The sequence below is a fragment of the Erythrolamprus reginae genome, chromosome 1, assembly GCF_031021105.1.
Source record: "Erythrolamprus reginae isolate rEryReg1 chromosome 1, rEryReg1.hap1, whole genome shotgun sequence".
NCBI classification, from domain to species: Eukaryota; Metazoa; Chordata; class Lepidosauria; order Squamata; family Dipsadidae; genus Erythrolamprus; species Erythrolamprus reginae.
This window is the reverse complement of record NC_091950.1, coordinates 31506334-31739799: the sequence shown is the minus strand read 5'-3', so window position 1 is coordinate 31739799 and position 233466 is coordinate 31506334. Positions and strand designations below refer to the sequence as shown.

Sequence of the window (233466 nt, the reverse complement as noted above, 5' to 3'; positions counted from 1 at the left end):
ACAGGAAATAGTATAAGGGCAGACTAGATGGACCATGAGGTCTTTTTCTGCCGTCAGTCTTCTATGTTTCTATAAAAACTTTTGGGTTTTCCTTTTATCATGTGGTGTGTGTCTTCCTGGACTAATTACCCGGTAATTACGGGTGGTTGAAACACGCTGGCAGAACAGATAGTATGTTCCAATCCTGCAGGGATTCCCGCTCTTATAAAGATCATTAGCTGAATGAAGCTTTCATTTCACATTTAAAATCAAACATTTTATGCCCATGCTTTGCAGATTGCAGACATAAGGCAAGTGAAAGAGATCACACACGAGTAAAGCTCTTTTGCTCAAGACCCACAACCACATTAGCCAATCAAAACCAAAGTTCAGCATAGCTGCTTCAAATGCTTTTTCTTGGTTGTTTCCACAGCCTTCTAGATCATACGGCTACTTGTCTACTCCAACATTTTGAGGAGTGCTTTATTGACATTCATGCAGAACTTCAAAGTAAAAGATGCTGAACAACCCCCCCCAATATATACCCTATAGCAGAAGACAGTTCTGTGCATTTGTCAAATTCTAGCAATCCCTCTTTCTTTTAACTTCTTCCTCTCCAATTATCTACAGCTGGAACAGGAGGACTGTGTGGATGGTTTTCATAGTATCAAACCTTTATCCTTTAATTGGGGAAAAACAGCAGCCTTCAGAAGCAAGAGAAAGGGGAAAGAGGTTTTCCTCCTCTCATACCAATGGAGTAAAGAACCTGTATTAAGGAAAGACACTTGCTACTTCCATAAAGGACAAGACAGCTTGGAATACAGAAAACTGTTTTGTTTGAAATTTTATTTACATATTTTACACTGAAGGAATGTAGTAATAAAGTGCTTCGGTTTCAAAGGGATGTCCCACTTTGATTTATAGAGGGTCATGTGACAACCGTGGGCAACATCTGAGTGTCAAAGGTATACTGGATGTAGCGGTACACTTCCTCTGCTTTCTGCTGATTGGCCTGAGTGTGGCTTGCCAGCTCCCTTGGGGTACTGGAAAGGAAGAAGGAAAGGAGTGCTTCTCATTAAGACACTAGTTTTAACCAGAATTCTTCAGCAAAAAAAATACAAAGGTGAAGAGAACAGATGGGATAATCAGAGAGGTTCACAAGGTCATAACGGTAATACCTGCCTCTGTATTAAATATTCTGGTCCTATAAATTCTTGTGGCTACCCTTTATTTATATTTAACTTAATTCAAATTTATGTGGTCACCCTTCCTGACTCTGGATGGCAAATAAACAACATACACAATAACATCAAAATGAATGACATACAATCTCTCTAAGCTACGAAAAAGATCAATTAACCTCACGCTTAAGCAGGCAGATGGACTAGAAGTCCCCCAAGGTCCCTTCCAGCTCTATTCTGATTCTGATCTAAAGATAAAGGTGAAAATATCCAACTAGACTTTCAGAGAATCACTTTATACTTTTTCACCAACATAACAGTTCCTAATCCATTATCAGTGGATAAATCATTAACTATCAGATTAGAGGAGGAGGAGGAGGAAGAGGAGAAGAAGAAATAATAACAATAACAATAATAAGAATGGCTTTTACCATGGCAGTTCTATAAACCCGTCAGATTCAAAATGTAAAAAAAAATGTAGCCCATTGTATCCAACCCAAGGGGGAGGCAAAGTTGGCTCTTCTATGACTTGTGGACTTCAACCCCAGGAATTCTGGGAGTTGAAGCCCACATGTCATAGAAGCGCCAACTTTGCCTACACCTGAACCAACCTATCGGTTTGTATCCAACAAAGGGTTGAGATCAGAACAATCAAAGGGGAACTGTACCTGTTTGCCACCTCTTTTAGAGAACCAAAATGGTGGCACAGAGCCAGAGCCAGAGTATAGCTGACGCAGGGGATGCTCAAATAGAAACGGAAAACATCCTGTCGGGGTCCCTCCACTTCTGTTGGCACACGGATGGCTGCGTTCTTCCGCTGTTCCACCAAAGCTAGTTCCTTTAGCAAGTCAGCCGTTTCCACTTGGCAGCCACTGAAGAGCACTTTGATTCCTGCCTGAATGAATGCGGACAACATGCCATCGTAGTGCTTGGTCCTGTGGAATACCTTCCACGCCTCTCCTGAAAGATTGAAAGACGAAACTATCAACGTTTCTCCTACGATGGCACAACACTCTGATACAGGAACAAGCTAATGATATTCTAAGCTAGTCTTTTCTGCAGGCCCAGTTCCTGTGATTAATTTATAGTTCAGTTTACTATGTCAATTCATAAAACCTGAGATGAGTAAGCCAGTTAAGCCAAAATATATAAAAGGAGTAATAATAACCCAGCCCAAAATCCAATCCACTCTCAAACCAAATCTTATTACAGCCTGAAGACCATAAAATCAGTGAGATAAAACCTACATGCGTGCATGCATGTGTGTTTACACACACACGTACAATCACATAGGTATCTATGAATGTATACACCAATAGTACAATATGATATAAGATATACTTATAATAAACAACAAAATTAGAATACATAGAAACATAGAAGTCTGACGGCAGAAAAAGATCTCATGGCCCTTCTAGTCTGCCCTTATACTATTTTCTGTATTTTATCTTAGGATGGATATATGTTTATCCCAGGCATGTTTAAATTCAGTTACTGTGGATTTATCTACCACGTCTGTTGGAAGTTTGTTCCAAGGATCTACTACTCTTTCAGTAAAATAATATTTTCTCATGTTGCTTTTGATCTTTCCCCCAACTAACTTCAGATTGTGTCCCCTTGTTCTTGTGTTCACTTTCCTATTAAAAACACTTCCCTCCTGGACCTTATTTAACCCTTTAACATATTTAAATGTTTCGATCATGTCCCCCCTTTTCCTTCTGTCCTCCAGACTATACAGATTGAGTTCATTAAGTCTTTCCTGATACGTTTTATGCTTAAGACCTTCCACCATTCTTGTAGCCAGTCTTTGGACCCGTTCAATTTTGTCAATATCTTTTTGTAGGTGAGGTCTCCAGAACTGAACACAGTATTCCAAATGTGGTCTCACCAGCATTCTATATAGCGGGATCATAATCTCCCTCTTCCTGCTTGTTATACCTCTAGCTATGCAGCCAAACATCCTACTTGCTTTCCCTACCGCCTGACCGCACTGTTCACCCATTTTGAGACTGTCAGAAATCACTACACCTAAATCCTTTTCTTCTGAAGTATTTGCTAACACAGAACTGCCAATACAATACTCAGATTGAGGATTCCTTTTCCCCAAGAGGATTCCGTTTCCCCAATACAAAATAAGGGAGACAACAATAGTAAAGTAAAATGCAAGTAGATTGATGAAAGTCAAAATCTTCAACTAGAAACGAAGTGAGAACAAAATGAGAGCAGCTTGGGAGAATATGAAACTCTGTATTAAACTTTGAATGTCTGAGTAAAATTGCTTTCACAGCTTAAAAATAATCAGGAATGATAAACAAGGCACACTTCTAGTAATAAAATATTCCAAAAGTGGTAAGACTGACATAGAAGGGGCATTGACCTACCTGATGCACCCTTTCTTGTACGTTGGAGCTAGCATTCAGATAAGGGTTTTCCTCGTCCAATCATATCAAGGACTGAGTCTGTCAATCAAAATCCCTCCAACCCCTACAGAGAAAAGGTCTTTCCTCCAATCCACAATCTGCTCATCATAGAAAAACAGAATAACAAAGTTGGAAGGGACCTTGGAGGTCTTCTAGTCCAACCTCCTGCTCAGGCAGGAAACCCCGCACCATTTCAGACAAATGATTGTTCAATTTGTTCTTAAAAACTTCCAGTGTTGGAGCATTCACAACTTCTGGAGGCAAGTAATTCCAGTGATTAATTGTTCCATCAGAAATTTCTCTTTGGTTTTAGATTGCTTCTGTCCTTGATTAGTTTCCACCCATTGCTTCTTGTCCTGCTTTCAGTTGCTTTGTGGCAACCCCTGAGGTATTAAAACACTGGTATCATGTCTCCCCCAGTCCTTCTTTTCATTAAACTAAACATACCCAATTCCTGAAATCAGCCTCCCCTAATTGTCTTTGTTTCTCTTCTCTGCACTCTTTCTACAGCGTCATTTCTATGCCGCCCCGAGTTTTCGAAGAGGGGCGGCATAGAAATGCAATAAATAAACGTCTTTTTTACATCGTGGCGACAAAAACTGGATGCAATATTCCAAATGTGGCCTTACCAAGGCATTATAAAGTGGTATTAGCACTTCAGGTGATCTTAATTCTGTCGATTTTGTAAAGGCAATCTAGGACTGTGTTGACTTTTTTTGGCAGCTGCAGCACATTGCTGGGTCAAAGATATAATTCTTTTGCTCCTTCCCAGTTTGTAATTCTGTTTCTAGTCCCACCTTCACCTCCTTGTGAAAAACGGCTTTTGTTTCCTATTTAGCTATGAATCTCATAACCAGTACAGCTAAAAATTGCACCTGAAGAACCTCTGAGTGCCAGAGATGGCAAGATACCCACCTGTCCTAATTCTTTCCTTTTCCACAATTATACAGATCCTATCAAACTTGTTTTTCAACTGTTGCATCCTCTGGACCATTTTGCTCTGATGTGTATAGTTGACCAATTCTGTCTGGCACTTCCTTTCCACCGCCAGACGGTTGCTGACAATATAATCACAGGAACCCAGAGAACAAATCTCAACCTTCACTCCATGAACAGTTTTTAGGGTTGAAATAACTTCTGGCCCAGAGGAGATCTCATGGTTATCCACCAGAATGCAAAGAGGTCCTTGGTTCTTTGAATCCCTTAGAGTCCAAGAGGAAGAAGCAGAAGAGAGTCCAGGAGGGTTCTCCAAAGACGTTTCTGGCTGCAAAGATAACAACACCGTATCAGTCAGCAGGCTTAGAATAGCTGGGGAACAATCTTTTAATGTTTATACCGTGTCAATCAAAGTACCTATTTCCTGCAGAGTTACATAGTAAACACAGAATACAATTGTCTATTCTGTGTTTTCTATGTAATGTCTATGTATAGTCTGGAGGACAGAAGGGAAATGGGGGACATGATCGAAACATTTAAATATGTTAAAGGGTTAAATAAGGTCCAGGAGGGAAGTGTTTTTAATAGGAAAGTGAACACAAGAACAAGGGGACACAATCTGAAGTTAGTTGGGGGAAAGATCAAAAGCAACATGAGAAAATATTATTTTACTGAAAGAGTAGTAGATCCTTGGAACAAACTTTCAGCAGACGTGGTAGATAAATCAACCAACAGTAACTGAATTTAAACATGCCTGGGATAAACATATATCCATCCTAAGATAAAATACAAAAAATAGTATAAGGACATACTAGATGGACCATGAGGTCCTTTTCTGCCATCAGACTTCTATGTTTCTATGTCTATGGCAATGATGGCGAACTCATGGCACGGGTGCCACAGGTGGCACGTGGAGCCATATCTGCTGGCATGTGAGCCGTTGCCCCAGCTCAGCTCCAACATGTATGTGTATGTTGGCCAGCTGATTTTTGGCTTGGACAAAAACTCTGGGAGGGCATTTCTGGCTTCCAAAGAGCCTCTGGGGTAATGGGGGAGAGCGTTTTTACTCTACCCCAGCTCTAGGGAAACACTTGGAGCCTGGGGAAAACACAAGCCTACTGGGCCCACCAGAAGTTGGGTAACAGACCATTATCTGACCTCCAGAGGGCCTCTTGGAGGTGAAGGAAGCTGTTTTTGCCCTCCTCAGGCATTGATTTATGGGTATGGGTACTCATCTATGCATGATAGCATACAAGCACGCTCTTTCGGCACTCGAGGAAAAAAAGGTTCGCCATCACTGGTCTATGGAGTTTCTTAATCATCGATGTCATAGTTGTTCCAAAGGTGCCTTTTCCAAATTTTGAATTTTATAAACTCAGTTTCCAAATAATAATAATAATAATAATAATAATAATAATAATAATAATAATAATAATAATTGGAAAAACCGTTAGGATGTTGGGAGGAAAATATGGAAAAATGGCATTTTTAAATTTAGAGGATGGCTATCTAATAATATTGCTATGACATTTAGCCATCTATTTAAAGTTTCGTGTCCATATATGTTTCGTTTGTTAAATGTCAGGATAACCTACTTCTGTAATCTCATAGATCCACATGATTGGAACAGAGCTTATAGCTTCAGCTTGAACAAAGCCAATTAAGAACAGTCCACCAATTATTGGATAACTGTCCCTGATGAATTCTTACTGTTAGAAAGTTTCCCCTACTTCGTTTGGAACTTGCCTTCCTGAATTTAAATCTGTTATTCTATGTTCTGTGCTCTGGAACCAGAGAAAATGATTTTTGATCTTCATTTTGTGACCCGCTTTTAGGTACATGATTCCACTATATCGTTCAATCATCTTTTCTCAAGGCTAAAGTTATCTAGATCCTTCATCTTCTCTTTGTAGCTCTCAGTTTAAAGTTCCTTGATCAGTTTGTTGCCGCTGTGGGAAAATGTTTCAGTTTCTTAGTGTGCTGGTCTAGAATTGAATTTAATAGCCAAGGATGTTCTGACTATTTATTACAAAATGAACAGACAAATTTGTATAACACAGCACAATATGCAGTAATCAGAATTAGCAAACGAGGGAAACTATTAAATCTTTTAGTGAAGATTCTCAAGAGAAATGTGGCAAAGGCTTAAACCAATCATTTTTAATTCCACTATTTCCAGCCAGCCACAAAAAACATAGAAACATAGAAGTCTGACAGCAGAAAAGGACCTCATGGTCCATCTAGTCTGCCCTTATACTATTTCCTGTATTTCATCTTAGGATGGATATATGTTTATCCCAGGCATGTTTAAATTCAGTTACTCTGGATTTACCAACCACGTCTGCTGGAAGTTTGTTCCAAGGATCTACTATTCTTTCAGTGAAATAATATTTTCTCACGTTGCTTTTGATCTTTCCCCCAACTAACTTCAGATTGTGTCCCTTTGTTCTTGTGTTCACTTTCCTATTAAAAACACTTCTCTCCTGAACCTTATTTAACCCTTTAACATATTGAAATGTTTCGAACATGTCCCCCCTTTTCCTTCTGTCCTCCAGACTACAGTGGAACCCCGACATACGAGCAGCTCTACTTACGAGCTACTCGAGATACGAGCTGCGAGATTAGAGAAATTTTTGCTCGACTCACGAGCTCACATTCGAGATACGAGCCGAGAAAACCCGGGCTGGCTTGCTTTGCTTCCGAGCGGAAAAGCCGTGCGTGTGTTTTAAAACATCGGAGCCGGCATGGGGAGGCTTTTAATCAGCCCCCGAGCCCCCAACCCGGACTCGGGGGTTGATTGAGAGCCTCCCCATGCCGGCTCCGATGTTTTAAAACACACGCGCGGCTTTTCCGCTGACTCCTAAAGCGGGGAAGTTCGCCAGGAGGCAGCAGAAAAGCCGCGCGTGTGTTTTAAAACATCGGAGCCGGCATGGGGAGGCTCTCAATCAACCCCCGAGTCCGGGTTGGGGGCTCGGGGGCTGATTAAAAGCCTCCCCATGCCGGCTCCGATGTTTTAAAACACACGCGCGGCTTTTCTGCTGACTCCTAAAGCGGGGAAGTTCGCCAGGAGGCAGCAGAAAAGCCGCGCGTGTGTTTTAAAACATCGGAGCCGGCATGGGGAGGCTCTCAATCAACCCCCGAGTCCGGGTTGGGGGCTCGGGGGCTGATTAAAAGCCTCCCCATGCCGGCTCCGATGTTTTAAAACACACGCGCGGCTTTTCTGCTGACTCCTAAAGCGGGGAAGTTCGCCAGGAGGCAGCAGAAAAGCCACGCGTGTGTTTTAAAACATCGGAGCCGGCATGGGGAGGCTCTCAATCAACCCCCGAGTCCGGGTTGGGGGCTCGGGGGCTGATTAAAAGCCTCCCCATGCCGGCTCCGATGTTTTAAAACACACGCGCGGCTTTTCTGCTGACTCCTAAAGCGGGGAAGTTCGCCAGGAGGCAGCAGAAAAGCCGCGCGTGTGTTTTAAAACATCGGAGCCGGCATGGGGAGGCTCTCAATCAACCCCCGAGTCCGGGTTGGGGGCTCGGGGGCTGATTAAAAGCCTCCCCATGCCGGCTCCGATGTTTTAAAACACACGCGCGGCTTTTCTGCTGACTCCTAAAGCGGGGAAGTTCGCCAGGAGGCAGCAGAAAAGCCGCGCGTGTGTTTTAAAACATCGGAGCCGGCATGGGGAGGCTCTCAATCAACCCCCGAGTCCGGGTTGGCGGCTCGGGGGCTGATTAAAAGCCTCCCCATGCCGGCTCCGATGTTTTAAAACACACGCGCGGCTTTTCTGCTGACTCCTAAAGCGGGGAAGTTCGCCAGGAGGCAGCAGAAAAGCCGCGCGTGTGTTTTAAAACATCGGAGCCGGCATGGGGAGGCTCTCAATCAACCCCCGAGTCCGGGTTGGGGGCTCGGGGGCTGATTAAAAGCCTCCCCATGCCGGCTCCGATGTTTTAAAACACACGCGCGGCTTTTCTGCTGACTCCTAAAGCGGGGAAGTTCGCCAGGAGGCAGCAGAAAAGCCGCGCGTGTGTTTTAAAACATCGGAGCCGGCATGGGGAGGCTCTCAATCAACCCCCGAGTCCGGGTTGGGGGCTCGGGGGCTGATTAAAAGCCTCCCCATGCCGGCTCCGATATTTTAAAACACACGCGCGGCTTCTTTGCTGACTCCTGGCGAACTTCCCCGCTTCAGCCGACGTCTTTTCCCCTCAGCCCTCGGGCTTGCACGCATTAATCGCTTTTACATTGTTTCCTATGGGAAACAATGTTTCGACATACGAGCTGTTCGACGTGCGAGCCTCCTTCCGGAACCAATTAAACTCGTAAGTCGGGGTTCCACTGTATACAGATTGAGTTCATTAAGTCTTTCCTGATACATTTTATGCTTAAGACCTTCCACCATTCTTGTGGTGAAGAATTAAAAAAACCAGTCTTACCTTGGGCATAATCTGGAACTGCTCGCCCACAAGCTCTGATTTGCACTGATATTTGCTTTGAAGATGAAAATTTGACTGTTCCAGCAAACAAGCTTTTGGCTCCAAGCATACCTGGGCATGGCTTTCTTGGGGTTTCAGGACTGAGCATTCTTTGGGGGGAGTCTGGTCTTTAGTTAAAGAAGTAACATTAGAATCCTTATCAACGTTAACACTGACTTGTGATTCCATCGGCTCTCCCTTTTGATCAGTTTCTTCATCTTCACTAGATCCGTTAAGAATACGAACCCTAGTTAACCTCCTTGGGGCTGATGGAGTTCCTGTTCTCTGCTTCATATGGCACGCTTTCATTTTTTTCCTGCGCCGGGTTTGGTACTGTTTTCTCCCATTCACAAAGCTTTCTTCCCCTAAAAGGTCAAAATTGACATGCACATCTTCATCACTGGAACTGCTTTTGGGGTTTTCTTCTTCGCTGTCCTCAACACAGAAGCTGTCCTCCATGTAGCATTCATCTTGCTCTGGAATCTGAGAAGAAAGAAGACAAACCCTGACAAATCCATATGCCTCATGGGAGAAAGAAGCAAAAATAATAGTTTTAATTAGACACTATCAGTAATATTTAGTTATACTGAGTTCCTGGCCATTACTAGAAACATAGAAACATAGAAGACTGATGGCAGAAAAGACCTCATGGTCCATCTAGTCTGCCCTTATACTATTTCCTGTATTTTATCTTAGGATGGATATATGTTTATCCTAGGCATGTTTAAATTCAATTACTGTGGATTTATCTACCACGTCTTCTGGAAGTTTGTTCCAAGGATCTACTACTCTTTCAGTAAAATAATATTTTCTCATGTTGCTTTTGATCTTTCCCCCAACTAACTTAAGATTGTGTCCCCTTGTTCTTGTGTTCACTTTCCTATTAAAAACACTTCCCTCCTGGACCTTATTTAACCCTTTAACATATTTAAATGTTTTGATCATGTCCCCCTTTTCCTTCTGTCCTCCAGATTATACAGATTGAGTTCATTAAGTCTTTCCTGATACGTTTTATTCTTAAGACCTTCCACCATTCTTGTAGCCCGTCTTTGAATTACTGATCCAAATTCAGAGTTTTGGCGCTTAAAAAAATCATTTACAACATAAGTTCAGGATATTTAAAAACCTGCCTGATTTCGCTATGTATCAAAAAAATATATTAAGATCTTCAACATAAAACCTTTTCTTGATGCCTGGCTTATCTTTTTGATAGTTAGAAGACTCTCAATGATGGCTTTATCCCTCTTTATTGACTTCTGACAGCTTAAAAAAGAATTATTTTTCCCTAGGGCTTATGTGTTTTTATCTAGTTTTTGTCTGATTTCACAAACCTAAGCATAGAGAAACCCAGTTAATACTTGGATGGGAGGGGCTAAGGATGTGTTCATAAAATCATCCACAAATGAATCAGAGGTGAAATTCAAAATTTTTCCCTACTGGTTCTGTGGACGTGGCTTGGTGGGCGTGGAGGGGGAGGATACTGCAAAATCCCCATTCCCTCCCAACTCTGGAGCCAGTCAGAGATAGTATTTGCTGGTTCTCCAAACTACTCAAAATTTCTACCAATTCTCCAGAACATACTGAATTTCAGCAGTGAAATGAAGGTCAAGAATCTTACTTTTCATATGTCAGGTTTTCTGCCAATTGCCTAAAACCAAACAAGATCTGTTTCTAAACATGATTCTTAGTTTTCTTTAGCAAGATTTGCTACAATGGAAGAGGTAGTGGCAGAAAAATATAAGCAAGTACGCTAATTTCAGTTGCTTCATTTTAGAACCAATATACAGTGGTACCTCTGCTTAAGAACTTAATTCATTCCGTGACTAGGTTCTTAAGTAGAAAAGTTTGTAAGTAGAATCAATTTTTCCCATAGGAATCAATGTAAAAGCAAATAATGTGTGCAAACCCATTAGGAAAGAAATAAAGTTCGGAATTTGGATGGGAGGAGGAAGAAGAAGAGAAGGAGGATAGTTGCTGCCCAGAGCGAAGGGAGCGTTTCTTTTCTCTGGGCGCTGGCAGAGGTTTATTCCCTGTCCAAGCGCCCAGAGAAAGGAAAATGCTTCATTCGCTCGGGACTGCCAAAACCTCCTTAAGCGCCACCAAAAGACTCCTCTGGCAGCCCAGAAAAGACCGAGATTGCCAGGATTAAAGGGGGAATGGCAGGAAACTGGCTGGGCCTTCACGCCGCTCACAAATTTCCTGTGAAATTTTTCCAGGATCGGGCTCTTAAGTAGAAAATGATTCTTAAGAAGAGGCAAAAAACCCTTGAACACCCAGTTCTTATCTAGAAAAGTTCTTAAGTAGAGCCATTCTTAAGTAGAAGTACCACTGGAGTATCTCCAGGTCTATTACAGCACAGATTTTTTGGTTCTCTTGCTTGCAGCCTTCCTATTATCTGATGAGGAGGCATTTTTCTTCACTGATAACATAGAAGATTGCAACCCCTGATGTTTTTAGGAATATTGTATTGGGTTTTATCAGAAATAACCAGCACTTTTGAGGTAAGTCCAGAAGTCTATTGGCAACCAATACAACGACTGCAGTATCCCTATGTTACTCTAGACCATGTTGTGTTTGGGCCTGGGCCAGCCGTTGCTCCCACAGATGGGAGAGACGCGGCACACACTGAATGTGAAAGCCTGGCTGACAGCCAGGAAGATGTGGCAGACAGCCAGGAAGACGTGGCAGACAGCCAGGAGAAAGAGGCCACTGGTACGCAGGAGTCAGCAGACAGCCCAGGGGATTTGACATACAGTCCCTCAGACAATCTTTCGTCTCTGGATTCTTTTGCAGATCAATATATTGATCTGCATAGCCGAAGAGCTATGCAAAGAAGGGATCGCTTTAAGGAGTATTACAAGTCATTATAGGAGCACCTGGGCTGGGTGTGGTTCTCATACTGACGGCTGGGTGTGGTTCCCTTAATGAGGGCTAAAGGTATAAAAGGGAACAACGGCCCAAGGCAAATTGTGGCTGTTTATCTGTGTTATTTTGTGGTTCCTGCTCTGAAGTTTCTGTTCCGTGCCGTTGGAGTTTTCAACCCAGCTTTTTCAGACAAGTGGGAGGTGAAAACTCTGGGACTTGCTGTTTGCTTCAAAGATTCAAAAGGACTCCTGAAACGTCTTTGCTTATTCCAGGTTGTCTTTGTTTGTTTTTTCCTCTGTTTTTGTATGCGGCTGAAGTAAGCCTTGCACTATCATTGTTTTTGGACACTAAGAACTGTTTTGAGTAACCCTTTTTTGTTTATTTAATACAAGTTTGCTGATCAGCAGAGCATGTGTGTGTTTGATTTCTTTTCCTTGGACTATTACGCATTGCCTGAGCCAGTCAGGCAGAACAGACCAGAAGGTTTCTGCTGCTATCAACCTTGTCACTCTGTTTTATACTTACTATAGCTTCCTATTAATCTTTGAAACCTCATATGTTTGTGACGATAAGTGTGTTACTTACCACTAACAAGTTCTGACAGATCAGGTAGGATTGTAAAAACAATCCTTAAAATATTCTCATTTATGATAGTTGCATTTGGAATGTTTTAGGTTTTTAATTAAGTATACCCCCACCATGATAAGGTTCCTTACAATAAAATAATACCTAGGCATTTCAAAGCATTTGCAAGTTTAGACCAATCACTTTCTTTGTCTGACTTTTTACCTGTGAGAAAACAGTTATTGGATTGAACTCTTTATGCACCATCTTATACTTGTTGCCGACAGCTGGACTGCATACAGATTTCAGATAAACTGCCTGCATCTCAGATTCTAGATAGAAAAAGAAAATAAACTGTCAGACAAAAAAGGAACTGAGACCGCACTCAATCTTGAGTTTGATCGCCACACAGTATTTTTTTTTGTGTCATATAAAATATCCTTTAGAAAAAATTGCCTTATAGATTCCATCACAACAGTATCTCTGAGAGCTTCTGGAAGGGAAACATCTAGCACAGAGGTGTCAAAATCGATTTCATTGAGGGATGCATCACGGTTGTGTTAGACCTTAAGGGGGGTTGAGGGTGTGTGGCATGTCCAACTCATGTGAGGAGGAACCTGTGGTGATCTGGATAGGGCTGGAGGGGATCCACTTTTGCTAGTACAGTAGTACCTCTAGATATGAGCTGCTCCACATGCGAGTATTCCAAGATAAGAGCCACAAGGGGAGAGAAAATTTTTTTCGAGACCCGAGCTCAAATTCGGGATACGAGCCGAGCGTCCACTAGGTGACGCAAGAATCCTTGCTTCTGGTTATCTCGGAGGGGAAAAACAAAGTCTAAAGCCATTTGTTCCAGATACGAGTTGTTCGACATACAAGCTCCTTTCTGGAACGAATTAAACTCGTATCTAGAGGTACTACTGTAATTTGTTTTGCTAGCACTGGCCCTCCCAAGCTCCGTTTCCGCTGGCAGAGGCACCCCAGACCAGTCTTTCGCTTATTCCAAGGTAGCCCTGCAGGTCAGATCTATGAGCCCTTGAGTTTGACACCCTGGTCTCAAGGAAAGTAGCATCTTCAGGTATTGGAGAAAGGAATTATCAAGAACATAATAGAAATTTTAACTCTCCTACCCCCACGCACATATATAGACACTGCTATTTCAAGGTTTAAAACCAGAAGGAGAAATGAAAATATTTTATTCATATCTTATCTAAGAAAGTTATTTATTAGATTAGATGCTCAGAGACAGATAGGAGAATATCAACTGATGGGGGAGAATGGGGAGGATTTTCTCTGCATACCATTTAAACCTTGAGCGATCTGCGTCTCATCATCAAGAAATTGAACAAGAGAATTCAATTCATCTTCTGATCTTATACTCTCATCAGACGAAACATCCACCCCATCGTCAGAAAGTTCTGCCTCCTCATCTATGAAGTGCTTGGCTAAATTCTACATGATGGAAAAGAGAATTTTGGATACAATTCCATTTCAAAGAATTCACTTTAGAACTGAAATGTAAAACCAACTTGATGAAAGATAATTGGACAGGGGACGAAAGGCACACCAGTGCACTTATGTACGCTCCTTACTGGCCTCTTAGGAACCTGGAGAGGTCAATCGTGGAGAGTCTAAGGGAGAAATGTTGGGGGTTAGGGGTTGACACAATTGAGTCCGGTAATGAGTTCCATGCTTTGATAACTCGATTGTTGAAATCATTTTTTACAGTCAAGTTTGGAGCAGTTCGTATTAAATTTGAATCTGTTGCGTGCTCTTGTGTTGTTGCGGTTTAAGCTGAAGTAGTAATGGATTAATGGATTGCTGTGAATTGCAATAATAGTAGACTGGCCCAAAAATGCATCAGCTGGAACTAAGGATCTATTTCCTAAGGGCTTGCAGCAAATCACAGAAATTCTAACTGTTGATTCATAGATCATTCTTGGAATCCGCTAATTTTTTAAAAGTGCTTCAACTTCCAGCTGTCAAAGCTTCAAATTACTAAAATAGAAACTTATATTCACCAAAAGGAAAATAGGTTTCTACTATTTAACATATATTGCACTACTGCACTATACAAAACCAATTAGACAGTTGCCTATTATATCAATAATGTTTTTTTTATTTTAAAAATAAATTTTATTTACATAAATAAATGCAGTAACCATACAAATGGCAATACAAACACATAAGGAAAAAAAGGGAAAAAAAACAAAGGATATACTGTACAATAAACAATAAAAAGCGGATGGGTGCACGACAGATCTGTATTGAGAATATGAACTACAGTGATACCTCGTCTTACGAACCCCTCGTCATACAAACTTTCTGAGATACGAACCCGGGGTTTAAGATTTTTTTGCCTCTTCTTCTGAACTATTTTCACCTTACGAACCCGCCACCGCCACTAGGATGCCCCGCCTCCGGACTTCCGTTGACAGGCGAAGGCTCCCCTCGTTGGGAAACCCCACCTCCGGACCTTCAGTTGCCAGAGAAGGGCCCGTTTTCACGCTGGTGGGATTCCCCTGAGGCTCCCCTCCATGGGAAACCCCACCTCCAGACTTCCGTGTTTTTGCAATGCTGCAATGGAAGTCTGGAGGTGGGGTTTCCCTTGGCTTCGGAGGCACTTTAAAGACTTTTAGGAAGGGCGAAGAAAAAGTGGGTGGGATGAAAGCCGGCAGCTGGGATCACAATGCTCTCCCTCAGATCCAATTCTGCAACAGGACCTCCCCTTCCTAACTGGCTGGGTGGATCTCTTCCCCCTCCCTTGGCTTCAGAGGCACTTTAATGGCTTCTTCCCCAAACGGCTGTGCAGTCCTTCCCAGGCTTCTGGGAAACCCTACCGGCAGCTGCGCTCAGGCGCGGGATCAGAGCTAGGAGTGTTCCTGGCCCGCGTGAGGCACTAGAAGGACACCTCTTCAGGCAAGGTGGGAAGAACTGGGCAGAGGAGGAGGAGGCTGCTTCTGAAGCTGATGGAAGAGGGGGAGAAAGAGATGTAGTTAGGGGGGGAAGGTCGCGGAACTCAGCTCTCTTTTCCGCTCTTGGCCAGGCAGTTATGAAGAGGAAGTCACGCTGCAGAATTGGGTCTGGGGGACAGCGCCGTGGTCCTGGCTGCCGGCGTTCATTCTGCCGCCTCCTTCTCCTTCTTCTCCCCACCCGCTCGTGTGCGCCTTCATCGCCTGCAGCTGTGCTCCCTCCCGCCGATCAAGAAGCCTTTTCACTTTTTTTTGCCTCTTGTTTGTTCCGTCTGGCGTGGGATCAATAGGAGGAGGAAGAGGAAGGCACTTGTCTCTCCTCCTCGCTTCCGCTTCTCCTTCTGCCGCTCCTTCCAATCTCGAGCCTAGGGTGGGGTGGGAAGTTAAAGCCAGCTGCTTTGGGCGCCTTGAAGGGACTCTCCCAGAGGAAGCAGATGCCAGGCACCTAGTGAGAGCCAGAGAAGCCAAAGCGCCAGTCCTTGCCACTGCCGGGATTCTCTGCCTCCGGCCTGCCCTGTCACCCCCCCCCCACCTCCTCAACCCTGAACAAGGATCAGAATGCCGGCAGTAATAAGGCAAGAAGGGTGATTTTTGGGATCGGTTTGCATGCATTATTTGCTTTTACATTGATTTCTATGGGAAACTGTTTCATCTTACAAACGTTTCTTCTTACGAACCTCATCATGGAACGAATTAAGTTAGTAAGACAAGGTATCACTGTATATAGCTTAATAATCTAAATTATAAATAAATGAAAGAGAAGAGAGAATGTGAAAGAAAGAAAATATTTAAGTAAATAGGCTTAATTTTTACATATATCTATATCTCATTTATAGAATTAACTTTGACACCAGATAATTATCTTTTGCATATTAAATTTTTTTAACAATTGTTGGGCGGATTGTTCTCTCTTTTTTCTAACCAACGGTTAAATGGGTCCCAGCAGTTATAAAACAGAAATTCGTCATTGTTTCTTAGTTCTAGTGTTAATTTGGTCATTTCTGCACAGTATGTGATTTTCTCTAGTATTAGTCCATCCTGTGGTATGTCTTCATTTTTCCACCATTGTGCAAAAGCTAATCTAGCCGCTGTATATCAATAATGTTACCTGCAAAGAATATTCAGGTGCTAACCTGAATGGATTAAACTAGATTTTTCTATATATATATTTTTCCAAAAGTGAAAAATTTGACTCATTGGTTAATTCCATTTATATTAAAAAACATCTTTCCCCAGACATATATTCATATATTCATTTATTATGTATAATATGCTTAAAATTTTAGCTTGTTCCTAATTTCTTACGGCTTAATTGTCTGGCTGGCAATAACTTTCTCTTGATTATAAATGTGATATAAATTTTTATTGTTTGCTGCCTCAATCACCAAAATAACTACAGACTCTTGCTAACCAAACCATGTTCATTCTGAATATGCATATGATTCCAGAAGGGTTTTAATATTACCAATGCAAAAGCAAAATATAGTAAAAGATATTCACATCAGAGAAGTCATCTTAATTAATTGCAACCTCCTTACCTTGATCAGAGGTCTACCTTCTTTCTTCTGCCTTTTTATATCTTGAACTGGCTTCTTGATATAGTTCTTTCTATCCTGTAGCACCGGGTTTGATTTCTGTTTGAAATCTGTGCTTTCATCACTAGAGACATCTGACTAAAATATAACATAATTGTGGATTAAAATTACAACAAAATTAGCTTTTCCATTATAAATGCATATAGTGTGGCAGGCAGGTTTAAAAGTTAAACATTTCAGATGAAATTGGAATGTTTCTTATTAGGATTTATGGAAAGTAAGTCTTTGGAGAGGGGCGGCATACAAATCTAATAAATTATTATTATTATTATTATTATTATTATTATTATTATTATTATTAAATTAAAGTATAAATGAGCTGAGGTGGCGCAGCAGGTAGAGTGCAGTACTGCAGGCCACTAAAAGCTGACTGTAGATCTGTAGGTCAGTGGTTCAAATCTCATCACCGGCTCAAGGTTGACTCAGCCTTCCATCCTTCCCAGGTGGTAAAATGAGGGCCCGGATTGTGGGGGCAATAGGCTGGCTCTGTTAAAAAGTGCTATTGCTAACATGTTGTAAGCCGCCCTGAGTCTAAGAAAAACGGCATTAAAAAATAAAATAAATAAATAAATTTAAGTAGAAAAGGCTGACTGACAATTGGTTTTCTACAGAATAGTCTTTTACAGACATCCATTTTACATCCATTTACAGACTGCAATGGTGTTTTTCTTTAAATCTTTCCCCAATCCCTGGCGCTATAACCATTGCAGTCTCCCTGTGATTATGTGATCAAATGGGATTAGAATAAACTTCTGATTTTGGAATTTATTGAGTGAAAAGCTTTGTTTATGGGAAGAATGGAACTATGGTATGGAATAGCGGAGGGTGGGGACGGCAATTGCTTTGTCTGTAACTGAAGATCAAGAGTCTTTCTTTAGATATCTTCCTTTTTGTTATTCTTCATTTTTTATTTTACTTTTTTAAACTCATTTTCTATTCCATCCATGTTTCATCATAGTTTTTAAAATATTTGAAAAATCTTTTAATTAAAAAAAATATTTTTAAAGGGTAGCCTTTTTATATCTTTGGACCTATATCCTCCCTTAGACTGAAGGTAAAAGAAATGATAGAAAGATTTCAGTCAGTCTATATTATAATGAAGTATTTAGACCAAAAGGTCTGATACGGTAAAAAATAACTTTCAATTTTGTGAATATTTTTCCCCCCTATACAACAAAAGAATGTGTGATTTGGGAAGGCGAGGAGGATTTGGGTCCATCTTGACTCTTGGCAACTCCCTGGACAAATCCATACACTTTTCATGGCAACATTTTAGAAACAATTTATCTTCTTCCTGGGGCTGAGAGTGAATTATGCCCTTTGTGTCTGAGATAGGACTAGAACTCTCAAGACTCCTGGTTTCTAATCTGCTGAGTTTTGGCTCTGGTTTGTGTTTGAATTTGTTGTTAGTTGCAAAGTCGTGTCCAACACATTGCAACTCCCTGGACAATGTTCCTCCAGGCTTTCCTGTCCTCTACCACGCTCTGGATTCCATTTAAGCTCACGCCTACTGTTTCAGTGACTCCATCCAACCACCTCATTCTCTGCTGTCCCCTTCTTCTGCCTTCAATCCTTCCCAGCATTAGGCTCTTCTTCAGTGAGTCCTTCCTTCTCATTAGGTAGCCAAAGTATTTTGACTTTCACCTTCAGGATCTGGCCTTCTAAAGAGCAGTCAGGATTGATCTCTAGGACTGACCGGTTTGATTGTCTTACAGTCCAAGGGACTTGCAACAGTCTTCTCCAGCACCATAGTTTAAAGGCCTCAATTCATTAGTGTTCAGTCTTTCCTATGGTCCAACTTTCACAGCCATACATTGCAACTGGGAAAGCCATTTTGACTTTGAATAGATCTTGTATATTTAAAACATATAATAAATACATTCCTTCTGAGTTAGCAAATGAACTAATCTTGCCAAGGTGATGGAAAACATAAAATTATTTTTTATTTGGATATGACTATTCAAGCCAAATTCAGCAACACATGTTTTAGGTACCTTCTTTTTACAGAGAAGAAACTTACAGCAATGAGTAGGCGTTTCCGTTTCTTGACAGCACAAATTGGTGATTCAATGTCACAGTCGCTAATCTAAGAAAGAATATATAAGAATGAGCATCCATTAAGAAGTCCCAGAGAAGAACATGTGAGTTTTTAAAACTGCTGAAATGTAACTATATTACTTACATCGGAAGTTCTCAAAATTTTTGTTTTTCTCTTTTTTCTGTTAAGAAAAGAAAATTCTTCCTTCTCACTGCTGTCCCCTACAGTGAAGAATTAATAAGAAGAATCTGATTTTTTACAGCATGCAATGAACTTATTGGTTACACACACAAAAAAAACATTTTAATTTTTTAAAAAACTAAGGTAATTTCTTGTTTGCGAGAATTTCTCTAAGAACACGAAGTTAAAGGGTTAAATAAGGTTCACGAGGGAAGTGTTTTTAATAGGAAAGCGAACACAAGAACAAGAGGGCACAGTCTGAGCTTAATTGGGGGAAAGATCAAAAGCAACATGAGAAAATATTATTTTACTGAAAGAGTAGTAGATCCTTGGAACAAACTTCCAGAAGACGTGGTTGGTAAATCCACAGTAACTGAATTTAAACATGCCTGGGATAAACATATATCCATCCTAAGATAAAAATACAGGAAATAGTATAAGGGCATACTAGATGGACCATGAGGTCTTTTTCTTCTGTCAGTCTTCTATGTTTCTATTACTTTAGCTTATAAATATCAGGATCACTGTCTTGTTCAATGGTGAGTACCAGTAATAATGGTGAGTTAATGATTGTTAACGGAATGGGAAATAGTAATTTAGGGGTGTTAAGGGATGGCTTGTGATACTGTCTATAGCCAAAAATAGTGTATTTACTTCCGCATTTCTATTTCGCAAAAATTCAACTTTTGCGCGCGGTCTTGGAACACATCCCCTGCGAAAATCGAGGGAACACTGTAATGAGAACCATTCAATATCCCCAAAGACAGGCACTCGGTCACTACTTTCGTTACGCCTCCTAGAGTGGGTGCCATTCAATTTGTCTCCCTATGGGTTCTGTGGGCATGGCTTGGGGGGGTTTCACGTGACTGAGTGGGCATGGCCAACTTGATGTCACTCACTGCAAGGTGGGGTGGCACCACTCCACCAAGCCACGCCCACAGAACCGAAAGAAAAGTTGGGCCAAGTCTTCTAGCATTCAACCTGACTGCTTCTCACCTCCTACTTATGTTTGCTATGTGTGTATGAGCCCAAGGAGGAGAGAAGGAGGGAGGGGAATGGGAGGGGCGAGTCAGTGGTACAATTTACCGGTTCTCTGAACTGTGCATAATCGCCGCCACTGGTTGTATAGAACCTGTCCGAACTGCTGAATTTCACGCCTGGTGCAGTTTCTCAAAGGTATAGCTGTATCATTGTTCATATACACTCATTCATGCATTTGAAATCTTAACTTCAGCAGAAAGCCAGCTCAAATTAGAGTTTCATTATTTGTCTTACCAGGTTCATAGGATGGAAGATCCTTTACTCCAAAAGCTGATTTTGCCAAGACTTTAACTATGCTGGTGTTTACTTGTCTTGAAACTCTCATATGTGAGCTTTCTTGATTATTACTAGAGCAAGAAGTTCCAATATCTATCATTTGTCCATCTGTTGGTGTAGAACACACAGTTTTTACATGGTTTGGTGAGTGGTAAAATCTCTGAATTGCTGGTGTGAAAGGAGATGCCAAAGAAATAGCAGGGTCAATCGGTGCCAGACCAGGATTGCAGTTTTGCACGTTTAATGGTGTAGATGATTTAGTCACATTATTAAAACATTCATTACTGGGATATTTATTTACCAAACTACTATTTGTGAGAGAGGCTTCAACCCTGTTAGAATGACCAGCTGCAGGGCTCCCCTTATTTTTCATGGGGTTTATCTGCTCTAAGGCATCATCTTCTGACTCTTGAAAAGAAAATCCAAGATCAAAGTTAACAGAGAATAAATCCTGAGAAGCATCATAATCATGGGGATTTGCTTGGCTTCCATGATCAAGATCACCAGAGACTTCTACTTCATTTCTATGTGGCATCAATGGCATTATGGCATTTGTATTACGAACAGAAGCAAGCTGGTCAGAAAAATGCCGTTGAGGAGTTCTTGGTTTGTTGGCTTGACTACACAAGCCAGGTAATTCTGAAGGTGAACCTGTTTTTTCAACTGGTGGATGACTGTTCTCTTCATGATTTCCCAATAAATGTATAGAACAATCTTCCTCAGGGTTTACATTTCTTCCAGATGGTTTGCATGTTTTTCCACAGCTTTTACCACTATTCCTTTTCAAAGGACTCAGCATGGGACTATCGTTCACTTTTGACAATTTGTCCCCTTGAATTCCATTCTGTTCTTCAGTCTCCATTTCAAAAATCTCATCCCAGCTAAGATTATTTATACTGCTAAGGAAAGTATCTGGAATGTTATTTGTTTCCAAAGGAGAGGTATCCACTGAACACAATTTACGGGTATTTAAGAGTTCACAATTGTTCTGAGGTAAAATGGACACATTTTTGAAGCACAAACTTTTCTCTTGAAAATTGTCTTTAGACTTGCGGGAAACACGGTGCTGTACAGAATCAAGCGCCAGGTCTTCATTCATCCTCTTTTCCTCAGAAGCAAACCATTCATCCAGAGATGGCGGAGATTGTGACAGAAATCTTGCTACTTCCATCTGGATGTCTTTCTCACGGGAAATGTTCTCATCAGCATTTGTTTCAGAAAATCTAAAGAAATCAATCTCCGACACTGGCAGATAAAATAAAGATGAAAGATATGAATCATCTTCAAAACAGCCACAGCCAGAATCCACATGTCCGTTTTGTATACAATTTTCAGGAGCAGGATGAATTATTTTTGTCTTAGCCTTTTCAGGATTGACACAAACCCTTCCTTGAATACTTGTGTTGTGGGCTGCACCCATATTTTCTTGAGGCTCATCTGCCAAACTTTTCTGTCCTGTAGCTTCAAGAAATGGTGATAGGTTTGTTGAAAAGCAATCTGAAGTGCTGCCATCCGTTTTGGCATGAACTGCAGTTTCTACATCAGTCACCTGAGATTTTTTCAAGGATTTAAAATGGGCCACTTTAAACAGTGACATACATTCTGCATCAAACTCCTGTAAGGAATATTTTTCTTTTGTTGTAGCTGCTGCTTTTTCCCCAGATGATATTTTTTCAAGAGTCACGGTGTCACATCTTTTGCTGGTCTGAACGTTTGATGCATGAACATCTTGCCAATGAAGATAAGGTTGGATTTCCAGATCATAACTGCACACTCCCTATTTAAGGGAATAAAGAAAAATGCCTCTTTTATTTGTGAATTTTACACAGTCCCATTCTTTAACTTCTGCATTATTGGTATTTACTAAGTTGCTGTTATTTTACAGAATGGAATTTGATAGAAAAGAGGAAGACTATGGTTCGTTCAATTAACCCACTATCATTTTCAGTAACTGATTTGAAATTCAAAGCCAATCTTATCAACTTGACATGCTGATTTGATTCTTTTGTTTCAATGTCACAAATCAGAATAGAAAGGGAGAAGTTGCATCATGTCGCATCAATCAAAGTGCTCATTAAGGTAAGTTGTAACAGTCTTATCCAGTCAAGCCTAAGACCTTTACAACTTATCCAGCCATGTACTTTAATTCAAAATATCTCAATAAATCTCTATAAATAGTAGAAAAACAAACAAACCCAAACTCTCCTTCAAGTTTAGTTTGACTCCAGATTACTAAACAGTTCTTTGCAACAGTATGGAATTACTTTGCTATTTTCTCTACTTACCTACCCATTGACCGAATGCATCTATTATCCATCCATCCATCATCTATCTCTTAATTTAGTCACCAAGCCTGAAATGCCATGATACTCTCCCATCCAGCTACTAAGCCAATCTGGTGTTGCTGCCTCCTAAATTAGACTAACAAGGTTTATTTTTTTAGCTGTCCAGGTAACAACTTAATGTTCCATGGCAAGATCATTCCTACATTCTTTTGGATTGCAGTACTTCATTATAAAAAAAAAGTTTTTAGAAATATTCATGCCTATTTTTCAAAATGGTTAAAAAACAGATTATGTAAAACGTTACATTCCCCTCCATCAGCTTGCAAATTATGTAAGAGATTTTTCTGTCTGTTCATTTAGCTGGACATTTAAATAATGATGGTGATTTTAATTAGTCATCAATGAAATGGTGTGTTTGCTAGAAAATGGAAATCCGTTTAGTTCCTGACAGTTTAATTTCCATTACTGTGTTAACTATATATATTCCGTATGATTGAATCACAATGAATGAATCACAATATATGAATCACGTAATGAACAGCCCACAATGAAAGACAGTGTATGTTCACGTTCAAAATCAAAGTTTATGTCAATTTTTCTACATAATAGTATGTATTAATCTGAGATGCTAGAGGTATAGTTAGATGAGGTCTGACATTTTGCATTATTGAGATTTTAATCAAAGAAATATGGGAGCGTGAGAATAGGGGAAATCAAAAGTACAATATACAGCAAGACACATTAGTAATATAGTTCATTATTCATTTTTAGGGATTCTATCCAATGTAATGAAACACATGCCTAAGGCTTATAGAACCATGGAAAAAGAAAGTTGGGAAGGGATGGATCACCCAATCTCTTCATCATAGGAATCCTAATTTTGTGAGCTATCTACCTAGTTTCTATTTCACCACATCCAACAAAGGGTCTCTCAAAGTAATAGTTCCACTAATTAGGTCTTAACGTTTTTCCTAATATTCAGCTGGGAGCTGCCCCCAACAACTACAGTGATACCTCGTCATACAAACTTTTCAAGATACAAACCTGGGGTTTAAGATTTTTTTGCCTCTTCTTACAAACTATTTTCACCTTACAAACCCACTGCCGCCACTGGGATGCCCCGCCTCCGGACTTCTGTTGCCAGCGAAGCACCCATTTTTGTGCTGTTGGGATTCCCCTGAGGCTCCCCTCCATGGGAGACCCCACCTCCGGACTTCCGTGTTTTTGTGATGCTGTAGGGGAATCCCAGCAGAGGAATCCCAGCAGCGCAAAAACGGGCGTTTCGCTGGCAACAGAAGTCCGGAGGTCGGGTTTTCCAGCAAGGGGAGCCTCAGTGAAATCGCAACATTGCAAAAACACAGAGGTCCAGAGGTGGGGTTTCGAGGACTTCGGTGTTTTTACAATACTGCGATTTCATGGATGCTCCCTTCGCTGGGAAACCCCAACTCCGGATTTCCGTTGCCATCGAAGCACTCATTTTTGCGATACTGGGATTCCCCTGCAGCATCGCAAAAACACAGAAATCCAGAGGTGGTGTTTCCCATGGAGGGGAGCCTCAGGGGAATCCCAGTAGCACAAAAACGGGTGCTTCAGCTGGCAAAAGGGGTGAATTTTGGGCTTGCACACATTAGTCGCTTTTCCATTGATTCCTATGGGAAACATTGTTTCGTCTTACAAGCTTTTCACCTTAAGAACCTCATCCTGGAACCAATGAAGTTTGTAAGACAAGGTATCACTGTATATATCTATAGCCTTCACCTGAGTATAATAGAAAACAGAAATGTCATTGTCCGAATAAACTGAATTATTAATGCATCTTAAATAGAAAACTATTTTTAGATAGATGTTTACTCCACAAACATTTTATTAAAATAAATTTGATTAAAAAAAATAAGATTTAAACTTTAAAAATCCTATTTTTTACTTTTTGTTTTTTTAAATCGTCATTTTTTATCCACCCTGGTCACAACCCAATAAAATGCATGTGGGAACTTAGAAAGTAGATAAGGCTCTCCAGAACAGAAAATGGTTTTACTTACTTCTTCATGTCTCATTTGCTCTATCATGTCCATGACACTAATGAAGTGGAAACAACGATCAGAGTGATCCACTAGATAGGTAGGGAAAGGCCGGTTCTGCCAGACTGTCCATTCTGTCAACGACAGTTCATGAACTTCTTCAGTTTCTATTTCCTAAGATGTCGAAACACAAAGAAAACAGAATGCTACCAATGCCAGTCTCAGGTGAGGCTTGTCAAAAGAATACTCCAAAACAAAGATGAAGTTTAAATATATTAAAATACATTTAAATATATTAAAGGGTTAAATAAGGTCCAGGAGGGAAGTGTTTTTAATAGGAAAGTGAACACAAGAACAAGGGGACACAATCTGAAGTTAGTTGGGGGAAAGATCAAAAGCAACATGAGAAAATATTATTTTACTGAAAGAGTAGTAGATCCTTGGAACAAACTTCCAGCAGACGTGGTAGATAAATCCACAGTAACTGAATTTAAACATGCCTGGGATAAACATACTGTATATCCATCCTAAGATAAAATACAGAAAATAGTATAAGGGCAGACTAGATGGACCAGGAGGTCTTTTTCTGCCGTCAGACTTCTATGTTTAAGTTTGCTTAGAACTAACTTAGAACTGAGGAGCTGTGATGGCGCAATGGTTAGAATGCAATATTGCATGCTAAGGCACTGCTCACTGCCAGGAGTTCGATCCTGACAGACTCAAGGTTAACTCAGCCATCCATCCATATAAGTCTAACTGCTATTGTTATTAGAAAAAAATATTTTATTTATGAGAAAAAAAATGTGGTTTTTTCCATACAATAAGCATTTTATTTTTAGCACCAATTTACTAGTTAACTGAGAATGTTGAAGCATTTGTTCCTCATATTTTTTAATTATTTTATTTATTTTATTTATTAGATTTGTATGCCGCCCCTCTCCGTAGACTCGGGGCGGCTCACAACAATAACAAAGACAATGTAAGAACAAATCTAATGATTTAAAAAACACTAAAAAACCCATTATTAAAAGCAAGCATACACACAAACATACCATGTATAAACTGTATAGGCCCGGGGAAGATGTCTCAGTTCCCCAATGCCTGACGGCAGAGATGGGCCTTAAGAACTTTACGAAAGGCAAAGAGGGTGGGGGCAGCTCTGATCTCCGGGGGGAGCTGGTTCCAGAGGGTCGGGGCCACCACAGAGAAGGCTCTTCTCCTGGGTCCCGCCAAACGACATTGTTTAGTCGACGGGACCCGGAGAAGGCTGGGATTCTACAATATTTCTAATTTTACACATATAAACCAGAGTTTTAGTTTACTTCGTTGTAGCAACCTAATAATTTGCCCCTGTTTTGTGCCTTTCAGTAAATCTTGATTCTTAATTCCTGCAGTTTCCTTGGCAAAATTTTTGAAAGTGTCTGGCTGCTTTTTTTTCCTGAGAGAATGACTGGCCCAAAGTCAACTGGCTAGTTTCATGTCCAAGGTGAGAATAGAACTCAAAGTTTATTACCTGCTGCTTTAATCACTATAATAAATTGTTCTGAATTCTTTCATTAGCCTATTACAAAAAGTAGTGCAGTTGTAGGAAATTCTGATATGTTAGATGGGAATCAATATTTATTGATTTATTGTAGAGATCTACCCTTTAATATTTATATGTTTTTACAGGCACTTTGTTCCTTTGTAGCACTCCTAGTGTAAATTCAATTTTAATATATTTTCAAGATGAATATCTATACAGACTTTTCCCAAGTACACTTATTTATTTATTTATTTATTTATTTATTTACTTATTTATTTATTCGATTTTTATGCCACCCTTCTCCTTAGACTCAGGGCGGCTTACAACATGTTAGCAATAGCAATTTTTTTAACAGAGCTAGGCTATTGCCCCCACAATTCAGGGCCTCATTTTACCCACCTCGGAAGGATTGAAGGCTGAGTCAACCTTGAGCCGGTGATGAGATTTGAACCGCTGACCTTCAGATCTACAAGTCAGCTGCAGTGGCCTGCAGTACAGCACTCTACCTGCTGCGCCACCCCGGCTCATAATATTTAAGGATTCTTAGCAACAACCATGTTGGCTATGAATTCTAACAGCTGATGTCTCCATAAAATGGACAACTTCAAATGAAAGAAGGATCAGATATGATCTTTTAAAGACATGTCTGATATAATTGATTGCCACAGGTACTTTATTTATTTTGCATTAAATATCTGGAATTTTCTCCAATAATTTGAAGTTCTATTTGAATATAGTGAACCTAATTGTTAAAGACACATATGTCTTTTCTATATTTAGATCAACACATATCAGTTACTATTGGCAATAGCTCAAGACATTTTTCTCCAGCCTTAAGTACTTTTCTCATGATCTTCAGATGAACCACATTAAATTAACTTGAAGTATATGTTTTAACTTACTGTACTTGTATCATTGCATTCTAATGTTACAAACTGACTGCGTGGCATGATTGGCTTTTTTATTCCTTCACCAGCTTTTATTTTATATAGTCGATCCCATTTTTCATATTCCTCAGTTGTAAGACACCAGCTGTCAGTTGGACTGGCTTGCTTCGTACCTGGAAAATATTTGGAAATAAGAAAAGGAAGAAAGTTAGTGTTTGTGTGTGTGTGAATATGTTTTTTTTTTGTCAAATCATCTTGATATACCAATATGAGAGGGCGCATACTGCTTCCTTTTTGCCTCTTGGGCCTTCCAGGGCCATCTAGGCAGTTGCTGTAGCTGACACACTATTTTCTATATATGTAACATATTTTTGCTGATAATGAAGGGAAACTAGTATACTGTAGATCTATTTCAAGCTATTTAGCTCTCGTCAGGTAGCCATCTCCTTCCTGGGATTTGAACCTGGGCAGACTGCCTATAAGGCAGTAGCTTTAGCCTCTGTACAAATCGATGGTGAGACCACACTTGGAGTACTGTGTACAGTTCTGGTCACCTCACCTCAAGAAGGATATAATGGAACTGGAAAAGGAAATGGAACACCTCCCTTATGAAACCAGGTTGCAATGCCTTAGTCTCTTCAGCCTTGAAAGATGGTGTTTAAGGGGTGACTTGATCGAACTGTATGAAATCATGCATGGGATAGAAAAGGTGGATAGAGAAAAATCTTTTCTCTATCACAGAATACTAGGACGAGGGGGCACTCCCTAAAGCTCATAAGTAAGAAAGTGAGGACAAATCAAGGGAAATATTTCTTCACCCAGAGGGTCGTTGATTTATAGAATTCACTTCCAGAAGAGGTTGTGACAGGTGTCAGCCTTGATAGCTTCAAGGCAGGATTAGACAGATTCATAGATGCCAAGTGGATCGGTGGTTATTGAAACGGATGTCCATGCCTCTATGTTGGTTGAGGCAGGCAGGATTCCCTTGAGTACCATTTGTTGGGGGTCAAGGGAAAGGGAGGGTCTTGCCTTCTCTTTCTGCTCAAGATCCCCATGGACAATTGGTGGGCCACTGTGTGACACAGAATGCTGGACTCGATAGGCTTTGGCTTGATTCAGCATGGCTCTTCTTATGTTCTCTAAGATACAAGCTCTCCTCCTGTACCAGCTTGCACCAGGGAAAGAGTTATAGGTTTATATAATGTTTATATGTGTATACACACACACACACACACACAAATACATACATACATACATACATACATATATATATATATATATATATAAAAAAAAACATACATACTACATAAATGCATACATATATTCATACATATATTCACGAATTCCCAGTATATCACTTGTTTCTGTAGTGCTTAAGTTTTTGAATCCTTTTTGAACTTTCAATAAATATGGTATATATTTGTGTGTGGCAAAAGTATGGGAAATCCAATTTATAGAGAACAAAGGAAGGAAGGAAGGAAGGAAGGAAGGAAGGAAGGAATGTGAACCCTGTTGCTTGTGCCTTGGATGGAGAGAGACAGTTTGAAGTCCCTAAGAGGGGCAGGCTGTGCGGGCTGTGCTGCACCTGCTCGTACTCAGAGAGCAGAGCATTGGTCCAAGAGTGGCATGTCAGCAACAGGTTGGGCTGCTCGCTCCTCCACGCTTCTGCTGGCTGGCTGGCTGAATGCTGCCCGGAGTGTGAGGCTGGTAAGAGGAGCTGCCGCTGTCTCTGCAAAGGCAGGCCATTCGCATAGGCAAAGTTTGGTCCAAAACGGGGTGAGGGGGTGCATGCGCAGTGGACATGTGTATGTGCAGTGTGGGACGCATGCATGGTGGGCAATGCATGTACATGGAGGGGTGCATGTACGTGTGTGTGCATGCATACGCTGGCATGTGGGAAGGCTGCATGTGGGCCGGCATGTGAGAGTGGCACATGGCAACAAAAAGGTCCACCATCACTGCCCTATACCATGCCAGACAAGTGGCTGTCCAGGCTCTTCTTAAAATCTCCGGGACCGCCTTCTGCTGCACGAATCCAAGCGACCGGTTAGGTCCCACAGAGTTGGCCTTCTCCAGGTCCCGTCGACTAAGCAATGTCGTTTGGCGGGACCCAGGAGAAGAGCCTTCTCTGTGGCGGCCCCGGCCCTCTGGAACCAGCTCCCCCCTGATATCAGAGTTGTCCTCACCCTCCTTGCCTTTTGCAAGCTCCTTAAAACCCACCTCTGTCATCAGGCATGGGGGAATTGAAATTTCCCTTCCCCCTAGGCTTATAGAATTTATACATGGTATGCTTGTATGTATGAGTGGTTCTTTAAATTGGGTTTTTAAAGATTATTTTTAATATTAGATTTGTTTACAGTTACTGTTCTTAGCTGCCCCGAGTCTTCGGAGAGGGGCGGCATAAAAATCAAATCAAATCAAATCAAATCAAATCAAATCAATAAATAAAAAGCCTCCGCTGATGAAGCACCTACAACTTCTGAAGGCAAGCTGTTTCACTGACTGATTGTCCTCATTGTTAGGAAGTTTCTCCATAATTCCAGGTTGCTTCTCTTACTGATTAATTTCCATCCATTGTTTCTTGTCTTGCCCTCTGCTGCTTGAGAAAATAAATCTCACTCCCTCCTCTTTGTGGCAGCCCTCATCTACTGGAATACTGCTATTATGTCCCCTCTAATCCTTTTTTTCTCTCTCTAGACTACCAACCTTTGCAAAATTATTTAAGTAAATAGCCAGGACAATATTTTTGGCACAGAATTTATACAAAGAATGACCATAAATATGCCAATCAGTTACATTGGCCAACCTTTCTGTACTTTGTCTGAAAGACAGTTTTTGTTTGTGTGGCAACGAATCCCAGCGTCCGGTGAGGTCCCACAGAGTGGATCTTCTCAGGCGTCAGCCAGACAATGCTGGCTGGCGGAACCTAGGGGAAGAGCCTTCTCGGTGGGGGGGGGGGGGGCAACCCTCTGGAACCAGCTCCTCCCAGAGATTTGCACTGCCCCCACCCTCCTTGCCTTCTGAAAAAGCTTGAAAACTCATCTTTGCCGCCAGGCCTGGGGCCACTAGATCTCTCCCCCTGACCAACATGTGTGTTTAGAGTGACTTATTGAATGAATGATAAATTGAATGTTTTTAAGTTTTTAGGATCTTTGTAAGTCTTTTAATTGTAATTAATTGGATCAAATTGTTTTACCATGTATTCTGTTTGTTGTGAGCCGCCCCGAGTCCACAGAGAGATGGCATACAAATCCAATCAGTCAATCAATCAATCAATCATAAATAAATAAATATCCTCTCTTCTTACCTGCATTGGCAAAACTGAGAAAATTGTTTCGCCCCAAAGTGAGGCCTTTCTTCTTTGAGCAGGCTGTGGAGGTGTCTGGCTCTTTCTCTGGAGGTGTAATCAGCATACGGTGCATTTTGGGGTTCAGGCCCTCTGGAATCATACGTGGGCTGTGCTGATACAAATGGAGGCCTTTGTTTTTAGAAAGAGTTTTCAGGAGATTTTTTCTGTTGGATTGGCTTTGATTATAAGTCTACAAAAGAGAGAAAGAAATGGCGCTTATTCATTCACAAATATGATGTATAGTGGTTTACTACAATTCCTCTGGATATTAGCTCAATATCAACCACTTTGCTGTTTTTCACATGCAAACAAATGCCACCAAAATATCCTATTTTTTCAATCTACAAAGCGATTTGATAACATTTTAAAAACCTATGCCATGTCAGAACTTATTTGGAGAACTCAAGTTATGTCCTCCCAATATTACCCCCATATCTGATAATGGTTCAGGTGATTTTTAATATTCTGTCTGTCAATCTGTCTGTCTGTCTGTCTGTCTGTCTATCTATCTATCTATCATTTATTAATTATTTATTTATATGCATTTATAGGCCGCCCTTCTCCAGTGGACTCAGGGCGGCGTACAAAATAAAAAAATGCAAAATTTGTAAAAACCCAAGTGTCAAAGATCATACAAAGTAAAACAATACAAAATTTAAAAACCCTAATATTAAAAAAACCACATTTAACCAAAGTCATACTACAAGCATCGGCCAGAGCAGAATATCAATGTTCAAGGCGTGTTTTTAAAGCCTTTTGAAAGGTCAGGAGGGTGGAGGCAATGCGAATCTCTGGGGGGAACTGATTCGAGGGCTGAAGTCACCACAGAGAAAACCACCTAACAAATAGCCCTTAAAATGTTCTGTAATATATGCAATTATAGAAGATTAAACCATGACCAGGAGCTCCATAAAGCTTATTGACTGAAGAAACATAATGCAAAAAGAAAGTATCATTAAGGTAGTCAGGATTTATTAGAGTAGAACAAAAGAGCAGCAGCCTAAATGTGACTCCAGCAACATGTTGTTAAAGATCGTGCTGTTCACAATTACTTTAACTTCAATTCATAGTTTTAGAAATCTGATAATGATGTTCTTATTTTATGTAGCTCTTTACTCTTGCCTAAAGAAAAGAAATCCAAATCACTTCTCCCCACATTTACTGAACTAATATTATCAAAATAAATAACAGGCTTCCTGTTAATTTATTTATTTTTATCCCACCTTTATTATTTTTATGCATTAACTCAGGATGGTGAACACATCCGATACTCCTTTCTCCTTGTTTTCCCCATAACAACAACAACCCTGTGAGTTGCATTGTGGCCCAAAGTCATCCAGTCAGATTCGTGCCTAAGGTAGGACTAGAATTCATGGTCTCCTAATTTCTACCTTGGTGCCTTAACCAGTGATGGCTAACCTTTTTGGTGCTGAGTGCAGAAAGAGCGCAAAAGCATAGGCGTGTGCACTCACACACATGCCCATAATGCAATGTTTCCCCTTGTATACACTAACCCCAACACATGCATGACCACCGCACATGGCTCTTGCTCATCATACGCATGTGACATCCCATGTGCTCCCTTCTGCGCATGTGTACACAATCCCATGCACGCGCCCTGCCCCCCACGCATGTATGGTAGAGACTCAAAAATCAGCTAGTCGGTGGGAAGTATGCACGCATGCACAGTGGAGCTGAGCTAGGGCGACAGCTGGCGTGCCCCCAGAGAGGGTTCAGTGTGCCACCTGTGGCACATGTGCCATAGGTTCGCCATCACGGCACTAGACCAATGGAAACAGGCTTTCTGGATATAATCCCAAGGGCTTCTAGCAACAATCCTTGCGCCAAGTCCTTCAGAGCATATTACTGCAACCATCAGAATTATGGTTGCAGCACCACCACCAGGGCGGTGCCAGAATCTGCTCGTTCAGCTATTCATTTCTTTCAACTTCATTTGGTGGCAAGATCTAGGATTTCAATTGAGTTTTTTTTTAAAAATTCCCTGCACCTAGAATTTGTTAGGTAGAAACATAGAAGACTGACAGCAGAAAAAGACCTCATGGTCCATCTAGTCTGCCCTTATACTATTTCCTGTATTTTATCTTACAATGGATTTATCCCAGGCATGTTTAAATTCAGTTACTGTGGATTTATCAACCACGTCTGCTGGAAGTTTGTTCCAAGGATCTACTACTCTTTCAGTGAAATAATATTTTCTCATGTTGCTTCTGATCTTTCCCCCAACTAACTTCAGATTGTGTCCCCTTGTTCTTGTGCTCACTTTCCTATTAAAAACACTTCCCTCCTGAACCTTATTTAAATGTTTCGATCATGTCCCCCCCTTTTCCTTCTGTCCTCCAGACTATACAGATTGAGTTCATGAAGTCTTTCCTGATACGTTTTATGCTTAAGACCTTCCACCATTCTTGTAGCCCGTCTTTGGACCCGTTCAATTTTGTCAATATCTTTTTGTAGGTGAGGTCTCCAGAACTGAACACAGTATTCCAAATGTGGTCTCACCAGTGCTTTATATAGCGGGATCACAATCTCCCTCTTCCTGCTTGTTATACCTCTAGCTATGCAGCCAAGCATCCTACTTGCTTTCCCTACCGCCTGACCACACTGCTCACCCATTTTGAGACTGTCAGAAATCACTACCCCTAAATCCTTCCCTTCTGAAGTTTTTGCTAACATAGAACTGCCAATACAATACTCAGATTGAGGTAGTGAACAAAAATTGGGTTTGGAGTCTCCTCTTACTCGCTCTTCCCTTCCTTCAGAAAGAATGACAACAATGCGCCCTTGCCGTTTGCGTCCCGTTCGGCCCATTCGCTGCACAAGACGAATCGGACTTTTTTGAGCATCGAAACAAATGATGAGGTCTACTTCTCCAATATCCAAGCCTTCTTCTCCTACGCATGTGGAGACCAATGTGTTGTAGCCGCCCTCCCGGAAATGCTTCACTACCTAAAGGAAATTTAAACATGTTTTAGCTTGATTCTGGTAATTCTTAAGACAACAAATTCACGTAGCAAGGAAACATTATGAGCTCAGTAGATATCATAGAATTTGAAATATGCATGAGATACGGAGACATGAGAATTGTGACCCTCTCAAGGTAGAGCAGGGGTCCCCAAACCTTTTACACAGGGGGTCAGTTCACTGTCCCTCGGACTGTTGGAGGGCCGGACTATAAAAAAACCTATGAACAAATTCCTATGCACACTGCACATACCTTGTTTTAAAGTAAAAAACAAAATGGGAATGTACTATTTAGAGGGGGGAGAAGATCTGAAATTCATATATGTTTATGTTTTGTTTTTAATTTTCTTTTATTGACATCTGATTGGCTATACAAGGTTTTCTTGGCTTATGAAAAATGTATAAAGAAAGAAGGAAGCACTTTGGCATAATGGTTGATAAGTTAGAAATATAATTGGTGCTGCACTTTTTGAAGGAACATTAAGGAGGGAATTTAATTAAAAGAAAATGAATGTAACTGGATGACAAAATTAGAAAAAAAACTTTTGCAACTTTTTTGATGATTGATATTAGTTACTAACAAAATACTGTACTGCATTTTGTACATGGAAAATTAGATGGTACACTGTGTTGTTTGAATGTATGTTGAGAGAAAAAATTTAAAAAATTACACCCCCCCAAAACAGTCCTTCCTTCCTCTGTCCATTCATTTCATTCTTCTTTCCTTCCTTCCTTTCTTTCTTGTTCCCTCCATTTCTCCTTCCTTCCTTCATTCCTCTCCACTTCTCCTTCCCTCCCTCTCTTTCCCTCTCTCTTTTCCCTGTGCTCTTATCACTCACCGGCGGGCTGGATAAATGGCCTCAGTGGGCCGCATGTGGCCCGCGGGCGGTAGTTTGGGGACCGCTGAGGTAGAGGAAGGTATTGAAACTGGCACTAAGTTATATGGAACAAGTGAACTTTTTAAGATTATAATCCTAGGTAAACAGATAGGGTCAGTTTAAGTTGAGTTCAGTCAATTTAGGAGCTTTATCAATTACTATACTGCTCTATTATAAAACATTTTGTTTTCTACTCAATGCGTTAGTAATTGATAGCAATCACCATCACAAAGATCCAAGGGAAGGAAATAGAAATATAATGTACTTCTCTCACTCTATCTATGCCACTTTCTTAATCAAGTCAAAGCAGTTATAATGATGATATGACATGTGAATGCTCTAAACCTGCTGGAGACAGGATAGATCGTCTAATTTTATCCCGAGAAGTCCCAAAATAACCTTAACTCAATGAACCATATTGTGCACAGCTGAGTTGCTTAATGAAGCAATAACTAATTTCCCTCTTGCTGAATCAGAGACAAACTCATGGAGGAGCTCCAAAAAATGACCTTGGGTGGAGACTGACTTCTTTTAATTCTCAGTACCAACATTGAGAATGGGGACAGAAAGCAGGCAGAAAATGTTGAGGGCAGACAGGGGTGTCAAACTCTTGACGACACATTGTGGTGATGTGACGTATCACAACCTTTCCCCCCTTTTACTAAAATAGGGGTGGGTATGGCCAGCACTTTTGACACCCCTGCTCTAAGCGGTCAAACATGACTGGAACATTATGTATTTTCAAACCCATGTTCCATTTGGAGAGGGCTGCTGGAAAGACATGGCAATCTGGTTTCTTCTTTGGTGAGGGAAGAACTTTGAAAGCCACTCCTTGGTTTTCTGTATCCCTGGCACTTGGGAGCAAGACAAATTCTCAAGGAGCAGCTGATATATGAAAGAAAGCCATGAAATTCTGCTTCTCATTACATACCCTGTTTCTTCCAAAAGAAGACATCCCCTAATTGGGTATTGATAGATAGATAGATAGATAGATAGATAGATAGATAGATAGATAGATAGATAGATAGATAGATAGATAGATAGATAGATAGATAGTATGCCGCCCCTCTCCAAAGACTTGGGGCAGCTCAAAACAATAATAACAATGTTACAATGGAAACAAATCTAATATTTAAAAATAGATAGATGATAGATAGATAGATAGATAGATAGATAGATAGATAGATAGATAGATAGATAGATAGACAGATGCCACCCAACTCCAGCAGGACTCTGGGCGGCTCACAATAATCACAGCAACTAAAAACAGTATAAAATGTGACAATGATAAAAACAGCAAATGACACAAAATACGTAAAAAATACCCCATGCATACCCCCAGTCATTCCTAATTCCAGGCCAGCCGGAAAAGCCAGGTCTTAACAGCTTTCTGGAAGACCGGTAGGATGGGAATAGTACGGAACTCTGGAGGCAGTTGATTCCAAAGAGTCAGAGCCGCAACCACGGCAGGTGACATTGTTTGGCAGACAGCACCCGGAGAAGGCTAGCCCTGTGGGCCCTTATTGGCCATTGAGAGGTATGAGGCAATAGGCGGTCCCATAAATAGTGTGGCAATAAGGTGTATGGCAATAAGGCCAAGCACTCATTTTAGGGTTCAAAAAAAATATAAGCAGGGCAGTTATACATTTCCGAGTTTTATTCATTTCAAGTGAATTTAACTTATAACATGTGTTACTACAGCGTAATTTAAGAATCATTCTATAGGTATTGGTATGTTACAAATCCATTTTTTTTGGCACTAGAAATCTGTTTGGGATGATAATTTACAAATATACTAAGGATAACATTTGTTATATTATGCAGGACAACTTGTATCACTGCCTCCACCCATTTCATTACCTCAAGCTGTTCCTTCTGTGTAAAACCCTTTGTGTTTTTGCCTGTAGAATGCCCTACAAAAGTCATGACTCTCACAAGTGGGTAGTGATGGTTAAGCATCTCTGCAATTTCCTGAACACTGTCACGGAAGGAGGAGAAGATCATCACTCTGGTATCTGTAGGTGTGACTTCAGATGTAGTCTGATCTATATAATAGAGAAAGCAGACCAATAAATTACACCTCGAAGAACGCATACAGAGAAATTTGGTACAAATTGCAGGATCTCCAGTGTTGGTAATGACCTTTAAAGCCCTACATGGCATTGGGCCAGAATACACCCGGAACCGCCTTCTACCGCACGAATCCCAGCGGCCGATAAGGTTCCAAGAGATGGCCTTCTCCGGGTCCCGTCGACCAAACAATGTCGTTGGGCGGGCCCCAGGGGAAGAGCCTTCTCTGTGGCGGCCCTGGCCCTCTGGAATCAACTCCCCCCAGAGATTAGAACGTCCCCCACCCTCCTTGTCTTTCGCAAACTACTCAAGACCCACCTTTGTCGCCAGGCATGGGGGAGTTAAGATATTCCTTCCCCCAGGCCATTTCAAGATATACATGGTATGTTTGTGTGTATGTTTGGTTTTTACAATTAGGGTTTTTAGTTGTTTTATTAAATTGGATTGTTACATGTTGTTTTTACCATTGTTGTTAGCCACCCCGAGTCTGCGGAGAGGAGCGGCATACAAATCCTATCAATCAATCAATCAATCAATCAATCAATCAATCAATCAATCAATCAATCAAAAAAATAAATAAATAATCAATTTCAATGGCTAGCATCCTAATCAAGATTAAGCATCATGCCGGTAAAATGAAACTAGTAAAGTTTTAAAAAGTATAAAAACAAAGAACATTTATTTTTAAATGATAATTGTGTTGGACTGACAGCTGCATATACTGGTAAACCAAATATTAGCCAATGTTTTAAATAAGGACATTATAAAATGAATGACAAAACATTAAAGAGAAAAGAACCCATAATCTTAAGATTCAAAGTAGAAACATTAGGGTATAGAACCATGATGGCGAACCTGTGGCACATGTGTCAGAGGTGGCATGTAAAGCCCTCCCTGTGGGCACACGCTGTCGCCAGCAGCTCTTCCGGTTTCCAAAACACGCATGTACACCAGCCACTGGTCTTCACAGGTACCGGAGCGCTGGAAAACGGCCCGAAACGAGCCAAAAATCAAACACGTACACACCAGCCAACTGGTCTTTGGGGTTTCCAGCGCTCCGGCATCTGCACATGCATGCACATGTATGCGCGTTCTGATTTGGGCATTCAGTGCCGAAAAGGTTCGCTATCACTGGTATAGAATAGAAACCCAACCAGGATCAGAGTGTTGAACAATACTATTTGATTACTTATAGCTTTTTCATTACCAGTCGAGTTACATGCTACATCTACCTTGAAGTTTTCTCCACGATCCGAAATGTTGTAGTACAACATCTTCTAATTTCTTCAATTTGGGATGGCTGTAAATGAAAGTCTTCGTGTTTTCGGTTCCTGCAAACCCACAAATTTTATTTTTAGATATGAAAACCCAGACAGGTTTTACTTTAGAAAAATAAAATAAAAAATCTCTGCTGTGAAAAGTGACCCTTCAAAATATAATAAAATTGTCTCCTTAATCCTATCGTTAGGGAAAAATCCTGTAAGATTACCAGTTTAGCGGAAGGCTTGTCTTTTTCCAAGTGTCTCTACCCTTCCAATTCAATCCAACAGATTGGGCATGCCTCAAATCCAATCAGTCAGAAGGCCAAATAGCGGAAACCAGAAGACGGGACTACTCTGCTGAAGCCTGTTACGGAATATTTTAAGGGCCTGAGACAAACTTTACATAATTTACCTATTGCTTCTCCCAGGATCGAAAATGTGGGTATGTGTGCGTATTGTGCATGTGGTGCAGCCTTCAGCACATATACTTTACTCACACATGCTGCTTGCATGTATGCAGAAAACGTGGCTAAATAGGACGGCATAGCACCAGGGTGGACAGGTGGCCACCCGCAGGTTACTACTATCGGTTTACCTTCGTAAAGGGTGTGGCTTCTTTTTACTGTTAGCTACCAGTAATTAACTATCCTTGTTGCAGTATATATTTTCTGAATTTTTAAACTGTTTTATTGTTTTATTATTTATTTATTTTATTTATTATTTGGATTTGTATGCCGCCCCTCTCCGAAGACTCGGGGCGGCTCACAAGTGAAAAACAATCCAATACAATCCAATTAATTAAAATATTATGAGTTTAAGAAAATCCCCTATACTAACATACACACATACAGGCATACCATATATAACTTCAACGTGCCCAGGGGAGATGTTTAGTTTCCCCATGCCTGACGGCAAAGGTGGGTTTTGAGGAGTTTACGGAAGGCAGGAAGAGTAGGGGCAGTTCTGATCTCCGGGGGGAGTTGGTTCCAGAGGGCCGGTGCCGCCACAGAGAAGGCTCTCCCCCTGGGGCCCGCCAACCGGCATTGTTTAGTTGACGGGACCCGGAGGAGGCCCACTCTGTGGGACCGAATCGGTCGCTGGGATTCGTGCGGCAGAAGGCGGTCTCGGAGATATTCTGGTCCAGTGCCATGAAGGGCTTTAAAGGTCATAACCAACACTTTGAATTGTTGTATGTATTTTCTAAATATTTTTTACTCTTTTATTGTTTTAAAAGTCTGTAGAGATTCTCATGTCACCCAGGTTATCCCAAAGGTGCTTACTCAGGAGGCAACTGGACTTTCTTGTTTTTTTCTTTGAAGACGTTTCGCTTCACATCCAAGAAGCTTCTCCAACTCTGACTGGATAGTAGGGAATGGACTATATATTCCTTGAAGACAGATGGTTATTTGCATCCTTTTAGAGGGTCATTGAAGCACTTGGAGGTTTATTTATGTCCTGAGGATCACCTGAGTAGTGCTCCTGGTTACTATAGTCTGCAATTTTCCCTCTGGAGATCCACTCCTTCTCCCACACCATTCAAAGGGTGTTCATCCAGAGGGTGTGGCCAACATCGTGGTGCTACGGATATCTCCCTAGGAACCTGGGTGTCCTCCTCGATCCACAGCTCACATTAGAGAACCATCTTTCAGCTGTGGCGAGGGGGGCGTTTGCCCAGTTCGCCTGGTGCACCAGTTGAGGCCCTATTTGGACCGGGACTCACTGCTCACAGTCACTCATGCCCTCATCACCTCGAGGTTCGACTACAGTAATGCTCTCTATATGGGGCTACCTTTGAAAAGTGTTCGGAAACTTCAGATCGTGCAAAATGCAGCTGCGAGAGCAGTCATGGGCTTCCCTAGGTATGCCCATGCCAACACTCCGCAGTCTGCATTGGTTGCCGATCAATTTCTGGTCACAATTCAAAGTGTTGGTTATGACCTTTAAAGCCCTTCATGGCATTGGACCAGAATATCTCCCAGACCGCCTTCTGCCGCACGAATCGCAGCGACCGATTAGGTCCCACAGAGTGGGCCTTCTCCGGGTCCCGTCAACTAAACAATGTCGGTTGGCGGGCCCCAGGGGAAGAACCTTCTCTGTGGCGGCCCCGACTCTCTGGAACCAGAACTGCCCCTACCCTCCTTGCCTTTCGTAAACTCTTTAAAACCCACCTTTGTCGTCAGGCATGGGGGAACTGAAATATCTCCCCTGGGCCTATACAATTTATGTATGGTATGCTTGTATGTATGTCTGCTTAATAATGGTTTTTTTAAAATATCTTAAATTGTAAATTATTAGATTTGTTATGAACTGTTTTTATTGTGTTGTGAGCCGCCCTGAGTCTACGGAGAGGGGCGGCATACAAATCTAATAAATAAATAAATAAATAAATAAATAAACCAACCAACCAACCAACCAACCTCAGAGGAAAACTCTGAACTCACAGCTGATCGGGGACCCAGAATCGGGTCAAAACCACTCTGGAGGAGCGGGGAAAAGGAAAGGCACGGATTGGTGGCCCGGGGAATAGGATCACAGTCCCTCCCAGGAAGCTGACAGCAGCCTCCCATCCCTCAGCTGAGAGATGACTACTTGCCAATAGCTGGGAGTGCCATTGCGGGAAGAACAGAATAAGAAGTGAAGCCACCTGGGTGAGACTATGTATTTGATTTGGATAAACCTGGAGATAGCTGGGACATGTGAGAGGACTGAAAAAGCTATTTGCAGTGTGGCTGCAGAGAGATCGGGGAGCGTTTTTTCTTTTTTTTAAACTTCTGTGCCTGGATTTTAGCGGCCGGGAAAACAGAGCATGGGGGAAAAAGTGGCTTGCATAATTAAGGAGAGATTTGCCATAGAGCCTCTTATTGATATGGATTTGGATTAATAATGTCTAAGCACCTGTGGAAGTATTTTTTAACATATTATTGCTGTCCCACTTTATTTAAATTTTGCTGCTTTTTCCCTCTCGCCTTTATTTTTAAAGTAAATTGTGAGGGGTCATTGGACTTATTGGTTGGGTTACAGCGCCACCCAGTGGCAAGAGTTGGCATAGTATAAACTTGAAGGACAACTGAAGTAGGAAAGAGGGAGCTAAGGAGAAAGTAGAGGGAGGAGAGGGAACCAGAGGGAGGGGATTGTTATGAAATATCAGGATAAAACAGATGGGCAATAGAAGTACAAAATATGCAAAATTAGAATATTGATTTATGGCTTGTTGGATAGAAATGTATGGTATATGTATGGATGTATATATGGAAATTATGGTCACAAACAAAAAAAAATTAAAACAAAAACAAAGGGTGTTCATTCCAAATTATATAGCTAACGATCTGTCATCCTCAGTCATCCAAGTCATGGTTGTCGCAAAAGTATTTTTTTCAGGTGGGAACTGAACTTTCTTGTTTTTTCCTTGAAGAAATTTCACTTTTTGCCCAAGAAGCTTCTTCAATTCTGACTGGATGGTGGAGATTGGAATAAATTGCCTCCTGAAAAAGTACATGTGGGGCATTGTTTTAAATTGTTTTATAATTTTAGAATTTTAAACGTCTATGGAGATACTCAATCATCCAGGTCATGGTTGTCCCAAAGGTGTTGTGATTCAGCCTGAGGCTCCTCAGGGACCGGCTGGATCTCTGCCGGATCCATGCCCAGAGGAAGAGGACAGTGAACAGGAGGGGGAGGACCAGGCAGACGGGGGAGAGGAACGTCAGGAAGAGGAGGAGGGAGAGCAGCCTGAGACCCCCGGGGGGGGGGGGGGGGCTCTCCCCAGCTAGTAGCCTGGATTCATTGGATGAAGACGCACAGGCTATAATAGACATGAGGCAGCGACGAGCAGCTCAAAGACGGGGCCAATTAGAAAGGTATTTCCATCCCTGAATTGGCAACAGCTGGGTTTGGGTGTGGTTCTCCTCAGCAGGGTTGAAAAGGCAGGCCCGCCCTTACAGTCTTGTGGAGAGTTATCAATTGGGAGTCCTGTGACCTTGCTTCGATTCTCGGCGTCTCTGATCTTGGCTTGTGGCCTAGAAGTCTGGAAGACTTGTGGGAGGCGTGGGTTTTATTATCTCCAGCGTTGTTTTTGCCAGCAAGAATCCTGTTTTATTGCCTGGCCTTCGTGAAACCTCTGTGAAGCTTCATAGTGTTCCTGTCCGTAAGAACAGTTTTTGTTACCTGTGTTTGCTTTGAATTATATAAACTGCCTTTGCTTTTTACCAGTGTGTCTGGATACTCTTTTTGGTTGGTGTTGGCGTCTGGGGGGACCCAGACAGAACAAAAGGTACTTTTCAAAAGGCAACTGGACCTTCCTTCTCTCCCCCCCCCTTGAAAATGTTTTACTTTTCATCCAAGACACTTCTCCAGTTTTGCTGATTTGTAGAATTCAGATGTAGAATGTACAGCTGAACTGTAAAATGGTTAGAATTGTAACCTGCCCAGGGTAACTTGAATGAATTGGACTGCTCTAGAAATGTAATGAATAAAGAGAATAAAAGAAATAGATATATTGTACAATTAAGTATTTATAATTTATTCAAATGTAACATCGAGATAGAGAACTTCAGTTTTCTGTAGTGGTTAAAGTATTAGGCTAGAGCCGACAATCTTGGCAACTTAAAGACTTGTGGACTTCTACTCTCAGATAATTCTGGGACTTGAAGTCTTTAAGTTGCTAAGTTTGGGAATGCCTGGGCTAGAGACTGGAAGATTGTGAGTTCTAACCCTGCCTTAAGCATAAGTCTCCAGAGAGGGGCGGCATACAAATCCAATCAATCAATCAATCAAGAAAGAAAGAAAGAAAGAAAGAAAGAAAGAAAGAAAGAAAGAAAGAAAGAAAGAAAGAAAGAAAGAAAGAAAGAAAGAAAGAAAGAAAGAAAGAAAGAAAGAAAGAAAGAAAGAAAGAAAGAAAGCCAGCTAACTCTGGGGAGTCACATTTACTCAGCCCAAAGAAGAAAGCAATGATAAAGCACTCCCAAAAATATTGACAAGACTGGTAGGGGAAAGAGAAATCAAATTTTGAGTAGATAAATTACCAACCTAGTTCATTGATGTTGCCATTTGATGAAGTTGAATCCAAAAACATGTTTTCAAGCTGGCTGTATAGCATCATGAATTCCACATTACGCCCAAGTTCATTTTTGGCTCGAGTCATTCCTTAGAAAGAAAACGTTAAACTTTAGATCTCTGACTTACATAAACTGAACATCAAGCTAGAAAGTTTTGTAGTCTGCAGTGAAAATTAATAGTATATATATATATAAAAAAAGAAAACCATCTACAGATAAGTGTCCTGGTTAATGACTGCAATAAGTCTTGTCTCTCAGATATGGATAAAAAATAATGCAGTGTTACAACAACATAATTCATTTTGAAAGGACATTAAAGATCTTTTAAGTCAAACTGCCGCTACTCCACTACTATAGTTTCCCTAATAGGTTTCCATCCTCTTTTTGCCTGAATTCCTGTAATGAAGTGATAAGCTCATCCCAACTCCCTACTGGCAATTAGTCTTCTATGAAGTAATCAGCATTATGACGAAGTTCTAATTCAAATATCTGAAAATGACTGTCAAAAAATCCCAAAGGTGCTTTTTCAAGAGGCAAAAAATAAACATTTCTGGAATGAACGATTATAGAAAAGGCAAGACGTGAGACACAGACAAAAGACTTGAGATATAGACCTTATTATGCTAATTCTATATTACTGGGCCTTACATTAAAAAGTATAGTGGTACCTCATCTTACGAACGCCTCTTCTAATGAACTTTTCAAGATACGAACCCGGCGTTTAAGATTTTTTTGCCTCTTCTTCCAAACTATTTTCACCTTACGAACCCAAGCAGCTGCTGCTGGGATTAAGGGGTTTCTTTTTTTCCCTTTTTTGAAGAAAGAAAAGGGAGGGGCGGCTTGGAGGAGGAAAGATTTTGCAGAGAACAAGGTGCTTGCAAAGGCACTGAAACGGTGTCTTTTTAAGAAAGAAAAGGGAGGGGCGGCTTGGAGGAGGAAAGATTTTGCAGAGAACAAGGTGCTTGCAAAGGCACTGAAACGGTGTCTTTTGAAGAAAGAAAAGGGAGGGGCACCCCCCTTGCCTTTCTTCCTTCCCTCTCACCCTTTTAGCCTAGCCTTGCTTCTTCCACCCGCCCCCTTTAGCTGCTCCTCCCTGCCCTCTGTTCGCCTCCCTTCTAAAGTTTGGGATTTTCCTGAAGGATTTGCATGCATTATTTGCTTTTACATTGATTCCTATGGGAAACATTGTTTCATCTTACGAACTTTTCACCTTACAAACCTCCTCCTGGAACCAATTAAGTTCGTATGATGAGGTACCACTGTACTTGGGAAAACATAAATACTGTATTAATTTTATTTACTAAATTTCAATTTCCTCAAGACCATCAGTCTTAGATCTGTTGGAGGGTATGGTTCAAGTCAACTAAAAAGCAATATTTTCTATTTTGTCTCAGCTTTTATATCAACCTATTTCCTCCCTTGTTGCTTGTATTCTTAATATTTTTATTAATATTGATTGTTTCCTCATTTGACCCCTATCACAATCCTAAAGGGTTGTACCTCATGATTCTTGACAAATGTATATTTTATTTCATGTACACTGATAGCAAATGCACCAAAGACAAATTCCTTGTGTGTCCAATCACACTTGACCAATAAAGAATTATATTCTATTTCTATTCTATACCCAAAGACAGTCAATGGGGCTTCTGTCAGAATGGATTAATTATGTTTCCCCCCCCTGATAAGAACCAATTGAAAAAAATGAAATCACTGTCAATATCTGGACCTTTTACATTACTTTATTATAATACATGCCATTTTTCCTCTTTAAAACATTTTGGTTTTTATTTAAAATATTACACTATTTTCTAAGATAAACAGACTTAATTCTGCCATTTTTAACAATGATAAACATATAAACAGGAGAACTTTTCTGATATCTTTAGAAGCAGTACAATATATAAATATATTTCAAGTTAATTTATGAGTTAGCAAATGTGAAAACAATATTTTATTCCCACATCTTCCACATGTCTAAATATTTTATTACCGGTCAGTTCAATTTATTGCAGTCATAGAACAGTAGTATAACCAGAAATTTCTAATATTTCTTTAAAATATTTTAATAGACATATATAAGTACATCTAAATGCCCATGATTCAGTTGAAATGGGAGTAACAACAGATTCCTTACCTTTTGATCCATCCATAATTCCACGTAAGAAGGTATATAATGATCTCATTCCCATTTGAAGTAACAGTTCGTAACCATGATATAAACTAATACAAAGAGCAAAATCTCCCTCTATTGCACCTTGCTGCATTCGCTGGGGAAAAAGACATTTCTTATTTCAGCAACAAAATTATACAGATTCATTTGTGATTCTACCTACAGATTAAGTAAATAATAAAGAAAAATAGACTTCCACCCGAGTAACTATCTAAGTATTTTTTATTCCATTTCAAGCTGACTGGGGGAAAAAAAAACAGATGCTTTGAAAGCTGAATCCTGGATTAGATTTCTCTGTCACTGCACATCAGGGAACTTATTTTTCTGTTGTTTGGAGACAGTTGCCTAACTGTTGCATTTATACCTCTGCAAATGTTCATTCTGACCAGGGGGCTTAAAACACTACATAAATGGGACAGAAAATTGAGAGAAAAATTCCATTTTTGAAACAAATACAGTGGTACCTCAAGATACGAACCCCTCATCTTACGAACAACTCGCGATACGAACCCGGGGTTCAGAAAAAATTTGCCTCTTCTTACGAACTTTTTTCGTGTTACGAACGCCAAACCCGAACTTCCAGGTTCGGGGTTCAGGAGGCTGCTGGGAAGCCCCCCAGCCCGGCTGTCACCTTTTAAAACAGCCGGGCGGCTTCCCAGCAGCCTCCCGAAGCCGAACGCCAAACCCGAACTTCCGCGTTCGGAGGCTGCTGGGAAGCCCCCCGGCTGTTTTAAAAGGTGACAGCCGGGCTGGGGGGCTTCCCAGCAGCCTCCCAAACCCCGAAGTTTGGCAAAATTTTGGGGTTCGGGAGGCTGCTGGGAAGCGCCCCAGCCTGGCTGTGACCTTTTAAAACAGCCGGGGGGCTTCCCAGCAGCCTCCGAACGCCGAACGCGGAAGTTCGGCTTTGGCGTTCAGCGTTCGGGAGGTCGCTGAGAAGCTCCCAGGCTGTTTTAAAAGGTGACAGCCGGGTGGCAGCGTTTTTTTGCGGGGTTTTTTTTTTGGTTGTACGGATTAATTGACTTTACATTGTTTCCTATGGGAAACAATGTTTCGTCTTACAAACCTTTCGTCTTACGAACCTCCCCCTGGAACCAATTAGGTTCGTAAGACGAGGTATGACTGTACCACAAGAATCTAAATGTATTCAGATAAACAGATAAAGCCTTTATCTAAATTCCACAAAAATATATAAACATTCCATCAGGTGCGATTTTAAAAGAGTAGAAGACAGCAGACAACATTGCCTTTTAGTAAGGCAGTATGAGCACCTCTTTTCCTTAGACACTGCAGAGCTAGATAAGGAATTATGTTACCCAGTGCTTCTCAATTATTTTCTGTTACATTCCCCCAGGAAGAAGTAAACATTTTGCGCCCCCCCCCCCCCAACTCTCAGCTGGGATGTTTGCAGTATTCTGCATGTTTTCGCTGAAAAAGCACAACTTTGGCTTCATGCTGTCTGCTGCCAAAATTTTTAGACACAGTAAACATAGCAGTCTTTTCTCTTCTCCCACTGTAGTCACAGTAAAGCCAAGTGCTAAAGATTCTTAGCTTCCAGGAGACATACGTTTGTCTCATCATCTCCCTCTCTCTCCTCCTTTCTTTTCATCCCTGTTAAATATTTTACCATGGTGTCTCTTAAGGGTTTGTTATCTGCACTTCATATCTCCTTTGCTGTGCGCTATTGTTCGGTGCAAAAGACTCCTACTCCCTGCGGCAAAAAAGGCACGTTCCCTGAGGTCATGCCCCCCCTGCCATCGCTAGGCGCCCCCCAGTGCTCCGCCCCACTATTTGAGAAGCACTGCTGTAACCCAATGGTTGAATTGGAGGTCCAGAAAAAATATATTAAAACAGTGTTGCCCAAATGTTCTGGCTCAGCAGAAGGTGGTGGCGGCAGTGGGAGGGATGGTTTCACATGTGCACATTTTCACAAATGCAGCTTTGTATGTGAGGGCACTGCCCTGCCATTTCCATGCCCATACGGTTCCATACGGGCCACAGCCTGGGGTTGGGGACCCCTGTATTAAAGGACAGCAGAGATGGGAGTGGAATTAGAACTTTGGTTTTAATTTTATGGGAAATGATGTGCTGTTATTTTGTGCTAACTTTGTGCAAGCCCATCGATGCTCTTGGCTAAAGGAATAAAACCGGGACATTATTTTCTCCTTTTCAATTCCATTTCAGTACTTTGATTTTAGTATTCATGATAAATAACTTACTGGAAAAGTTATTTTAATTCTGGAAGGATTTTAATCTAAGGACATTTCTTCCTGCTTGATTACGTAGGTACAAAAAGGGAAGAAAGCAAGGCAGGGGACGGAGAGAGATCGCCACTTTATGTATTTTTGAATGCCACTATGAAAAAGTGCCAGGTGTGTGGGTTTTCCTGAAAAGGAAAACAGTAAAGGAGGCTGTAGTAACAATTGTGAGAAAAGGCTGAGACCTCCTCCCCACCCCCTATGGGAAAGAGAGGGACCAGTCCATCACGTGTCAGATGTGCATTTGAATGTGACCAATTACAAATCTGATTATAAGTAGAAAGAAGACAAATCTACGAGTCTACGAAGAGGAGCGGCATACAAATCTAATAAATAATAATAATAATAATAATAATAATAATAATAATAATAATAAATGATATATTTCTCGAGAATATGTACCTCAAAACGTGAAGCAGGGTTTTTCCTAAATTGATCTCGTGCTAGAATTATCTGATACTTTGTAAGAGCAGGTATTTCATGCCGCGGTAACACTTGGAGTCTAGTTAGCCGACTAGTAAAAATTTCCAAGACCTGAACATAAAACAGAAGACACAATTTTTTGTATGTCACAAGTGGTTGTACATGGCACAGAGAAACAATTCTCAGTATGAGCTATCTCACAGCAGGTTGAACCAAGTAGAACTCAAGGCTTTGAAACAAGAAGTGATTTAATATCTTATACTTTAGTTGTTGAGAAATCAGAGAAACAAGCCACCTCCCCAAATTTCTGAATAACTCCAGAAAGGCATTCAGCATCTTTCTCAGAACAAATGACCAATATTTTTGGTGTATTAATGGTGGGCCAGTGCGTGAGAATGAGAGAGTGATACTTTTGAGGCAGTGTTAAGCCTCTGGAAGACAAACTGTTAGCATTTCCAATTTATCACCACTGATTGCCTGAAACTGCACTTATAAAATTCAAACATTTTGTCACTGAATTACAAAGGCAAATTGGGGGAGAGCGGATATGTTATAAAACTGTATTCCTCTCCATATAACCTGCAATTAAATGTTATGCATCCTGAAATCCATGAGTCCTTCTGCTTTAAAAATAAAAGGTTTCATTTGATGCAGCTATTGCTTCCTTAAAATCTACACACAGCACATAAAAATGTCTACCCAAGCCATTCTAGCAAATAGGATAAATTCATGAATTTAGATGCCTTAGGACAGTGACGGCAAACCTTTTTTCCCTCAGGTGCTGAAAGAGCATGGGCGTGTGCTATCGCAGATGTGTGAGTGCCCATGTCCATAATTAAATGCCATGGGAGGGCGAAAAACAGCTTCCCCCAGCCCCTGGAGGCCCTCTGGAGCTGGAAACAGTCTATTTCCCAACACTGGCTTGTGTTTCGCCCTCCGCAGGCTCCAAAGGCTCCCCTATAGTCAGGGGAGGGTAAAAACACCTCCCCCATCCCCCCGGAGGCTTGCTGAAAGCAAAAAACACCCTCCCAGATCCTCTGCGTAAGCCAAAAATCAGCTTGCCGGCACAAACATGGAGAGGGGCGGCATACAAATCAAATCAAATCAAATCAATCAATCAATAAATAAATGTTGGAGCTGAACTAGGGCAATGGCTCGAGTGCCAGCAGATATGGCTCTGCGTGCCACCTGTGGCACCCATGCCATAGGTTCGCCATCACTGCCTTAGGACTTCTAAACAATCTGTTTTAACCTTTGTTGGACCATCTTGTTTTTCCAGACACTTGCATGTTAACAACTATCCTAGAACAACATTTTTGATTTAATTCTTTATAACTATTCTACTCCTTGTACAATTGTTTCATTTTATAGTTCACTTTTTCTTTCCTCTTCTCAAACTATTTTCACAGAAGAATTTTTTAAATATTTTGTATACCATTCCGGACTCCTTCAGGAGAAATAGCGGTATAAAAAGAAAGCAATTAGCCTTGTAATAATCAAACAGTACTTAAATGCATTAACCAAAACCAAGACTATAATCAGCTTGCCGGCAGAAGATAGTAAATCTGGCCTCAAATAACGCATCGTTACCTTCTAAAATCAATTATTATTTTTTGAGGCTAATGCTGAAGATTCTCTTAGATATCTATCTGAGATCCTAATTTTAAAAAAGATGTACTTGTTACATTTATAAATCAATCATAATTACAGCTCATTGTGATGTGATCTGCACAGGGCCATCTAGAAAACGAAACTACAAGATCTCCAAATAGCCTTTCTAAGTTCAGCGTCTAGTTAATTACAAAATCGTCCAAAGCCAGTCTCTGAATTCTTCCAAGAATAAACCACAACCTTTGATTAGACATGCTAGAGTGATTTTAATGAGAAACTGCAGCAAAATGCAAACCCAATCAGGATGATTCACCAACTGTTAAGCATTCTATTGTCAATCTGGTTTAATTACACATGTCACTGTTCAAAGTTTTAAACTACTGAAAAATAAGTTCAGAAACACACCAGTAAATTCAGTGTTTTACTTAACAGGCTCAATGAGAAGAATTCCCTTAGCAAAATCAAAAATAAATTTAATTATTAACTTGTATTTCAAGTTGAAGGATTCAGGCTGGAATTAGGGAAGTTTGTTAAAGGAATTGCTGAGACAGAAAGTTGTAGCTACAATAAGTGTAACAAATGGTGGGATATTACTGCCTAGTTACAAGAAAGTTCCAACTCATAAGGACATGCTAGAAGGATGATACCTAAGGTACCTCTACCATATTAGAATAGTAAAGACACACCTCTTTGATAAGAAAGCTTATTATCATTAACATGCAATATGTGAAGAGAGTAAAGTAGAAGAAATCATCAAAAGAAACAGGTGCCAAGGAACCAATTATTTAGTCTTAAGATGCTGTCTTCCTTAATCATAGCTCTATAAATTTTGTATTTGTGCATGGTTCTGGGTCTTGCCTTTAGCTGCTGAGACCCTTTTATTGGAGTACTCCAATAAAACATGCCATTCCTTGTGTCTGATGGTCTTTATTGGCTGTTGGACTCATTTGGGTACAACAAAGTGCTGAATAAAATTTTACCTAATCCTTGCATGTTAATTCTACCTTAATTTTAATAATTCTAAAACAGATTAACACTCACCCGTATGTAAGCACTCTGAATTTCAGACAATTCTTTCCCAAGTGGAACAACACATTTTTCAATTCGTCGCTCATGAGAATAAGGCTGAATATCAGGAGAATCTTCAGAGTAAAGTTCTATATGGGAAATTAACAGGTTGGTAATAACTTGCTGCACAGCCTGTTAAAAAAAAAAGTAGCAAGTAAAATTATGTGCTGCATCTCGGTTAGGCTCATGATAGCATAATAAAAATCAGACATATTTGGATACAGGATTTCAGAGTTAAGTCTTTCAGATCCTTTACTAATCTTCATGCTCTATAAATATTATAGAAAAGCAAGAGTGAATGAGGGAAAAATTCAAGCTGTCCTAACTGTGGGGGTTGTAGCACACATATTCAGATGCAAACACCCAGTTATCTGTCACAGAATTGACAATGTGAGGCTGGCCGTGCATTCCTTCATTCCTTAGATTTCTATGTTGCCCTTTTTGAAGCAACTCAGGGCAGCGTATAACATTAATATAACAATAAATAATAATAATAATAATAATAATAATAATAATAATAATAATAATAATAATAGGATCTCAGCAGACATTTGAAAACCATCGGAATTGACAAAATCTCCATCTGTCAATTGCAAAAGGCCGCTTTATTGGGATCGGCAAACATAATTCGCCGCTACATCACACAGTCCTAGGTGCTTGAGAAGCACCCGACTGGTGATGAAATACGAAATCCAGCATAGTGATCCCGTTTGCTGTGTTGTATTGACATAATAATAATAATAAAAAAATAGATTTGTATGCCGCCCCTCTCCGAAGACTCGGGGCGGCTCACAACATAAACAGTGTACAAATCAAATTTTTAAAAAATACAATTTAAAACCCTTATAATAAAATAATCACACAATCCAATCAAACCATACACCAACCTTGACAATTGGGTGTGTATGTGTGTCAATTTCCCCATGCCTGGCGGCAAAGATGAGTTTTTAATGACTTACGAAAGGTGAGGAGGGTGGGGGCAGTCCTAATCTCTGGGGGGAGTTGGTTCCAGAGGGCTGGGGCCGCCACAGAGAAGCCTCTTCCCCTGGGTCCCGCCAGACAACATTGTTTAGTCGATGAGACCTGGAGAAGGCCAACTCTGTGGGACCTAATCGGCCGCTGGGATTCGTGCGGCAGAAGGCGGTCCCGGAGGTACTCTGGTTTGATGCCAAATCAGCTGGCCAGTGTGCATATGCGCACTGGAGCTGACAAAGGGCAACGCCTCGCATGCCCCCAGATGGCATACATGCCCTAGGTTTGCCATCATGGCTATAGAAGATCTCAGTGAGCTTCCAATATTTTACTAATAGCATTTATTAAGGAATAATTTTGGGCTCTTTCCCACCTGTCAGTTTAAACTGTCAGCTGATAAAGAAACTACATAAGAAGGAATACAACTTTGAGGAACTGAGATGTGCATTCAAGTATAGCAATAGTTTAAAAAATCAACCGAGATAATGTATAATTGTTAAGAAAATCTAGTTCCCTCAAAAAAAGAACTGGCGCACCTTTGCATCACTGCCAGGAGTTGCACTTAGAGCCAAGACTCGAAACTCTTTGGTGTATTTACATAATTCTTTCACAACCTGAAAGGACAATAATTTTCATCACCACTAAGTTTATTCTATTACATCCAAAAATAATAGTTCTTATAAAATGCAAAATACGAACAAAGCAAATTCTGACTCCCAAATTAGTAGCATCTAACAGAAAATAAGAAATCAGTTTCCATAAAATAAATGTCTATCTTGCTGAGGTGTCAGCCTGTATTTATAAACTTATGCTATGTGATAAACCCCATAGACAATATTTATTTTCTGGTTAAGAGTTTAAATGGACAGAGTCCCCAGCACCATGAAACCGCACTGCTGAAACCAAACTGCAAAATGGCCAGCCTTCAGTGGGCCACTTTTTTGCAGTTGTAAGAACCCCAAAAGGTGGAATGTTTGAGTTATAAACTCTAACTTAAACATTCCATTTTTTTCTTGGTTCTTCCTATTCTAACTTCCACTGTTATAGGTATTGCCAGAAATCCAAGTTTAAAAGATGAGATAGATAGCATGACTTTTATCAAAATAGCTATTAATTTCCTTTTTTCCTTTTATTGCCCTAGGACAAAACACTTTTTTCTAAAAAAAATAATTCTTCATTTTCTTTGCTAACATTCTCACTCAAATTATATTACAATCATATGATGCTTCTTCTGCTATGTTGAAATGCAAAGGATTGATACTAAATAAAAAATAATTTGTAAATAAAAAATAAATTTGGAAAGAAATGCATACTTGGGCTCACTGGCTACAGGAAAACCGAGTTGATTTTAAGATTTACTACTTATAACCTATACCAGTGTTTTTCAACCAGTATGCCGGGGCACACTAATGTGCCGTGAGACATGGTCTGGTGTGCTGTGGGGATACGGCCCACCAAGGCCATTTATCCGGCCTGCCACCAGCCGCCTCCATCCGAACATAAACTTTCCCCTCACAATCCCTCCAGCTGTCAGCAACAGGAAGAGTGGAGGCACAGGGAACGTTCACTGACCAATCACCTTCTAGGATTCATCCCGACTGCTAGCGATGAGCCAATAGCAGGCCGCCTCTCATTCACACCCAGGAAAGTCCCCGCTCAGCTGTCATTGTGTGGCCGCGGCAAGTAGTTGAAACTGCTACTCCTCCCCATGGTCCCGATTTCCAATCCTGGTCAGGACTGGAGGTAAATGTTGCCACCACTAGATGAATCCTCAGCCTCAGCTGGTTATGTCTATCCTGATGGTGTATATAGATATTATTAACTATATGCATAATATGTACTGTGTTAGAGTGTCATTTTGTGTCAGTTTGGTTGGTGGAGTGCCCCAGGATTTTGTAAATGTAAAAAATGTGCCGTGGCTCAAAAAAGGTTGAAAATCACTGACCTATACAATATTTTCTACCTATAGGATGACATTTAAGAGCCACCTAGTGGCAAAAAAATTGTTTCTAAAGGATGAAAAATGGAAATTTTCAATTCTCATCCTAAAATCCTGTTTCTCAATGCACTGAAGAGTCTACACCAAGGGTGTCAAACTCAAGGCCTGCAGGCCACATCTGGCCCTCAGGATCCTTAAATCTAGCCCACGGGACTGTCCTGGGAACAGCAAAGGACCAGCCCACGGGTCACTAGTAAAGTCAAGCTGCCCCCGCCCCCCCAAGATCAAACAGAACCCTGATGCAGGCCTCAATGAAATCGAGTTTGATACCCCGATCTATATAAATATGCAATTCTAAATCAGTTAAAATAACCTAATGAGATTATAAAGTGCTCATCCACAGCTGAAAGATAGATTAGCAATCTATAGAGCAGCAGTTTCTTGATCCAGTTTCAAAATCCCTGTTTAGAAATTAGTTCAAACTTATAGAAAGCGCTGTTTCTCTCCAATTCACTGCTTGTGAGAGAAAAAGAGAGAGAGAAAAAAAGAATGCCTGCATCAATTTTTGGCTCTGGTCACACTCAGTTAGCTCTGGACCCGTGGTCACCTACCGGTGGTCCACAAGAAAATTTTGATGGTCTGCAGAGAAATCTTTGCATTTCTCTCAATGAGACCCATCAAAGTTTCAGTGCCGCTTGTGCTTCAGCGCTTTGATTCCCAGTGACAGGCTGGAGTCCTTCAGGCTGTTAGTGCAGAGAAGCATAGCTTTGTTGTCCATTGCGGATGTTAGATGGCCCCTCTGTAAACTCTCATCTCTCAAGGAGCACTTGCTGAAGTGGCATGGGAAACCTCAGCTGGATTCCTCAAGTGAGTTTGCAGGGGGCTGATTTAGCGTCTGCCATGGACAGCAAAGCTAGCGTTGACTCCAGCTGCTTCTCTCTGCTGTAGTGCTTCCCATACGCCGTTCACCGGACCGAGACCCAAACAGCAGGAGATGAGGAGCAGCTCCTCACCTGGATGCAGGAAAGGAAAGAAGGGGAGGAAAGGAAAGGAAAGGGGGAGGAAAGGGGGAAAGGGAGAAGAAAGGAAAGAAGGGAAGGGAAAAGGGAAGGGAGAGAAGGAAAGGGAAGAAGGGAAAGGAGGAGGGAGGGAAGGGGCTACAGCTGTGGAATATGGGATTGACTTTCCCACTAACATCAGCAAGACATCGTTGGTCTGCCCGTCTTCGTTTTCCTTCACTCAGACTGACCAAGCTTCTTGAGAGAAGGAACACAAAAGAGGGTTCTAGGCTGTGTGCCTGGATCAGGCACTTTCTATCCTGTCTTCCACCCAGGTAGGCCTGAAAGGTGGCTGAGAAAAAAACACCCCGGTTCATAGGATTTAAAATTAAAGATTTGATGGTCCCTGAGGTCCAAAAGGTTAGAGACCCCTATTCTAATCTAGACTAATATGTGCTCCCAACTAGATTTCTTTTTAAATAATAATTTATTAAAAGACCGAGCATAAGTTTGTACATCCACCATACCTGACAATACGCATGATTTCCAAGAGCTTTATGGGCTTCATCAACAACCAGGCATTTAATTTCTACTGCTGGACATGTGCCACGAGAAAGATCATTTGCCATTATTTGAGGGGTGAGAAAGAACACTCTTTTGGCACGCCAGATTTCTTTCCGATCAACAATTTGGGTACCTCCTGAAAAAAAAGATAAGAAAAATTTGTATGTCTAAACATACAGTACATAGCACAGCCATTTATTAACACTTAATATGAGCTACATATTCTAGCAGATCTTACATTAAATGCATTCTTATACATTTAAAAATCAGCCTTCAGGTTTTTACATTGCTGGCCAGAAAAACATTTTAAGTGACAGCTTTTTAGAAACGAGCCGGGGTGGCGCAGCAGGTAGAGTGCTGTACTGTAGGCCACTGAAGCTGACTTGTAGATCTGAAGGTCAGCGGTTCAAATCTCATCACCGGTTCAAGGTTGACTCAGCCTTCCATCCTTCCAAGGCGGGTAAAATGAGGACCCGGATTGTGGGGGCAATAGGCTGGCTCTGTTAAAAAGTGCTATTGCTAACATATTGTAAGCCGCCCTGAGTCTAGGGAGAAGGGCGGCATAAAAATTGAATGAATGAATGAATGAATAAATAAATAAATAAATACTGTACTGAAAATAGAAAATTACTTGCATAAAGTACTGGTCAGTGATCACAAATATTGTCACAGATCAAATTGAAGAAATTCAGTTGAACTATTTCTCTTTAAACTAAAATCCATCAAATTTGATGCATTGCAAATCACCAAATTTATATGTCTAAACATACAGTACGTAGCACAGCCATTTATTAACAATTAATATGAGCTACATATTCTAGCAGGTCTTACATTAAATGCACGACTAGGACTAGAATGAAGGACTAGAAAAAATGGTATGAAACTGCAAGGGAGTAGATTCAGATTAGATATCAGAAAAAACTTTTTAAGGGTCAGGGTGATAAATCAGTGGAAGAGTTTGCCACAGGAGGTGGTGGGCTCGCCTTCACTGGAGGTCTTCAAACAGAGACTGGACAGTCATCTTTCTGGGATGGTTTAATGAATCTTGCATTGAGCAGGCGGTTGGACCGGATGACCCTTGAGGTCCCTTCCAATTCTATGATTCTATGAAATGGTTAACCAAGCTTGGAAAACAGAAAGCACAATTCAAAGTCCCAGCAAGACTAATTCACTGTAAGGTATCCTTGGGTACTAGAAGTCTACATATTCACATATGTATACACATAATCTTCATTGTTTAAAAATATACCTGTACTCAAAATATTTAGGATTAAATCCTCTACCATTTTAAGCATGCCAAGCAGTAGTTCTTAAAACTGGTTATAATTACAGTACTCCCAAGGAGGTGCAGAGCACATCCTGGGATAATGGAGTAACAGTCAGGGTCTGTCCCTGCCAAAATACTTGAGTACTGTAAACAATAACCAAGTTTGTGGTGATAATTATATTTGAGACAAGAAAAAGGGTAATTGAATCAAACAATTTAAGAAATTTATTCTGAAAGGATTTAATGGCTAGAATTGATCACATTTCTATTTTGGGTGGACACAGACTTTCTAAAGGTCAAAAATTAGCACATAAGCAGGAATGCAAATAATCCATAAGGAAAAAAACCCCCTAAGAAATATAATAATAACAGCTACCACAGGCTTTCCCCCTAAATCATGCAGCTTTGTAGAGAAGACTGGATTTCGCAAATAAATATCTAACACCTGAAAATAAATTAACAAGGATCTACTTTGTGCTGCTCTTAAGTCACAACTGCTATTCAATTTATTTTATGTAGAGAAACACACACAGCACTCTCTAGGGTTTATTTTTAAAAGGGAGACTGCTGAATAAGGTACAAAATAAACCCTACAATAAAGTCAATAATTCAGTCATAGCTTAATATATACTGAATGCCAGCCACATCCACAAGAATTGGTGGAGCTGTAAGTGCTTGGTTGTATCGATCCAACCAAAACAGGCAGGTAAAAATGATTGTTGGAAGAAAAAAAATCCAAGCCATGAAGGCTGATTGGGAAGATATAGACAGACAGACAGACAGACAGACAACTAGACAACTAGATATAGGAATATATTGATAAACAGAACCACACAAAAGATTTTTCTCCCAACAGGATATAAAAAAGAAATAAATTATTTCTGTCCAGTTTGATTATGTCAATAATTAAGTGTTGTGATTCTTGACAAATGTATCTTTTTTTAATGTACACTGAGAGCATATGCATCAAAGATAAGTTACGTGTGTGTCCAATCACACTTGGCCAATAAAGAATTCCATTCTACCCTATATATTCTATTCTATTCCTGATCCATTTCCACGGATAAAAAAAATATATCTGGAACTTCTTTTCAACTTCGCAGTCTCATAGCTCTACTCCCACTCCCCACTAGTGATCACACCCCGCTTGGCTTCCCACCGAGCAGACACCAAGTCGGCTCATGTGCAAAAACAGTTGCGATCCTGACCCACCCGTCATCTCGGCCATATGCGAAGCGGGGATGCCCAGGAGGCGGGCGCACGCCTCCCGTTGCTGAGCCACCAAAGGTTTGGTCGGGGCCAGGAAGAGGATCTTGCCGCCGGGGAACCACCGGTAGAAATTGTACATGACCACGGCGGCAACCAGGGTTTTGCCCAGGCCTGTCGGCAGGCAGAGCAGCGTATTGGCCAGGAGCGCTTCCCACGACGCTCGGACCTGGTAGGCGCGCTCCTCCACGCTGCTGCCAGACGGGAACATCCACAGGGCGCCCGGCGCGCCGCCTATGAATCCCCGGGCAGCAGGAGCGCCTGTCGAAGAAGAGGGCCAGGACGGCGAATCCGCTGCCTCCGCTTCTATGGCTGCAGCCAACAGCGCCTCTTCTTCTTCTCCCTCTTCTTCTACCGCCGGCGAAGGAGTCAGCTGCGCTCCCCATGTTTGGAAGAGCGTGGCCTGCCGGCTTCTGCCTTTCATTTCAGCTGCGCCCCCGTCGCCCGCCCTCCCGCTGTTGTCTCGCAACTCCTCTCAATGGGTAGCGGCGCCATCTTGAGGGCCGCCGAAAAAACCCGCCAGCTTTGAGAAGGGCCCTGATTGGCCGAGAACAAGAAAGGCGGATCGGTCACGTGCTCCATTCTCATATTCTCTCTCTGTCGCGCGCGCGCACGCACGCACGCACGTACACACAAAACAACACCGCCGCCCCAAAAAACCCCAAAAAAACCCCCAAAAAACCCCAACCCCAAGTCGAATAAACGCGTTCCAGGGTAATGTTACAGGATTCAATCTGGGACGGTCACCCGGGATCAGGATTCCATCTTCTGGGAATTTCTCTCTAGCCAAAAATTCTGGTGCCGGTGACCGACCCAGATTGGATCTCTCACTTTTTAAATTACTGTATTCGTTTATCTTATCAGAGAAAGAGAGGTCCAGACACCAGAAAGTGGAAATACTGTATAAGGTAAAGATAGGATTTTTAAAGGAACGACCAACTTGCAGTGAAATTTCAATTTAAATGTATGCCGATTAGTGTACATTCAAAGCATCCACCATCCATCCATCCATCTATTTATGACTACAATGCCCAGCATGCATCAGAAATTGCTTTTGCGTCCTCCCAATACAACCTCACAGGAGGTGCTATTTTCTCGGGTAGGAACTACGCTACCCAGCATGCCCAACGGGAATAGGCGAACGGAACCGCGTATGGATGGAGGCGGCGTGGCGCGCCAAGCGTGCTGGAATTAGGTTTCGTGCTGTGGACCTTGTGAGGGGCGGCTGAAGGGTTCCCGGACTTTTTCCTACCGTAGTAGGCGCCCTCGCGTGAGGGGATGTAATGGCGGACCGCGCGCGTCCCTGGAGCCTGGAGGAGCTACGGAGTGAGGAGCTGCCCAAGCGGGAGATTGTCCTTTTTCTGCAGGAGCAAGCGGCGCACAGGGTGGGGTGTCCGAGGCGCAATTTGACGGATGGGCAGGCTCCATTGATATGTTCGTGTGGGGGGCTAGCCTGGACGCGTGTACCTTTCATTTGTCCAGAAGATCTGTGCAAACTTCCTTCCTCTCATGCCTTTTTTTTTTGCCCTCGTTGCCCAGTTTTCTTTAGTCGAGGCTTCCTCTTTCTTTAACCCTGTCCTGCTCTTCAAAGCAAGCCATATACATCGGACGTGATGAGAGCCTTTCTGTGGGCTTGCCTTATCTTTCCTCTCCTTTTTTTCATTTCACGTGATTACGCCATTCCCACATGCCAGCCTGGGTTGTGGTCTTAAGCATAGCGGGGAAAACTGCCTTCCTACGCCTGGGATAGGGCGAGAGGGTTGATGATTAATGATTCCATTATACTGACAAGCCAGAATCATTTATAATCATAGATTGGTCATGCGCTAATTTATTCTTGCCGATGTTAATACATTGACACCCCCCCCCCCCATTATTTGTTGAGTGATCATACCTTACCTTGAATTTCAAAGCATAGCAAAACATTAAAATAACCCGTTGTTACCTGCAAAAGTATTCAATTTTCTGAAATGCAAGAAAATTGCCCATTGGATAATGCATCAAAAGCAAGAAATGTGTTTGAGAGGGCTTCCTGTAGCCATTCATCTGCTTTTTTTGTTAATATGAAAGGAATTGCTAGTGAACTAAAAAAAAAACCTCAAATTTTTCAAAATGAAATAGTTTAGATGAATTGAATTGAATGAATTGAAGCTTTCAATTTAAAGTGCAAATGGGAAGAGTATATTGTATAATCAAAACCTTCTTTCAGTTGTACATTATCTTATATTTTTAATTTTAGCTGATCTAAATTTATGGATGTGAGATCATAAGATATTTTTATTAGGAATACTGTGATATTGTGATTTGTTTTTAAATTTATTTAAAGCTGATCTGCAATTTCATGGCTTACTTACATTGCAAATGAGTTTATGATTATCTTCCATAAAATTTGGTAGATATGAAAAACCAAGAGAAAGAGAACAGTATTCCAGCTTACTTTGCAATATAGGAAAATTTGTCATTTATTACAGGGAGCTGAATTAATCTTTTAATTTTGTTTGTAGTTTCTTGCAGAGCACAAGTTGCTTGGTCAGGTAAAAAATGTGGCTAAAACAGCTAGTAAGGATCAGTTAATAACAGCATACAACCAACTCTTTGAAACAAAGGTAGGTCTTATGCTTGCCTTACTTTACCAGTGCTTTATTTGTAAAATGAAAATGGATGAAAACCTCAGTGGATAGATAATTGTATTTTTTTCCCATAAAAGCTGCAGAGCATCTCTACTTTAAAAGACGGCTGTGCTGAAGAAATTGTTGTCTTTATTCTTTGTTGTTAAAAACTTTGCTTGAAAGAAAAAAAATAAAACTCTGATTATTAAGTAGTAGATTATAGATATAGAAGTGACTAATATTTATTTAAATATTTATTTATTTAATTAATTTGTATGCCACCTCTCTCCGTAGACTATTTTAGATAAGTGAAGATATGACATTGTAACTATATTATGTATTTTACTGCAGCAAAAGAATGTTTTGGTTTCTTTTTTCTTATTTTCTTCACTCTTCCCTTTTCTCCCCCCCTTTTTTGTATTTTGTATTTTTTATATTTTACAGTAAATAAGATTTTAATACAAATACTTTTTTAAAAACATTTTTTCTTTAAATGGCTATATGAATTCCTTCTAGTCAGACTAGGATGAGTACTGTATATAAATATGGTCAAACTGGCTGTTAAAACTTGTATTACCTGAATGGGTTTTTTTTCTAGAATGTTATTTTAATTAAATGTCATCTATTTAATTTGGACCAGCTATATAGTACTGATACATTTTATATGGCAGGCATTCAATGACATTTTAGAAAAAGATTTTAAGATTGCACCAAGAAAATATGTGTAATGCCTTGGACATTCAAAATATAATAAATATTTATTTATTTATTGGATTTATATGATTACATGATTATGTTCATATTATTCAATATTATAATAATATACCAGAAGACAGTAGAATAGAATAGGGGTCCCCATCCCCTGACCTACAGCCCGGCACCAAGCCCTGATGCTGCTGGCGGTCTACAGAGCTGGAGAGATTGGGGACTGCTGGAATAAAAAACAAGGAATTGCTAAATATCACGAAATTATCAAGTTTTAAAGACTGACATCGAACGTTTCCAGCAAAGGGCTGTGGTGGTTATAGGTGCATTATCTGCTACATTAAAAAAAATCATGGATGGCATTTAGACAAGCCACACATTGACAAAAAATACCTGTCAATTGCAAATGGACATATTGTTTAGCTACACATAAATAAGTAAGTAAACAAACAAACCAATAAAAAATCCTAGATTCTTAGAAAAAACTTGAGATTTACAAAGGACAGTACCAGTTAAAGAGCTGGCAGCTGTGACTTCCCATCATTGTGAACAGATATGCTCAAATGGCTCTTTTGCTAGATGTCCATTCTTAACCCCTTTGTCTAGAGCTGTAGATATGTTTTTATCTTATTTACTTTCTAATCTAGATTTTATATGTTTTATGTATTATTTGATGTACACCACCTAGAAATGCATTTTGTGAAATGGGCAGCTATAAAATTTGATTAATAAATTCTTCATAGCACTATTATAACTTCCTTAGATATATCACTAAAATGTATATTTCCCAGAGCTTTAAGGACACAGAAAATGCTGAACAAGTGGCAGAACAGCTAAAAAATATCAAGATTGATGAAAACCAACCTAAAAAGACAAAATCTGAAGAAGCTGTTGATGAGGTAAGATGGAAAGTACTGCAATCATGTTTTTCAATTTCTACTGGGTGAGTAAATTAAAAAAAAAGACATGTGCAAATTGTTATGCTGGGCTCTATGGCATGAGCCTCCTGGAAATTCAAGGGTAAAAAATTCAGACACACACACACTTGAAACTTCAAAAACAATGTTTTTTTCACAAAATTCAAAGGAAACAAAGCACCCTTTTTGTATTGCAAAGAGCACTCTTTCCAAAACAAACTTGTAGGCAGTAAAACCCCTTAAGCCAGGGGTCCTTAAACTTGGCAACTTTAAGACTTGTGGACTTCAACTCCCAGAATTCTCCAGCCAGCTATGCTGGCTGGAGGATTCTGGGAGTTGAAGTCTACAAGTCTTAAAGTTGCCAAGTTTGAAGACCTCTGCCTTAAGCAGTCCCAAAGTACTTAGCTAGCAGCTGTGAAGAACGTCACAGCCCTTTTTCTTCCACCAGTTGAAACAAACACGCTTTGCTATGGCTTGGTTTCAAAGTCCTGAAAAATCAACAAACACAGATTTCTTGAAACGCCAGGTTCTTCCTCCAAAGACAAACATAATCTTCCACACGCAGCAGCCGACATGCTGTCCTTTTATCAGCAGCCCTAATTAGTTGCACCACACCCAAACACATGTGAATTCTCTTATTTTTGATATCTGCGCAGCTGCTCCTTTCTATTCAGTGCTCTGCGGCTGCGTACGTCAATAAAGGGTTCCGAATCTGAATCCAGGGATGAAAACGAGGATTCTGCACTACCTCCCCCGAGTCCAATTCCTCTTCATCTCCTGATACTGTTCGCTGTCAGCAGAAGAAGGTAGTAACACTGGCCTCTGACACTGTGAAAATTCACCCACATCCACCCCCTCAGTCCTTGGGGCAGGAGCTGGCCCAGAGCCAACCACAACACAAATGAGAAAAGACATTAAAGAATAACAATACACCTAGCATAGCTAGGATAAGTAAGAAACAAGTCCTTTTGTCTATTGAAAATAACACTGTAATTAAAAATATATATTCTGCAAAATAAATCTATACTGTATGACTGTTTAAATTCTGATATTTGTATCTGATTTTGAGCTGGTAGTGATTTCTATTCACATTTGAACTTTTAGTTATGACTTCTGAAATCAGTTGCATCTTGTAACGATGTAGTCAACTCAAGGTTGAACACATAATTCGTTTAAAATGTATATGATCAAGCTTAGTGGTATATGTCACAAACCTCACATATTTTTAAAAATAAAACCTGTGGTAGAAGACATTTCTGGATATGTATGTACAGAATGATATAGTTCCAAGATGGTGAACTAATGGCATGTTTGCCACAGGTGGCACGCGCAGCTATATCTGCGGGCATGCGCCGTTGCCCTAGCTTATCTCCAACATGCATACACATGCTGGCCAACTAATTTTTGGCTGGCTCCGCCCACAGCACCTCCCCTCAGGAGTTTCAAAGTGGCCTGTTTTGGATGCCAGATATGTACAGGGCTCGCATGGAGGCTCTAGGAGGACATTTTCTGCCTTCGGGGGATAGGCTGGAGGCTGTTCTCGCCTCCCCAGGCTCCAGGAAAGCCTCTGGAACATAGGGAGGGGGAAAAACAGGCCCACCAGAAGTTTCCGGCCTTCAGAAGTTTCCTGGAGACCTGCTAGGGGGATCATGCGCACGGGAAGGGGTTGCATTTGTATGCGTGGAGGGTGGGGCAGTGCATTGAGTAGTTGCACATACATGTGCAAGAGGATGGGATTCGTGGGCAGACATTGAATTATGGGTGTGGAGCTAGCGCGCATTCGCATGCTTTCAGCACCTGAAGGGAAAAAGGTTCACCATCATTGATATAGTTCATGGTTTTACTCTTTTTGGGACCAGCTAAAAAGCCACTTATAAATAAGTTTTAGTTCAGTAGTGATCTTAATCTTAATTAACCTATTAATTAGCAGTTTTTCCAGGTGCTAAATAAATATCCCCTCCCAACAGGAGGGACAGAATTCCTGTAAAACTTTGTAAAATATATGCTGCTCTGAAAGTGTATGAAAAGGAGACTATTTATATCCTTCTAAAGATACACTATCTAAAACTTCAACATCTGTATTTTTGAAAAAATGAAGTTTAGCATTTTCTTTCTTTCCATTTTCATTGCAGACTCCCCCAAAATACACTAAGTCAATTCTGAAAAAGGGGGATAAAACCAACTTTCCAAAAAAGGGTGATATTGTTCATTGCTGGTATACAGGCAAGCTTCAAGATGGAACCGTTTTTGACACTAATATTCAGTCAAGTAAGTGCTTAGATAGATATTTCTAAAAATTTAAAAAAAGCTGGCAAAGCTGTTAAAATATTCATCAAATAGTTGTCATTGAAGACCAGGTGATAAATCCAGAGTGTCTCTCAAACAACAAATTGGAGTAAATTTAGACTATAAACGCTCTAAATTTTGCATTTGTTTAAGCCATCTTGGAAAAAAATGGAAAAACTATAAAAATATAATTTTATTCCACTTTTATTATTTTTATAAATATAGGTGGCAAACATATCTGATATTCTCCCCCCCTCTGATTTTCACAACAGCAACCATGTAAAGGGGCTGAGAAAGTGGTTGAAAATCACCAGGTTAGTTTTCATGCCTAAAATAGTAGTAAAACTCAACTTCCTAATTTTTAGCCTGGTGCGTTAACAATCTACAGCAGGTTTTAGATTTTAGTAGAAGTTCTTGTGAATCAAGTGTGGTCTTCCATCCAGTATATTTTGTACCCCAAAAAGGAAGGAGAAAGATGCAAATATTCTATTAAGATTTGAATTTTAATCCCATTCATCTGATAATTTGCAACCAAATCTTATCTTTCAGGTTCAAAGAAAAAAAAAGCATCTAAACCACTGAGCTTCAAAGTTGGTGTTGGAAAAGTGATTCGAGGTGTAAGTGTGTTAATGTGGGTGATTGTATCAGGCTCTCATATCCTTTCATTGTTAGAAAATGGTTTTGGTTTTGCAGCTGTTCAGCCATCTGTTTGTTTCTTTCAATAAGAGTAGGCATTGGATATATGTGATCCCAGGAATCCTTTGGAATCTTCTATCCTGCCAGGAATGAGAACACCATTGGAAGTATGCCCATACATTTGTTGCAGATCTTGGACCAGTGTCCAACTGTCAAGAGGTTTTGGGGGAGAGCTATGCGTCATACATCATCACATGCATGATGTACTGTATATCATGTATTTGCAGATGTCACTTCTGATACTAGTACAGTAATACCTCGTCCTACGAACTTAATTGGTTCTGGAAGGTGGTTCGTAAGGAGAAAAGTTCGTAAGATGAACCAGTTTCCCATAGGAAACAATGTAAAAGCGATTAATGCGTGCAAGGGGGGGGGGAAATCGCAGAATGGCGCTCCGTTGGGCGTCACCGCCCGGCTGTCATCTTTTAAAACAGCCGGGGGGCTTCTCGGCGATCTCCCGAACCCAAACTTTTGCTGAACTTTTCGGGTTCGGGAAGCCGCCGAGAAGCGCCGCCGCCCGCCTGTCACCTTCTGAAACAGCTGGGGGGCTTCTCGACATTCTCCTGAACGCCGAACCTGGAAGTGTGAGCCGCCCCGAGTCCGCGGAGAGGGGCGGCATACAAATCTAAATAATAAATAAAATAAATAAGTTTGGCAAAAGTTCGGGTTCGGGAGACCGCCGAGAAGCGCCCGGTTGTTTCAGGTTACAGCCGGTCGACGGCGCCCGGCGGTGCGTCGTTTTTGCAATCGGCGGCATTTTCGGCTGATCTGGAAGGACATCTGCATGACGTCAAAGCTCTGCCCTTGGAATTCTCTATTGGGATTCCCCACCTCCGTTTCAGCCTCCAGATCAGCCGAAAACGTAACCTGATTAAAGTATCTTGGACTATTTCTAAATATCTAGCACGTGTTGTCTGAAAACCTTAATAAAAAAATCAGTGGCAGTGGAGAATGAATAAGAAAGGTTTTTTATCTGATTTTGTTAAAACTAACCAGAATACTTTTCTATTTTTTCAGTGGGATGAAGCCTTACTAACAATGAGCAAAGGAGAAAAGGCTAATTTGGAAATTGAGTCAGAATGGGCTTATGGGAAGAAAGGACAACCTGATGCCAAGTATCCTGTTGATATTTATCAATATGCAGATTGCAAAAACCTTTTTTCCTATAAAACAATAGAAATTAAGAGAGCACATTTCCCCATTTTAGTGTTGCATACAATCCCACTGTTGTCCACAATACTGTCTTAATTGACAGATACATTAGTGGGATGGATCTTTGAGAGATCCGTCAAAAAAAAAATGGAAAGACTTCTCAGGAGTGGGGAGGTGAAGTGGGACAGACTAAGGCAAAATTCTAGTAACCTCAGTATACTCAAAGCAGAAAAGGGGGAAAACTATGAATTAGAGGTTATCTTGTTGTCTGATCTTCATGACTGATTTATTTTTAATTGATTTGACTGGGCAGAGGGAGGGAGACTTCTTAAATTGAATCTAAGGATTAACAGATATAAAAGGAAAACTGGACATGGGTGTATAATTAGAATACTTCATATTTTCAATTCCATGCTTACATAAGGAGCATTGCTTCCATAATGTATCCTTTTCATTTATGAGCATTACAGGCAGTCCTTGATTTGGGACAATCGTGGCTAAGTGAAACATTTGTTAAGGGAATTTTCCCATTTTACGACTTTTCTTGCCACAGTTAAGTGAATCACTTTGGTTGTTAGTCAAACTTCTGTTAAGTGAATCTGGCTTTCATGTTGACTTTGTCAGGTTGAAAAAGGGACCATATAACCTTGGGACACAACGGCCCATCATAAATAAGTCAATTGCCAAATATCTAAATTTACCATCAGGTGACCATAGGGATGCTACAAACGTCCAAAGTGTGAAAAATGGTCATAAGTCACTTTTTTCAGTGCCTTTGTAACTTTGAAAGTCTCTAAATTAACTGTTGTACGTCAAGGACTACCTGTACTCTGTTGTCAAAGCTCCCTTCTGTCTTATACGCTGAACTGAAAAAACTACACCAACCTTTACATTTGCAACCACAATCTACTATATAAGAATTTCCTTAACTTCTATTTCAGGATCCCGCCCAATGCAAAACTTTTCTTTGAAATTGAATTGGTAGATATTGAATGATGTGTTGCTGCCTCTTCAGTCTTGAATATTTGTGAAAACACAGTACTGTACTTCCGATTTCAGGGAAATGCAAATGTGGCCTTTTATCTGATAGATGCAGCAGTCAAAAGACTCTTACTGCAATTACAGTACAATGTGTCTATTACTAAAAACTAGTTTATATGTGGCTTCGAGTTATGTTTTGTCACAAGTACTTTGAAAAAATACTGTAATTTATTAAGCATTTTGTGCTGTCTGGAAAGGCATTTTAAGATCCTAATTTGCTGGGTTATAATTTCTATCTCTTTCATCCCAAATTACATTTTGCTAATGTACTTTAGTCTGATTACACAAAGAATGAGAAATTATATGTTTAAATCAGTTATCTTAATGTTGCAAGCATACATTTCAGAATAGCAGGGAATAGGGTAATTATTCAGCTGGAACATACATATCCCCATGAGATGTACACTGTTGTATTTCAACAAGAATGTTCTTATTTTGAAAAACAGATTAACATAAGAATACACTTTTGGACCAAATATCCACCTTGGCTTTTGTAACACATAGTAATACAACCGCCCTACATGCAAAGTTTCAAAATCAATGCATAAAGGAGACCTGGAATCAAGTACAGGTGAAACCATCAGAAGCTATGTTGCAAAATAAATTTGATAAACAGACACCCTAAGGAAAAGCTACTATTCAGAAAAATTACACAATTTGATTTTATTATAAAAGGCATTTTAAACAAAGAAACTAAACTTACACATGAAAATTCCAATACAAAATCCATCCTAAAACAGAGCATAGTTCTAGTAACACTTCATTTTAATCACTCAAAGAGATACCCTATACATTATGCATCCTCATCTGTTAACATTTTTCTAAAATCTCACAGCTTTTAGGTGCTGCAATTGTAAACTGGTTAAAAAAAACCAAACAGATGCAGGAAAAGGGATGTGGGGCATTGAAAATATTCAAGCACACTTCTGCAGAAGAAAATGAAAGTATTGTCTCCTGGCTTAGGTATTGTCCAAGATTGCTGGGGTAAATTTTGGTATTAATACATTTTAATTGTTGCAAATTAACTTTCCCAATTAATCCATCAACACTACTTCATATAATTTGATAATTTTACTTTTGAGAAGGTTAATTGCACAGTAGCCTTGAATACAGCAAGATACCAATATGAGAGTTTGTCACAATGTGAAAATCAACTCATCATACATGCAAAAATGACAAGAATCACATGACATTTTGTTCACATCCCTATTTCTCTTTTACAAAAGAAAAGCATTAAGAAAACATTGTGAAACGCCGTTTGTCCTTAAATTGTTCTGCTCAGGTTGAAGATGACTGATAATATTGTCCATAATTCCATGCATTTGAGTAATTGTACTAAAGAGGGAAAAACAGACAAAATTAATACCCTCTATCTTCATATTCCAGTAGAAAGCAGCTAACAAAGTAACTTGAAAATTAAAATTATCAAGGTCTAAAATCCACAAATAGCCCTTTTTAATAAGGTAATTTTATATTTGATAACTCAGTTGAAAAAGGCTGATGTCATATGATGGCAATTCCATTTGTCATTGTAATGTGAATTGTGCATAGTCACAGGATCCCAGGATTTCCATGTGTGACCTGTAAATTTCCCCATTGAGTTTGTTTGAAACTGGCAGTGAAGATTGCAATCACGACCTTGAGTGCTGCAGCCCTGATAACTACATGCTAGTTGTCAACTATCCAACCAGAAGGAATGGTTTTAAGTCCCCTCATTCATGCTATTTTGAAAGGCTGTTGAATGATGGATTGCTGAACAAGGATTACTACAACTGGGCTGTAAATCTCCAGGGAGCCATAGATGGCAGCCATGTGATTCAATCCCTTTGTTGCCATAGATATCTTTGCAGGCTGGAATTAGGAGCCCTTAATAATTGGAAACCCTGTACTAAAGAATACAGACCCACTCTTGAAGTACAGTGGTACCTCTACTTAAGAACTTTTCTAGATAAGAACCGGGTGTTCAAGATTTCTTTGCCTTTTCTTAAGAACCATTTTCTACTTAAGAACCCGAGCCAGGAAAAATTTCCCAGGAAATTTGAGAGTGGCACGAAGGCCGGGCCAGTTTCCTGCCATTCCTCCTAGGTTTCTCTCTGGCGCAGTGCATGGGAGGCAGCCTCATGCCAGGTGTATGGAAGGTGCCTGCTCCTCCTCGCCGCCTCAGAGTCCCTCTTTTTTTTTTAAGCCTTAGTTTTGCATTTTTTTGATTCCCCTCACCTTACCTTCTTCCTTCAGCAGTGACTGTCCCCCTCTTCTTCCTCCTCCTCCCACCCAAATTCCGAGCATTTATTTCTTTCCTAATGGGTGTGCACGCATTATTTGCTTTTACATTGATTCCTATGGGAAAAATTGCTTCTACTTAAGAACTTTTCTATTTTCTATCACAAACGAATTAAGTAGAAGTACCACTGTATTATTAAGCTGGGCTACATTTTTAAATTAAATAATTTCAGTTGCAGAGAAATTGGCAGAATTTAAGTATTTAGTCCAAAAACTTCCAGGTAAATTATGCTCACCTGATACCAGGCATTGTAGTTGTAGGCTGCCTGATTTGCTTGCATGTCTCCATCGGCTACTTGTCCAGACACAAGACCTGCTTCATCACTGTGAATTCGTTTCTCATCTGGCTCTTCACAGCTGCAAAAATAGTTAGTGACACTTCTTTATAAAGCAAGATCATTGCAGAAATGTTTGACTCCCGCCCCCCATGGCTGTATGAGGAAATGCTATACTTTCCTGCATGTTGAACTTGGCCATACATTTCCTATCATACTGAAAATTCTGAAAAGCAGTCACTTAATTAAAATGTAACCTCTCAGTGGAGGGTGCCAAATCCAGAGTTCAGCATTGAAGCTTTTTCAGAGCCCTTCCCCCAATCTTGAGTAGAAAGATGGTGACTGTATTCCTAGGCAGATTTATTTGGCATAACATTCAAAGTTTCTCCAGTGTTAGCATCATTATCGAATAATGAATTTTAAACGAAAGACTGGAATTTAGTATCCCACACTACACACAAACTTTGTACACTAAATGGTCTTAAATGGATGCATGGGTTAAAACAAACTTTCTTTAGTTTTCTTCAAGAAAATGGATCATTTTTACCAATTCAGTTGAAGAAATGGGAGCCTTTTGAACTTCCTGTTTAATCTTAAATAACATCTGCAAAGAAGTCCCAATTATTATTTTTCCTTCAACAGAATTAAAGATTGTGTATGTAAAGGGCATACAAACACATTTTGCTACTGCTGCCTATACAATTATTTACTTAAGTAAAAAGTATCTTTAAAGTGTGAACTGTTCTATTCATATAAAAATGATTATAGCAATATCTGTGATCACATCAAGGAAAAAAGTATTTTTCTTGCTCATGTTTTCTGGAAACATGATAAATCGTCCTTGACTTAACCCTGCTGTTCTGTTTAAGAAAAGTAACAAATCTTCTGTTCCCGGGTCACCCTGACCCGGACTGAAAACTCTTCATTTGCAGTGCTTATGTTTGGTCAATTTGAATACTTTTTTCACTTGGAAAGTAGTCTGAACATTTCTGCACACAATGATATGAAAATTGAACTGAAGAAATTAATCCTTATTGGTTTATTTTGCACATAAATATGCCCCCCCCGTTTTTGTGAATTTTCTTTAGGTTTATTGATAATTATGCCTGCAAAATACATTCTATTTTACTAAAGTTGGTATGGGATTGGTAGCTTGAACATTTCTGAACATAATGATATGAAAATTGAACTGGAAAAATTGATGCATATTGGTTTATTTTGTTGATGAAATGCACGCCCCCCCCCCGTTTTTTTTACATAGTCTTCACTTTATGGATAGTTTTGCTAGCAAAATACATTCTATTTTACTAAAGTTGGTGTGGTATTGGTAGCTTGAACATTTCTGAACATAATGATATGAAAATTGAACTGGAAAAATTGATGCATATTGGTTTATTTTGCACATACAGTATGCCTCAATTATTTCAATTTATATAAAAATTATGCTGTTAATTTCAAACTTACATACTTTTTTTTAGTAAAATGGATTTGTTTCATAAAATTAGTTCTCTGGCTACAATGTGGTTGATTTTCAAAAGGATATTCCAAATATTTCTAGACAAATATGTATAAACAGTGACAATAATGGCACACAGCAAGGCCGAGGGGGGGGTGGCCCTTTTGTGGCAAAAATAAACCAATAAGAACCATTTTTTTCAGTTCATTTATATTTTTCTTATATTCAGAAATGTTCAATTTAGTATATCAAACCTTTTGGGGGGAAATTCCTTAGGGATTTGTAGCCTTAAAAAATAGAAATTGACACGAAATTAAAAAAGGATGGGGGGAGGGGCTTTTTGATCAAAATAAAAATATAAGTCTCAATTTTTCCAGTTCAATTTTCATATCATTATGTTCATAAATGTTCAAACTAGTTTTCCAGTTGAAAAGGTTTTCAAAAAGACCAAATTCAAGTGCCTAAAAAAAATCATTTTGGTCCGGGTCTATATGACCCGAACAGACTAAGTGTGACTTTTTTTTTGCCCAGAAAAAAAATTTTTCCCCCACCCCCACAAATATTTTTTTGATGGTCAGCATTGTTAAATTGAGTAAATAAATGCCTAAGATTTTAAAGAATATTTCGGATTTGGAGCATAAAAAAATAAAAAGTGAAAATGGTTGCAAGCAGCTGAGGGGGGGGGGAGGCCTTATTTCTGATATTAAAAAACCAGTAAGAATCATTTTGTTCAGTTCCTTTATATTTTTCTTATATTCAGAAATGTTCAAGCTACCAATCCCACACCAACTTCAGTAAAATAGAATGCATTTTGCAAGCAAAACTATCCATAAATTGAAAAAACTTTCACAAAAACGGGGGGGCGTGCATTATATCAGCAAAATAAACCAATAAGAATTACTTTTTTCATTTCAATTTTCATATCATTGTGTGCAGAAATGTTCAGACTACTTTCCAAGTGAAAAAAGCTTTCAAAAAGACCAAACATAAGCACTGCAAATGAAGAGTTTTCGGTCCGGGTCAGGGTGACCCGGGAACAGAAGATTTTTAACTTTTTTTGCCCAGCAAAAACTAAGCCCCCCACCCCCCAAAAAAAATTCTCATAGAGAGAACCCCTGAAATGATGAATAGTCATGAAATTTCAAGTTTCAGATATGCAGGGAAAATTTTTTACAGGGACTCAAACTTGGCTTCGGGTCACATACGACCCGAACCGAACAGCAGGGTTAACAACAGGTCACTTAGTTCTGAGTGACCTACCTGTGGGCTATTTACAACCTAAATTCAAAAGTCTGACAGTGCTCCAAACCTGTGGTCAGTTGACTGCACTTTGGGTGCTGGGCAACCAGGCTACATTTACAGCCATTTTCAGTATCCTGCAAGTCATACTACATATTACAGCAGGTTATTAAAAAAACAGCATTTCCAGTTTTCAGCAAAACTACACCATATCAAACCACTGTTTTGCTTTAATGATTGCAGCAAAAAAAAAAAAATCTGGTCGTTCATGTGACCAACCTGTTTTATAACCATCACAAAGTTACAACCATGATGGGCAGATTCCATTGTAGTCATAACTTAAGACCATCTGTGCACAATTCCTCTCAATATAATTAATTTAGATTTAATCAGATCAGACATGTACTAACATTTGTAAGGCTTCAAAAATATTTATTTATTTATTCATTTATTAGCTTTGTATGCCGCCCACTCTCAGGGACCGCCTCCGACCTCATTGCGGCCAGTAAAGGACCACAGAGTCGAACTTATCCAGGTCTCATCCACCAAGCAATGTCAATTGGCGGGAGCTCAGGGAAGAGCCTTCTCTGTGGCAGCTCTGACCCTATGGAATTAACTGCCCCCAGAAATCTCCTCCCTATCAGTCTTCTGGAAAGCTGTTAAGACCTAGCTTTTCCGGCAGGCCTGGACCTAGATTGACATGGTTCTTTTAGGATATTATTTTTATTATGTTACTGATTTTATTGTGTATTCTCATCATATTTTACTATTGTAACAGCTAACAAGTGGTATTTATGCCACTTGTTAGCTGCTCTGAGTCCGTTTCGGAACGAGCGGCATATAAATACAATCAATCAATCAAACAAAGAAACAAACAGTAACAGCTATATTTAATAAAGCAATCCAGTATTTGTAGTTAGGAAAAAAATATTTGTACCCATTCTCTGCTTTTCTTTTTAAACATTCTTGTTCCTTTAGAAGGGCTTGATGTTCTTCATAAGCATCCAAAAGTCTACCAAAAGGAAAGAAAGAAAGCTCAGATTCTCCAGACATATTCTGCAACAAACATAATCCCCGACACTGGTGTTTTATATACCGCTTTTGCTTTCTGACAATACAGCTGGTTTTTTAAAACTATTATAGTCAGAGTAAAATGAAAAGTAATTTTTAGGATTGGAATTTCTGGGATAATTTATAAATATTGAACTTGATCATCTTGATCTCTGTAGACTGCAAACCATTCATGAACTCAAAAGGCTGCAATTGCTAAAAATGAATCTTACTTGTTCACATCCAGGCCAAAGTCTTCAAGAAATTCAACTTTGCGCTGAGAAAATACAATCCTGATTTTTATAGGCAAAGTTCCACTGATAGCGCTGTCAAAACACAAAATGATGTTTTCTTCATTTTGCTTTAGATCTCCACTGTACTCGATTTCCAACAAATTGAGATACAGTTTTGGATTATCCTGTGCAAAAAGCAACATAATTTAAGGTCAATTTAAGTTCCCATGTGTTAACCTAACATTGAGAATGGCCTGGTTTGTATTTTAAGAGTTATGCTTAATCTACAGGTTTCCTCAAATTTCTAAATGTACATCAGGAAACAAACTTTGGCAATGAAGCTGAAAGCATGATTTAAATTCTGGCTTAATATGTATGAATGAGAATCTTGAGTAACTCAGCATTTTGTTGTTCATTTCATTTTTAAATGATTCCGCAACTCTAAAATTGCAGAAATATATCTACCATAATTACTTTATGAAATTGAAAACGTGGCTTGAGTTCATAAATCTTATCATGTATTAATTAAATTTCTGTGCTGCCTGACTCTCAACAAGTCTGGCAGTTTATGGATTTAAAAAAAATCCAAAACCAATACAATAATAAAACAAGGAGAAAAGAATGGCAAAAATAGGTCACCTTCAGTATCCAGAAGGGGATTTCAATCATTTTATTGAACAATTCTTCCAGGTCTCCAAACTTTTTACAACTTTAGCCCATATTTTGTGCTATGTAAAATCAGGTATAGATTATAACCATGATTTACAACTTAGCCATATACAGTGTTTCCTTGACTTTCACGGGGATGTGTTCCATGACCGCCCGCGAAAGTCAAATTTCCGTGAAGTAGAGATGTGGAAGTAAATACACTATTTTTGGCTATTAACAAGCCTTTCCTTAACACTTTAAATCCCTAAATTACAATTTCCCATTCCTTTAGCAACCATTTAGATTATTATTCACCATATTTATTAAAGTTTATTTTAAAAAATATATTTGAAGGCGTATGAAAGTTTGGCAATGACGCATGACGTCATCGGGTGGGAAAAACCGTGGTATAGAAAAAAATACTTGAAGTATTTTTTAATTAATATTTTTTGGAAAACCGTGGTAGACTCTTCGCGAATGTCGGATCTGCGAAAGTCAAGGGAACACTTATACCAGTGATGGCGAACCTATGGCACATATGCCACAGGTGGCACGCAGAGCCATATCTGAGGGCATGCAAGGTGTTGCCTATGTCAGCTCCATCGCTCCTGCACGCACTGCCCAGCTGATTTAGGGGCTCTGGGCCATTTTCTCTCTCCCCAGGCTTCAGGAAAGCCGCCTAAACCCTGGGGACAGCAAAGAACAGCCCAACTAGTTTCCAAATTGCCAGTTGGCCCATTGGACCATTTTTCACCACCCCCAGGGTTGAGGAGTCCGGAGGCTTCAGTGAGGCCTGTGAGATGCGCGGCGGGGCAGGGGTTGTGTGCATGCATAGGGGGAAGGGCACAGGTGTGGACATGGGTGCAGGCACCAGTGCACCCTTTTTACATCAAGCCAAAAAAAGGTTCACCATCAACAATATATATATATATAAACTCAGTGTGGTTTTTCATATATGAATACAGCCAATCCATTAGCTGTGCTCTTTGGGGAACTCTACATCAAAATGCTTGCTCTGTTCCTGAAGACTTCCTGCTCAATTCGCATTTTAAGACTAAGCACACACAAAAAGCAGATTTCCTACTTCAGTTTCTCGGGTGTGAAAAGAGCCAAATCAGATGCCAACAAAACAACAGAAAGACAAAGTTTATGCAGACCTACACTTAATAACTGAAATCATTAGAAGGTCTAGTGCAAGACGACAGTTCATTATTTGTGGGAGCACTGCACAAATATGCTTTTTGCAACAGGTTTCAAATTACAGCAACAACCTGAGGCCAAAATATTAGGTGCCTTAATAATAGGAATGCTTCTTGACGGCTGAGCCAATCCTTTGGGAATATGTATCATAACAAGCCCTATTTCCAATAAAGAAATTATCAGCAATTTTACAATAAGTAGAATATTAAATGGCTCAATTCATCAGAATATACCGTACTTCACTAAGAGAAAGCTTAGTGTAGCAGAAGGTCTTTATTCATTAGAAATATACACCATAAAGAAAACATTTTTAACCACCCAGCCACGCCCCTTTTTTACAGCCCTGTAATCTCTTTTCAGGATAAAGTCAAAGTGACTGGATAGAGTTTAGTGCTTACTGGTTGGATGCTCTGCTGTCTATGCGGAGTTTGCATTTGATTTTTTTTGTGTGTGTGGGGCACTGTAGGAGGTAAAATCTGCTGCTATCTACAATTGAGCTCTCAACCTTCTGAGTGGGAGGTGAGCATTTTCACCACTAAGCCACCATGCTGCTCTCAATCAAAACATGGTACATACTGAAAATATAAGGCCTTGGAAGCTTATATGTTTTGCCCACACATGACCAAATATAATGTAGCATCTGAATGGAATCTTCTGGGTAAGCGCTAACATTCTTCTCTAAAAACAAACATCAGAGGAACTATCTCAAATATGGGCATACATATTTCATAGAATTGTACGGCTGAAAGGGATGTTGAAGGCCGCCTAGGCCAGCCCTCTTGCAACCAAGGCAGGAGTCCTTATATTATCCTGCAAATGATTGTCCAGTCTTTCCTTGAAAATCTACAACAATGGAGCACCACTGTTAGGCAAGCTGTTCCACTGATTTAATTGTTCTGTCAGAAAGTTTATCCTTACTTTTAGGTTGAATCTCTGACGGGTTTTCACCCATTGCTTCTTGTCTCGCCTTCAGATGCTATGGAAAATAAACCAGTGATGTCTTCCCTGCGACAGCTCTTTAAGTATTGGAAGACTGTTATGTCTCCCCTAAGCCTTCATTATCCTAAACATCCTTGTTCTCTTAGCTGTCCATCATATCCGTTAGCCTCCAGTCCTCTTTGTTACTTTTCTCTGAACATTTTCAAGGGCCTCAGCATCTGTGGTAATCAGAACTGGATGCAGTATTCCAATGGCCTCACTGGTGCAGTATGGAATGGTAGTACCACTTCCCATAATCCTGATACTATCCCTGCGTTGATGCAGCCTGGAAGTGCACTGGCTTTTTTTACAGCTGCAGCACCTTGTTGGCTCATACTTAAGCAGTGATTTATCAAGATTCTTTTCATATATTGTTGAGCCAGTTATTTTCTATTCTATTCATTTGGTTGGCTTTTCCTGCCTAAGTGCAGGAAAAAGTATGTAAATTACTTTTCTTGCCACATAATTCCACTCTCCCAGGAACATTTTGTGCTATAATATGTACAGTTGCATTTTTATCTAGAAATCTGCAATTCTTTTGAACACAACCAGTTCAGGTACAATGATGTACCATTTTGGGACACATTATACTGTACTACCAAATATGGCATCACTATGCTTTCAATGCCAGGTAATTCCTATGCTAAACTAATTTTCTTTGAAAAGGAAGACTGAAATTTAGGGAGAAACCAGACAAATGGTAAGCCAAGCAACATCAGGTTAGAGGGACTGTTGTCTCCATACTGCAGCTATGCGCATGGCAGAATTTAAAGGAATCATCACAGTTGCCAGCTATAATGACTTCTCCCAAAATAAGATTTATAATGAAGAATCAGGAAATTACATACCCTGTCTCTATCAATGGCCTCCAAAAGAACTTTCCTGGCTTTTGGAAGACTCTTCTGAATTTTGAAAAGGTGTCGAGCAAGCTTTACAGCAAAGAAAGAGGCTTCATAGTTTGATTTGGCATTTTTTACAGCTTCCTCAAGAAGGTGCTCAGCTTCCTCCATGTTTCCATGCCTCCGTTCTAAACTAACTCTTCGTAAACGAATCATGGCCAATCCTGAAACATTCTCCTCAAAGACCTTCAGAATTCTTCTGGCTTCATTGATATTTCCTAAAAGTAAGAGAGAGAGGCATGGACTTGAAACTGCACAATGACATGAACTCATCAAATATTTTAGGATATCTCTCCACCCCAACACCAAGATCACACTTTGCCCTTCTTTTACTCTTGATGGAGGATATTATATAATGCATATTAGTTGGTTTTCAGCAGTCAAGAATCTCTGCTTAAGGGGGCCAGTGGGCTCAGAAAGAAGATATGCAACTAAAGGAAGCACTAGGTACTCCAATCATTCAAAATTACAACAGTGCTGACTTATGATTGTTCTTCACATGATATTTGTGGCATCCGTGTGGCCATGAGATCGAAATATAGACACCTGGCAACTGGCATGTAGTTATGATAGTTACAGTGTGCCAGCATCATGTGATCACCTTTTGTGACTTTCTAACAAGCAATGGGGAATCCAGATTCACTTAACAACTGCAGTGATTCACATGACAACTGTGGCAAGGTAGGTCATAAAATGGTACAGAATTCACTTAACTGTGTTTCTCAGCAGTGGAAATTGCTCATTTTGAGCAATCTGAGTTCAAATTGGATTCAATTATGGTTGTAAGCTACTCTGCCTAGATAGTTCCTCCCATTGACTCTGGGAATAATTTTTTTGTTGCACCAAATGGTGAAAATAAGGGAGAGCAATTTGTAACAAATTAAAAGAAAATATGTCTTTCAAGCTGATTCCTAGTGAGTGCATCTTGTACTTTTCTTGGCAATGATGACCACTGTATCCTTATAATGTCTTTATAACCTAACCAAGAGTCCTGAAATGTCCAGATTACTCTCCATCCAACCATACTGGCCCTATTTAGTTTCTGAGATCAGCAAAAATTCACTAGGACCTCCCACATCCTTAGCTTAAATACTGGCAAGCAATGGAGCAGGAGATGCTTAAGGGAAGAACACCAGCCCTTGTGAACAGGGATCATTATGTTTGTTACAATGTGTTGATAATCTCCATCTGAGATCAGTCTCTAATATGGGTGCTTATGCATCCATTAATGGGTCCCTTAAAAGATTTTAAAAAGCAAACAAAACTATCCAAGAAAATTCCCCTTGCAACTTTATAGTTGATTCAATCTGCCGAGGAGCAATAAGTACAATCTACTAACTATGGGAAATCTTTTGGTCTTGTTATGAAAAAAAAATGGGGAAATAGATTACTTGACAGCATAGTAGAAATTAAACATTTTCTGCTCTCCCTGAACTCTGTTCAGTATACCAAGTTTAAAGAAGAGAGAAACATTTATTTCATTTAGGGCAGCTCATGAATGGTGATTATAAATAATGGTTGATAACTTGAATAAACTTGTCTTATCACAGCTACTTAGGGAAAAGCTGGGTTTTAGTGCTTTAGATTGAGGAATAAAGCTTGCCAAACTTCAGGAACAAGGGATGTCTTAAAAGCAGGCTAGAAAAGGCATGCTTCCTAATTACATCACATGACAATATTTAAAGAAAGGGAACAGGTGTGTGTACTCACTCCACTTAACCTGGTAGGATGGGTAGATGTCCTTAGAGGACCACAGCCACAGATTACCTGGCCTTGTGATTAATTTAATTGGTGTGATCCAAAAACAATGTTCAGAAGGAACTTTGAAAAAAGGTTTGTAAGAGAAGATAATATTATGTAGACACATGCAAAGAAAGGGGAGGTGGATGGTATGCTCAGAGCAATGAGCAATTAGAGCCAGAATCTAAAAGGATGAATGAGTCATTTCAAGAGAGACTTATACAGCCAGCAGCTATTCCTCACCTTGCTGTTCTTCAAAAGCAGCCCAGAGCAAGTGCACCATCGGTTTCTTCGAGAGGTGTATCGTGCAGGCCCGGCTGTATACGTGCCTCACCCCTTCAATGCTGTGGTTCTCCATATACTTGGCATACTGCATTTGAAGACAGAGCAGAAACTGAATGATTCCCAGCTTACTCTGAGTTGCTAAATACTTGAGAGAACTATAAAATTCTTGTGTTTTAAACCCATTCAGCACCTTTATTGAACCATTAGACTAGTTTCTGTAAGGAAGGACGAAGAGAGGCAACGAAGTTGGCATATGCAGCTGTCAAATCTGGTTGCAAGCAGACCATCTCCTAATGCAACAGATATAGTTATACATGAACAACATTCAAACAAGAGTACAGAAGGTTAGTCACTGATCATCAATGTTTGCAAAGAGAAGAACTGGCATAGGAGAAACGCCCCTTACTTTGATCCAGAATTCTTCATAGAGAGCACAGGAGATCACACAACGCTCAAAAAGAACCACTACTCGTTCATGAGTTCCATTCTCAATCTCAAAATCCAAATACTCCTTCCAGTTCTTCAGCTGGGTTTTCTCCAGAGGTTTAACATGAAAATAAGGTCGTTTTATCTGAAATGGACATGACATGGGAAGTCATGAAAACATATTTCATTTTATATTGTGCTCATTACAGTTATTAAGAAGCCGAATTATCTCAGTAAACTTTATTTATCAGGGAGCACACTGCTTTACTGTAATACGTGCTGACTGAAAGAAGCTAAAGGGAGTACAAAAGGATTTGGAACCACACCTAGATTAATGAAAATTTATTTATAGTATTTATTTGTCCTGACTTGCCCATTTTGAGGAATCAGAAAGACTGCAATGAACTCCATTCAACTGATACTTTGAAAATTCAAGCATGTCTTTAAGCGAAATGTATGCAAGAAGCTACAGGCATAATGTCGTAGGGGAAAAAAATCATATTACTAGGGCTGAAGGTGCCAGAGATAACAGAATAAGAGTTGGAAGAGACCTTGGGAGTTTTCTAATCCAACCAGCATTATCTTATTCCTGTCGGAAATATGTCCTATATGGTGGACAACATTTTAAGTGAGGAAAAATCACACTTGCGCCTTTGTGGTTATATGGAGTCACATATGATAAATTGCAAGCAGTAGAAAATGAATGAAGATGTATGCTCTTTTAGCAAAGACCCAATCTTTAATTAAATGCTTGAAACGACTCTAAAATCATAGCATTTTAGAGTTTTGTAGCACTGGAAAACAGTTGAGCATGTGCTGAACTTTCCAAATGTTCAAATAGATTGTTAGGTGTCTAAGAGATCCCTTACATGGGAAACAGATTTGTAACTTCTCTTACTATAGTTCTTATCAGCAGAAGAACTGTCCCTGTCTGATAACTGTACCTCCATACATTTTAGGTCTATACTATACTGATATAAAGACTGAATAATTGGCCTAAAGCAACATATGAAAACGTTGCAAAGTCCTGTATTTTCTTAAAATACTAAGGAAGAAGTATGAACGAGGAGACAATATTTATTTACTATCCAGTTGCAAACACTAATTTTGCAAAATGAAAACAGATATTACTTATTTTTCCTCCGGGTCCTTTTTCAAACACAGTTTAAAGAACAAAATGAAATAGCTACATACATTCTACTTTCAGAAACCAAAAATATATTCAATGTTTTCACTAAAGTTGGCACATTTGTTAATTAGCAATGGTCAGATATTGTTTTGTAAAGACACAAACATGCAGCTGGCAGCTTCCTTTATAAAAAATGCCACTGTGTTACTATGTACCAAGCAAATGGAAGAGACAAGGCAATGTCCCATCAACTAAATAGCATGACAACATTGTTTTCAATAATGTGTAGAAAACAAATAAAAAAGCCTAAATCTCTTTAAAGATTCTGCAAAGCAATGAGCAGCCTAGTCTCTAGAGCAGTGATGGCGAACCTTTTAGGCAGTGAGTGCCCAAACTGGAAGGCGTGTGTCCGCATGTACACACACACACACACACACCAGCTGGTTGAGATGCATGTGTGTGCCAGAAACCCAATTCTTGGCCAACAGAAGTTGGATCATCTCCACACTGGCAGCTCCGCACTGCAGGAGGCGCAATTTTTTTCTTCTGTGCGCTTGATTTTCTCTGTGCCAAGAATCGCCACAGAAAAACACAGTGGAGTTGAGCTGGAGCGACAGCGCTCGTACCCTGAAAGGGCTTTGCGTGCCACCTTTGGCACGCATGCCATAGGTTCGCCATAATGAATCTAGAGGGAGGCCTTTTAATATGCAATGCCACGACAGAAATTGTATGAACCCTCAACATTGACAAGATTATTCAAATAAACTTACGCCTTCTTCAAATGTCCACCGCTTGCTAACTTCATGCTCATTGTGATTGAATATTTCTTGATGAATTTCAATGATTCTGTGACGCATGTTTTCTATTTCAGTGATAAGCTAAACCAGACATTAGAAGCATTTTACAATTCAGGCAAAGAGGCATTTTTATTAGGCATTTCTGAAACAAGTACCTAATCTGGATGGGAACAATAATAAAAAACCTAGTGTGACTATGAAATATGATGCATTCCAATAGAAATGCTGATATATATATTAGTTTAATATGAATAAAAATAATAAAACAATGATCTTATAGTCGCCCCATCTTTGTTTATCAAAATACCCTACCACACATACAATGGAAACACCAACCAACACACTCAAAGAATCTAAAGATTGGTTAACTTTATTGTATTGTGCTAGACTGTTTGTCTAAAGTATACTAATAGCAAAACAAAATGTGGTTTCTTTCTTTTGGGTCTTAGCGTATTGTTATAAATGGTAAACCATGGTTTATGACTTTACATCTTTTGGAAATCCAGCCACATGAAGCTTATTCAATATACCATATCCTACTGCAATATCTGAAACAGGTATGCAAAAAGATGGGGAAGATGTTTTGAACTTGAAACAAACCATCAGATTCCAGATATTCTGGTGATCAAATATTATTCTGTAGTTTTATCTCTCTCTCTCTCTCTCTCTCTCTCTATCTGTCTGTCTGTCTGTCTATTGGATTTATATGCCGCCGCTCTCCGAGGACTCGGGGCAGCTTACAACATACAATAAAATAATAAAAGACAATAAAAATATCCTAAAACCCAAATAAAACTAATTATTTTCCAATAAGAAAACAGTAAAGTAAAATCAATACACCCTTCCACCCAGAATAGGACAAATTGCCACAGACAATGACCGAGAGTCATTGCTCAGTCACTCATGCCCTCATCACCTAGAGGCTCGACTACTGTAACACTCTCTACATGGGGCTACCTTTGAAAAGTGTTCGGAAACTTCAGATCGTGCAGAATGCAGCTGCGAGAGCAATTACGGGCTTCTCTAAGTATGCCCATATTACTCCAACACTCCGCAGTCTGCATTGGTTGCCGATCAGTTTTCGGTCACAATTCAAAGTGTTGGTTATGACCTATAAAGCCCTTCATGGCACCGGACCAGAATACCTTCGGGACCGCCTTCTGCCGCACGAATCCCAGCGACCGGTTCGGTCCCACAGAGTTGGCCTTCTCCGGGTCCCGTCGACTAAACAATGTCGTCTGGCGGGACCCAGGGGAAGAGCCTTCTCTGTGGCGGCTCCGACCCTCTGGAACCAACTCCCCCCTGAGATTAGGATTGCCCCCACCCTCCTTGCCTTTCGCAAACTCCTTAAAACCCACCTCTGCCGTCAGGCATGGGGGGAACTGAAACATCTCCCCCTTGCCCATGTTGTTTTGGTGTTAGATTGATTGTGTGCTTGTTTTTTAATATTCTGGGGTTGTTTTTTATGAATTTTTTAGCTTAACATTGTAATTGGATTGGTGGGTATTGGATTTGTTATTATGTATTGTTTTTACTTGTTGTGAGCCGCCCCGAGTTTGCGGAGAGGGGCGGCATATAAATCCAATAAATCTAATCTAATCTAATCATGGCCAATTCAACAAATCTATTTTTTTATTCAAAATAAATAAAAACTATTTTATTTTTTTGTATTCACATTCCATTCTGTCTCTCTTTTCGCAAACTTTCTTTGATGATTTTACTCCACCATTTCTTTAATATTTATGATGGTCGCACCAAGTTGGCCATGGCTAATTGTCAGACCCCTTCCATTAATAACCTTTCCTGTTCCATAGGAAGTAAGTGACACGTAAGTGTAGGGAAATGAAACTGCATACCTCCACCTAAAGGTACTTGGAAACTTTCAAATAAAAGTACCAAACTAGGCATAATTATTAGCTTACGGAATTCTAGTTTTGTATAAGTGTGTTAAATACAGTTAAATACAGGTACCTAAACTAGTTTACCAGATCAATACAATGGTTTAAAATATTTCCCCAAACTCTATCTATACTAGTGTCTGTAATTGTTAAGTTTCTATATGTGGGAAAATGATAAGCTGCTTAAAGGATTGTGCACTGACGGAGGACACTAAAATCATTACATGACATTTCAGAAACATTCAATGAAAAGAATGGAAAACCAAAAGCATCAAGAGATTTTAAAGGAAGAAAGACAAAAAAAAGGAACTGGCATACACAGAATGTATGAGTAAATGCACATGCATTGATGTTTCTGTACAGAAACAATTGTCTGAACGTAACTTTTAATAGCACTTTCAACAAAAACATTTCCAAACAGCTGAGTAAATGCTAAAAAATTGCTAGGCCAGAGTAATTATCTACTGTTTCCAAACTGTGCACTTGTTAAAAAGACGGATTGCTTACTTTAGCAGGATCAGTAATATCTTCCATTCCAGAAGGTTGGTTATCCTCAGATGGTTCATTCGCCCCATTATGATTATTGGCAGTGGAAGCAAGTTCTCTACGCAGCTGAATAAATTGTTCCGTAGTAAGAATGTCTCGAGGAAGATTATTCTGGACATGATCCTTGAACCTGCCATATATCAACAAAACAAGGAGTAGAAAACCTTACTATTTTGTTCATTTCTACATAATACCAGAGTTAAGGTGAAATATTAGCTATTCCAAGCTTACTATATATGCTCCTGAAGTTCATGCAGTGCTGTGAAAAGCTATTGACTTTGTATCTTCCAGATTACAAAGATTGCTTCTACCTGAGCTACAAAATGAAATAATTGGACTTATTTAGTATTTTAACTATAGGCAGCCAAATAAGTTAGCAGGAGCCACTAGTTTAACATGAATGCCTTGGAGTTCCAAGAATATAAAATGCAATTAAAATGAATAAAGAAAAAAATATTTAAATCAGAAAACATTAAAGAGAAATTTAACAAGTTACTCTCTGCATTAAGCTTTACAGCAACTTTTCCCAAATGAAGCTATCATGTGTTGAATTATAATTCTAATTTTGCTCAACTGGTATAGCTTAACTGCGGCATACCGTGTAAGCGAAAGTTGCAGCTGCACAACCGACCATCTAGAAATATTTTAGAAATCTAACATTCTTTAACAGGCTGGCAAATTTAAATAACAGTGTCATATACAATGTAAGTTTTAATAATAAACAATGGATTATGTGGGATAATTAATATTCATTTATCTAATGCAGTGATTCCCAACCTTTTTTGGCCATGCCCCACCTAAGCATCTCTAAAATCCTGATGGCCCCACCCCACCCTCCAAACATATAATTATTCAAAAGGTAACTCCTATACATGTGGAGTAAGCCTAAAAGACCAATAACTTGGTTTAAACAAGATTCTAATTGCCCCAATTAAAAATCAAATTGCCCCCCTGTGGGGCATGGGTCCCACGTTGGGAACCTTCTGATCTAATGAGATTATTCCTTCCTTCCGCATTCTCCAACAAGGTTTCCAAATCTGTTAGAATAGTTTGGGGAAAATTGGAATGCAAACATGCTTAGAAAAGCAAGTTATTAATTTCAATAATCTATGGGTGGACAAATATATCAGATCTTTCTTCTGTGTTTTCCCAAAAATAAGACCCTGTCTTATTTTTTAAACCCTGAAATAAGTTCTTGGGCCTTATTGCCCTGTTGGGCTTATTATCAGGAGAGGTCTTATTTTGGGGAAAACAGGGTATTGAATCTATAACAATTTAGCCCTCTACAAGATTCCAGAACAGGTCATGCCAACCTGAGACCTACATATCTCATAGAATTTACTGTCGATGCCACCCAATCTACTCCCAATGCCACTGTGATCTCATTAGATAAAAGGGTGCATAACCTCTTTGGGTGTATTTTCAACAATACTATCAACTTCTCAAGAACTTGCCCAACAATTGATATGCAGGTTGCTAGAAATTCCATTAGAAACTAAATTTTTATGCCGTTTCTTTGGCAGAATGGACTATTTTTTAATCTGTTTTATCAGAAACAAAAATATAGTGATATCTCGTCTTACGAACGCCTCTTCATACGAAGTTTTCGTGATACGAACCTGGAGTTTAAGATTTGTTTGTCTCATGTTAAGAACCATTTTTACCTTACGAACCCGAGCCTGGGTGCTTGCGCTCTCTTACTGTCGCAGGGATTCTCCTGCCTTGTGACTGCCACTGCCGGGAATTCCCATTTGTTTGCCGCCCCCAATGGGAATCCCCTCCTCCTTTTGCTTGCACTGGCAGTCCCAGGGAATCTCGGCTGTTGGTGCTGCAAGGCTGAAGGCTGTTTTCATTGCGAGAGGACGGTCCCGTGGAAGGGTCGCTGTTTCTTCCGCGCCAGTTGATGTAAGAGCTGGCAGGGAAGAAACAGCGACCCCTCCATGGGACCGTCCTCTCGCAATGAAAACAGCCTTCAGCCTTGCAGCACCAACGGTCTCAAGCGTCGTCCACCCCCAAGTGTCCCTGACCAGGCTCCCTTCTCAGGTATAAGGAGCGGAGCTCTTGGGAGCAAGGGGGGGGGGGGGTAGTCGCCCGAAAGGCAAAGCCATGGTCGATCTGGAGTGAATCAGGGCTCATCTCGGCTCCAGCGTGGTCTCTTATTTTTATCATCTCTGGTTTGACTCCGCTTCAAACCCACCCCCCCACCCCCAAAAAAACCCCCACCAGAAATCAGGACCAAGTGTTATAAAAAGATCCCCACGCGGGAGGAGGAAGGGGGGAAACGGGCCTCAGGAAAAAAGGGAGCCCTGTCTGTAATTGAACAGGTCATGCGCGATACGTGCCTGTCAAACGACAGACGGGTTCTGGGAAAAACTGGAGATGATCGGGGGAAAGAGGTTAATTCAATCCAGCCAGGTCACCTCCCCCTGTCCCGAGTGCTGCAGGGACATTGCGAATGGCTCGCTCAAGCCAGCACCAGAAGGAAGTGGATGGTTGGCAGGAGGCAAGCAAAGAGCCGGGGAAAGCAGCAGGAGGAGGCGGAGGAGGCAGAGAGGGGCGTGCAGGTGCGGAATCCAACGACCCTGGCTCGGCGATCATAGGAGCCTCCGCGTTGCAAGTGGCCGCCAGGAGGGCTGGGTGCTGGCCAAGACAAGCTTCCCAGCCGACAGAGGCTGCTGTGGTGGCGAGGGGGACGCAGCGTCAGGAGTTTCTCCTTGCGCTTCTCCCCATGCATCGGGAGGGCAAGGACACAGCGGGGAGAAACTCCTGACGCCGCGTACCCCTCGCTGCCACAGTAGCCTCCACCGGCTGGGAAGCTTAGCTTCATACGAAGCTTGGGCAGGCAGGAGGGGCGACTCCGGTAAGTTCGTAAGACGAGGTATTACTGTACTTAAGTGGTCCTGGACTAGCATCACATACTATATACAAGAGTTACATAGTAACCTAACTGTTCTTAAAACATGATTTGGTAACAGTAGTAAAACGGTACTCCTTTGAAAAGCACAAAAGCATTTTAAAAATGGTTCTGATAATACTTCAGTGTCCAGCTCATTTATTATTATAATAAATAATTTTATCCTGCCTATTATATATTTGTTCCACTTCACAGCAGTGAACATACCTAAAACTTTTATAATCCCCACAACAACCCTGAGAGGTGGATTGGCCTGAGAGAGATTTTCAATTCAGGAAAAAATCTACATAACAATATTTTGGAATCTGGTTCTCCTTGCAATGCTCAAAAACACCCAGGAAAAGAATTATTCTGTAGGTCAGATTATAGTGCCATGCAATTGTAAAAATGTACCATGCAATTACACTAACAGAAATACTACTACCCAAACAATGACAATCCATATACCTTTGGAAGTGATGACTATACAGCTGTGTTGGAATTCCAAGAATGCGATCAAATACAGTAGTCACTGCTCTTAGGTTGCCTTCCTCATTTTCCCAATTGATATACATTTCCCAGAGTTTGTCTGAGCGGAAATCTGTCCCTGCAGCAAGCACTGCATGCTCATATGTCCTAGGTTGTAAACATAATCAAAGACGTTTTTCATTAGTATAAAATACATCACTTAACAAATTAGCAATACAGTGGTACCTCTACTTAAGAACTTTTCTAGATAAGAATCGGGTGTTCAAGATTTTTTTTGCCTCTTCTTAAGAACCATTTTCTACGTAAGAACCCGAGCCTGGAAAAATTACCCAGGAAATTTGAGAGCAACACGAAGGCCCGGCCAGTTTTCTGCCATTCCCCCTTTAATCCCGGCCATCTCGGGCTTTTCTGGGCTGCCAGAGGAGTCTTTCGGTGGTGCTTACGGAGGCTTTGGCAGTCCAGAGCAAACGAAGCATTTTCCTTTATCTGGGCACTTGGAGAGGGAATAAACCTCTGCCAGCACTCAGAGAAAAGAAACGCTCCCTTTGCTCTCGGTAGCGACTGTCCTCCTCCTCCTCCCACCCACCCAAATTCTGAGCTTTTATTTCTTTCCTAATGGATTTGCACGCATTATTTGCTTTTACATTGATTCCTATGGGAAAAATTGCTTCTACTTACAAACTTTTCTACTTAAGAACCTGGTCACAGAATGAATTAAGTTCTTAAGTACCACTGTATTTCCTTTAGAAAAGAATGAAGCCACTGAGGTATGATTTTAGCACAGAATACCTTTTAGATATTTGAAGTGGAATACAATAGTTAATACCTGCATTGTTTGTGACTGGAAAATCAGCAGTCTTACAACAAAAAGCTTTCCTCAAATTTAATCCTTTTGGTATTTTGGAACTTCTTTCAGGCCCAATCAAGATATCAATGGCAATGCTATATATTATGCTGGTAATTGTTTTTTTTATGAAACCACATATAATACATAGGATTTTCATTCACATGTATACTATGCTAAGGTGTTCTGAAATCTGATCAGACTTATAAATCTCCCATCTGGTATTCAGTAAACAAGTACATTTTAACCATATACATCATCAGTTTCTGAAGACCTGCTATAAATGGGATTTCTAATTTCAAGCTTCTCCTTCAGGCCGAATACTAAGTTGTCTTTTCATATGACCAAGTACAGCCCTAAGTACAATTCCACTATACAGGATATACATATTAGGATTCTTTTCAACCAACTTACCCTCTAATAGTTCCAACGGTTTCTACGTCACTGGAATCCAGTGTTTCTTTGAGGAAATTTATATAATGAATCCAGAGATCAACGCTAAGAGGTATTGCCTGGAGTCCTCTCCGATACACCTACAAAAAGAGAGTACTAAATAGCTATCCCTTGAACCTCTAGGTGGGTTGAGAGAGGAAACACTGTGTTAGCCGGTGAACCTTATGAAATACTAATGTACTGGAATTTTGTTTAAATAATCTACCATTACCATTTGGGTGGAGGTTGGCTAGAACATGGCAATGCTCTGATCTCCACGTGCGGAGTCTTGATCTTCAAAGCGCAGCAGTCCCTGCATCTGACCAGGCTGTATGGGCAGGCTTTGGGGTACAGATCATAGGGCACAGACCTTTTAGAGCATCAATGTCAGCGTCTGACCAAAAATGCAATAAGATGTAGCAATGGTGACCAGCAAAACCAACCACAGCGTTTGAATTTTGTGAATAAATGTATAATGTAAGTGACAGAAAAGCCCTGCCCTACTTGTTAAGCTGCAGTGTAATGCAGACGCTTGCACTGCAAAGCTTGACAAACTGTAGTAGAGGTTTAACGCACCTGCCAACAAAGAGAGAAGATATTAGCTCCAAAGGCCACAAGGAGTGACAAGTGTAAATAGAAAACCCTGAATGAAAGTGGCAGGTACTGGCAGCCAAAGAATTTCTTGCAACGCAGTGGTTTGGTCATCATTTGGCTCACAGAACCCAAGAGCAACAGCTACATCCTCTATATACATACCTCATCTGACTGCTTCATGTTACTGTGCCGCTTCTCAAGGTCTGCATACTTCTTCCAGTAGCCATAACAATAAGGATAATGTGCGAAAAAACTGTCAAAGGCTTTCCTTGCAGCTGGTAAATTGTTCTGGGAAAAAATAGAGGACAGGATTTAGTAATTTTAGATTCTGAAATAGATTGGAAGAGGAAAAATATACACCATTTGCCTTGCCATAGGAGTTCCCCTCCCCTCCATGAGTTGAAATGAACTACTCTGTTGGGATGCAGAAAAGAAACTTAGATCTGAAGATTAAAATCTTAAGGCCCTTCTGTGCAAGGAGAAAAGCTGACATCATTTAGTGGAATGCAGAAAAGCTTAAAAAGTGAAAATGTAAGATCCCTTTCTTCACCCCACTGGAAGTTCCTTTCTGTGGGTGGAGGACAGCCAACATCTGTTTATGGGGTGCAGAAAAGCTTAAAATCATGAAGATCAAAGCTCAGATCCCCACAAAAAAGGTCAGTTTTCCTCCGAGCATGGCAGGGAACTCCTTTGGTGAGATGTAGAAATGAAGTTTATATCATGAAGATTCCAAGCTCCATTTCTGTACTTCAGCAGTTCTTACCTGCATACACAGGAGAGCTCCACAGGGTACAAAAAGGAAACTTACATCTTAATGATTTTCATTGAGTAGGGAACTGAAAATAGTGATTGAGGGCTGGGTCAGAAGAGAGAACAGGTTGCAAAGTGTCTGAAATGCAGTCATGTGATGGGTGGTGGTGGTAGGGGTGCTGTTGAAACATCTGATGATGACTGGAAGTATTCTATAGGCTATAAAGCAACAATTCCGAAGGCATTGTAACTATGTAAATGACAGTCATTTCACCAGGTAAATTAAAGACTATCTGCATTACATTTTCTCTGAAGGAAATTGTTATCAGCAACCAGATTTAATTGGTTCAATTAAGGTAACATTAGACAAAATAATTCTTTTATTCTTTTAATTTTTATTCTTATTTCTGAAGAATATGGGATTGATTGGATCGTCCAACTCAATCAAGAATTATCTGCTATAAAAGGGCAATGGTTTAATCACTCTTCTAGATCCCACATAGTTCATCCAAACTACAATAAAGCCTCACTTTATTACATTAATTAGGAAAGGAAGGAATATTTGCCACTGCCTACTGTCCAATAAATAAATATTAAATTTATATACTTTGAATTTATGTCATAAGAGTGTTACATAAATAGGTGTAACTGACATGACTCACATTTACATAAAAGTGTTCATACATAACATTCCAGTTATAACATTAAGGAAAGTTAATATAAATTTAAATGCCTCTCTTGATCTATCGTTAATGCAAAGGACTAGTTGCAATTTCTGAAACATCTGTACAGAAATCCTGAGGTTTGTTGAATATGGAGTTGGTTAAATCGAGCTCTCACTGTATTTTAAAATATATATGACAATATTTCATTATTCCAAAATGTTAGACAGATTTAGTAACCTATTTTCACATATGCGATGAAGAGAATTCAGTAGCTTAAAGTTTTAAGCTTTAAACAAACATGTATTAAAAAAGACCTTGAAACTTCAATAGATAAATTAGATTCTTGGGATTCATAAAACATATTGTTGTTGTATTCCTAATTATATACTTTTGCATTGTGTCAAATTCTTTTTTAAAACCCATAAAATCTTAAAATGTTGTATATATTTCTAAAACTATGGTTCTTTTTAAAATTAAACTCCAACAGAACAGAGGGTCAGAGGCTTGTTGTTAATATCCTAAGAACCACAGGCAGTTACACTGTCCACTCCCATTTAATGATCCATTCACTATCGCTTCCCTTTCTCTACACTTCTAGATTACCTTACATACATCATTATTCTTGTCATTACTACCACTGCTGCCACCATTGCCCTCCAATATCCCCATTCTTTGCTATTATAGACATTAACGTTTTGCCTCCTAATAATATTCCCATAAACTGAAAGAGCTACAGCCACTACCCTTATTTTGCCTATAAAAGAGAAGAAAAATGCTATACAACTCTATACAAAAAAATAAAAAATCTATCACAATAATGTTTAATGAATACTGAGAACATTTTAAGAGTGCTAGAACATTCATTCACGTAGATGAGTGGAAGAAATTGTATACTAAAGATTATCTTCTAAGAAAATAATGGGAAGAAAATAAATATTTGGAAGTTAAACAGTCTTCATTTGTATATTCATCCAGTCAGTTCATCCATTTCTTACATGTGGCACACAAAACATTTTATAATATTAAATGTGATATATTAACATGACTTCACTAAATCCAAAGGACGATATAATGGCTAGAAGCATGAAATTTAGAATTCATACATTCAAGTATTGGACAGTAGAAAGGAAAAACACCACCACTGGCCCAAAATATATAATTACTTACCTCTTGTTCTACAAACTGAAGGAGGTAAACCCAAGCTGTAAAATCCTGTGGGTTAGTTTCAACTACTTTCCAAAACTTGTCAAAGTCAGCAGGGAATAAGTTTTCAGGATCAGGTGTCTTTACAGTTTCTGTATCTGGTGTTTCAGTGTCCTGAACAGTCTCTTCCTGGGAATTGGCAGCAGGAGAGTTCTCAGGGGACTGCTCCATCTCCACGACACTCATGATCTCTGTGCTAAAGTCAGTTGGCTGCTCATTCTTGGCCTCAGTGTCCTTACCCATGTTCTCACTTTTCAAGTTGTTGTTGTCTTCTGTATGTTCTGAACTCTGCATAGCGACTAATACCTTTTTATCTTTATGAAATAGTCTGTAAATGCAGAAAACAATTAGCATCAGTATTTTCATTAAACAGTATAGGCATCTGACTTTTTAAAATAAATGTAACATTTGATAAGAATTAAAATAATTAAAAATTAGATGAATCAAAACTGAATGAATGAGTCAAGTCTTTTCTAACGTATAGATTGACAGCAAATTATAAGGCAAATGTCAGAGAAAAACTCATTTTCCAGCCCATTTTAGCCCAACAAAATTTCTCTGATTAATGTGACTAAAATTCTAACTGGAGTAAACAATAATAATTAACATATTACTTTAGCATACCTCTGTTCTGCACAAATTACAAGAAAAAGAAAAATATTTGCATTGTATTTCATAAATTAAAATATCCAAATAAAGTACTACATTAATATATCTGGTGGTACTGTTTTAATTTCCCATTAATCTCAACTTCAGAATTTCAACAGAGAAGCCAAATATTTTTAACTAAGCATCACCTTTTCTAGTTTCAATTACTAATCAACCAAAATAAATAAAATATTTGGGTCCTACTTCCTCACAGTCAGAGTCTCACTGAAACAAATTCCAAAAAATTCAATTGAATGGGGAGGGAGGGACAGGTGGCAACTGAGCCTGTCATACAAGAGATAACTTGCTCATTCAAATCATTGGCAGCAGCTTTCATAGAAACTTAAGATACAAAAGGGCAGATCAGTTGCCCTAACCTACAATTAAAAAGTGGCAAGATGTCCAATCACATCTCACTCTTTAAAGATCATACATCAATCATCTCTGATAATCCCTAACTGGTACATAAAGACTCAAGGGAAGTCCGATTTAAGTTGGAACTACTTGATAGACTTTGATGTGGTATCCTCCCACAATGCTTCTGAGTTTGCAGAACTATAATCAAGTTCTTTCTAGATGACAAACAGCAGTCTATAATTGAGATAATAGAATTATCTAAATTCCCAAAATCATTCTGGAGGAAATGAATTTTAAGTACCAATACTTTTAGAAAAAGAAACCCAAAAGCTTTAACATGTCTGCATCTGCAGAGGTACTTGGTACTAAAAATATAAATAACCAAGCTGTTTCTGTACATTTCACACACACAGCTTGGTTATATAAAGTATATTTTCAGTAGGAAGCACTTCTCTGCAGAGGCAGACATGTTAAAAAGCTTTTGCACCCCAGGGACACCTAAGATTTACATATATAAACACACACACCTTTGTATAGTATGTGTGTGGTAAATCTGAGAGGTTGCTTTTGAGCTTGGTTGTCTTCTTGTAGGGGTTTCATTATCCAAACTTGGTAACATCATCATATAAAATATGTCAAGATTTAGTCACAAGAGAATTCAGACAGTGAACCTATTCACTAGAATTGAGATTTACAGGAAATTAATTTCGCCTTTGAGAGAAAACATTCAACTAGTCAAAGGCTTTCCTCTCAATTCCTCCAAAATAGGGGAAAACATGTAAAATATTCCCGTTTCACAGAAAAGGTCTAAAAACATAATACAAGTAAACCATAATTCTCAAGTTACAATTCTCAAAATATTTGTCATTGATCAGAAGTAAAGAAAAATTAGTTTTGAATTGCATCCAGAAGCTGTTATGAGGTGTTGAGAGCAAAAATGAAGGCCCAAGTAAATTAATAATGTAACTTTATCCAAGCTACTTGCTAAAAAAAAAAAAGAGATCCCTTTTCAAGGCCGATTTTTTTTTCATGAAGTCTTTCAAAACGCCTAGTTCTTTATGACACACTTTAACCAATCTGCAGTTGAAACCCGCCCTTCCCTCCAACTCCATATCGCTTCCTTTTCAGTAGCAACCCCACCGGCCACGACGCCGTTCTCGTGTGTTCCTTACACACGACCGTTGAAAACTGTACCGAGTTGGGGGTTTAGAAAAAAAGGAAGTGATGCACCGACAAGTTTCGATTAGGAGGAGCGATGCAAGTATAATTTACGCCCCTTCATTTCTCCCCAAAAGCTCTTTTTTTAAAACCGTGAGAGATTACAGCGCAAAAGCCACATGGCTGGAGACCAACTAGAAGTATGGAATGCTCGTTGAACAATTGTTGTATTTTGGGGTTGTTTTTTTTTTAAAAAAGTGTTATACTGCCATTGTTTTATTTTGTGGTTTTGTCATTGTTTATACTGTTTTTATACATTATTTTTATTACTGTACGCCACCCAGACTCCGCAAGGCTTAAAAGTCCAATAAATTTAAATTAAATTTAAACCTGTGTGATAACATAGATCCAACACACAGAGACCGAAAAACGCCAATTCGGGAAAAGCAAAGCAATCCTAGTTAAAGAGAGAAATACAGCCGGGAGAAAGTCGGTTCTATAGGAGGGACTTCTTTGATTTGAAGCTCCGCCGGTCATTTCGTCCCGGGGCCCGAGAGAGAGAAAATAAACCTTTTAAGAGTAGCCCGCCCGCCCTCCGGGAATTGACGACGCCAGCAATATCCCTTCCTAGGTTCGCGCTGTTCCTTTTTACCAGAGGGTAGGTGAGAAAGAGTTGCCGCTCCCCCCCACACACACTTTTTTCTCGCGCGCTCACTTGCCCCCCTTTCTGTCCACCCCCCCACCTCACGCACGCGCACACGCCTTCGGACCACCAGAGGCGGGAGGGGAGAGGGGGTTACAGCAGTCGCCTCAGGCCGCGCCAAGCTCGAGAGGGAAAAAGAAGCCAACGGTGTGGAGGAACGTGGGTCAGCAACAGCGGGTCCCTCCCCCTTTTCTTCCCTTCGCTGCTCAACCACCTTGCCTCAGCGAGCGTGGCTTGACGAAGCCGTTTCCTTTAAAAAAAAAAAAAAAACCCTTTCCTCAGACCTCAAAAAAGGCACGCCGGGAGGCTTCTCGTTCTTTCGCCCGTTTCCCTTAACAGACCTGGAGCGTGTTCTCTGCCATTAGGCCCGCCCGGCCGTCGCCGTCAACTTGGACTCACTGAGAGAGGCCTCCGGTCTGCCCGCCGTCCGGAAAAAAGAACGTACTACGCAGGCGCGTCGCACCTAATGCTTTTTTTTTTGGCCCAATCTGACTTGCGCCGGCGGCGGGAAGAAGGAGGCGCATGCGTGTTGGCGCGCTCAGACGGAGGCCCGGAAGTCAACCCGTGGAAAGAACATGCGCCGGAAGGAGATCCCGCTCGGCCTTCCCTTGCGACGTGGCTGTTGCGTGTCTCTCATAGGAGAGGTTCTCAGTCCGTGGGTCTCTACTGAAGGTGGTTATGGGCCGTTTTATAGTTAATTCCTATCTCTAGTAAAGTCCTTCTGCATTACTCCAAATGTGGACGCTGTGTCGTTCTAATCATGTTTAGCTAAGATGGCGGCATAACTAAAGTTCAGCCAAACGCCTCTTTTGTCACTCCCGATTACAGCTTAATTTCTTCGGGAGCTGCAAAAGGACGATTATTTTGGTGGGTCCTGTGTGTAAACTGCAGAATTGGAGGGCATAGCTGACATAGGTAAACATAATTTTGATGCTGTTGGCTGAATAGGTGAAGGGAGGCGTCCTAAATCCTCTGGGAAGCCTCCACCCCCAGAATAATGAAATATTTTGGGAAATGTTAAAAAAGGCAGAATATTTTATTTCCCCAAAGGGAGAAATGGAAAAACGTGCTCTTAATAGTCCCTAGCAGATATTTTGTGCCTATCCTGGGGCCATCCTATTCACAAGACAAAAACTTCAGCTCTAGGATAATGGGATATAGGCAATAGATTACAGGATAAAATGGATTACACATGCCTGAAAAATTAAGACTAAGGAAGTGATAAATAAGACCCATCATGAGACTAGTAAAATCAATCAAATAAAAACAACACAAACCTCCAAGATGCTGTAAAAATTATAAAAGGCACATGTAAAACCAAACCAGTTTGTCAGCTGCACCAGAACCACAAACTGGTGGTTCTGTTCATTAATAAATGGACTTTCTTTCCAGTAAGCCTCCAGCATCTTTCTCCCAGTTTGGAACTGAACCAGATAGATTTTTCTTTCAACACCTCTAAAGGATTTAACTGTAACTAGAAATGTGATGCTGAACATCTCTTGTGCTACTGAATAAATAAGAAGTACCTCTGCAAAGTTGGACCACTGCCAAAACAACTATGCTTTTTAAATAGTTTCTGTCATTGTAATATGCCAATTCTCAGTTGTTGAAGAAAACCTAGCTGATAATCACTTATAGCCACTTTGCCAAATAGTCGCTTTGCCAGAAGTTATCCAACTACCAAACAGCCTCATTTGTCTCCTATGCTGAATCAGTCACTTTTTGCTTTATCTAAATGTTAGAGCGAAGCATGGTTAACAAAGACAACTGATAGGTCTTGTATAAAAATACTTGTAGATTAAACTTGGGTGGCGAACAACTTCTAAAAAATATTTCCCAATAAAACCAGAGATTTGTCCAGGCAGGCTCTGAAAACTGGTTACAATTGAATGGAATAAAAAATGTGTCAAGTAGTTAGAACTTAAATGTTTTAAAAATAGTAATCTTCAAGACAAATCAACAAAAAGAAATAAACATTTACAGAAATAAAGCCATTTATTTTTAGAACTATTTTATCTTTCAGATGAATACAGTACTTGTAGGTGTCATATTTTGAGAGCAGAACTGGCACTATATTGCTGAGGATTGCACATAAGGTCAGAAAATAACACCTTTATAAATTTGGACAGATAAAATTCAATAATATTTTTCACACTAAAACATGGAAACTATATTCAACATGTGCCATCTCTTTAAGACATGTTCAAAATCTGTAAAAAATTGTTTTCTATAAATTTTGGTCAACATGCTTCATTAAAACCTTTTCCAAGTTTTACAACAATGTGCAGATAATTATGCTCAACTGTCAAGCAGATGTAATACATCAACAGCAGCAAAAGCAAGCTAACACTGCACAATCATGAGTGGGACTGATTTTTAAAATACATTTTTTCCACAAATATCACATAAAACCCTGTTCTTCATGTCTCTCCAAAGTCCCTCCCCCCCTTTTAAGGCTATATGAGAAGACATGTCATAACATGATTTCATGATTAAAACTATTTCTAAATTTCATCTTTGTTAGTACACACAGGGCACCATGCCACCAAGTCAAAAAGAGTGCAAAGAAGAATGACTTTGTTTTCACAGACATCCAATCCCGATTCTACAGAATCTTGGAACAGCACCAGGACAGGAAGTACATTTGCAAGTGCTATACTGATTTTGGTTTCAGTCTAGGACTTTAAAAATAAACTGGAAAAATAAAGTCCTAAATGGTTGGTCATTAAAAGCAGTCACTCCAATTTCATTTTTGCATGAAAAGCACAAACATAATAAAGGCAGGCTGCTTGAACATGATGGGCCATTCCAGCCCACCTAAAACTGCAATGCTGTTATCCAAGGCCTATAACAATCTTTAGGTCCATATCAGGGTCTGCTTCAGGTAGTTTGGTCAAGGAATTCCTCCAGAGTTCTTTTTATGTGTGGGGGTTGAGATGCAGCATGGATCAACAGATTCTGACCCATTTGTGCAAAAAGTGCTTTTGACAGTTTAGCAGTGGCTGCCCGAATATTTCCACCAGCTCCAGGTAAGGAACCACTGTTTGTCATGTTGCCCAACAAATGCCATAAAACCACCAAGACCTTCTGCTCCACTGCATGAGGCTTCCGGGGATACAACTCGACAACAAGTTCTGAATGCAGGGAAAACACCAAGGGAGAAAGAGTTATTTTTCATACAAAAATATGGTAAGATGCTGACTCCCCAGACCCACCCCAAGTCTTCAGAGAGAGGCGGCATACAAATCTAATAAATTATTATTATTAACTATTGTTAGTTCCTAAAACTGAAGAGAAATTCTATAGTCTAAGGCTGTTATGCAAACTCAGAAGCAATTGTTGTGAACTATGAGCATACATACTGCATACAAAAAAGTCAAAGGATCTTGTAGAAACATGGTAAATATTGAAGAACAAATACGCTTCTACCAAACAAATGTGTACCAATAGAAAATAAATCTCTATTCTGATTTCAAACACATCAATGGAATAGAATAGGCCATATTACATTTGCTTTTCATTTTCCTGTATTGGCCATGAGCTTCAGATTAAAACTATTTACTGCCAACCCTGCAATACAGAAACACTTAAATAACGACACTTGAAAATACATGATAGTGTTATTCAATATAGATCAATCAATCAATCAATCAATCTATAGATATAGATTACCAAGAAAAAAATATTGATGAGAAAAAAAGACATGAAGCATAAAGAAAAATGCTGAAAAACTTACCAGCTAGTTTTTCAGTGATATCTTGTTTGGCTTTTCCATTCAAAAACTGGGCCTTAGTGCAGAATGGTTGGAGAAGCAGGTAATTGTCTTGAAGCAAAGGAAACAAGGACATAAAACACAGGATTTGCTTCAGGAGATTTAGCTCAGCTCTAATAACAAGACTTTGATATAAACAGTGAAGGGCTGCCTGCCGTCGGTGCTACCAGTATGCTCCTGGAAGTGGGCGTGCGTGTGTCTAGCACAAGATTTGGCTGGCTGCGCATGTGCAGAAGCTGAATCTTGCACCAGGCGCATGCCTGCCCGCTGGTCAACTGGAGCTGCATGTGCAGCTCCATTTTTCCAACCGTGTCTGTACACCTGACCGTACCGGGCTGCAGCCCAATACTGGGTATAAAACAATAAAGATCCAACAGTTTGGAAGATGGTAAGAAAATAGAAAAATTTAATAAGGCCCAGAAATCCCAGAATCTCTGAATGAATTTACAAGCGACATTAAATCTCAGTATAGCTTATTTGGATTCATTTAGCATGGTGGTTAATGCAGCTATTGTGTGTTGTGAGCTACAATGTTTGGGGCTGGGTGAATTGTGAACACTTCTACTTTTTCATTGTTTTTAATTGTGAACATTCTGAAAATGTATTTTCTATATCCTATTGTAAGCCGCCCAGTCCTTTGGGGGTTAGGCAGCATAGAAATACAATAAATTAAGTTAAATTAAATTAAATGTTGCATTGCAGTGATATCGGAGAATGGTTGAGAACTTTTCAAAAAATATTTTTAAAACTTGAGTTCTAATTGTGGCAGTAAGGTAACAGAAAGTAGGCAATACTTTATAAATTGAAGAGAGGAAGAGGGGGAAAAATAAAGGTATGGTATCAAAGACAGCCTAAAGTTCCTAGGTGAGACAGCATACAAATAAATAAAAATAAAAATACTGGTCACCATATTTCAGTAGCACAATCTAGTGTAATTGGGAGCTACAAAAATAGGAAAAGGTCTCCAACCAGTCCCACTTTGGACATGAAAGCCAGATGGATGACTTTATGAGAGTCATTTAGCCAAATCTTCCTAGAATGGAAGGGATATTATGTATATTTACTGCCTTGAGTTGTAGTATGATAATAATGTGTTTGCTGTGTATTACTGTTTTTTTCATAATAATATTTAAGAAGATACTTGGTTGATATCTAGGACGCTGGCAGCAACGCCTATCAGCCATTAGCACCAATCAGTGGTATTTGTGACACATTTTTAAATTTCCAGTTGACTGAGTATCATGTTTAATGAATAAACGTTTAATAATAATAATAATAATAATAATAATAATAATAATAATAATAATAATAGTTGGATTAATAAAATCTTTTAAAAAGCAACACATGGGCCAATAGTTTAATTTCAGTGGATCTTTCTGACATGATTATCAACGAACTTAGTAATCAAACTTCTTAACTTGTCTTAAATAAATGTTGAAATGAGACTGGTATAGTACAGGAATGTTTACAAACGGAACAAAACAAGTGTTATGAAATTCACATTTGTATTATAAATGGATAAATAAAACCCCATAAATTCCAAATTCTTTAGTCCCCTCTTTTTTTTGCAAAACTACACTTTAAGGCTCAATATAACAGATGAAAGAAAAACAGTCAGTTTACCTAAGTGTTGACAAAGAGCCTGGATGACATTGGTGGCAGCAGCATAGATGCCTGGGTTCTTAGAATTCAGATTGTTATCAACCAAAGCAGGAATTAACATGTTGATAACTGGAGATAGTTTCTCTTTCAACAGAGGAATCAACTGGTGCATGGTCTCTAGAGCAACTTGATTGACTTTGCTATTTGAATCATGTAAGCGAGACTTGAAGGCATCAAAGATCTAGACAGACACAATCACGATAGTTTGAATTTTTTTTGAGCAAATATATATTTAAACCATCAGGTTTAAAATGTGGAATCTTATGAAAATGTGCTCAGGTCCCAACTTTTCTAGTAATTTCAATGTAAACCCAAACAAGTTCTTTTTTCTTTCATATATTGCTGCACTGCTGGAATATCCTGAAGAAATGTTAGTCAGCCAAAGCAGCGTTTCCCAACCGGTGTGCCGCGGCACACTAGTGTGCCGCGAGACACGGCCAGGTGTGCCGCGAAGCTAGGGAAGCTCCAGCTGGGCGGGGCACTGCCAGTGCCTCCGACCTCCTGGCTCCTGCCCGATGCCGCGGTTTCTGGCGCTCTCCTGCTGGGCCCCAAAGAAGGAAGGCAGGAAGAAGGAGAGCTTCATTCTTCGCGCCTTTTTCCCGCCTTCCTTCTTTAGGGCCCAGCAGGAGAGCGCCAGAAACCGCGGCATTGAGCAGGAACCAGGAGGTCGGAGGCACCGGCAGCGCCCCGCCCAGCTGGAGCTTCCCTGGCGTCGGCGGCAAGTGTCCTTTGGGGCCCGGCGGGAGGGCACTGGCGGTGGGAGTGGGGGAGGTGGCAGCTGCAGCGGCACAGGCAGTCGTGGGGAGATGGCGGGGGGCGGGGTGGTGGTTGCAGCGGCCGCAGGCAGTCGCGGGGAGATGGCAGTCGCGGGGAGATGGTGGGGAGATGGCAGCTGCCGCAGGCAGTCGCGGGGAGAGCTCCAGGGTGGAGGCACCGATGGTGGCAATTGGACGTGCTGCTGGACGCTGTAATTGCTGGCGCTGCGGGCCTGGCATATACGGCGTCCAGCTGCCGCCGTCAGGGCTCCCGCTTGCAGTCAGCTGAGAGAGAGAGAGAGAGAAAGAGAGACATATAAGAGAGGCAGAGAGAGAGACAGAGAAAGAGAGACATAGCAAGAGAGGCAGAGAGAGAGAGAAAGAAAGAAAGAGAGACAGCAAGAGAGAAAGAGAGACATAGCAAGAGAGGCAGAGAGAGAGAGAGAGAGAGAAAGAAAGAGAGAGAAAGAAAAAGAGAGATAGCAAGAGAGGCAAAGAGAAAGAAAAAGACATAAAGCAAGAGACAGTGAAAGAGAGAGAGAGCAAGAAAGAGAAAAAAGCAAGAAAGAGATAGCAAGAGAGACAGACAGAGAGACAGAGCAAGGGAGAGAGAAAGACATAGAGGAAGGGAAGGAGGGAGAGAGAAAGAGGAAGAAAGAGAGGAAGAAAGAGGAAGAAAGAAAGAGGGATGGAGAGAGAGAAAGAAGGGAAGGAAGGAAAAGAGAGAAAGAGGGAGAAATAGAGCGAAAGGGAGGAAGAGAGGGTTTTTTTGTCCAAACTTTTCTTTAGCCCGCCCCCCCCCTTCAATGTTCCCCAGGATTTTGAAAATATGAATAATGTGCCGCGACTCAAAAAAGGTTGGGAAACACTGAGCCAAAGGATAGCAAATCAAGGACATATAACTCATGTAACCAGTTTAAAGTTCTTTAGCCAATATGCTTCTTTGCTCAAGAATACCTAAAATCTCCAACTATTCAAGGAGTTTGAACTCCAAAAGAGATCCAACAGTTTAAAGAATATCTAACAAAGAAATATCACACAAAAGAAATAGATAATAAACAATGATACTTAGGCTGATTAATCTGCTCATTTAAGGCAATTTATTTTGCAATGTAATAATATGGGTTTAACAAAATGCATGATATAAGGACAAAGTAGAAATAATTTGCATTAAAAAATATGGAGAAATACTATGATTGATGCTGGGCTAAACTAGATTTAGCCAACTTTCTTTTTTATTTCTTGATTTTCCTTTCCCCCCCTTTTTTTCTCATTCATTTTCCATACTTTATATAATGTTGTTTACAGAGCATAATGTATTTATATTTACGTACCACCTAATAGTTATATAACTATTTTACGTTTACGTACCACCTAATAGTTTATATAATGTTGTTTACAGAGCATAATGTATTTATATTTACGTACCACCTAATAGTTATTTTGCTTCACTGCAAGGCTGATGAGGGACCTGATTCATGCAACTATCATTTTTACTAATACTGTAATATATATATGGAAAATATTGACATATTACTCATGAATATCTTATTATTTTACCAGAAGTTTTAAAATGTAGTTTAATGTTTTTTCTGACTAAATTGAGTATCATAATATTTGAATCAACAAAATTCTGCCAAAGCTATGTTTAAAGTGTTTGTAAAAATTGAATTTTATCTCAGTATATTTAACAAAGAGACAACTGAAACATTTCTAGTTCAATATTTTAAGTTTCAACATACTGGAGCTTTTGAATAAGTGAACTCTGGCTCATTTGTACAAGATGATGTAATTAAAGTTATTTATGTAGCCTCTGAAACAATGAGCTTCAACTGCCCTGTCCTGAAAGTCATTTTGAGTAACATGAAACTATTTTCTTATACTGTAATCATAAATTAATACAACAAAAAGGTTTACTGTGCGTATTGAACACTTCAGATAATGTTTGGGGAGAGTTGAATGGGTTGCTATGATTTTGCCACTGGAAATAAAATGATCCAAGGTGACAACCAATGTACCCTCTAATTTTTTTTCGGTGTGGGCGGAAAAGTATAGTGTCTGAGCGACAGTCCCTTTGGGACTGGGCGGCATAGAAGAATGAATGAATGAATGAATGAATGAATGAATGAATGAATGAATAAATAAATAAATAAGAAAAAAATCCTTTCTTTTTTATTAAAAGAAATTACCAGTAATAATTTAAAAAAAATCAAAATCCATTACCATTAAAACTAAATCAACCAGCAAAACCAAAAACATAACTATTAATAAAAACAGGTGAGGGCTTGGTTTTTTTCCTCTGTTATTATTTAAGTGCTTTTACCATATGATTTAAATCAAGAGTCACTTCTCTCTCTGTTTCTCTCTCTTTCCTGTCATTCTCTGCCTCAATCATTTTCTCATTTCTCTTTTCTCCCCTTTTTTCTATCATTTCTCTCTATCTCTTCCTTCCACTCTTCTCTTTCTCTTGCTTTCTCTGTCTCTCTCTCTTGCTTTCTTCCTCTCTCTCACTCTCTTCCTTCCTCTCTCATCTCTCTCTTTCTCTCCCCCTCTTTCTCTCTTTTTCTCACTTTCTCTCTCTTGTTTTCTTTCTCTCTCTCTCTTTCTCTCTTGTTTTCTTTCTCACACTCTTTCTCTCTCTTGTTCTCTCTCTCTTGCTATCTCTTTCTCTCCCCCCTTTCCCTTTCTCTCTCTTTCTCACTTTCTCTCTATCTTGATGTCTGTAGCTCTCACTCACTCTCGTTCTCTCTCCGTTCTTCTCAGCGGAGGCCGACAAAGGTGATATTCAATGTCGGGGGGGCGTGGGCGGTTGCGCGCGCTCCCTACCCCACTGCTAGCCCGCTCAGAATATTCAAAATAAGAAAAGCCTTCGCCGGCGAAGGCTTTTCTCATTTTGAATATTCCGAGCGGGCTAGCAGGGAGATAGGGTGCGCGCTCAACCGCCCGCGTGCCCCCGACATTGAGTATTACCTTCGCCGGCCTCCGCTGAGAGAACGCCTGCCGCACCTCTCCTGCAACCCCTTTGCTGAGAGCCCGGGACGAAAGTGCTCTCAGCAAAGGTGAGACGGGCAGGGAGTGCATTCCGGGTGCGGGAGGAGCCGTGCCGAAAGGCAAGAGGCAGCGGAGGAGCAGAGGGGGCGGGCGGGGGGCAACGCCAAAAGGCCGAGGGGGCCGAAGGCAACGTGGGGAGGCCGTGGAGGCCGTGGCTCCCTTCCCTTCTGCTGCCGGCGCCTCCCCGCCCCAGCCCCCACCGCGGGCTGGCAGGAGGATGGGGAGCGCACGGCCGTGAAAAAGGGTGCGCGCGCGGGTATTTTGGGGTGCGCGCGTGCACATGCGCGCAGCTTTCAGGGAACAGTGGTGACAACAGCAATCGTAGTAACTCAAGTCTAAAATTTGGAAGTAACAACCATGAAGACCAGAGGTCTCCAAAGTTGACAAATATAAGACTTGTGGACTTCAACTCTCAGAATTCTCCAACCAGCATAGCATAGCTGGATGGAGAATTCTGGGAATTGAAGTCCACAAGTCTTAAAGTTGCCACGTTAAGGAGCCCCGATTAAGACCATATTATTCCAACTCCTGAAGATACCTTTGTTTTTCTTGGCAATATATCTACTATCTGGAGTCTATCAGGACGTAAGAATCAAGAATATACTTTTTGGAGGTGTTCTGTTTACCATTTCTAGGCATCTCTTCCTTTATTTTGTATTCTCACCATTACTAAGTTTGAAGTTTCAATATATTAATATTGTTTTAACTATTTATATTTTTTTCTTCTCAACTATTTTATGTAGTATAATAAAATAGTTTTTAAACATCTTAAGACTAAAATTTAATTCTAGAATAAAAATATGTTGTTTAATGTTGGCCAGAAAAATGCCAAGGTACTGGCAAGTTTTATTTCTTAAGTTTATCAAATGTTTTATGACAAAGTCATGCCTTAATTATGTCAATAGTTTTTCTTCTGTTGCACCTATCATCTTGCGGCTACCAAGAATACATCCTGCAGGAGGGTTCTGCTTACTGGCAAAATATATTCTGGACAGCTGCAGTATGAGAGATGTAACACATGAAATATATTCTACATAATTCTCCTTTCTTCATATTATTTAAGGTCAGGGAATAGAATTCAAAATGACATTCTTGACATGTTCTTGCTGCCAGAACAGACAATACTGGGCTGCATGGACCAATGTTCTGATAACATATAAGGCTTCTTTTTCAATCTTTGCTCCCTCCCTTCAATTATAACTATGATTTTATCTATTGGCTTAGTGATTTACTTATTTTTCCTTATTTATTTCTTGCATTTATATTACATTTTTTCAGTGTAAATAGCATAATTTATCACCTATGTGATTTCTTGCCTATTTTCTGAATTCTGAACTCTGAAGGTTCTATTGTAACCTATATAATGTTACCTTCACAATATTCGCAACAACAAGGTCTTGGTTGTTTTCTGTGTCTGCTAACAGTTGTTTAATTCCATTAATTCGATCACGGAAATCTTTTGCATTCAGTAAAGTTGTTATAAACCTTACATATTCAGCACTTTCCAAAGCATTGCGAGGAACTAATTTCCTGGATATGTCACGTATTTCTCTAATTTCTCTGTTGAAAAAATAATGAGACCATTCTGTAATTGTATAGTTGTCAGTGCCTAAAATAGCATCCGAGAAATAAATCAGATTCCAGTCCAATGCTCTCATCAAAGGTTTGATTTTTTAGGAGAACCATGTTGGTCATGCCATTGCCATTCCGATACTAACTTCCTTCCAGTACCCCAGCCAGATTAAGGTTCATATCCCACATCTCCACACCCACAAGTTCATCGTGAGGACCAGTCTGAGTGCAGGGATTCCACCGACTAACTCTTTACTTTAGGTGATGCAGAACAAAAGATGACCTTGGACTCTAAGAAAGGAATTTGTTGTGGCTAGTAACTTTCCCTCTCATGCAACTACCCATCCCAGTCCCCCTAATACTAATCTGCTGTGGCAGGCCAAAGTCTCTAACTCTACAGGATGGCTTCGGCCTGACAATAGTCCAATTTCCTATATAGCCCAGTACATAGTCCATGTATCTTTCTATATATGTACTGTACTATTTTAATATATTTAAAGTTATTAAATTTATTAACTTCTTAAAGAAAAACAACAACTGAGATTTCTTGGATACTATAGAGATCAGGTCAATTATAACATTATTTTCATGTGGGCTAGAAATCAAATCCTTAAAATGTCTATTTGTAACATGAATACAAAGAAGTGTACTTATTACTGCAAGTTTAATACAACAATAATTCATATAAAAATTAAGTGAGAAAGAGAGACTTGAAAATGTATTAACTACAAATCCAGAAAGCTCAATTTAGGGTGTAATGTCTCAACTGAAGAATTTTTCATTGATCTTGAAAATATTTCTAGCTTTCAGATCAAGTAGTGATTATGGTGAAACCATAAGCAATTGCATTAAATGAAAAACCATCTACTATAGAAAACTGCTATTTTGAAAATAACTATATTACTTGGATTATTTTTAAAAAACTAAGTTACAAGCTTTGCTTTAATAAAGTGTCAACAGTTGACAAACCAGCTTTTTAAAAATTTCAGGTAAATTTTAAGGGAATTTTCATTTAACTTTTTGACTTCTCACAAACAAAATACGTAAAACCTGACAATTTAATTATTAAAAAAGAAGGAATCATATCATGCACATAAGTAAGTTCTGAAATGTTAATTTGGTATTTGTTTCATTCTTTTCTATGCCTAATTTACAAACAAAATCCATGTTCAATTTTCCACTTATACTGGACAAGAGCAAGAAAATCTATCACACCTGTTTATACATAGCAACCGTATAAATCTTTTAATAAATATTTTCTTTTAGATTTGCAACATCTGAAAGATACTATTTATTTGAAGTAGGAGGGGACAACCATACCTGTCACTAGCACTAAGTACTTCGCGTGACATGTTTGATCTTGAATTGTCTATGTTGCCAGTATGGGAACGCCTTCCTTTGGCTGACGGTGTAACTATTGGCATCTCCCCAAGTCCCTGAAATTATGTAACAAGAATTTTTAAAAATTGTTATTTCAATTCTGTTTATATTACTTCATATCTTCATTTATCTCTAATACAATAACATCAAGAAAGAAGAGCATGTTTATAAAATATAGGTTCTTGTCTTTTAAATACATAAACATAGGAGAAAGTAGAGGAAAAAAGTAAATGTAAAATGTAAAACTATAAATGAAAAATGTTCTCATAAAAACAGTTTACATGCTTCTCATAAAAAATAGGCTTAATGAAATCATTTAATGCAGAGGTCTTCAAACTGCAACTTTAAGACTTGTGGACTTCAAGTCCCAGAATTCTCTAGCCAGCATAGTATAACTGGCTGAAGAATTCTGGGAGTTGAAATCCACAAGTCTTAAAGTTGCCAAGTTTGGGGACCCCTGATTTAAAGATTCCTCTGTGCTAAAACAGAACTTGATGGAATTTCAAGACTCAAAACATATTTTCATATTGAAATCCAAGCGCTACAAAGTTGGTGTTCAGCCTTAATAGATCTCAAATATTAACACATTCTAATTAAATAACAAAAGCATAACTATCTTTTAAATTAGGGACTGCAAAAGACATTATTTGAAAAAACGTTTCTCATAGAAAAATAATAACATACATTTGCTAAAGAAAACTGGAAAAAGAACTTTAAATAAAAAGACAGAGAGGTATAATGATACTTGAAATATTGCACTTTTAAAACATAAATGTTATTGTAAATTTATCCAAGCCACATAGCAGCATGTTCATTTTGTATCACTCCTTAGATTAATAGGAATTTGTGGCTTACTTTTATTCAATCTTATTTTGGAGTGCTCTTTAACATACCTTCTGACGCAAATTGCTGACTGTCTCTTTAACATAAGGCAAGTCCTTTGGCAGCACATGCTTTTCAAGCATTTTATCGAAGTCCGTATGTGTCATCAAAGTGAAAAGCATTTTTCGCCCATAGTATCTACAAACATCACAAAATCAGTTTTATTAATACATATACTCATGAACTTAATCAAAATTTCATTACTAAATGTACTTGCTTTAGGATGCAGTCGTACAACTATTAGATAATTTGACTCTCCCCCCCCTAGATATTCCAGATTTCTGCTTTCTGGAGATGCCAGAAAGCAGAAATCTGGAATATCTAAGGAAAAAAATGAGTGATATGTGATTCTCTTTCTACCATTCTTGCATACTTGAAAATCAACAGACATATGTCGTTATTTACTAGTTTGTGAAATGAGAATAATAATCTCCAAACAAATCTGAATACACACAGTAGTATCAGATGTGGGAATCTATATTATAGATTATACATTATTATTTTCCATAAATGCAACTGCTTAAGCAGAAGGTCTTAATTCATTAATGTGATAGAAACGAAATACTGTATGCAACAACTTTTCATTTTTTATTATTTTTTCCCACATCAATATTTTGGAAAAATATATAATTATAAAAATCTATGTCAGTAAGAAACTACAGAAATTTAAATCAGTGTTTTCCTATATGAGATAAATTTTCAAACCTGAAAACACCTTTTGGAATTCTTAGTTTTTCTTTGATTTGTCATGCCAGCTTGATATTTCTTCAAGAATTAAGGTAGAAACCTAGGTTTTCATACAAATCAGGGTGTAAAATATGTTCACATCCCTGCTTATTTAAAAAAATCATGCCATTCAGCATTTCCCTTCACTCTCTGCTCTGCTCACCTTGTTTCTTGTGAACCATCCTGGACAAATTTGGCCACAGCAGACAAAATCTTGTCAGTTATATCCTTAATTCCAGACAATATACGTCCTGGTCCCATGTGCTCTACAACATCTGACAAATGTTGGGCAGTACATCTTCTTACTGCTGTATTTAAGTGGCTGGTAAGAAGAAAAAGCATGTATAGTTTAGAAGAATACATGATTATTATTTATTGCAACAGTGATGCTGAAAGATCTTTTGAAAATTCTTATGTAATTTATAACTGAATCAAGATGAAGAAGGCATAAAATCCCAGATATCTGGAGTTAAATTTAACGCATTTGGCTAGTAGCAATGCAACGCCCTTTATGTAGAAGACCCACTCTAAACAACACAATTCCAGATTAAAATGCAGGTGTGTTGCAGCAAAAGGAAGCTAGACAAGGTCATTAAAGCTAAGGCAATGTTTTAAGTAAAATAAGAAATAACAATAGAAGAACTCATGCTAATAAGCATGCTTGAATATTTTCATGGACAGCCATCGCTTCCTTATATCTTGCCTTTCCACTATGGCTTCTAAAATGGATTACAAAAATTCTTAAACCAGCTTATGTACAGTGCAAGAAGGGAGTAAAAATAATTTATTAAAGACATAACAAAAGGAAACATAGAAAAATCTAGTTTATACCTGAACCATCCATTTTATCTTTCTGTCTTTGATTCTATCATGTCTGTACACTGCTTCATACATTTTTCTCACTTTTTCAAGAGATAATCAATTCCAACCTTCTATAGCCATCATGGTGAACCTATGGCACGTGTGCCACAGGTGGCACGTGGAGCTGTATCGGAGGGCATGTGAAACTTTACCCTGTATCAGCTCCGATGATTTTCGGCCTTGGGAAAGGCCGTTTCGTCCTCTGGATCCTTCAAGGTTCCCTGAAACCCCGGAGGTAAAAAAAAAATCACCCAATGGACAAACTGAAAGTTTGGAAAAATGAACTTCCATTTTGCCATTGTGCTGGGGTTTTTTGCACTCCGGAGGGTTCAGGAAAGCTTTGTGAAGCCCCAGCGTGCAAAAAAATAGCACAAAAGGGAAAATGGAAGGGAATTTTACGAACTCCCGATTTGCCCATTGTGCTGTGTTTTGCACCCTGGAGCATCAGGAAGCTTCCCTTAACTTTCTGAAGTGCATAAAACTGCACAATGGGCAAACTGGAAATGCATTTTCCTGAACTTCCGGTTTGCTTATTTGGGCATTTTTTTTCACCTACCACACATGCTCTTTTTGGCACCAAAAAAAGATTCGCTATCACTGATCTATAGTACAGTGGTATCTCTACTTAATAACTTAATTCGTTCTGTGACCAGGTTCTTTTTTTTAAAAAAATATTTTTTATTAGTTTACAAAAAGAAAAGTATGTACAAAGGGAGGAAGAGTAAATATCTCTTAATTGCCATCATTATGATAACATATACTCGCAAGTGTAATATAATTATTCTGTTCAATTGAACTTTATCCAGTCAGTATACATATCAAACCCAGAACCAATTATGGAAAATTCGTTATCATTTAAGTCCTCTGACTCTTCCTTCCCTCCCCCTCCCCCCCCAGTGAACTGTAACAGTTCTGAAAGCTTTAAATTACTAATTGGGCGGCATATGGGTCCTGCGGTTTTTGTTGTTTTTTGTTTTTCTGTTGTTTTATTTTTATCAATACATTTCTAGATTACACTTGAGATAAAGTCATATTGGGTTGATCAAGGTGTTCATAATAATCCGATAAAACCGTTCAGAGTTTTATGTTATGTCACTATAAAGGTTTCTCCACTATCCGTTAATGTATTTTTGATCTACAATTTGTGTTGTTTCCTTGTCTTTTTTTTTCTTTCTCCATTTGTTTTTTGATTTTTACCCAGTCGTAAAAATTTTCCCAATTCTTATAGAATCTCGAATCTTCTTTATTTTTAAGTTTTTGGGTGAGCCTATCCATTTCTGCACAACCATAAATTTTTTAAATAATTTCTCTTTCACTTGGTGTATTGTCTTTTTTCCAATTTTGTGCTATTGTGATTCTTGTAGCTGTAATTATATGCTGTATTAGGTATAGGTCTTCTTTTTTATTTTCCAAATCCATTATGCCCAGGAGGAATATTTCTGGTCTAAGTTTTAATGAAATTGCTGTGATTTGTTGTATCCATGTTTGAATTTTTTTCCATAGTTTTTTTATGCGTGGGCATGTCCACCATAGGTGATAGAAGGTTCCAGTTATGCTGTTGCATCTCCAACAGTTTGGTTTTAGGTTGGGGTAGATCTTAGCCAATCTAGTTGGGGGTAAGTGCCATCTATAAAACATTTTTTGTAGATTTTCTTTGTATGGTATTGATTTAGTAATTTTCAGGTTTCTCCACATTTGTTCCCATTGTTCTATATAGATGTTATGACCTATAGTTTTGGCCCAAGTAATCATATTATCTTTTACTATTTCAGTTTCCATAGTGTACCCCATTATATAATTGTACATTTTGGTTATAATTTTTTTTTCATATCCTAATAATATTTTATCAATTATACTATCTTTTTCTTGTATTCCTTCTTTCTTTTTGTCTTTATTCCATTTCGTCAAAATTTGAGCATAGGACCACCAATCAATATTGATATTTTGGTTTTGTAGTTGTTGTCTAGATTTTATAACTCCTTTCTCATCTAATGTGTGATTATAATTCAGCACTTTTTGTATTTGAAATAAATTAGGGTGTCTAAGGGCTTCAAGGCTGGAATACCTAGGGATTTTGGAGTAGTGTTCTTTTTTAATTCTTAACCATACATTTATTAAGGAGTCCCTGATCATGTGGTTTCTAAAATATACTGGTATTTTCTCTTTTTCATTCCATAGGAAGCTATGCCAACCCTGTAGAATGTTGTGTCCCTCCAAAGCCAAAGTTCTCTGGTCTTGGAGGGTTATCCATTCTTTTGCCCATAGAAGAACCGATGCTTCGTAGTAGACTTGAAAGTTTGGTAGTCCAAATCCGCCTTGTGTTACTCTGTCTTGTAGAGCTTTAAATCTCACCCTTGGTTTTTTCCCCGCCCAGATAAATTTTGAAATAGTTGTGTTTATTTTGGTGAAAAAGTTTTTGTTCAATTTTATTGGGATAGTCTGGAATAAATATAAAAATTTAGGTAAGATAGACATTTTAATTGTAGCTATCCTCCCTGATAACGAGATGTGAATTTTATTCCACCTAATTAACTGTTGTTCTGTTTTTTTGATAAGTAGATCATAGTTATCCTTTTGAATTGTGCCACACCTTTTAGTTAGTATTATGCCCAGATATTTTACTTTTTTGACGATTTGAATTCCTAAAATTTTTTCTAGTTCCTGTTCTTGTTTGATGTTCATGTTTTTGGTTATGATTTTGGTTTTTTGTTTATTGATTTTTAGACCAGCTACCTCTCCATATCTTTGAACTTCTCTCAATAGATATTCCCCTGCTTCTATTGGGTCCTCCAAAATAAATGCTAAGTCATCTGCGTAAGCTTGGACTTTAAATTCCTGTTTTTTTGTCGTGAGACCTGTGATTCTCGCATTGGTTCTTATTTGATTTAGTAGTGTTACTACTGCTAAAATATATAGAAGCGGAGATAAGGGACATCCTTGTCGGACTCCTTTTGAGATTTGAAAAGACCTCGTTAATTCACCATTAAGTATTATTTGAGCTGATTGGGTGTTATATATAGTTTGAATCATTTTTATCATTTTTGGGCCGAATTGCATTTTTTAAATTAATTCAAGAGTAAATTCCCATCTTAGGTTATCGAAAGCCTTTTGGGCGTCCAAAAATATTAGTGCTAATTGTTTTTCTGAATGTGTCTCGTAATATTCTAAAGTGTTGAGTATTGTTCTTGTGTTGTTTCTTATGTATCTACCTGGGAGGAAGCCATTTTGATCTTCTTTTATTATTTTATTTAAGATTGGTTTGAGTCTTTCGGCTATTATTGTCATAAAGATTTTATAATCAACATTGAGAAGGGATATTGGCTGATAATTTTGTATGTGTTTTTTTTCCCCCGGGTCTTTCGGGATTAAACTTATTAAGGCTTGTGTCCAAGATGTCGGTAGCAAACCTTTTCCTAATACTTCGTTAAATATTATTACTAGAATTTCAAGTAAAGACTCCTTTAGCTCTTTATAAAATTCGGCCGGTATCCCATCTGGGCCTGGAGTTTTGCTGTTCTTTTGTTTAGCTATTGCGTATTCAACTTCTGATATGGTTATTTCTTTATTTAGTATAGTTTCATCTGATTCTGCTATCTTTTGTACTTTCACTTCCTCTAAGTATTTATTTAATTGGGCTTGATTTGTTTCTTCCTTTTGATACAAATGGGCATAGTATTCCACTGCTATGTTCTTTTCCCCCCCCAGTATATGTTGTATTTCCCCGTTTTTATCTTCTAAAGTTTGTATGTATCGCTCTTCTTCCTGTTTTTTTAGTTTATAAGCAAGCCATCTACCTATTTTATTCGCGTTTTCAAATTGGTATTGATTGGTCTTCCTTAATTTTATGACAATTTGGTCTTGTATTATTAGATTAATGTTGTGTTTTATTGTGTCTATCTCTTCTCTTATTTTTCCATTTTGGAGGTCTTTTTGAGCTTCTATTTCTAAGTGTTTTAGTTTACTCTTAAATTCGTCTAATTTCCTATCTTTATGTTTATTTTTTTTTGCTAGGTAAGCTATTGTTATCCCTCTCATAAATGCTTTTATTGTATCCCAGATGTTCTGAATAGTGGTGTCAGTATTCCAATTGTCTCTTAAGAATAGCTTGAGTTCTTGTTTAATATGTTTAATATAATCCTGATCTTGGAATAATAGCTGGTTTATGGACCAACGGTGTTGTCCTGGGGTCGGTATTTTAATTTTCATCAATATTGGTTGATGGTCTGCCCATATGTTTGGGCCTATTTCAATCTCGTGGATTAATTTCCCAAAATTTTGGTCTGTCCAGATCATATCTATTCGGGACCACGACTTTTGGGGCGATGAGTAAAAAGTGTATTCCCAGGCAGATGGATGTCTTTGTCTCCAAATATCTACCAATCTATATTCCCTTGCTATTTCCTGGAATTCTGATGGCAGTGTTTTTCTATTTTTCAATTTTTTCTTCATAGATTTAAAATCTTTTTTAATGTCACTCACTGCATTATAATCCCCAATGATACAAATGTCCCCTTTTTGTATATGTGCTAACTGTTCAGCTATTTTTTTGTAGAATTGTTTCTGTTTTGTGTTTGTAGCGTAAATCGCCACTATCACTATTTCTCTAGATCTCTCTCTCTCTTAAATAGAAAAGTTTGTAAGTAGATTCCCATAGGAATCAGAATTTGGGTGGGAGGAGGAGGAAGAAGAAGAAGAGGAGGACAGTCACTGCCGAAGGAAGAAGGTGAGGTGAGGGGAATCAAAAAAATCCAAAACTTTAAGACTTAAAAAAAAAAAAAAAGGTCTCTGAGGCGGCTAGGAGGAGCACACGCCTCCCATACACCCGGCGTGAGGATGCCTCCCATACACTGCACCAGAGAGACAAACCCAGGGGGAATGGCAGGAAACTGGCCGGGCCTTCATGCCGCTCTCAAATTTCCTGAGAAATTTTTCTGGGCTCGGGTTCTTAAGTAGAAAATGGTTCTTAAGAGGCAAAAAAAATCTTGAACACCCGGTTCTTAACTAGAAAAGTTCTTAGGTAAAGGTACCACTGTATATGAAAAAAAAAACCATTTCACCATAACATTTTAGGTATTGTTCAATCACTTCTACAGTTTTATTATCACTCATCCAGCAGTGTTTCATTCTTGACCCTATTTCTTCTTGTTTTACCTCACACACTTCTTGAGAACATCATACAAGAGCAACTTCTTATGTAGTCACAAGGAATGACATAAAAACCAAACCAGCTTTTCATTAAAATTAAAGATAGGTGGAGATCATCGCTCTCATCTGAATGAGAGTGGTTTCTGGCCGATACATATTGTGGACAAGAAAAAGAGGTGGTACTGTTATTTTCCTATATTCCAGTTTACAAAATATTCTAGCTAACAAGTTACATTTACCTAATTGTTCAATTTTTTCACTATTTATGTACAGGTTATTATATTTATTCAATTTTCTTTATTAAAAATAGTTATCTTGGTCTTTGCTACATAAATTTTCAATGCATCATGCAATCCACCGCTCACTGCATATCTTTCATGTCTTCAGACAATAAAATATCACTTGCAAGCGAAAGAAAATATGCATTCATATTCCCAACAATTATATTATCTTCATTATCAACACTATTTTAAACAATCAAGGGATTATCATACTTCCTTAACTTATTTCTTGCTGAATTCTCCACTTTCATTATTCTGTGATATATTACTATAACCATGTTCAGCAATCTTGTCTCAACCCAATATAAATGCAAAATATTCCATAATTTGAACAAATTCACTTTACAACAGGCTTTCTCTAAATCAAGAAAAGTACATTTTATTTTTCCCATTCATACAGAGATAAAATATGCTCTGTATAATCTGTAGTTAGCACAAAGCCACATTCTACTTCTCAACTTTGCTCATTTTCATATCTTAAAGCTTTGTTTAAAGGAAAAGAAAATTCTCTTAGATGACTCATCAGAACTGTAATAGGCTGACTTGATTTCTGATAATGATTAGTTTTGCTTGACAGTTGTACCTATTTTATTTTAAGCAGAGTCAAGAAAGCCTCTGAAAGACAATAATTCAAAATTCTACCTTTGACCTCCATTGATCAGAGAGGAAAGAGCACGTGCAGGAGTCACATTATTAACCATAGCTTTCAATGCTTTGTCAACATCTTCTCTAATGAAGGTGTTTGATTCCCCAGCCTTCTGCAAAAGGACTTTAACTGCATTATCTAGTTCTTGGTCCATGCTTTTTTTCAGGTAGTTGAATAAATCTCCTAAGCAAACAACCGCAGCTCGGGAAACAACAGAGCGTAAATTTTTCACCTACAAAAAGAAAGACCTGAATGAGCAACAGTTGGCAAAACACTGCTGACTTTGAAACCCCCCATCAAGCCATTACATTACACAAAATTATATATGTATGCAAGCATGTCATATGGGTTATCACCATAAATGCAATAATATAACGTATTGCCCATACAGCTGGATTAACCAGGTTTGAATCCCACCTTCTGGAGCTAATGAAGAAGGCACTTGCCAAGAAAGGCTTCTATGTTAAGTAACTGTGTTGGCATTCGTTATTTAATTCCCCTTCCTACAAACATGGCTGTTCTATTGGAATGTACAGTCAGTCAGAGGAATGTGGGTCAGCAACTATCGATGTACCATTGGCACATGTAGACAAAAAGTCATTTATCTGAAAAAGAAATAAATTGGCTAAAAAATCCCTCCTGAAATCCAAGGATTTCCTGCTTGGATTTTGGGAGGGACTTTTATCAGCCAGTCCCCAGAAACCAGAGGGATTCCTTTGGGTAGGTGGCAGTAGTTTGCAACCCTTGTCTTTATAGGGAAGTCGGCAGGGAAGATTGCACATGGTGACCAGATGATCATGGCCCTAAATATGAATGGGTTGCCAAGCACCCAGATCACAATCAAGTGGGTGTTGGGGACCTGCAATGGCCATACATAAGCTGTTTCATTTAGTGCTTGTTGGTAATTTCAAAAACTTGCTGAACATATGGTCATTAAGCAAGGAATACCTGTAAAGGTAGTCCTTGACTTATGATAGCAACTGGAATTTCAGTTGCTAAATAATGAAGTTGTAAATCGTGATCTTGTGATTCTGGTTGCCGTCATTTATCAAATTTCATAGTCGTTAGATAAGGCAGCTTCCTGCCAACTTCCGACAACCCAAACAAAGAGGGTGTGAAGGTGTGTGCAAGCGGCATGGCCTTGGGCCCAGCATTTGTTCAGCAATGTCATAACATGGAATTACTATAGCTTTAAGGCTATAGCTTTAAGTTATAGTTTTAGTAGAAAATATGATAAATCGGAGGACTAAATCCTAGATAATTTTGTTTAAATTTGGTAGGCCAGAAATGCTACACGAAAAAATACTTTATGAACCATTTTCTCACTGAAGTCTTATTAAAATGAAGTTATAGCCAAGCAAAAATGAATGGTGGTTTGTTTGGGGTTTTTTTTTTTGGGGGGGGGGGCATATTTATACGGTTTTTTGCATCCCTTTTTTGTTAGAAGCTTTGGAGGCCTATAGTCACAGTTAATATATTGGAAAATACTAAAAGTTGAGGCCATAGGTATTAAGACAATTAAGTTCCAACTTTATGAATAAGGAAAACATTTAAAGTAAAACAAAAGGGATGCAAAAAGTACATATTACAAAAAAAGCGACTAATAGCATAGTCATTTAGTGCCTCCCCCACAATGAGATCTGAAGAAACAGGGTGGGTGGGTGGACACCTTACTTCTTGCACAACAGCCAAACAAGTTTCATGCAACTTTGCAGTTAGCGCATCAGAGTGATAGGCAGAAAGGCACCTAATTGAATTGAGGCCCTCAATTTTCTTCTCCCTATGTTGAAACAAAAGATGAAATGTGTATAGTGCACAGAATAGGCAAACAGTTCAGATTCATTAAAAATTCTCAACTTATACATTTTATTACAATTCTAAAAAAATAACTAAAATCACCAGTAAAAAAAAAGTAATATTTTTCATTAAGAGTAAAATACTGTGGTATGTCCTTTTTATTTAATTGTGTCCAACAGGATTATTCCCATTTCACCCCAAAGATGAAGCTGATAAAGATAAGACAAAGAAAGAAAGAAAAAGACTGAGAAACGTACCAATCATTATCAGCAACGTACTGTAAGGCTTCCAAAAGAGCAAATTCAGGCTTGGGGAAGGGTCTCAAATCTGAGGGCTCCATTATTTCGGAACTGTGCATGACCGATAACATCCGATCCTTAAACGGCATCTGTGGACCTGGAGAGTCTTCACCTGCAACTTCATCCATTTGATTATGCAAAAGTGACCTAACTCTGTGATGTGAATAAGCCATTTATTTATTTCTTTATTGTGTTTATATGGCCGCCCAATTCAGATGTGACTCTGGGTGGCATAGAAAAGCTCATGTAACAAAAACAAAAGGAAAGTAAGCAGGATATACTGTTAAAAATGGACTATGCGCAAGGGTAGGCAAAGTTGGCTCTTCTATGACCTGTGCACTTCAACTACCAGAATTCTTGAGCCAATCATGCTAGCCCAGGAATTCTGGGAGTTGAAGTCCACATATCATAAAAGAGCCAACTTTGCCTTACCCCTGGACTATGGCAATAACACAGCAATCAAAAGTAAAGTGTATTATAGTTCATCTGTTGGGGAATCTGTTTTTCCCAACCCAAGAGAAAAAGTGAGTTTTCCAATGCCCTTCCAGAAGCCTGCAGGATTAATCACCCAATAAACAATATATTGGGTTATTAAGGAAACAAGATTCTTATATTGGCTGAAAATACAGTATATTCTGCAAGCACAATGAGAGTAGCAAAATCTAGAAAGGACAGGTTGGGCTTTACTACTATTGTCCTGCTTAGAAATCTAGAGAGGATCTGTTTAAGGTCCCATTTATTTAAGTAATAAATAAGATATGAATTAGAAAGCAGGCTGCTCTTTGAAAAACATGCTTTTCAGTAGAGCTTTGCCTCCTAACATGATAAAGGCACAAATCTTTAGTTATATTATTAGTTCCGCCTAGTGTTTAATGACAATTAGAAAAGGTTGCTTTTGTTAATGCTGTATTTTAGAGAGAGAAGAAATATTCAATTAATCAATAAACAAATAAAATGATTACCTGAGTTTAACAAGATCAAAGGCTGTACTTTTTTCATACTCGATGTTCTTTTCAACAAAGGACTGAAAGCAACATTTCCTTAAAGAGAAGAAACAAAGGGCCTTTTGAAATATTTCCATAATACACTCTGTAAATATCCTCTTTAACCAAGTACAGGAAGCAACATTTTCTACTAGGTATTAGAAAATTATAATACAATATAATTATTGTAAGGTTACAGATAAAACTGATTAATGCAAACAACAACAATTTGGATAAAAGAACAATAGGATTTTTATCTAACATCTATGCTGTTAGATAATTTTTTAAAATTATATTCCTTATAGTATGCCATTTCCATGAATCTGCAATTCTTCAGGGAAAGGAGGGACCCTTGGTTACATTGTTTACTTTATTGCTTTCTTCCTGACATATCTTATATCCTGCATCCTATTGAATTATAACCTTTAGCTTGGCACCTAGGTGCCCTGGAATTTTCACACCTGTTGTGGAATGTATTCTATTGGCAGTTCTGTGTTAGCAAAAACTTCAGAAGAGAAAGATTTGGGGTAGTGATTTCTGACAGTCTCAAAATGGGTGAATAGTGTGGTCAGGCGGTAGGAAAAGCAAGTAGGATGCTTGGCTGCATAGCTAGAGGTATAACAAGCAGGAAGAGGGAGATTGTGATCCCGCTATAGTATAGAGCACTGGTGAGATCACATTTGGAATACTGTGTTCAGTTCACCTACAAAAAGATATTGACAAAATTGAACGGGTCCAAAGACGGACTACAAGAATGGTGGAAGGTCTTAAGCATAAAACTTACCAGGAAAGACTTAATGAACTCAATTCTTATAGTCTGGAGGACAGAAGGAAAAGTGGGGACATGATCGAAACATTTAAATATGTTAAAGGGTTAAATAAGGTTCAGGAGGGAAGTGTTTTTAATAGGAAAGTGAACACAAGAATAAGAGGACACAATCTGAAGTTAGTTGGGGGAAAGATCAAAAGCAACATGAAAAAATATTATTTTACTGAAAGAGTAGTAGATCCTTGGAACAAACTTCCAGCAGACGTGGCTGGTAAATCCACAGTAACTGAATTTAAACATGCCTGGGATAAACATATATCCATCCCAAGATAAAATACAGGAAATAATATAGTGCAAACTAGATGGACCATGAGGTCTTTTTCTGCCATCAATCTTCTATGTTTCTATGTAAGGGGAGGGAGGGCCATGTGGGTTGTATTGCTCAAAAGCTGTCAGTGGATGACCCTGAGAAAATTCCCTTATTGAGTTCTCTGAGTGGCCAGTACAATAACATCTTCATACTTGGGGATTGGCTGAACCCACATTGTACAATTGGGTGGGGTTTCTAATTCCTTTATCCTAACCGTATTGCCGGAGGGACCTTACAGCTGGTTTTTCTTTCGCTTTACTAACACTACAGTTCAGTGAAAGGTTCCTTATGAAATGCCAGGTTTCATTTTTTTTTACTTTCTTGAATGAGAAGGAGGCCAGACCTTACATTGTTTATCTGCCTGCTGCAGCACTTAATAAAATTACTCTCAGAACTAGGAAGCAGCACTTAAAAAGAAATCAGGAATACACCTTGTGTGCATATTACAGAACCTAAGATGGCAGTCATTTCAGTAACCATGTTAAAGGATCATTAAGGAAATAATGGATTACTGCTGTCAGTTGTCATCTTTTCTGATTCACTGATCTTGAGCAATTCCCAAGGGTTGGATTCCTTTTTTCCCAGATCTTTAATTTGCTGGTGCTCCTTCTCCTCTCTCTTCTTCTGTCTCATCTTTTCTCTGGCAGATTTGGATAAGGCAACTTTCATCTACAATAGGAAGTAAAATATATTCAGTATGGATGAATTAAAAATGTAACAGTCAAATAAAAATAGAACACAGCCAACATTTATTCTCCTTTTGAGACATAAGATGTAAACCCATGCCAATATTTCACCCGGAAGCTCTTAACTGCAATGCAAAATCAAGACTGATTATGTGAAGTCAGGGCAGTGTCAACTCTTGGCAATCACATAGAGTTCAGATATTTCAATTATGATAAATGCAGAGGAATTGCCCTTTGGTGGTATATGCACATTTAGAATGAAATGGAAATGCGGAGAGCCCAAACAAGTAATTTTTAGGAAACTAAATGGAGTAAGAATAAAACGATGATTTAATATGTGAGACTAAATTAGATAGTCTCTGTCAACTGTCCTGTGAGAAGAATTTAAAAAAAATGTTTTTAAGTAATTATTATTGCTTGTCTAAAGATCGAAGACAAAAGGAAAAGGGGACAACAGGATGAGATAGTATCACTGACACAATGAACATGAATTTGGACAAATAGTAAAGGTCAGGGCATGCTGGGATCCATGGGGTCACAAAGAGTCGGACACAACAATGACTGAACAATTGTTTTCTTACTATTGTTACATCTTAACAATAGTAAGCAGTATTAGAAATACTGTAATCCTAAATATAAGAATGTAATAAAAATGAGTAAAAATAAAAATGAATAGTTTGCATTAGTTTATTTGTTGGACTCCTTGAGAATAAAACACAAGAAAATATATGTATTTGTTAAAGTGCTATAGCAAACATCAGGAATTATATGTAATTCACTCTCAAAAGCCCATTATCATACATACATACATGCATACATACATATATACATGGTCATATATACATATATATATGTAGATTGTTCTGAGTTCGGGTTTTGCCCTGTGTAATATTTTGCAAAATATTTTGCAAAATATTACACAGGGCAAAACCCGAACTCAGAACAATCTACATACATATACCCGTGATTAATGGATGACATGTCAAATTGTATGTTTCTGCTTTCCCATTTGATTAATGTCTGACATCCTGAAAATACATGCTTGATAATTATATGACATACTTGGAAATACATTCATATGTAGCTCTCCCCCCTCTTATAGATATACATTATGAAATCTACAAAATAAATATTATGCGAGTTGACTGCCCTCTTTCTTAATTGATGGAATGTCCATTCTTACTTCTCTTTCATTTTCCACATCTAGGCAAGGCGCGGAGCTTTGCTGCTGGACTGCTCTCCCATAGATGCCAGAAAGTGATTCCATTTTTGGTTTGAACGAAGGTGCATCTCCATTCTCCATGGAGAAGTTTATAGATTGACCATATGTAGGAAGTGAAGAGGGGCTTTCAAACATTCCTGAAATGCACAATTCATTGGATTACCAAAAAAGATTTTTTTTAAAAAAAGGTAAAAGTAAAGGTTTGCCTGTCCTGTTGTGTCCATCTCTAGGGCACAGTGTTCATCTCCGTCTCTTGACCAAGGGAGCCAATGTTTTCCAAAGACATTTTCTGTGGTCGAGTGGCCAGCATGGCTAGTATCAAAGTTTAATTTTGTTCCATATCTGTATGCAAGGAATCTATCTATCTATCTATCTATCTATCTATCTATCTATCTATCTATCTATCTATCTATCTATCTATTAATTAGATTTTTATACCGCCCTTCTCCTTAGACTCAGGGCGGCTTACAACATGTTAGCAATAGCACTTTTTAAAAGAGCCAGCCTATTGCCTCCACAATCCGGGTCCTCATTTTACCCATTTCGGAAGGATGGGAGGCTGAGTCAACCTTGAGCCGGTGATGAGATTTGAACCGCTGACCTACAGATCTATAGTCAGCTTCAGTGGCCTGCAGTACAGCACTCTACCTGCTGTGTCACCCTTTAACATGTTGTTTAAAAAGATAATAGTTTTTGGAACCAAATTAACCAAGAAGGAACAGTGCCATGTCTCTTCAATGTGTACAAATCCTTTGTCCTTTTTAAAAAAAATAAATTGTCCTTTTTAAATATTTGGTCTTCCACTAGCAGAGTGCTGTAAAGCATATAATGCACTAACCAGTAAAGCTCAAAGACACAAAACAATTTTTAAAATGTTTAATTTCTAATTGCTTATCCATAAATAATGCACACTCCATTAAAAGCATATAAGAATCACTGTTCTATTTTGGTTATATTTAATGTTTTATTGTAATTCCACTCTCATTGTAGTCACTGAGAGGCAGCATAAACAAAGATATAATAAATGTAAATGTAATTATTTGAAATACCTTTTCCAACAATAACTACAGAGTCTTCTGACAAGGCACTTGGTGAAATGTATTCTAGACTGTTCAAATGATGTAAACTTGAAGAATGTCCTGTAAATCCTTTAAAAAATTATAACACCACAATTATGTTTTTCCCAAATAAATATATTTTTCCTTGACCAAGTAAAAAGAAAAGAACTTTGATGTTATGTCACTATTACCCTGATACTATATAAGCTTTTCACAATAAGATTTCTTGATACGAGCCAACTGGGGAAAAAACTCCTCTAAACTAGGGGTGTTAAACTCGATTTCACTGAAGGCCTGCCAGCAAATTAAAATGGGCTCCTGATGTCCGTTTTCAGCTGTGACCGACTCCTGCAACACTGCCAGCTAAAATGGAGCTTGGGAGTGCCACCCGTTTTCCCATTAGCTCCATTTTAGGATGTGATGGCCTCCTGACATCCTCTGCCAACAAAGATGGAGCTCAGGAAGGCCGCACACAGTCCTCCCGAACTCCATTTTCACTGGCAGAGGCACTGCGGACTGGTCCATCACTGTTTTCAGGGTGGCCCTGCCGGATACGTCTAAGCACCCCGTGGATCAGCCCTGGCTTCCGGGCCTTGAGTTTGACACCCATTCTCTAGACAACTGAGTAAATAATAATGAGTTATATATCAGAGAAATACTAAACAAAATTATTCTTGCCAAATATAAATTACATATAATGATACATAATGATTTAGGTAAAATGGTAAACTGAAACCCCCTTGAGTAATTAACAACTGACATTTCCAGTGCAAATGAGAGGTTACTATTTAAACTGCACAGGAAACGTGGATTTTATAACAGTCAACTGCAAAATTGACTAAAATTCAGTTCTAGTAAAATCTTTAAAAACAATAAGTTTTGTTAAGATATTCATGAACTGGGAAAGCTATGTTAACAAGATCAGCCAATGAATAGGCATAGCAAACTAAGTCAGCCAATGAGAGCTAAACACTTCTGAGTCTGCAGAGAATCGAAACTGAAAACTTAAGCTTAAGGCTGGGCATGGCTCAGCCTACTCTGTACTCTGTCTCTCTCTGAACTGAAAGCTTGTCTGCTGCTGGAAATGAAATTGCTTGTGTTTATTTAAAAGAAAGATCATACTTATTATACTGTAAGTAAGTAAGTAAGTAAGTAAGTAAGTAAGTAAGTAAGTAAGTAAGTAAGTAAGTAAGTAAGTAAGTTAAGTAAGTAAATAAATAAATAAATAAATAAGAATGTGAATATAAATGTGTGTGTGTGTGTATGTAAAGCTACTGCCTTATAGGCAGACTGCCAGGTTCAAATCCCGGTAAGGGTATGGCTAGCCGATGAGAGCTAAATAGCTTGAAATAGATCTATACTAGTCTCCCTTCATTTTAATTATCAGCAAAAAAAAGGTTGCAAATATGTATGTATGTATACTATGTTTATAAAGAAGCTAATTAATTCAGCTGAATCAGTCATCTATGTGTGCTTCTGGAAATTGAATTTTTCTTCAACAAACACTGATAAGTTTTTACCATGGAAAGCTTTGGGTTATCAATAAATACTACTGCCTGCAAACAGCATAGCTCTAATTTGTGTCATTCTTTCCTCCATTCTCTAAAGCTAATTCATCTTAATTTTAAAACAGAAAGCTGGATTCTACTGGTCCTAAATTGTAATTTAGTTTATACTACAATGGCATGTAGAAATTACAGAAACTGAAGGAGTAGAAAGAACTTAGGCAAATATGGTATCCATCCAGAAATGTAAGCAGCAGTTCATCACAGATCCATATTTTCCTCTCAATTCTTCCTCCAATTCTGTGACATTCATAATTACTTACCTTTTGTGGATTTACAGTGCTCTTTGCTCTGCCTTTTCAGACTGGCAGGAGACAAAACTTTCTGTTTATCATCTTCATAATCTCCTGATCCATTTCCACAGCCCAGATGCTGGCCACTAACACTTACATAGGAAGTTGATTTCTCATGAAACCTTGTTCCTGAAGGATAAAAAATGTCATTGGAAAATGTCTAATATGGCCCCTGTAGAAGTATTTCACACACATTCTGCCCTTTAGACACAATATCTTTGTGTAGTCTACGCATACATACATCTGCTTTGTGTTATAGAGATGAAGGGCTATAGCACAGGACTGCGCAATTTGCCTAGAGCCATGATGACGAACCTAGGGCACGTGTGTCACAGGTGACACACACAGCCATATCTGAGGGCAAGCGAGGTGTTGCTCTATATCAGCTCCAGAATGCTGGCCAGTTGATTTTCGACCTTCCAGAGAGCAGGAGGAAGGTCATCAATCGGAAGCTCACCAACAAATTTCCAGTTGGGCCCTTAGGCCGTTTTTCACCATTCATAGGCTCCGGAGACTTTCCTAAAGCCTGGGGAAGGCAAAAACGATCTCCCTCCACCCAGCCCTCCAGAAGGCCAGAAATTAGCTGGAATCCATTTTTCACCATCAACAGGTTCCAGAGGCTTTGGTGAGCCCTGCACACATGCGTGGGGGAAGAGTATGGGAGCGGGGGGTTCTGCATGAATGTGTGTGGGGAAGGGCATTGCATTAGGGGTGTGGGCATGCATGAGTGCCCTTTTGACACCCAATCAAAAAGGATCGCCATCACTGGTGTAGAGAAAGGACCACATTGCTAAATTAAAAATCCTCATAGACAGCAAATAAATACCTGAGTGCCAATTAGCCGCTCTGTGCCTAGCAGAGTGGCAGAAGCATTGAACTTGTCAATAGTGGAGACGTTTGGAGGTGTTCAGCAGCATGTTTTTGGGCTTGTCAATTTATATCTAGTCCCCCAAATTGGGACCAGAATTTCTCTTGCTAAGTGAAGCACAAACCATCACAACCGTGCTGGTTAGTGACAGCAATTCTGGCAGTCCTGGTTAGGAGAGAAACAAACTATACAAACTGCCCTTTTCTCCTATTCTCAATACTATACCTGCACTGGGATTCTGCTCCACAATGATAGAGCTTCGATTCCGTGCAGGTGAAAGCTTTGTGGGACGGGAATTACCTCCAGGTAGAGAAAAGATATCTGATCTATTAAAACAGAAAAATGTTTAAGATTAACATAGACCAACTTTGTACAGACACTCCAATGCTGACTATCAAATTATTCTGAACAATCTATCTTGCTTGTACAAGAAAAAAATCAATAACTTCTTCAAAAAACACTAAATGTAGCTGGCATCAAGATGGTAAGTTGAAAGAAGTGCTTCCAATTAGAAAAAAAGTGATTCTTTACAAGATTCAACGGACTAGGACAATGAGTTTTATAATTATTCAGTCATAAAGCTACAACAGTTGCATTAATATGTTACCAGGAATGTTCCACTCATTGTGTAAATGAGAGGAATGGGGAAGTTGCCAGAGAGACATAATTAGCATAGTAAAATACCTAAATGTTTATTACCACATTCTTTTCTTCACTTTTGTAAATTGAAGGACCATAGCTAAGTGTCAGATTACCTGCTTTGTATATACAGGTAAAGTTGAAAATATCCTCATAGGAAACCCAAAAAAGTTGCTGATGGTTAAGGTAGACAAACTTAGCTGAATCATCTTCCTCAGATATGAGGTAAATAAGTGCTTCACCAATCATTGATGACATTGAAAAGTAAAGCATCAGATATCTCAGTGGCAGATGGTTAAAACATTTTACAACATTATTCCAAATCCAATGCATAATTCTTAAAGGCCAGTGCATATACTAATAAAGTAAGTGTAGCCAAACATTATTTTTTAAAATATGAATTGTGTTTAATTAAAATTAAATTCTGCTAATTAGCATTCAGTGAATTATTTGCTCAGAGGCTGTTATAATTTCTGAACAACTATTAGAAATCTCTGAGGGCTACATACAAATTGGCCCAGAGGTGACTAGGAGGACTTAGCGCTTTGCTCCTCTGATGTAAATATTGTAAGAACACTTCCAGAACAATCCTTTTCAAGTAATTGATTGCTTGGTTGAAAATCAAATTAAGGTAGTTAAACAACACTAAGGTAGCTTAGTGGAAACAATAATCAAGCACAATCTTTTCCCCAAACTTTGAAAAAAAATCACTCTTAACTTCTGAATAAAACTCACATTGTTCTTAACCCTTGAGGTGCTGTAGACAATGGGGATGTTACAGACTCAAGACTATAAACTCCACTTTCACTGTAAGAACTAGTACTTGGAGATGACAAACAGGAAGGTGACTCTGAAGTTAGATCAAGCTTCAACACAGAATCAGGGCTTTCAATATCAGAAGTGCTGCCGTTCAACTTTGCTCTCTTCTTAGCTGCACTATTACGAAGAGACCGAAGAGAACTATGCATCTAAAGACAAGGAACAACATATAATCCATGCTGTAAAGAAAAGCATAAATCCAGACAATGTCTATTACTTCCTAGTTGTAGGACGTTTGAACAAATAGCACAAGTATTGGGTTATAAGGTTCAATTCCTGTTGATTTTCTTCTGCTCTATGGTAATATTTATTCTCTAATACAGTGTTTCCCAACCTTTTTTGAGCCGCGGCACATTATTCATATTTTCAAAATCCTGGGGAACATTGAAAGGGGGGGGGGGGGGGGGGCTAAAGAAAAGTTTGGACAAAAAAACCCTCTCTCTTCCTCCCTTTTGCTCTATTTCTCCCTCTTTCTCTCTTTTCCTTCCTTCCCTTCGTTCTCTCTCTCCATCCCTCTTTCTTTCTTCCTCTCTTTTTTGCTCTCTTTCTCTCTCCCTCCTTCCCTTCCTCTATGTCTTTCTCTCTCCCTTGCTCTCTCTCTCTCTGTCTCTCTTGCTATCTCTTTCTTGCTTTTTTCTCTCTTTCTTGCTCTCTCTCTCTCTTTCAGTGTCTCTTGCTATATGTCTCTTTCTTTCTCTTTGCCTCTCTTGCTATCTGTCTTTCTTTCTCTCTTTCTCTCTCTGTCTCTCTTGCTATGTCTCTCTTTCTTTCTCTCTCTCTCTGCCTCTCTTGCTAAGTCTCTCTTTCTCTCTTGCTATGTCTCTTTCTTTTTCTCTCTCTCTGCCTCTCTTGCTATGTCTCTCTTTCTCTCTCTCTTTCTCTATCTCTCTTTCTCTGCCTCTCTTGCTGTCTCTCCTTCTCGCTGTCTCTCTTTCTCTGCCTCTCTTGCTGTCTCTCTTTCTCGCTCTGTCTCTCTTTCTCTGCCTCTCTTGCTATGTCTCTCTTTCTCGCTCTCTCTCTCTGCCTCTCTTATATGTCTCTCTTTCTTTCTCTCTCTCTCTCAGCTGACTGCAAGCGGGAGCCCTGACGGCGGCGGCTGGACGTGCTGCTGGACGCCGTATATGCCAGCATGTACGGCGTCCAGCAGCACATCCAACCGTCACCGTCAGGGCTCCCGCTTGCAGTTAGCTGAGAGAGAGAGAGAGCTCCCTCTCGCCGCCGCCTGGAGCTCCCTCTCGCTGCCGCCATCTCCCCGCGACTGCCTGCGGCCGCTGCAGCCACACACCCCGCTCCCACCGCCAGTGCCCTCCCGCCGGGCCCCAAAGGACACTTGCCGCCGACGCCAGGGAAGCTCCAGCTGGGCGGAGCGCTGCCGGTGCCTCCGACCTGGGGCTCCCACTCGCAGCTGCCCCCCGGCTACTGCCTGATGCCGCGGTTTCTGGCGCTCTCCTGCTGGGCCCCAAAGAAGGAAGGCGGGAAAAGGCGCGAAGAATGAAGCTCTCCTTTCTGCCTTCCTTCTTTGGGGCCCAGCAGGAGAGCGCCGAAAACCGCGGCATCGAGCAGGAGCCGGGGGACAGCTGCGAGCGGGAGCTCCAGGTCGGCACCGGCACTGCCCCGCCCAGCTGGAGCTTTCCTAGGAGCTTTGCGGCACACCTAACCGTGTCTCGCCGCGGCACACCGGTTGGGAAACACTGCTCTAATAAAAACGGTAAGCAAGGACTCCAAAATCATTTACAACATGACTTTCTTACAATTACTGTAAAAGACTAAAAAATAGGTATAAATTACCTATCGAGTCACTGGAAAGTGAAATGGGTGACATATAAATTTAATGCAATAAACAGCAAAAATATTGTGTCAATCATGTAATTCTAACACATAAGAAGTCCATGGGAATAAAAAGAGCAGGCAAATTTATTATTAATCAGTATTCCTACCTCTTCCTCATCAAGCTCTCTTTCATTGATGTTTAACTCTGAAAGATCAATGGCTAATTTCTTATCCCTTTCATTTAGCCACGTGTCTTCTGGCTCCCCGTTCTTTTGTCCCATTGAACTGATTTCTGTTTTATCAGGCAAGGGGCTCACTCCCCTAGGGATTGGAGGCACTGGCTTTGTTCCGCTCAGGCCTCTCCTTGAAGCTGGGGTCCTCACAAAGGCAGGTTTCAGCTGAATAGGAGGAGTATCTTGAGGTTTCACCTCTGTATGAAGAGATTATATTGGTCATGTTAGCAATGTGCTGCTGATGTCCTAATATAAGCACTTACTGATCGGTACAGAATGGAATAACTGGACAGATTTATCTGCAACAGCTTTTAAAGGTTTCAATTAATTTGTTTTTTCTCTGGAACCTGCCTCAAAGAACTGGGAATATCATCATACCACATCCAGCTCATTCAGTCATTGTACTCTGACCAGGTAGCCACTGTAAGAACGGAATATGGAGACACAAAATAGTTCAGGATTGAAAAACACACTCAGCAAAATTGCACTTATACTATTCAACATGTACATAGAAATAGTATGATAAATTCACATTTGGAGGAATCTACCATTAGGATTAAAAACAGTGGTAGGAATATCAACAACCTCTGATATTCAGATGATACAGATGATTCAGCATTGCTCACAGAAAGCAAGGTGGAACTGGAGTGGTTAATTCTGAGAGTCAAAGATGAAAGTGAGAAATTTAGACGGCGCATTAATATCAAGAAAACAAAGATAATGACAACTGCAGAAAACACACAGATCAGACTGAAGAGTGACAATGACAGTTAAAAAAGTAAAGAAATTAATCTTCTTGAGCTCTAAAATCAATCAAAATGATGACTGCAGCCCTGAGACAAGAAGGTGCATAGCGCTTGGCAGAATGTCATGAATAACATCTGGGAGAATAAAGATATCAGCCTCACAACCAAATGCAGATTAGTTAATGCAATATTTTTTCCCCAATTGCTGCTTATGGCTGCAAAACATGGACTCTGAAAAAGGAAGGGTGGAAGCCTTGGAACTGTGGTGCTGGATGTGACTATTATGCATCCCATGGACTACAAATATAACAAAGAAAGAAGTCTTAGACTGAATCTCACCAAAAATATCACTTGAAGCCAAAATTGCCAGAGGCCGTCATACTTTGGTCATGTCATCAGAGCTGACTCACTCGAAAAGTCAATCATGCTGGGAGTGATCAGCAGAAAAAGGAGGAATCACCCTAGTACCTGCTGGCTTAACACTATCAAAACATGACACTATGAAGGATATGGTGACCATGACGGATCTGAAGGAGGTGGTGTTAGATAGAGAAGCATAGAAAATGCTGATGCATAGAGTGGCTGAGGATTGGACATGACTGAATGGCTGACAATGATGATGATTATCCTTAGACATAAGTGGAAGAGTCTCTTTAAGCATGCTCCCTGAAACAAATGCTTACCAGTTTTTAAACTCTGTTCCCATGAAATGTGTTAAATCCAGAGATCAGTATTTATCTTAAAAGCAATTCAAGATAACCTTACAGAAAATATAATAGACTAGAACAGCAATATATAACTGTATGATTTTCATTTGTACAATGTATCAAAATTAAGTTAGTACCAGACTCTTTGTCTGTTACAAAGAAAAATAAGATAAGACTGATATTAGATGGTAATTTCATTAAATAGTATTGACATAGAATGTAAATTACTGCCTTTGAAGGAAAGTTGTTAAAGCTTAAGAGGGAATTGACTGCTAATGTCTCTCTTACATCTACTTCCTTTTTTTCTTTTCTGGCATCTTATTTCCAGATTTTGTGCACATTTTTGGAAACAGCACAGATTATTATTAAGGATGTTACCTGTTTCCTCTCCTGATATTGGGCTGGAAAACTTCTTCTGATGTGTAGGTTTTGGAAGCCCTTCAAAGCTCTTAAGAGGCCAGGAATTAGAGAAATTAACAGCATGATCTTGTGATTTCTTAAGTGAATCTGTTGGCAGAGAGGTGTGCTTTGGACTCTGCCTGGGTGATGAAAATGGGTAGGATGGAAGAATGAATGCTCCTTGGCTAGTATGACAGCCCAGGAGAAGAGAAGAATGCTCAGGTGGGCTACAAAAGGTCCGCTGAGGTTTGTTGGTAAAATTGAGGCTAGTACACACTGGAAAAGACACAAAGTAGACAATTTACATAAAATAATCCTGGAAAAACAATACCATTGGCAATCGTGTCTGATCATTAATCTTAAAGGAGAAGAGCATGAAAGATTTTTATTTGAGCTCCTAATTTTATCAAGCAGAAGTGTTTTTAGTACTTGTTAGTCCAGGTTCATTCTAGGAACATTTTGGGGGCAGGGAGATTGGCTTTTCAGATATTACAGCACTATAATTCTCATAATGGTTAAGCTTAATGGCAACTGGAATGTTGCAACATGTGGAATACTACAAACTGCATTTCCCTGATCTATATAACAGGATAGAAGACTATTTAAAAAATAAATATGATTTCCCAACTTATAATGAGCAAAGAGTGAGTAATTAAGCATTAAATGAAAACATAATTTAGAAATTTGAAGTTTAAGAGAGAAGCAGACTAGAAACCAATGTGACATCACAAGATATTCTAAGAACAGAACTGCTGCTTTAACTTGGTGGTTATGCTTTTGCTTGGCACAGGTAAAGTCAATCTGATTAAGGATTTTAATCTGCAGTGCTGGGAAAGAGTTACATTATCTGAACCCAGCTAATTAGGCTAAATATCAACATCTGTGCATCTAAGTACTCTGTTGTAATTATTTGGATGGCTAATGTAATTCTATTATAGTTGAAGTATTGATGGAACACCTTATTATGCACAAATGTGTCTATGAATACTAATACTCTTATGGAGCAGACTAAAGTAGAAAAGTAATGAGAAGTCTACTATCACTGAATGCTGAATACCAGTACTATCCAGGAAAGTCATGCTATTCAATACCTTTATCTTGCCATGGACTGCTAAGTCCTAGAAACTGTAGGTCAGAATCCACACTACCACTTTTCCCACGGCTATGAGAGAAACCAAGTAGATTGGATTTTCCTGAAATATGTGGCTGATGAGAGGCCATCATACCTTTCAAGCAAAAAAACAAAAGATAGCCAGGTATTTTCCATGTCCCATTGATAGTAACGTTTAATTCAAATTTTAAAATATATTTCAGTGTAAAGAGAAAAGCATGAAAGAAAGCTGTGAAAATCGACTCTCTGAATATTTTCTAGCAGAAAATATTATAAGGCAGAATAATATATCCTATATAGAACAGAAAAGATAGAACTTTCCCCCCTCATATCATATCAAAATGTTACATTTGTTTAAATATCTCATTTAATCAGATGTGCAGTTTCAGAGTAGGAGATACAAAAAAATCTCTAATACAATTTTTAATGATAATAATATTCATTGTATTTGTAATGACTGTTAAACTCTGCTTAGTTTACAAAATCAGAAACAATAAAAGCAATTAAATGCACATAACCCCACAAAAACATGCAGCCTGGAAGGCCTGAGAACAAAATCATGTGAGCTGAATTATGGTCGTAAGTCTAAGGCAATTTGTATACCATTATAAAGATCTCATTGTAAACATTTTTCTTTAAGATGCTATGCAAAACATGTCAGCTTTAAATTTCCTCCCCAGCTTTCTGTCCTACCTGGCAGATTCAGAGCAAACTGTAAGAAATGTCCTTGACTAGACTTCTGGGAGTTGTAAGCAACAGGATAATATTAAAATACACAAGCCTTATGTGACATCTGAATGCATACATTAATAATTATACAGTTAATTGCATTTTAGCAATAGCATTTAGACTTATATACCCTTTCATAGTGCTTTTACAGCCCTCTCTAAGCTGTTGACAGAATCAGCATATTGCCCCCAACAATTTGGCGCCTCATTTTACCCACCTCAGAAGGATGGAAGGTTGAGTCAATCTTGATCTGAACTGCTGAACTACAGCTAGCAATTAGTTGAAGTAGACTGCAGTGCTGCACTCTAACGACTGTGCCAGCCCAGATGATTCATATATATTTCTTTCTTTCTTTCTTTCTTTCTTTCTTTCTTTCTTTCTTTCTTTCTTTCTTTCTTTCTTTCTTTCTATATATATATATATATATATATATATATATATATATATATATATATATTACATTCATAAACATATATTATATGTATATGTGTGTGTGTGTAAACCAAATTTTTGCTGAATTGAAAATGAAGGGAAATTAGGATATACAGATATATGTATTATTTCAAAGGCTACTGTTCCACTGTTGGACCATTTTAATACTGTACTTACAATTTCCAATGGCCATTTATCACTCTAACCAGGACAGTAAGGCAACATGTGTTTTACAAAAAAATACTACTGTAAGAGTAACAAAAACAGTACTATAAATGTTTAAAAGAGTTAAATTGGCAATATCTACTACAAACTACATATCCCATATTCATTCCTGCTCTTCATTGACTTTTTTTTATATACAGTACACACAAAACCCATCTGCCATTTGGTCCAGTTGCCACTCAGAGGTGGGGAAAAACAAGAAATATAGTATTAGAATCAGATGCATTGCTTATTAAAACAAACAAATCTCATACTTCTATTTTCCAAAGTTAACATTTCCATTTATTTTAATTCTGTATTTCTTTGGAATATTTCCTAAATCATCTTCTCATATATCTTTCTAGGCATAATAATAATAATAATAATAATAATAATAATAATAATAATAATAATAACAACAACAACAACAACAACAACAACAACAAAACAACAACAACAACAAACAAAACAACAATAGAAGTTCTTGTCATTTCAGTCTCATTCTATTTTCACTACTTAAATCAAATACTTTCCCAACATTTTAAAGATGACAGAGTATGGGGGGGGGGGAGACATCTAATTCTTTTGAGCTATGACTAAGTTAGACAGCTTCAAAAATGTTCAATTGCACTACACTTCAGAGTAATTTAGCAGTTCTTTGTTCCCTCTTACTCAGGCCCCACAATAAAGCAGAATGGAGGAGAAGCAGACCAGGGATGGCAGAACCCTTTCTGTACTGTACCATCTACTGTACCTTTTTGTCACTATAAATGATTCTGGTGTTCTTAAGAGCTCTATACATATTTAGTATTTTATTGGCTTACCTTGAGAAGTTCTTAATTTAGGAGAGTGAAGAAAATCCTTTGTCAAGCACTGGAACAGAAAGAAAAGGCAAATAGTACTACAGTATAAGGTAATTTACATACATTTTTTTTCATTTGCAAAATTAAGAGGAAAAAAGTGCACTGACTAGAATGTAGACCTTGGATATACATTTGAAGTTTTCAAAAAGGATACTTTAACTAAGCTGAGTTTTTAAAGTCTGATATTTTGTCACAGCCACTTTTGTCTGTCCATAACTCCACTCCCCTACTATCCTAGGACAATGCAAATTTTAAGAGATACAGAAATGCAAGTCTACATAGGAGACCATCTAGTCTACTACAAATATTAATCTTTATCAAACAAATATGATTTTTAAAAAATCACTACAAAAGACTTATTTCTGTACCTGCTAGTTTCCTGTATTGGTCCCTACAATTACTGACCTCCTATGAACAATGCTGATTTCACAAATTCCTTTAACTGCTGTGGGGCTACTTAGGTTAATCTGTAACAAAACTGAGCTCATTGGAATGTACCTAAATGTAATTATTAATCTTCTTCAAATCCAGAGAAACTTAGCTAAAAAATTAAAGACTGTAAAAAATTACGTTCATTTACTTTTCTTTAGACTTAACCTAATTGAAATCAAAAGATTTATCTTCAATAATATAACATACTGACATGACCAGTAGGAATTTTTTCTGAATAGTTTAAGACACTTGCATGTTATGATCTCTTTAGAAAGGCACTGCTCAAAGTCAATATCAGTTTTACCTAATTGTGTTATCTACTGAATTTGAAATTAAACTTTTTTTTCTTTTTTCTTTATTTATACATACTTATATAGCTTCCCATCTCACAAATGTTAATAGGTCTGAAACAGATGAAGAAAATAAAAAGGCACGGTCATATAGTGGCATCACGTCCAGTATACTACACAAAATAAATATCCAGGGGTGAGGTCTAATAAAGCAGGGGTCTCTGTTGTGATTGATTGATTGATTGATTGATTGATTAATTAATTAATGCTACAATAAAGGATGGACATGTATAAAAATGCTTGAAGAACAGAAATGTACAAAAAATAATTAAGCAGCAACTTCATCATTCAAAAATGTTCAGAACACTTTCTACATATCTATCAAATTCCGTCCCTGCAGTCTCCTGAAAGTTAGTTACTAAGTCCAAGTTCTTCATTGGGACCATTCAGATTAGACATTTTTTAAAAAATTGAGTCTGATATAGCATCTCCTCTTATCATGGTTTATTAATATGGAATACAGAAGTTAGAATATCTGGCAGCTTTCAATTTCCTTCTTCATGGCACATATTCAAGATATTGTGATTAACAATTCTTGTTGACATCTTCTATGCAGAAATTGAGAAGGAATCATATGATAGTGTTGAAATCTCAACTAATCTCCATGATAATTTCGTTTTCCATCAATGCAAATATTCCTTCCTACATACAAGTTCTGCATGAAAATATATTTTGAATAGAAGAGCACAGTTTAGGAGGATAATGCAAATATCCAAAAAGCATGTGCCTGAAATTCATCTAAGTTTTATTTGAGTTCTTAAAGTCTTATAATTTATCATGAATCATCTTAATCAGGCTATAATACCACTAATCCAATGTTCTTGGGACAGTGCAGGTTTCAACAGTCTTCAAAATTTGAGACACGATTGGTGCAAACCTTGACAAGCTATAAATATTCCTTGACTTACAGCCACAATTGTGACCAGAATTTCCATTGCTAAACAAGGTGATTGTTCAGTGAGTCATGCCTGATTTTAGGACTTTTTGCCATGGGTGTTAAGTGATTGTTAAGTGAATCATGTGGTTTTTAAATGAATCCCACTTCTCCCATTGACTTTGCTTCTCTGAAGAGGTAAGAAGGATATAAATGGTAATAATGTTACCTTGGGTTACTCTGTCCAGAGTTATGACTATCATAAATACATGCAGACGGCCAAGGGCCCAAATTTGTGTAACTTATCTGTGAAGATATATTCATTCATTCATTCATGCTTATATGCCACCCCACTCACAGCAAAATAGACATAAAATACAATATAAAACACCATAAACAACAGTGTAAAACAATTTAAAGCTCGTGATGAACAAGCAAAACAGCTAAAAAACTCATGCATATCTTTCCTGGTCAGATTTTGATGGTGTGCCATCAGATCAATGACCCCAGGCCTGCCGGAAAAGCCAGGTCTTTACGGCTTTTCAGAAGGCCCGTAGGGTGGGGGCAGTCCGGATCTCGGAAGGTAGCTGGTTCCAAAGAGATGGAGCAGCCACAGAAAAGGCCCTTCCCCCATGGGCCCACCAGCTGATATTGTTTAGCTGACAGGACTCAAAGAAGACCAATCCTGTGGGCCCTTATCGGTCACTGGGAGCTGTGAGGGAAAAGGCGGTCTCAAAGATAGTCTGGCCTTAAGCCATGTAGGGCTTTAAAGGTAATAATCAACACCTTGAATTGCATCTGGAGACCAACTGGAAGCCAGTGCAGCCCGCAGCAGATTGGTACAGTGTGGGTGTAGCTGGGTGCACCCACAATAGCTCGCGCAGCTGCATTCTGGATCATCTGCAGTCTCCGAACGTTCTTCAAGGGTAGCCTCATGTAGAGCACATTGCAATAATCCATGCATGAGGATCTAGTTCAAAGTGACAGAGGAGAAAGCTGTCTCCTATATGTCAATATTACTAAACTGGTAGTTTGAGAGCATCATCAAAAGAACCTCTCAGCATATCTTAATGGCAGAAAAAATTCTTAACAGTAAAGCAAACGTTCTTCACAAGAGTACCAGAAAGTCTGCCTAGCTAGCAGCCAGCAAGTGGAGCAGATTTTTCAACATAGGCAACAATTCTCTCTAAATGCCCTATTTTCCATTTTGTTTCCTTTAACATCCATCAGATCATTAACATGACAAATTAACTGTGAAGCATGGTAATCATATTTAGCAAATGCATTAGAAAGTATCAGTAGCTAAGAGGATTAAATTAGGTGATTTGACAGCTAAGTCTCGAGGGGCTGGGTGAAAGAACAGAGTTATGTCATTCTTAATTTATTTAACCATATCCCACTGATATTGTGCTAAATATGGCCTTAAGATACCTGCCAACAGTTAAATCACAATTATGCTATTACATCAATAAAATGCAAAGTCTTAAAATATTATTTAAAATACAAGCCATATCGAAAAATACAGTTCAATTGGGTCACTCAAATTTCTGGGAATGATAGCATGAACTTCAGCTAAAAATACAGAGCTAATGGGAGTTTTAATTTTTATTCTATAACAGAAAACAAACTAATGTCCCCTAACCTGGTACTATACTGATTGTTGACTCCATATCCTTTCAGCCTTACACAGCAATGTGAATGCTAGCTGGTGGAAGTTTTGACTTGCAGACACCTGGAGGACACCATATAGGACAGTGATGGAGAACCTATGGCATGGATGCCACAGGTGGCATGTGGAGCCATAACTGAGGGCATGTGAGTCATTGGCCTATGTCAGCTCCAGCACATATCTGCCCATTAGCTGATCTTGGGGCTTCTTTTCAGATGTTTTTGCTCTCCCCAGGCTTCAGGAAAGTCTACTGAGTCCCGGAGAAAGCGAAAAACAGCCCAACGGGTCTATTGGAAGCCTGGAAGTTTCCGTGAGGCCTGTGTGGATGACGGGGTATGTGTTAGTGCAAGGGGTTGCGTGCATGCATGGTGGGTGATGCAGGGGAGTGCAAATGTTCAGGGGGGAGGCCATTGCATTATGGGTGTGGGCATGCATGCACACGCTAATGCATGCACACACACACTTTTGGCACACAAGCCAAAAAGAGGTTCGCCATCACTGATATCGAAGAGCAATACCTTACAATGATTTTACTTACTGGTTCACTTCCTTTTGCGAAGCAAGTTTGGTTCCCAGGTTGTTCGCTCTCCCAAGGCAGTTTTCCTTTCCCAGCACTCAACACACGCCGGGGGCATATTCCTTGGTCCCCAAAAGGGGTGAAAGACCCAACAGTGTCTCCAGAGTAGCTGTGGGCACTCTGGATACGGTTGCCCTCTAGGAGCCAATCTGTGTCCGCTCCATGGGGCAAATGAAAGCCCCGCCCGTTCGCTGAGGAGGGCAGGGGAACAGCATACTCCACAAACCACTGGTCGGTCAGCTTGGGAAGAGTTTTCCTGGCCAACCGAGCCTGCACGGCACTCATGACTCCTTCGCAATTATCCTGAAGTTCAACCACGTCCACTGCCTTGAAGATGAGGCTGGTGCGGCCAGGGCCCAGGGCCGAGGCCAAGACAGCAAAAGCCTCCAAGGCGGCGTGACGAACTCGGCGCTTGCTGTCCCCCAGAGAAGGGGCAAGCGCCGCCACCAGCTTGGGGAGCTCGAAGTCTTCGCTGGGGAAAGTGAGGAGAGCAGCGATGGAGATGGCCAGGACAACCTCGCGGACACGGGAATTGCGGTGCTGCAGGTGCTCGGGCCGTAGAAGGAGATCCAGCACGGGCTGAGGGCCGGCTGTCCGCATCAGACCCAGAAAGAGTTGGTGGTACTCCTGGCGGATAGCCAGCTTGGCGTCGGCCAGCACTTTAGCTGCGGCCGCCACCAACGGCTCCAAGCGGGACCGGCTCCCCGCCGCAGGGCCTAGGCGGACAGCCAGCAAGCGCAGCCCTTCCAGCGCCCCCAGCGCCACTTTGAAGTTCGAATCGTCCAGCAGAGCCCGCAGCAGGCTGAGCAGTCCGAGGAGGCTGGGCGGCGGCAAGCAGGCCAAGGCCGCCCCCGACGCCTCCCCCAAAACCCGCTTTAGCTGCTCCATGGCGCCCACCCGGCCTCGGTAGTCATGCTGGTCCAGCAACCGCGCGTGCAGCTCCGACGGGACCAGCCCGAAGCGCAGCGGCGTGGCTCCCGCTTGGGTGGGCGCCGGGACGCGGCCTGCAGGGAAAGGAGCGGCGGGTGCCTCCCACTGCTCCCCGCCGCGGCCGCCACCCCCTCCTCCGCCGGAGGCACCCCCTTCCTGCTCTTCCTCTCTGGCCATGCCCCTCTCCAGGGCTTTGCCCGGCTGCCCCGCCAGCCCGCCCGAGGCCGCCGCCGCCGAAGCCGCCGGGCCCCTCACAGGGGAGCATCGCCGTCTCCAGGGAAACGCGTCACCGCCGTCCCGCCGCCTCCTTCGCCGCCTCGGCCACGACGGAGGCCTCGACTGCGCGTGCGCACAACGCCCGGCTCTGATAGAACAGCGGCGCTTTCAATCGTTCCAATAGGAAGCGTAGAGGGGAAGCCACCGAAGGCCGCCTGGCAGGGACGCTTCAGGCGGGTCTCGCGGGCACAAGACGCTCGTGGAAGACCTCGGCGCGCGCAGTGCGCGCCGGGGCATGTAGTTCATTCCCTCACGAAACAGGGCCAAAAGTCTTCAATGGTGCTAATATTATCTACACCCAGGAAAGGTTGATTTTTTTTTTTACTTTGTTTTAAATGCAACATTGGAAAGCACGATTGTGGTACACACGCCTCTCCCCGTGAACGGTTGAAAAGGCTGCCGGGAGTCGAAAATTTTGGAGGGAGGAGTCTGTGGATCGTTAGCGGAAATGACGCAGACCGCAGTCGCCTCTTTCTTTTCTCCTCTTCCGCTGCGTCTGCCTGTTTTGTTGTGCCTGAAAGGAGCCCGCTGAGGCCTCCGCCCGCTCGGGCTGCCGTCCCCTGAGTCCGGTGAGTTACCCTCCTCTGTGATATTAATTGTGGGGGAATGGCCGAAATGGAGGAATTTGAACCAGAGAAGGCGTGACTCGAGAACGATATCGAGGGGGGCAAACAACATTAATAATAAATATTATTATTTATTAAATTTGTATGCCGCCCCGAGTCTACGGAGTGGCGGCATACAAATTTAATCAACAACAACAACAACAACAACAACAGCAGCAAGCATAATATGAGGCGGAGGTTAGAAGGGAGGGCTCTTCCCCCTGGGCAGGTTAATGTGCCTTTATCATCTCTACGTGCTCGCTAACTGTTTTCGGGGGGGGGGGGTTATCCAGTAATATTGGGGATAGTCTGCTGGGGAGTTGTGGTTACTAGACCTGAATGCAAGAACAGAACGTGATTGACTTGGCTTTCAAGAGACTTGGTGGCGATTTCTGTAATGTCTCTCTTGAGACAAGAAGAGTGAGGTTAAAGTTGATTATTTGCTTTGTACCGAACTTGTCATAATCATAGAACCTCGTTAGAATGCAGTACTGCCAGCTACTTCTGCTGATCACCGGCTGCCAGCAGTTTGGCAGATTGAATTTCAGTAGGCTCAAGGTTGACTCAGCCTTCCATTCTTCCAAGGTGGGTAAAATGAGGACCCAGATTGTTGGGGGCAAGATGCTTACTCTCTGTAAATCACTTAGAAAGGGCTGTGAAGCACTGTGAAGCAACATGAGAAAATATTATTTTACTGAAAGAGTAGTAGATCCTTGGAACAAACTTCGTGGTTGGTAAATCCACAGTAACTAAATTTAAACATGCCTGGGACAAACATATATCCATCCTAAGATAAAATACAAAAATAATATAAGGGCAGACTAGATGAATCATGAGGTCTTTTTCTGCCGTCAGTCTTCTATGTTTCTATATACAGTAAGTGTAAATGCTACTCTATAGTCAAATGTACATGCTGTAAATGGCTGGTTTTCAAATGCAGGGGTAGATTTTAACATAGGGACCTGTGGGGGAATAATGTGGTGGTTCTAAATCTTTCATGCTTTAGTGATGTTCATCCATCATGTTCGAAAAGGACCTTGACATCTAATGGGTACGCAATGTGTCTGCAGGTGGCTGGTAAAGCCTATAAGGGCACGAAATGTTCTGCCACATGTTGGGCAGATTTGTGGGCACCATTGTCACAGCATTTGCAACTCTGGCTTTGCAGAGTGCTCACTTCTCTTCTGCTATGAATGATCTTTGACCTCAGATGTCTGGCAGCCTTGGTGGATCAGCATGTACCATGTTGGTCGATCTTGTGCCAGGGTTTCCCAGGAGGTGTTGCCGATGGCCTGCCCAACATGCCTGGCTTTTCATCAGCAAGGTGGGAATTGATGGCAGGCCTGCTCTGGAGAGGAAGTTCTAAAACATTCACATTTTACTAATTATTGTGATAAGGACTTCCAAAATAATCTTTGCCAGAAATGTGTGAGCATTCCATAGCCATAAAAATTCATGGAGCTTAAAGATAAAGCACTTAAAGAGTTTGTTGTAAAGCATTATGATTGGACACTAAAAAGTTGCTTTAGAGCAATGGGAATATAAATGTACCTCTATAACAGACATACTACTTCAATGACTCACTAGATGTTCGCTTTTCTGTACATCCTAAAGAAACTTTTTTAGCATTTTAAAGTGTTGCCCTGCTTACAGCACATAAACGAAACAGTATGAGATAGAGAATATATAGCCATACTGTGATTATTGTCTTATTGCTAGCTTTAGGCAGACATTATTTTCCGCTTCATACTCGCAATGTTTCAGACTCAAATTTTCTATTTCAGTACAGTTCTTTTTTCTTACTGTTATTAAAATATGTAAATCACTGCAAATAAAATAATAATAACAACAACAACAATTTATTAGATTTGTATGCCGCACCTGTCCGAAGACTCAGAGCTTGTATGTGTGTATGTCAGGGGTCGACAAAGTTGTTCAGAATCTAGGAGCCAGCCAAAAAATTTAGGAGCCAGAATTTTTTTTAAGCAAACTTGGTTTTTTGCCGAGTCTCCACCTGACATCGCTTTCACCCCCTCTGTCTCCTCCTTCCTCTCTCATCTCTTTCCTTCCTCTCCCTCCCTTTCTCTCTTTCCTTTCTCTCCCTTTCTGTCTATCCTTTCTATCTCTCACCCCTTCTCCCTCTTTCATTCCCTTTCTCTCCCTCCCTTTCTCTCTCATTCCTTTCTCTCCCTCTTTCCTTCCTATCTCTCTTTCTTTTTCTCCCTCCTTCATATCTTCTTTCTCTCCCCCTTCCTCCCTCTTTCCTTTCTCCCCCTCCCTTTCTCTTCCTTTTTCTCTATCCTTTCTACTTCTTACTCTTTCTTTCTCTCCCTCCTTCATTCAATTTTCTCTCCCCCCCTTCCTCCCTCTTTCCTTTCTCCCCCTCCCTTTCTCTTCCTTTTTCTCTATCCTTTCTGCTTCTTACTCTTTCTTTCTCTCCCTCCTTCATTCAATTTTCTCTCCCTCCCTTACTCTCTCTTTCCTTTCTCTCCCTCCCTTGTTCTCCCCTGGGGCTGCCTGTGCCTGCCCTGCACCACCCAACACGGACGGACAGCCCCCGGTCGTCGGTTCGTCGCCCCCCACCCCCCCACGGAGGGAGATCAGGCTGGCGAGGGCGGTAGAACTACGTCACCAGCCACTGGAGGGAGATCGGGCTGGCGGGGGCGGCGAATCCACCTCCCCAGCCGCGCGGAGGGAAATCCGGTAGGCGGGCGGGTGGCCGCGGCTCCCTGCGCGCCCCTGGAAAAGCGTACAGGGAACGGTGCCCGGGGCCGCTTTAGCCGCCCCCCCCTCCCCCCGCCATCTCCCCGCGACTGCCTGTGCCGCTGCAGCCGCGCCCCCCCCCCCCCCGCTCCCACCGCCAGTGCCCTCCCGCCGGGCAACCAAAGGACACTTGCCGATGACGACAGGGAACCTTCAGCTGGGCGGGCGCTGCCGTGCCGGTGCCTCCGACCTCCCGGTTCCTGCTCGATGCCGCGGTTTCTGGCGCTCTCCTGCTGGGCCCCAAAGAAGGAAGGCGGGAAAAAGGCGCGAAGAATGGAGCTCTCCTTCCTGCCTGCCTTCTTTGGGACCCAGCAGGAGAGCGCCAGAAACCGCGGCATCGGGCAGGAGCGGAGAGGTCAGAGGCACCGCAGCGCCCTTCTAGGCGCCAGACAACATTTTCTAGGCGCCACTGGCGACCAGGCGCCTGGGTTTGTCGAACCTTGGTGTATGTATCTATGTATTTGTGTTTATGTGTGTGTGTGAAAAGAAGATAAGGAAAGCAGAGATATGGATATGAATTAAGATAAAGAAGCTCAGTCATTTTTTAAAATTAGAAAGATTTGAAATAAAATACAGGGAGAATAATTTGTTGACATTCATAATCTCAAGAGGGGCTATTTCATAATTTTAACACTGTATTGGAAAACAAGCACATTCTGGTTATATTTACTTCATATGAAACCTTTGCAAGGGACACTTAAATGACCCAAATCTGGTTGGAGTACATAGGAGTCAAGCAATATAAGTCAAACTAGGACATGAAAATTCACCTAGAAATTCATTGGTAACCAATGCAAAGTTCACAAAATTACCATAAATTGGCTCCAGTGGCTCAATAAACAGACTGTTGCATTTTGCACTAGATGCAGTTTTGTGAAGTTTTCAGTTTCCCTCTATGGACGATATTGCATTGTGATAAGGACATGAGTCCTTATATTGCTTTATATATGTATCAAATGTATATTAGTTTAAAAAATTATGAAGATGTTTTTTAAATTTATTTTCACAGATGGACCAGTCATCTCCAACCTATATGATTGCTAATTTAATACCCCTGCATTCAGAGCAACTCCTGCAAGGCCTGAACTTACTCCGCCAGCACCATGAACTTTGTGATGTCATCCTTCGGGTTGGAGATGTCAAGATCCATGCCCATAAAGTTGTGCTTGCTAGTATCAGTCCATATTTCAAAGCCATGTTCAGTGGCAATCTCTCTGAAAAAGAAAATTCCGAAGTAGAATTCCAGTGCATTGCAGAAGCAGCTCTGCAGGCCATAGTGGAATATGCATATACTGGGACTGTATTCATATCACAGGACACCGTAGAATCACTTCTGCCCGCTGCCAATCTCTTGCAAATCAAGCTTGTGCTGAAAGAATGTTGCACCTTTTTAGAAAGCCAGCTGGATCCTGGCAATTGTATTGGTATCTCCCGTTTTGCAGAGACTTATGGCTGCCATGATCTGTACTCGGCTGCCAATAAATATATTTGTCAGAACTTTGAAGATGTTTGTCAGACAGAAGAGTTCTTTGAACTTACCCATTCTGAGCTGGATGAAATTGTTTCCAATGACTGCTTGAATGTGGTTACAGAGGAAAAGGTTTTTTATGCGCTGGAATCTTGGATCAAGTATGATGTGCAGGAGCGTCAGAAATTTCTGGCGCAGCTACTTCACTGTGTACGGCTGCCTCTGTTGAGTGTTAAATTTCTCACAAGACTTTATGAAGCCAATCATCTCATTCGTGATGACCATACCTGTAAACACCTGTTGAATGAAGCCCTGAAGTACCATTTCATGCCTGAACACAGGCTTTCATATCAGACTGTACTAACTACACGTCCTCGCTGCCCTCCTAAAGTGCTCTGTGCAGTGGGAGGAAAAGCTGGACTCTTTGCTTGTTTGGAAAGGTGAGAAATAAAAGCCACAAGAACAACCAAAAAAACCCCTCCTGGATTTAAGCAGCCTTGTCTTGCTAACCTCTTCTATTTACAAGTCAAAGTAGCTAGCAAAACTTGTCTCTGAAAAAAACTAGACAGGTTTTGACAACCTTCAGTTGTTTGTTATGCCATAGTAGAAAAAGGGAATAGCTTGGAACACAGAAACCTTAGAAAAGCAGATAATTAATCAGGGTGTTACACTTTTGAATATTCTTCATTTTGCTGCTGTTTTCACTGTCACAGACTTGTAAGAATCATTAGCATTCTTTTAGTCCCAGAATTTTTATCTTAATCATATCAATCTTAACGATTTATCCCATTTACTAAACAGGAAAGAGATTTCAGGGTTTGTTCCCCACAATTAAGTTTAAAATGATAATATAAATAACAACTGCAAATCTAACTTCTGTTCTGTCAGAAATATGAATGGTCTTATTATTTTTCTTTATCAACTGTTAAGGTTGTTACTACAACAAAGAAATGTTTTAAGGTTAATTATATTTATTAGATTTGTATGCTGCCCCTCTCCTCAGACTCCTGTATTCAGTTTCATTGCCTAAAATTGCAAGCTGTAAAATGTATGATAGGTCATATTTACAAAGTCACCAACTCAGTTATGCCCCGACTCACCTTTTTAGGGCTATATTTTACTTGACTATATTATCTCCAAATATTGAATAGAAGTCAGTTTTATTAAAGTACAATGGAATGGATACTGCTATTAGTTTAAATTCCTTTTCTTCCTCATAATCCTTTTGCTCAGACTGCTCTAAAGATTTAGGTGAGAATAGATTTTGTGTGAACTGCTTATACATTCAATCCTTTTTTGCAGCAGGAGCAAATTGAAAGATTATGAAAGATAAAGGGAGAAACTAGCTAGGGTGACTTCACTCTCCAGAATTTGCCCATTTAACAGAATCTAAGTTAATGTATTTACAAACAAATTTATAGAACTGCTCAACTCATACCCAGGTGACATTGGTGGCCCTTATAATATTTAAAAACATCCACCATATGATATCCCATTAAAAAAGAATCCACTCCCATGGCAATGACAATCAAATCAGCCACTTGTCTGCCTTCATCTCCATTTATGGACCATATTTTTTTAGGTCCTTTCAGTTCCAGTAAGCAATCTTTTCATTAAGTAGCTGAACTGTTTTTTCAGAACAAAGCTCTGCTTTGGTAAAAGTTGAGTGATATAAAGTATTGTGGTTCAAGGAATATTATGTGAAAGTATCCCCTATTTGTTCTCAGAACAAATCACATGATTGCATTCTTAATTTAGTTTCATATAAATAAATATTGCAAGTAAAATTATTTTAAAGATTTGTTATCCAGAATTTCTTTCTAACCCTTATGATTTAGAGACTGGTTACATACCTCATACTGAGCAGTGGTTTGTTTATAATTAATTTGATGAATATTCTACAGAGATCATACTTAGCTGCTAAACCATCAGCTATTATTTACACAATGACTTCGTTTATCCAAAGCATAAAGCTCAAACCATATATGGCTTAACACAAAATACTAATTCAGTGACAATGTTTTTGTGCTTAGGGTCTGTTTAGAAGATGGTTCAGTATCAAACAACTCAAACCAGCATTTTAAAAAAACTGTTGGAAATGGACATGGGATAAAAGTGTTTAAATTCCATTTGGGATATCAGCTGTCGATATATTGAAATTCCATTTTGCCTCATGGTTGTTTTTTGTCTTCTCCAGTGTTGAGATGTATTTTCCTAAGAATGACTCTTGGATAGGCTTGGCACCTCTGAGTGTTCCTCGCTATGAATTTGGAATCTGTGCCCTTGATCAGAAAATCTATGTAATAGGAGGAATTGCAACCCACATGTGTCAAGGCATCAATTATCGGAAGCATGAAAGCTCTGTGGAATGCTGGGACCCTGATACAAACACTTGGACATCGATTGAGAGTATGAATGAGAGCCGAAGTACTTTGGGTGTAACAGTTTTGTCACGAGAAATCTATGCCTTGGGAGGTTATGATGGGCAGTCCTACCTGCAATCCGTGGAGAAGTATATTCCCAAGGTGAAGGAGTGGCAGCCTGTTGCACCAATGAACAAAACCAGGAGTTGCTTTGCTGCAGCTGTTTTAGATGGAATGATTTATGCCATTGGGGGATATGGTCCAGCTCATATGAACAGGCAAGTGCATGTTTAAACTTGGCAATTTACCGTTGTTCTTATATATTTATTGATTGGATTTGATCATATTATATGGGTACCCTGTCATGGAAAGTGACTCTTGGTGGTATGCAGCAGAACAATTTGAAAAGTGTTCGGAAACTTCAGATCGTGCAGAATGCAGCTGCAAGAGCAATCATGGGCTTTCCCAAATATTCGGAGAGGGGCGGCATACAAATCTAATAAATTATTATTATTATTATTATTATTATTATTATTATTATTATTATTATTATTATTATGCCCATGTTACACCAACACGCCGCAGTCTGCATTGGTTGCCGATCAATTTCCGGTCACAATTCAAAGTGTTGGTTATGACCTATAAAGCCCTTCATGGCACTGGACCAGATTACCTCAGGGACCGCCTTCTGCTGCACGAATCCCAGCGACCAGTTAGGTCCCACAGAGTGGGTCTTCTCCGGGTCCTGTCAACCAAACAATGTTGCTTGGCGGGACCCAGAGGAAGAGCCTTCTCTGTGGCGGCCCCGGCCCTCTGGAACCAACTCCCCCAGAGATTAGAATTGCCCCCACCCTCCTTGCCTTTCGAAAGCTGCTTAAAACCCACCTCTGCCGCCAGGCATGGGGGAACTGAGATACACTTCCCCCTAGGCCTTTACAATTTTATGCATGGTATGTCTGTATGTATGATTGGTTTTTATATAATAGGTTTTTAACTGTTTTAAGTATTGGATTTTGTTATACACCGTTTTATTGCTGTTGTTAGCCGCCCCGAGTCTGCGGAAAGGGGCGGCATACAAATCCAATAAATAAATAAATAATAAATAAACAATAATATACAGGACCCTCTACTATATTATTAATTCTCAGTGTAACAATGCCTGCATAATACAACATGTGCACACACATGTCAGAAACCAACATTTTACTTCCTTTACATTGCTACAGGTATACGTTTTGAGTCTCTTTATTGTCCTACATTTGCTACCTTTTTACAGATTTTTTTTAGCTCTTCGTTAATTATATGTGGAATGTCTGTGGTACAGGTACAACAATTGAGCCCAAAATTTCTGTTGCTAAGCGAGACTCTTGAATTTTGCCCCATTTTATGACCTTCCTTGCCACATTTGTTAAGTGAATCACTGTGGCTGTTAAGTTAGTAACATGGTTGTTAAATGAATCTGGTTTTCTCATTGAGTTTGCTTGTCAGAATGTCACAGGCCGTGATCATATGATCACGGCAACCATCATAAATACGAGTTAGTTGCTTAGCATCTGAATATGATCATGTGACTATGGAGCTGCAACGGTAGTAAGTGTAAAAACTGGTCATAAGCTATTTTTTTCAGTGCCATTGTAACTTCAAACAGTCACTAAATGAACTGTTAGATGTCAAGGATTACCTGTATTTTAATCATCAAAAGGACACAATTAAATCCCATTAAACTAGGGTTAGGTGGGGGTGGGCTTTTTTGGTATTGTATTGTGGCTAGATGCCATACGTCCCCTTATCTCCTCAATCGTATAATTGTCATACATCCATTGATTTTTTAAAAAAGTTGCTTTGTTTTATACCTTAAGTCATATTCAATCCTTTCTCTCCTTTTGGTCCCTGATTTCCATCTTGACTGTAGAGTTTTATGTGCTATCAAAATACCTTGACTGTAACTTGTATCTCAAGAGGCCATTGAAGCTACATTCGTGTGGGAATTGCAACTTGCTGGTTATCCCTCCTGAAAGCAGCTACAGTACTAACTTGCACTAATCAGTAGAAACTCTGGTCATTAAATGCTGTTGTTTGTTTCCATTTGCAGTGTGGAACGTTATGATCCCAACAAGGACTCCTGGGAAGCAGTTGTACCAATGGCAGACAAGAGAATAAACTTTGGCGTTGGGGTTATGTTGGGTTTTATTTTTGTAGTTGGAGGGCACAATGGTGTTTCTCATTTGTCCAGCATTGAGCGGTATGATCCACACCAAAACCAATGGACTATCTGTCATCCAATGAAGGAACCCCGAACTGGTAATGAATTTCTCAGTTTATTATCTAAACTGCTCCTGTTCAGTTGAATTTTTTTGTTCTTTTTTTCATGTCACTTTGGGAGCAATTAAGTCTTACTTTGAATGAAAAAAAATCATCAGAGTTCTCCCTTACTGTGCTACTTCTACACAAATGGGATAATGTGTAAGAATGTTCCAAGTCCTAAAAAAATAAACTTATGATAAACCCAAAAACCCCTAGAAAAGGGAACAGAGAGAATTATTTGAACAGCATTTATAGGGGTGATTATAGAAATAAAGATGGAATAAAATGTTGGATCATTTAGGGCTTCAGAGGGCTTTCTAACAAAATAAATTAAACTTAGTTTTGTGTGAATGTGGATAGACAACATGTCAATTCTAGAGTTAGATGCTTTGGTGATTGAGTAATAATATTGCTTAGGTAATTCATTTGATACCATTCTAGATCTTATAGCTGTTAATGAATGCAATTCAGATGGTTTTTTATTTACTCTTCTAGTAATTTCTATCCTTACAGGAATTATCCTTACAGGACCCTCTTCCTGTAAGGCAATTACCGTAGATATTTGAGAACTAGTCCATATTTTGGAATTTTCAAACATCATGCGTGTAATGCAGAATCTCCATTATTTCCATCCTACCATTTCATTATTTGGCTCAGGTGTTAGGATTGCAACAGATCTCAGCAAACTATAAAGCACAGTCTGTAAAAATAAATCTTCCTCTGGAAAGACCATATTCTTTTCTCCCTCTTGTTCTGGCCTTGCAGCTAACAGGCATGGTGCAGGTAAATTTTGCAGAGTCCAAGGGGAGGCTGAGCTTATGAAGAAATAGGCATAGAAGAGAAATGACTGGAGAAAGGATGATATCTGGAATAGATGGCTTTCCTTATGAGGTCTCCTCTGATGTTCACTGCTGAAGCATTTCTGGAGAGACAGCCAGCTAGCAACCACTTACTCATGAGGCATACACTTCAACAGAGACAGGGCTTCCCTGTCTGTTCAGCCTAATATCCAGTTTAGCAGAAAAAGCTTCCAAGCTGAGTGAAAGCTTGTAGTTGATCAATTCACAGACTTCTCAAGCTTCAAGTACCACACCAAACAAACATGACACACACAGGCCTCTCCCATGACCTCTGTTTCATTCAATTCAATAGTGCCAACATCCTTTTCCCCATTGTCTTGAGATATGCCCATGTTGCACCAACACTCCGCAGTCTGCATTGGTTGCCGATCAGTTTCCGGTCACAGTTCAAAGTGTTGGTTATGACCTATAAAGCCCCTCATGGCACTGGACCAGATTATCTCAGGGACCGCCTTCTGCTGCACGAATCCCAGGGACCTCTCCGGGTCCCGTCAACTAAACAATGCCGCTTGGCGGGACCCAGGGGAAGAGCCTTCTCTGTGGTGGCCCCGGCCCTCTGGAACCAACTCCCCCCAGAGATTAGAATTGCCCCCACCCTCCTTGCCTTTTGTAAGCTACTTAAAATCCACCTCTGCCGCCAGGCATGGGGGAATTGAGATTCCCTTTCCCCCTAAGCCTTTACAATTTTATGCATGATATGTCTGTCTGTATGTTTGATTTTTATATTAATAGGTTTTTAATCGTTTTTAGTATTGGATTATTATTGTACGCTGTCTTATTGCTGTTAGCCGCCCCGAGTCTCCGGAGAGGAGCGGCATACAAATCCAATAAATAAATAAATTCAAAAAAGAAAAGGAGAAAAAATAGAATCCCAACCTAACCAGAATATATACTGTTGGGTCTGAGGAAGTGGAGCTGTTATTTCAACTGCTTATTTATTAGATACTTGATTCTAGAGAATATAGCTATTTCAGCTCAAAACTTCAAGGATAAATTGCTGTTTTCTTCCTCAGCCAAAGCTCTTTATGGCAGTAAAAGCATAACCTGGAGGCCAAGAATTTGTTCCAGAAAACATTTACTGCCTAACCCATTTTCATGATATTGGAGTAATATTTGGCCATTTCTGTTCTGAGTTTCCTATACCATTGTCTTTTGCTAGGCTCCATGATAGAGAAAGGCAGTGAAGAGATGTTGAAGGTAGAATGTTACAGGTGTTCCTTCCTTCCCTCAGGAAAATACCTAATCTTTGGACATTTTCCACCCTCCACATTACAGCATTCATCATGATGATTAGGTTTTTACTTGCCTTTTTTTACATATATCTGAAGATGGTGAACATATGTAATACTCCTGCATCCTATCTTCCTCATAATGACCACAAGCTCTTTATCACTTATTTAAATTGTGATGTGTGTGTGTGTATAATCTGTGTGTTTCTCTCATGGAAAGGACTTGATTTTGTAATGTTAAATATATATGTTTTCTTTTTTTCTTCCCCATAGGAGTTGGTGCAGCTGTAATTGATACGTATCTTTATGTAGTTGGTGGACACTCAGGGTCATCCTATCTTAATACCGTACAGAAATACGACCCTATATCTGACAACTGGATGGACACTTCTGGTATGATGTACTGCCGTTGTAATTTTGGCTTGACTGCACTTTGAAGAATGCATTTGAGGACGCAAGTAGCACTGAACATGCCCAACCTGTACAAAGCAGAAAGTGTATTTCTTCAAGATGGGAGAAAGGAGAAATGACTTAATTGTAATGCAAACAGGTGAACCCCAAATGAGAATTGGATATTGTTGATAGGAAAGAAATGGAAGGAGAGAATATGGAACTGTCTTTCTAATGGGGATCCAAGTTGCACATTGTTATTGATCTGAAATAATTTCTCTTGATAAAAGAAGCACTGTGTTGCCTGCAATTGGCAAAAAAAACCCTCCCAATCTCAGAGCTTTGATCTTTAGCTTCCTGTGACTGGCATAGGTAATATTGCTAAAGGGGTGGGATCATTTGACTGTGTTGCACAATCTTATTAGATGTCTGTCTCCATATTTACATAGAGACCATGATTGCTTCACATTTTTTATAAACAGTTAAAGGGCTGCCTTTTCCTCCACCCACTAATGCAGGTTTTGTAAATATCAGATACTGTAATTTGTTTATCTGCACTTAATACGCCGCCTCCATTCGAAGTGGAGGGATAATTTACTGGAGGATAAGAACGGATAGCTGTTTTCAGCTCAATGCATTTAAAGTTTTATTTTTATTCTTACATTATTTGGACCTGTCTGTACATCTGAAAGGTAACCCTTCTTGCCATTTATCTGAAGACCTACAGCTTTTAAACTGATAGAGAAAGCCCAGTGACTTGGGTTTTATTAAAATTATGCGTAATGATATGCCAGCACCCATGTAAATGTTCCAGAAAGAAATATCTTCCACTTCTGTGTAGCCCACACGTGACTACAAAGAATGTACAACCAAATTTTCAGTGCGAACTGACTTTGACATGGTGCTAAACAATTAGATTGTTGAGATTGTTAGAAATATTAAGAAGGATGGTTTGAATATGTACAGCATTGAACTTAAGGCATATTTTTGACTGCATTAATACCTTTTTTATCATTAGTGGTCTGCAAGACATACCTACTAAATTGATACATAACTCTATTTTTCTTTTCTATTCCTGTGAAATTATCTTTCTTATGCTAATATTTCTTAGATGAGCATGTCTGGTGAGCAGAAGCCTGAACAGATTAGAGAATGGAGGGAGTATTGATTTCCTCAGAGATAGTTCTCCTCCTTAAAAAAATGAATTACGTAACAATACTGGGTATTTATCTCTGCATTCTTAGCTGCTTCCCCAAACATTGTTTTGAGATATTCTACAACTTAGCAGAACTTTTTAGTAGTGATTGGATTGTTCTGTAATAGGGCAATTTCTCACTGAAATTTGGTCATCGATACATCATCCTGAAACTCACTGTTAAGGTTCTAAGAGAACAAAGCATGACCTTATTTTTTAATATTATTTAAAATAGATAACCGAAACTGTTTCTGCAGTTTTCTCTTTCAGGTACTTTTCAGTGTATATTTCTGCTTTGTTGAAAGAGTTGTACTTCAGTTTATTCTTGTCTTGACTTTTCTCCCTTAGGAAGTACATTTGTCCTCATTTCCCTTTAGCATGATTTTTGATAGTGTTCACAAACATGCAATAATAACGTGTGGCTGACCTATATTTTAAACCTGTCTACATGAAAGGGGAGATTATGGACTAGTAGCTTGTGCTCTGTAATAAGAATGGCAGCTAACCAAAGCTGCAAAAGCTCTTCTTCTTCCATGAGCTAATCAATGTTCTAAGTAAAACCAGAAGAGCACACTTCTTAAACTACTTAACATCATTTTTCTACCAACACTTGAAGATGTTATCAAATCCTAAAAATCTTCTTTAGGTATTTGTGGAGTTAAGCAGAGTTTTGAAGCAACTAACTATGAAACAAGAAATTTGTAATATGCTAGTTGATACTTGTTATGCAGCAATAATAGCATAATGCAACATGTACATTGATTTTTTAAATGCATGGAACTGTGTGCTTAGGACATTCTCATTCATTTCAGTGAAACTTGTTTTAGAGATCTGGATTCTGAAGAAAGCAATCATATGTGACAGTAGAAGCAATTGCTTGTTGTGGATCAACGGCTATTCAGTTTGCATTCACAAAAATGCAAAGTTAAATTGTTTTTTTGTCTTAGGTCTTTCTTCAAGCTGCCTTTGAATTTAGAAAAAATATATTGATGCTTGGTAGTTTGAGAAATTTCTCAAATAGTGAGAATCTGGTAATCAGACAGAATAACTCTAAACAAGGAAAGACAGAAAAGTGATCACTGAGTGGAAAATGCTTAAAAAACATTGTAGCTGAAGGACTTCAGAAGAGTTCACCTGGTTACCTGCCTTGTTCATGCATGTTTTGCAAAGTATCCACTGAAACTGCTTTGACTGGCAGACCTGAACATCAGAGTTAAGGACATTCTTTGCTTCTGTTTTAAAAAAGGAGTGCAGACCATGACAACATTTGATATTCTTCAGCACCCCTTTTGGGTGATGGCATGTACCCAGTAAGAAGTCAGTTACTCTAAATATAGCACTTTTTGAGTTATTAGTAAATCTCCCGGCAGTTTGAGGGTAGCCCTTATTCTGCAGTTCAGCTAAGGACATTGATTTATTTGAGTCTATCTTGATATTTGTCCATGAGGAGATTAGATTGATTGCTTTAATTATGTAGACCATCTGTATTAACAACAACTTAAGACACAAGTCAGAATTTTAGTCAGAATTAGATTAATTCACTAGTGCAGTAGATATTATCTCTGTAGCAAATACAGGGAATAATACTATATTTAAATAAACTCATCATAGTCATTTTCACCATTCACTGAACTACTCAAATGTAGAGAAATTGGACAGCCAATTTTAGCATTTGTAGGCTGCAATAAGCTACTTATAGCTCAGCATTAGAGAAAGCCTTCCCTAAAATAGTACCTACCTTAACATCCAGTTCCACAAAACCATTCAAGTGACTTACTTAATGATTAAGCAAAAGCACTTTAACATTTCCTGGCTGTTTATTTTTAGATTTTTTTGTTTGAAAGAAAAATAACCCACAGCTTTGTACATAGATAATATCGGGTAGCATTATAGGCATATATAATACAAGAACGGTAATCCTCAACCTTTTGACCACAATTGGGATGGAATTTCCATCATAAAATGAGGTTGTTGACTGAGTTATGCCCAGTTTTATGATCTTTTTTTCTGTGGCCATTAAGCAAATCACGACAGTCATTAATTGAAGCTGGCTTCCTCCATTGAATTTGTTTGTCGGAAGCTAGCTGGGAAGATCTCAGATGGTGATCATGTAACCTTGGGATGCTGCAGCCGTTGTAAATGAATATGAGTTGTCAAGCACCCCAATTTTGAGCATGTGACCATGGAAATACTGCAACCATCGTAAGTGTGAGGAAAGGGCATAAGTCACTTTTTTTCATCCCTGTCATCACTTTGGTCACTAAACGTAGTTAAGGATTACCTATAATCTTCATTGAAAGCACAACTCCAGAACCAGACACTGTTTCCAGTGCCAGCATCTGTTGATATAGAATTTTTTATGAGAGATATAGAAGTTAGCACCTTGTCTGGGTCTTTTCTTCAGTCAATAAATAATAAATGGTATAAAAGGGTTCCTGGAGATATGTCAGCTAGAGTTTAAGATTGAAGCCTCACAGTGGTTAAATATTTTTGTTATGTGGCAAACCTAGGCAGTCTTCTATTTCAATTTTTTTTCTTCCTTGTTTTTTTCTTCTACCCCATCTACCAAGGTTCATTTGTTAACGCCTTCCATTCTATGACAGAATATGAGCTCACTCTCCTACTTGCCTTAAATCCCCTTTCATTCATGAAAGAACTGAGAAATAATTCCTTTTCTTTGCCTTACATGCTATTCTGTGTTTTCACTTTTGTGATCGAATTCTAAACCTACATACACAGTAGCTTTTGGTAAGATTCTGACCTGCAGAGAGGGATTTATTGTGGATGTTAGGATATGGGCAGTGTTGTTTTATGTTGTGTTCTCCTACCAGCAGAGTTTCATGTTCTTTTTCTCTCTGCCATCTTTCTTTACAAAGATGGTAGTTGAGTAGGAAGCCACCAGGTAATTTTCTCCTTTGTTTGCTAAATGTGGTCATGTTCTGTTGTTGTTGCTACAGTATTTCATTTGAATGTGCACTGTTTACTAAATAAATTTATGAAGACAAAAAAAGTTTGGTTTTCATTCTTTTAAATATGTCACTTGATTATCTTCATCTTTAAATACCACAGATTAGAAGTAGAAATATTCTTTAGTAAACACACTTTTATTGGGAGGGTTGAGGGGTTTCAATCAAGCTCACAGCCATAATATGGCCTATAATAGACATAAAATCTGCAAAAACATCATTTTCATAATCATAGTTGCATGTAATCAATTTACAGTTAAAGAGAAAAGTGGGATGAAAGAAAACCAGTTACTGAGTCAACATACTTTCTGGATAAAGAAGGACACTGAGGAGGAGTGGATGATATATAGGATTTAAATTTTCAGCAACAAGTTTAACAGGAATTGGATATCAACAGTTCCAAATGGTTAATGAGACAGTAACTTAGAAATATTAAATTTGGTGAAAGTGTTTTTTAAAATATTGGAATTAAACATGCAAACAGACCTGACTTCCGCGGGGCTGTTATTTTTTAGCATTAAGAGCATAGATTTTACAGAATGTAAAGATAATGTGAGCCAGATTTTGACAGTGACTGCAACTATGGAGTGCCATTTTAGATGAATGTATCAAGGGTACAGAAAGACAAAGCAAAAATAAAGGGGCGAACCTGCCTTTTACTTTCCTTCATAACTGAGACACTTTCATTTCTGATTACAAAATTAGAAGAACGACAATTACCACATGAGCAGAAAAAGCGGAAGAATGGAGGAGGGGATTATTAGCACAATTTACAGAAAGAGGAATTAAATGAGAATTGCTTCAGAAAATGTTTGAGGATTTACACAAAAAGTTGTTGGAATCACTTAGTACTAAATGAACAGCTTTAGAAGAGAAAAATCACCAGACATTTAAAACTTAAGACTTTTTGAAAAGTAAGACAAAAGATATTAATGGAGATATGAAAAGATAAAGCGGATACAGAGGCAAAAAAATGACAAAATTAATAGAAATTGCAAAATTAGGAAGGGACAACCTAGTGCATTTTGTTAGGAAGAAGAGACCAAGTTCTGTAGAAACATTGTAATACAAGATTGAAGATTAATAATACAGATGCATTTGTTCTTGAAGAAATTCAATTAAAATGATCATTCATAGTGTTTGAAGAGGGCCTTGACTTCTAACGGGTTGTGGGCTGTCAATAGTGTGTCCACACGTGACTGGTAAGGCTATATGGGCACAAAATGTTATGCCACATGTTGGGCAGACATGTTGGCACCATTGTTGGAGCATTTGCACCTTTGGCAGTGTTAACTTCTCTTGCTATGGTTCTTCTGTCTTCAAATGTCTAGCATTTAATTAAATGTCAAATAAAATAGTGCATGGAAGAAAACTTCTTTCTGACTGATAGACTTAAACAGAAAAATAATTATTTTGATGGAACAAACTGCAAGAATAGTTTTTACTTTCAAGCAACATAGGCTTTAGCTGAATTCTGTGCAGCAAGCAAGATAATGTTTAGAAAAATTGTATGAGGTGCAATGACAATAAAGTAAGCTAAGCTAAATACATGCCAGTTACCAAGCATCTAAACTTTGATCATGTGACTGGCAATGCTGCAATAGTCATAAAAATGATTGCAAGTCACATTTTTTCAGTTTTGTTGTAACTTTAAATGGTAACTAAATAAACTGTTCTAAGTTATGGACTATCTGTATTGTTCCATGATAAACTCTCCTACTATAACAAACTGTTTCTGAAGATGAATATTTGTTTAGATATTTTGGGTGGAGTGCCCAATTTAAATGTCTCATTCAAATTAATTTCTTAGACTACTCCCTTACACATAGTCTTCGTGTTGCAACCACATCTAGAATTATTAGCAACTCAGTTGTTAAGAAAATTGTTCCTAAGTCAAACTATGGCTATGTTTATGATCTTGCTTGTTTTCCTTTGCTCTATATACCAGTAAAGGTTGTAAATGTCAGGATTGGCTCGAAAGTTACCATTTTGTCACTGTCATAACTGCAAACCGTCCACATAGGAGACAATAACTAAAGCAACGACAACCTCTAGAAGTGTATAGTTTACTTCAGTCCCAGTTCCTTGAATCTTGCTTTGTTCAACTTTTCCTCTCCTTAGACTGAAAGGGCCATGGTGATGCAATATGAAGCAGAAAGCTGCCTTCCTGTCCATTTTTAACCCTGTCCAAGTACATTGGGTTGAATACCACCCCAATGAGGAAATACATGCATGGTTTTTAAAAATTATTTTGTCAACTGTTGGTTTTAAATGGTTTTGCACTGTTTTAGGGTTTTTTTAAATTGTATTTTATGGGTATTTGGTTGTAAGCAGCCTACAGTAGGGCAGCATATAAATCCAAATAAATAAATAAAACATATCTCAAGCCAGTACGAGCAGACTCCTGTTAATTCAGAGCAGGGAGACTTTTTAAACACTGTGTTCTGTGACACATTAGGATCCAAGCAGGAAGAGGGAGATTGTGATCCTGCTGTATAGATCGCTAGTAAGACCACATTTGGAATACTGTACTGTGTTCAGTTCTGGAGACCTGACCTATAAAAAGATATTGATAACATTGAACGGGTCCAAAGACGGGCTACAAAAATGGTGGAAGGTTTTAAGCATAAAACCTATCAGGAAAGACTTAATGAACTCAATCTGTATAGTCTGGAGGACAGAAGGGAAAGGGGAGATGGTCGAAACATTTAAATATGTTAAAGAGTTAAATAAGGTTCAGGGGGGAAGTGTTTTTAATAGGAAAGCGAATACCAGAACAAGCGGGCACAATCTGAGGTTAGTTGGAAAGATCAGAAGCAACGAGAGAAAATATTATTTTACTGAAAGAGTAGCAGATGCTTGGAACAAACGTCCAACAGACGTGGTTAGCAAATGTAACTGATTTTAAACATGCCTGGAATAAACACATATCCACCGTAAGATAAAATACAGGAAATAGTATAAGGGCAGACTAGATGGACCATGAGGTCTTTTTCTACCGTCAATCTTGTTTCTATCCTTCAATCAGCTTAAGGTCCCACATACACGTAGGAGAATGAATTTGGAATTAGAATAGAATTCTTTATTGGCCCACTGTGATTGGACACACAAGGAATTTGTCTTTGGTGCATATTCTCTCAGTGTACACAAAAGAATTTGGAAAAAGAATTCGGGAGGATTCTAAAATCATTTCATTTTCACTACCCCTAACCAACCAACCCCCCAAAAAAGCCCTATCCCTCAAGGAAGAAATGTCATGCCTAACGCATATTTCAATTAAAAACAAAAACAAAATACCACGGGAAATATGTTTAAATCATGTCATGTTTTTATTATTCCTTTGGAAATGGAAAATAAATAAATAAATCGTCCAAAGCGGCTCCTGATTCATTTTAACCCGTCTGGTGCCCGAGTTCCGTCGCTTCGCCCAACGAGCGACAGCGAATCTGTCACAAAAGCCGTTCCAAAGCTGGGGAAGCAGAAGGGGGAAACGGGAGGGCGGGGCGAAAGGATCGAGGCGAGCCGTGGATTGGTTCGCTGTTCTCCAAATCAATCAAGAGCGGGAAGGAAAGGACCCCCGTAACCACGGGCAGCGGAAGCGAGGAAATGCCCGCCCGCGCGCCTGCCCCCCCCTCTCACACACACTCTTCCCAGGGATGAGTCGCCTCTTTTCCCGGCATCCTTTCTGATTGGCTTCCTTGGCACACTGCCAAGGCGGAAGTTGCCGAGATGATGGCGGCCGTTATTCCCTTCAGTGGCTCCTCAGCGAGGTCCGCCCTGATAGCGCTCGCCTCGATGCTGCTGCTGCTGCTTCTGCTTATAGTGCCGGGACCCGCTTTGGCTGGCAGGAATCGAGTCAAAGTGCTGACTGACGGCGCGTGGCAGGAACTGCTGCAGGGCGAGTGGATGGTGGAATTGTGAGTTCTGGCGGGCGGAGAAGAGCGGCTCTTTTTTTTCCAGAAGTGCCCGGGGAGGGGACCTCAAAGATCATCCAGTCCAACCCTCCTAGAAAGGAGAACTCTGTATCTGCTCAGGGCTAACTCCGCTCCACCCTTCGCTTGTTCTCCTTTCGCTCCATTTCGCTTGTCAAGTCGAGTGGATGCCCCGAGCCTCCTATCTCTTCCTTAGGGCTGGCTATTTAATGATCGAGAGCGGTGTTCATCAATATTGGTTATTTTAGGATATATTGCATATATATGATTGATTGATTGATTGATTGATTGATTGATTGATTGATTGGATTTGTATGCCGTCCCTCTCCGAGGTCTCGGGGGGCTCACAACATATCAAAACAATATAACAAATGCATCTAAAAATCCAATTAATATGGCTAAAAAGACTTAAAAAGCTATTTACATATAAATACAATAAATAAATATTGGCCCTTCAACTCTCAGAATTCCCAGCCAGCTCACATGTTGCTTGGGGAATTTATTTATTTAGTATTTTATTTTATTTTATTTGTCGAACTAGTATAGGATAGTAATTTGTATAAGCATAACGTAAGTAGATAGTAATGATAAAAAAAGACAGTAGGAGAGGGACAGTAGACACAATGGTGTGTTTATGCACACCCCTTACAAACCTCTTAGAAAAGGGGAGAAGTCAACTATAGATAATCTAAGGTTAAAGATTTGTGGGGTTGGAGAATGGAGACTGGGTATGGAGCCCATGTATCTTTATTTATTTTATTTATTTATTTAATTTAATAGATTTATAAGCCGCCCAACTCCTTCCGGACTCTGGGTGGTATACAATTAAAAACAACGCAAAAACAATTAAAACTCTTACAAATAAATCATTTATTTCTTCTTTGGGCGGAGCTATGTGGTATTTCTCAATGGCCCTAGGCCTGTTGGCAGAGCCAGGTTTTCACAGCTTTACGGAAGGCCAGGAGGGTGCCGTTACAGAGAAGGCCCTCCCACGCAGCCCCGCCAGTCGATATTGTCAACGGGACCCAAAGGAGGCCAACTCTGTGGTTTCTAATCAGCTGCTGGGAGGTATGCAGCAGAAGATGGTCCCATACTCTGGCCCAAAACCAACACCTTAAATTGTGTCCGGAGACCGATTGCAAGCCAGTGCAGGTCATGGAGTGTTGATGTGATGTGGGTGTAACTAGGCACACCCACAACAGTTCACATGTTATCTTAAAAGTAACCATTGTTGAAGGATATGGCCCAAGGGGAAATTTGCCAAAACTGGTATCTCAGTGTGTTAAACCCTAAATCAGTGGTGTGATTCAATTTTTTTTTACTACTGGCAGGGGAAGGATACTGTAAAATCTCCATTCCCCCCAACCCATGCCAGGGGAAGTTTACTGCAAAATCCCCATTTCTTCCTGATCAGCTGGGACTTGGGAGGCAGAGAATAGATGGGGGCGCAGCCAGTCAAAGATGGTATTTATTGATTTTCCATACTACTCAAAATTTCCGCTACTGGTTCTCCAGAACTGGTCAGAATCTACTGAAAGCCACCTCTGCTCTAAATGCCCTGTTTTCTCCACACTTTGTTTAGTGCAGTATATCCCATTAGTCATTTCTCCTTTGTTCAGTGTAATATATCAATTCAGTCACTGCCTTGTGCATCCAGTCTAGGCAATTAAGAGATGTCCCTGCCTCACATCAGCATCACTGTTTGTGCTCCCCCCTAACCCAATGATTTGTGACTAGCAAAATAACATTTATTTGTTATTATTATTCCTAAAACTGGCTCTTTTGTGCTTGAAACAGTGAATGTATGGAATGTTATATACCTCTCTAGCACTCGGTTGTTGAGATACCTCATGAGTATTCAAGAGCACTCTGCTTCCTGTTACTTAATTATTGTAATTAAGGTTAACAAATTGACATATGAAGTAATATAGCTTAATAAAACAAATTATGTGTGCCATAGTGAAGTTGATCAAGGTTTTATAATTGCAAGCTGCTTTATATTATTGAGTTATAGAAACATAGAAGTCTGACGGCAGAAAAAGACCTCCTGGTCCATCTAGTCTGCCCTTATACTATTTTCGGTATTTTATTTATTTATTTATTTATTTATTATTTGGATTTGTATGCCGCCCCTCTCCGAAAAAATTTATCTTAGGATGGATATATGTTTATCCCAGGCATGTTTAAATTCAGTTACTGTGGATTTATCTACCACGTCTGCTGGAAGTTTGTTCCAAGGATCTACTACTCTTTCAGTAAAATAATATTTTCTCATGTTGCTTTTGATCTTTCCCCCAACTAACTTCAGATTGTGTCCCCTTGTTCTTGTGTTCACTTTCCTATTAAAAACACTTCCCTCCTGGACCTTATTTAACCCTTTAATATATTTAAATGTTTCGATCATGTCCCCTCTTTTCCTTCTGTCCTCCAGACCAGCGTTTCCCAACCGGTGTGCCGCGGCGAGAGGCGGCGGAGGAGAGTGGGCGGATCGGGCGGGCAATGGGGCAGGGCGGAGAAGTCAGGGGCGCGTTTAGCCGGAGGCACCTACTGCCGCACCTCCCTGCCCCTGCCTCCCCACGGTGCCTCCAGCCAAACGCGCCCCTGGCTTCTCCGCCCTGCCCCATTGCCCGCCCGATCCGCCCACTCTCCTCCGCCGCCGCCTCCTGCCTTGGGGCGAGCAATCCGGGAGTCCGGGACTGTGTGGCTTTGCGCCATGAAGAGAAAACGGCCGACTTTTCTCTGCTGCCGTTTTCTCTCCATGGCGCAAAGCCACACAGTCCCGGACTCCCTGATCACTCGCTTCTCCGGTCAGCAAAGCCATCTGCCCAGGAAAGCGCCGCGCTGGCTGGAGAAGCGAGCGATCCGGGAGTCCGGGACTGTGTGGCTTTCGGCCGGGCTAACGGGAGGCAGCGCGAGGCCGGGCGCTGGGGACGTCTGGGAGGGCGAGGAGGCTGATGGCTGCTGCGCACTCCACTCTCTCTCCGGCTCTCTCTCGCTCTTTCTTTTTCTCTCTGTTGCTGGCGTGGTGAACGAGAGAGAAAGAGAGAGAGAGAAAAAGGAGGGTAGAGAGAATGAGAGAAAGAAAGCAAGAGAAAGAGAGGGAAAGAAAGCAAGAGAGAGCGAGAAAGAAAGGGGGGAAGGAGGGAGAGGGAAAGACATAGAGGGAGGGAAGGAGGGAGAGAGAAAGAGAGCCAAAAAGAGAGGAAGAAAGAAAGAAAGAGGGATGGAGAGAAAGAAGGGAAGGAAGGAAGAGAGAGAAAGAGGGAGGGAGAAATAGAGTGAAATGGAGGAAGAGATATTTTTTTGTCCAAACTTTTCTTTAGCCCCCCCCCCCCCCCGCCCCCCCCTTCAGTGTTCCCCAGAATTTTGAAAACATGAATAATGTGCCGCGGCTCAAAAAAAGGTTGGGAAACACTGCTCCAGACTATACAGATTGAGTTCATTAAGTCTTTCCTGAAACATTTTATGCTTAAGACCTTCCACCATTCTTGTAGCCCGTCTTTGGACCCGTTCAATTTTGTCAATATCTTTTTGTAGGTGAGGTCTCCAGAACTGAACACAGTATTCCAAATGTGGTCTCACCAGCATTCTATATAGCGGGATCATAATCTCCCCCTTCCTGCTTGTTATACCTCTAGCTATGCAGCCAAGCATCCTACTTGCTTTCCCTACCGCCTGACTGCACTGTTCACCCATTTTGAGACTGTCAGAAATCACTACCCCTAAATCCTTTTCTTCTGAAGTATTTGCTAACATAGAACTGCCAATACAATACTCAGATTGAGGATTCCTTTTCCCCAAGTGCATTATTTTACATTTGGAAACATTAAACTGCAGTTTCCATTGCTTTGACCATTTATCTAGTAAAGCTAAATCATTTACCATATTACAGACGCCTCCAGGAATATCAACCCTATTGCACACTTTAGAGTCATCGGCAAATAGGCAAACCTTCCCTACCAAACCTTCCCCTATGTCACTCAAACATATTAAAAAGAATAGGACCCAGAACAGACCCTTGTGGCACACCGCTTGTAACCTGACTCTGCTCAGAATACTCACCGTTAACAATAACTCTCTGATGTCTACGCTTCAGCCAGCTGCAAATCCATTGAACTATCCAGGGATTAAGTCCAATCTTCACTAATTTATCTATCAGCTCTTTATGTGGAACCGTATCAAAGGCTTTGCTTAAGTCCAGGTAGGCAATATCCACGGCACCACCTTCATCCAACACCTTTGTGACATAGTCAAAGAAATCAATGAGATTAGTCTGACATGATTTGCCTTCAGTAAAGCCATGCTGATTTGGGTCCAATAAGTTATTGTTTTTTAAGTGCTGATTTATCCTCTTTTTGAGTAGAGTCTCCATCATTTTAACTACCACTGATGTCAAGCTAACTGGCCTGTAATTACCAGCTTCTTCTCTACTGCCCTTCTTGTGGATAGGCACAACACTGGCCATTCTCCAATCCTCAGGAACTTCTCCTGTTAACAAGGATTGGTTAAACAAATCAGTCAGGGGGGTAGCAATGACAGATCTGAGTTCTTTAAGAACTCTGGGGTGGATGCCATCTGGACCCATTGCCTTATTTATCTTTAATCGTTCAAGTTCTTCTAAGACATGGGCTTCTAAGATCACTGGAGCTGAATCCGTACAGCTGGAAGCAATGCTATATCCCTCTATAGTATTATTTTGTAAGGTGTCTTTTGAGAAAACTGAACAGAAGTAGCTATTGAAATGGTCAGCGATCTCCTTATTCCCATTAATGCATGTATTATTCCCGGTACTAAGCTTCGTGATGCTGCAGTTTTTCTTCTTATCACTAATCTATCTGAAGAAGGTTTTATCCCCCTTCTTTACAGATTTGGCAATTTCTTCCTCTTTTGAGGCTTTAGCAGCATATATTATCTGTTTCGCCTCCTTCTGTCTCATTTTATACACCTCCCTATCAGCTATACTTCCAGACTCTTTATACCTCCTATAGGCAGCCTTTTTTTCATTGACTATAGCCCTTACATCATTGCTAAACCATAGCGGTTTCTTCTTCCTTTTACCTTTAGTTATTTGTCTTACATACAGTCCAGTGGCTTTTAAGATGGCCTTTTTTAATACAGTCCACTGGGTTCTCGCTCCTGCCATTTTATCCCTCCCCTTTAATTCATTATCTAAATATTCCCCCATTGCATTAAAATTTGTTTTTCTGAAATCCAATACTTTGGTTGCATTATAGGATTGCTCACAATGAGTTTTTACATCAAACCACAAACATAGATGGTCACTGCAACCTAAATTTTCTCCCACCTTGACCTCTGAAACCCAATTCCCATTCGTAAAAGCTAAATGTAGAATATTCTTCCCTCTAGTTGGTGTCTTAACCGGCTGTGCCAGAGCTGCTCCTGTAAAGGCCTCTACTATATTCTTACTTTTGCATGTAAGCGCACTGGGGATATTCCAGTCAACATCAGGCATGTTGAAATCACCCATAACCACAATATCTCCCTTTAGTGCCATTTGGGTAATTTCATCCACCATCTTGTTGTCATATTCCTCAGATTGCCCTGGAGGCCTATAGATCACCCCAATTCTAATGACAGAACCTTATTTATTTTGCATGCAAATCCAGAGAGTCTCCAGATCTTGACATGTATTTTGAATTAGTGTTGTTTTTAGACTTTCTTTAACATAAATGGCTACTCCACCTCTCCTTCTCTCTATTCTATCCTTCCTATACAGTGTATATCCTGGTATGGATATTTCCCATTCATTAGAATCCTTAAACCATGTCTCAGTTATGGCAACCAGATCCAAATTATCTCTAGATATTATGGCCATTAACTCACAGAGCTTGTTGCTCAAGCTTCGAGTATTCGTGCACATTACCCGAAGAACATTATTTTCATTATTAGTTTGCCCCTTATCAGCAACAACTACATCTATTTTATTTGCAGCTCCCTTTTCATAAGCTTCCAAAAACTGATTTATCCTCATTGGTCGGGGACAGAAATCACCCACATCAGTTACATCTCTGTCCCCTTTACCTAGTTTAAATGCCTGTCCAAAAAAGTTCTGAATTCCTCACCGAGCACCTGGGTACCTCTGTATGATGGATGCAAACCATCCCTCTTAAACAACTCCCAATTAGACCACCTACTGACATCATGACTTACATAGCCAAAACCTTCAGCTTTACACCACTGCCTTAACCACACATTAAACTCTCTGATACACATTGTTTTATCCTCTTGGCCACAAACCGGTAACACCTCTGAGAAAGTCACTGAATCAGTTATTTTACACAGCTCCACACTTATATTCTCAATGGTTTGTTCACTCCATAATATTACTAGTTGGAAATAGTTGAAATTCTTGAGCAAAACGACTCTTTTATCCATCACAACTTTAGATCCATTGAATTAGATATACCAAGGAACAAGCTATAGTTTTGTGTGTAGGTTATTGGTTCTTCCCTTAATTCCCCCCCCTTTTTTTAATCTTGAATATTTCTTATATTGTAACCAGGTTTGCTCTACTATCATAGATGTTTGTCACTACAGCTTTCATAAATCATATTAATATATAGCAAGTATGCACTCCAAGATGTCTCCAGTTTTTATTCTCTTTTCCCCCCCTTTGTAACAATTGATTATATAGCATTTATTTTTCAGCTATGCTCCTTGGTGTCCTGCCTGTCAGAATTTACAGCCAGAATGGGAAAGCTTTGCTGAATGGAGCGAGGATCTTGAAGTGAACATTGCCAAAGTGGATGTAACAGAGCAGCCAGGTAAGTTGTTCTTCCGATGTGAATTGAATAACATAAAATATGATTTATTTATGGCTCAGTAGCTTAATCATGTTAGAGATGGTCTCTGTTCCATCGGTTCAAACCCTAGCACTGTATAGTGGGATAAACTCCCATCAGTTAGTTTCTGCCTACCCTGCAGTTCAAAAAAGATGTTCCATGCACATAGATAAATAGTTACCACTTTAGTGGAGAGATGAGTTGAGGCAGGCAGTGCAGGCAAGCAGATTTCCGCTGGCCCTAAACCTTCCCTGTTGCAACTCCCCTTTGTGAAGCAATTCCAGAGAAGGGGGAGGGAATCAAATGCTGCTCCAGGAAGAGCTGTTTATCTTTCTGGTGCAAAGCCAGCTTGCCCTCCTGTGGCGCACCATGGCAAGTGTGCAAGCATATAGTTAATAGACGTGGTAAATAGGCAAACTACTAATCTCATTAGCATTATAGTCTCCTAGTTAATGTAATGATGCTATATGCTAATAATAATAGTTGCAAGGTTTTTCTCCAACCTGAAATTTACCTTCAGTACTTTTATTTATTATTGATTTATTCAACCTATGCCGTCCATAGGGGCACAATGGCTCAGTGGTTCAGTGCTTAGCTTACCTAGGTTTGAGCATGGTGTAGTGAGCTCCCATTACTTGCTCCGGCCAACCTAGCAGTTCGAAAGCATGTAAATGCAAGTAGATAAATAGGTCTCACTTCAGTGGGAAGATAATAGTATTCCATGCACCTTGGCAAGACTATGGAAGTGTCTTTGGACAACACTGGCTTCCTTGGCTAAGAAATAGAGATAAATCACAACACTTTGGACTCCACTGGATAGGGGAAACCTTTAGTTTCATACGTTGCCCATCTTTCCTAATGCCAACTTACATTCAGTGATGCAATGTGTATGTAGCCTCAGGCTTTTTCCATCAGATACCTTCAAGCTGTGTTCTGAGGATCCTGACAATTCTTCAGAAATGTTTTGGGAATTTCTTAGAAGTACCATATTTTTCTGAGTATAAGACGCACCTTAGTTTTTGGAGAGGAAAATGGAGGGGGGAAATCTGCCTACAAGTATTCATCTGGCTAGTGTCCTTAGTCTGGTCAGCTTTAACACATTGTATAATCCCTTGGTTAGGGCTTAAAAAACCTTATTTGGAGAGAGTAACAATGAAAGAGCCTGCAAGCCAATTAGCACCTCATTAGGGCTGGGAAAAAAACTTCAAAAAAAGCTACATTCAGACTGAGATGCACCCAAACTTTCGGCCTCTTTTAGGGAGGAAAAGGGTGCCTCTTATACTCTGTAATATATGGTAAATTAACGTTGGAAACTTTTTCAGGAATCAGATTGGACTACTAGCATAGCAATCCTGCACTGAGGGTAGATAAAATAGGACTATAAATTCTCCGCTTTATCCCTCTGAGCCCTCTGCTTAGTTGACAAACTGATGAGGAAAGTCTTTTGGAACAAAAGTCCTTTAAATGAGATATAAAATTAGTAGCAAGGGTTATAACTGGAAAGTTTTGCATTCAAAATTATTCCTCTGTCCTGAACTATGTAGCCTGGAATAAAATACATGGGCATAGGCACTTCCAATTTTAGTTGTGATAAAGAAACAATAACAACTGTTGGTTTGCTGAAACCTTTGTGTGGGGCGATTGTTACAACTTTGAAAATAGCAAGATATGTTTGTGTTGGGAAAGTTGAATAATGTAATAGTTTGGTAACAAAGCGTAGCACTTCAGTAGCGTGTTAGAAGCTGAATGGGGTAATGGCTGATAACATGTTTGAAAAATGAAACATTAATTTCTTCATCTGCATAGTTCTGAGCAATTCCATTTTTGTCTGCCTGTTTTCATTTTAAAAATAATGTAACTAATAATATATAAGAAACATGTTTTTACTGATCGAGTTCTGGGTATGGCTGTTAGTAATATATTGTTTGTAGGATGTTGGGGATGGGATGGCATTGTGCGGTCTACAGTCACATTACTTATAACCTCTATCTCTTCTTAAAAAGTCACCTGCAATTGTATGCATAATTAAAATGAGGACATTTAACATGAGCAAAGTTAATGTATTTGTGACTGATTATCTTGATATACATCTACCATAATGAACTCTTGACCATCATTTTGGATCTTTATATAGGACTAAGCGGAAGATTTGTCATAACAGCACTTCCCACCATTTACCAGTAAGTACTTTAAAACCGACTGAGTTGCTATAACACCTGAGTTTTTTGCCTCAAAAGCAAAATAGGAAAATACTTCAGCATCTCACGTTTTTCTATTGTAGTTTTAAACTTCAGTGAAAGTAGCTGTTTGGAGGATGATAAAAGACCTAGAATTTAAAATCAATTAAGGGAATGAAACTTAAGGGAATGTTAGTTCCATTTTGTCATTCATAATCTAGTAATAGATTATTACATAATAAACTTTTCCTGTTAGCAGTAAAGGGAGGAGGTAAGGTGGAGGGAGATGGGTGATTAAAAAGTATGAGAGATGTCAGTTGCTTTTTCTGCAGAGCTGCCAGTGTTATGATGCCCCGCTTCCCCACCAACCAGCTGGTCTTCAGCACGCTGTTCCTGGGCTTGTCGCCTCTGGACGTCAGTTTCCCACTACCCACCATCAGTTCAGAGGTTCCTTCTCCTCCCCACCCCCTCCGAGGGGGGAGAGAGGGAGGGGAAAGAGAGGGAAGGGAAGAGACAGGGGGAGAAGAGAGAGGGGGAAAGGGAAAAAGAGAGAAAGAGGCAGAGAGAGAGAATAGAGGGAGGTAAAAGAGAAGGAAGAGAGGAAAAGAGAGAAACGGGTAGAGATGGAGGGAAAGAGAGGGGGAGGGAGGGAAAGATGATATTACAAAACTTTTTTTATTGTTGCTAAATGTAATATTTCAAAGGCAGAAAAAAATGAAGGGGTATAAAACTGCACTTATCACATTTTTCTTAGAACAGGTAGCTCAACACTGTCCCAATCATTAGATCAAAACATTTAAATATATTAAAGGGTTAAATAAGGTCCAGGAAGTGTTTTTAATAGGAAAGTGAACACAAGGACAAGGAGATAAAATCTGAAGTTAGTTGGGGGAAAGATCAAAAGCAACATGAGAAAATATTATTTTACTGAAAGAGTAGTAGATCTTTGGAACAAACTTCCAGCAGACGTGGTAGATAAATCCACAGTAACTGAATTTAAACATACCTGGGATAAACATATATCCATCCTAAGATAAAATACAGAAAATAGTATAAGGGCAGACTAGATGGACCATCAGGTCTTTTTCTGCCGTCAGACTTCTATGTTTCTATGTTTCTTTATCATTGTTTTAAAAAAAATTGTCTATCTCAGTGGATTGAGATGCTAGGGCAGTGATGGTGAATCTTTTTTGGTCTACATGCCAAAAGGATGTGTGTGTGCAAGTGCCCACACTCAATCCTTCCCCCCGCCATGCTTATGCACCCCCTCTGCGCTGCCCCTGCGCCTGCACATAATCCCCCCTCCTGCGCACAGGCCTCATTGAAGCCTAGGACAGTGCAAAAACAGGTGAAACGGAAGTTTGGAAAAAAACGGATTTCCGGTTTGCCCGTTGTACTCTTTTTTGCACTCCGGAGGCTTCAGGGAAGCTTCCTGAAGTCTCCGGAGTGAAAAAACCAGCACAATGGGCAAACCGGAAGTCCATTTTTCCAAACTTCCGGTTTGCCCGTTGGGCAGTTTTTTGCACTCAGGGGCTGCAGGGAAGCTTCCTTGAAATCTCCTGTGGGCGAAATGGCCTAGCCCAAGGCTGAAAATCAGCTGGCTGGTGTGCACATGTGCACTGGAGCTGACATAGGGCAACGCCTCGCATCCCCTCCGATATGGCTCCATGTGTCACCTGTGGCACACATGCCATAAGATCACTAGGGAAATTAACCAAACAAATTTCACTTGAGGGAATGTAAATTGAAAGTCTATCTAGTAAGCGGATTGCATTCAACACAGATGTATTGGACCAAGCATGGTAATTGAGCCAGTTTGGTGTAGTCATTCAGACGCCAAGCTAGAAACTGTGAGACCAGGATTTGTAGTCACACCTTAGGCATGGAAGTCAACTGTGTGACTTTGGACCAGTGACTCCCTCCGTCCAACCCACTTCACAAGGTAGTGGTTTTGGAGAAAATAGAAGGGGGAAGGAATATTTGTTTATCAAAGTAATAAAGGCGGGACATTAAATGAATTAATGAAATAATCAATCAATCAATCAATTAATTAATTAATAATGATCATGTCTACAGTATTATTACTCTTATTTTCAACAGTTGTAAAGATGGGGAATTTAGACGGTACCAAGGTCCCCGAACTAAAAGTGACTTCATCAATTTTATCAGTGAGCAAGAATGGAAGTCTGTTGAGCCTATTTCTTCATGGCTTGGACCATCTTCATTTTTGTAAGTATCAGCAGAAATGTTTCTGCTCCCTAAAAGGCTTGGGAAATAAATGTTAAAGCTTGAGTTCTGACTTTATATGAAGCCAGTTAATTTACAGATCATCACTGTAGTCATACGCACTGGTTTAGGCAAGTTACTTGGGAAGTTTTAATATTTTCTTTCTTTCTTTCTTTCTTTCTTTCTTTCTTTCTTTCTTTCTTTCTTTCTTTCTTTCTTTCTTTCTTTCTCTCTCTCTCTCTCTCTCTCTCTCTCCATCCATCCATCCATCCATCCATCCATCCATCCATCCATCCATCCATCCATCCATCCATCTATCTATCTATCTATCTATCTATCTATCTCCCCCTCCTTCCCTCCCTCCCTCATCAAGTTTAATCATTTATGAAGCCAAGATCAAGTTAAGATTGAACTAATGATTTCTGAAAACAGTTATGATCTCAATTGAGTCTGGTTATTTCGTATTTTCAATATTTTCCTATAAGAAGCTTAGGATAACAAAATAGGTCATAGATAGTTGTTCTATTTTATTTTATACTGGTCCACTACCACCTCATGTACTCGTGCAGTAATGAGCACTTCACTTAAAAAAAATAGAATAAGTTCAGAGAAAGAAAGCCAGTTAATCTGATCAGGGGACTAGAAATCCTTTGAAGAAGAGTTGGGTATGTTTAGGTTTGAAAAGAAAAGGAAGTTATTTAATTGTAAATTTTATTTTTTGCCTCTTTGATGTACAATTATCCTTTTATATATATTTTTTTGTATTTTTTACAGGATGAGCAGCATGTCTGCCTTATTTCAGCTTTCTATGTGGATTAGGGTACGTGCCACATCTTCCTCTAAGTTAAAGGGAGATTAAGTTCGAGTTTATGTATTTATTATTTTATATATGTATGTATGTATGGCTGCCAACTCATTCATGGTGATTCCAGGCAGCTTACAGAGTTGCTGTATTAATTCTCAAAATTTGTTCCCCCCCCCCCCCTTTCAGCAATGTCACACTTATTTCACAGAAAACCTTGGTATACCAAACTGGGGATCCTATGCAATTTTTGCACTTGTAACTTTGTTTTCGGGGCTGCTGCTAGGCCTTGTAAGTAAACATGTCTCTTTGCACTCAGAATTAGAAGGGGAAGATAAAGCTTGAATGCAGCACTGAAGAATGTTGGTTTTCTTTTCAGATCATGGTGTTTCTGGCCGATTGTGTGTGTCCCTCTAAAAAGCAAAGGCCCTACCAACACCCACATCAGAGTAAGTATATTGCTGCATGCCAAGTGCATTTGTTCTCGAATTGAGACAAGAAAAGAGAGCTTTAGGCATTGAGCCAGTCTTGAAATTGTCACCTTTATGTGGTTTTATCTTTCATTTTATTTTCCTGCCTTAGTATGTTACTCAAGCTTTCCCAAAATTATAAAACATCTGACTAATTAAACTGCCTGTTAATAATGGCACCTAACTGTATTTCTCTTAGCCTTACCCACTTTTAATAGTACCACTCAGTGGTCAACTGTACCTCTGTGCTCCGTCCTAGATCTTATTCCTAAACCAGCAAGAACAAAGGGAGGGAGGCCCTTTTGTTTGCTTAAAAGGAGATAGAAGTGCTATTATGTCTGGTTTGAGATCTTAAATAACAGTTCAAGGGATCAATAAGAGCCACAGAAGGTTTCTGATTTTGTCTGAACAGCAAACAAGGAGGGAATAGTTTCACCCAAGTTTAATAAAAATTAACTATTAATTTTCTGCTTCTAGCAAGGTTATGCAACTTTAAACAGTGATTCTCTGAGGCCTAAAGCTCGTATTCCTCATGAAAAAGAATGCAAAGTCAGAAGAAGTAATGGAATTCCCTTGGGCGGGACTCAATTGGATAGCAAAGTTTAACAAATATTAGTCTTGTAGTAAATTTCACCTCTTGAGGGGGTTTAGCAACCAGTTCTTTCCCACCCTTTTATGTAGGATTGGCACGTGTTACCTATCCTTGCAAAATTCATGTCAGAATCTTACCCATGCAATAGTGTGAATCCCGACTTGCTGCTCTGTTCACAGACTTGCTGCTCTGTTCTTAGACTCATATCCTATTTTTTCTCCATGAATTCAGTACTTGGGAATCTTAATTTTATCAACATAGCAAATTCTAGGAATTATGTGGTGCAAAAGAGATTGGCCCAAAGTCACCCAATCCATAGTACAGGATAGATTTGAAGCCTAATTATGATCCAGCCACTTTATTACAGCAACTGTCTCTCTAGAACAAGGAGCTGGTATTTTCCCTATCGTTCACAGAGGGAAAACGAAGCCCTTTTTATTGTCTCCTTTATACCTTCAGGACCTCTATTCTAAGGGTCATCCACTTCTCCAGTTCTAGAGTGATGATCAGAAGCAACATGAGAAAATATTATTTTACTGAAAGAGTAGTAGATGCTTGGAACAAACTTCCAGCAGACATTGTTGGTAAATCCACAGTAACTGAATTGAAACATGCCTGGGATAAACATCCATCCGTCCTAAGATAAAATACAGGAAAAAGCATAAGGGCAGACTAGATGGACCATGAGGTCTTTTTCTGCCATCAATCTTCTGTGTTTCTATATGATCTGAAGCAACATGAGAAAATTACACAAAATTGCAGAGGGAAATGAATGAAAAACAGTTGCCTTCAATCCATATCTTTCAGTGAAAATTTCCTACGAGTAGATTTCCACTGGCATGAATTTAAAACCAAATTAATGTTAATGGTCTCCTTTAAAAACACTGAAGGCATTCTGTAAGTTGCTTTTTGCTGCCTGACATCTACAGGACTGGAATGTAATACTAGCCGTTCCGAGTCTTCGGAGAGGAGCGGCATACAAATCTAATAAATTATTATTAATAATTATTATTAATGAAGCTTAAATCCCACACAGATTTCATTTTTAAAATGATTGCTTCTAAACTTGGGCTCCTGATGAAGTTGGATTGTTATCTTCCTCAGTCCCAACGTAAGATTTGCTAGTTGAGTTTAATGATAATTGCAATCCAACCTTTTTCTTAAAAGTGGGCAACATGATTTCTGGGAAACTGCGATACCTGATCAGAGTGGGTACAGATTGTTCACCTGCTTCTTTATTGTTCATCATAGATGTGGATTGTTCACCCTGCTCCTTTATCATCTAAAGCAGGGGTATCAAACTCAATTTCACTGAGGGCTGCATCAGGGTTGTGTTTGACCTCGGGGGGGGGGGGGGCGTGGCCAGAGTGACCAAGGCTGGCTCGACGTCACTCATGTCGAGGGTGCTTGTGGGGCCAAGCACACTGCCAGAGAAAATGGGCTCTTGAGCTCTTATTTTCAGCTACAACTGCCCCCTACAACCATCTTCCAGTGAAAACAGACCTACAGAGGGCAGCCTGTGGCCCTCATAAGTTCCATTTTCACTAACAGCGGCACCGTGTACAGGTCCTTTGCGATTTTCAGGGCAGCCCTGCGAGCCAGATCCGGCGCCCGGGCCTTGAGTTTGACATCCCTGATTTAAAGAGATCAATGGCAATGCTGAATTTTCTTCTCTTTTTAGGAAAGCCACAAGAATCTGCTCAACATTTGAAAAAAAAAGGTGAAGGAGTTGACGGAGTCAATCTTGATAGTGGAATGGATCATGGAGATCCATGGTACCCTGTTCCTCCACCAAACCCAGTGAGGCAACGCATCGCAAAACCATCTTCTGAAGCAGAGCAGTCATAGCTCTTGCCAGCAGGCTCATCTGCTGGAGATCTTGGCTGGATGCCTGATGATCAAATATGCAGGTGGGCAGGAGAGGTGGGCAAGTCCTCCTCTTCTACCTCCCAAGAGAACCAAGACTCAGAATTGTTTTGAGATGGTGGGAAATTGTTCCTGAATCTTTCAGTGGGACAAGTTTAAAGTGTGACAGAAATGCTTTTACCTGTCTCCCTGGAACAGGCCCGGGAGGTGAAAAGGATTAAATTTGCCTATGGCACAGTGAATTTCAGAATTTGAATGAGTTACCAGTCTGCAATGCCAGGGAAACAAGATGATCCCTTCAGATGAAGCCTTTCTCTCCATGTAGAAATAACCCAGGAGGAAAAATGCTTGTTTGGATCCCAACTCAAGAAGTTACTTCTACAGTTGGCTTGCTTTTACAAGTATAAAATTACAAATAGCCTTTTTCATTCTGACTAATAATAACAATTAAAAAAAAACCTTCTAGCTAATTTTGAATACCCAGGAAGAGTTGAAGCCAAGATGTTTGAACAGCAGCTAATTCTCAAAAAATGTGGATCCCATGGCAAAGAGTTTTTTGGTTTCTGTTTTAAATTGTTTTAAATTGCTTTTTATGTGAGGTTGTTATATGAGAGGCTATTGTTCAAAAGCGAAAGAACCCAAAGTATCCCTTTTGCCTAGCCTGAACTTCACCCACTTAGGTACATCAAGCTAATGGCAGGAAAAAGAAGTAATCATGTAAAGTTAGTTTGGTTTCTTATTTCTAATTGCTTAAAGACTAATGCCACTGTTACCACAGTTGTCAGTTTCTTTCCCTGGGGGGTACTTTTTGCTTAGATCTTTGAATAAAATCTTATTTTTATCAGTATTAAAGGACATGTGGATTCTTGCAGCAGCTTCCATCAGCATATCACAAAATCAAGAAATTCTGCCAGCTATCAATTTTCGTCTGTTTCCTTTTAGCTTTATTTCCTAAGAGACAGTGTTCTCACACGTAAAGTTTTCTGGCATTACATTCCCCCCCCCCCAAAAAGTCACTTTGCCAATAGTTTTGCTTGATCAAAATTGGTCCTCAAGGAGGAAGACTCAATGGCCACTTGACATAGCTGGCTAGTCTACCTTAACCACCTATTATGGTGACAAACCACAAGTTTTTCTGGTACGTTTGAAAAGCTTTAATAAAATATATTTAGATTTCAAAAGCTTTAGAAAAACAGAATATTTCCTTGCAAAGGCAGTGGTATGTGGCCTTAGTTGGTAAGTAGAATACAGTTCAATTGGCTTATGAAGCAGGCTTAGAGCAATTTAGTTTTGTATAAAATACTATTTTTTCCCTTCTTAAACCTTTCTTTATATTCTCATGAAAGTTAGGAATTACTTGTCGTTCTTTTCTGAACCCTGACCAAGTTTTCATGTATGTAAAGGGGAACTCATACACCATAGCATTGCTTATTTTTCCATTTGTATTTTCTGTATGGGCAAAAAATAATAATTCACATTTTCTTCCAAAGATGTTTAAAGTCAGATGCTGGCCAGTAAACATCCATCTCTTCTCCTGCTTGCTTGTGGTTTGCCTGTTTCCTTAAAAGGTTTTCCAGCCATTGGGAATCAGGTTCTTTGGCTCTATATAGGCGTGTTTGCCTCTGCCACAGACACTTGACTCAGTTAATATTTCTTCCTCTCTACCCCCAGCTGTGATATGAACTTTTAAGAATGTTTGCATTGAAGAGCCATGGCGGCGCGGATGTTACAGTGCAGTATTGCAGGCTAATTTTGCCAACTGCCAGCAGTTGGATCCTGACCATCTCAAGGTTGACTCAGCCTTCCATCCTTCCGAGGTCGGTAAAATGAGGACCCAGATTGTTGGGGGCAGTATGCTGACTCTGTAAACCGCTTAGAGAAGGCTGTAAAAGCACTGTGAAGTGGTATATAAGTGCTATTGTTGCTGTTATTCAGCGCCGAAAAAAGGATATGGAAAGTGGTCATTCTGTTGGTCGATTTGTCGTACAATTAACCGGGACTGTGTTAACTGATTGAAACAAGCTTCTCAGGCATCTGTTCTTGTTTCAACAGTGGCCACATGCTGACAACTGGGACTTCCATGCTGAAGCATTGAAATGAATGCATATTTGCTTTAACATGATCTGTATGGAGAATCAGTAGGTGTCCTTGCAAAGCAGTCTGGCCTCATTCTGTGCAGTCCAGTCTATGGGAAATTGCTGCTAACTTCCCAGCTTTCTGCTAAGCAGCTCATCTGCTGCTGTTGCTCCTAAGAGCTCCATTGAATCTGAAGCTAGTTTAGGTTTTCTTGAAATGGAGATACTTCTCTTCCCTGCAGGCAAACATCTAGATTTTATTGTTGAGTTTCTCTAGCAAGAATTTCTCTCTGGTCAGCACAACTTCCACTGAGAAAAACCTTTGGGCCAAATAAGTTATCACACAATGGGTGGGGTGGGGGGATAAAGGTCTAAGCCTACCTGTTCCTTGTTGTGCTCTCCTTTTGCAAAAAGTTGTCTTTTTTACAGAGCAGGCAATACATAAGCAATCTAAAATTAAAAAAAATGTCCTTATAGCTTGTTCAACGTTTGTGGGCTGGCATTTAAATAACCTTTAAAAAAAAAAAATACGCAGGAGAGAATGGGTGACATGGGGTTATGCTTGAGGACTATGCTGTGCTGAAGGAATTACTCTTCATCTGTTTAGTCTTTGATAAGCCAGTTTAATTCTCCAAGGATGTCAAAGCATGTTCAGTATTCAGCTGTTGAGCTGATCTGTTTATTATAATTGGTAAGTGTTTTTTGTCCAATTAAGGAAACATTTCCAAGTAATAAAGTTATCTCCATGTATGGAATGTTATTTATTTGTAGCTTGAGTTGTTCTTTAAAGGTTGTTTTTACTATCCTCAATTGGACAGTTGAACGTAATACCAAGTTTTCCTTTGACACAATTATTGGTGAAAAGGTTTAAAGCATCTCTTGAGGAATAAGATGAATATTGAACTAATTCCGTAACTCTCAAGTAGTTGATTATTCTAGAGTGTTTTTTCCTTCCCATGGAATTTAAAAAAACAAAACCATTTATTTCAGTCAAAAATAATTGAAAGACATGTAATGCATGTAGGTTGTCTATTTAAAACACCTTTTTCACTTTACTTTCTAGCTGAAATATGAGAAAAATGTGGGAAACCAAGATTCAACTTTTTCTTCAGCTAGAAAATGTCTCAGTGCCTTTCCACAAACTCTCCCACCCCCAATTATGTTTATTATGCAATCCTTGAAGCAGTTTCATTTCCCCCACAAGATGATACTGCAGCTGCAGAAGAAAACGGCATATTTTCTAAATTATTTCCAAAGTGAACCCTATTAATCATGTCAGTAATCATACAATTTCTTGTGTGTTGTTTATGTTCTGGTTCAATTTATGTCTTATTAATAAGAGGCGGCATACAAATTTATTATTATTATTATTATCATCATTATTATTATTATTATTATTATTATTATTATTATATACAGTATTTTACAAAGCAGATTTTTTTTTGCACTGACTCGGCCCCTTTTATTTCAAACTTTTCTTGGTTTTTTTGTTTTTAAATGAAATGTTACCGTTAGTGAATTGCCGTGTAAATGTATATGAAATCACATACACTTACTGTATATAGACACACAGTCTTGGTGGTGCAGTGGTTAGAGTGCAGTACTGCAAGCTGCTTCTGATTACCAGCTGCCAGCAGTTTGGCAGATCGAATCTCAGTATGCTCAAGGGAGACTCAGCCTTCCAGCCTTCCAAGGTCAGTAAAATGAGGATCCAGATTGTTGGGGGCAATATGCTTTCTCTCTGTAAACCATTTAGAGAGGGCTGTAAAGCACTGTAAAGCAGTATATAAATCTAAATGCTATTGCTATACTGTATATACAGTGAACCCTCGATCATCGCGAGGGTTCCGTTCCAGGAACCCACGCGATGATCGATTTTTAGCGAAGTAGCGGTGCGGAAGTAAAAACACCATCTGCGCGTGCGCAGATGGTGTTTTTGCTTCCACTGCCGCCCGCCCTTCGCCCGCCCACCCCGTTGCTCGCGCCCAGGCTCGCGCGCGCTGCCCGCCCGCCCACGCTGTTGCCGGCTCCGCTTCCCAGCTGGGAGGCGGAGGTGAGGTTTCCCGCGCGCACGGGCTTTCCCCAGCAACGCGCGCAGAGCTAGGGTGTCCCCAGGCTCGCGCGCCGCTGCCCGCCCGCCCACGCTGTTGCCGGCTCCGCTTCCCAGCTGGGAGGCGGAGGTGAGGTTTCCCGCGCGCACGGGCTTTCCCCAGCAACGCGCGCAGAGCTAGGGTGTCCCCAGGCTCGCGCGCCGCCGCCCGCCCGCCCACGCTGTTGCCGGCTCCGCTTCCCAGCTGGGAGGCGGAGGTGAGGTTTCCCGCGCGCACGGGCTTTCCCCAGCAACGCGCACAGAGCTAGGGTGTCCCCAGGCTCGCGCGCCGCCGCCCCGCCACCCACGCTGTTGCCGGCTCCGCTTCCCAGCTGGGAGGCGGAGGTGAGGTTTCCCCAAGCTAGCGCGCTTTCCCCAGCAACGCGCGCGCGCTGGGAAGCAGAGCAAGGGTGTCCCCAGGCTCGCGCGAGTCGCCCGCCCACCCACGCTGTTGCCGGCTCCGCTTCCCAGCTGGGAGGCGGAGGTGAGGTTTCCCCAAGCGCGCGCGCTTTCCCCAGCAACGCGCGCGCGCTGGGAAGCAGAGCAAGGGTGTCCCCAGGCTCGCGCGAGTCGCCCGCCCACCCACGCTGTTGTCGGCTCCGCTTCCCAGCTGGGAGGCGGAGGTGGGGTTTCCCGCGCGCGTGCCGCCCGCCCGCGCCGTTGCTCGCGCCGCCGCTGTCTTACCGGGGCAAGAGGGGGAAGACCCAGGGAAGCCTCTGCCCGGCGGGGAAACTCCACCATCTACGCATGCGTGGAAGGGCACGCATGCGCAGATGGTGGAGTTTACTTCCGGGTTGAAAACTCGCGATATAGCGTTTCGCAATAATCGAGATCGCGAAACTCGAGGGATCACTGTATAGCACTTTTATATATTGTGATTAGTTTCTAATTGGTTCAGGAGTTCCTTCACAGAAAATACTATACACCAGTGATGGCTAACCTTTCTGGATTCGGGTGCCAAAAGGACACACACTCCCACACCCATAATACAATGCCCTACTTTTTGCGCATGTGTACAACCCCCATGCTCTGCTCCCCCATGCATACACACAGGCCTCATTGAAGCCTACGGATTTCCACTTGGCCCATTTTTCACCATCCCCAGGGTTGCCTTCTGAAACCTTGTGATGGCGAAAATAGGGCCAACCAGAAGTTTGCTTCTCCGTACTGAAGGAGCGGGTCCAGCAGTCACATGGGTTGCTCATGTCCAATCCGGTGGAACTGAGCCTAGTGTTAAAAAAGCTTGCCGGATCCGCCCCTTCCCCAGAATTCGCTCAGTTCGCATATCCTGCGGTTGTATTGTGATAGCTCGTTCAACATTCTAACACCTTCCCTTCGATCTTTTTCTTCAAAAGTAGTAAGAATTGTTTTATCATTATTATTTACTTGCACTAATAGCGCCAGCCGTTTGCGGCTCGGCTTTTTTCCTTTGGAGAAGTTGCGGTTTCGTTTTCCCCCGGCGGTTTTGCCGTGTACGATCCCCGCGGCCGCTTGTGGATTCTTTTAATCCTTTGGCCTGGAGGTTCTGGTGCAAGTATTAATCTATTGATTTATTGATTCTTTACTGTATATATAAATATTAAAGGGCTTAAGAATACCTCCTGCGGAGTGAGACGCCTCTATAGTCTCCTGGACTTAGTCGATCGCTTCCCCTTTAAGAGAATTTTACGGAGCGATTTTTCGGCGCGAAGGCCTTCGCGCTCTTTTTAAATCTAGGCCTCTCGTGTTGGCCTCCTGCCAGCCGCGTAGGCCTCAGTCCACCGCGTGGATCCCGGAGCGGGCCTTGGGGGTCCCAGGCTAAATTCTCCACCGGCTAAGCCTCCAACCAGAGTGCCTTGGTTTACTTAATTAATAAGTTTAGGGAGGCTGGCCCCGCTGGATCTGGGGACACGAACTCTGGGTTTGCCCAGATTGTCCTCAAGTCTCAGCAGCTTCGAGGCCTCGAAGCAGGATCCATTCCTCTTGGGAAGTCCTTGAAACTCTTCTCCTTATTTATTCAGTTATTGGCTCAGCCTTGTCTTCTGTTAATTGTCAGACTATGGCTACCTTTCCCAAGAGAGGCACAACTAAAGGTCCCAGAGAGGCCAGGCCTACAGGCGATGAGATTACTAGTATCCCCCAGGCCTCTTCCTCCTCTTCTCCAGGGGCCCGCCCCTCGACCAAGGTCACCAGGGCCGAGAAGAGAAGGGACCTAGCCCTACAAAGAATCCATGACAAATCAGCTAAACGTTTGAAAGTGCAGGCCCAAGTAATCAGTAGTCAAGACCCCCCAGAGGCTGCTAGTCTACCTCCTTCTGGGGTCCCTGTGTTATCTCTGGATGAGCCTAACCTAGACAGACCCCAACCTAACCTATGGGGCATAGGTCCAGAGGAACCAGATATTATGGAAGATTCCCCCCAGCCAGGATCCTCCCAGGCCTTTAGGGATTCTTCTGCCATCCCTGCTGATATTTCCAGTTTACCTCCTGAGTTCCAATCTATTTTTGCTGTGTTGTCCAAGGCCATTGATGCCAAACTCTCCACCATCAATGAGCTTCCCTTACCTCCTCCTCCTTCTCGTCCCTCCCGCCCCTTGGGTTCTTCCCCAGCGGTTAGAGCTCCTATTCAGGATGATTCAGATTCCTCTCAGGACGAATATGAGGATATGGAGGATGATGAGGATCCTTTTCAGGGCCTATCAGATGATGAGGAATCCCAAATAAAGGTTCCTTCTCCAATTACCATTTTTCCTTCTCAATTATTCAAATCTCTCCTCCTCAAAGCTAGAATTTCTACGGGATTAGCGGCCCAGGAGAAACAAGCCTCCACTTCCACTGATCCCCCGGAGGAGAATTTACCTTACTTCACAGAGGAACAGGAGGATAACGAGGTAATTCCTATGCCAAAATTGTTTAAAGATGCTTTACTCAAACAGTGGGATTTCCCAGCCTCTGGCCTTAATCCCTCCACCAAGGACAGAAAGTTGTACAAACTTTCCTCTTCCTATGAAGAGCTTCTATCCTTTCCCAAACCGGATGAACCTGTCAAGATCCTTCACTCGGCAGCGGCTGTGCCAGGCGAGGCGGAGGAAGTCCTCCGCCCAGAGGACAAGCGCATTGAACAAATGCTCAAAAGAGGATTCACCGCAGATTCCTGGGCCATTAAAAGTTCTGCAGCGGCCTCCTTTTTCTCCAGAGCCATGCTGCTGTGGCTTCGCCAACTTCAACAGCATATTCCTCCCGATGACTTGAGAGGTCAACAAGACTTCAACAAGGTCTTTGCAGCTGCCCAGTACGTGGCTGATGCCACCTTGCAATCTACTAGATTTTCTGCTAAGTCTATTGCAGCTTCTACAACGGCAAGAAGACTCCTATGGATTCGCCCTTGGCAAGCGGGAGTACGCCAGAAGTGGCAGTTATCCCAGGGACCCTTAAAGCGCGACCTTCTCTTCGGTGATCTTCTGGATCCACTCCTCACGGAAACCACGGACAAGAAGAAGGTTTTGGGTCCAACCACAAAAAAGGCTACCAAAACGCAGTCCTTTCGTCGCCCAGGGCGCCAGCAAGATCAAACGGCTTCCTATCAGAGATCTCCAGGTCAGTATTCCCCCCGCTTTCGTTCCCAAGGTAGGAACTCCAGGGGTAGAGGTTTTCGCTTCCAAAGGGGAGCTTCCTCTAACAGGGCTTCAAAAAAACCTAGATGGTAATCTCTCCTCTATTCCCATAGGGGGTCGCCTAGCCCATTTCGCCTCTAATTGGCGTCTCACCTCCAAGGACCCCTGGGTCATTGACACTGTTCAAACAGGCCTTCTTTTAGAATTTATTTCTCCTCCCCCTAAACGTTTTATTTCCTGCCCTTCTCCCAGGTCCTCCTCAGATTGTAACCGTATGGAGGAGGCCATTTCTCATCTATTGTCCATCAGAGCCATTCAACCGGTTCCTTCCGGTCAGAAGGGCCAAGGTTTTTACTCCATCCTATTTATGGTCCCAAAGTCATCCGGAGGTTGGAGAGCTATTTTGGATTTAAAGAAACTAAACCTATTCATCAAATATAGGAAGTTTAAAATGCACTCCTTATCTTCTATTCTGGCCGCCATTCACACGGGAGATTTCATGGTCTCCTTAGACCTCACTGAGGCCTACCTCCACATTCCTATAGCCAAATGCCACAGAAAATTTTTACGTTTTTCCTTTCAAGGCAGGCACTTCCAGTATAGGGCGATGCCATTTGGCCTTTCCTCGGCCCCTCGGGTCTTTACAAAGCTCTTGGGGTCCCTGGCGGCCTATATCCGGGCGTCTCCCATTCACATTTTATGTTATCTTGATGATATTTTGATTCATGGGAACTCCCTAGAGAAAGTGAAAACAGACCTTTCTATCACCATGTCAGTCCTTCAGGACCATGGCTTTTCCATCAACGTTGAAAAAAGCCACCTCCAACCTTCCACATCCATTTCTCACCTGGGTTCCATTATCGATTCAGAATCCTCCCAGGTTTTTCTCTCTCCCGAGAGAAAACTCAGTATAGGGGAGTTAATTTCTAACATTTTATCTAATTCTTCAGTATCCATAGTAACTCTGTCTTCCCTTTTGGGGAAGATGGTGTCATGCATAGGCATTATTCCCTGGGCTCGCCTTCATGCTAGGGAACTCCAGTGGCTCCTATTACCCTTTCAGAGATCGGGGCACAGCAACTCAAATCGGCGCATTGTCATCCCGCCAAGTGTTCGCAGATCCTTCAAGTGGTGGAAGTCTCCGGCCATGGACAAAGGATCCCCGTTCAGGTGCCCGGATCAATTTGTCATCACCACAGATGCCAGTCTATCGGGATGGGGCGCCCACGCCCAGGGGATGATAGCCCAGGGCACGTGGTCCCCGGAGGAAGCTTCCAGGCCAATCAATTGGCTAGAGTTAAGAGCCGTTTCCCTGGCTCTGAAGCATTTCTCTCCTCGCATTCCCAACCGGCACGTTCTCATTCTCACCGACAACATTGCCACAAAAAGCCATATCTGCAGACAGGGGGGCACGAGATCCAAGGCTCTCATGAGGGAGGCCCTCAAGTTAGGCCTTTGGGCGGAAAAACATCTTCGGTCGCTCCTAGCCGACCACATCTCGGGGAGCCTCAACGTCCAGGCGGACTGGCTATCTCGAGCAACGATAGACCCAGGAGAGTGGAACCTCCATCAGGACCTGTTCCATCAAATCAGCCTCAGATTCGGCCTACCAGTCCTGGATCTCTTCGCGACCAATGCGAACGCCCAACTCCCTCGCTTCTTTTCCAGATTTCCATCCCCGGGAGCGGAAGCAATCAATGCCCTCCGGAGTCCATGGCCCCCAGGCCTACTCTACGCATTTCCTCCAATTCCAATTCTCCCGGACGTGATTCACAAGGTCCTCACCGAGAGGGCCCGAGTAATCTTAATCGCCCCTCATTGGCCCCGCCGGCCCTGGTTTGCGGATCTCCAACAGCTGTCCGTCCAGGACCCTTGGCGACTCCCCGTTTCGGGGGATATGCTGCGGCAGGGGGCCTCATTCCATCCAGACCCGGAGTGGTTCCACCTCACCGCCTGGCTGTTATCAGGAGAGACTTAGAACTGCGTGGTCATGACCCCGATTCAGTGGAGGTCATTTTAAAGGCCAGAAGGGGTTCGACCAATCGAATCTACGACCACACGTGGTCCAAGTTTCACCAGTGGTGTCTACAGGAAGGTCTCTCCCCTCTGTGCATCCCCATACACAGAATTATTTCCTTCCTTATGCAAGGCTTCCATAAAGGTCTTTCCACCAGCACCCTCCGGCGTCATCTGGCAGCCATTTCATCTGTCCTAGGGGGTCCCCGCAGACAGCCTCTCCGATCCTTCCCTGAAGTTCAGGAATTCCTCAAGGGCATAGCCAACCTCAGACCTTCCAAGGTCCACAGGTATCCATCCTGGGATTTGCCACGGGTTCTCCATTCCCTCACGCAGGCACCATACGAACCCCTAAAATCGGCGTCCCTCAGGTACCTATCCTTTAAGGTAGCATTCCTGGTGGCTATTACCTCTGCCCGACGCATTTCGGAGCTGGCTGCCCTCTCAATCAGGCAGGACCTTTGTCAATTCCATCAGGACAAGGTAGTCTTGCGACTGGACCCCACCTTCTTACCCAAGGTCAGTTCCATGTTCCACAGATCTCAGGATATTGTCCTACCTTCCTTCTGCCTCCAACGAGACCATCCCTTGGCAATTAGATGGCACACCCTGGATCTCATCAGAGCGCTGAGAATCTATATCCAACGCACAGGACCCTTTCGGAGGTCAGAAGCACTTTTTATAGCCTATCACCCCAGAGTCATGGGGGCCAAAGTGTCTTCAACAGTAATAGGCCGTTGGATCAGAGGGACTATATCTAAGGCCTATGAGTCGGCCTCCCTCTCAGTTCCAAGGAACATCACAGCGCATTCCACCAGGAGCGCAGCCACCTCGGCCGCTTGGGCGACTCAAGCCCCGTTGGAGGAGGTCTGCAAAGCAGCCACTTGGGCCTCGCCAAATTCCTTCATCAGGCACTACAAGATTGATTCTTACGCTTCAGCGGACGCTGCCTTCGGCAGAAGGGTACTCCAATCCGTTATCTCACACGATAGCAATCTAATCCCACCCTAGGGACCATCTATTGGGTATGTCCCATGTGACTGCTGGACCCGCTCCTTCAGTACGGAGAATAGGCGTTGATTGCTTACCTGAACGCCTCTTCTCGTACGGTGAGCGGGTACAGCAGTCACTTCCCGCCCTTGTATGTGTCTTCTTTACCTTTCTATATCTTCTTTCTCTAACAATGAGAGTTGAACACTACAGAGCTTCACAGCTGAGCCTAGTCTATGGATTCGCGAATTCTGGGGAAGGGGCGGATCCGGCAAGCTTTTTTAACACTAGGCTCAGTTCCACCGGATTGGACATGAGCAACCCATGTGACTGCTGTACCCGCTCACCGTACGAGAAGAGGCGTTCAGGTAAGCAATCAACGCCTATTCCAAACTTCTGGTTGGGCTGTTTTTCACCGGTCCCAGGCTTCAGAAGACTTTCCAGAAGCCTGGAGAAAGCTAAAACATCTGAAAAAAGGCCAAAAATCAGCTGACCAGCACCTGCATGCATGTTGGACTTGACAGGGCAATGTTTTGCGTGCCCTCAGATATTGCTCCATGTTCCACCCGCGGCCCGAGTGCCACAAGTTCACCATCACTATTCTACATTTAGATTTAAACTAAGCTAGCTTCCTGTCTGACGGAATTCATGATACTGTTCTGAGATTGGGCTGTTAGATTTATTGGATTTATATGCCGCCCCTCTCCGCAAACTCAGGGCGACTCACAACAATAATAAAAACAGTACATAGTAACAAATCCAATTCCCACCAATCTAATTACAATTTTAAATTTAAAAATTCATAAAACAATACCAATATATATAAAAAACAGGCACACAGTCAATCAATCAAACGGCAAAACAACATGGGCAAGGGGGAGATGTTTTAGTTCCCCCATGCTTGACGACAGAGGTGGGTTTTAAGGAGTTTACGAAAGGCAGGGAGGGTGGGGGCAATCCTAATCTCAGGGGGGAGCTGGTTCCAGAGGGTCGGAGCCCCCACAGAGAAGGCTCTTCCCCTGGGTCCCGCCAGACGACATTGTTTAGTCGACGGGACCCGAAGAAGGCCCACTCTGTGGGACCTAACCGGTCGCTGGGATTTGTGCGGCAGGAGGCGGTCTCGGAGATATTCTGGTCCGGTGCCATGAAGGGCTTTATAGGTCATAACCAACACTTTGAATTGTGACCGGAAACCAATGCAGACTGCGGAGTGTTGGAGTACTTAGTTAGCCTTGAAATTTAATCTCCACTATGAGCGGAACATTTTTTAATTAAGTCTATTGGAGGAGAGTTAAAATTCCCTATTAACATAACATGTAAACACATACTTTACCCAATATTCTTTTTTTTCTTCAAAACTTCCAGAGTGAATCATAATAGAGCCGAAAGGGACCTTGTAGGTCTTCTTGTCCAGCCCCCTGGCTCAAGCAAGTTATCCTATGCCAAGTGATGGTGAACCTTGTTTGGTTCGCATGCCAAAAAGTGTGTGTGCTAGCATGTGCGCACATGCCCATACCCATTTCCCCCATGCATGCACACCCCAATGTTGCCCCTGCCATGCACACAGTCACCCCCATCCCTGTGCATGCGCACAGGTCTTATTGAAGCCTAGGGCAGTGAGAAACTGAGCAAACTGGAAGTTTGGAAAGAAGGACTTCCGGCTTGCCCGTTGGGCATGCCGGAGCCTTTGGGGAAGTTTCCTGAAGCCCCAGAGTGGAAAAAACAGCAAAATGGGCAAACCGGAAGTCCGTTTTCCAAACTTCCTGTTTGCCCATTGGACTATTTTTTGCACTCCGGGGCTTCAAGAAGAATGGTGCAAAAAAGGACAACAAGAATGATAAAGCAAATGGAGCACCTCCCTTATGATACCAGGTTGCAACGCCTTGGTCTCTTCAGCCTTGAAAGACGGCGTTTAAGGGGTGACTTGATCGAAGTGTATGAAATCATGCATGCGATAGAAAAGGTGGATAGAGAAAAAATATTTTCTCTATCACAGAATACTAGGACGAGGGGGCACTCCCTAAAGCTCATAAGTAAGAAAGTGAGGACAAATCAAGGGAAATATTTCTTCACCCAGAGGGTCGTTGGTTTATGGAATTCACTTCCAGAAGAAGTGACAGCTGTCAGCCTTGACAGCTTCAAGGCAGGATTAGACAGATTCATGGATACCAAGCATATACAGTGGTACCTCGAGATACGAGTTTAATTCGTTCCGGACCTGGGCTCTTAAGTCGAGCAGCTCTTATCTCGAACGACTTTTCCCCATAGGAATTAATGTAAATAATTTTAATTGGTTCCAGCCCTCAAAAAACTCACAAAGTTAGTCTAAATTATGCAGAAAGACATGTTTTTAATGAAATGTACATGTACATATAAATGAATAATGAAGTTTCTTTCACTTAACTTGTAAACTTTCTTAAACTTTTAAATTTACATATGTTCAACTTCTCTGCCACCCAATCCTGTAGGACAGAGGTCCCCAACCCTTTTTGCACCAGGGAGCGGTTTTAAGCGATCAAGAGAGGAATGGGTGAATGAATGGACGGAGGGTGGGAAGGAAGGAAGGAAAGAGGGAAGGGACAGGAACAGAGGAAGGAAGCAAGGAAACTTATGAAAGGGGAGAGTAAGAGAGGAATGAGTGAAGGGAGGGAGGGAGGGAAGAAGGTGGGAAGGAGAAAGAAAAGAAGAAATAGAGGAAGGGAAGGTAAAAGAGAGAAAGAAAAAGAGCAAGAAAGAAAGCTGCAAGCACCCCCCCGAGCCCCCCCAGGCCGGCTGCAACCTTTTAAAACACGCGCGCCGCTTCGCAGCTGTCTCCTGAAGCCGAACGCGGAACTTAGCGTTTGGCTTCAGGAGACAGCTCCTTGGCGCTTGTATCTCGAATTTGGGCTTGTAAGTAGAACAAAAATATCTCTCCCCTCCCAGCTCTTATCTCGAGTTGCTCTTAAGTAGAGCAGCTCTTATGTCGGGGTTCCACTGTAGATGGTTATTGAAACGGATGTCCAAGTGCCGCCTCTGTTGGTTGAGACAGGCAGGATTCCCTTGAGTACCACTTGTTGGGGGTCCAGGGAAAGGGAGGGTCTTGCTTTCTTTTTCTGCTCAAGATCCCCACAGACAATTGGTGGGCCACTGTGGCCTGATTCAGCATGGCTCTTCTTATGTCCTTATGTACCTTTGATTTTTCCTGCTCAGGAAAACAAGTAAAACCTTGTTTTTCTCCACATTAAATTTCATTTTGTTGGAAAGGGCTTAGCCACGTGTATAGGTTCTGCTTCAAATCATGACCTAGATCAGTGATGGCGAACCTTTTTTTCCTTGGGTGCTGAAAGAGCATGCGTGCACGCTATTGCCCATGTGCAAGTGCCCACACCCATAATTCAATTCCTGGGGAGGGCAAAGAGAGCTTCCCCCACTCCCTGGAGGCCCTCTGCAGGCAAAAACGGCTTGTTTCCCAACTTCTGGTAGGCTCAGTAGGCTCATATTTCTCCCTCCCCAGGCTCCAAAGGCTTCCCTGGAGCCGAAGGTGTGTAAAACCGCCCTCCCCCATCCCTCCGGAGGCTTTCTGGAAGCCAAAAACGCCTTCCCAGAGCCTCTTTGTGAGCCCAAAATAAGCTGTCCGACACATGCATGTTGGAGCTGAGCCTAGGGAAATGGCTCACGTTCCAGCAGATAATGGCTCCACATGCCACCTGTGGCACCTGTGCCATAGATTCGCCATCACTGACATAGAAACATAGAAACATAGAAGACTGATGGCAGAAAAAGACCTCATGATCCATCTAGTCTGCCCTTATACTATTTCCTGTATTTTATCTTAGGATAGATATATGTTTATCCCAGGCATGTTTAAATTCAGTTACTGTGGGTTTATCAACCACGTCTGCTGGATGTTTGTTCCAAGGATCTACTACTCTTTCAGTAAAATAATATTTTTCTCATGTTGCTTTTGATCTTTCCCCCGAATAACTTCAGATTGTGTCCCCTTGTTCTTGTGTTCACTTTCCTATTAAAAACACTTCCCTCCTGGACCTTATTTAACCCTTTAACATATTTAAATGTTTCGATCATGTCCCCCCCTTTTCCTTCTGTCCTCCAGACTATACAGATTGAGTTCATTAAGTCTTTCCTGATACGTTAACCTAGATTATTAATAACCTAGATTATTAATTGTGTGAACCCATCCATTGCAGCACAGGAATCATGATTTATGGGACACAATAGAATGCTTATTCTCAGTCTCCATCCTGAAGTGCTACTGTGAGGCACAGGATAGAGGCCAGGAAATTTATATTGATAAATTCCCCTGCCCAATTTTTCTTGACCGGCCTTCTGATGAAAAGATGGAATATGCTGGTAATGCAGCAGATGGCAGCAAAGCTCCATAGTCAACCATCATCTATTCTGTGATGAGATCTGGGGGTGGGGGGGGAGCTGAAACAGAGTGCAGGCTTATCATTGGCATGCAATACCCAAAAGGTGACACAGCAGCTTTGCTAATTATTCTTGGGACAGGCAGTATAAAACACAAAGGTTTCCAATATGGCATCAGGAATGAAGATGAGGATGAAAAAAAAAATTCTGATTATGCAAAAGGAAATAAAGGTCAATCCCGCACAATTGTTAGGCAAAGAGATCAACATGAGATGGGGAAATGGACACATTTGAGATCTGTAACCTGCGGACAGCAAATCATCCAGACTTGATCTCTGGCTAAGAGTTTCCGCATCTGCAACTAGTCTGCTACTGGGAATAAAACACTGCACGAGCTGAATTTGTGTGTAATCCAGCAAACTGCTTATTTGCAGATCTGCCTTCCCCCTCTTGTTTTGAAGCAAATCAAGTTCTGCATCCAGTGTGTCAAACTCCCGCTGAGGAATGAATATCCAGGGCTTCCTTGCTTATTTTGTTCATTTAATTCAATTAATATGCCCACCCATCTCAGCATGGTAGCTCTGGGGAGCTTAACAATAGTTTTGTTGCTTTTTTAAAAGGCCATTAAAAAATAAAATCCGTAACTGACAGCCAAGATTAACAAAGTACAATGAATATAGCCATCTCACAGGCGCTGATTGACAATCCAACAGGTCCGCCTGGTGCAACAGTTGCAGCCCTATTTGGACCGGGAGTCACTGCTCACAGTCACTCACGTCCTCATCACCTCGAGGTTCGACTACTGCAATGCTCTCTACATGGGGCTTCCTTTGAAAAGTGTTCGGAAACTTCAGATCGTGCAGAATGCGGCCACGAGAGCTATCGTGGGGCTTCCAAGATCTGTCCACGTTTCTCCAACACTCCGCAGTCTTCATTGGTTGCCGATCAGTTTCCGGTCACAATTCAAAGTGTTGGTAATGACCTATAAAGCCCTACATGGCATCGGACCAAAATACCTCCGGGACCGCTTTCTGCTGCACAAATCCCAGCGGTCAATCAGGTCCCACAGAGTTGCCCTTCTCCGGGTCCCGTCGACTAAACGATGCCGTTTGTCGGGACCTAAGGGAAGAGCCTTCTCTGTGGCGGCCCCAGCCCTCTGGAATCAACTCCCCCGGGAGATTCGATTGCCCCTACTCTTCCCGCCTTCTGCAAGATATTGAAGACATCTATGTCGCCAGGCATGGGGGGGAATAACTATCTCTTCCCCCCCCCACTTTTCCTGACTGTAATATATGAGAATGGTGTGATTGTGCAGTAATGATTGCTATGGGTTTTAAATCTCGTTTTTTTAAACTCTATTAGATTTGTATTCTATGTATTGTATTGTTGTTGTTGTGAGCCGCCCCGAGTCTTCGGAGAGGGGCGGCATACAAATCTAATAAATCTTAATCTTAATCTCTTAATTTGTCAAACGCAAGGCCCGGGCCCAGATCTGGCCCACAGGGTGCTTAGATCTGGCCTGCGATGCCGCCCTGGAAATAGCAAAGGACTGGCCCATGGTGCCTCTGCCAGCGAAAATGGAGCTTTTGAGGGCTGCACGAGTCCCCATCCCAGCTCCATTCTCACTGGCAGAAGATTGCAGGAGGCTGTCACAGCTGAAAACTGAGTTCAGTCAACTGTTTTCGTTGGCAGAGCGCTTGGGCCACCTCAGCCTCCCCCCCAAACAAGTGACATCATGCTGGCAATTCCAATTCGACCATATACACCCAGGCCCACCACATGTCTTCCCCCCGAGGTCAAACACAACCACCTATGAGTTTGACCTGCTTGAACTGTAGCCATGCCCTTGTGAAAGGCCAACAAGAGTTGTTGGGGAAATAATATTCTACAGGATAGGCACAATGACAAAAAGTCTCTCTTCATGGTCCTGCCAGATGACATTTCTTAATTGACAAGCCATGAAACATGCCTCTGCCCAGTGTAATGGGACAGGTTGAAACAAGGAGAGGTGGCTCCAGGCATTAGTTAACGCGTCCTTGAGTGAAGAATCCTTTCTGCAACTGTTAAAGGAAGCGGTTGTGCGATCTCTTCTCAAGAAGCATTCCCTGGACCACTGTTCCCTCTAATTTTTTTGGGGGGGTGGGCGGAAAAGTATAGTGTCTGAGCGGCAGTCCCTTCGGGACTGGGCGGCACAGAAATAATAAATAAACAAACAAACAAATAAAAAACCCACCCTGTTTTGCCTCAGAGAATTTCAAAATAAAATACTGTACTGTGTGTCTATAACAGTGAGCTAATAATAGGGCAACTCTATCAATATCAAAATGCCACTTAAATAGTTGAGCTAGTTTCAAACTAGATTTTGATTTTCTTTCTCTCTTCCTTACTCCCATTCTTTTTCTTTTCCTTCCTCTCTTTTTTCTATCTGTTTCTCTCTCTTCCTCTCTTCCTCTCTCTCTCCTTCCCTCTCACTCTTTCCCTCTCGGCTTCTGGGCAGGTTTGGAAAACTCTGAGTTGATTATGATTTTTAAGTGAGCGATTGCTCACTGCTCAGCTTAGAGGGAACTATGCCCTGGACCCAGCTGAATTAAAAAACTTTTGTCCAGTTTCCAACCTACTCTTTGTATGAAAGGTTGTTGAGAAAGTGGTGGCACTCAACTCCTACGGTTATTGGATGAATCTGTTATTTCAATCTGGCTTCAGGCCTGGCTACAGCACGAAAACTGCTTTGGTTATGGTGGTTCTCCTCCTATCTCTGGTCGATCTCAGTTGGTGTTAGTAGGAGGACAGAGATCGACCCCTAGACTCCTCGTCTGTGGGGTACCTCAGGCTTGGTCCCCCACTCCTATTTAGATTTTCACTGGCATCTGCCAATCTTTAAAGGAAGCAGGACCTGGACATGATTAGAGATATTGTTCTGCTTTGATCCTGGCCTGATACTCATTCTTGCTGGTGTTTTATTAATCTTATTATCTGATCATCTCTTTAGATGTGTGCATTTATGCACAGAAGGAAGAAATAGTTATCAGACATTCAAACAAGTATCTTGAGTTTTCTCTCAGCCCTTGGAGGTTGTCCTGATTGGGAAATGATAGAATTCTTTATTGGCCAAGTGTAAATAAATTAAATAGATTTTAAAAATGTTGGATTAAAATACTAAAATGGCTAAGTGAAATTACACAAAGCCAGGTAGAACTGAAGCCAGAATTGTTTCTTCTGGGGATCATTAAAGGGAAATATTCTAAAAAGATTAAATATTTGATTATCCATATTACTACAGCAGCGAGAATTGAACTAGCGCAAGTTTGGACAATGTCTACATATTGATAGAGGATGTAATAATTAGAAAAAAATGAATGTGTGGAAATGGACAAACTGACCATAGAATTAAATAACAACACTCTAATTTTGTCACAACAGTTGGGAGATGCATTAACTGTTTTTAGTATTGGATTATTATTATATGCTGTTTTATTACTGTTGTTAGCTGCCCCAAGTCTGCGGAGAGGGACGGCATATAAATCCAATAAATAAATAAATAAATAAGTCTCTGGAGGAAAAATGACCTTAGCCATTTTGTTGCCGATTAATATTTCAAGCCTAGTCAACAGCAGCGAGATGGGATGAATCGACATATTTTAGCTCCATCTCTCATCATTCCTCCTCACTGGTGGATTTCCACAGTTACTACAATTTGGAATAGAAGTCTTTCAGCACAAGAATGAAGTACCTCTAAGTTCTGATGCTCTGTAGTACGATATGGACCATGGATTTGTAGTCTGGTGGCAAATTCACACAACCATACCAGCATTAGACCATACCAGCATTAGACCATAGCAGCATTAGACCAAGTCATGACCTTTAAAGCCCGACATGGCATTGGACCAGAGTACCTCCGGAACCACCTGCTACCGCACGAATCCCAGCGGCCGATAAGGTCCCACAGAGTTGGCCTTCTCCGGGTTCCGTCGACTAAACAATGTCATATGGCGGGCCCCAGGGGAAGAGCCTTCTCTGCGGCGCCCCCGGCCCTCTGGAATCAACTCCCCCTGGAGATTAGAACTGCTCCCACCCTCCTTGTCTTCTGTAAACTACTTAAGACCCACCTTTACCGCCAGGCATGGGGGATTTGAGACACCTTTTCCCCAGGCTTATTATAATTTATGTTTGGTATGTATGTGCTGTTTGGTTTTTAATTATGATAGGGTTTTTAGTTTATTTTTTTAATATTAGATTTGTGCCAGCATAATATTGTTTTTATCGTTGTTGTGAGCCGCCCCGTGTCTTCGGAGAGGGGCGGCATACAAATCTAATAAATTATTATTATTATTATTATTATTATTATTATTATTATTATTATTATTATTATTAAGTTCTGGTGTAAGTCTTATTTCTGCTAATTGTCTTCCCTCATACCCAGTTATATCTGCTATTCTCTGATGCATTTGGCAGACTATATTGTCTTATCTTCTCTGCCAAAGAAAATAGGGGGGGGGGGTGTCTAATGAACAATGTGTTTTTTCCCCACCATACAAAGCTTCTAGAACTAATCTGTTCAGGTTTATAAAATTCTAGACAACCATGCCTATTGGATCAGCATTTCAGAGATATTTCCTTTCCCAGATAGAGAAACAGAATAAGAGTAACAAAGTTAAAAGGAACCTTGGAGATCATCTAGTCTAGTGATGATGAACCTATGGCAGGTGGCACGCAGATCCATATCGGCCGGCACACGAGCCGTTGCCCTAGCTCAGCTCCAATGTGCACGTATGTGCCAGCCAGGTGATTTTTGGCTCACACAGAAGCTCTGGGAGGGCATTTTTGGCTTCCAGAGAGCCTCTGGGGGGATGTAGGAGTGTGTTTTTACCCTCCTACGGCTACAGGGAAGCTTTGGAGCTTGGGGAGGGCAGAATACGAACCTACTGCCCCCTCCCCCCCCGAATTTTGGAAACAGAGCCTCTGGGGGTGGGAAAGCTGTTTTCGCCATCCCCAGGCATTGAACTATGGATGTGGGCATCTGAGGAAAAAAAGGTTTGCCATCACTTATCTAGTCCAATTCCCTGCTCCTGCAGTAGACCTATATTATTTCTGATATAGTCTCTTCTTAAAAGCCTCCATTGTTGGGGTAACCACAAGTTCTTAAGGCAATTTGTTCCAATGGTATATTGTTCTCATAGTTAGGATTTTTCTCCTTAGTTCTAGGTTGGTTCTCTCCTTGGTTAGCTTCCATCCAATGTTTCTTGTCCTGCCTTCATGTGCTTTGGTAGCTAAAGAGGGGTTGGTCTACTCTCCTGCCCCTTATATGGACCCAGCTGACCAGTAAATTATTATCTGCTCCAGTGGAATATATCATGTTTACCAGTTGGGCTTCATCTCCAATCATCATCTGCACCCAGAATTATAGCAGTTCAAATCCAACATAACTGGAAGGGCCCTAGATATGATATATACATTCATAGCCTCCACAATGGCTGTCTTCCTTTGTTTTCATGCATAAGCGTGGACTTTCTCTAGAAGTGTGAAAAATGATTGCAATTATTTTGGAGTAACTGTACAATCTCCCACGCATGTGTGAGCCACCCTGGGGTCCTGTGATTTGTTTGTTCGCAATCTCCCCCAAAAGAGGTAAAGGAATTTTGTGCGAGATACAGACTTAAAAGGGGCGATATTTTCATCTTGGAAGCAAGGGTTGCTCTTACTTGTTCATCAGGGAATGCACAGAGAAGCAGCATTTAATTAATCTGAGATAATTAAAACTTTGCAAAAACAATCACCTTCATTAAAGCCAAGGTTTCAAACTTAAGGCGACTTGGGATACAAGTCAACATGTTGCAGTCTCTAAGATACGTAGGCAGCCTCTGAATAAAGATTCATGCTAAAACCTCTGCCCTTGGGAAGAGATTATCAAGAAATCTGCAAAAACCTGAGGCTTCTGTTGGAGAAAGGAAGCACTCACACCTTCTGGAGGCAAGTTGTTCCACTGTTTAGCTCTCTACATGGGGCTACCTTTGAAGAGTGTTCGGAAACTTCAGATTGTGCAGAATACGGCTGTGAGAGCTATTGTGGGGTTAGCATGTCTCTCCAACACTCCGTGGCTTGCATTGGTTGCCGATCAGTTTCCAGTCGCAATTCAAAGTGTTGGTAGTGACCTATAAAGCCCTACATGGCATCAGACCAGAATACCTACTGGACCGCCTTCTGCTGCACAAATCCCAGTGGCCAATAAGGTCCCACAGAGTTGGTCTTCTCCGGGTCCCTTTGACTAAACAATGTCATCTGGTGGGCCCCAGGGGAAGAGCCTTCTCTGTGGCGGCCCCGGCCCTCTGGAATCAACTCCCCCCAGAGATCAGAACTGCCCCCACCCTCCTTGTCTTTCGCAAATTGCTTAAGACCGCCTGTATCATCAGGCGTGGGGGAATAGATACATTTCCCCCAGGCTTATATAGTTTTATGGTATGCTACTGCTGTATGGTTTTTAAATGTTGGGTTTTTAGATACTTTCTTTTATATATTAGATTTGTTGCATTGCACATTGTTATTATTATTGTTGTGAGCCGCCCCGAATGCGGAGAGGGGCGGCATACCAATCTAATAAATTATTATTATTATTATTATTATTATTATTATTATTATTATTATTATTATTAATTGTTCTCACTGTTAAGAAATTTCTCCCTAGTTCTAAGTTGCTTCTCTCCTTGATGAGCTTCTATCCATCTTTTCTTTTTTCTCTCTCTTCTATTGCTTTAAAACAGTCATCTGTCGATCACTGGTGGTCCGTGAGAAAATGCTTGTGGCCTGCAGAAAAAATTATTTGCGTTTTTTATGTTGCACTAAATCAGGGCTCCTCAAACTATGGTTCCTGGGATGGATACATGCAATGAGCGCTTGTGTTGCTGTAGAGAATCTCCCCCTTCTTTTTCTCTCCCCCTCCCTCATAGCAGTCTTGTACTGCAGCAGGCATTATGTCTGATGTCATAAGTAAGGATAAGTGAAGCGTCAATTTCAATTTCTATCCATTTTGAAAATACATCAAGATTGATTTGCTGCTTTGAGTGAAATTTGCCTGTACTGTATTATGGTGCACAGCTCTCCAAAGATGGAAAGGATTATTGGTTTGGATGCAGGTTCAGAAATATAAAATTAGTTTGTATCTGAATGCAAATCTAAATAAATTTCTCTCCCATCACCATTCCTAGTCATAATTCATTTGACCCTTTTTCATACCATTGCCTGATCAACCCATTGCAGCAATTCCGTTGACATGCAGTTAAATGAATGTATTCCTGGCTATTCTTTTGAAAGCCTAATATTTCTTACTCCAAAAGACTTTATAATATTTCCTTTGTCCTGACAGCAGCCAAGACATCTCTTCCTTTCAAGGCCAAAAAAAAAGTTGTTTTGATGGTATCCTAACAAACTGGCAATATTTTTTTCCCCCGTTTGATTATCTTTTTTGGGGAAAAATAAACTGAAGGATTTAACCGATGATTGTATTTACTGGCACTGATAAGAAGCACAATAGTGAATCTCTCAAGCTTGATGTATTAAATGCTTCAAAAGATACTTGGATGATATAAGAAAAACCCCTTAGTCCACAACACTAAAAGCATCAAGGCCATCTCCTTGCTATCCAGAATTTACCCCAAACATTTTATTGCAGTAAGCACGCACAATGTTTTAACTGTACCACAAGTCAAGGTACAAAAGAATCCATTCTGCCTCATGTGGTACAAGAATCCCACAAGTGTCTCTTTGTTGGGTCTGACCGTATAAAAATATAGCAATAGCACTTAGATCTATATACCACTCCATAGTGCTTTACAGCTCTCTGGGAGGTTTACAAATGCCAGTATATTTCCCCCAACAATCAGAGTCCTCATTTTACTGATCTTGGAAGAATGGAAGGCTGAGTTAACCTTGAGCCAGTCAGGATTAAACACTTAGCAGTGGGCAGAGTTTGCTGCAATACTGCATTCTAACCACTGCACAGCCACAATACATGTACAGTGGTACCTCTACTTAAGAACGCCTCTACTTAAGAACTTTTCTAGATAGGAACCGGGTGCTCAAGATTTTTTTGCCTCTACTTAAGAACTGTTTTCTATTTAAGAACCCGAGCCTGGAAAAATTTCCCAGGAAATTTGAAAGAGGCACGAAAGCTTGGCCAGTTTCCTGCCATTCCCCCTTTAATCCTGGTCATCTTGGGCTTTTCTGGGCTGCCAGAGGAGCCTTTCGGTGGTGCTTAAGGAGGCTTTGGCAGCCCAGAGCAAACGGAGTGTTTTCCTTTCTCTGGGCGTTTGGAGAGGGAATAAACCACTTCGCTATGGTGACTCCTTCACACTGTCTCCCATACACCCAGCACGAGGTTGCCTCCCGAAGCATCTGGGTGCAGAAAGGCAAAAGGGGGTGCTCACCTCACCTTCTTCTTTCAGCAGCGAGTGTCCTCCTCCTCTTCTTCCTCCTCCTCCTCCCACCCAAATTCCAAGCTTTTATTTCTTTCCTAATGGGTTTGCACGCATTATTTGCTTTTACATTGATTCCTATGGGAAAAACTGCTTCAACTTAAGAACTTTTCTACTTAAGAATCTGGTCACGGAATGAATTAAATTCTTAAGAAGAGGTACCACTGTAATTGTAATCATTTAAGAATGAAGAATTTATTTATTTGTTTGTTTGTTTGTTTGTTTGTTTTGTCAAGTAAATATTGGTGGTATACAAAGATATAATAATATTCATATACATGATACTAGTAAAAGAGAAACATTAGGACAGGGGACGGAAGGCACGTTGGTTCACTTATGCATGCCCCTTACTGACCTCTTAGGAATCAAAGAGGTCAACATTGGATAATCTAAGCGTAAAGTTTGGGGGGTTAGGTGATGATACTACAGAGTCTGGTAATGAGTTCCATGCACCAACTACTCGGTTACTAAAGTCATATTTCCTGCAGTCAAGTTTAGAGTAGTTTACTTTGAGTTTGTATCTGTTGTGTGCTCGTGTGTTGTTGTGGTTGAAGCTGAAGTAGTCATTGACAGGAAAAATGTTGTGGCAGATGATTATATGGGCTATGCTTAGGTCGTATTTAAGGCGACCTAGTTTTAAGCTTTCTAAACCTAGGATTGTAAGTCTAGTTCCATATGGTATTCTGTTGTGAGTGGAGGAGTGGAGGGATCTTCTGGTAAAGTATCTCTGGACATTTTCTAGAGTGTTTTTGTCCAAAATGTGGTGTGGGTTCCAGTCAGATGAGTTGTATTCAAGGATTAGTCTTGCGAAAGTTTTGTATGCTCTGGTTAGTAGTGTGAGATTACCAGAGCAGAAGCTACATAAGATTAAGTTAACAACTCTTGAAGCCTTTTTGGCGATGTTGTTGCACTGGACTATGGCACTTAAGTCATTTGATATGAGTATTCCAAGGTCTTTTACAGAGTGAGAGTTGTCTGTTGTTGTTCTTGATACATCAAACTACTTGCAGGTTTATCTGTGTCCTCGTGTCACCTGAGTATTGCTCTTGGTTCCTGTGGTCTGCATTTTTCCCTCTGGAAATCCATTCTTACTCCCACACCATTCAAAGGGTGTTCATCCCAAATTGTATAGCTAAAAGTCTGTGGAGATTGTCAGTCATGATCTGGATGACTGAAAATCTCTACAGACTCACCAGGCTTTGTATGTTCAGTTTGAAATAGGAAACAGAGCAGGAGCAATAACTGCAGTCAGGAGTGGGCAGCAGGCAGGACGGGGTGGAACGCAGTTCCACCAGCGGAAATGAACCTGTATGCCCAGCTTTACCTGACCATCCCCCCCTCCCATCCTCCTCCTTGTCCTCGGAAAACGGCAGGGAGACCAGCACCAACAGGTGTTGTAGGGGGGGCCATTTCCTCCCCCCTCCCTTCTCAACAGCTGATTGGCACCTGTTCGCCTAGTTATTCAGCCTGAGGCAGGGGGCAACCCTGGAAGGAGTGAGCAGGAAACGCCAAGCAAATTGTCGCTCCAAAGAGCGACACTGGTGAGGACTTAACAGTTCACTTGAACAATGATGATCATTGAAGCCACTCCCACCTCATCACATGGCCGGAAAGCCACTCCTACCCAGTCACATGGCCATCAAGCCACACCCACAAAATAAGCCACACCTACATTGTGGCAGTAAAAAATTTGGCTGCCCCTTACTGACTGCAGTGAATGTGAAGTTGGAGACGAGGAAACAGCAGTGATGGGCTGATGTTCTCTGAGCTCAGCTATTGGCTTATCCAGCTGAGCAGTCACTGGATGTAGCCGTGTCCACAGACTGGAACAAGGGGAGTGTTGTGGCATTGCAACGCAAATCTTGTCTCTTTATCTGTGTTGCTAAGATAGAGGCAGAGGCAGAGCTTGCAGTCTGTGATGGCACAAAGCTGCATTCACCGTTCTGACAAAAGCAGCATAATCCTGTGAATGCCACTTGGATGGAGGCGCTCTGTGTGAGCTGCAGACTCCCCACCATATGGATGAAACCAGTGTAAAGGCATCAGTGATTCGCAAGGCAATAGAGATGAAAAGCAGATTGGATGCAAAGCACTTTGGGAACTCTTTGCAGATCAAATGTGCTGTGTAGAGCACACTTCCTCGTAGCAGCTCCACAGGGCCCCATCAGAAACAGGATTGTCCTATTAATTGCTTCCAGATGTGGCACAAATAAACAATCAGGTAAGATGTGGAAGAGAAGCTTGCACAGCAGTAAAACAGAAGGTACCTTCAAGGAACTGAATTAACCCAAGGAAATTATCGCTTATATCTGTTGCTCTCTGGAAAGTGCTTAAGAACCTACCGATAAAACTACTGAAAAGGGAGAGTCTTCTGGCTTTTTTGAGACGGTGGATCTAAAATGAGGGGATGACTCAGAAAAAGGCTCAGATACGTGCATCCAAACAGCCTAATCCTCTTAAGCAGTGGGCCATACAATATGTCTCTCTAAACAAGAATACATATTGACAGCATCATACAACAGGACTTTCAGATTTCTTGTTATTAAACTATTGGTTGTTTTCAGGGGTGGGCTACTGCCTGGATGGTGGGGGGGACGCAGTGGGGTAGCAAAAGTGGAGCTCCACCCCAGAGCACCCAATTTGCACTGAAAGAAAGAAAATGCAGGGCGTCCTGCATTAGCCACGCCCACAGTGTGGTAGTAAAAATTTTGGTAGCCCTTCACTGGTTGTTTTTTAGTAAAGAAACGTCATCTTGCATTCTGCTTGAAAACAGAATTGGGTATGGCTGATCCAACTTTGTCCTATGTTGCCAATAAAATGTTTGTTTCTTGCACTAATTCATTTTCAAGCTCTTTCAAGGTGGATGGGGAAGGCTGATCTAGGTCATTTGATACCCACTTCAGCAGAGCATTATCCCTCAGGTGTCCTTAGGCTGCTGAAAGATGCCAGTTTAAGATTTAATTTGATGACAACTTAATCAATTCTTTGCATCAAAATGAGTTTCAGTTCATGGTTGCCAATTTGGGTGGAATCATCCAATTCATTTGACTTGATCAGTTTATATATATATATATATATATGATTAATCTCATGCATTTTCCTAAATTAAGCACTGAATTCAGTCCTTCTGACTATATGATGGAGTATAACACCCTGAGCTTTATTAAGAGCTCTATAGCCAGTGAAAAGAGCAACTTTTGATTATTACTATTTAATAACAACGACAACAAAGCTGGAAGGGACTTTGGAGGTCTTCTAGTCCAACCCCCTGCTTAGGCAGGAAGCCCTACACTACTTCAGACAGATGGTTATCCAACATCTGCTTCAAAACTTTCAGTGTTGGGACTCTCCAAGTCTACGGAGGGGGGGGGCATACAAATCCAATAAGTAAGTAAGTAAGTAAGTAAGTAAGTAAGTAAGTAAGTAAGTAAGTAAGTAAGTAAGTAAGTAAGTAAATAAACAAACAAACAAACAAACAAACAAATTCACAACTTCTGGAGGCAAGTTGTTCCACCGACCGTTCTGATTGATCGGTGGAACAATTTGCCTCCAAAAGTTATATTTAAACATATATAAGCTGTGAAATGCCAACTCCATAAATAAAGGGGAGAATGAAATCCAGGTCATGGATTCTTTTCAGTCCATCTGACTTCCTCTACGTCCAGGATGTCAAACTGGATTTCTTCAAGATCAGCATTGTAGTTCTTCTCCGTGGGCTGGCCGATGTTTGGGGAGGACAGGACAGATGCCTCCTGCAGCCCTTGCCAGCCAAAATGGGACACAGGGTGCATGCAGCCATTTTCAGCCTCAATGGCCTCCTGCAACATTTTGCTGGCCAAAACAGGGTGTAGCGGGTGCGTGTAGCCCCCACCCCTCATTTTGGCCAGCAGAGTGCTCCAGAAGGCCATCCAGGGTGAAAACGGGCCATGTTGGAGATGCATGCAGCCCCCCCCGCCATGCCCCATTTTTGCTAGCAAGAGGCACTATTTGCTATTTCCAGGTAATCCTGTGAGCCAGATTTAAGCACCTTGATATTGACACCCCTGCTCTATGTTATTCTGTCCCAAACAATCCCAAGTCTGAAAACTTCATTATCACCTCATTTCACAAAGTCAGTCCCAGGGAGTGCAACTGTGGTGGAGTGTGAACTGGATTACCAGAAGAGAGGGGCTGCATTCCAGAGGGCAAAAAGTGAAGCACAGAAGGTTTGATTGGGAGGAAGAAGGTAAAAAAGACTACTCATTATTGTTTCCCAGAATATTGCCACAGTGATGTAAATAGTTGCTTTAGTTTAGCAAAATTTCTATCAATGGGTGAGGAACAATAAGGCTCTCTACATGGGGCTACCTTTGAAAAGTGTTCGGAAACTTCAGGTTGTGCAGAATGCAGCTGCAAGAGCAATCATGGGCTTCTCCAAGTATGCCCATATCACTCCAACACTCCGCAGTCTGCATTGGCTGCCGATCAGTTTCCGGTCACAATTCAAAGTGTTGGTTATGACCTGTAAAGCCCTTCATGGCACCAGACCAGATTATCTCAGGGTCCGCCTTCTGCTGCATGAATCCCAGCGACCAGTTAGGTCTGGGTCCCATCAACTAAGCAATGTCGCTTGGCGGGACCCAGGGGGAGAGCCTTCTCTGTGGCAGCCCCGGCCCTCTGGAACCAACTCCCCCCAGAGATTAGAATTGCCCCCACCCTCCTTGCCTTTCGTAAGCTTCTTAAAAGCCACCTCTGCCTCCAGGCATGGGGGAACTGAGATACTCTTTCCCCTAGGCCTTCACAATTTTATGCATGGTATGTCTGTATGTATGTTTGGTTTTATAATAAAGGTTTTTAATTGTTTTAATATTGGATTGTTTATGCTGTTTTTATTACTGTTGTTAGCCGCCCCGAGTCTACTGAGATAAAGAAAGAAAGAAAGAAAGAAAGAAAGAGAGCAAAAGAATCGAGGCCTTTGAACTATGGTGCTGGAGAAGACCCTTGCAAATCCCTTAGACTGCATGGTGATTAAACCGGTCAGTTCTAGATGAAATCAACCAGGATGAATTTCAGCAGGTTCTGAGAGGTTCTGGAGAACCAGCAGCAGACATTTTGAGTAGTTCAGAGAACCGGTAAATACCACCTCTGGCTGGCCACAGAGTGGGGTGGGAATGGAGATTTTGCATTATCCTTTCTCTGCCATGCCTACCAAGCCACACCCATAGAACTGGTAGGGAAAAATTTTGAATTTCACCTCTGAGATCAACCCTGAATACTTTTTTAGAAGGCCAGATCCTGAAGATGAAACTCAAACACTTCAACCACCTAATGAGAAGGAAGAACTCACTGGAGAAGAGCCTAATGCTGGGAATAATTGAGGGCAAAAGAAGAAGGGGACGACAGAAAATGAGGTGGCTGGATGGAGTCACTGAAGCAGTTGGTGTTAGATATTTGCCTGGGTGACCTACCCAGACAGGGTAAAAGTCAAAAGTTCAGATTTGTTTATTGCATGTTGATTGGTTGCCTTCTTTTGGCACTTAAAATGTATCTTTGTAAAACTGCCCGTTGCTGGGCTAGATTGCATAAATAGGAGAACTGTCATTGTATAGGGCTCCCAATACTCCATTGCTTCTTGACTGAATAGGACTTCCTTGTCCTGTTAGCAAATAAACCTTGCTTGATTCAACCTTGCTTTGAGAGTTATTACAGTTGGAATGAGCTTAAATGGACTCTGGGGGATGGTAGAGAACAGGAAGGCCAAGAAGAACATTGTCCATGGCTTGGACGTGGCTTCGTGATTAACAACAACAACAACAACAACAACAACAATAGATATACCCGGGGAATCTCTAGGGAGGAGCCTTCTTAAGTCTCTTTCTGCCAGCCATACTTTCCATACTTTTGCTCTCTGGAATGTAGCCCCCTCCCTTCTGGGAATCCAGACTACATTCCACCCCAACAACAAAATCTCATGATGATCACTGCACAACAAGCCCCTCCTTTACTCACAACTCTATTGCAGGCAGAAATATCCATGCTCAGACATTGTGCAAGTTAATCTGATTCCTTGCTAATGCTGGTAAAGACCAATCCAGGCAACCTGGTACCTGTGATAATTGTCAATTCCGATTAGCATCTTATTGCAATAAAAATTATATTTTTCGAGGTGAGGGCACTCCCTGGTTGAATTTGTTTTTGAATTACATTATACAGTTGACTTCCTTGGCTGTGGTTTAGAGGAGCAGAGAAGAAGCCAGAAGAGGATTCAAAAGGAAATGCATTGCAGTGATGTGCGAGGGAAGGAATGAGCAAAGAGAAACACAAATCCTGTTGTAGCATCAGGCGGATAGCAGGGACTGGGTGGGTAGATTACACTTGATATGCACATTTGTATGCATTTCAAGCCGCATTATTCATAGAGGTCATGGTGGCAGAAGCTTGAGGGATTCCTACTCGCCTTGCTTTCTCAGGACGCTTTCACAGAGATGTCCCTGGGAAAATGAGAAGTCAGTGACAAACTCCACCTTTCCCTGATACAGAAGGCAAATGGATCTGCATCACGCTGAGCAACACTTACAGCCATTACAGGAAAGGACTGGAAAAGTATGATAAAAGGGAATCTATATTTAATATTACTGGGAAGCCATTAATTTCCAGCCTCCCGTCCCCTGTCCAATTGTCTCTCCTATATTTTATATATCTTTTCTCCCATCCATATATCCCTCCTCTACTCTTCATTGATGTATTCTATTCTCATATCTCTTCTTCTATCCCTTCCCTGATATTTACTACTACACGTTTTTATTCTCCTTAACTTTCAATTTGTATTGGACTAACTAACTAACTAACTAACTAACTAACTAACTAACTAACTAAATAAATAAATAAATTTATCACCAACTTCTGCACTGGCTTGTTATCTTGTTACAGGTAAAATTGGATGTTACTGGAACCTTGATAATTACATGTCTTAACAGCAGCAAGAATTTTATACGGACAACACTGGAAAAATGAGAAAATGTCCACAGAAGATGATGTAATTTTTAAAAAAAGATGCAGAAATGGATAGATTGCAGGGATGAAATCCAGCAGGTTCTGACCGGTTCTGGAGAACCGGTAGCGGAAATTTTGAGTAGTTCAGAGAACCGGCAAATACTACCTCTGGCTGGCCCCAGAGTTGATGGGAATGGAGATTTTGAAATATCCTTCCCCCAGGAATGGGGAGTGTTCTGCCGTACTTTGTGGTAGGAGCCTCCCAAAAATTCAAAGGTACAAATTTCAGACACACACATGTTTGAAAATTCAAAACAATGTTCTTTATCACAAAATTCAAAATAAACTAAGCACTCTTTTTGTATTGCAAAGAGCACTGGTCCCAAAACAACCTGGTAGTTTGTACAAGTCCCTTATCAGTTCGTAAGTACTTAGCTTGCAGCTGTGAAGAAAGTCACAGCCCTTCTTCTTCCACGAAATGAAACACACTTTGCTCTGCTTTGGTTTAAAAGTGGTGAAAAGTCAACAAACAAAGGCCGGAGTCAGCAAGACATTCATGAAACGCAACGATCAGATAATTCTTCACAACGGCCAAACCCACACGCTGCTATTTATAGCAGCAGCACTAATTACAGCAGCCCCACCCAATCACAGGTGGCCTCATTTACTTTTGTAATAATCCTTTAGTTGTTGCTTCCTATGCATCACTCTATGTATGCATGGATGTGTCATTAATTCTTGTTCAGAATCCAGAGATGATACAGATGATTAATCTCCTCCTGGGCTGACTGCCAAACTCTCCTCCTCCCTGTCACTCAGGCCTCCTTGGTCAGAGGAGACTTCATCGGCAGATTCCACTGGGAGAAAAACAGGCCTGCAGCATGTGGATGTCTCCCCCACATCCACCTGCACATTCCTTAGGGCAGGAGCTGGGCCAGAGCTAGCCACAACAGGGAGGAATGGGGATTTCACAGTAACCTTCCTTTATTACACCCAGCAAGCCACACAACACTCACCAAGTCATGCCCACAGAACCGGTAGGAAACAAATTTGGATTTCACCTCTGATAGGTTGACATTAATAATAAAAGAAAAAGAAAGTACTGAGTATTTTCAAACATGGGATTTGTTTTACAGATAGTTGGACAATAGTATAGAAATTAGGAGTGGGAAAGGGAATACTGTAGAATGGAATCGAATGGAATGGAATAGAATAGAATAGAACAGAATAGAGTTTTTTATCGGCCAAGTTTGATTGGACACACACGGAATTCGTCATTGGTGTTTATGCTCTCAGTGTACATAAAAAGAAAAGATACATTTGTCAGGAATCATGAGGTACAACGCTTAATGATTGTCATAGTGTACAAATAAGCAATGAAGAAACAATCAATATTAATATAAACCATAAGGATGCATGCAATTTATTGTCTAAAATAAATTTATCCAGACAATAAGCTGTTCACTATGCACTTATATATGTAACGCAAAAATATATAAATAAAATGTTAAAAAAAAGAGAAGAAGATGGAAAGGGCTGGAAATCACCGTCCAGATTAGAAGCCTATTCGGCAGCTTTGGAGGCAACCCGAGGCTGCAATTGGAAGGGAGCTTGACTGTCAAAGCACAGCCTGCTAATTTCCACTTAACATGCAAAACACTTCGGATAAACTCTGACCCACTTTAAGCTCATCCATTATTCATTGGGTGCCCTTTGAAACAAACCGCTTTCAGTAGGATCCTCCATGTCTCTCCCTGGAAAGGCAGAGCAAAAAAAAAAAAAAGTCAGCAAAGCTTCCTAAGGCAACTCTGCAAGCAGGATTGTTGCTTGCTGCATCAGTAGCTCAAAAGAGCTAAGCTCGAGGAGAATTAGGCCCATGGTCCTGCTGGTGGCAGATCTCACTATCAGGAAGTTGCCGTTATAGGTAGTCCTCTGCTTAATGGCTACAAATGAGCCCAACTTCGGCCCAACTTCCGAAGTTGGGCTCATTTCATAGGATATTCTGTTTTGGCCCAACTACCCGAAACAGAATTCCCTACGAAACTAGACTTACAATCCTGGGTCTAGAAAGCTTAGAAATACGACGCCTTAAACATGATCTAAGTATTGTCCAGCTGCAATGCCCTGCCTGTCAAAGACTACTTCAGCTTCAACCATAACAACACAAGAGCGCACAACAGATTCAAGCTTAATATTAACCGCTCCAAACTTGACTGTAAAAAATACGACTTAATAATCGAGTTGTCGAAGCGTGGCACTCATTACCGGACTCCGTAGTATCATCTCCTAACCCCCAACTCTTTACCCTTAGACTATCCACGATTGATCTCTCCAGATTCCTAAGAGGTCAGTAACCACCACCAAGTTTTGTAAAATAGGATGACTCCTTTCCTTCTCTCTCTCTCTCTTTCCCTCTCTCTCCTTCTCTTTCTCCCTCCCTCTCTCCCTCTCCCTCCCTTTCTCCCTCCCTCTCTCCCTTTCTCCCTCCCTCTCTCCTTCTCCCTTTCCCTCCCTTTCTCCCTCTCTCCTTCTCTTTCTCCCTCCCTCTCTTTCTCCCTCCCTCTCTTTCTCCCTCCCTCTTTCCCTCTCTTTCCTTCCTCCCTCCCTCTCCCTCCCCCTCTCCCTCCCCTTCTCCCTCCCTCTCTCCCTCTCTTTCTCCCTCCCACCCTCCCTCTTTCTCCCCCTCTCTTTCTCCCTCCAACCCTCCCTCTCCCTCTCTTTCTCCCTCCCTCTCCATCTCTCCCTCTCTTTCTCCCTCTCTCCTTTGCTCCCTCCCTCTCTTTCCCTCTCTTTCTCCCTCCCTCCCTCTCTCCCTCCCTCTCTCTCCCTCTCTTTCTCCCTCCCTTCCTCCCTCCCCCTCTCTCTCTTCTTTAAAGATAGTTATGTAAAACTCTACAGACATTTACTCCTGAATCAGGAGTAGAAGATAAGTTGCATTCTGTAGGAATCTGCATGGATTATTTTGATGAAAGGTTCAGATCAGTGGTGGATGGCTGTCGGTTCAGACCAGTTTGCCCATACCAGTGGCGGAAATTTGCCCTGCTCACCAAACTGGTAGCGATTACTGGCTTCCCACACCCCCGAACTGGTCCTCCAGTCACAGCTTCTTGAAAGCAGATGGCAAAGAACACACTCTGAACATATAAAATACATACTTCCAATGTGATGCGAACCTGTAGGGAAGGTAAGAGGAGCCCACCCCTAGTTTAGATGTAAGGATCAGTTTAGAAAATCAAATAAGCTAGGGCAGGGGTAGGCAAAGTTGGCTCTTCTATGATTTGTGGACTTCAACTTCCAGAATTCCTGGGCCAATCACACTAACTCAGGAATTCTGGGAGTTGGAGTCCACATGTCATAGAAGAGCCAGCTTTGCCTACCCCAGAGCTAGGAGGAAAATTTCTGCTTTCAAAGCTGCTTGGCTTTCTCTTCCTCATCCCAACCTACCTTACAGGGTTCCTGATGTGTGTGTATGTGTTGTGGGGAGACAGGGGATGCTGCAAACATATCCTGGAAACCCTGGACAGGAACAGCTTGCAACGAATCAGGTTTGCACATAAACCCCAGTTGACTAGAGAAGCTGATTGAAAGACAGAAGCCCTATTCTCTTTTAATGAGCTGGCAATGTAAACCATGATCATGATCACAAACCAGGCTGCAATGAGATGGGTGTCACTTGGGTATTTGCTGGCTCCTTCCACAGCTGAATAAACAGAAAGAAGCATACCAGCAAGTGCACAACAGTATGGAGGCCAGCTGTACCTGCCAATGTTTGAAAACCCAACAGTGGGAGATGTCAGCTTGTTTTCCTTTTTCCTCCTAGTTTTAAATTCCCTTTGCTCTTTCCATGCTGTTTGAGCAGTGATGAAAAGAAACAGGAGAACAGGAGAGATTATATGTTCAGATTGCATGACTAACAGGGGAAACCTTAGAATACGACAGGGAGGGGTCCCGGTTGGGCCCCGGGATGCACTGCAGGAGTGTGCGGATTCACCACACCCACACCCACACACCTGCACAGTACTTTAAAAAATCTCCTGTGCATGTGCAGCAGCTAAAAGCAATTGGATTTCATCCCTTCCCAGACTTGTTTGTCACAATGTTTCCCAGAGAAACCAAATATATTGATGCTTCTGGGATATAAAACACCCACCAAAAGACACATTCTGATAGTTAGCCCATTGGTTCATGTAGACCAGTGGTTCCCAAACTTGGCAACTTTAAAACTTGTGGACTTCAACTCCCAGAATTCTCCAGCCAGCTATGCTATGCTATGCTATGCTATATATAGCTATGCTACGCTGGCTGGAGCATTCTGGGAGTTGGAGTCTGCAAATCTTTAAGTTGCCAAGTTTGGGAACCACTGGATTTGTAGACCAATCACACTGACCCAAAATGACACTAAATCTTTAGGGTTTCTGAAGAAAATAAATTGATAGTGGAGTGGGGAAGAAAAATGCTCTGGTTGTTTTTTTCACCAAGCTGCTAGAACATCCTGTTTCCACATACTTCCTTTTCAAATGACACCTTCCATCTGTAAGGCTAGTATTAATATATTTAGCAGGTCTTTTGTATCTGCTAAACACTGCCCATGTTTTCATCTTCAGTTTTCTGAGGTGTCTTGCTAGAGGGAGTGTTTCCTCACCCCTTTCCTCCTCTCAGTTTCTTCATGCTTTCATAAGTTGGTATGATATATTTCCACCTGGAACTGAGTAAATGCACTCATTCTTCATTCTATTTTACTCCCCATCTTCCTCCATTGAGGGCCATTTCTCTGAAACCGTTCATGCCCATTCCAGCCTAAAGCTGTCAAGAGTGAGCAGATAAGAAAATGTGAACCAAGGTGTTGTGTCCAGGGGACAGTTGAGAAATGTGGCCCGCCCCTTATTCTTGGGCGGGAAAATACACAGCCGGGATTGGTTGGCTCAGCCTGGCAGCAGCAGATATAAATAGCTGCCAGGCGCAGCCATCTTGTTGTTGTTGTTCCATCTAGTTTCATTGAGGTTGTTGTTACCGTACTAGGAAACATTCTAAGAGCTACTCTCCTGTTTGAACTAGGCCAGTGATGGTGAACCTTTTTTGGCTTGGGTGCCAAAAGGATGCACTTACACACGCCTCCCCATGCTGACCCCTCACGCATGTGCACAGGTCTCACTGAAGCCTCCAGACTTCTGGTAGGCCCGTTGCTTTGTTTATAATTTCCCCCAGAGTTCAAGAAAGCCTCCGAACTTCCAGTTGGGCCGTTGGGCTGTTTTTCACTGTCCCCAGTGTTAAATATGCTAAATGTGTGTTACTGGGGAGAATTCAAAAGTTCCTGGTTTTGCATACTCTGTTCTGATTGGTTGATGTTTCCTGGCGCCACAATTGTAGCACTGTCAAAGTTGCCTGTTGCTGGGAGTAAATAGTATAAATACTTAGAGACATTCCTGCCTAGACTTGTTAGTTAGAATCCGTATAGTTAAAGCATTCCTGTCAGAAATAAAATACAGTGGTCCCTCGATTTTCGCTGTTTCGAACTTCGCGAAACGGCTATACCACTGTTTTTCAAAAATATTAATTAAAAAATACTTTGCAGGTTTTTCCCTATACCACGGTTCTTCCCGCCCGATGACATCATACGTCATCGCCAAACTTTCGTCCACCTTTAATAAATATTTTTTTAAATAAACTTTAATAAATAAACATGGTGAGTAATAATCTAAATGGTTGCTAAGGGAATGAGAAATTGCAGTTTAGGGGTTTAAAGTGTTAAGGGATGGCTTGTGATACTGTTCATAGCCAGAAATAGTGTATTTACTTCCGCATCTCTACTTCGCGGAAATTCAACTTTCGCGGGCAGTCTCGGAACGTATCCCCCGTGAAAATCGAGGGAACACTGTACTGAATTTGTATCAGCCTGGCTTGAAAGTTATTTCACTAGCGATGAGGATGGGAGGCTTTCCTGAACCCTGTGGATGACCAAAAGTGGCCCAACCAGAAATTCATTTCTGAACTTCTAGTTGTCCCATTGGGCTGTTTTTCGCCATCCCCAGGGTTCAGGAGACTTTCCTGAAGCAAAAACAGCTGAAAAGAAGCCCCCAAATCAGCTGGAACTTTGCAGTGTTTGGCATGATGAAACCGAACCCGAATTTTCATAAAAATTTGTGTTCCGGTTCGGTGTTCGTGCTGAGCACCATGAATCACTGCCGCCTGGCTGTCATCTGCTGAAAAGAGGAGGCAGAGCTGGGCGCCGGTGGTGGCAGAGGAAGGCGAACACCGGGGAGCTGTCACCCGGTCAGGAGGCTTGGAGGGAGGCACAAAAGGAGCTGGGGAATCCCACAAAGGGATTCCGGGGGTGGAGCTTTGATGTCACTTCCTGGATTCTGGCGGCGCATGAAATTTTGGGCTTTACCTCTATACGCCGCCACTTACAGGCAGGTTGCTAAGCACACCAAGGTGATCACTTCCTGGATTTCGTCCTCCCACCATTACTCTAGTGCCACCCCCAGAATCTTGAAAGGATGGGCGCGCACACTTCTGCCACTGCTACACCAGTCAGCACAGGGCCTTACTTGCCTGGAGCTTCCTCTGCATGCTCGCTGCCGGCCGGCCACCCCAAAGGCAGCGCGAGGCTTGCGTGAGGCCACCGCAGAAAACTTTTAGGTTTGACAACAGGGAGACTTCTTCCTGGGATGTGGCTTTATTTCAGACGGCCAGGAAGAATTATACGTGATGTCAAAGCTCCGCCCCCGAAATCCCTTCGTGGGATTCCCCAGCTCCTTTTGCTTGCGGCGCGGCTGGGGCGTCCTTTCACGTAAATTTTTTTAAAAAAAAAATTACGAAAGGACCTCCCTTTGCTTGCAGCATGGCTAGGGCGTCCTTTTTCGTAAAAATAAAAATAAATAAAAATAAACATTCCGTAAAAATAAAAAAACGATGGGGTGGAGCTTTGATGTCACAGAGTACTCGGAGTTCGAGTTCGGCCGAACTTCACGCAAAGTTCGACCGAACTTGCTGAACCCGAACTCCGTTGAGTTCGCCCATCACCAGTCATGTGACATAGCGTGATGTACTCGAGTTTGACACCCATGACTTAATCATTATGGAAGGTGTTAAGTCTTCAGACTTATGATGATGCCAAAAGCTATGCTGGCTGCAGGTCTCTGCTGATTGGTTAGTGGGAAAATAAAGCCCTCCCTTTAGCCTTTAGTCTGCTCCTATATAAAAGAGCTGTCAGCCAGCACATATTGTTGTTGCCTTTCTGAATTGCCTTACATGCCTGTTCACAATAAAGGCTGTTTCCTTGGTACAACCTGCCTCGCCTCAGTTATTGCTCACTCCGGTTCTCCATACAGAACAGAAGACACTTCTCTAATCTAGACTGAGAGTATCATGAGATTGAGCTACAGTTCCATGCATTGCTGAAATTTCACTTAAAAAAGAGTAATCTTGAAAAATGAATGAGCATGATGTTTCACGGATAAATGAATTTTTAATCTCAGATGCATCACTTAAAGATATTGATTACTGATTACAAATCCTGTTTCAAATGGAAAGAATATGGATGGAGATAATGTGATAGTCAATGCACATTTCCTTAGCTACCCTACTTATTTTTCTGAATATTATTTTCATAACATTAATTTGCTTGGGGCAATATGATATTGTTTACAGGTTTTTTTTTTAACCAATTAACTTTGTATCTGCTACTTTTTTCACTCTGTTGTCTTAAACTTATACCCTTAATTTTTTAAAATTTCTATATATAAATATATATATAATCTTAAGCAACATTTGAAAAAAGGCTTTGCTTTGAATCTTCCTTAGCAAAATCAATATGGGTAGGATTATGAGGTACATCTTGAACCGTTAAAGAGAGAAAGGGTCTTTCTCTAAAAAATGTTAGGAAAGAATGCAGGCAGCCATTTTGTGTCCAAATGGAATAAGGGAGGGTTCGAGTACTATTGGATTGGAATAGAGTTTTTCTAGTTTCTATGGCAACCAATATAAATGAATGCTTCATTGCAAAAATGGATGTTCAAATTCAGAGATAAACACAAACATTAAAGAAACTAAACAGAAATCCTCTCCCCTGTCAACATCTTTATAAAAAAGTTAGGATATTTATTTATCTATCTATCTATCTATCTATCTATCTATCTATCTATCTATCTATCTATCTATCTATCTATCTATCTATCTATTTATTAGATTTGTATGCCGCCCCTTTCCGTAGACTCGGGGCGGCTCACAAATGAAAGCAAATAGTATAAAAACAAAGAACTAGGATGTTCTGACAGACAAGCTAACTATTTTTGGAGGTACCAGGGACAACAGCATGTGGGGAGGAGAAATTTCCAAAAAGTGAAAATGATGGTTCCCAAAGTACGTGCTATGTATGTAAAAAAAGGACTAGAGTTTGCACCGGAGACTTCTGTTCATTCAAGCATTGTTTATTAACAGAATATAACAAGCAACTGTTCGTCTCAATAGCAATTCCCAACAAGGGCAACGGCTAATCCGTTGCCCTATTTATACCTTTGCGTATGCGCGGGCTTGTTTTTGGCGGCAACCTGAACTTAGCCGCGTCTTAACCAATCAGCGATTTTCTGTGATTTCTTTAAACAAACACAACAGTTGTCATTTTCTTTGCTCTTTGATATCTTCCCCCACTCCAAGTGATTCTGAAAATCAGAATTGTTGGAGTAACATATGTTCTCTGCTTTGCCAAATTACAAGCTTTGTTTAATATTCTAGTAGGGAAGTGGGGGAAAGTTCATCAAAGCAAAATAAGAGGTGAAACCTAGTTTGCATTTGAAATTCACAGCTCTCTCAATTTTGCAATGCCATTCGACACTGATTTCTAAAAAGTTGATTAGGGAAATATCTGTACAAAAATGCATGTATTCATGGAAACCATCATGTATTACGTGAGGGAAAGTTTCAGGCAAAAATTGTATATCATACATCCCTGGAAAAAAGAAAGTTCATGAAAACGCATACATTTCATAGAATTCATGTTTTTCTTTTTCTTTTTAAAAGCAGGCTTGACAACCAGAACCTTATAGTTTTATTTTAAAAAAAGAAACTGAAAAACAAAAATGGACAAATTTGCAGCAATAAAAAAAAATGTTGCCCATTCCTTGTTTTAAGTGCTTTTCTTGAATAAATCTGCTTTTCTTTTTAGTATTATGGTACTTTGCCTAGATTCATCTCATCTTGCTATCATTTGTCTTAATTGTTGGGGATTGATGTTTTATAATATGTGTCATAGCCATCCAGAAAGTTTATTAATTTCCCCCAAAAAATCTAATCTTTGTTCAAAGCCTCAGATTATTATTTTTTTATCTCCCTATTTTTTGTAATTTATTTGTCATTTGACTTTTTTTCTTTTGTCATCATATCTCAGTCTATCCCACTTAGTCTACTTCGCAATCTAATCGTAGCATTCCAATCTATGCTTTTTATCTCTATCCCACACTATTTATTTGCAACATCCTGAATTATTTTTTTTCTAACTGAATGAGAAAAAAACTTATCCAAGGCCATTGTGCCATTCCTTTCCACTTGCAAAACTTTTTCTTCAGTATTTTCTTTCTTTTCAGACCCATTATTTATATTGACAGACATAGATACTCAGATCCAAGATCTAAACAAGAAAAGGAAACATTTTCAGCTTGTAGTCTACCAACAGTCTATATAATCAGAAAAGACCCTGGTCTACTTGCAGAACCCTTATATTTTTGTAATAGACTTGGATCTGTTTGAGGACCTGAGCCAATGGACAGTTTTATCCCTTGCTCGGATGTTGAAGGGCTGACATTTAACTGGTGAAAATGACTCTTTTCCACCTATTGAACAACACTGTACATGGGGATGTAATTATTAGTGCTGAGTTAGTCTCCTTGGATCTTAGTTATCTCCAGATGCCAGGGAATGTTAGTAATCCCAGATGCAATGTTTGTTTCGGCCTGCCTTCTGCAGGCTTAACAATGCTAAGCTTTAGAAAGAAAGTTTATGGCTGGTTGGGGCAACTGGTTATTATTATTATTATTATTATTATTATTATTATTATTATTATTATTATTAATTAGATTTGTATGCCGCCCTCTCCGTAGACTTGGGGCGGTTGCCTTCCTAGTTCTCAATTTAGCAAAGAACTGTATGTATTGACAGGATGCCTACAAAGGAAGGTTCAGACATTTACCTTATTCCATTCTGTACCTTTCTGGAACCAAAACTCAAACTGAGAGGTTGAGTTTGAATGACTGTTGACTCCTAGGGTACAGACCAATGTTTTCAAGCAAGCTTTTGTTGCAAGAAAATGAGAAAATATCTTTTAGAAAGAAAACTGGGGGAAAGGAACATAGCACTTAAAAGTCAAAGGGCCTTGGTTAGAATACTACAAAGTTGAGAAGCACTTGGGAGCTGGAGGAGACTTTTACCTCTTTCAAAATGGCTCTGAGTCAACTTATTATTTTCTATTCCATTCAAGGAGATTAAATTGCTGCATATTCTCTTTTCAGAAACATTGTCCTTTGTAAAAGTAGCATTTTCCCCCACCCACACCTTCAAATTAAGAATACTCTATTATTAAAGTGACCTCTGCATAACTGTATCGTTGATATGCCATATACCTCTCTTTAATTTGTGCCAAAGTATAAATTGCACAAATTTCACAGTATTGAACAAAGTGATTTAACTTTAGATGAAGTTTTTGTTTTACTACTTCTTTGCTTAATGACTTATTCCACAGCAAGAAAAGTTGGTCAGTGTTCTATGTCTAAGGAGGACTGAAATGTTCATGGTTCACTCATGTCTGTCAGTCATCAGAGAGAGCTGGTCGCAAAGGCAGTGCGAGGCTCCGCCCACCTGCCCGGATGTTGCTGTTAGGTTTTTTTTTTTACCCTCTTCGCATGCACAGAATGCTTTGTGCATGTGCAGAAGGTATAAGAACCCAAATGGCAACATCTGGATAGGTGGGCAGAGCCTTGCACTGCCTTCGAGACCGGCTCTTCAACAACTGACAGACAAGAGTGAACTGGGGGCATTTCACTCCTGAGATTCTCAGCCATCCAAGTCATGGTTGTCCCAAAGGTGCTTGTTCACTGACTGAAGAACCGAAGAAGCTTTTTGGATGAGAAGTGAAATGTCTTCAAGGAAAAACAAAGCAAGTCCAACTGCCTTTTGAAAAAGCACTGCTGAGATGGCCAGCAATGTACTTCACCGATAGGCACCACTAGCAGTTGCCTTCACATCTTCTAGGATTTTTTTTTTTCCAGATGGAATCTACAGGAAAAAAAAGTAATATTTCCCAGAGGATAGTATTACGGACTCTATTTCTAAAAACTCATTTTAAAAAGTCTTTTTGTTGGGAATGGGGATCCATTACATTGTGATGAACATGCAAGATGATTTGCATACCAGATTGAATACGTTCTATTTATTTTTATCTTTGCAAAGCATACTTCTTCTCTGACAGATTTATGTTAGAAATTTTAATAAAACTCCTGAACATAAATTAATTGAGAATTTTAGGAGCAAAGAGGGGGTTTGCTTATTTTTCAAGGTGATCAAGACTGTTAGTTACCCTCCCTCTTTCCTCCTTTGTAAAGTCACCCCACACAGTCACAGCAGTGGGGCATTTCCACAGAGATTACATCCACTAAACAATATTTCATGGAATAATCTCTGAGCACATCAGCATATTTCTTTTCATAAGGAAGAATTAGTGCTAGCCAAGCATTGGTCCTTCTAGCATTTATCCCACCACGAGTTCACCAGAAACCATCAACATAATTTGCTCCTACTAAATCCAAGGTAATATTTTAGTCAGAGTATAATGTTGGAAGAAATATCCACCTGGTTCAATTCCAAGCTGCGAAAAAGACACTGGAAACATGGAGGCTGATTGGAAAGATGGTTCCTCAGTTTGGTTTCTGAATAGACTGGCACAACCTTTCTTAGTGGGCACAAAATATCTGATGGGACTATTAAGAAACACTGAGTCTGTTTCCTGCCTCTAAAAAAATCCGCCCATCTTTCTCTATTTCTGATTTAGGGAAATATAATATTCTGCCTTTGTAAATACTCCTCAAAATATTTCATTCTTCTAGGACAGTGATGGACGAACCTTTTTTTCCTCAGGTGCCGAAAGAGTGTGTGTGCATGCTATCGCGCATGCACGAATTTATTTATTTATTTATTTATTTATTTGTTTGTTTACTTACTTACTTACTTATTTACTTACTTACTTACTTATTTATTTACTTATTTACTTATTTACTTATCTACTTACTTACTTACTTATTTACTTACTTGTTTGTTTGTTTGTTTGTTTGTTTATTCATTCATTCATTCATTCATTCATTCATTCATTCATTCATTCACTTATTTATTTATTTATTTGATTCGTATGCCGCCCCTCTCCGTAGACTCGGGGCGGATCACAACAGCAATAGAACAATGCATAACAAATCTAATAATTTAAAAACATTTAAAACCCCCATTATTAAGCAGACATACATACAAACATACCATACATAAATTATATAGGCCCGGGGGAGATATCTCAATTCCCCCATGCCTGGCGGCAAAGGTGGGTTTTAAGGAGTTTACGGAAGGCAAGGAGGGTGGGGGCAGTTCTAATATCCGGGGGGAGCTGGTTCCAGAAAGTTGGTGCAGCCACAGAGAAGGCTCTTCCCCTGGTGCCCGCCAAACGACATTGTTTAGTTGACGGGACCCGGAGAAGGTCAACTCTGTGGGACCTAATCGGTCGCTGAGATTCGTGCGGCAGAAGGTGGTCCTGGAGATATTCTGGTCCGATGCCATGAAGGGCTTTATAGGTCATAACCAATACTTTGAATTGTGACCGGAAATTTATTATTATTTATTTATTTATTATTTAGATTTGTATGCCGCCCCTCTCCAACCAATGCAACCAATGCAGACTGCCCACACCCATAATTTAATGCCTGGGGAGGATGAAAACAGCTTCCCCAAATGGCCTGTTTCCCAACTTCTGATGGGCCCAGTAGGCTCGTGTTTCGCCCTCCCCAGGCTCCAAAGGCTTCCTTGGAGCAGGGGGAGGGTAAAAACACCCTCTCCCATCCCCCGGAGGCTTTCTGGAAGCCAAATGCCCTCCCAAAGCCTCTGTGTAAGCCAAAAATCAGCTAGCCAGCACATACATGCATGTTGAAGCTGAGCTAGGGCAATGGTTCACGTGCCTGCAGAGGTGGCTCCATGTGCCACCTGTGACACCTGCACCATAGGTTCGCCATCACTTTTCTACGAGGACGGTAGGTGCTGACTTTCTACAGATAAAGACTGGAGGGGGATGGGACTTTTTGCCTCCGCCAGTTGGATGAAGCTCTTTCTTTCGCAGCAGCTGATCGGCTGCTGCATTATCTCCCTCACCAAAAGGCCCCTAGCTCTTCGCCCCAGCCCTTTTGTCACAAAAATCCACATTCAGCCACAGCCTTTTGGCCAAATGGGACACTTCGCCACCATCCAATCAGAACGGTCGTAACAAAATGCTACTTTGGGAAGGAAAGAATGGGACAGTTCGCTCTTTCATACACGCACGCACACACACCAGTTCTAGTCTGACCCCCTTCTCATGCAGGAGACTGTTACAGAATGATAGAGGTGGAGGAGAGTTCAGAGGCCATATAGTCTGACTGGATGGTGGCGAAGTGTCCCATGTGGCCAAAAGGCTGTGGCTGAATGTGGATTTTTTTTAATTTTTAATTCATTTATTTTATTTATTTATTTTGTCCAATACACAATACATATTGAAGAGGATAGACATGAGGTATTACATATAAAGAAAAGATATAAAAGTAGAGGAGAGGATATATGAAAGGAAGAAAAGATATATGATATATGAGATAAGGAGAGACAATTGGACAGAGGACGAAAGGCAGGCTAGTGCATTTATGTACGCCCCTTACTGACCTCTTAGGAACCTGGAGAGGTCAATCGTGGATAGTCTAAGGGAGAAATGTTGGGGGTTAGGGATTGACACTACTGAGTCCGGTAATGAGTTCCATGCTTCGACAACTCGATTGCTAAAGTCATATTTTTTACAGTCAAGCTTGGAGTGATTAATATTAAGTTTGAATTTGTTGCGTGCTCTTGTGTTGTTGCGGTTGAAGCTGAAGTAGTCATTGACAGGCAGGACGTTGCAGCATATGATTTTGTGGGCAATACTTAGATCGTGATCTTTTTTGTGACGAAACGGCTGGGGTGAATAGCTAGGGGCCTTTTGGTGAGGGAGACAATGCAGCGGCCAATCAGCTGCTGCGGAAGAAAGAGCTTCATCCAACTGGCGGAGGCAAAATGTCCTAAACTCGACTGGAGAGACCCCTGTTTGAATCTCCCTTCAACCAATGAAGCTGACTTAGGTGATTTTGGGCCAGTCTCTTTCTCTCTCAATTCAGTGTGAAAATTTCATTATGAAAGGAAATTTGAGGAGTCAAATTGCTGGAAGAAGGGTGGGATACAAATCTAATATAAGTATATTTATTTATAAAATTTATTGGCTACTCGTCTTACCAGAGGATAATTTTTGTGTATCTATAATATGTTTTGTAATAAATACAATATAGACATACATAAAAGCTGACACTGTAAACCTGTCATATCAAGGCACTTAGCTATTTTGAAGGTGTAGCTTTCTAATCAGTGGATTTTTCTTCTTTGTTATCTTTCTAGGAAAATTAAAAGTGAAAACTAAAGAGAACAAAATAAAATTAATGTCCCAAACGGTCTATAAAACACAGTCATCTATATTTGAGTTCTGTGTGCCATGACTGGCTTTTATTGATCATTAAGATATAATGTTCAGAGTAGTTATTTCATATAATTTCATATAATAGCCACACAACTTTGTTGGCTGAGTCAATTTGGACAGTCAAACTCTGGCAATTGAGTGTAAAGGAAAGGAAATGTTACAAGATTGAATGAAGAGCAAGCTATGTGAATCAGTTCTGGATTGCATAGTGCGTAAGTCATAAAATATATTATTAGTACAACGAGTGAAGGCCCACTCTTCTTACCTCCTTCCAGAGCTCCCTCAGAAGCTGTCACAGGTGCACACGTGCCCATCAGCGTGCGCCCGTCTGCATGAGATTTGGCTTCTGCACATGTGCAGCAAGCCTTGTGCAAGGATGCATGCGAGAGCGAGATTTCAGTGATTTTTGCATGCGCATGCACCGGAATAAAAAAATCTGCAAAATTGCCAACATTTTGCTCTCACGCATGTCCTTGTGCAAGATTTGGCTTGCTGGGCATGCTCAGAAGCCAAATCTCATGCGGGGGCGCATTGGGGGCACGCATCCCAGATTTTTCTACATGAGCCATGCACCTGGGCGCACTGGCTGTTGCCTGCCACTGAGTACAACTTAGTTCAATGTTGGAAAATCTCTTACTTTCCAGATACGCTGGTGGTCTGAAAATCTTCCTGGTGTAGATTGGTCACAAATGCAACACACCTGGAGGGCATCAGGTTGAGAAAGGCTGAATTAAGTGACTAATAATAATTAGTAATAATTTATTAGATTTGTATGCCATCCCTCTCCAAAAACTCTTGTGGAGTAAGATCAAATAGTTTCCAACCCATGTTTTAATAAACCAAAAGTGATTCTTTTTTAAGTATGATTCTCACTGAGTTCTATATAGTAAGATTTATTGAAACGAAAGAGACAGAATGATAAGAATCCCAACAGCTGAAATATTCCCAATTTTTGAAAATAGTTTGACTAATATATCCCCAAGTACATTAGGGTTTAGATTTTTCTTATTCTTTTTCTAAACTTTTCCCGTGATGCATTAAGCAGGTAGCATTTCACCGATTACAAAAAACTTGTAGCTCCCTGTTTTCATAATGACCTCTTGAATTTTTATCAGCATAGGAACTATTATAGAAGTAGGTTATAAAAACAATTATTTTGGTTTGTTTTCCTCTATTATTCAGTAATGTCCTGCTTTTGTATTGGGAACCAATTAGAAATATGGACTGAAAAAAAAAAGTGAGTATTGGATGTAGAGATTCTATATCTTGGCAGTTTAAAAAGTTGCACATGTCCATTGTCAGTGTAAAACGTTCTGCTTTGAGCCCCCTTGCCTGGATCTTTAATCAGATATATTAATCAAAGATCTCAATAATACAAGTAGTCTCCTATGCCTTAGGTATTCTACCTGGATTCTTTCCAAAGTTTGCCACAGGATATTAATTTTTAAGAAGATGGAAGAAGGATAAAATTTAAATTTATGAGGAATCATCATGTCAATTCTGTTTAATTTAATTTCAATATAATTAGAGCTCTGATGGCACAGTGGTTAGAATGGAGTACTGCAGGTTAACTTATTGCTTGCTCCAGGAGTTTGATTCTGAGTGGCTCAAGGTTGACTCAGCCTTCCATCCAGTGTTCCCTCTAATTTTTTGGGGGGGTGGGCAGAAAAGTGTAGTGTCTGAGCAGCAGTCCCTTCGGGACTGGGCGGCACAGAAATAATAAATAAACAAACAAACAAACAAACAAACAAATAAAAAACCCACCCTGTTTTGCCTCAGAGAATTTCAAAATAAAATACTGTACTGTGTGTCTCTAACAGTGAGCTCATAATAGGGCAACTCTATCAATATCAAAATGCCACTTAAATAGTTGAGCTAGTTTCAAACTAGATTTTGATTTTCTTTCTCTCTTCCTTACTCCCATTCTTTTTCTTTCTCTTTTCCTTCCTCTCTTTTTTCTATCTGTTTCTCTCTCTTCCTCTCTTCCTCTCTCTCTCCTTCCCTCTCACTCTTTCCCTCTCGGCTTCTGGGCAGGTTTGGAAAACTCTGAGTTGATGATGATTTTTAAGTGAGCGATTGCTCACTGCTCAGCTTAGAGGGAACTATGTTTCCATCCTTCCGAGGTGGGTAAAATAAGGACCTGGATTGTTGGGGGCAATATGCTGGCTCTGCAAACTACTTAAAAAGGACTGTAAAGCACTGAGAAGCTGTATATAAGTCTAAGTGCTAGTGCTATTAAATGTAATTAAAAATAATATGTTTAAAGGCTGTTTGGAGGGAGTTTAGTCCTCAGCAACTATACAAACACCAAATTCAAGACAGCCATTAAATCATCCCAAATTATATACACTTAAATAAATCAGGATAGATGAAGCAATAGTTTGATCAAGACATCTATTAACAAGAAATGTTTACAGAAAAGTAAAACTTTAGAAAAAAAAGTCCTGATACAACACTCATTATGCCCATTTGAGATATGATGAATCTGCATACAGATGGGAGATTGAACAATTGGGCCTGTGGTGCAGGTGGAACAATTTAGCACTGAACACACTTTAAACAATAGAGATGATAGTAGATTTTAGGAGGAACACTCCTATTTTACCACCTCTTACAATATTAGACAACGCAGTATCAAAAATAGGGACCTTCAAGTTTATTTGTTCTATAATCTCCCAGGACTTGAAATGTTCTTACTGCTCCAACTTAGAAAGCTCAGTCTGCCAAAGGAGCTGCTGATTCAGTTTTATCAGGGAATTATTGAGCCTGTCATTTGTACTTTATAATGGTCTGGTTTGGTATAGCAACTAAACAGGACAGGTATAGATTTCAGTGGATAGTTAGGACTGCAGAAAAAACAATTGCAACCAGCCTGCCTTCCATTGGAGACCTGTATATTGCATGAGCCTGAAAGAGGACTCAGAAAATATCTACAGACCCTTCACATCCTGCATCTAAACTATTTCAACTTTGCCCCTCAGAATGCTGCTATAGGGCATTGCATGCCAAAACAACTAAACACAAAAACAGTCTTTTCTACCGTGCCATCACCCTGCTAAAAACCCAATTCTCACATCTTATCTTATGCCTGTGAATATTTAACCATATAGTAGAGCTGTATCTTATCTCTCCTATTATCTACTCCAACTTTCCTGTTATCCTACTCCCAAGACATTCCTACTGGTATCTTCTGTCTACCACTTTGTTGGTTGTATCTTATGATTTATCACTTTGTTGCTTTTATGTATAGTGAAAGCTTATGCACCAAATTCCTTCTTGACAGCGAAGAGCTGTAATTTTTTTATTACCACACTATGGGCGTGGCTTATTTTCTGGGTGTGGCTTGCCAGCCATGTGACTAGGTGGGAGTGGCTTGACGATCATGTGACCAGGGTGGCTTAAAGATCACGTGACTGGCTTAAAGGTGGCCAACTTGACATCACTCACGTCAAGGGTTTGGGTTAGGGTTAGGGTGCCTGGCCCCTCCTCGCCTCAAAGAGATACAATTTCCCTATCTATTTACTATTACTATTTAATTGTATGTATACATGCCATATGTGTACATACATATTACACAGAGGCACCAAAAATATACATAATCTACTATATAAACTATATGTGTATGTACACACACACAGGTACACACAGTTCTTCCAAAATTATACACATTCAACCTCATTTACTGCAATAGGAAAAACATACCCAGAGTCCAGAAAGGAAAAGAAGAAAAAAAAATCAAAATTTTTCTACCGGTTCTGTGTACCTGACCATACCTGTAGGAGCCCATCCCTGTTCCATGCCCATTTGCATTCTGATTCATGTGAGACTAAGAATACAGATAAACATTGAGGGTGATCTCAATAACCCTCAAAGGGCTAACAATCATAGAAACATAGAAACATAGAAGTCTGACGGCAGAAAAAGACCTTCTGGTCCATCTAGTCTGCCCTTATACTGTTTTCTGTATTTTATCTTAGGATGGATATATGTTTATCCCAGGCATGTTTAAATTCAGTTACTGTGGATTTACCAACCACGTCTGCTGGAAGTTTGTTCCAAGGATCTACTACTCTTTCAGTAAAATAATATTTTCTCATGTTGCTTTTGATCTTTCCCCCAACTAACTTCAGATTGTGTCCCCTTGTTCTTGTGTTCACTTTCCTATTAAAAACACTTCCCTCCTGGACCTTATTTAACCCTTTAATATATTTAAATGTTTCGATCATGTCCCTCCTTTTCCTTCTGTCCTCCAGACTATATAGATTGAGTTCATTAAGTCTTTCCTGATACGTTTTATGCTTAAGACCTTCCACCATTCTTGTAGCCCGTCTTTGGACCCGTTCAATTTTGTCAATTTTGTCAATCAACCCTCATATTACTAATAACCAAATGATCTGTCATTCCCTACCAATCAGCCAGAACTGAAGAAGTTTCTTGGATGAGAAGCAAAAGGTTTTTAAAGGGGGAAAACCAAGGAAGTCCAGTTGTTTTTTGGAAAAAGCACCTTTGGGACAACCATAACTTAGACCAGTGATGGCAAACCTATGGCATGGGTGCCATAGGTGGCGCACGGAGCCATATCTGCTGGCACACGAGCCATTGCCTTAGCTCCGCTCCAATGTACGTGTGTGTGTTGGCCAGCTGATTTTTGGCTCACCTGGAGGCTCTAGGAGGGCATTTTCAGCTTCCACAGAGTCTCTGAAGAGATAGGGGAGAGCATTTTTGCCTCTGGAGCCTGGGGACGGTGTAAAACGGGTCTACCAGGCCCACCAGAAGTTGGGAAATGAGCTGCTTCAGACCTCCAGAAGGCCTCTGCAGGGGAGGTCATTTTTGTAGGAATGTTTATCTGACACAGACAACAGTTGCAAAAATTCAGTTTTTATAAGCTGGTAGTAGATCTCCAGAGAAAGCATAAAATGTGGCAATCGTGCTATTAGCCAAGGTAAAAGAAACCCAAATTGAGAGGAACTCATTTTTATGCCTTGCATATCTCTTCTAACCTTCCTTTCCAAAACCAAGGTTGATGCGTCCCATGCCAAATTAAATCAAAGAAGTATGCAATAATGAAAAGGGTAGCATTCCATGAAAATCACCACTTTCCGTTAAAGGAGCGATGGTTTGTTAAATATGCAGAAATTACAATGTCAATGTAACTTTGCAAATATGGTTCCCTTCCCCCCACCCCTTCATTTCTTCTCCTGAGTGCTTCAAAATTGCCTTGGAAAGAAAATACAGTTTGGAGGGCTTCCCTTCACAGTGTGTTAGCCCCTATCATAGTCTGCTGGATGAATTTAGCCCTGTTAAGCAGCAAGTTGGACAAAACATGGCTTCTGAGATAATGGAATAGCAAGAATATAAATACGTTTCAGAATATAAGAACATAAGTACATTTCTGGAAGAAATTTGTTTCCTTAATCCCTCCCTCCTGTAGTTTTAGCTGGGAAAAGGAAAAAAAAAAAGAACCAGTTAGTTGAAAAGCTGTAAATGGCTTAGGACTGGTTAGTCTTGACAGATAAAATTTATTTCACGGAAATTGTGGTCTAGAAATAAATGTTGATGTTAAATTCGCTGAGGGTTCATAGTGTTTAGCTAGCTTGGCCTGCAGAGTTAACCAGGATATAGACTCGATGTCCATTGGTGCCACCAATGTCTGGGCCATCTTGTACACTTGTGGGCCACAGGAAGTGAGGAATAGAAGCCTGCCTCTTCCTGTTGTCCGGTAGATCCTGGAAGTTGTTGGCCTCCAGGAACATACGGAAATGAGACATGTAATTTCACCATACCTCTGCCTTCGGCTTGAAGAAGGCTGGAGATGTCTGAGTAGTCATCCTATAAGTTAGCTGGACAATTCAGGATTTGCTTCTTAAGATGGCTGTGGATGCCACGAGGTGCCTTTGTTCTGTGGTTCTTCTTCCACCACCTTCAATGCCAGTGTTAGATTCACGTGTAAATGAAGTCACAGGAACAGTTCAGCACCTTTATAGAATTAATAGATAGAATTAATACAGACTGCTGGCAGGCTGCAGGGAAGCTGCTTTTAAGGGCTTTCCTGAAGCTTGATAGCCATTGACAGGAGTATATTTCTTCTGATGCTAGATTAGCCAACTAGTGGTGACTATGCAAGTAATCACTACATATGTCCGCACGTAACAGTTGGGATTTTAAAAATACTCACTAAAATTAGTCTGGAACAGAAACGGGCATCATTTTAGGCTGTGTGTATCTGCCACCCCTATTTTTGTTTCACCATAGAATGATGAGTAGCATAAACATTGTTGTGCGTTATTTTTAATCATAAAATGAGTGCATTCTTAAAGATTCTTCTTCTCTTGGGTACCCTTTGTTGAACAATTATCATTGTTCATCATTATTGGGGGAAAGATCAAAAGCAACATGAGAAAATATTATTTTACTGAAAGAGTAGTAGATCCTTGGAACAAACTTCCAGCAGATGTGGTAGATAAATCCACAGTAACTGAATTTAAACATGCCTGGGATAAACATATATCCATCCTAAGATAAAATACAGAAAATAGTATAAGGGCAGACTAGATGGATTATGAGGTCTTTTTCTGCCGTCAGTCTTCTATGTTTCTATTTGGTGGATGGTACAGGATAATAAAAACAAGGACAAATAGGTTGAAAATCAGCTTCTATCCCAGAGCAGTAACTATATTGAATTCTACTCTATAATACAGTGATGGCAAACCTATGGCACAGGGTCCATAGGTGGCATGCGGAGCCTTATCTGCTGGCACACGAGCTCCTGCCCTATCTCAGCTCCAACGTGCATGTTTCTATGTTTCTAAAATGGTGACAGGATTGGTTGTTTACAGCACCACTGGCCCTTCATCCACCATCTACAGAGAACCCAAGCGACAGGGATAATCTTTGGAATTCGACTCACAAGAGGATTATTTTCATTGGGCAAATTTTATAGCCCTGCAACCTCCCTCCATCCCCAGAGTTCCTTAGTTCACCATCAGAAAAGAATGGCTATTAACGAAGATTAAGTGTCTTTCAGGTAATGGGTGCCTGCTAGGACAAAAGAGGAAAGTGATTATCTAATTGGGGTTAGAACTTGAAATAGTTATTTTATAACAGTCAGGAGTAAATAGGAAGAGCTCCTTTGTTTAAGCAGGTTCTCTTTCTAGTTGTTCATTTAAAAATCTGAGTAAATCCATAAGACATGTGTCCTTATATACAGTCATGTAGCTTCTTTTACAAACATTCATTTTCTTGGAACAGGTCACTGGTAATCTGAACAAAAGTTCAGCAGTCATTTCCCTGCACCCTGGTTCTGCTTCCTCTTCTAATGTATCTCTACCTAACAATGCCTCTACTTACAAACTTTTCTAGATAAGAACCAGGTGTTCATGATTTTTTTTGCCTCTTCTCAAGAACCATTTTCTACTTATAAACCTGAGCCTCTGAAACTATTACTGGAAAAGGCAGGGAGAAGCCTCCATGGGACCTCTCTAGGAATCTCCTGGGAGGAAACAGTGTTGAAAAAGGCAGATAGAAGCCTCTGTGGGGCCTCTCTAGGAATCTCCTGGTTTCCCCAATCGCACACATTATTTGCTTTTACATTGATTCCTATGGGAAAAATTGCTTCTTTCACATTTTTCTACTTAAGAACCTGGTCATGGAACAAATTAAGTTCGTAAGTAGAGGTACCACTGTAGTTGGCATTTGGTAGTTTCCATAGCCAGCATGGGTCTAGGTAGACACAACTTGCCAAGGGATAACTCACTGCGGGACAAGAGTTACAGTAATATCAAAGAAATGGTGGAATAGATTTATTAAAGAGAAGATGCAAAAGGAGGGACAAAGCCAAATGTGAATGACAAAAAATAAAATATTTAAACAATATTCAACATCTACATGAAATCACTGGGCGAGATCATCCAAGGACATGGGGTGAGGTATCATCAATATGCAGATGATACCCAGCTTTACATCTCCACCCCATGCCCAGTCAACGAAGCTGTGGAAGTGATGTGCCGGTGCCTGGAGGCTGTTGGGGCCTGGATGGGTGTCAACAGACTCAAGCTCAACCCGGATAAGACGGAGTGGCTGTGGGTTTTGCCTCCCAAGGACAATCCCATCTGTCCGTCCATTACCCTGGGGGGGGGGGAATTATTGACCCCCTCAGAGAGGGTCCGCAACTTGGGCGTCCTCCTCGATCCACAGCTCACATTAGAAAAACATCTCTCAGCTGTGGCGAGGGGGGCGTTTGCCCAGGTTCGCCTGGTGCACCAGTTGCGGCCCTATCTGGACCGGGACTCATTGCTCACAGTCACTCATGCCCTCATCACCTCGAGGTTCGACTACTGTAATGCTCTCTACATGGGGCTACCTTTGAAAAGTGTTTGGAAACTTCAGATCGTGCAGAATGCAGCTGCGAGAGCAGTCATGGGCTTACCTAGGTATGCCCATGTTTCACCATCACTCCGCAGTCTGCATTGGCTGCCGATCAGTTTCCGGTCACAATTCAAAGTGTTGGTTATGACCTTTAAAGCCCTTCATGGCATTGGACCAGAATATCTCCGAGACCGCCTCCTGCCGCACGAATCCCAGTGACCGATTAGGTCCCACAGAGTGGGCCTTCTCCGGGTCCCGTCAACTAAACAATGTCGGTTGACGGGCCCCAGGGGAAGAGCCTTCTCTGTGGCGGCACCGGCCCTCTGGAACCAACTCCCCCCGGAGATTAGAACTGCCCCTACTCTTCCTGCCTTCCGTAAACTCCTTAAAACCCACCTTTGCCGTCAGGCATGGGGGAACTGAAACATCTTCCCCTGGGCATGTTTAATTTATATATGGTATGCTTGTGTCTATGTCTGTTAGTATATGGGGTCTTTTTAAATCTTTAAAATTTAAAATTTAGATTATTTATGATTTGTTTCCACGTGTTGTGAGCTGCCCCGAGTCTTCGGAGAGGGGCGGCATACAAATCTAAGTAATAAATAAATAAATAAATAAATAAATGGTTAGACTGAATTGTTGAGTTGTCCTGTGGTGAGTTGTCCCATGGCGAGTTGGCTGTGACAGATTCGCTATGGCATGTTGGCCATGATGAGTAGTAGGCGGAGTTTCCTAGTTACCGCCGCTACCAGTGCACTCCGCGTGCAGGTCCAGTTGACTGGTGGGTGCAAGATTTTGCTTCTGCGCATACAAGGGGACGTGCGCATATGTGACATTTCGATGATTTTTTTCCTTCCTGCACATGCACAGAAGCAAAATCTCACTCTGATGTGCGCGATGCAGCTCCATTTTTGCTACCCGAGCTATGGTGTCGCCTGCACTGGTAGCAACCCGCTACTGGTGAATAAGCCGCAGTAAGTTGGCTGCGGTGAGGTTTCCAATTTAGGGCTAGTACTTCTTCTTCTTCTGGTATCACTAAACTCCAGTGTCTCTGAGAAAAAAATGGGGTTTCTAGCCTCTTCTATCCTTCTGGTAAGTAAAAATGTAAACCTGAAATAATAAAATAAATACTTTATTGTCATTGTATGTGCATACACCAGTGATTGTGAACCTTTTTTCTCTCAGGTGCCGAAAGAGTGTGGGACTATGCTATCGTGCTTGCACGACTGCCCACACCCATAATTCAATGCCCTCTGGAGGCTGGAAAAGGCCTGTTTACCAACTTCTAGTGGGCCCAGTAGGTTCGTGTTTCACCCTCCCCAGGCTCCAGAGACAACTCTGGAGCTGGGGGAGGGTATAAACCCCCTCCACCATACCCCAGGATGCTCTCTAGAAGCCAAAAACGCCCCCCCTAGAGCCTCTCTATGAGCAAAAGAATCACCTTACCAGCACACATATGCATGTTGGAGCTGAGCTAGGGTAACAGCTCGCATGCCAGCATATCGCATCTCAGACATTAACACCCTCGAAAATGTCCAAAGATACTTCACCAGAAGAGCCCTTTACTCCTCCACTCGAAATAGAATACCCTATGAGACTAGACTTTCAATCCTGGGCCTAGAAAGTTTAGAACTAAGACGCCTTAAACAAGATCTAAGCATTGCCCACAAGATCATATGCTGCAACATCCTGCCTGTCGGCGACTACTTCAGCTTCAACCACAACAACACAAGAGCACACAACAGATTTAAACTTAATATTAACCGCTCCAAACTTGACTGTAAAAAATATGACTTCAGTAACCGAGTTGTCGAAGCATGGAACTCATTACCGGACTCCATAGTGTCATCCCCAAACCCCCAACACTTTACCCTTAGATTATCTACGGTTGACCTATCCAGATTCCTAAGAGGTCAGTAAGGGGCGAGTACAAGTGCACTAGAGTACCTTCCGTCCCCTGTCCTATTGCTCTCCTATATCTCCTATACCTTTCCTCTATTCCTATATCTCTTCTTCTATTATTTCATTGATATATTCTATTCCTATATCTTCTTTTCTATTATTTCTTAAATATATTTTACTATGAGTATCTCCTCTATAACCTTCATCATGTATTTTACTATGTGTATATTGATATACTGTATACCCACTAAAACCCTCATTGTGTATTGGACAAAATAAATAAATAAATAAATAAAATATGGCTCTGTGTGCCACCTGTGGCACCTGTGCCATAGGTTTTCCATCATTGGTATACACAGTATACACATACAACAAAGGTCACATGATGCTAGAGACCAGTCACAACACAATCCAAATAAATAAATAAATATTTTATTTTATTTTAAATGTCCAACCCACCACAAATTCCCCACCTTGAACCACCCAAACATCTACACAACAGTCCAAGTAATGACATTATTGTTATATTGTTGTCTCCTGGTCAAACAGCATGTAGAGATTAAATTGGAGATATCAGTTCTTTATTGTGAATATATGGTGCTGCAGCATATACAGATCTCCAATTGACAATATACAGCAGCTGACAAATGGATTAAATTTGCCAAAAAATAAAAATAAAATAAAAAAATCCCCAGAGACCACAAGATGGCACTGATTTGCTATACTTTCACCAGGTTCTGAGTTTTACTGGAATCAAATACCGGAATTGATCAGGGAAAATCAGAGATGGGTTCTAACTTACCTCACTGCTTCCTCCCATACCACATGGGCGTGTGTGCATTTTGCGCATGCGCATATACACAGTACCGAAAAATAAAAAAGTTTCTCTTCCCCCAAAAAACTCCAAACAAGATGGCAACGGACGCGCAGTGCCAGAAACTTGGCTTCTGCGCATGGGCAGAACGGAAAAAATCCCCAGGGGGAATAATAGAAACATAGAAGACTGATGGCAGAAAAAGTCCTCATGGTCCATCTAGTTGGCCCTTATATTATTTCCTGTATTTTATCTTAGGATGGGTCTATGTTTATTCCAGGCATGTTTAAATTCAGTTATGTGGATTTATCAACCACGTCTGCTGGAAGTTTGTTCCAAGCATCTACTACTCTTTTATTAAAATAATATTTTCTCATGTTACTTCTAATCTTTCCCCCAACTAACCTCAGATTGTGCCCCCTTGTTCTTGTGTTCACTTTCCTATTAAAAACACTTCTCTCCTGAACCTTATTTAACCCTTTAACATATTTAAATGTTTCAATCATGTCCCCCATATAATAATAATAATAATAATAATAATAATAATAACAACAACAACAACAACATTTATTAGATTTGTATGCCGCCCCTCTCCGAAGCATACAAATATAATAATAATAATAATAATAATAATAATAATAATAATAATAATAATAATAAGATGATGATGATGATAAAAATAATATATATATAAAAAAGACGTGGCGGCATTCATAGCCCGGCACTGATGGAACCGGTTCCCTGACATCATTGTGACATCTCTAGTGACTTGCTATTGGTTATAGTGAACCGGTCTAAACTGGGAGGAACCCACCTCTAGGGAATATATATTGTCGAGTACCCAAATATGGGAGGGAGCATACTGATAATAAAGGGAGACTAGTATACCCATGGCTCAGCCGATAAAAGGGAGGGGAGACTGTGGCTTAGAGTCATAGAGTGACTTATTTTGCAATCAATATGACTTACAGCTGAAATCATGGACTCAATTACAGTCATAAATTGATGACTATTTATTTAGGGATTATTCCAGCAATTTGTCGGAGGTATTGGGAGATGGTACAAGAAGCATATTAAATTTCATCTCCATTTCTCCAAAGGTCTGCTTTTGCCTTTTAAAAGAATGAATCCTTTTCTCCATCTAGGTGTGGAGGTAATTTCCTGAGCTTATGTGCTAAAACCCCTGGCTGTGAAAAAATGGATATTCCAATTAAATATTATACAGCATTTAGACTTCCAGGAAGGCTGAAATATTGTGAATGCTGCCTGGAATATTATAACAATTCCACTTTTGGTAAAGAGAAGCAAACTTTGTTTTTGACACATTACTTTTCAGATACATACAATATTCCTGTTCCATTATACCATCTATTTAACATGTGCAGGAAGTCATTTAGTTTCTCGGATAACATTTTCATGCAAAACTCTATTTACATTCACATCTTCAACCAAGACATTTCTAATATCATTGCAAGCATTAGTTATACCAGTGAGGGTGAACCTTTTTTGGTTCATGTGCCAAAAGTGTGTGTGTGTGCATGTGCTAGCATGTGCACATGTGCCCACTCCCATTTCCTTCCCCCATGCATGCACACCCCCACACTGTCCCTTGTGCATAGAAACATAGAAGACTGACGGCAGAAAAAGACCTCATGGTCCATCTAGTCTGCCCTTATACTATTTCCTGTATTTTATCTTAGGATGAATATATGTTTATCCCAGGCATGTTTAAATTCAGTTACTGTGGATTTACCAACCACGTCTGCTGGAAGTTTGTTCCAAGCATCTACTACTCTTTCCGTAAAATAATATTTTCTCACGTTGCTTTTGATCTTTCCCCCAACTAACCTCAGATTGTGCCCCCTTGTTCTTGTGTTCACTTTCCTATTAAAAACACTTCCCTCCTGAACCTTATTTAACCCTTTAATATATTTAAATGTTTCGATCATGTCCCCCTTTTTCCTTCTGTCCTCCAGACTATACAGATTGAGTTCATTAAGTCTTTCCTGATACGTTTTATGCTTAAGACCTTCCACCATTCTTGTAGCCCGTCTTTGGGCCCATTCAATTTTGTCAATATCTTTTTGCATGCACACAACGCCCCCCCCCCCGTCCCTGCGCATACATACATAATACATAGACCAACATTTAGCACACAGCAAGTCACACAGTATAGTCACACAGACAAACTTAACAGAGTTAAGTGAGTGTGTTAGCAAGAACAATAAGCAATAGCAAGCATTAGCAACAGTAAAAACAATAATCACACTTGGCCAATAAAATTCTATTCTATTCTATTCTAATAACAGAAACACATCTGACTCCCTTTTATAGCTAATTGCAGCACTAGCCCTTAAAGCAACATTATGCTAATTCCTCCAAACATACATTGCTGGTTAGTTCATATATTGACAAACTCAATTGGTGAGGTGTGTAGTATTGAGAAATATCACCACTGAACTATAGTTGTGGAACTTATCATTCCAAGATGCCCAAACACTATCAGTCTAAACATGATAAGAAAGTATGAAAACAAGGTATTAGGGTTGCACAAATTGGGGGTGAATTTCAAGTAGAATTTTCTTCCTCAAAGAAGGACATTAACCCAGTCAGAAATTCTGGACCTGAAGCTGGAGCATATACCAGACTTTAGTGTGCTTGCTTCTCGTAGCATCTCTCTTATTTTTTTTCCCCAGCAGACTTCTCCACCGCAAACACTTTTCTTCCAGGAGTCATTTAAAAACTCGGCACATCAGGACAGTCATAACAAATATACTTATGTCCATTAACAATTGCCAAGAGTGTAGCAGAGGAATAGGGCAGATCTATCAATTACCCAGGTAGAAAGCAAACCTGCTTTCTGTGATAACAGCCTTCTTCTTTAGTCTGCTGTTACCGTGGACAGCAAAAACATCTCTTCTCCTGAAAAGGTTTAACCTGCTTTCCCCACACTGGTAGAAAGCTGCCTGCAGCCCTCTAGGGAGGCTGCTATTGTGAAAGCTGTTGCAAAGAGCTTAGTGGAGGCGGAAGAAAATGGTTTTTCGATGGCAGTTGTGGTGGT

General features: G+C 40.6%; 6 protein-coding genes and 1 non-coding gene across 16 annotated transcripts; 3 read left to right on the top strand and 4 right to left on the bottom strand.

The window, feature by feature from the left end:
• Positions 1–808: 808 nt before the first annotated feature.
• On the bottom strand, positions 809–57900 carry FANCM (FA complementation group M). Of its 2 annotated transcripts, XM_070748758.1 has the most exons (23): positions 57300–57900; positions 54784–54956; positions 51856–51933; positions 50321–50479; positions 47648–47779; positions 44955–45087; positions 42789–42905; positions 37734–37832; positions 36292–36476; positions 33332–33538; positions 30530–30761; positions 27238–27395; positions 24832–24984; positions 20466–22284; positions 19155–19231; positions 18993–19058; positions 16916–17050; positions 13707–13857; positions 12631–12737; positions 8938–9459; positions 4496–4844; positions 1829–2120; positions 809–1022 (listed from the first exon to the last, which is right to left on the bottom strand). In XM_070748758.1, the coding sequence occupies exons 1-23, from the start codon at positions 57775–57777 to the stop codon at positions 908–910; spliced, it is 5937 nt and encodes a 1978-aa protein (XP_070604859.1). In that variant the 5' UTR covers positions 57778–57900; the 3' UTR covers positions 809–907. The 2 variants fall into 2 exon arrangements, with proteins under 2 accessions (XP_070604859.1, XP_070604865.1); XM_070748764.1 differs by lacking the exon at positions 16916–17050.
• A 582-nt stretch (positions 57901–58482) lies between these two features.
• Positions 58483–66880, top strand: FKBP3 (FKBP prolyl isomerase 3). The gene is made up of 7 exons (XM_070748746.1): positions 58483–58738; positions 59858–59959; positions 61459–61566; positions 63717–63852; positions 64420–64487; positions 65584–65681; positions 66660–66880. The coding sequence occupies exons 1-7, from the start codon at positions 58637–58639 to the stop codon at positions 66712–66714; spliced, it is 669 nt and encodes a 222-aa protein (XP_070604847.1). The 5' UTR covers positions 58483–58636; the 3' UTR covers positions 66715–66880.
• A 527-nt stretch (positions 66881–67407) lies between these two features.
• On the bottom strand, positions 67408–95030 carry PRPF39 (pre-mRNA processing factor 39). 2 transcript variants are annotated; one of them, XM_070748724.1, is made up of 14 exons: positions 94916–95030; positions 91673–92036; positions 89253–89378; positions 88479–88597; positions 87200–87367; positions 83800–83968; positions 81368–81475; positions 79449–79613; positions 79001–79127; positions 76967–77235; positions 73293–73477; positions 72947–73021; positions 69276–69396; positions 67408–68094 (listed from the first exon to the last, which is right to left on the bottom strand). In XM_070748724.1, the coding sequence occupies exons 2-14, from the start codon at positions 92000–92002 to the stop codon at positions 68038–68040; spliced, it is 2019 nt and encodes a 672-aa protein (XP_070604825.1). In that variant the 5' UTR covers positions 92003–92036; positions 94916–95030; the 3' UTR covers positions 67408–68037. The 2 variants fall into 2 exon arrangements, with proteins under 2 accessions (XP_070604825.1, XP_070604834.1); XM_070748733.1 differs by having other exon boundaries at positions 94859–95011.
• Positions 76826–76909, bottom strand: LOC139158242 (small nucleolar RNA SNORD127). The gene has a single exon (XR_011557640.1). It is a non-coding gene; the product is annotated as a small nucleolar RNA SNORD127 (small nucleolar RNA).
• A 1520-nt stretch (positions 95031–96550) lies between the features above and the next one.
• TOGARAM1 (TOG array regulator of axonemal microtubules 1) lies at positions 96551–138962 on the bottom strand. Of its 7 annotated transcripts, none has more exons than XM_070748669.1 (22): positions 137733–138962; positions 133831–133879; positions 131622–131756; positions 130510–130806; positions 128613–128875; positions 126592–126824; positions 125443–125543; positions 124320–124478; positions 122483–122581; positions 121395–121570; positions 120038–120194; positions 118366–118443; positions 117362–117521; positions 116982–117087; positions 115304–115539; positions 108538–108696; positions 107660–107786; positions 106707–106822; positions 105185–105374; positions 99970–100189; positions 98311–98397; positions 96551–97708 (listed from the first exon to the last, which is right to left on the bottom strand). In XM_070748669.1, exons 1-22 carry the CDS (start codon positions 138876–138878, stop codon positions 97455–97457), a joined length of 4548 nt encoding a protein of 1515 aa, XP_070604770.1. In that variant the 5' UTR covers positions 138879–138962; the 3' UTR covers positions 96551–97454. The 7 variants fall into 7 exon arrangements, with proteins under 7 accessions (XP_070604770.1, XP_070604778.1, XP_070604799.1 ...); XM_070748677.1 differs by having other exon boundaries at positions 117362–117515; XM_070748698.1 differs by lacking the exon at positions 130510–130806 and having other exon boundaries at positions 117362–117515.
• Positions 138963–139038: 76 nt separating this feature from the next.
• On the top strand, positions 139039–155164 carry KLHL28 (kelch like family member 28). 2 transcript variants are annotated; one of them, XM_070748651.1, is made up of 5 exons: positions 139039–139546; positions 143355–144253; positions 146011–146454; positions 148269–148477; positions 150843–155164. In XM_070748651.1, the coding sequence occupies exons 2-5, from the start codon at positions 143355–143357 to the stop codon at positions 151004–151006; spliced, it is 1716 nt and encodes a 571-aa protein (XP_070604752.1). In that variant the 5' UTR covers positions 139039–139546; the 3' UTR covers positions 151007–155164. The 2 variants fall into 2 exon arrangements, with proteins under 2 accessions (XP_070604752.1, XP_070604759.1); XM_070748658.1 differs by lacking the exon at positions 139039–139546 and adding an exon at positions 140121–140167.
• A 3448-nt stretch (positions 155165–158612) lies between these two features.
• TMX1 (thioredoxin related transmembrane protein 1) lies at positions 158613–176823 on the top strand. Its single transcript, XM_070748642.1, has 8 exons — positions 158613–159037; positions 165722–165837; positions 167990–168035; positions 170133–170261; positions 171033–171078; positions 171250–171351; positions 171440–171509; positions 173804–176823. Exons 1-8 carry the CDS (start codon positions 158850–158852, stop codon positions 173968–173970), a joined length of 864 nt encoding a protein of 287 aa, XP_070604743.1. The 5' UTR covers positions 158613–158849; the 3' UTR covers positions 173971–176823.
• The last annotated feature ends 56643 nt before the right edge of the window (positions 176824–233466 follow it).

Excerpts from the sequence above, each read along its gene's own strand:
- FANCM (XM_070748758.1), bottom strand. The coding sequence starts at position 57,777 with ATGAAAGGCAGAAGCCGGCAGGCCACGCTCTTCCAAACATGGGGAGCG. Across the intron at positions 47,780-50,320 it reads TTCAGAGTGCTTACATACGG|GTCTTGGAAATTTTTACTAG; the intron begins GTGAGTGTTAAT and ends TTTTATGTTCAG. Across the intron at positions 24,985-27,237 it reads AATGCAATGATACAAGTACA|GAAATAGAAACTGAAGAAGT; the intron begins GTAAGTTAAAAC and ends TCGACATCTTAG.
- FKBP3 (XM_070748746.1), top strand. The coding sequence starts at position 58,637 with ATGGCGGACCGCGCGCGTCCCTGGAGCCTGGAGGAGCTACGGAGTGAG. Across the intron at positions 59,960-61,458 it reads ACCAACTCTTTGAAACAAAG|AGCTTTAAGGACACAGAAAA; the intron begins GTAGGTCTTATG and ends TATATTTCCCAG. Across the intron at positions 63,853-64,419 it reads TGACACTAATATTCAGTCAA|GTTCAAAGAAAAAAAAAGCA; the intron begins GTAAGTGCTTAG and ends CTTATCTTTCAG.
- PRPF39 (XM_070748724.1), bottom strand. The coding sequence starts at position 92,002 with ATGCAGAGTTCAGAACATACAGAAGACAACAACAACTTGAAAAGTGAG. Across the intron at positions 89,379-91,672 it reads TTCAGTTTGTAGAACAAGAG|AACAATTTACCAGCTGCAAG; the intron begins GTAAGTAATTAT and ends ATTTTTTCCCAG. Across the intron at positions 88,598-89,252 it reads ACATGAAGCAGTCAGATGAG|GTGTATCGGAGAGGACTCCA; the intron begins GTATGTATATAG and ends CTCTTTTTGTAG.
- TOGARAM1 (XM_070748669.1), bottom strand. The coding sequence starts at position 138,878 with ATGGCCAGAGAGGAAGAGCAGGAAGGGGGTGCCTCCGGCGGAGGAGGG. Across the intron at positions 130,807-131,621 it reads CAGTCCATGGCAAGATAAAG|TGTGTACTAGCCTCAATTTT; the intron begins GTATTGAATAGC and ends TGTCTTTTCCAG. Across the intron at positions 126,825-128,612 it reads GAGAGCTTGATGAGGAAGAG|ATGCATAGTTCTCTTCGGTC; the intron begins GTAGGAATACTG and ends CCTTGTCTTTAG.
- KLHL28 (XM_070748651.1), top strand. The coding sequence starts at position 143,355 with ATGGACCAGTCATCTCCAACCTATATGATTGCTAATTTAATACCCCTG. Across the intron at positions 144,254-146,010 it reads CTCTTTGCTTGTTTGGAAAG|TGTTGAGATGTATTTTCCTA; the intron begins GTGAGAAATAAA and ends TGTCTTCTCCAG. Across the intron at positions 148,478-150,842 it reads AATGAAGGAACCCCGAACTG|GAGTTGGTGCAGCTGTAATT; the intron begins GTAATGAATTTC and ends TCTTCCCCATAG.
- TMX1 (XM_070748642.1), top strand. The coding sequence starts at position 158,850 with ATGATGGCGGCCGTTATTCCCTTCAGTGGCTCCTCAGCGAGGTCCGCC. Across the intron at positions 171,352-171,439 it reads CGGGGCTGCTGCTAGGCCTT|ATCATGGTGTTTCTGGCCGA; the intron begins GTAAGTAAACAT and ends TTTTCTTTTCAG. Across the intron at positions 171,510-173,803 it reads CTACCAACACCCACATCAGA|GAAAGCCACAAGAATCTGCT; the intron begins GTAAGTATATTG and ends TTCTCTTTTTAG.